Below are 219,445 nucleotides of genomic sequence, written 5' to 3' on the forward strand. Positions count from 1 at the left end.
TGCGCTGTATGTAAGCAAAATTGTCCTTTTTTCCTGTCTGAAAAGCCTCTATTCACTTCATATATTCTCTCGTGCTAGTTGTCTCTTACCTATGTACAGATGCCCATACTTATTTTCATGTTGATAACGTTTTCCACCACAAAACTGGTGTGATATTTTTAGCTATCAAACTATATCACATTCAGCAACTAAGGTTTGAAATGATATATGAACAACATAAAAAAACAGCCAGCCTTTTTTCTCCCACACAAAATCTAATTCATAAAACCTGTATTTCACATGGTTTTATAGCAGCTATTTTATTTTTCAGCTCATCAGTGACTAAACCAGATAAAGCTAGTTTTATACGTAGTAGCAATTTGTACAATGCATCGAGGAAGGCATTATTATGGTTTTAATTACAGGAGAAAGGGAAGTGGCCAATTCACAGAGGCTGTAGCGCACAGATATGGCAGTCTACCAAGGGGCAGGAACCTGGAGAACAGGGGGGTTGTGCAGCACAGGTGAAATGAGGCTTCCCGAGGAAACCTGGAAGAGAAGGTTGTGCTCTGGCTGCAGCCAAGGAGCCCCTGACTCCACATTGCTTCTGCTACCGGGAACACAACAGGGAAGAGTCAGAATTTCCTTGCTTTGAATTCAGCAGGCATTTTGTCATCAAAATACCTCAAAATTTGACCCCTCGTTAGCACACGTCTGTAACACCAAGGGAGTCTGGGAACCCTGTGCTTTGAAATAACACTCAATCCTCAAAGAAATCTGTCTTCATTGCCTATGCAGCCTGATTTTTTCAGCTCACACTTGAAATCTGAGGCCCTGCTATGCGACACCATGCTGTCAATAGCGTCTTCCACCCTCGCGCAGACAGGACATACTGCTAGGCAAGCGTCTCTCATTTCTCACAGCTACAGTCGTGTATGCATCAAGGCTGAGAGAGTCAGCTTAAAAGTACTGAAAGTACCTTTCGGGGGCGATTCCATACGTCGTCCTTGGAGCCCCTGCCCCTGCTGAATCCGGTCACCACCTGCTGGGGTGCGACGCCCTGCACCTGACCGAGCTGGAGTGGCCAGGCAAGCAGCAACTGGAATATTGCCGGGGGGAATTGGACGGGTTCCTTCTCACCCATCCCTCCCCTCTTCTGCATAATTTAGAGGCAGCATATTTTGAAACAGCCCTAACCCTAACCTTTCTGTGCAGATATAATCAATTGCCCATCAATCTTGGGAGAAAGAAAACCCAAGACCGCGTTCTGCATGTTAATTGAATGTCTGGAGCGTACCGTGAGCAAAGCCAGGAGCATCTCTGATGAAATGTAACCCCATCCTCCTTCAGTCTGTGCTTGTCTCCCTACTTTTTGAGTAGTGGTATTGGCGCGTTAGGAGATTCTCATCAGTTTAGAGTATTTTTAATGTAGGAATTTTATTTTATTTTATTTTTAAATGAAAGGTGGCTTTTTCCACATTACATAGGGAAAGCAAAAGCCATCAGAGATATGGCATGCAAATTTCTAACAAAAAGGATTCTCTTTACAGCCAGATTTTTTTTTTGCTTGTTTGTTTTTTTCAGTCTTCCTTTTCTATGTCATATAGCAAAGCCAGAAGATAAATATTATCTTTTCTGCTCTTCTGGCACTAGCCCAGGCTCCTTCCTTCTGGCCTTTGATTAGGTCTTTGGCCTAATACAGCCTGATGACACAGCTCCAAATATTCCTTTAAGTCTCAAGAGAGTTTTCAGGGAGAAAAAGAAATTTGTCGCCCCTCACCTCTCAAAGATTACCAAAACCACAGGTCATATATCACTTCAGTTCTTCCAGGTAGATCAAGCCTTGGATAGAAACAAGTGTCAGGCTGCCAAACAGATTACTATTAGACCACAACAAACAAACAAGAAAGAAAACCAGGCTTTTACCAAAGTCAGCAGTAAAGCTGAGGGGCAGAAATGCTTTGATATTTTCATGAAACATTAACCTTCAAATATAATTACTACAGTGCACTGAAATTGCACCTGAAGGCTGCTCTGTTGGGGAGCACTGTGGTAGAACTGGCCTGCAGGGCAAGAACGTGGCAGGTAAACAAAAGTAGTATCTGTGCAGAGATAATGGGATATGGGTCAAAGCATAAAAAGCGTAGCTTTAGGGGATGGAAGTGCTGTTACTGACAGGAGATTTTTGCCACTTTCTACATACCAGCAGAGGTGATGATGACTTGTTTGACATTGCATGAACAGTGATCTTTGAAGACAGACAATACCAAAACATAAGCTGAGCATAAAAACAATGCTGTCCCCATTAAAATCGTTGTAAAGTTGAAATCATTGTAGTGTCTGAAAAAGTAATTAAGCTAGATTTACTCTGGACAGTTGAACGTCTACATTTGGCCTTGGGATCTGAGGTAAAAGGAGAAGATGTCTCAGTCTTTTCAAGATATCCAGCTCTATTTTGCAGATTCATGACTTAGGAGGAGACAAAAGATGATCATCCAAGATCTTCCATGGTTACAGGCTCCCTGTATCCTGCCTGAACTATCTGGTACCTGCAGAATACAGAGGCTGAGACGGTGTGCTTTTCTTCTGAAAATACGACGGGGAGGAGAAAACAGGACAATGGCGGTGGTTTCTGGACCACTACGTCATTCAGTGTGATACTCATCACAACCAGAGCATCACCTCTGCAAATGAACCTTGGACCAGGCCACTGCTTCTATCACAGAGGGACTTCAGCTTGTAGCTGGGATGTTTGAGGACGTGGATGCAGCACAGGACAAATGAAGGAGTCATGAAACACTGACAGTGTGCAACCTCGAGCAGGTCACATTGCCTCCTGGACTCAGTTTCTCCCACTGCAAAGCAAAAGCAATGAGGCTTGCTAAAGCTCCTTCCCAGATTACCCAGTGAATACTTTGCTGTGGAAACAGGAAGGCCACACAAATACACAGAACTGCTTTCAGTGTTTTAAACAGAACAAGAACAGCTTTCTCCAATGCTCCATTGAACTAAACATAAAAAACAAACAACTGTGGCTGAAGCCCTGAGCAAGGCAGTGAGACAGTGTAGCATCCCTTTGGATTTATCCACATCATCTCAGAAATCTTCGTGCTCTGATGACTGTGATAATTTTATGCTTTAACGACACTAATGCTTTAGTGAGAACTCAGCTCAGGGGATTTTATAGCACTGTTGCTGTCTGCTTTCAGCTCTGCAGGGGCTCTTCTCACGTCAGATACGTGCATGACAAGAGAGGGGTCAGCAGAAAAGACTGGGACACAGGAAAGTGCATGTCTTACCTAATTTCTCATTTCCACAGTTTGTAGAATACAATCATGAACAAAAATTTTGCTGCTGTGTTGATTTTCATCTCCTGGCAAAGTGGGCACATCAGAAGGGAGGGAAATAATCTAGCAAATTCCTAAGTGGATGTCATTACATTGTAGTTTAGTATAAAGTAAAGGTAAGCCCCACAAATACTCTGCTGGGGACATACTATTACAATCATCAGCAGATAAACTTCATTCAGGATTGTTTTTGACCTGCTTGCCTAGCGCACATTTTGTAAGGAGCTGCAGAAGCCAACCTTCACAGGACGCCGCGCTCTGAGTAACTCACTGAAAGGAGCAGATGACTTCCCAGGGCAAGTAGCACCCTCCAGAACATTGCCTGAGGTGGCACAAAAGCAGTCTGCTTTCAAGCCTTGTTTCCAGTGAGCAAATGATCCAGTCCGTGTGACAATGTAGGTCCCATTTTCCTTAGCGTTTCTCTTGATTTTGAGCACATGGGAGAAACTGAAATAGCTGATATGGGTAACAAATTATTTCCATCCCTGCGAAGGAGATGCAAATCGCTGTGTTCCCATGGCTCCAGCATAGTTTGCATGGTTGCATGCAGAACAGCTCTGACTGCTGTTTCTACTGTTTGGCTAGCTGATAGGCCCAAGTGGGCTTCCATCATTTATTAACTCTAACATACAAATCCAACTACAGTTTTCTTTCTATATCTACTTCCAATAGTTCCCCCACCTGAAGCCCTGTTCTTTTCATTCCAGCCTGTAAGGTCATTCAGTTAATTTTACAATGTTCTAGATGTTTAGATGTTCTGGTCCTCCTGTGTTTGAAGATGGCTTCCAGAGTTCAGTCCTAAGCAGTCTCATTAGCACATTTGTGCTGTTCATGCCAAGGTCAAAATAAACATTGAACAATCTCAGCACTGCAGTTCATGTTTCAGCACAATTTACTACTCTCCTTTTCAGACCGAATCTTATCTTCCAATCTGGTAGCAAACTTCTGATCTCCATTTTAAGCAACAGCATTCCACGTTATCCCATACTTGTCAAAGCTCTGCTAGATAGATCTACTGCATATCCCTTACGTGGAAAGACCCCAAACCCCTAACGAGATGTTGTCACCCCGTTCACAGAAACTCACAGTTTTTACTCACAGTCTCGATGTTTGATCCCAGACTTGCTTGTTGGGTTATAAATGTGTCACAGAAAAGGAGGTTACATGGTAAAGAACACAGTAAACCTTCAGAAATATGGTGCATGGAGGCTACAGACAAACACTACCATTCCTTTTACCTCTCAATTCCTGAAATTTCTTTCCTGAGTTCCAGAAGAAATGCCCAGTAAAAGGAGGAAGGCTGCACCCCTGGGGACAAATGCTGTTACACTGGTTGGTCAGCTCTCCAGCCCAGCAAGCGTGCCTGGGAGTAGCTGGTTCATCCAAGAGACCTTCTAAACAGAAATTTTCAAGCCCACTCAGAATTCCTCCTCAGTGATACGAAGCAGAGATTAAAGATTGCTGATGCTTTCCTTGCTGCCTGCAGCACTGCAGTGTTTTATTTCACTTGCATTCTGAACTTCAGGACTGGGACTAAGATCTTCTGCGACCTTCACTTTCCCTCATCTCTGAAGAGCAAGAAAATTTTCCTTCTTCATAAACTACTTACTCTGGCTAGCTCTGTGTACGAGCAGGGATTGAAATGCCCAGCATGGTTTGTCCAACTTAGGGCTCATCTGTGTTGAAATGAAGAAAGCTGGTTATTGTTGCTGTGCATGCACTCCTCATCTTAAGTTATTTACAACATCAATACACTACTGCATAGCTATTAATCACTAGCTAATTTTTCCTAATAAATATCAATTCTGTGAGAGATGAGCTTCTTAGACCAGTCTGAGGGCGGGAGATTTGTTATTTAGCTACTCAGCATCTGCTTTGTCTGCCTTCTGTGTTCCCAGTACTTCAGCAAGACATAAACTAGAGGACAGGTTGTGTGGGAAGTCTATGTGGACTTTATCACAGTGACATATCTTGATGTGGTCTCAGAGAGGATGTGAGTAAATTAGCAGGGATGAGGCTTTCAAGAAAGATGAGCATTACTGACAGCAGTTCAAAGTGTACTGAATTGCAAATGTTATCCCTGAACCAGTCTGCTGATAACACTTGTAATTCTGTAGCATCTACACAAGTGTATTTCCCCAAGATACTCAACGTACCTGTTTTTCATGCTGATAAGGGAGCAGTGGTTAAAGAAACACTTGTAGCAATGAGCATGTTCCTGTCATGCAGGCATAGGGTTTACTTATCAAATTCATTCCAAACTCATTCTAATAGGGGCCCTTCAGATAGTTGTGGCTCTTATGAGCCAAAACTATCTGCACTGGAAACCTGGAGAAATCAGAGAAGAATGGCCATACAGTCTGGTACCAGTGCGGTATATATTCAGACGCTCACTTACTAAACTATTAAGAGACCAAAACTAAATGAAAACTGGAAGCTGCACGCGAAGTCTTGACAGTGATAACGCCAACCCTCAAGTGGAAGAATCACAGTTCGGCTGAAATCATAGCTCCAAGACTTCTGACTCACCAGATTTTTTCCCTCCAGCTGCTGGGGTGGCCCTTCCCATAAGAAAGGCAGCCAGCTTGCCACAAACCGGACTGGGACCAGTTTTACGTTGAGCAGATTCAACACTGTTGGACTCCTCTGTGTTCACCATCAGCTGATGCAACACCTCCAGGCTGCCATTCGGACACGTCCACCACAACTGCCCTCATGACCAAGCGCATCCAGTCTTTGACCACAGACAACTGCAACTATCTTATTGGAAGGTATAACAACTTCACCGTCGATATAGATTTTCTAATGATTTAATTGCATCCTGCTTTGTGTTTGCGGAGTCAGAACCCAAAGTACTGATTTGCTGATACCCTGAAGACTGTGGGGCAACAAGCCCTTTTACCTTTATGCCAACTAGTGTAATGAACATAATTGAAGCAAAAGCCATTTTAATTGTTTAGGACCAGGAAAAGGCGAGGCTAGCATTTCCCCTAAGCAGAAAGGTATGGGAGCACGGTGTATATACCACAGGTTTTCCCAGTGACAGAGAATAAATCTCTATCAGCAGAGCAACACAAACCTCAGTGTCTCCTATGGGCACAGCCTCATTTCTAAACTTGTCTTTGAAAACCACGTTCATTACCCACAAGCCAAGCCAAGCCATGCGGGCTGGCTGCAGATGCCGGGCGCAGGCTGGCAGCTGTGGCTGCCCAGATTGTTCTCTTGTACATCGAGTCCCACGCTAGGAGGTTTCCAGTCACTTGGCTTTAGCACTCGTCAGGCCCAAGTTGAGGTGGGGTGCAGCCAGGACACACTACAAGCGCTGCACTACAAGAGCTGCTACCTGTCAGCGTGGGAGGCTGGCTCAGAACTGCTGGTGCAGGCAGTGGGAAGGTCTCCAGATGTTCCTGTCAGCTCATTTCTCTTTTAGGAAGCTCCCTACTCCTCCTCTCAGCATCTCTTTGACTGACTGCAGCTTCTTCCTGCGCTAGGAGGTGGCTGAGGAACGTGGCTGTGGGATGGGGGCAGCTGGTTGCCACCCGGCTCTGCCACCCAGCTCGTGCCTGACCTGGAGCAGCAGCAGTGCCAGCCCCTGAAGCTGGGTGACACGACGCAAACATCTATGTAAGGCAGATCTGAGTCTGTCACGAAGCCTCTCCTCGGATGACTGTAATTTACATGCAGGGTCCCAGCAATTACTGGCTAATAAGATCATTTTAGTAGTTTCTAATGACACTTGAAAAGCCACTGTCAGCACTGTAACTGTAAATGGCTCTTTTTTACCTGGGATTTCTGATCTCTGGGATAACTGATGCTTGCTCTCCACAGACTCCTCTAGTGCTGATACATTTTAGCAGCCAACACAGGAGCTCCTCTAACATTCAGCTTCTGTCCCTAACCAGAGCAGGAAATGCTTTGCATACAGGTGGGAGCATTGATGTTTGTGATATTATGCTAACCCTCTAGGGTACAGTCATCATTGAGGGGAAAAAAAAAAAAAAAAAAGTCTAGCCCTTCAGGAAAATTTCCTACCAGCTGTCAGACCACCAACGCATTAGCAGAAGTCTCGTAAAAACATGTCAGCCGTGACTGAACAGAGCATTACTGTGCACGCAATAGGGACCTGCAAGGGGGACCACGCATACTGCCTCCTAGGTCTCTCTCTCTTTCCATTTTAGGAACACAGCTTATTCCAACAGCACAGTTGTCAAGTCAGCAGTTGGGGCAGATGGACTTTCCTTTTTCAGCTCCATATTTTGCCAAAGCCACAATCTGGAATCTGCCTGCAGGGAACTTATTCTTTCAAGAAAAAGAAAAAAATAAAATAAAATTAAAAAAAAAAATGAACACACAACGCAACACTGACATTACTGAGGGAGTAGCAATTTCTCTGCCCTTCAATCAACCTCAAAGGAGATGCTGTGTACTTTATCAGCTTTTTTAGCTTTGCTGGTTGCTGTGGCAATGCCTTTCTGAATGCAGCCCTGTAAAGCACAGATCACAGAATGGTTTGGGTTGGAAGGGACCTTAAAGATCACCCAGTTCCAACCCCCTGCCATAGGCAGGGACGCCACCCACCATATCAGGTTGCTCAGGGCCTCGTCCAACCCTGGGCTTGAATACCTACAGGGATGGGGCATCCACAACCTCTTGGGCAACCTGTGCCAATGCCTCACACCCTCTGAGTGAAATCTCTGAATGAGATCTTAGCATAGCAGGGAGCTACCGCTGAGTTTCCTAATGATGGAGAAAAATCTGAAAGGCAGTCTTCCACTTAAACCCAATTATGAGAGTTTTGATCAGGTCTAGGTTCTTCAGCGATTACTTATCCTGAAAAATATCCAACGACATAAAATGTTTGCAGCGGTTTCTGGTACTAACAAGGAAAAGGAAGTCACTCCTCTTTCACTGCCTTCCCACTGGGGAAATCCTGAAAAGAGTCCTTTGAAAGTGCTAAAGGAACTAGTGCACACTGAGATATTACTGCAGAGCAAAGCTTTGAGCAGTGAAATGCAGACTGTTTAACCACACCTGAGGTAAAGGGAAAAAGCACATGCATCCTTAGGTACAAGTCTATGGGCTCAGTCCTATGTGGCCAAAGGGGATGCCTGTCCCCGCATATTTCAGCTAAGTTAGAGGCAAAAGTTAATTCCCTGACTGATGAGAATGAAAGTACACCCAGCACCTTTTTAAGGCCTTCACAAAGCAGGTTTTTACCAGACATTCCTCGCTAGCGTCCCCTGTAAGGACAATTCCTCCTTACAGAGACAATGCTGGCTCTGCAAAATGATTTTCTGCACAGAAGTCAGCTGCTGAATGTGCACAGGGTGTCAGTCAGACTACCTGCCAGAGCAGGGGAGCGGTGCCTGTGGTCCTTACAGGGATGGCTTGGCCTCCAAGAAAGAAAGAAAGAAAGAAGAAAACAGCAGTCAGCAAATTTCACTTCCCCTCCTTCCCCAAACACTGTGTCGTAGAGTCAGGGGAGGCTCACCCAAACGCCCAGCCAGGCAGCTTCCACACAGACTTTTCCATGGAGACAACACCAGCTTCTCCTGGTAGAAGCTGCTTCTCTGAATGCTGCCCCCCAGGTTGTGAATAGTCAGTGAATAGCTCTCCCCCATCTTGCTGAGGGCTCACAGAAGTGTCTTAATGTTTTCTGAGCTCCTGCCCTTGTGTTATCCATGCCATGCTCTTGTATATGGCATCTTGTTCAACCTCTTCCTTTCTACATCTCCCAAAGAGAAGAACATTTCCTTCTACCTTGGCCGAGACACAGAGCAGGTATGACATTCGAGTGAGTAGCACTAACATGGACCCTCCAGCTAGGAGCTCTGCACAGGTCGTAGGCTATTTTGAGGCAACCATCTCCCAGGCAGGGATCTACCATAGACTTACTTTCTTCAGCCTTCTGCCCCCAACAGGTTTACTTTGCTCCTATAAACGCAAAGGCAACGCATTTGCACAGGCAGCATGCAGCCACCTCTGTGAGCCTTCCAGTGATGAACAGGTTACATGCCGGTATCAGATATACTCCCAGGAAGGACTGTCCCTACGTGACACTGTGTGCCGTGCGATACTCAGCACTTCTTTGGGCATTAGCATAATTTCCTTGTAAATATAGCGGGCCCATAATTCTGAAAACTGATTTTCTCTCATGTGACTCTAAAGACCGGGAGGATATAAAAGAGTAGTTAATTTAGGGAGGCAAGATGCAGCTCCCATCAATAAATCAGCCACTCCTACAGTAATAATTCATAAAGTGAGTTTCAGGTGGGGTCCAGGATGGTCTCTGCCTGTTGATTGACTTACGTGAGCTAATTGTAGGGAGAGAAGCAACAAAGGGTGAGGTGAATGAACGCAGCTACAACTTAGTTGTAACTCTTCCTCCTTCACTGCATGCAGGACTTCCTCCTTGCCAAGCAAAATAGGAACTGCCCTCAACATCTGTATCCTGCTGCAAATAGAAGCCTAGACAGGGAAGAAAAGGGACGAGAAGTCATTCATCTCTATGCTGATTACATTTCATTCTGCATTAGCTTTTATCATCACTCTATCGTCCTTCACTTATAGCGTCAACACTAGGTATTTGTACCTCAAAGTCCCCTTCTCCTTATTATTAATGTAATTGCCCTGAGGGTCATATTATAAAGCTGGAATAACCTAAAGGGTGTGGGGAACCTCTATCCTGAGTGCCCTGCTCCTGCCAAGCTACATTGAAGCCTGCAGTATTGATAATAATTCCTCCCGACTTCAGCCAAAGCTGCTCTGCTACTGAGCTGGGCTGACTCAGTATAATGAAAAGTGGGTTCAGCTCCACAGAACTCACATTTCCAGTTTCATCAGCAGGATTGTGTGTTCCCATAGAGCTTAGTAAGGACAAGGACAAGAAGTGAGGGGTAGCCAGGCTTCACGTCTACAAGCAAGACATTTGATCCACCTCTACCAGCAAAAAGCAGGAATTTAATACATTTTCTGAAGACATGAGGATATTTAATCTGTGAAAGGAGAAAGGTGAAGGACAGCAACGTGAGATGGATTCTAGTATGAACAACGACTCTCTCCTCATGAGACTAATATCTCACTGTAAGCAAATTGGTATTCCACCTGCTAATGGATTTAAGCAGCAGCTGCTGACTACTTAAAGCAGCAGCACACATTCTTACACACAGGAAATCAAAGGCTTTACACTTGCATCCTTTATGCAGGAGGAGTCTTGGAGGGGAGCTTCTCCAAAACAATTTCCCGGCTTTAGCAGGTGAACTACAGGAGTGCTGAGGACAGGCTTCAGAACCCTGCACATTTTATCCAAATGTCTAAAAATGGGAGAAAAATTTACACATTCACATACAACTTCGTACAGTGAAAGTAAGGAGCACATCCAAGGTAAAGCAGAATTTAACATCCTCAGTAGGATACAACACTTCATTATCAGGTGCTTTGGACAGCCACAGAGAAGCCCAAAACACTGAATGTATTTTCCTAGTGCCATCCTAGCCCTCACTTGCGCAGAGCTCCTGCTCCTCTCCCTCAGTTTCCTCCCTGCCTCACTAAGACCACCCTCACGCTGCGCCTCCTTCCTTCCAGCCCTGCCTTTCCCTGCCCATCCCTCTTCCATTTAGATTTTTTGTCCCCTCCCCTCTCCCCATTCCAAAGCCAGGAGGGTAAACTTGATACTGACACCTCTGTGCCCCACTAGGGCTCCATCATCCTACCCCTTGTCTCACCAACCTCTGCCTTGCCTGGTCACATCCTGGCAGCTGGGCCCGGCCTTCCCCACAGACACTGCCTAGAGCTACCCCAAAAGAGCAGGAAACTCTCCTGGGTGAGTGCTGGCGAAATGGACGGGACATGGGTGTGGGAATTTACAGCTGCATCCATCTTCTTCAGAGATGTTGTTTGTGCTGCCCTCGTGCCCAGAAGCATCAGGCTCCCGCTGTTTTGGGTTCTGTACAAACACGCAGGAAGACAATCCTGGCATGGAAAACTTACAGCCTAAGCAAGAACAAGGCAGAACATGCAAGGGACTTGAACAGAACAAAGTAGAGGGCCAGGGTGGAGGTGCACAGTAACAACTAGAAGTTTGCTGTGTGTATTTGCAGGCTTCAAAGCTGTGGAAAAAATAATAGCAGGTAAAATGAAAAAAAAATCTTAGCAAGACATCCCTTTTATAGATTTTACATTCAATAAGAAAGGTTTTTTTGACTCACTATATACAAGATTCATTACATATATGAAAGGACAAATAAAAATTACTTAGAATCCAGCATTTTATGTTTTATGAATAAATATTCCTCTGCATGTCCATACTTCAAACACTGCAGCTTTGGGCTGGTGCGTGAGAACCTGTAAAATAGGAATTGACCGAGCAAGAAAACTGGTCACATTCACTGGTCCAAATATGAGAGGCATAAACACATTAATTAATACCAGGTAGGTTTTTTCCACCACTTACTATTACAAAAAAAAATCCCCTGCCCCAAAGCAGCACCCAGCAATTCTCCACGTCTCCACAGCTTGTCGCTCTCTCACTCCACAACGCCAGCACCTCCCGGCACTTCAAGCTTCAGAAAGTGAGAGAGGTTGCTGGCACGGGGAGGCAGCGCTCAGGGCTGGCCACCCCATCAGAACATCCACGGAAACATGAGAAATGAATTATTCAGCCACGGACCCCCTCCGAGAACTCCAGGTGTCAAATGCAGTCTGTCCCAAAACATTAAGTTACACCGCGTTTCCCTCCTCCCTCTTAAGTTACACAAAACACAAGAACAACCTGAGAGCAGAAAGAAGAGAATTTTAAATCAGCATAGGTTTACTGAGTCCAAACTGTTTAAAGTTAAAGTTTATTCGTATTCTTTGTAGGAATATCATAAAAGACCTCAAATGTATCTATATCTGTACATATTACAAGAACCTTCAAAAATTATTCACAGAACAAAAATAAATCCTTCTTTAGAACAAACCCAGGCAATGAAATGCAGAAATGGATCTCAGAGACCAAACAGTTCCAGTGCTACTAGCATAAAATACGGCTTGAAAAACAAGTTTATTACTTTTTAAGGTTACTTTGTTGAAATAAAAATAAATTATTTAGAGCTATCATTGCAAAACAGTTCTGTGTAGTAACACTCTTATTAAGGACCTTGAGACAGAAAATCTATTTTTACAGGTAGGATTCCTGGCAGGCCTGATCTGTAATGACATGCTCTTTCTCATGGGAGTTAACTTACTGTGGGGAAGGAAATACCTAAAAGCATTGGCCCAAATTTAACCCTTTTTGCTCTGTCACACTCGGTGGATACCCGTGGCTGACCATGCTAATCACCGATTTTATTATTATTTACATTTAACGGTTCAACTCGGACAGGGATTGTTCTCCAGAATGACACAGACATTTTCGCAGAACACAAACAGGATTCACACATACATGGTGACCTCAGCAGATAAATATTGCTGGCACACTCCGCAGGTGCTGCTGTAAATTGATGAATTCAATCACTGAGTTTTCAGATGAAGTTAAAGCTGGTGGGTTAAACAAGCATTAAAACATGAAATTACTATATGATGTTAAAAAAGACAAACCAAAGCGATTGCCAAGAACATAAAATAAAATCCATTTCTTTGATGATTTATTAGATGGGTAAGAATTTATTACTGGATACAGCTCAAATTCTCTAACTAGAAAAACACATCCCTTTCTTTCCATGCTCTTCTGGATCCCCTGGCTTAGAGTTATTCCCCTGGGGAGGAATGTTGCAAAATGTGTAGCTGTATGAATCTGTGCTTTTACACGTAGCATTTCCAACATACCAGGGATGTAATAGTTGGTACTTCCTGGATGTGAAATGTGCCTATTCCCCTTAAAAAAAGATGTGCATTCCTTGAGCTGCAAGGAGAGGCATTTACAGGACACCATTCAAGGCTGGGCTTCCTCAGTTACCTATCCCGCAGCACTCTGGTCACCTCTGTTGTGCACACACTCCACAGACACCACACACGACGTGGCAAAAGGCCACAGTGCTACAAAACGACGCTGCTTCCCTGCCCTGACACACCAGCCCTGAGCTTTTATGGAGAACCTGGAAGGCCGGGTGGCTTTGAGGTCTGGGGAGAGTCATCCTGGAACAGCACTGAGTAACGTGGCCAGCAAGAGCTGAGATGCCAGGAAGGGACAACTTTTCTGTTTCGGACTTAGGAATATACGAGTATTACTCTGACAGGTTATTAATTTGTTTCCTGCACTACTTCAGCTGTTTCTAAATGATAGCAGCAGTTGCTTGCAATAGCATTTAGCGCAGCAAGATGCTTTTGCTGAATGTATGAACCAAAACCTAAGGTCTATAATGCTTATCATCCAATTTTTTTCGCTGTTTTCTTTCATTGCTGCAGAAACCCACTGGCATTAGTCTTAATACAGACGAGATCAGGCCCACTTAGGGTTATTGTTTGAAAACAGACAGACCTTTTGGCTGCCATGTGGCTTAGCACCACTTGAATTTTATCAGACTGGACAGAATAGAAGCTGGCATTTTCACATATTGTCGGCTTGAAGCAGCTTAAAATTTTCTCTAGAAGGCTGCTTGGTGACAAACTAGGAGAGACAGCTGCCTGCTGAACTCAGGAGCATAATGTTTGTACTGCAACTAATCAATTTTAGTCTTGCAGCATTTTCAGTCTGCAATCTTCACCTCCTTTTGGGTCAACAGGCAGCTTCTCTTCTGCACAAGGAGACAGAGGAGTATATTTTGTACTTGAGGGTAGAAATTGAAATAGAAGAGAAACAACTGGCCTACCAACTAGCTGTGAGGATGATATCAATGGGTCAGACTCTTTCAGAACAGCAACTTTTCCAGTCTAAATGCTTAAGAAATACATAGGAGTAGGTACATTCATTCAGAATGATACAGCCCTTGAAGAGCTCACTAAAACATATCAACCTTGGTTAAATTTCCCTCTAAAAAAATCTACAGTGAACTGTTGCCCTGTTGCATTGCTCTGCTGAAATCAAAGGGGACTCCTGTAGGCTTCAGCGTTGAGCCACACAGTGCAGCCAGTGGTCTCTGACAGACTACCAGGAAGCTGGGGAGCTCTGGTGAAATGTGTTTCCCAAATTAACGTTACACTAATGCTGCCAGCATGACATACCTGCACCTGCCTTGTTTCTAGTCAATGTGTTCCTAGGACTGCTTGCTCTCATGTCTCAGTCGCAGAACACCCATACTATTTGCCCTGTGTACTTAATGACCAATACCGTGGCCATCTGCGAAGGCTACTTCGGGGAACAAATTGCCCAAGATGCAGCTGTGTAGTTAAGAACATAGCAAAGGGGGAGATGCAAATCACACAAAAATGCTCAACTAAAAGGGGGTGTCGCAAAGGTTTCTTATAAAAGAGAGAGCTACTCACAAGTCTGATTATTACACCACCAAGAGTGCCTACGGCTGTGAAGCATGAAGGAGGAAGGAAAGGAGAAACTGAAAGGCACACTTTGAGGAAGAAAACAGAGGTCAGCAGGTTACCCAGAGCTGGAAGACGATTTGGAAGTATCGAGAAGAAATCACTACTGAGCAAATGCAGTGCACCACCCCGGGGGCGTCGAAGACAGTGCTGACTGGCTACGACACACCAAGAAGCAGAGCAGGATGCTGCTTGGCCTGTAGCACCAAGTCATGTTCGAGCAGCCAGAGAGAGGCTTTGATCTGAAAGAACCAAGCACTAAAGATAAATCCCAACTCACTGCAGACAAGTCTCTAGATGCAAATACCAGCCTTGTTAAGAGAGATTCATACACATTTTCCTCATCCATCCTACAGTGCAGGAGATGTGGTCTCTGTATTTATGCATAGTTAGTAACGTAACATACTTCTGTGACGATGTTTAACCAAAGCATCTTAACTCACAATAATCAAGGTATAACAGTTAACGTAGTGTGCTCTGTCACAAACTGAAATTTGCCCACAGAGGCAAGATTAATTCATTTGCAAACAACAAACCAACTTGACAACTGACACTGAACTTGGGTCCTCAGTATTGCCAATTGTTCATGTTCAAGGCAACATGGGTCCGTTTCAAGCAGTCATGGAATGGATTAGAAATTGCTACATTTTTAATGTAGTACAATTTTAGAGATTCATAAATGAAGGCCAGAAAGGATAACGAGATATCAGCTCTGACCTTGTCCCTACCACAGGCTGCACAATTTCAGGCAGGTACCCCCATATTCATCTCATTAACTTGTTCCTAGTTGAAGCCTGAACTGTTTTTGCTAAACATATCCCACCTCAAGGCATCCTTTGGAGGTTTTGTCCCATTTTTGACGTCAACATTTCCGATTTCCAAAACTTGTCTGAACAGTTAATCACATTCACTGTTATTAGTATATTCCTGCAAATTAAAACTTGAATTGCTGTTGCAAAATTTTTATTTCATTTCAGAGTTTGGGGGCTAGAGATGTATACCAACAAGTGAAAGCCAAGAGCGGCACACTACTACTTGCCTCTAGAATCTGGGACTTTAAAAGAACCTCGAACTAAATATTGTGGGCATTTGATAAAATCATGAGAATTGGCAATACTGCGCAATTTATTGTTAATCTTTTACTATTTGTCAATGTTGCTATCTTCCATGAAAAGGGCACTTTGTAATTGCACTGACATACAGCCTGTAAATATGCTTCCGTGAAATGCAACTGAAAGTAATCACAGGTGAAAGTTCAGTCAAAACTCCTTAAGAAAAGATGGTGTGTACAAAACTTAAAAAAAAAAATCACCCTTAAAAGTATCCAGATAAAGGCAAATTTCAGTGGAAATGGAAGATCTTTTAACAAAAATGTGCAGAAAGCATCTTTCATTGGAACTCGACAGGTTAAGCTAGTGGCTGAAATAGTGAAATTGAACAAAACAGAGTTAAAATAAAGAAATCTGCTAGGAAAATTGAAATTTTGCATACAGAAATCTACTTTGCATCGACAAAAAAAGGGGCATCGGCACCCTTTGGTTAGCTCTTTCCTCAGAGCATTAACCTGATTGTTCCTGATGGAGTGCAGAGAATGAATTCAGGATGCCGCTGCATGGTGCATAAAGTGAGGGATTGGATAGAAATTAAAAATAATAATAAAAAAGGTATTTACAGGTTTGTAAATTCTCAAAACAGAAAATATAAACTGCATTAGAACTGGGGTAAAAAAAGACAGAATCCTACCTTGAAAACTGCAGATTCCCTCTGTCTTTTTGATGGGGAGCCTGACTGTGTGCAAATGCAAGGAACAAGCTTGCTGCTCCAAGTTTTTACCTTGTTTGGAAAGACTGACTTTTTTTTTTTCTGGAATCCTACACAAGGTAGGTACAGGATCCGGCAAGAGTCAACTTCCTTGCTAAAATGTTTGCTATTGAGTTGGCATTCAGTTACAGAACAGCTAGAGAAGAGGGGAATAAAACCAGCAGATGAGTTTTCTTACAGAGTTCATTTCACTACTATTTCACTCCACTCATGTACTTGTATCGGTCAGCCTGATATATACAGCTGCTATCTAATGTAACCCACTGCTCAGCTCTCTCTCACCCACAACACGCATGCACTCACACTCCCCTCTTCCCCCTCCAAGGACTGCAGTGCTTTCAACAAGAGAAAAAAAATAATAAAAATAGCAATAATTAAAAAAATCTACAGTATTCACTTCCTTTTGGTATATTACATCGGCATTTTCTGTACATGACCCAAGAGCTCCAGCTATTTACACAGTGATATGGAAGGACTTGTTCTCGGGAGCCCGATTCTCCTGGCCTGCGTGGGGAATTAAAGCCCACCGTTCAGAGTTCTTTCTCTTTTCCTTTTTATTAGCAGCATTATGTAAACCTGTAAGGGGAAGGAGGCTATTTGGGGAGTTTCTCGAGTCTGCTCCCTCTTGCCCTTCTCCTGGGGAGATGGCCGGCAGCATCTGCCCAATTAGCAGCTGCTGTTTTTGAATTCACCATTCTCCGTGATGGAAAGCTTGGTGGGGTGGTGGGGGAGATGCCATTGCGGACTTGCATGCTGTAGCGCTCCTTCACTTGCGTCAGGGCACTCATCAGCCGCGTGTTGGCAGAGTCCAGGGACACGATCCGCTTCTCCTGCAACAAACACCCCACAAAGTCAGAGCTCCTTCACAAATAAAACACCTTTGCCCCACAAGCTTGCTTTATGGGGATTTTCCAGGCCCCGGGGCTGTGACAGTATCTTCAGATGGTTTCTAGGCAGAGGCAGCTTTGCTAACATTCTCTGGTACGATGGGATGTCTGCCTCTTTCTGTTTTCTTGGGGTAACGTGGCCCTGTGCACCGCAGGCTTTCCACGAGCCCATCCAGCCCTCCTGGCCTTTTTGCATGATGGAAGGTGAGGGTGAGTCAAAGTTACATTGGTGAACTGGTGCAGTCACAGTGGCTTTATCCAGACAGCCTCCGACTGAGGCAGATGGGAATGTGATATTTTGCCATGGAAGGGGGAAGAGGGGGGCACGGGTGTTGGCGTTAATAACAACAATAGCCAATATTTCTTTTTAATACGTTAGAAAAACAGAAACAGGCAGCAGAAAATAAAAGTGGTGGAGGTTTCATCTGGCAGAGAAAAGTGCAGGTGGTATCTAATGGCCATTGTCTCTCTATTTTGGATGGAAATGTGCTCAGAATAAACTCATGGTACGTCCGAAATTAAAAAATAATAATAAAAAAAGCAAATAATGGCAGCCTGCAGTCACCAGCAGGGGTGAGGGTGCAATAGCAACATAGAGAAGAAGCAGCCAAAAGCTAAAACTAAGGGGTTACTTGAGGTGAAGGAGAAAGAGGGCAGTGTGGGTGGAGGGGAGATGCCATCGACAGAACACAAAGAACAAACACTGAACACACTGCTCCTAGACCCATTCCAGCTCAGAGGGGCTCCCGGGCTCTGCCAAATCCTGGGTTCCCACATTTGATACTTCCAGCCTCCACTTCTAGCAAAAGTAGTCAGAAAGCTAAAGGATATACACTGAATTTATTTAAAAATAAATAAAATTGAAAACCCACCAACACAACCCAGCCTACTAACAGATAGACCATCTGCATTGGGACTCAGTGCTGGAGAGTCAAGCTGAAGAGTTGGTGGCACAATTAGAAATGGCAATTTTTGTCTTCCCTTTAAAAAAAAATGCACACACTGGCAACAGAGATGGCAGCAGGTAAATACACCCTTCGTGCTGCCAGCTGATTGGCTTTTTTTTCTTTGTGAAGGAAAAACACCTAATTACTCGACTGGAAAAAGCTGCATGCAGGAACTCTTCTTCCCAGTCCAGCCCACTGAGAAACAAAAGGGAAGAAAAACGATGTACAGAAGGCACAAACATTAAGGGACAGTTCAGGCAAACTGCTGAAGAGACAGAAGTGCTGCACCAGCCCCTTGAGGTTTTGATCCCAGCACTTCAGCTGTGTGGTACAGCTGTAATCAAGTAATGCTGGCTTTTCTCAGTGGGCTTCCCCACAGGGGTAAATGTGAGGGTGCAAAAACAAAGCAGAATTTAAGTACTGCTTGTGCTGCAGCCCTGGAGAGACCAAGCTCTGTGTAGCAGAGCAAACGGAGGAGGAGGCAGAAGTCAACAAACAGCGAGGCAGGCTACGGCCTGCCCTAGCACCTTCCCTGATCCAGTCAACATGAGCAAGGAGAATCAACAAGGAAGGAGCTGAAGGCCTTAGCCTTTCCCCTCAAATAAATGGGGGGGGGGATAAGTGAAATGTGAAATAAATCCCACAAAAAAACAAAACAAAAAAAAAAACCTGCCTTAGCAGAAATGCATTCTTCAGCAAGTTAAAGCTCCTCCTCCTCGGGCTAAATTTTACCTGGAATATGTATTTTCAAATTATTTTTTTTTTCTAAATAATCTGTCTTTACAGCAAGTTAAAAATGAAAGGCTGGTTACGTTTGGGCACCAATGAGTGCTCGCTATACCAGCCTGCACAACAGCTGGGAATCTACACCTGGAAAGTCCATCTTAAAAAGCATGAGCTCAGCAATTAGAGGCATCTTCTCACTCAGAGGAAAATACCATCTGCCCAACACGTCTACTACACGGGAACTGGGCACAGGGAGTGGCAGGAGCTGGAATGGGTAGGAGGGCAGTGCTCTGGGCCAGGACTGGGTGCTGCTCAGCTAGAGAACTGATTGGGTTTACTTGCCTGTTTGAATTATCTCATCCCCATTTATGACCTGTAATTTAACACAGCGGAGATGTCACTTGCAATAGCAGCTGGGCTAATACTCTTTGCAGCTCCAAGGAGAGAGCTCTGCCAGACCTCCCCTGCTTGGCCGGGGACGCTCAGAGGCAGCTCGGAGGCAGCCTCCGACACTGCTGCGCACACCGGGCACTGCCCAGAGCCAGTGCCAACGGCACATACCCTGAGGACAAGGCTGTGCATTGGTGTAACGTTGGATGCTGCACCTGGACACAAGGCTAAAGAGCAAATGCTGAAAAGCATCTCGTGGTGATGTAACTAAGCAGAAGCAGCCCGGGTTACTGCTGTTTCCTAGCAGCCACTCCTCTCAAACAGGTGTGATAAGCCAGGTTCCAACTCCACTCCATAAATCTCATGTGGAAAAGACCTTTTCTTATCCAGCCACTGCTATATTCCCTTGCTAAATGAATCACAGACTAAGAAAAAATCTTTCAAGTGTGACTTAGAGGGATTGCTACATAACTCAGAAAACACTAGGGCTCCTCTGGTGTCTGTTCTGAATCTCACTGGTTTCCTCTTCTGTGCAGGCACCCATGAAAGGGCAAATAACTACCTTTCAGCCCTCCCCGTGAGCTGTTTGAGAGTGAAGCAGTCAAGGTTTGCTGACGACCTCACTTGCTCAAGAAACTAACAGCACTTCAGAAGAAAAAAAGCATCAGATTATAAGAGGAATCATTAATGCTACAGTTTCGCTATAGTCTTTGCAACGATTTTCACCGCAAGTGATAAATTAAGCAAGATTTCATCGAGTGGGATAAAGGGGCACACCCCTCCAGCCCAGAGGGTTTGAAGCCTTCAGAAGTCAGCAGCTGTCCCTTCCGCCAGCTGGTGACGCTGACAGACCTGGCTGGGCCACCCTCCGGCTTGCTGGTCTGTGACCAAGGCTGAGAGCCCGCTGGCACAGAGACAGAACAAAGGGAAGGGCAAGTTTCTTATTCAAATCACAATCTCTCAAATCCTCCCCTCCAAAATAAATTTTCATGTGTTTGCTCAGCGTCCCTTTCACCTTCTTGAGGCGAATGAAGAAGACATCGCCTCCTGCAAAAAAGAGGTGGCTGTTCGGATGAGCTGCCATCCATCAGTTCTAACAACGAGGTGTCCTGGCTGTGGGTTCTCCAAAAAGTGGCCTAACATGTTCAATTTCTACTCCAGCTTCCACCTGTCATACTGCCTGATCAGACTGGAGTGTGCTGTACTGTTCCCCTGCTGTGATTAAAAAATGAAGTGACCAGCTACATTCCTGTTCACTCTCCTGCACTGCACTCTCCCCTTTACATTTTGAGTGCAAGTCCTCACAGAAAGGATTTCATGTGGAGTGCATCTTAGGAAGGGCAATTACACCAGCGTCTTTGTGTACAACATCTTGCACAATAGCTAGGAAATATACGTGGTGTAATTCCAGTAGGATTTTCTTTGTATTCTATGAGGTCAGATAACAGAAGTGCAGTGCTATTGTACACAAGTGACTTATTCAGATTAGATAGTATGGATCTAAAAATCCATCCCTCATCATTTCTGAAGAAAGGACTGTGGGAAAATGAGCAAGGGCAGCAGACAAAATGTAGAACTTTTCAGATTATCAAAAAGAAATCTGCTAAAAAATATGCTTCTAACATCTCCAGGCCTTTAAAAATACATCTTTTTTTTTTTTTTTCCACATTGTATTTCCCCTGCAGTTCCATGCAAGCTCAAATGTTTCTATTACTGCTGTCCATTCAGCAGGAAAAAAAGGCCAGGGGATGCCCTTCTGTGCTCACTTACTCCTATGTTCAAAAGACACCGGTAGCATCTTTAACAATATTCAGCTGAGGCTTTTATTTCCCCCACTGTACATAAAGGGAAAGAACTTTCTGAAACAACTGGGGTCATTCCTGAAACTGGTAATTTAAAAGATTATCTCTTACTAAAATTTACAGTTGGACCTATTGAAAAGCCCAGAAGCAGGAAAGATGTCCTCCAACTGCAAATATCCCAAATGTAATGTGGCAGGCAGACACCAAACCAGTCTCTGGTTCTGCTGTACAAGCTTTGCTCTCCGGGATCAGCACAGACACAGAAGAAAAGCTGAAATGATCCCACACAATACACCCACATGCATTGCCCACTGGGTCCCAATTCCCCAAGCTAACTTGTGTTGACTGAGACAAGCACCGCGGGTTTGTGGCAAAGGGGGCATTTCTCCAAGACTGACGTGGACAGTCAGATGGGATGAAATGCCACATACGAGGTTACACTGGGCAATGCTCCACTGCAAGCATTCTCTTTTCTTGACTGGAACGTTCAAAGCCGTGCTTTTAGCTTGCATAGCTGAGATGCATGCACATGGCAATTAAACTATGCTGGTATGAAGCACAGCTTTTCCAGAGTTCCCAGGCCCACACTTGGAACAATGTCTACACAAAGCATCACTATTGATTTGCCCCCCTGGGATCTCATGAAGTAGAAGTAGTTTTGGAGAAGCAGTCAGTCCCGTGATCTGCTGCCAGGCCTTCTCAAAGCCTGGCGTTAGACAGCACAGTCTTTATTAATTAAAAACCCAATTCTCTCCTAGAAGGCAGTAAGTCACATATGTAACACCATGGGCTAATACTGGCTTGGGAGCTAGATAACAATGCTGGGGCAGGAGGATAGGAGAACATAATGGGTTCTATGCACAGAACACTTGGTTCTTGGAGATCCTAAGGCTCCTTACCTGTGCATCAATAATTTTCTGCTTTGCATCGATGACAGCTTGCATCTCTGCGTGATCCTTCTTCAGCTCCTCTTCAACTGCCATGAGTCTGGTGCACAAAAAGAGGTACAAATTAGGACAGGTGAGTACTACTCCAGAGTGCTGAAGGTTCTCTGGCTTGCTGGATTTGGCTTCTCTGCTTGTCCTGGCTCTGCAGAAGAATTCTGCTGCACTCTGAAAGGCTTATTTCTCCATCTGACACTCCCAATTGGCTAGCCTTATTATTCTCAAAATGGACATTGCCAAAAATGCAACTGCTCTGGAGCATACTGCCTGAAGAACACATTCCAAACAAAGCAAAGAGACCAGCTGTAAGTACAGCGAAGACCAGAGTCAAAAATTCCTAATTCTTTTCCTCCATTCTGTTGGCAATCTGAGGTGAGTTTCCACACCTGTATCTCAGTTTTTTCTTTTTCCAAGGAAGGATGATGTCATTCCAGAGACGTCGAGATGCTCACACAACTACCTTCTTCAGCGTCAAAGACAGCACATGCTTCTTGTCCTAAACAGTGCCAAACTTTCAGAGGCCTTACCTACTGATAATACTTTTCATCTGGCTGTCCTTCTCCTCCTGTTGCCTGCGCAGTCTCTCCTCGCTGTCTTCCAGCCTGGACTTGTACTCCATCAGCAGCTTCTGCATTTGCTGCTCTTGCACTAGGAGTCGCCGCTCATACTCCTCCAGCCGGCGACTCGACACCTTCAGGCGCTCCTTCAGCTTCGCTATCTCTTGTTCATACTGCAGGTGGGAAGGAAGAAGGAAAGAAGAAACAGATCACGTCATTATAATTTTCTGATGTTAGAGTCAACACTTCTTTCATTAAAATACATTAACAGAAGTAAAGGAAATGACAATCAAGTAGCTGTGACAAAGGACGATGTAGAGCTCTCACTGAGCATTAGGCTGTTCCCACACTGTGAGATGTCATTCTGTAGCACAGTCTAAGCACTCTGATGGCTCTGACGTGGCTCCCCAGTCCTGGCTGGCAACATCCGCAGTTATTGCAGACTCAAGGAGCTCCCAGACAAGCTGCTAACAGTAGAAACGTCCTGGGGTGACCAAACATGGAAAAGGGGCCACTACAGCACCCAAATGACTCATTCTTCAGGACCATGCCGTGAAACCACCACCTTCAGCTGGGACATCATTCACTGCACGTTTAGTTGGCTGAGGATTTGTTCTCCCACTTACTGTCTCCACAGACAATCGTTTTTGCAATAGTGGAACGCAACACCTTCCACTTCATTTTGGGTTCATTCACCTTTCCTAAATCCTATGTTCCCGTTTCTTGTCCACCACAGGTTCTCCTCCTCTCTTTCCCTTCCCTCTCAAAATACCAAACCTCTTACTAAATCTCATCACCGTAGCAGCATATACATGTGACTGTATTTGGAAAAATTCTAAATTTTCCAAAATCCTGAAAATAAATATGTTTTTAAAAGTCATCTCTCAAATGATCAGGGACATTTCTGTGTAGTCCAGAAACGCTGCACCATCTCGATGACTGGCATATGCCTCAGGTGAAGCCCAAGATAAAATCTGAACACAACTACTGATGAAGACTGAATTGCACTTATAGAGCCATGCGCAATCACTTAGCATATCCTAAACTACACTCAGTTGGGTTTAACAACTGTGATTTTTTTTTTTAATGGAGTTTCATCATGACTAAAAAAAAACGCAAGCATTAAAAAAACAGCAGTATAATATAGCTATAATGTCATCGTAAAAATAATGACTTGAGGAGGATCTCATACACTTAGGCAGTGTGACTCATGATGCAAGTAAATGCCAAATATCAGCCTGTCGTCTCTAAGCCCTCAGCTATGTCAGTTTGCATCCACCTGACATGCTACAGCCTGTAAGTGTGTCAATCTACAGTATGGCATGCTGTGCTCCAGCTGCACGTGACGGCATGTACAGCAGAAAGCTGTGCCAATGCAACCTGTGTTTGAAAGCACGACTCTGGCACAGCAGCACCTGGAGGCCGTTCTGAACCCAGCCATGGGATGGACACGACTTGCCAGCAGCCCTCGAGTCTGCTGTATACAGAACAAAATCTACCTTCTCAGCGTGCTTGACTTCATCTGGATTCTGCTCTGCATCCTCCTCGACTTCTTCATACTGCCCGTTGTTGAGAACCCACGCAGCTGTCCTCTCCACTGGTGACATTGTGGCAGAGTCCACAGGCGACTGAACCTGGAACAGAGACATTTATAAGCATTTTTCAAAGAAATTACACACAAATTAGCTCTGAAATAATTCATTTGGAGGAGAAAAATGCCCATGGAACTGTTAGTCTCCAGAGCCCCCCCAAACCTTTCTTGCAGAGAGGCTTCATCCTCCCTTGATTTTAGGCACACAGCACTTATGTGAGTCCCTCTAAAATCACTGCACTTGAGATTTCTTTTTTTCCTCTTTGTCTAAGTGAACATCTCTCTGGAAAAAAAACGCTGTTTCCAAATCCCATTCACATCCACCTTCCCCTTTTGCCAGACTTTCAGTAAGGCTTCCTCAACCTGAGGTTTCTCCCTCAGAGAACAGAGCAACGAAGCTTTGCGTGCAGCCAGTTCAGGTGAGACAGATTGGTTGTGCTGGAGGGCTGGGGAGCTCAAGAGCAGCTTTCTCAGCCAGGCTGCAGACAGGAATTTGCCATGGAGCAGGAGGCTGCATGGCTTGGATAGGAGACAACACAGCAGTACTTAAAAAGTGCCAAGAGGTGTAATGTTATCACCATAATGCCTATCATATTTCCATGGTTTATTGTAGCATATGCACCCAGTCAAGGCTGTGAAAGGAAATCAGGGCCAGCAGTGCTTACCAGGAGAACTGTAAAACACAATGAGACGCTATCCTCTTTAAGGGAATCTGAAAAGGAAGCCAAGAAGAGAAACCCGAAACTCTCCACCCGGCTGGGGAAAACATGGCTTGGTACAAATTCCAAGCAGTTCTCATGGACAAAGACAAGTTTATAAGCACAGAAATTAGCATAACAACTCCTGAAAGAGCAATGCTGTCTAAAAGTTTTCAAGAAACGCAGAAGATCAATGTTTTCCTCATCCATGGCTTTGTTTTGCGCTCAGGCAGCTCTTCAGCAGACTGCTTCGTGTCAGCACTGTAGGCAAGTGAAAGGTGCTCTGTGGCAGTGATTTTGAAAGTCAAAGCCTCAGGGAGGGGCTCTTCATCAGGGAGTAACTGCTTCTGAAGAGGAGTCGGTGAGGGATGCTGTCATCCTCCATTTGGGGTGCTTTTGCACATCCTGCAGCAGCTGCAGCGGCTCCCCTGCCCTGAGGCCTCCAGCTCTGGGAAGAGCCTTAGCAAGGAGAGATATGAACACAAAGGAAAGGAGGAGGAATTGGGGAAAAACGCATGGTTTTAGGCAGAGGCTTTAGCCTGGGAGGGAAGGCTCCACGGCAGCAAGGCTAACAGCCCCTTTCAGCTGCAGCGTGACAGCTTGGCCAGGCTCCTTTGGTGAGACTTCTCTCGGCAGCTGTGGGAAGGGACACCCCAAACAGTGCAGGGCTCTGCCACCGACAGGCTCTCCTCCGAGGCAAGGACTTCGGTGCTGGGAATTGCCCTGCAACAGACCGCTGGGCACCAGCGAACCTCCCCAAACCACCTTTGAGCTGCAGCACCGAGTGCTTTCAGCAGCCACGCTCAGAAAGCTCACGAAGACCAAGAGGATGGCAAGTACTTAAGATGCCAAAGGTTTATGATTTACTCTAATAGAGAAGAAAAAAGAAACGCCTGCTAGGAACATGTATTAATTCCCCTCTTTGCCCCCCTTCCAGAGGAACACACTGACATTTCTGTTCCCACCTACCTACTAAATGGAAATGGAAGGCAAAAGCTGACCTCTCCCAGCGAACAAAGGGCCTCACTCTACATTCAGAAACAAATGGGACTTGTGGAGAACAGAGTCTAATAATTATAACGCCCACAAAGCATGTCTAGAAAGAACATGCCCAACTTCTCTCTCCTCGCTTTCTTTTTTTAAAATAAGAGCAGAATTCCACAACACGATTTGCAATTAAAAGGACGCAATGGAATTTGCTTCAAAAAAAAATTTTTGGCCACTCAATTTGGCACAACTCAAGACATTCTCAAGGGTGTGGGGAAGGAAAGAACAAATTGATTTCTCTACAGTGGGAGCAAGCACTCTAATGAATCCAGTGAAAACAATTAGCATGGGAAGGAGAGTGGAAAAATAAGGAGACGCACGCTGCATACAAGAGAGGGGGAGGAGAGTGCCTTTGAGCCAGTCTCCGCAGGTACCTGATTTACTTGGGCAGCTGTGTAGTCAGCAGTGGAAGGATGAACAGACCGAGAGGGAGGCGTCAAGCAGGGGACGGAGAGTTTCTTGTAAATACGGAGGGCAGAAGCCACCCATGCAAGGTGTATGCGTGAAGGCTGGGGACGACAGCTGTATGTTCTTCCTGCTCCTTCCTCATCCTGACACCCCCGAGGCAAAGCCTCTCCACGTATCTGTCCAGGCCCTTCCCTCTAACAAGCCCTGAGGAAAGGCCCCAGCTCCCCGGCGCTTTCGGCTAGGACACAGGGCCGTACCATAAACCACAGCAGATCAGCCAATCCAGATGCACGCAGGGGCCCTGAGAGCAGCAAAGGAGACTGCCTTGTTACCTGCATCCAAAACTCCTACCATCTCTGCACTAGGTTTAGCTGTAATCCAATATGCTTTACCTATCAACCCTTCCATGCCCAAATGCAAAACACATGCTCAAAAGGAGGACGCAAACACACGCACTTCAAATAACATGCAATTACATTTTTGGTATTATTAACTTGGCATAACAGCCTTTGCTTTGTGATTCAGTGCTTCTGATCTCCTTGTGCTGTAATGAACGCCAGGTATCAAAGTAGTTTTGAAGCCCTGATTGCTCCTGGGTTCCTAGGCACCTTCTCGTTTAGACTGTAACATTCAGGAGGGTTTGCCAAGAAAGCTACAAGGATACCTGGAAAGCCTTCAGCAGAGCAGGACCTTATGCTGGCAAGTAAGTTCTTCTGCCAGCTTTGCCTTATAAGCCAAATCCTTCCCCTGCGTAGCCACATCTCCGGCAGCACCTTTGCCAGCAGGGCTACTCCAGCGAGGAGGATCACAACCTCCTGCTTCTTGCAGATGGAGCTGCACGGGCAGCACGGTGCACCCTCAGGGGCTGCAACTTTTTGCTGCTGAAGCCCTCACTCATGCCTCTGTGCAGAGCAGCATCCTTCCTTGGTCTTGTGGAAAGCCGCAGCTTAAAAAACGTCCTTCTGAAGCTGTTAAGGTAAATCAAACAGTCCCGTGTTTACCCCTGCAGTGACCACAGAAGAAAACACTTAACCCCAAGGAACAGCACAGGTGTTGCCTTTGAGAGCCTCACCCTGCCCAGCTGTACACACGAACAGGAGATGTCTGAAAACAACCACCTTCCCTCTCACCTGCAGTCAAGACATTTTCTACCTTCGCTGCAGCGTCAAGCATTTAAATACTTATTTTCCTCTTTAATAGTGAACATAGCAAATGCTTTTCATACACAGCAAATCACAACGAGATTTTTTTTCAAAGGTTAAGGAATGTTGGTTTTTTTGATAGCGAAATCTTGATTTACAGTTGTCTATGAGCAGCTGATAAGGTGTATTAGGAACTGGTACATACAAACACTCCCTTCCAGAAAGTGTTTGCATTACTCATAGTTTGGGATGATTAATGAAAAAACAGTATTTATTTGGGGCCAGAATAGGTTGTTGCATCACGGTGAAATATAGGTCTCTCCATACTTAAGACAACTCTACTTATTTATTATTTTGGCAGCAGTTTAGTCCATGATATTTCATCTTTGTTTATTCTGTGTTTTTAGGTAGCTATGCTTTTAAATTAGCACCACAGGGCAATGCATTCTCCCGTGACAATCTTAACTACCCTTTGGAACAAAGCTGCTTCTACTTTTTTATTCGGGAAAATTTTCAAGTTTTGCTTCTTCTAAGGTGTGCTGCTACCTTAGTAAATATAAAAGTTTTTTATTTTTTTAACTTCAGTACGAAAGGGACCAGAAATAATAGGCACCCTAGGCTTGCCAGGCTTGTAATGGTAACAAGCGTGACTACTCATTCACCCTTATTACTGGCCACTTGTTTACGTGCCACCATCGGCTAGTACTGATTCAGCTCAATTTAGATCAAAAAACCTTGATGGTCAGCGCAGTAACCAGCTAAACATCAAAGCAGAAAATGCCTGGGAAAAGGCTTTCCTTACCTGCTGCGTTTGCTGCCTCTGAATCGCCCTCACCTTGGGGACAGGGCTCTCCCTGGAGGAGGAGGACTGCTGCCGGGACCGGCTCCCGTTCTGGATGGGCTCAGTCACCATGGCCCCCGACACCCCCGACATGCTGCCCGTGCTCCGCAAGGACGCGCTGTGCGGCAAGGACTGTGGTGCCTTGGCCCGGGCGCCCAGCCCTTGGTCCATTTTGCGGATCTGTGCTTGGCTGCTGCTGTTCTGGCGGGGCAAGGCGATGGGGACGTGTTTGTCCGTGACCGTGTGCCGCCTGGAGAAGTCCTCGCTCTGCGTGCTGCGCTTGGTGAAGTCCTCCATGCTGCTGTTACTGGGCCCGCTGAGTTTGAAGTCTTCGCTGTTGCTTCGGCTCCGGGAGCTGGCGGTGCTCAGGTTCTCCAGGCTGGAGTCCACAGAGGCCTTGGGCATCGGCGGAGGAGGGTTGTTGAGGTGGTAAACGGGGTTCTGGAAGGACAGCGGCTGGAGGCTGCCCTGTTGGTTCAAAGCTGGGTGCAGAGGCCTTCGCACCTGGGGCGCGCTCTGGGGTGTGCTCTGAGCTTCCCACAGCTGTTTGATGTTTGCCACCTGGGTGATAGAGAGCTGGCTGCCGGCCAAACGCAAAGGCACGTCGTGCATGATAGAAGCGTGGTCACTGTGAGCTGTGTGAGGATCCTGCAGGTCCATGAGGGAAATGCTACGTCCGTTGGGCAAGATGCTTTCCCTTTCATCTTTATCTGAGTAAGTCATGCTCTGGGTGGATGCCTGCTGAACCAGCAGTAAGGTCTTGCCCCTGAAATATCCATCCACATTTTCCTGGGTTGGAGACTTCAGCTTATGCAAGTCACTGTGGAGAGGAAAGGAATCCAGTTAATTTTTAAGCAGCCAAGACCCTGAGAGACCTGTCCCAGAGAAGCCTCTTTACCTCATTTAACCCTCCCTCCCCTGCTCCGAAAGCTTCAAGGAACTGGATTTCCTTTCATGAGCTCTCTGTGTTCAAGTCAGAACACAGTCTTCCTTAATTACTGCTTATCTTTGAAAATTAAGTTTGATTCAAGCAGTGCTTCATCTTTATTTTTCACAGGTGAAATGCAAACCATCCCCACCAAATCCTTCCCCTTCAGACACTTCTATTTCCATCAAGACTTCAGAGCAGTTCAGTTTCCATGTAACCCTTCACCTACGTTTCAAAATTCAGCAGGAGTTGCCTGAAGGCTCCTGTAGGTCTAGAGGACAGACACTTCCACGTGTCAAAACTGGCCCTTGTACGTATCAGCGCAGAAACTGCACAGAGACCACAATATCCAAGCTCTTTGGCAGTTCTGCCACGTGCCAGCTTTTTGCTTCAAATTAACAGCTAGACTGCTTTTTAGCAGCTGAAGTTACTGACTTTCAGCAAGGTGTTTGAGCCCTGGGTAAGTGAAGAGCTTCAGATCTCAAGTTCCACCTTGTGCACCTCGTACTGGCAGCGAGTATTCCCAGGGCACAGAGGCCCAAATTCCCTGCTCCTGCAGCTGGGCTGGGCAGACAACTCAGGCGATGAAGTTCTCAACTCTTAAAGGCTGGTCCTTAACAGGTCCCTTCTCCCTGCACCTCCCCGTGGGCTCTGGCTGTTACATACCCATCAGTGGGGTCCTCAAATATCTTCTGAAGCCCTGAGGAGAGACTGCCACTGACGTTTGGACTAGAGCTGTGCTCAGTGAAACGCCTCAGCTGCTGCTGTATTGGCGTAGGGTTGGTCATTGATTTGGTGATGTCGGCAAGAATACGAGGAAGGGGTCCCAGTTTTGCCACGGTCGCCTGTAGGAAGGAATTTTCACCCTAATTGGACAACAAGCACCGCGACATCCGCCAGTTTTTTGATAACGATGCACAGAGGCGGAGGGGTGGAGGTGGAAGGAAGGAGGGTGGGTGGTTGTGTGCGGGTGTGCCAGGACCGTATGCAGTGTTACGGAGCAGCGTAACCACGGCGACGAGATGGATGGAGGAGACGAAACGGGGTGCAGCAGACATTGAGGAAAGAAAAGGAAATAGAAAAGAAATTAGGATTGACCCCCAAAAATAAAAATCATGCTCAACAAAACAGAACTATGGCCATTCCAATGCAAAACTATCATGCAAAGCAAACTAAGTCCAGGCTAGGTAAGGTCAAAGTGAAAACTACGGTATCTACTCATGAAAGGGCATTCAAAGACTACAGATTCAGCTAGTGGGGGGAACTTTCCAGGCAAAAGGTGTCATGTGGTAAAGGAAATGCATGCCAACAGACAAGGGGATGCGGCATTCACGGGGATCATGAGAGAACTGCAGGGGTTGAGGGAGATGGGAAAAGGGGAAGATTTCATTTCATAAGCCTTTGTATTTTGGCATCCTATGCTGATGCCATCTTCTGTAGCAACTTGTTATCAAAAATTAAGGCGTTCTTTCCTACCTAAAAAAAACTTCACGAGAACATCAGTGATCCTCATCCCAACATTATCACATCAGCCTGGGATTAAACACAGCTTTTTGTTCAATTACATATTTGCTCTGTGTTGCCTAGGCCCAGGAGAAGGGCAGCTGACACTCCAGCGAGCTGCTCATACACACTCTTTATTTTTCTCCCCCTTTGGGTCACTGCTGGTTATATCATCTACAGGACACCCACAACCTCTTTGGTCTAAAGGAAGAGGGTGAAAGTGCTGGAGGTGTATCATAAGGTAAAACCTCGCTACAAAGACCACTGTCTTTTCAAAGATACCCTTATTTTTGCTGTAGGCAGATACTCAGTCAGTTCGACCCCAGAGAGAGGTCTCTTTACATTCACTTTCTTACAGCACTTCTTCTGCACCTATTGAAATCTCTGAGGTTCTCTCATCATTTCCCAGTCATTACCTGCAGTAAAGCGGTATTGCAATGTAACTTTAGCCCTTAATTCTTCTTTTAGCAAGCTACTACACTAGCCCCCAAGGGCTGGTTAGGATAGATCCAAGCATCTAACCTACAGAAAGGGCAAAGCAGATCTGCTTTGACGGCTTAGCCAGGTGTGGCTCCTCCCCTTCCTCACTGCACAAGACATTTACGACTTTTGCACTCAGAAAGCAGCTCCCTAAATGCAAGGGCTAAGTGCAAAAATCCATTTGCAGTTCTAAAGATTGGAGCTGGGTTTCTCTTGACCTGACGCTTGAGCAGCTGGAAGGAGACGGCAGTGTTCCATACACTGATGGGCTTAGCCCGATTTATAGGATTGGAGGAACTGGTCCTGAGTGCTCACTTTGCTTGTTTTCCTGAGGCTGCTGAACTGTCTCTATAGCAGACTTTACTGCCTGCGACATTTTGAATGTATGCAGCGTGCATGTGTGGGGGAAATGGACAAACAAGACCATAAATTGTTATCAAACAACAATTATCTAATATTAACATATGTTGTCTTTTTGAGTCAAGGACATTTCTATTTACTCTGACGCAGCAAGCTCAGTTTTTTGTTTTCTGCTTTAAATAATGTACAGTGAGAAAACAGAAACCAAACAAATCACTACTTTGGCAAACCTCAGTGCAATAAAAATATGAAGAATGCATTGCAAGTTGCCTCACCTCTTTAGTTTTAAAAGAAAGAGGATAATATAAATGGAATATGGACAAAATAATGCACCTCTAAAAATTATAATATGGAATAGTTCCAAGTACTTGCAAAAAAAATGATGATGCACGGCTCAGCTGTTCTGGGTCTTATCAAGTACCTTTGCTATCAAGGTTTTAATGATTTTGGACCCTGCAAAACCACACAGCTAAGGAAGAAACTAGCACCACTTCTCTTTCTATAGCTAAATGGAAATAATGCTTACTGTTGGCGATGAGCGTCTATTGTGATCAACAGAATGGAGTCCGGAAAACGTATCTGACCCCAGCGGGGCAGAAAGCATCTTGCTTTTGTTACAGGATAAAATTGAGAGTGGAACCAGGTTTTTACAAGGCACCCTCTTATATATTAAAACCTAATCCAAAGACTGCAGAAATGAGAACATCTCAGCTGGCTTTGGATCAGGTGTTTAATGAGAACAGTTCTGCCTGGCCAATACATTACTCCACCAGAGGAGTAAGGTAGGGGCTGGTGTGCAGCAAAGTACCTCCATTAGCATCAAAAAGAGCCCTGTAAGATTTCAATTTTCCATCCAAACACCCTCCCTTTTTTCCAGATCACTTATGAGAAAACCGTCTGCACAGGGAATTCCAGGCCTACTTTTAAGTGTTGCCCTTTCCACCATTTAACACCCAACCTCACTTAAGGCTCTGCAAAGTGTTTGCACTACTGCTGAAGCCCAACCACTTCACATGCTCTGCTTTAAGCCTTGAACTGGAATCACAGAAAGAGCACTTGTGAAATACCATTATCAAACATTCCTCTCAAAAGCTGTTGAATAAGTTATCCCCAAAGCAGGCTTCAGCAGCTCCCTTGATGTTTCCTAGTGTTTACAGTTGCTACGATACAACCGCCCAGGCCTCCAGCCTGCTTTACCTTATCAAGTTGGGACACAACCTCCCATAAGAGGGAATGCAAAACTGAGAGCTCTCTGCCCAGGTCGATGTAGCCCTCAAATCCAGGCATGTTTGAGATGGTATCTGGATTAGAGATCTCCAGGAGGAAACGCTTCATTCCCCCCCATTCATGTTCCAGAAAGTCATTCATGAAGGCCATGTACTCTTCCTTATTCCCAAATCTGCAAGAAAGGGGAGTTGGGGAAACCCAGTCAATAACCTCCAGACAAAATACAGAGTATAAGTGCTCGCAGACAACTATGAAATGCTCAACTTTAGACCTCCCTTTCTGAAGAGGGGAGGAAAAAGGAAGAACCATTTAAGAGATTCACTGCTTTTAGACTTGTTTAAATACTAGTAACTCGTTGATTGTATTATGAACCAGGGGCTCAACACATCTTACCTCCTCACCTTCCCCCCCAGTCATCCTTTCTCCCCTGTCTGCAAGAAACGTGCCCTTCGTATAATTCAGCTAGGAATTTTGGAGGAGGAAAGTGGGAAAGTCAAGTTCCTTGGTGGGAACAGTCTTTTTTTTTTTTTTTCTTTCTTTTGAAATAGCATAAACACTGACGTGCTAGTGCACACCACTCTTCTTGGTTTCATATGGAGTCCCTCTACTGAATTCAACATAACCCAAATCTGCATGTGAAAAGGAGAATCTCTCTCTCTCCCAACACTGAGGTGTCCCAATGGGAACAAGGTTCACATCTAAGCAAGAAGTTTCTTCCTTTCTAAAGCTGTCTTCAATTTGCTGTAGACATGACTACAAGCAGGGCTCTCCTTGCTCCGTAGTAACCTACAGTGACCTGCAGCCCTAGCGGCACAGATTTCAGTTTTGTTGTCACCACCTACTTAGCAAAATTGGCGAGATTCTGAATGACTTTAGCAATGAGCGTGAGCGTGCGAGATGTCCGGTCATCAGGATACTCCTGCATGAGGCTAAAGAGGCTGGGGGACATGATAGCGGGGCACAGGAAGCGGAGGAAGAGGGAGGCACTGATCAGCCGTTCACTGATGTCCTGCTTGCCCCTGCTCAGGCACTGCTGCTTCCAAGATGCAAACACCTCCTTCAGCTCACGAGGGAACACGCTGCAAAAAAAACAAACCAGGAAATAAAATTGCATGGGCAATGAGATGTAACAAGTTGAACTGATGATCAATCACCTGAAATAATTATCTGTGAGAAATCATAATCGGCTTTTTTTTTTTCCCTCTAGGCTAGGAAATGTCATTAGGCATCTATTCTTGGATCCCCATTTAATCTGGTGATACTTAAGTACTCTTTAAAGCATCCCTTTTTATATATGTTAAGTGAAGCCTTTCTCAGACACACAGATTTACAAGCTAAGTACTACCTATCCATTGCTACTCAGGAGCAAACAGGGTGTTAGGATATTAAAAACAAACTGAACTCATCTCTATAACTACAATTATTATCCTGCTTGTTAAGCTCCCTCAATGCTTCACATGTGCTTCACCCTGAAGCAGGAAGACCCTTCTTTCAATGATACTCAGAAGCAGAGATTAATAGAAATCTTTCAGCCAATGATTCCTCTCTTTGTTTTCCTCTTCAGTTTTACATATCTAAAGGGTCTGAAGGTTTTCTATAAATATCAAAACTTTCAGCTTTTTATTCTAAGCTCAAACTAAGCTGTTATCTTCTCACTTGATTCCCTCCTTTCTTGTCACACTTCACTATTTGTTTCCTTGGCAGAGTACTTCAGCAGAAGCTCCTGTTGGGTCTGGTGCATTGGACTGCAACACCCTGTTTTGGGCACAAGTTCCACCTGCAATATTGTCTCCCCTGTATTGCTACTCCTAAGGTAGCGAGGGAAAGAAATGAAGGCAGTCTGGGAAGATAGATGGGTCTATGCTACTTCCCTGTACAACTGCTGTTTTCTCATCTGTAGAGGAGTGGGCACCTTATAAGCAAATGACCTAATGAGGGAGAAGGGGAGGGGAGATGCCTCACCAGTAAGAATTGATAATCTTGCAGAAGGCCAGCTCACAACACATTTTCAGGTTGCTCTGATGATCTGTTAATTCACTGGATGAGCATTTGCTGGGATCCACTTCACAGTTTTCATCTGACTCATACAAAGCCTTGATAAACTCCCCTGGACAAAGGGAAGAGGATGACAAACCAGGGTAATTACATGAAAAGCCTCCTTGACACACCTTTAAATCCTGTTTATGCCTTCCCTTGGCAACTGCCTCCTCTCCTCTCTGTGTCTGCAGTACAGTCTCCAGACACCAGATGTTGGGGACATGACTCTTCCCAGCTCTTTCAGAACAGCGTTTGCCGTACCAGATCAGACGACTAGTGCTCTAATGCTTCAGCCTCCTGTGCCCTCGCTGCCCCCAGACAGAGGTACAATAACAAGATGGCTTTGCTTATAACCCCTGCGAACACTTCGTTTATAGCCTAAAGAACAGGATTTGACTTTGTACTCAAACCGCATTATCAAACGTAAAATTATCCACAGCCTTAAAAATGAAGCTGTGATATTTGTCTTCATAATTTCTGCAGGAAATACACTTGACAATGGTATTTATTTTGCTTATTTTTAAATTTACTGTTTTTTTTTTTTATTTTATTCACCTTGCTTTTGAATAAGAGGAATACCTGAGTACTAGATAAATACTACTAGTATGCTCAACCTCTTTTATCAGCATCTTACAACATTTTTGTTGCCTCTGTCACTCAGAATCCTTTGCATTTCTGTCATCCTCCTCTTACAGCATCACAACAGAAACTGGACACATACAAAACCAGATGAAGTTTCCTTTGTCTGATGAACTGGAATAAGCTACTTACTAGTTCTCCTATCTCTGCTAGCACACCAAGAGCTTTTTAAACCGCTGTTGTTCATTAGGCAAAAACCCTTTATTCGTTCATGATTCAACGTCTTTTAAGTTCATCTCCTCAGAAGATATAGCTGGCTCTGAGCTAATGCCAAAAGGCTTGTTTGTGCAAAGGGTGTTTTTTTTTAATTTTGTTTTCATAAAAACCCTTAGTGGTCCCCCCCAGCCACTGCCATCTTAAGTCAGCAGTGTTCTTGCAAGCAAAGCAAGTGGCACTTTTTCTTAAGCGTTTTTGTTGGGATCCAAAAAATTTCTGCTGAGGGCATCTAGATCACTTATTTGCTAAACTTTCGGCATCGTTTCGGTGTGAGCCAATTCTGTTTTGTCTGTTGTTTGCTGGCTGTGTTTTCTTCCTTAAACACATTTGAAACATGCTCTCTGTGGTCCACAAGGCCCTGCCTTAATCGGACACCAAAATGCTCTTACAGATGTATTAAACAGCTAACACTAAGCATAATGTTGTTAATCCTTTCAAAGGACATGGCATCTGAGCAAAATGACTAAAGACAATTTAAAACTTGACAAAGAATCAGACGAGTATATTGTCATGAACAACCTTGCCCTGGGCTACAGACAGGCTAGGTGACCTTAGGGGAATTTTTGATTTCTTACAGTCTTATCACTCAGCACCAATATTCTAAGTGATACATTATAAGTCATTAATTTTAAAATATTTTAACATAATTACTGCACTTTAAAGGGCCTGCAGTCAAATGTAATATACTGGTCTCAAAGCTGATCATTCAGTCTGCTGAAAAGCACAGCACAAAGCAATGTGCTACTTACTTATCCCCAAAGTAATATGCTGCTTACTTATCCCTACCAGCAAGAGCCTAGGTCTGTGACTTGTGCTCAGTGGTTCCACCCATGAGAATAAGACTACCAGAACAGGCTCATTATACTTAAAACATTGCCAAAATGCATATAATCACAGACCTGACTATACTGACCCTTGGAGCACTGACTAATTTAGCCAACTAACGCCTTGATGACTTGCCAGCATCTGAGATTGCTGAGAACAAGTGAGACTGCTGGGAAAGCAAGCTGGTGGTTTTTTTTTTTGTTTTTTTTTTTTGTGAAAGGATGTGGTGTGGGACTTGGCTTTGGCCTGATCTTGTTTCCCTTGTATCAGTTTCCAAGGCTTGCTTCATCCAAGAAGCAACAGGAGGATGGGTGGCTCACTGTGCAATCTTGGATAACAAAGACTATGTGGACTTGGTAAAAGCTAACCATAGAGGGGCAAACATGTTTTAATGCTCTTTATTGCAATATTAGTTTCATGTACAGTAATTCCAGGACAGGGGCTTATTGCTAGAGCAGAATCCTCTGGTGGGGAGAGGACAGTAAGTAGTACAGTCATCAGAACCCGTCACAGTAAGTGGACAGTAAGACCCCGCTGGGGGGAATGGAGTAGGACATCGCAGGATGGCCAGGCAGTTTTCAGGATGTGGTGACCGAAGAGCACTCTGGACAAAGTCAGGAGGCTCCCTAGATAGTCTGTGTCTTGGTCTCCTGCTCTGTGCTACTCAGCAGCCCTGAGGCCTCATCCCCTCCTGCCATGTTTGTCTAAGGACTTTTGTTGGGACCACGTAGCAGTTTAGAGAGTTAACACAAACATTTATCAATTAATTGCTCTGTGGCAAAGTTAAGGGCTGAGCAAGTCCAACATTTGCTCTGGAATGTGTCAGCATTACCAACAGCTGCAGCTGAAGCATCTCAAAATGAGTTTTCCTGTTATGTACCCACTGAACCCAAACGCTAGGGTGGGCACCTCAAACCTAATGAATGTTAACACCATAGCTAACATTCTGTTAGCTATAGCTAACCCCCTAGGTGGTTCACTTTGTACTGAAGTGATTGCAGGAGCTTCTTTAACATAAAAGGAGATTAGTGAAATATGTTTCATATTCTTAACTGTTCTGAAATCTCTACCTAATTTCATTGCACTTGATTCCATGTTCATTCCTGACGCCGCAATACAAAGTACTGGACTCCGTTTCCACTGTTAAATGAGGTGACAAAATTCCTTTTTTAAGCCTGTTCATAGAACAGATGGAACAATAACCGTTGCTCACTAAGCAATTGCAGTGTTATACCCCCTCATCACAGCTAGAGACACGAAGGTTACCCAGAAAAACAATGTGGTGATAAAAACGTTCAGAGGGACTCAGCTGTATCAAATCAAGTTAGCTTTTCCTTGGGTGCTACACCCTCCTCTGTAGAGAGGAAAGGCATCAAGAGCAGACTATGTATGTTTTGCTATCTGGGTAGCAGACATCTGGGCTTAGTGCTGAGGCAGTTTCTTCCCATCCCACATTCCTTAACGTACCTAGGTGCACAAGGCTTTAGTTAAGTTGTGGAACTAAAAATCCACGTTGCGACTCTGCCACTTCACCAACCCACGTGGAGAGGGTTCACCACATGCCTCTAGAAAGCACCAGACTCGTGGGGTAATACAGCATGGGTACAAGGGATAACATCTAACAGGAATGCTGGATGTGGAAGATCCATTCCAACTTCATTGCTAGAGTAACAGTTCTTGGATGGATCACCTCCCGCATCCCAGCACAAGTTCCACCCAGTGACTTGACTGATTCTCTGCAGCAGGATCAGCCCTTTCGATGTGAGCAGCTGTGAGCAGTACTTTCTTACCTAGTGCATCGTGAAGGTACTTCTGCCCTACCAGCTTCAGGTACTCCTCAATAGCTTTGGTAGCAAGTGTGTTCTCCCTGAAGATCAAGACGTCGTGTTCCCCACAACGATCTACCTCAGACATCACCAAATCTGTCAAGAAGTCCTGAAGAAATAGGTCAAATGACAAGAGGTTAGTTTAACCAGGCCCAGTATACCAGGCTAACTGCAGAAGCCAAGAAGTAAAGACAAACAGAGGAGCCAAAAGATTACTGAAATAACTGCCCAGCCTGGGACAAGGGGTGCAGATGCAACCTTAGTATGGGCTGAGGAAATAGCTAGAGCTCCTCAAAAAAATAAAATATAAATCACAAATGATAAAGGGAGAAGCAAAAGCCTCTAAGATAAAACCTTTATAGCCAAGCTTAGATCCTGAACAGAAACCCTCATTAGGTTGGTTATCGGTGGTTTTGTCTGCTGAAACAAACTGATAATGTACATTTATATTTTAATACCAAATATTACATATAAAATTGGATTTAAATATTCATGTTGGAAGTTCTACACAACTTCTCACCGCTTTGAGAAATTTAAGTATGAAGAATTGCTTACAACAGTTAAATTCACAAAAGAAAAGTGATTTGGGAAAAAAGCTAACACGCTTGCTGTGGATCTATATGGCTTAACTTGTATTGTTTTCAAAGGCTCACGTAGGAGAGATCAGCAAGTCTTGATACAGTGAAAAATCTCTTGATACAGGGTCTAATTCTACATTAATACCTCTGATTCTACATTAATACTTCTATTACTCCTGAGGTAGTAACTTGAGTCAAGGACATCCAGCATTTCACAAGAAATGCTCAGAGTTTCACTACAGCCAATGTCAGCCACTGCCAAGTTCTCCAGGAGAGGAGCCATAAGCTCACCTCACCCTCACTCTCTTCTAAAACTTAAAACAAAAACCGAAATAAAACACCATCCTGTATTAGGGCTGAGTGACAACTACACGAGTGACAACTGTGACTTTCTGGTTCTGCTGGAAACAGCAGCAGCACAGTTTGAGGAGAGCTATAGCAAGGTTTCACAACCCCATTATGTACACAAACCATAATGCAGTGCTGGCATATGAATGTAAAATACCCAGAACAAATTATACATTATAAAAATACATCAAAAATACATTCAGTACTGTTGTTTTTCAAACCCTTACTACTGCTTCTTTTCAAGACTGGAGAAAAATTATTTTCACCTGGTGCAAACCATGGACACCCAGCTGCATCAGCACTACCACAGCGTGAGGTGGAAACATACCTTCTTTGCAGATTAAGGTTACAGCAGCCTAAGCCACTTAATGCTTCCAGTAAAAACAGACTCAAACACAAAGGCACTTGGAGGGCAAAGATATAACAATAATTTATCTATCGAGCACTGCAGGAAAGCAGAGCATGCTTTCCAGGAGGTTTCAACACAGCTCTATAGGAGCTGTCCCAGCTATCAGCTTCCTGAGATCAGCTAAACAAGTTGGTAAGGAACAAACTCCTGTCATGCATTGCCACAGAGCGCCAGCCTTTTAGAAATGTCAAGCAAGGGAGGGAAAGCAGAGTGGCAAATAATGGAATTGTTTTTAGAGCAGTTAATTTTAAGCTGTTGCTTATGGTCATTCTTCAATATCTCCAACTCTCTAACTTGTGCTTGGTGGTGCTTGACTGGCTGTAGCTGACTATACTGGAAGAAGCTGGCTACCGCTTGGTACTGCTCTCATACACCCACTTGGCAGGCAGCATTTGGATCAGTCAATGCTGGTTAACGCTTCTCAAAATTTCTGGAGACCTGCGGGACATTCTCCCACAACCTATTCAAAGAACCCAGGGCTCACTACAATTGCTGCATCACAGAGAACGAGCAGCGCGCACCCGAAAGTCCTAATAACATTCTTGGGGCAGACAGGATCACCATTAACTGAGTATGGATTCTCCAAATGGCTGTTCAAATGCTGACCAAATCAATGTTTGCACTGATTAGCTGACTTAGCACTGAATCAACAATGGCATGCTGCTGTTTGCTGTATTAGATATATTTATAGAAGCCATTCTCTGGTTTATTTAACTCTTACTTATCTCTTATCCTGTATCATGACTTTAGAAATACAGAAAACGTTCCTGAGCACAAAAGTGCAGGCCCTCATTTTTCAGAGTAACATGAAATTATACAGTCCTGCCACTTACACTTTATATGCGGTATCTTTAACCTTTTTATCAACTCAGGCACTTAATCTGTGCCAGTATGGTACCTATCTACGTGCCTTCTTGGTAGATGTAATTGACCAAACCTTTAAAAACACTCCCGAGGTCCTCTTCTCAGCCTTATCCCATCAGTTGCTGTGGTTGTGCCAGCCCAGACTGCCAGTCTTGTACAGTGCAGTAGCTGAGAAGGTATCACCTATCATCAGCAAGAGGCATTTACACAGAAGCCACCCATTCTTACCTTTGCTCTCCCAGTGCTCTGAAGAATGTGCACCAAGGCACAAGCCATCTCTTCCTTATTCCTTACGCTGATCACGGGTTCCAGCACAGAGCAGAGCATAGTATAGTTGCTGGTAACAAACTCTGCAAATTCTTTGTATTGCTCCATGGGCAAGATGGTGATGGTTTGGTAACGCGACTTGATCCGAATGGAAGGACCCCCTGATTTCCCTTTGTTGGGTGTAGGGGTGCTGACTGGGTACCATTTTTCCACAAATTGACGACCAGTTACGCTGGCCATGGGAATGTTGACCAGGCCTACGTAGTTGTTCTTGTCCTTTTTCTTCTTCTTCTCCACATCCTTGTAGATGTGAACTGTGATGCTGTGAAGAGGTGGGAGACCATAGAACTCAAAGTGTTCTCCCCAGAAAATGTTATCTGCTTTTGTTTTGCTGGTGGTGCGGGCAAAGAGAGTGTCATCAAGGCACAGCTCACAGAAGTACTTCTTCTTGGGGGCCAGGTCCTTTGCCTCAATGATCCAGAGACGGAGCACATTTTCAGCTCGACGACAGTTGTCCTGTGCAGAAGAAAGAGCTCAGCTTTTATTCATAATCTCTAAAAAAAACAAACCCCTGAACATTTTGTCTTCTAGAGAAGTGGCAGAGGGCTGCCTTTGTGTCAAAGGTAGGGACAGAATCAGAATTCACATTCAGATTCTTTGATTCTCAGAATCAGAATCTCTAGAAAAGCAGATGTTTCCTAAGGTAGAGACAAAGGACTGTCGTTTGCATGTCAAAGGTAGGGAGCAGAACATTCTTCTTCTCAAAAAGCTGTATTTGAAATGGTTTGGAAAACAAACACTCTGCACAGGAGCCACTCAAAAGCCGCTGGTCTGGTGGGGCATGCTGTGTTGTTTACTCTTGTGAATAATTTCAAGAGCACTGTTAGCAAGTCCCTCCCAAGTGGCTGCTAACTATGGAGGTGACTTATCAGATGTTTACCAGCTAATCAATAACTTGACTCCCATTCTCACTCTGGCTCAAATCCCTTTTTCCCCAAACTGTGCCTCCACATTAAACCTTGAAGCTCAGTGTCCCTTCCTTCTGAGGTACATGGTATCAGAAAACAAGTCTGAAACATCATAAGTGGGCACCTGAGGATCAGGAAGCAAGGTGGCATGGTATTTATTCATTAAAGGTTTAACCTACCGCACTAAATAGAACAGTGCACAGCAACTTATGATACACTGATGAGTGGACTTCTCTCCAGACTAAATTAATTGAGCATGTATCTGTGGGAAAAACTGGACTAAAATCCAATCATATCACCTCCATTTCCCCAGTAATCTTATTTCCGCAGTTTCTATTACCTTATTCGGCTGTACTGTTCTGCGTAGGTTTTCCATCCACTTATCCCTCTCTGCTGCAGAGGAACAGCTGAAGCATTTACTGCCACTGGAGTAGGTTACCTGGAAGATATAAATGACAGGCTGAGTTCAGGCAAGCTTATAAGACATGTGAGGGGCTGCAAAAAACAAGGAAGAAGATAAGCAATGTTTGAGCAACAAAGTCAATATAATAAAAGATGGAAAACACTATGAGAGCCTAGAATGTGGAAAGGTTAAGAGACCCACAAAATGCAGAGAGAAAAAAAAAGTCAGTTCAAATTAATACGAAGCAGAAAGAAACATAAGGGGAGCACCAACAGCTCTTCTTAAAGACTTTTAAGCAAGGCTTAAATCAACCACTTATTTTTTTAAACACTTGCTAATTGATGTATAATTATTAAACACTTGCAGTTTTCCCTGGTAAATCTCAGAGACAGATGATTTGGTTACCAACAGTGCAAAGACAGAGCAATGTATTAATGTAAGGCAAAGCACAATGGAAATGGTGTCTTCAGGAAATACAAAATGTTTCTGAGGGTCCATATATACAGCAGCAGTCTAAAAGAAACCGAAGGAGTTGTGCTCTGATCCAGTTCCACCCCTTGATGCCATACACAACTCCGCTTTCACGCAGGAGTGATCCACCTTGGTTCTTTCACTTTTACTTGGCCTGACAAACTTCATTTGCTCTTCCCATTCATTTGTGCACACAATTAAAAAGCAGTTTGAGGCAACAGCCTCAGAGCTATGATGTTGCCAGTATTTTCACTGCACTCCCCAAACCTAAGCAAGCTGAAAGGTGCTTCCAAGCAAAAGAATACGAGATTGAAGCAAACAGGAACAGTTCCTGGACCTGTCTCGAGGGAGAAGAGCCTGATTTGCTGGTTTTCTGCCAGAGCAGTTTTCCAGGTTGTAAGCAGATCTTTGTCCCAGAATTTAGACACACCTGACTAACCTTGCTGAAGACAGAGCAGACTGACTGTTCACCGCCCCTGCCACAACGCATTACGATGGCCTTAGACACATCCAAACAGCACATGTGAACGTGCTGGAAGGTAAGGATTGTACTCGCACCAACAGCCTGTTTCTCAAGCAAAGCTGTGCTGCAGCTTGTGTTGAAACAGCAAGAGGATCCAGCTCTACGGTGCAGCGGACATGTCCCCAGCTACTGAAGCCTCTCCTTTAGCAACCAGCAAATTGGCTGAGCTAAATGGGTTCAGACTGGAAATCACATTTCTCAGTTATGTTGTATTTTCTCAATTTAATTTTAGGTGAATTTGGGGAGAATGAACACACAGCTTAGGAACAATAGTACGTTTCAACCTTACATTTGCATGCAGGCTCCAAATGCTCAGATACTCATCAAATTAACAAGATTTTTCCAATTAGAATACGCAATAACTGAAGAAGATTTCCCTTCACTGAGTGATTGATGCCATTAGCCTCAAGGACTTCAAGACTGCACACTGGTTAGCCAGCCCCCACCCAAACCTCAGTACTGCTCTGGCAGCCGATCTCTTCTCCAATTACAAAGACACAGAACAGCGCACTGCACGGGCTCAGACCGACCCAACAGCATATAATCGGCTCCGTGTTTGGAGAACGTTCCTTACCTCAAAGCAGAAGTCTTGTCCAAGGATACTGCTGTGAAGTGGTTTGACAAAGACTTTTTCTTCTGACCCAAGATCCAGGGCCTCCACCGCGCTGCCGGGGCTCAGCAGGGACTCATGGGAACGGGACTCTTTCAGCTTCGGCAATCCACGTGACCTGTACAACAAGGGAGAAAGGAAATATTATTTTTCTCATCATTACTAACAGGCTTGGCAAGGTCCCAGAGTAAACTGCGAAGTGTTGTTTATTCCTAACTGCTTCTACAATTAGTTTGTGAGCCTCATGAAAAGTAACATTAGTCAGTAATCCCGGCTCCTAAGGAAGTACCCAGCCAAACAAGGCCATGAAGTCCATTCCCACTGACCTACAAATTGTACCTCTTGAGCCACCAGTGAAAGAACAACAAAACGAGAAGTTCAGAACTTAACTGCTGACATTTAAAGAAAACCCAGAGATCTCCAGCTCTGGGTATATTACTGGGAATATCCGCTACCCGATTACTAGGTAAATGTTGTGTGTAACAGCAAAAAGTGCACAAATCTCTAAACCAATGCAGAGTACCAGTTTTTCTCATCAGAACACATTTCCCCTGCAATATACCTTTTTTTTTTTTTTTTTAAAGATCCAGAGCCTTTTAACTAAAGTCAAATATGCGAACTATTTACCACTTTACAATGCTCGGTTACCTACATTTAAATTTTTCATTTTCTTCTTCAGCTGCTTCTTCCACTTTTAACAGTTTCCTTTTTTTTTTTCCCTCCCCAAGATGCTTCCATTCTCTTTCCATTTCCCCTCCCACACACACTGCTGTTCTTTTTCAGTGGACTGGCCTGTAAATCCCTCAGCTTTGCAACACCAACAGCAACATCACAAGGCATGCTCTAAAATTTGTGCATCCTCCCAATTTAATTTAATGCAACGCTCACGTGTAGCAGGGAGCTCTGCAACGCTCCAAAATGTGCTCATTTATAGGTGACTGTAGCTTCACCTGTGCTTCTCCCCCCACACTGCCACCTGGAGCATCTCTTTCTGCAATAAAGTCATAGAATATTTTAGGCACAACTAGGATTTCTGCTTTTAAAGACAAACATGATGTGCATACACAGCTTTCCTCTAGCTGGGACTCAGACAAAGCAGACGATCAACAAAAAGGAGGAGCAGAGAGTCCCAGATCAGCAGAAGAGGAGCTGTTTACCTGGCAGGTCTTGGTTTTGTAAGATGTTCAAGCTTGTGCTGGTCCCTATGCCTGTTCAGTCACCTATGGAAGCATGTCCATAAGTACGGCTGCACAGCTACCAAGTGTGGCTGAGCACAAAGAACAGATGTGAATGTAGAATGGCATCAATTGTCTATAGATCATGCAGAGAAAAGCAATGCTCTGAAATGATGCTTTCTCAACTGTCTTTGTCCTCACAGTGTTTTTTTTCTCTTTTATTTGATTCTCAGTATCAAGGCACAGTAGGAAAAGGAAAATGTTCAAAAAATGTATTCACTGAGTTGGAAAGCACAGCTACCTCTAACAGCGTCCTTGTTTTTTGAAAAATAAGCAAGTACATTTTTTGTACTTTCTGAGTGCATCTTACAAGAGAAATCCTCAGTTTTTGTAACCTTAGCAGAATCAGATTCCTTATACCCTTAAGCAATCTTACAGAAAAACAGGAAGGGAAAAAAAAAACATTCGGAGAAGGTGCGTTCAGTACTTCTAAGACCATTTAACAAAAACTTGCGTATCATGGAGGATTCGTGTAAAGCAACAAGCAGAGTTCACCCGAATGCTCTTTTGTGCAAAATGAAACGCTCAAAGTATTCTAGTAGATTCACGTATGATAAGATTTATTAAACACTGTGGGAGAACTTTGTTCCCATTAAATATATTAAGTGACCTAAATGCAGGCAGCAAAAACCTTTTATCAGAGGGATATTACAAAGAGACTGATTTCAAATGCAAAACAGCAGCGCTGGTATGAACGCTTTGGCTGCTCTGTGCATGCTTTGTTATAACAGGTTACAGCAGCAGCTGTACCAACGCAAACCTAAAACCTCAGCCATGTATAATTGAACACTTGCTGCAGTTAAGGTAGGGCAAGTCTAAAATAAACACACCACAATACACCACTTTAATATCATCTCTGCAAAATCCTCTCTAATTTCTCCTCTCAAGAAAGCGCTGCTGAGGTCACTTGGCTCCTGTCCCTATCCCAAACTCTCAGCAATTCCAGCCCTAACAGAGTGCTTTGGTGCGTGATGCAGGGGAGCTGGCTGGGAGCCTGTAGCTAACTCCAGCCAGAGCTCCTTATAACAGAAGAAAAGTGTGGAGCGGTCACAAAGAGGAGAAAAAGGGGAAAAAAATAAACGACCAAATAAAGGAGAAAGAAGAGATTTTACAAATCCCAGTTCAGCATAGGCTGCGCTTGGGAGTAAGACAAATCAAGCACACCTACATGAAACAACTGTACAGCCACTTAGCAGTGCATCCCCAAATCATAGCGGTGCCACATGTCAGAGCCCTTCTTTTCAAACTTCGTGCTCTGGGCTACATCTCAGGCACTAAATCCTGCCGGGAGAGAATGGGAGGCACCAAATCCAGGAGGGTTCTTCCTCAAGCCTTGGGTTACAAATTCCGGATGGGCATCGCACCAAGCAGATACGCTGGGGCCAGCAGAGAAGTCGGAGCTGCACAGGCACAGCAATCTCTCTGCTGGTCGGCTGTGCTCCTCTGCCTGGCCCCGGGGGGACTCGAGGAGGCTCCTGGTGTGTGTTGCCATGGCATGGCCTCCTGGAAGGGGTTAGGGGGAGGCAGCAAGTGCAGGGAGCCTGCTCCGCTGATGCAGAGAAGGTCACCTTTCCAGAAAGAAACAAGTCCCTCCTCTTCCCTTCCTATAAAGAGTTTATTGAGGCCCAGAGGGTGAAAGATGGTGGGAGAGAGCGAGGCATCTTCCAAGAATGCCTCCAAACAGCCTTCGGGAACGGGGTGTGGGCAAAGACACGACATGTACTGAGTACATGACAAATTGCACTCGGTGCCTCTGAATCTCACCTTGCAAAACAAACCTTCTAGCAGCATCTATTCTGCTTTACTGCTGTGTTAGCTTGTGAGCTGTGAATATTTCATTTTGTTGCAGACCAGCTGGAGAAGGTTAGTTTTGTTGTCTCAGGATCCACGACGGAGGAATGTCTATCTTTTTGAGCAATTCCTTGAAGTTACCATATTTAAAATAGCTCATTAAACTGATTAAGTGGCTTAGAATTGCCACTTTATCTTCCACAAACATCACAGCAATGCTGGAAAGTCGCTGGTTAGATGCAACCACATGCATTTACAAACACAAGGAGATGCACTTGTAAACACCATCGTGTATATTTCATCTATCGATAGATCTGCAACACAAGTCATTGACTTGTGCCTAAATCAACAGCATCCCGATCAATAAAGGCAATAATTACATGGAAGTAATAGTTCTCTGCTTCTTTAAAGCCGCATCTGATTTTCTGAGCCTGTAAGTAACAATGAAGAAAAATTGCTTGCTGGCTTCCCTTTCGCACAGAGGCAGAGTTAATAAGCCGAAGTTGCTAACTTATTTCCCAGTGTCTAGCAAAGGGACAAGATTAACAGGGTCTTTCCTGTACTGGGTCGGAAGCTACTGGCAAGGCGAGTACTGCTTAGAGCCCCTGTTAAGAGAGAGGTAATCCCAGAGAAGCAGATTACTGTAAACAGGAAGATCACCATGCACAAGGCGGGGGAAGGGCTGTTTGCACAAATCTGTTTCTGTTAAACAGCCCCATTAACAAACCAAATCCCCATTCAAATTACAATTAACCTCAGATAACAAACTCTTTTCCTGCTGCTGTTTCTATCCACTGCTGTGTGCAACAAAGAGTTAGGGAGCTGATGTAGGAGTTGAGAGCAAACAGTTACAAGCAGCACCGAACATTTCTCACATAGCTGCTTCCCATAATTTCTTTCCAATAGGAAAAGCAGGTGGAGGAGGTGCCTGTCAGGGAACGCTTTAAACTTCTCACCTCTTTTCACATGTTTTGGAGTAGTGATCTTCAGGGCTGCGTAACTTCCTCCTAAACCAGAGCCCAGCCAATGCCCTGAGGTCTGACCGGTGGCAGCATCCAGCCGATACGTAAAAGGTCTCTTCACCACCACCACCACCCCCCTACAGGCCAGCCCCCAGCCACCCCTTCTCCTTGCACACCGTAATTCTGTAATTTGCTGCTGCAGGAAGGGCTTGGTTGCAAGGAGAGAACGCCAGACCTGGAAACCTCTGGCTTCCAGCAGCAGCCCAAGACGCACGGCAGCCTATTAGCTGACTTGTGTTAGGTTTTACTGTCTATAAGGCATGTAGGATAAAGGGTTAAAGTCCTAATTGCTATCTGGTTATGAAGCTCTCATGCTGATTTTGACCTATTTAAAAGCCAACCAAAATGCACATCGGACTTTCAATTACTGAGCTTACCAGGGAGAGCCGTGTATTGCTTCAAAAACAAGCCTGTGGACATCAACAATCCAAAAGGTAACAATTAAAAATATATATATATATTTATATAAATGAGCTACCAAGTAACATAATCCCCTAAACTATGTTTCCTTTACCAACAAATTGGTGTGAAGGCAAGGAAATCAGAAAAGAGCTATTTGTTCAGCTCAAGCACCCGGCTAAAGCCTTGTCTCCACTGCTCTTACACAGAACTGGACGCCTGCATGATTCAAACCACTCCGGCACAATACCCGTGTGTTTAGAGACACTCCCCGAGATCAGAAAGCTGAATTCAATACTTAGCCACTCGCAAAGTCCCAGCAGAGAGCTTGGCCTCTAACGCAGTGAACTTTCTGCTCAGCGTTGCTATTCGGAACCCCAGCCCCGCTGGGCCGGACCCCAACGTCGGCAGCATCGTCTGCACGCACCACCAGTGCCGCAGCACCAGCCTTCCCCATGCACGCGTTCGTTTTGTAGACACACCACACCCTGCTTCGTGTCCCAACAGCCTATTAGCAAAACATCCTATTACTTGGTCAACAATTTGGCAAGTCTAACCAGTTTTATTATTATTGGTTGTTTTATTTTTTTTGTTTTTAATCGGAAATTTAGGGTTGTTTATTTAGATGCAAGTTCCACCCAGTTGCAGCTGAACTCGGAGCTTTTTCCGAGCACATCTCTTTTGCCTTCCTTTGAGTTTCTGATCCGCCTTCACAAGGCCCTACGCAAAGCCTCGCTGCATGAACCTCCCCTGCTTCCCTCCACAGCACCGCGTGTCCAGCAGGCACCTCTGGCAACACGGCTGCACCCGCTGTGAATTTCACAGGGGTAACGTGCTCCCAACCCTCCTGTAACCACGTCTCTGCTGTTAATGTGTGAAATTCTTCTGTTTTGCTGGAGACAAGATGCTTAACCTGCTACGTTTCATGTCACTGCTAAGCGATTTATAGGTGGGTGCTACGTGGAGGAGCGTGGGCTTTGCAGAAAAGCACTGGCCATTAAGGAGCACGTTTTTAAAAGGGGGTCAAAGCAGCCTGCAGTGGGGCCAAGGCAGAGGTTTGCTACAATAGGCTTTACGTTGAGATTTTGTTCAGTTTTCATTGGAAAACAAACAGCTGCACGAGGACCAAGAAAAGTGGCTGAAAGAAATACGTTCACCTCCACCAAAACAGGAGTGAGACATCTCTCTGGAAACAAACCACTACTCCCTTTTCTCCATACTCCAATGTGCAGATAGAAACAGATATGCTGAATGAATGCAAGCTCTGACTGAGTCAAGCCTTACCAATGCATTGCATAATACAGATTTTTATCCTCAAGTCTCAAGCAGGATAAAAATCACCCACCTTTTTTTTTGAAAACTGGGATTAAATTACGATGAACAAATAAGAAAACACAGCAAGATCTAGTTCTATTATTTCTACGACGGGTGCTATTTTCACACTGCAAAGAAGCAAGGAGGGAGACGCAGGCACTTACCGAAAGTAGAAAAAGCTGTCGTTGGAGCAGCGATAGCGCTTCACCATGAAGCCCAGAGCCATGGCTACCCGCTTCCTCGCGACCTGCCTGAGCCCATCCTGAGCAAGCACAGAAGGGATCCTGCGCTCGACCACGACTATCTGATAATGCCATAAAATGACTTTTAGTAAATCAGGAGGGCTCCCACGTGGCAGTAAATCCCAACAGGGCAAAACCCTCCCAGCTGTCTGCAGAGCTTTGCTGCAGTCGCTGAGACTGTATGCAGCCAGTCTCAACAATCTTTGCTCCCTCTCCATACACAGAACCGAGGCGAGATCTCTTGGACCACTTGGAAATACTCTTAAATTCCCAGCCCCAAATGAAAATACTCATTTGGTCTCTCTTTATAATTTTTAAAAAATTATTTATTTTTATTTTTTTACATTCTATATGTTATTGAGAAAATGTTACGAGAGAAACGTGTGGGTTGGAGAGCTCAAAGAATGCAGTGGGAATCAGGCTAGGAAAGCTGTGGAAGGTGATTTGGTAACACAGTGCCAGAGAGCCTCATAGTCAGCGCCGCTGATAACCCAATGACATACCGTACTGGCCACAGATCTGAAGAGCTTCGTTCAAATCTGGCACGGGTCACAACCAAGCACAGTTTAAGCATTCCTACGCTGGTGTCTTGTGACGACAAACCACAAGTTTTCAAGTACAACTGACAGAACCTGTAGTGATAAAGGTGGTGTGAACTGCAGAGGCTGTGGATTCATGCAGGACACCTGGATACTGACCACGGTGGGCTCATTTCCACAGGGGGGCCACAGTTTTCTCTCCTCCCCATCCACTAAGTCAGTTACACTGAAGCAAAGTTTAAAACCCAGAAAAACAAAGCAGGCTGGCCGTGGTTCTTCCTGATGAAACAGAAAATCTGATTACAAAAAATTCTGCAACAATCTCCAGCACTCCCTTCTGACAACATTCCTGAATCCTTTCTATTTTAAATCAACTCCGAACAGACAGCATCCCTCCTCTGTCACCATCCGGAATGGTATGCAGTGTGACAGTATCCCAAACCAGGATAATCAACCTTCCTTATTCCAGAATTTTATAGGTTTTTATCTATGAACATCTCCTTTTTCTTAAAAGGACCCGAACACCACAAAAGCACAAGAGAAACAAACACGACAGCAGCCTCCATTCTTTCCCGTCTAACTTTTAAGGGTTTTAATTTATAAAGCTACATAATACTTTCTTTGAAGCTAGTGCTCTCTATTTGTCAGAGCAAGAAAAGGTAGATGCTATCGGTCAATCTGGCCCTGAAAACCAGTACAGCACCATGACATCACCTAGCACCACCTGCTTAAAATGGGAAAGGGCTGACTCACTGAGGCAGAGGCCAGGAAAGTTTTTCCTGCAACAAACTAAACTCATACAGAAAGCAGAGAGAGCAGAAGGTGAGAAAATGTCAATTCCCACTCAGCTGCTGTACGTTACCTTCTTTCACGCACAAACAGTTGTAACTGACTTGCTCCTTTGGAAAAATCCCAAATAACAGCGTAATTCTGAACAAGAATATTTTTTTTTTAGCCTCTCTCTTCCCTCCAGCCCATCTCCTCCCAATACACTCATCTGTTCCTCATCTCAAGTGCTTCATTCCCACGTAGGTCTTGAGCTGTTTTCCTATTAGTCTAGCCACCAAGTGCATTTTTCAGGCACCCTTAGATAACACAGTGAAACATATGGGAAGGAAGGTAGAAATTACTGGCAAGTTTAACTTTACAGTGGAAGTGAATTTCCTTTAAGGCTTTATTCATAAAATTAGAAATACCCTTAGGAAAGTAATAGCTATAACCGTATCTTCCAAGTCGCTGTGTTCAATTGGTGCACTGATTAGATCACAAATGCAAACAGAACTGTATAAAGCCTTCAATCTTTTCACCAAAAGGTAGCTACAAGGTTGAGTAGTGCTGTTACGCTTTCTTTCCTAGAATAACTTATCAGCAACTCATGCACCTGCAGCATGACGCTTCACAAAGAGAGCTAGAGGTGAGGCTCATGCTTTGCAACAGCTACAGCCATGCGTGCAAAGATGAGCTCCAAATAAACTCCATCTCAGCTTGCTTTCTACATAGCTTGGCTGCTCTCAAATGATCTCCCTTGCCTGCACGCTGTGCCCTCTGTTCACTTCAGCACATGTAGCTCTGAAAGGCGGAGGCTCGCCTGGACTTGTTATCAAAAAAGATTAGGTCCATTAGCAGCAAGCGATGCTATCAAGTCACAAAACACCCAAACCACTGTCACATCTCCGGGACTACAGCTGCAAGAGACACTGCTATAAGGCTAGCGTAGGAGGCCAGAGGAGAACTGTGGCAGGATGGAAAGCGCAGCCATCGCCTTGTCCCTGTCCAACATCCTGCATGTCGCTGGCTGTCCTGGGCTCTATCCCCCAAACCTCTGCATGGACTCTGCCACTGGAACTTGTCGGTTCTCATGGATCCTCCTTAAGTCCCTGCCTAGGAGTCCTGAGAGGGCTGACAGAACCAGCGATGCCTAACGTCACCTCCACATGTAGTGCATTTTATGCTCTCTGAACAGTCAGAGAAAATCCACATGCCATTCAGGTCTAGCTGACAATTCATGCCCACACAGGTATGGGCAGAGAGAAGGTGGCTTTGCTGCATATAACATCTTAAACCAAAGTTGTAGGGATTAATTATAGCTAAATGTATTGGCTATCCCAAAATAATAGCATTTCCCTTACACGCCAATGGAAGTGTCATCAGTTCGGGTTTAGCATGAGTACCAAGTTAGGAAAAGACAGATACATTATTTATTGCAAAGATATTTCTGCATTACAAAACTTCAAGCAAAGCTGGTTACAAACAACAGTAAAAATAACAGGTACGTTATTACACGGTGGCATTATTTCACATGCTTTTGCTCACTGAGTTGCTTTTTATAGCAAAGTTCCAACTCCCTGAAAATAGGCATTTAATTAAAAAAAATAATAATAATAACACCACCACCACAGACTTGACTCTAAACAGACCGGGTGGACATTACCATGACTAAAGAACAACAACATCCACACCATTAGTCACATTTGGTGAGCAGCAGTCTTTTCTGTAACTCATGAAGTTAACAAGACCTCTAACATCTGAAGCCTTGCTATCTCCATGATTTCATGGTGCTGACTTTCAGATGGAGAAGATAGCACCACTGATTGAAGCAGCACAGCATGACAGATGCAGCTAATGAATTCAACTCAGCTAAAGAGAAGGGAAAACGCACTAAACAATGTAAAATCAGAGAAGCCTGTCATGGCCTTAAGTACAGGGCAACTTATTTTCCACTCAATCTAGTTCTCCTGCTGGGCTGCTGTGGAATATAACACACAGCAATGTTTAATGAAGACAATCAAGACACTTTCCAAATAGAAAAAAAAAAGCATATAAGCTCTTGCTTACCTCACATTCAATCCACTCAAGCCTGAATCACTAGGCGAAAGCAAAACAAGCAAGACTATACCAAATGGAACACTAAGATGGACAGAAGTTACCGAGTTTTCCAGTTTTCTGAAAATCAGACCATCTGTTCCTTGTAGGACTCTGCACTGCAGCACTATATGATCTACAGACAAGGACTTTTAACTGCACCACAAACCTTTGGGCTTTGCCAGTGCTAGCTGAACTGATCTGCTTGCACCAGCACAATCCCTCATATCAGACACTGCACTGATCTGCGGATAAGTATTGCATTCATCAAGGCAAGTTCTTGTAAAAGCTGATCAAGCCAGTGGCTTTGTGTCATGAAATTTAATGTCTGTACCTTATTTGAAACAGATGCAAAAGAAGGCATTTGAGTCCAGATGCCTAAGCAGAACTTTTTATCAGCTGTTAAGAGCAGTAAAAATTTTCAGTGGTGTGCCAGCGACGCATCGTATAGTAAGAAAAACAACTGATAAGATACAGTCAGCCAAAAACCATCCATCTGCCAGTTTAACAACAAAACTCCTTCCTTACTTTTATTCTGTGAGCACATATGCATGCAGACTTTGTGAAGTGCCTCTAGATAAGTAGAGATTGCTTTGGGAGATGCACCGAACCTTACCTGTCATCAGCATTGCGGAGAGATGGGAGACGGAAACTTGTGTTCCTGTCCAGCTTGGACTGACTCTTTGTCCTCTTGATGGACCCTTTCAGACGTTTACTGAAGAAGCCCTAAAATGAGAAGTCACAGAAGTGAAATGGGGAAACTGATGCCAGTAATAAATCAATCAATGCACCGCCACTGAGTCCAAACTCAGCAATAATTCCTGCTGACTACAATTATGAGGAATGTGCTGTATTGGGATTCCTCTAGGCACAAAGGCAATACTATATAGTTCCAGTTCATGACAGCTTCATATTGCAGTAATTAGCACTTCTCATGTTACAGGTGCACTTCAATGAATAACAACTACTATACAAATGGTTAAAAAAAATAATCATTTAATAAGGATGGTCTTAGATATCAGTATTAGGTCCCACCTTCCCTTTACATGCCATGTTTCCAATTCACGGTCAGATTAAGCCTCGAAGATGTCTTTTTTTATGCACCCACAGTTGCACCTAGGTTCTCCTTTTGCACTTAAATACAGCAGGTCAGTCTCACAAAAATGAGTAATTTCAGTAGCCTTTCTAGCCAAAACTGAGACTCTCAAAATATTTCACACACTAGCGACTTCAGATACTAGTCCTGAAACTGATTTAAAGCAAAGATCAACTCAAAAATTTACCTGTGCTCTAAAAATACCAAATCTTCAACTAATCTCTCTTCTGAACTATGGTAGTTCACTGAACAATTGCAGACCAAAGACACGATAGCTGCAGGGAACCTCTGGGGGTCACACAGTCCTCCTGCTCAACGTGGCTGTAATGCCAACGCCAAGTCAGCTTCGCTTTGACTTTGTCCAGCTAAGCCTTGAAAACCTCTGGAGATGGAGATTTCACCACTCCTCTGGGCAACTCAATCCAGTGCCACATTACCTTCTGGTGAAAGTTGTGTGTGTGTTCACCCAAACCTCCTGAGCAGCAATTTGCAGCTGCTGCCTCTGCAGAGCATCTCAATGGAGAAAAGTTTGGCTCCATCGCCTTCGTAACTCCCCTTTACATGGCAGTAGGCTGCCTTCTATCACCCTTCAGCCTCTTCTTTCCCAGATAAACCAGACCTCAGCCTCTCCTTGCAGTCATCCCCCTGCAGACATCAGCAGGAACTACAGCTGTTTTACCACCAGTGTGATACGAGTGCAACTCACTACTGATACGCAACGGTGCGTGCGTCTGTACGGGTGGGGAAATCACAGAAGTGTTTCAACACCTGCACGTCTGATTTTCTCCTCCAGCCCTTTAAATTACTTTATGCAATATGCAAAACCAAACTGTGTCAAAATATTTCCGGAGCTTGCAGGCATGCATGCACATACATTCTTTGGTATGATCAAAGCAAATATAAAGGTTCTTAATCCATAGGATTAAGCAACGTTTTACTGGCTGAATCTCTTCTGCTCCTTCACGAAACAGCTGCATAGAGCACTGCCGTCAGGAGATTTCCCAAACGCATGCGAGTGAAACCACGTTTGTTAAGAGTATTACAGGCTGGTTGGTAGAATTTGCTCAAAATGAATGTTCTTTTGGTGTGGACTGAACAGGCAGATCTACAGCCCCGCCTTAGGACAGGTGTAGTGACAGCGATAGCCAGCTGGGGCTAGCCCTCTGTCCCACCATCTATGCTCTGCTAAGAGAGAAGTCAAGTACAGCGACTTTCAAGATGTTTGCAAAGCAAGCCCCTCAAGCTGCCTTTGCGACAGGTGACAGATGTTGCCCACAGCTGCCTCCTGTAACACACAAGTCAGCAAATTGGAGACAACAAGGTCTTCTGTTCTCTCCTACGCAGAACGCCGACAAAGCAAGAGTGTTTTATTGGCTCCAGGTGACTCAACCAGACGGAAGCATTCAACCTGTTCGTTTTACAGACTCCTAAGGATTAGGCCATCAGAGCAAAACAAGACATTATCTGTAATCTTTTAGCCTGAAAAATCTCATGTCTTTCACCTCTTGAGGAAGAAAATTAGATTTATCTACTGTAGGGCTATTACCTTCTTCTCATCAAGGGATGCCAGGTTAATTGTTGGGAGGACAAAATCCCTTCCAAACATCAAAACCAGCATTTGGCCAGGTTCATCTATAAGCATCTCCAAATCAATTTCCCAATTCTGCTTTTGTCTTTGTCTCCCCATACTTTCAGTGCTCCTTTTGAAACGATATCTACCCTTTTCCTTTTAACAGGAACATCCTTCTTCAACGCCCCTCTACCTTTCTTCATGTTATTCTTGGTCCCTTTACCTTCATTTTGTCCCTCTTCCATATAATCCACTTCTGTAGCTAATCCTTCCCAGAACTGCACACCTGGCCTCTCTGTACAGACTTACAAGTTCTGTGGGTTCTCTCTCTCCAAATACAGTAAGATGGAGCATCTCCTCTCTTCCACTGAGACTTGAAGGGTGATACATTACTAAAATCTTAATCTATTCCTGAAGCTGGCAGTAGGATCTTTCCAGCACATGCAGATCATCCTCTCCCAAATACTTGTGTAGCAAACAACCTGCTGGCTCACACCAGAGCCCACGAAGTGCCTGTCCATGGGCAGCACAGAGAGATTAGGGTGCCTTGCGGCCTCTGGGATGGTGCTGTGTGGGACAAAGGAAGAAGGACTCTGATTTTTGCATCTGAAGGTAGTGCTACATTTAAGGCTGCCCTTCAGTTTCTGAGGCTTGCCAGCAGGCTCCTCCGAGATGAAAGCTGCTATTTTCTACTGAAACAAAATAAAGGGCAAAAGAAATGACCTTATACCAAGACAGTACCTCCCAAAACCAATCTACATAGTGTGCTGGGGGAAAAGGTACTGTCAAAAAGGAAGATGTGTTTTTAGCTGTGTATGCCACTCAAACTCTACCCATGTTCCCACACTTTTCTTGGTCCTGGTATTGAAAAAGTGCCTTTGAAAAAAACCCTGTAATCAATAGATGCTCTTGGGCTTCTCTTGGGGCCACTGCTGGAATTCAAGTAGAGGATGTAAAGTGCTTTCAAAGGCACTTTTGCGTATTCTGACCTCTCAGCACAAAAGGTAACAAACCCAACTACAGGGATTCAGATCTGGTGGACCCTGGCTTCATTCCAGTACCTCTCAGGCTACTCAGATTGCAAATGCGAAATAAAATGTTTTTCTCCCCTTAAGGACAAATAAGACAAAGCTGACCCAATTCAGCAAGGGTGAAAAAGTATTTATATTGAATCAATCCAAAACCCACTCAGAGAGGGACCGTGAAGTCATTTCTGTGAGCATACACAATTTTAAATTGTCATTGCTTAAACATCAGTGAAACATACTCTTGGGTTAATTGAACATCATCTATTCCTTCACAGATTGTTCCTTATCTTTGATTGAATGAGGCTATCCAGGACTGACTATAACAAAAAAGGGTAAGAACGCACTTAATAATAAGAAATATTCAAACAAAGACTATGCTTACTGGTGATCCTCAAAACACTTGAAAACATTTGTAATATTTGCTCTCTGCGCCTTGCTGGCAGCTCATGCAGGGCCAGCGCTTCCAGATGGACAACCTGGGAGCAGAACAAGAAATTCACATGTGCCAGAACTGAGCCGAGCTTTTTGACTTCCGTTTGCCAACAGAAATCCTTTTAAATGCAGATTGCAGATATAAAAAGTATGCAGAGTTGAAAAAATAAACTTCAGTCTGCAACAAACCATCTAACGGAAAAAACAATTCCTTTTCCTTCTAAATAGAAGGAAACTCTGCCAATGCTGCTAACTGTAGCTTGCACTGTTAAAAAGACACTAAAAGGCTTTACTTCTTATCTTATTGTGTAGATATTTCTTTTGAATACTTATTTTAACACAAAATACACTGCTGTTTGGTTCTTATGCCTAAATGCAATGCTGATGTATCTGAGCTTTAAGAATCATCATGAAACATTTTTATAAACAGCTGGAATTTTACTCCTTAAAAAAGCACCCACTGACAAAAAACGTGAGCTTATTACCCAAACTGCCAGAAATTATGAGATTATTTTAGTAAAAAATACAAAATATCTGGTAGGATAAATTATCTGCGATGTAATTGGGAAAGACCAGTCCCATGTAAATGTGGTATTTTGAAGGGAGCCCAGGGAGAGAGCAACTGTAGGAGAACCATGCCTTAATCCCTCCCGGGACAGACTGGATGGTCCACATCAAACAGGACGCATCTCAGTACAAATCCCTCTCAGCACCATGGGTTTAGGGGAAAAGAGAGACAGAGGGAAAGCAGGAGCAATGCCACATGCTCAATGGGGCACGTGGAGGAGGTTCAGAGTGCACTCATCATCTCAGCCAAAAGCATCAAACCCAAGGCTAAGAAATCCCAATGATACAACATCTAAAAATAACCCAATTCCACTGAGAATTCAATTCATCTCATTTGGAAGTGAAGCAACCCATCACACTCACAGTCAGATGAAAATGGCCACAGGAGAAGTGTGGAAGCAGAATTTTTTAAATTTATTTTATATTTATCTACCATACAGAGCTGCACAGGCAAAACATGTAAACCCTGACCCCTATGTATATTAAACTCAGGACTGGTTATTGTTAAGGGCTGCTTTGGCTTTGGGAAATCTGTGCTGAAGATGAAAACTGTCTGTCTGTCCTTAATCTCAGCACAGCACCGCATGAACTCTTCCACAAATTCAAAGACAGCCCAACTACGGACTGCTCAACTCTTCGACTACTGCTCCCAAAAGACATAATGATTCTTCACTTTGGAGAGAACAGCCCATGCATAATAAATAATGGTTCTCTTTGTTGTTTCAAAAGTCAAAGGTTAATTCAGCCATGAACCAATAAAAATATATATAACTACAATATGAATTATCAATCAATAACGTGTAACGTTATTAGCGGAAGTTTCAAAGCAAACCAGAGTGAAATGGGTGACAATAAAGGGTCATTTCATACGCCGTGCTGTGGTTTGCAGCACCGTTACCTATATTGTGCGCTTCTGGAGGCAAACACGTTGTTTTTTGCAGGTTTGCAACATGTCTTGAACATTTATGATTCTCGATGAGGAGCACTAATGCATTATTAATAACAGCAGGTGGGCAACTTCATTTACAGAGCAATGAGACTTGTCCTCTTGGAGGGGAAGGACTGGATGGGTTACAAAGATAACACTCAGATGACTACGGACGATGACAGAACTGCCTCCCGACTGCTGCTCATTATAAGTACATGAAGCACCTTATTTCTTAAGTTGCTCAAAAGCAGCTAACAAGAAAAGAAAATGGAGCCAAGTGAAAATTCTCTCAGGTGCCAGTAATGTTGTAAAGCTATGGCAAGGGGGGGGGAGATAGCCAGATCATAAAATGGAACGATATGACTAGCAGGATATTCCAAGAATGAGGAGCAAACATGGTGAAGTTTACTATCCCCTGTAGAACAAAATAAAAACAAACAAAAAACCAACACTATAAGTAGCAAGGAGGTGGAACAGTTTGCTTATGAGCCCAGTAACACTCATTACTAAAATATTAGCAATGACTACCTTTGAAAAGGCTCCGAGCCACTCATGCAGTAGAAAAGCAGACAAAAACCACTATATATCCACCTCTGTGGCAATATAAAGGACAAGACAGTGACTTGAGATGGTCTAAAATTCCACCATCAACTCATCCTAAAAGCCTGGCACTATGTGACTGAAGAGGTGTTTTGTGCACAGGCAGAGGACAATAAGAAACATCCCCAACATACAAACAAAGGATAAAGCACAATCAGAGTGAAGTGGTATTATGGAAATCCGGCATTGCTTTCACATTAATGCACCATTCTTTTCTGATCTTCTCATCTCCTCGTAAGATGAGCAGCAAAACCAGAACAAAACTAAACTCCAGAAGTAAAAACTGATTACAGACGGGCAAAGAGGGGGATTTCCAAAAGATATATTCTAAAAGACTGATTATTTATTTTAGAAATAAAAGCAAGAAGGGATTAGAGATGTATAAAACAAATAGAATGGGAATTAACTAAGCCCAGCACACACCTTGTTACATAACAAAACCAAGGGGCAATTTCACATGAGAGGCAGCAAATTTAAATGATTGTCAGGAGACCTTTTCTAATGCTATCTATAAATCAGCCGGTAGAATTCTCTTCCACAAGATATTATACAGACAAATTTTTCAGCGAGATTAAAAAAGGATTACGTGTTTATATAAGGAAGAACAACATATGTAGCTGCATTAGTCAGGTTTAAAAATAACAAGAGTGAGCAATTATCATGCTTCAGGACACAAGCTGATCAACAGCAAGGATCAGGAAGATATTTTTCCCCTGGTGGGACAGCACTGCAGATTTGGCCAGATTACAATTTTGACTTTCCAATGAAAACTATCTACTGCCACAGAAGGGATGCAGCGTGGAACGAACATGTTTAAGAACAGTAGTAAGAAAACCAGAGGAATGGAAACGATACAACGGGGATACATTGATAATATATCTTTTAATAACATGTATCGGAAGATTGCCTGTACTCTGCATGATATGCAGTCAAAAGTACTAAAGGAATCAAATTTCCAAGTCACTAGGTATCATGCTGAAAAATTCATGAGGAAACAAGAGCTACCAGATAGCTGGGAAGAGCTACAACAGCCTTTCAGATCGCAATTCAGCAAGGCATTTAACACGGTCACGACTGGGAAAAGAACCTGGGAGCTGTTTGCGTAAGGCACTAGCATAAGAAAAGATCACACTTGAAAGCCCATAGCCTGGAATTGGGGAATAAAGGTCAGAAGTCTGTCCAAAATAATGGTGATAAACAATAAATATTATGAGAAAGAAGTCATCTGAGTCTATCAACGTGTTTAATCAAACATCGGCATTTGTCCACAAATGGGCTGCAGCAGGTGAAGCACGTGGAGAGCAAGCGGTGGCCTTCAGCTTGCCCCAGCAGGATTCAGGCGGCTGCATTTTTGTCCTTCCCTTACATCAGGAAGGAGGCAATAATTTCTGTGACCCGGGCTCTTCAGTGCCCTGGCACGCTGCCAGTAAGCAGCCCAACACTTCAGAAAACCTTCTGATAACACAACGTACATACTAATTAGAAAAATTAATGGAATTGAGCTTTGACAAAGCTAGTAGCACAAACCTGAGAACCGGCTGCAGGAATATCTAAAAAGAGTAATTATGACAAATGATAAGGTGTCAAGGTAGAAGAAACCGTCCAATGGGATGTGGTGGGGATAGAGGCATGACTGCTTCTGTTTAACATCTTTGTTAATGATCTGGAAGAAAAGTTAAACAGCACATTAATTACACTGAGCTATATTAAATTAGGAGGTGAAGCGAGGGCCAGCAAGGACAGAGAAATAACACAAAGGGTTGTGAACAATTAGAAACTGATAACACACGTTCCCAAACTGATAACACATGTTCCTGTGAACTTCAGCGCAAGAACTATGTGAGTCAATTGAAGGGAAAGTAAAACAAACAAACAAACAAACAAACAAAAAGGCAAGAAAAGTGATAAAAGGGTGAGAATGACTGATTTGCAGAGCAAGTATTAATGAAACTGCACATAACTTGACTAAGTCGTGATTTAGAGGTGAAGAACAGAATGAATGAGTTGGTACACACTGAAGTACCACTGAACCAAGCACAGACTGGAACATGACCAGGCGTTTACAGCTATATACGTTCATAGTTCCCCTACACTAATTGCAAGTGAATTAGATAAAGTCAAGTTTACATCAAAAATGAGAAGAATGTTCCTGCAGTTGAGGTCCACCAGCCGGTGTCACAGACTGGATTTACCCATCATTTGACTCAGCTCTGAACAGTTTGACATAATGAACAAATCTGCTTTGGCAGAAAGATGTTGTGAAGGTTACCAAGCCTATGAACAGCCTTTCTGCCAGAATAAAAATGTGGATGAGAGCTGGGTGAGCATCCTGGAGACAACCAATTTTTCCTTAAGACACAAAACCCATGGAGCAATAACCAACAAACCTAAACCACCGTAACAGCAGATGAAAAAGATTGAAGCAGATTTAAACAAATATGCTATTGTGAGAAAAGATGGAGTGGAAAGTGGAAGGAAAAACGTTAATCTTACAACAGGGAGGACAGCTCTAAGCAGTTTTTTTCATGAAGGATGCCGTGATGCCTCACATTAATGTAAATCAACAGCTCCATCTCCGCATTGGCGCTGTCGCAGAATTAAAAATACGTACTTGTAGGCCATCGAGTCACATGGCCAGAAAAGATCAGACTTGTCCTAACCTGGCAGCATGACGGTAGCAGAGCAGTGCTCTGGAGAGGCAACAATCTTGCTGACTGCATAAAAGATGAGGCTGGGCAGCCGTGAGATCTCATCAAGCTTTGACCTTCACTTAGGCTGGCTGCATTGTCTTCTGTTCCATTTAGCCGTACTCTTAAAGAGCAAAGAGGCAGACTGTATTTCTATAGATCCAATTATATTCTCGACTAGAAACAACTCAAGGAAGGCAACCCGTAAGTATCAGTCTTCCCATCACATTCACACAGAGTTCCTATAAAAATCATTTTATTTACTCCAGAGATTATGTTCTGGCTTTCTGTCTCATTTGCACTTGTTTTTTTGCCTCTTTCTTGTCCTTCTTTTCTAATAGCCAGCAGACATGGATGAATGATATATTGTTTGTGGTAACAATTCACTAAACCCCTATGCCGAAGAAGCAAAATTGGAGAGTGATGCGAGCCTGAAGAGTGGTTTACCAACACCCCTCCAAGCCTGCCACTTCAGGAGGTCTGAAAATGCCAATAGTCTCCTATTTACCCTGGTCCATCAGTTCCAATGGCAGAGAACATGGTGTGTTGCCGCAGTGCTACAGGGGCCCAACAGTGCATCAGTAGGGAACGGGATGCACTGAGACTGAGGCACTGCCAGGACATAGCGTGTGTGGGAAGGGAAAAGCTGGTTTCTCGCCCACCTATGCGTCATGATGCCTGCTTCTAGCCGATTCCGTCTGTCTTCCTATTTGCTCAGGCAAGTAATATTCATTATTAAAAATATGACTTTTCCTATATATGAATCTCTATAAACAGCACACATCTGTCTATATGTGAGAGAGCACGTTTACGCATTTCCCCTTCTCAATTTTCCTACCTTTTGTGCCATTCCACCCTCTGTCAGTATTCCTCACAGATACACTTGGAAACTGTCAAATGACAATTAACACAACTGAACCTAGATGGAGACTAATCACAGATGATGATATTTGGGGAAATGGGGAAGAAAAGAAAGGACGAGCAACAAGAGCTCTCATCTCTGCACGTATGGCTTGTACAACGTCAGCATCAGCAGAACCCGCCGTATTCCCCTTGGTGGGACAAAACCAGAACAAGCATGTTCCACATACTGGTCCACAAGTGGTTAGTCCTGAGAAAGAGTATAACTACTGAAATCACACTTTTCACACAGTAGGGAGCTTAAATCTCTTTTCCTCCAGTGCACATGCAAGAGGTAAGAAGGCAAATTTCCTGAACTTTACACGTCAGCCCCTTAAAATAAATCCTTCATTGACCGCTGCCACTGAAGAGACTACTTAAAAAATGTCTCGTCAAGGAAATGTTCGCTTAAAGGCCATTATGCTGTTATGAATCAAAATTCCAGATGCCAAACAAATGCCAATTAGCAGTATTAAAAAAACAGATGCCTTGTTCTGAGTGAGTATCACTGCCTGGTGTTTGAAGGGAAAAAAATGGCACAGAACATGCTGGAAGCCACTGCCCAACTGAGAAGACAGTTTCTAAATAGCTTTTCTAAGAGGCAAACTTAAAAAGCTGTAAAAGCAACTTATTATGGAAGTCTCAGCATAATTTTTCATCGGTATGGAAGAAGGTTAAGCTGTCCCCTGCCTTAAGCTGCTTTCTGTTCGGAAGTTGAAGCAGGGTGTAGAAGAGGTATGGCACAGAGGCAGGTCCACAGAAAGAATAACTGAAACAGCACTTACCCTGCAGCTGCTTTTAGCCCCCCAACTCACAGTGTGGGTGTCAATGTTTGGAAAAACAAAAATATAACTCCTCTGATTATTCATTTCTATTACGTGTACAATAAATCCCTGTCAAATAAAGATGACCTCATAAAAAGATTTTTAAAGCCATCATAGGCACCCCTTACGTCCTTCACTTGGAGCTCTTCTCAGACCAGTAGTCGGAGACTTCCACAAGGTGTCCAGATTATCCACCTCCTCCTGAAAGCTGGTGAATTCTTAATGTAAAAATCAAAGGAAGAAACATGATTCGTCCTCTCCCTGTCTTATCATCCACTCATTAGATCTGCACTAATCCACAAAGTTAGCAGGGTATTTTATTTCAGGAGTTTTGGTTTGAGCTCATCTGTATGCTTAAGAGATCTGACTTCAATTGCAGCTTGCTCTTTTAAACAGATCAGAAGTTGGCCTGTTTTAAAGAAGGGTGATCTCAGCCCCCACCTGCACCACAACCTGCTAAGGAGTACCGGCGTATAAATGGACTATTCAGAACAAAACCTCCAAAGCCAGAAGCCTTGTCCCTGTGAGAAAGACAGGAGGGTGCATTATGCTCCTGGGTATACAGGTGGCTGGACAGACAAAGCAGCATAATACCAGCTACACGTGGCACAAATAGCTTCTAGTTTTTTGCTGGTTTATGCCCAAGAAAGGCAGCTATGTACTGCTTCCTGAGCCTCTTTGCCAGAGTCCTAAAAAGCCCAGTAAACTGCCAGGGGAAATGAGGACCATTCTGCAAAGTTCTTGTTTTGAAGGGGGAAGGAGCTAAGAAGTACTGCAAAACTCTTAGACAAGAATTAGGGAAATGTTAAAACATTACTTAAAGATGGGATCAACAACAACAACAATGTCCAAAAAAGGGGAACAAAGAAAAAAATGAGATAAAATAAACAGTAGAGATAGTAAACAAGCACTTCTGATAAGTAGCTCGCAGTTGTTAGATGCAGGCTACCACCACAACACGTGCGTAGATCTACAGGCTAGGACAATTACTTATAGATGAAGACAAAGAAAACAGAGAATTTCTTATAAATGAAGGTGAGAGCAGCTAGGACTTCTGAAGCCTCTCCGAGTTCAGAAATCCTCCTGGTATTATATGGACCATATGGGGTCAGCATAAAAATCTCAGAACTTGACATAACAGAATATTCTTGTGGTAACTTCACATCTAACTAGACCAAAACCCTTTTTTTCTGACCAGAAAACAGATCATTGAAGTGATGGAAGACAGGAGCACAAAACAGCCGAGGTAGGAAGGCACCTCTGGAGGCCATCTAGTCAAATCCCCTTCTCAAAGCAGAGCCAAGTAGAGCACGGTACTTAGGGCCTTGTGTCCAGCTGGGGTTTGAATACATCTTCAAGGATGGAGACTCCACAACCTCTCTAGACAACCTGTTACAGTGTTTAATCACCCTCACACTAAAAGAGGTTTTTTCTTACATTTAAATGGAATTTCTTGCATTTCAATTTGCACCTATTACCTCTTCTTCAAAGAAGAGAGCCTGGCTCCGTCTTCTTTACTCCCTTCTATCGTGCATTTATACACATTACTAAGATTTCCCCCAAAGCTCTCTCTCTCTCCAAGACTAAGCAATATAGTCTATTTCAACTGCTATTTCAGTTATTTTTCTAACTAGATTAAAATAGTATCAATCGACACTATCATTATTGATAATAATCTATTGATACTAGAAGTTCAAAGTATGATCTGACAAGAAAGCCTCTACAAAAGAAATATTCTTCACAATGAGAACAGCCAAACATCAGAGCAGGTTGTCCAGCAAGGCTGCACAACTGCACCCCTGAAGGTTTTCAAAACCTGCCCGGAGAACACCCTCAGCAGCCTGATAGAAGCTGGTCCAGCTTAAAAGAGGGGGGTGGATCAGAGACTTCCAGAGGTCTTTTACAATCTATATTATTCTATGACTCTAAAAAGGAACCAAGGATGGATAGTCAGTATACTCACCCCTGAATGACGGAAGTTAGGAAGCAACCAGGTTGTGAAATAGCCCTTTGCTCTATTCCACTTCTCAATTCCATTAAATCCTGAGTTTACAGGTTGTTTTAGACATCATATATTCTATATACACTCTGGACAGCCTTAACCCTTTTATAATTTAAATAGCTCCTATCAAATCCTTAGCTGTTTCTTTTTAAATTCTTATTTTTTAGAGATGACATAGTGTACAACTTAATCAAAAAAACAACTTTTACATGCGTTTGGATCCAAAGTGAGCTAAGAAGTGTGCTTAAAACGGATGAATGTTATCTAAAACAAGGAAAGAACATTTCTGAGGTACAGAAATGGTATCCATGTCCACACAGAATTTAAGAAGAGACAACATTCTCTAGATAACTTCCCCCCCCACCCCCGGCTTTAAATGAGACAGATTTCTAGCCAAAAAAAAAAAAGAGGGGTATGAAACGATATGCAACATTCAAGTAAGATATTTTAAACCATGAATAACTATTGTTAAAAGATGATAAAACTGAGCATCTCATTTTAACTTGAAGCATTTGCCCTCGGTCTAATAATAGAAAAGCCTTTGTGTTCTTGGATAAACTGACCAAAGACTGACACGGGCAAGAAAATCCACATTTTAGCCTAAAACATCTGATGCAGACTCACAGCCAGCTGAACTCACAACAAAAGCTGAAGAGATAAAGAGCAATTAACACACCTGCAGAGGTTTCACCAGCTTCCGAGTAAACTATAAATACATTTCAATTTTCTATGTAGTTTGTTGACTTGAGGGAAAAATAGCATGCTATCACCAACATAAAGGAAGTTTTTGCCTAGTCAAAAATTGAATATGTAATGCAATCCCTGGCGACGACTTCAAAAGTATTTATATAGGTCGCTGCCCATATTTAAACTGATGTTTCATTATTTGCAACTTCAGATCAATCCAATGAAAATAAGCAAGCTATAGATCTACCAGAAATTTCATCTATAATACATGACAGTTGATACCAATACTTCTTGGTCAACTGGAAATATTAAGTAAATACTCATTTTTTTCAGAGTCCTGTTGATATTTTCATCTCCTCCTCTTATTCCATGAGAAAAAATTCCTCCTTTGCAGAAAAGGCACACTTACTGGTACTTTGAAAGGAGAAGTGTTTGCAGCATCCATGGAGTTGGTTTTCTCAGATGTGCTGGTCCCGGAGATGCTCCGTCTGCGAGGAGATCTCTCTGCTGGGACCTCTGAGGAAGAAAAGAAAAACAGGGTGAATGGGTGCAGGGGGGTGGGGAATTTTATGCTGTACAGGACAGACTCCTCAGCAAAGTTTCCAGTGCGTACTAAACTGCTGAATTACACTCACCTTTTTTTTTTTTTGGTCTTATTTACTCCCTAAATTACAGCAGCATTTCCACTGACAGATTCAAGGTTGCGAATCTGACTTGATTGGATGCAATAGGCATGAAAAGTGCTGGTAAAGATCAACACCCAAACATATATCACTGTTTGTGAGATACTATTCAGAGAACTTTAAATTATTCTTTTCTACATAAGCAACGCAGTAATTAACTGATAACTAAAATGAAGCCACAGAGAAATTCAATTCTAGTCACAGCTGAACACAATTTGACAGAGGTCAAAGTTCAGTCTTTTATGACCACACAACTTGCTCAAACCCTACAACCACCAGAAGACTTGTAACAACCCGGGTATTATGACATATATATCTCTGCAGATAAAAAAAAAAAAAATAGGTCAACTTCTCATTCTGGCAATATGACCTTACTAAGACACGACTCTGGCATCTCAAATCCATGCAGGCTGATCCGATGAGCACAAATATTCATAAAAGATATGCTTCTATCTGAGTCTATTGACTTGCAAAGTATATACAGTATTTTTTTAAAAATCTGGCATACAGACACACGTATACTACACGTACATGCTTTTTTATGCCTAGCCAGATACACACACACATACACACAGACACAGATACCTTTATCGCAACTGCTGCCCATCTCCGGCTCAATTGCCAGCCTTAAAGGAATCCAGCTTCACAAAACATCCTAACACAGGGAGGGAAAAAATCACTTCCTAGCAGAAAGTCTATTGTTATCCTCTGAATCCTAAAGAAAAGGAATAAACGGCGACTCCAGCCAGTGACATTCTGACTCCTGCCGTGTTCCTTTCAAAGACAGATGCAGCTTAAACTTCCATTCCTGGCCTCCTGGCCCTGGGGATCCGTGCTACTTCCACTTAGGAGAAAGCTGGGTCTCTGCTCCCCTCCCTTCCCACAGCTTGCGGAGAGCAAGTGAGCGAGCAAGTGAAAAAGAAACACACAGGACTGCAGCTATTCAATCAATCGCTCCGACTGCACATCCTCATTAGTTACTTTCAGGCTATTAACAGACGCCCAACTGCCGGCTTCCCTCCGTGACAGCAAATTTTACTGTATATCCTGATTCACAGCAGCAAAAAGGGTTTACAGAGATATACAGCCAGCTGGTGCCACGAGAACAGCGCTTTTCTCAAAATAACCGAAGAAAAACCGAGAAAAGCCTTCTTCAGGGATAATATTACTTGTGGTGTCTTTGCATTCTGGATTTTCATGTCACCAGAGTTATAATACGTATCTCCCATGGATGCTTGAAGAAAGACAAAATGGAGCATACTGAACGAGAGGCTAAGAAATCTAGACCCTGCAGTATTAGTGTCTCACGCTGTAGCTATTTATCTTTTGAAAAACCAGACTGCTAACACTCAGCCTCTCGATCTGCTTGTAACCATCGATGGGGAGAGGACTGCAAGCGGGGAGAAGAGCCTCCTAACCTGGGCTCCGGAGCGAAGTGTAAGGCTCACTGCAGCCACCCCTGGGAAATGGGCAGGGCAGACAGCTTGCTGCTGACCGCGAGGATGATGCATGAGCCCCGCTCGCCCCGAACAAGTAAATCATGGGCTGTCAGAGCTCCCGGTAACGGCGACAGAGCGATGCTGCTTTCAGGGAGCGATGCTGCTTTCCTCTCCTCCGGCTGACGAGCAGCATCGGGCACTTTCCCGTACAGCTCAGGAGGCATCGCCTGCCCGGTGCTGGAGGGTAAGTCCCTGTCAGGGCACCTTTGGAGAACAAAATGCTTGGAGCGGGGCCAGTGCTAGACCAGGGTTTCTGTGTAATGGTCAGCCCTGCTCCCTCAGCAGCCTCTGCAGAGGCAGCTGGTTTCATCCGAAAATGTGCTTTCCTACACCGACACTAGCATCCCCCTTCCCCTAAGAAGAAAAACTTATTTCCTGCAGCTCCTGTAAGCACAGCTCTCCCAAAGAGAGCCATATTACGTCGGATTTAAATGATGGCTTTTGCTGTTCTCATTTTAAATGTAATGAAAGCAAACGGGAATGACATATTCACTTGGAACCCGGGAGTAAAGCGAGCACCTTTTATTTTAGATTGAATAGTAATGAGTAACGTAATAGGCTTGACTTTCTCCACTTCTCACACACCGGAAATCACATCAAAGCTGCTTCAGTAATTTAACACAGTCTGTTAACTTTGCTGAGTCATAAATGAAAACAGGAGCCCGAATTCCCCGCGATTTTCAACACTAGGTGGTCGTTCTTCGAGACAGGGAGATCAGGAGAAGTTTCTGATTAAAGCAAACGGAGCTGAAGTTGCACCGAGGAACGTGCCCGGCTCTCCTCGCCTTCCCTCTTCCCACCACATCTGTCCAGGAACGATTCAGGTTCTCGGCAAATAAACCACTGGGGCTCCATCACTGAAATGAGTTTCTCCTGTTCTCAGACCACCACAGAAGCATATCGAATGGGGAAGGGAAAATGGAATATTCACGAGGCGCCTGTAACAAACTAAAAATAAAACTACCTTCTCTTCCCCTTCCAAAAAGCAAGAGCAAATAGACAACTTGCTCAGTCCCCAGGAAACTGAAGGCCCTAGATAGAGCAGAATTGTCAAGAGATGCTAACTCAAAATCAGAAACTAACGGCATTCTGCCACGACATCCTTAGAACAGAATTTTTGCTGAGTTGTGTAAAAAAAAAAAATCTATACTGTCATCACTGAGCAAAAAATTAGACAGTTCCCTCTCCGGCTCCACAAGCAATGCTAGAGGCTACTCTTGCATAATCTTCACCTGCTGTAAAAATCAATGCACCTCATATAGGCTCAGTATTAAATTACAATTGCTCTCAGCACTGCTCACTCTCAGGGACCAGGGCTACAAATAAATCACATTGTTTCTATGGAGAAACAGTCTGAAACCCTTCTCATCCCCTCTCAATCTCTGGGGGAGAAAAAAAAAAAAAGATCTTCCCCTTTTCAACCTTAAAAAAATCCATCAAAGAAATGAGTTGTAAACATCCCTATGGGGCACCTTTAATCTATCCCCTCATATATCGATGATATGCAGTAACATTTATGTAAATAAATATTTATGTAAATACATATTTACACACTACATGGTAACATACACCAATTAGCTGAGGCAATTTCTCCGCCATGGCAGATGCCTCTGAAGTGCCCAGGGATACAAGGAAGGGAACTCTCCCAACCTCTTCTTGTTGCCCCACTCCCTCTCCACTAAAGCACTCGGGCTTGTTTTGTTGGATAGAAGGTAGCTCTGAGCCAGGGGCGGTTCAGGTTGGAAATTAGGAGAAATTTCTCCTCAGAAAGAGCAGTCAGGCATTGGGACGGGTTGCCCAGGGAGGTGGTGGAGTCACCGTCCCTGGGGGTGTTCAAGGAAAGTTTGGACATGATGCTTAGGGACATGGTTTAGAGGGTGATATTGGTGGTAGGGTGATGGTTGGACCTGATGATCTTGGAGGGCTTTTCCAACCCTAAAGATTCTTTGATAAGCAGCTGCAGTGACTGCCCTGCTTTGAAGGCAACTGTCTGGGCCGCAGCCTCAATGACCTCCAGTCGGGATGTGGCTCTCGGACTCCTGGATTTCCTACAGCTTAGTGCTCCGGCCACTTGAAATCCAAAACCTCGCTGCTGCGGGAATTTGTATTCTGCTGTGAAGAGCTCTTTCTCAGAATGACAGGAGGAAAGATGAAACAAACTTCCCAGCTTTGCAGGACAGCTCTTGCTACTCTATCTCAATTTTTGTGAATTAGAAATGGATTGGAGAAGGGCAGGAGAAACAATCAGGAACAAAGAAACATCCTCAGGGGTTAGAGTGAAAAGAATGAAGCTACTGAACTTGTAAATAAGGTCACAGAAACAAAGATTGCAGGGGTCTCCCTGACTCTGCGAAGGGCAAGGCACTGGAACGAACACGGCCGCAGCAGGACGCCCTACCACGCGTCTGGACCGCGCTCGTGTCCTCCCAGCACTTGCGAGAGCACCTCCAGGTCTGAGAGCTCCTGCTAACAAAGTCCACAAGGGTGACTTCGAAGCAGTCCCAAGGACCTACCTAGGAATGCAGAAAAGGGGAAAATGCATCAGCAAGATGAGCTCCCATCTGTCGTTACTCACAGGGGCTGGTACTGGCCTCTGTCACAGCAGCCAACAGGCGAGCCCATCCATGCCACGGCAGCAGGTCCAGCATTTCTAAGATAAAGCTCTCGGCCTGGCACTACACCTATGTTCAATTGTGACTTTCAGCAGTTCACAACAGCACATGGCTTAGCGCTGACCTGCTACGACATCCTCAGTTCTGATGATCACGGAAGATTCGGATTTGTGAAAGGCTACCTTGAACAGCCAAAGACAGACAATTGACAACAAATTTGTATTTCTTTCCCAAGACATAGGTAGTGCTGAGCAAAAATCCCATCCTCGTACTCATTCTCCAAATAATCTTTCTTTGAAATCTGTGTGTTGTCTTTTCTGGGAAGGGGGCAGGCTGCTGGTGTGTATCATCTCCTTGTTAGGACAACAAAAGAAAGATTCAGTAGGATTTCAGAGACTGGGACCTCCATTTTTTTCATCTGTGCACATCCTGATACGACGGTACCTTGGTCTGTGACTAGAGGGGATAGAGAATATGATTCATAAAAAGAATCAACGTATCCTGCCTCTCAAGTCTAGCTTAATTACAAGCATCTGATAAACACAAAACCAATTCAATACTACCAATTACCTACCCAGAGTCAACCATTCCCAAAGACTGCCTCTCAGGTGCAACTGTATTCAAATGTCCCCACTTGACACCAACCAAAACAGCACCCAACCCAAATGTTCACCCCCCTTTTGATAGCTGCCTTGGCACTCCCTGGGAGAACAAGGTTATTGCTGCTGGTTGGAGCATTACCTTAACAGTCAAACAATCCTGCAATTAGCCTTTTTATGTAAGCAAGGTCCAATGAGCTACACACACTATGCCTTGTTTTCTTGTAAAGCAAAGTTTGTTGTTGTTGCTTTAAATCTTGAACCATTCTCTCAGCAGTAGTTACCCCAGTGGGCAAACCATCTAATTATTTACCTATCAGCCGTGCCATTTTCTAAATTAATCTGCATGGACAGCTTATTATACATTTCAAATACAGTAATGCCTAGAGGTCTATTACCAGGCTGCAGCCTGGCTGGACTAAGTACTGAATAGACACTGTTTCTGCCCCAAATAGCTTACAGCTTTCTTAATTTGAAACAAAGCACTATTAGAGTGTGATAAGCCTTACAAGGCAGGAGGGAAGAAGTGCATTAAGAAAATAAGGCATGCAAATTAAGTAAGTTATCCTTGATGGGCCTCTGGGTGATTATTTATTTGGAAATTAAACTTATGTTGAAGTAATTATCCTCAGATAAAATAATCAAATCCTAGAGGATGAAAACAAAAGAGTATCTTGAGAAAGGTTGTGAAAAAGCACCTTTGTCGTTTAGGATTTGTAAGAAGGGTCTAGACAAGTGCTTCTCACAATGAAGGCAGACAGAAGAAACCCTACTGCAGACGTGGCAATGGATTAGAACGCACTAAAGGATTTCAAGGCCATCTTCAGCACTATTTTCTCCTCTGTCAAAAGGCCAATTAGTCTTACAGATTAGCTACAAGAGAAATACACAAAAACCAGCAACACTTGACTTTTTGTGACTTTGTATTTCTTTTACAAACACACTTCAAGAAATAATGGGCTTAAATCTAAGCTTGGAAGAGTTGGAGCACTTACAGGTTTGCCGCTGGAGCTAGTTTTTGAAGATGTTATTCATTAATGTAACCACCAGCTGAGTGGTTTACTACAGCGACAAACAGTGACATTCAGTGTTTCACAATCAGCAACTACAGTGGTTGTTCCTTACTTTACAAAGACAGTACACTAAAACTTTTGGCTTGCAGGGCAGAAAAACTACAAAGCCAAGTACAGATACTGCCTTTCTGCTCTACTACATTTTTGTTAACTACTTCCATTGTGAGTTGCTGATCACCTACTGCAGTCTGTAAGCAGTGAGGGTACCCATTCAGTCCCGATGGTTTGGTTTCCTCATGTACCTCTGTCTATCTACATATCGATGCGCATATGCACACACACACAGCACCTACAGCATATTAACTGAGTGTAACATTATGGCATTCACGACTTCATCAGGACAGAAGAGGTTATTTTTGTCTCATTGTCCGTTTAGGGTTGTTTCAAAGTGCTCAAGTGACAGCTCTAATGAGAAAGATCTTGGGTGCAGTCAGTATTTACTTACTGTTTCTTCTACGTTGGAGAAAATACCTATGCCAGCTGACAAAATTACAGGGAGTAATAAAAAGCAGGAAGAAAGCAAGTGTTAGGAGAAATATAAGAAGGAATGAGGAAAAAAAAAAGATACATCTAAACCTCATCTGAAAGATGCTCATTACCTAATGAAATAGGAAGCCTCATATAAAAATAAATAAAACTGTTAAGTTTTTATCTTGGAGCATTTTTCTCTATCATTTTACTCACTCGGGGAAAATTCAGACTTTGGTGCAATTCACAGACTGTTATAAAAATTAATTAAATGCCTGTGTAAAAAGCCTAGACTAAAAGCAAACTCAAAAAATATGATCTGTACTAACTCCTGAAATCTAAACTTGTATTTCAAATACATTATGCAAATTCCACCAGGTGCTACTTAAAGGAGAAAATTGAAATTTGCACTGATAGCTCTTCCACATTTATCTAGATAACTAGACAGGAGGAAAAAAGCCAGAAGAAGTAAGTCTGAGAGAACACAACAGTCACAGCTACAGCACACTACACTGCACAAAAGCTCCCAAGTCTGGAAAGGGAAACACAAAGGAAACCCCACAAAGCTATAGAACTCTATCATCAAACAACTACTAGATACCAATTATGATCAAAACCTCTCTCAGTCCATTAGCAGGGATTTTAAAAGAAGATCCTGTGCTTTACGGAGGACTGAGTCAATCAGACAAGTCTTGCAAGATGATCCAGGTAAATATCAATGATTTTAATTTGCATACAGGTAATTCTGTTGGTTAGACACTTGCATTGTGTTGGCATCTAAAAAAATGTAATTGAATTAGTGCCCAATTCAGAAAGTGCATAGAGAGCAACCTACAGTTGAAGTCACTTAAAAGACATTAAAGTCATCGATTCTTGAGGCGTTCAGTCTGAAAGACAAGACCTAACAAGCAAAGCAGATGAATGCACAGATGAGGCTGGAAGAAAGGGCAAGAATATCACAGAAGATAAAAAAAAAATTGGCTTTCAAGTACTGACTATCACAGTCCCTTTACGCAGAATGTTCTGAAGAAATTGAACGTGGCATTTAGTGAGTACATCATCAGCTGTTATCAGACTGATGCATTCACTCTGAGGCGGTGGAAAGAATCCTCCAGCTCTGCAAATACAAGTCAGAAATGAAGCATATGTGCATCCCTAGCTGTTCAGTATCTCCTCTGTATGACATGTCCAGCCACATGAAATTTGGAATACTTGCCCTTTTTTACCCTCCTCGTGCATCAGCCTCGAAAATCTCCTGCGTGGGTTGACTCCAGGCACAGCAGTATAAATTGCCGGCCAACACAGAAGCAGACACGAGGAGCTACCACCACACTTGACCTGGAGATGCTGATGTCCTCGTTAGTTCCTAATGATCTTGGACTGGCCCTGCTAATTCAAATTACCTTGTGTTTGCTGCAGAGAGATTGCACACAGACAATTAACACAGATCAGCTGATGAATGGAAACTTGTTCCCACAGTGTCATTTTTGAGAGGCTTATGACTTAGACACACAATATTATGATACCAGTATTTATTATCCTCATTATTAAACAACAGCCTCAAGCCACAACTTTCAGAAATCATCTTTTACTCTCTGCAAAAAGGCTGTGAATCGGGGCATTCTCTAAAAAGCCATCCTTTGCTCTGGTTATTGGGATATCCTCACTTGTCACTGGCTCTTGGGGAATTGAAGCTCTGCAGCTCTCCGCTGTGCCTCTCAATGGGCCAGAAGCCTGCTCTAAGCTACACTACCTCTTGCTCACTCTGGCAGGATCTTGCCCTTGGGCAATAAAATCTATTGCTATGAACACACAAGAAATAAAAACTCAATGTATAGGAGATAACTGATGGATGCCATCAAACCTTTAGTATGGCTCTGGACTTAGGACAGCATTCTCTAATTCTATGATTTGGAATTGGTGCCTCCTTAAAACAAAAGAGATGATTTTAATTAACACAGGCTTGGAGGCAAAAATAGCTCAGTTTTGTTACATCCTCCAGACTCCATGCTGAATAAATACTCCCTGACATTTCTGGGGTGAGGTTTAGAAGACATCTTGAGGACCTCTTGGTGTGGAACAAAACGTGAATGCAGGCCTACATGTAAGGGGGGGAAACAGTCTTGGGAAGAATAGCATTGGAGCCCAGTCCATGCATCCCCTTGTCCCTGCTCCCATTCGATGTGATATTCCCAAAGAAGTCCACGGCACATAGTGATGAAGTAATTAGCAAATACTAACAGATCTGGGAGCACTTCCTTTCCTCCCACATTCCGTACTTCTCCGGACCTGCTAAGCAAGAGAACTGTTTCCCATAGAGGGAACATTGTAAATGCTGTCTACTGGAAAAAGTATAGCAACACCAGGAGCTGCCCTGGGGTCTGGATGGAGAACAAAAGTGGGCAAAACGCACTAGATTGGCTGCTGCCTACTTGACTGACAAAGTTCCACACTGGTGACTACTGCATCTTGGCAAAAATAAAAAAGTGTTATAGCAAACAAATGACTTTAAATAGTCCATCAACAGGAAAAGGGGATATGTATCGGGCTTCCTGTCTGAGCAACTTGGAACCTGGAAATTATCAGAAGAGAATGAAAGCATCCCGCGAACAACAAAATGTGAAAGAGTGAGAAGGAATGATTTATGGAGCTGACACTGAAAGAACAAAAACAAATAACAACAGCTTGACATAGCAACAGCTGAAAGGGAGAGACAAAACAATAATCAGCTTCTTTGTGTGAATGCTGTTTAAAACATTTTTCAGGCTTTTACTGGTATTTACGCTGGACTATAAATAAAAGTAGTTTCAATTTTCTACTTGAATACAGTTAAATTTATGTGTAAGTACGCAGAAACAGAGCACGGGATTGTTTGATTGTGCTCCCCAGATTTAATTTCTGGACTAGAGAAGTATCTGATCCCTTGGCTGAAATTTTTATTCCAAACGCATCTAGACATTTCTCTGGAGAAGCAAAACTTTCAGCGAAGTCTCCTCTTTGATTTATCTTACTAGCATCACACGGCTGCAAAATAAAGTTGTAGACATCCTGACAGCAACGAGTAGAAGTAGAGTGGGGGTTCTCCCTCTGACATAGTGATCAGCTGGTCAAATGGCACAGAGGAGAAAAACAGGCTAGTAAGAAACACTTTTTAGTCCAGAAACAATTTACTGCCATATTAAGATGGCACATGCCTATTTCTAACTTGACCTTTGCACTTGCAGCTATTTTAAGCAGATTCTAGCCAGGTTTAATTAATAACTACTTATAATTCAAACGCTTTAAAAGACGTAACATCAAGTAACTGAAGGACTGAAGAAATTAAGTGCAGTGAAAGTAGTAAAGGCTTGCCAGTAAAATGTAAACAACAACAAAAAACAACAACAACGAAACAACAATTAGCACCGTACCGTACCAAGAAATGAGAGAAGGCTTTTCTCTTCTTCTGTGCTGCTATCCAGCCATTCGGCCACATCGCCAGGAGAAAGAAGACTCATTCTCCAGCCAGAAAACTTTTCCATACAGAACTCAGTAAGTGAACGAAGCAGGGTAGGAAGGGTGGGGAGGAGCGGATGGTCTTGGGATTCCAGTACTCCAGTTGTTGGCTACACTGACAACACGAGAGCGTGATCCTGCCCTGCTCTCTCAGCCCTACATCTGACAGCCCATCCTGACACAGCAGGCATGGGTGGGAGCAGAAAGTGAGATCTGTACTTGTTGTCCCTTTGTGTCAGGTTTCAGTCCAACCAGGAACAGAAAGAAGGCAAAAAAGGGGAGCAGGGGAAACCAAGGTCTGAAAATCCAAAAGAGGTTGCAGGTTATGACGGAAACGGTTTAAATAAAAAGAAGAAACAGATCTCAGAGCTGAAGAAGCTCAAACAAGTAAGTGAAATAGCTCATCAGCTAAGTGTAATATATCCCTACCATCCCTTAGAGTGTTGGCTTTGTTTGTAGGCTCAGGCTTTATGCTTTATGCCAAAAGAAAAATCAAAGCTTAGAGGCAATTTAAATACCCTCCTCACTCCCGAAGAGCCTGCATTCCCCTGTTTGCAACCCCTTTCGTGCTCCAGCTATTATAACAGCATCCCAGCCTTTCTTACAATGAATTTGTTCATGCAATGGCAGGTTGATCAATCTGTGAATAGGAAGCTCCCACCCCTCCCTCTCCCCTCCTCCTGCATGGCGGCAGCATTGATCGGCAATAATGGAATCTGCCTCTGCCTGCCAGCAGCAGCATTACAGGGACCCGCTCCTCTTCCTCAGCAGCAGGCAGCCCCGCGGCGCTTCAGCCTCGGCTGCAACAGAGCAAATAAGAAAGAGGTAAGGGAGAGCAGCGTTCAGGGGGGCTCAAAGAAGTCATCAGTGCTAATGGTCGATTTTTTTTTTGAGCGAGAGAGAAATGGAAAATAATTCTGCTCTGTCTAGACAGCGGGCTTGCTCTGCACAGCTCTGCAACGAGGACTTGTCATTGTGACTTTCTGAGGGGTCACATTTAATTGTACAGGATTTGTAGCACTTGATTTATTCTACACAAAAGAGCATTTTACAGGTTTACACATGCAGAAGCAGAGACGGATCGTGTAAGTGAGGGACTCCCGGGCCCCACAAATCAAAATTGCCTTTGTCCTCAGGGGATGGAGCTGATGCTCCGATCAAACTGCACTCTTTAAAGAGACAGCCGCCTTTTGTTCACCATTTTCTGAACCTGTCCTGATTTTAAATAATTTATACAGTTGCCAATCCCTATTACAAACTAGGACGCTTGCTGACCACTGACTAAAAGCCAAGGCAAAACAACAACAAAAAGCCATTAGATCAGCAAAGCGAAGAATTAGATACCAACCAACAAACGAGGGGAAAAAGAGACAGCTATCAAGTCCCAGCAGGGAAGAAAATTCCAATTACTTAAGACAAACTGTAGCAAAGTACTGTTTGTGCAGGAGGGATATTTTCATAAAACACCTGCCAAGCAGGGCAGATGCTCTACAGAATTCACAATTAACGAGGGAACATGGGACAAACCAGCTGAGGAGGGAGACACCCAGCAGCACACAGGACTCAGCTGAGCAGTCCCCCTGTTCCCACTGAAAAAGTACATATCCCACCCTACGAACAGAGGAATTAAAAAAAAATAAAATAAAATATTGTCTACATAATCTAAAAGACAGGTAGAAAGACATCAGATATGCTTTTCCATCTATGCAAACACCAGCTTTTTCTTTTTTTTTTTTGATGAAATGAGCTTTTCCAACAAATTTTCACCGTGTGCAGAGGAGGATTACATTTTGTCCAACTTCTACAAGTAGAATCTTCTTTGAGTTAAGAATATGCAAACTGATGACGTAAATCTACTTGCAATAAGAATGGAATTAAATACAACTTTTCGAGAAGGGATTAGGTAGCTATTTTTCTCTATCCAGTTGGTCAATATGAAACAAAAATTTTTATCTCCTTCCTTTTAGTTTTCTGTGAAACAAATATGGTGCTCCGGAACACCTGACAACCCTTCCATTAAAACTGGTTTAATTCACAATATTATCTATCGATTTCATAAATAACAGGTTCTAGGGAAAACGAGGTTAAGAGTATTGGTATCCCATGAATGCTTCTCATCACCATGAATTTTCTGTCCTTTTTAGGAGTACAGATTGTGTACAAATTCTGCTTGCCTCCACAGCTGCCTCACCTTTTGTATCATGATTCAGCTTTATGAAACCCTTTCAATATATTATAGAGGTCATGTTAACAGGGGAAGTATACTAAATGTTGTAAGAAAACGGAGGCATAAGATTTCAGACAGTAGCATTACCTGGGAACTGAGATGGCATCTAAGTTTTTCACACGCAGAACCCCTGCTCTCCTGTGCACAGTGGCATTCACCTTCCTGGGGCAACACATGGGGATGAAGTAATGATTACAGTCATCTAACCCGACTGGCTTGAAACGCCTCTAGAACATCGCCCAGTGACTCTCCTCCACGTGCTGCATTATTTCTAGTTGAGCAAAGGCACATCTTCCAGCAGAAAGAGCATCTGATTTTAACAGACACTGCAGAGACGTAACGAGTCAGTCCGTTCCCCTTCCCTAAGCTGTTCCAATGGTTAACTGCACTTGTGGTTAGCAATTTGCTCCGTTTCCAAGAACAAATTTATCTAGCCTCATCTCCTAACCACTGGGCACTGGCTGACATTTGTATGCTTCAGTACTCTCCATTATCAAATTCTGGTATCAGAAATCTCCTCCCTGTTTACAACCTTTGTGAATGTCTGGTTTCAGACAATCACTTCAAAAATATCCTCAAACTCCTTTGTAGCATTGATTTTCATTTTGAAAACTTCTGGGGAAAAAAACAACCAACAAAAACAAACAAACAAACAACAACAACAAAAAAAAACCCCACACCACAATCAAAAAAGACCAAACTTGCTCCAGGACTGGAGGAGGGAAGTAGTACTGGTCTCCTATTAAAACCTGCCACAGGCAGAAGAAACACTGTGAATTGCTTCTTAAATTGCTCTTTCTCCACCTTAAAGCAGGTCTTGTACTCTAGAGCTTACCAAAAGCTGTCAGAAAAGTCCCGCTTGAATTTTCCAGGGCAGCCAGGTTTTTAGATAAGCTGCAAATAAGCAAGAGAGGAATATTCAAAATGTTCCTAACATTTTCATGCTGTGAGACCTACCCACTCGCTGAACCAATGCAAACACGGATAGAAACTGTCCTATCAACCAGAGCAGAAGTGTCTAAAATGTAAAACTATCCTTTGCAGATGACTGAAGCTACAGAAAGATGGGAGAGATCAGCGAAGTAAAACAAACAAAACAAAACGGGGATAAACAGCAGCTGCCTTGAGAGACTGCTGTTTTCCAAAATTAGCACTGGTAGCCGTATGGAACGGCATGTTCTACCATAAAAAAACTCCTTCAAAGTGTTGGGGCTCACCTCCCTCACCCCTGAGGGTCTTAAGGCAGATGAGCCCACAAGGCTGAAAATTAAAGCAAACACTTATGTTTTCAAATGTCTTATATAAATAATTTAAATCTTTTGCACATCCCCGACTAGTAATTCTTTACATTACCACCAGCAAACGAGCTTCCGCTCCTTTCTGCAGTTTTCAGAAATGTCAGCCTCCTACAGACATGACTTTGAAACCTATGAAACTAAGCAGCTTTGCCATCCTGTGGATTTAAAAATTAGCATTCTTGATAAGTGAAACTAAGCAGAAGCATGAGTACTCATTTTTTTTCTACATGAATTTTAGAAAATGATAATTCATAATCTACGCAAATAACAGAGTACAGTTGCCTTCTGATGCAGATGCTTTGTAAGCACAAAGTAGCAGCACTATTATAAATCATAATGTATTAATGGTCTCTGCATGAGGCACTTACAAGAAAAGGAAAAATGGATATTACTTGCACTAGGGATGGACTGACGGGCTGATTGATGGATATTGCTACAGTCAGTAGGTGATTTCTTCACAGCAATATACATTAGACATTGTACACCCAAGTCATTCCTAATAAAATGCTTTACGGTTAGTTTAGGAGCAAAGGAAGACAGGATATTTACGCACTTGAGAAATGAAGTTCTCCCTACGGAGCAGGGGCACAACTGACAGGGAGAGGGCAATTTTTTCCCACAAAAAGCAGGCAGGCAGAGATGTATAAAATAGCTTGCCTGAGGTTGCAGCACTTGTTAATCCACAAGACACGATACACACCTGCTCTTCCATTTCCTGGATCAATGTCATATGTACCAGACAACACTACTCACCTCTACCCTTGTCCGTTAGGAAATAGGAAAAGTTATGTCAGTCATTTCTCCCAGAAAAATGCCAAGCAGCAATAACTTTTCTATCCTATTCAATGCCATGGCACAGAACAAGAAAGCTAGCTTTAAAATAAGTTTCCTAGGTATCTAAAAATGTCAGCTCTAGATGCAAAAATATGCTGTTTCCTGCATTAAATCATTTTAAGTGCCCATATATAATGCATACTGTATTGTTTTGAGAAGCAGTATTACAATTTTACAGCCTTCTAACCACACGATAATCTAGTTCAAGAGCATCCGGATGGACAAGGCCAAGTCATTCATTTTGTGTTACAGAATCATGGTGAAAGGATTCACAACTATTTCATGACACAGATAACTTTTTGGCTTAAGCCACATAAACTACACCAGCCTGTAACGCCATGACACAAGCTGGAGGCAGCTGAGCAGACTCATTCTGTTGCAAAGTAAATCAATAGCAGATTTACGTCAGGCACAAGACGATGTGGACAGCCCTGCTGGAGCACAGCAAAGTACACAGGAAGCCCTTTTTATCAAAATTGATGGACAATCAGGTCTCCCTAAGCCAGTCCATTCTGCTCTGGAAAGTGAAACCACACTGATGAACTACTAGCCCACACGTACACAGTATCATCCAGTATTTTATCTTTTGAGATTGCTTAATGAAGTGATTTTAGTGCAGTCAGGGATCTGTAGCACTCGCTCTCAGCAGCTCTCATCCAGCTGAAGATGACGACCTCTTTGTGCCACAACATTGGTGCCATACCTCATTGTACCAGGGTGATAGCCCCCCTTATTTCCAGAGCAAACATCACTGTCCTTCCAAACCCAGCTGAGATCACAGACATTAACCTAGTGGCTGTTCAGGAGGGAAGCGAAGCACAACATTTCCTAAATAATAACTGCTGGAGCAGCAAGGCAGTGAGGCCAGCGAGAGCCGTGCCTGCTGACAGCCTCTAAAGATAAATAGGGACAGGAAGGCTCAAAATGAAGGTGAACAACAAAACAAACCTTGAAGTTCTCTAGTATATAATAACACAGTCAAGAGTTCTCTTGTGTAAGTGACATTTTAAGTAATGTCAGGAAGCTATTTCCACACTTAATTTTGACAAGAAGTTGGAGGCAAACAGGTCAGCAACTGAAATGAAAATTTAAACCGTGAGGGCCTAGCCTTTATAAAGCTCTTCCATGCCCATTTAGCCTTCCAGCAAAATCATCTCCTCTTGGCTCGCTGCTCGTACCTCACCTGGTAGAAACTGAGCAGCAAGCCCCCACCACAAAGATGCAGCAAACAGCTAGGTACCTAAATCTAGCCAGGGGCCCTTCCCAGCCAGCAGCCACTTCAGGCAGGTCACTTGGACACAAAGGATGGCAGCTGCCAGCATGGAAGTTGGCTTGGACTTCCCCTGCAACATAAAGATCTGTTTGGCTGCCTGTATGAACCTAACAATGCTTCAGAATCTTTTCTGTGATAGCGAACTATGTTTTAAGGGATTTCCATTTCATTGTTTCACTGGTGTACAGAAACTATTTTGAGTACACGCAACAGCTTAGCATCACAGACATGCTTTTCATGTTCAAGAAACAAAGCTGTCAGAAGTCTACGAAGCCACTTGCTAGGGAACTGAATTGTAACCTTCTTTTAAAACACCTCTTAAAGGGATGCTTGAGAACAGCAGGAAGACTGGAGTGAAGCCGTAAGTTGAAGACCAGCGCAGAGCGAGTGAGATACATACCTGCACCTGCGTCACAGAGGGCGCCCAGCACTGTGGAAGAAAGGAAACTGGGCTCTGTCTAGAGGCCAAGGAGGTAGGTGCAGAAGGAACCACCATGCTGCTCACGCATAGCGAGACAAGGATGAAGACTTAAATGATCTTAAAATAAAAATTAATTCGAGTAATTGAAGACTAAGCAAATTACTGTGATTTTGGTTGTTGGGCACGTTAACCCTAAACAAGCCAGTTCCCAAAGTCAGAGCTAGCAATAGGACAGTTTTACGACATCAGGGCAAACCATCCCCTTCTTGTTCTCTGCTTTCCATGGAAAAACACTTTGCCTGTGTTACAGAACAGTGACCAACCAGAAGCAATCAACAGCTCCGACACAAGTATCCCTGCCCGGGAGACTGCTGCATTTTCAGAACTTCACTGACGAGGCAACCACAGTTTTTTGGGGCTTTCTTCCCCCCTTCCCTTTCTACACTAACTTAATTATCTTTTTGTACTCCATCCAACTTCAGGTATCTTCAGGATTGCCAAGGATTCGGCGAAGTTACGCTGCTAGCAGTATGGTACTTTGTAAGCATCTATTAATGACTACTCTAAAAACATTAAGCTAATTTAATTCCAAATTAGGGCGAAGACATTATTTACAGAGTCATCCACTCCACAGTGCTTTTCCAAACTGTGAGCCATATGCCTTATGTAAACAGACATCTTGCATTCAAGCCTGAATACATCCAGCTACGTATTTAACAAGCTGTACGTAAAGACTACTTAATAGCTGATGCTGGTCTTCATGCGATGACCTTTTCCCCCAAGAATGTGTTTATGAAGAACACCACCTATATTCTTTCCCTCCCAACACTGGGTGTTCAAAAGGAAGAACAGACTCAAAATGTTCTGGAAACATGGAGCTGTGTCTTGCGGGGGGGGGGGGGGGCGTGTGAGGTGGGTGGAAACACCACAAAGCAAACCGAAGCAAACCCCACCGAAACACACACTTCTCCAGAACTGCTGGTAAGTGGATACTGTGAAAGTGACAGCTTGAAATGGATCAAGTCTCAAGCACTTTAAAAAGGGATTTCTGAGCTAGCATTGTTGCTAGAAATGATATTTAGCACTTTAACACTAAGGCTATAAGAAAAATTAAGAAGAAAAGAACCTGACAGATGTCAAACCTTCAAAAACGGATGAACAACAAGAAAAAGATCAGTATTCAGGGTGTGATTCCCCCCACCCACTGAGACCAGTCGCATCTCCTGCCTCACAAATCTGAAGATCCAGCCCAAGTACAAGAGATCTTCCATTTTTTAAAGCAGTATAAGAGAAAGATAGGTAGTGATTTTTGAACTTTGATACTGGGAGGACTGAAATCCCTACTGTCTCTTGTGGTATCAGCATTACAGCACTTCTGCGAACAACAACTTCCAAGAACTCCTGTCTTCAAAGACAAGCACAGCTTAAACATGATCAAGATGAAAGTTAACAAGGATGAACACGATTTTTGTAGAACTACCGGAAGAAAAATGGTGTTTTGGAGAAAGCTAAAAACAATACATGCTGACAAAACAAACAAACAGAACACTGGCAACACAGCTTCCTTCCTCTCTTATGTCCCTCAGACTTGCATCTCCCAGGTTGTCTACGAAAAATGAACCTTTCCAGGCAATGAAGAGCCAGATGCAGCTCTGCTGGCTGTAATTTCAAGTCTGCCAAGTATTACGAAGAAGGAGGAGGAAATAAAAAAATATTGTGCTTAAACAGTTCAGGTACAACACCACTGCTATTTTACAGATGATAAAGATTCTTCAGATTTTATCCAGTCTAAATCATTTTAAAGTAGCTGTATCAGAAAGACAGATAAGGAGAAGCATCTATAATATGACTGATTTATCAGAAAATATATTGAAATACCATGGAAAAAGTACCTTTCAAATAACTCCTAGTACTTGTAACGTAATTGACAGGACAGGTATGCTACACAGGGTCAGCAATCTGACAAGTTATTACTATCCTCACAGGCACCTACTTCGTCCTTTGCACTTCAGGAAGCTGACTTCCAATGAATTGTCAAAAGGAGAAAACAAAGAGGAGTTTTTTTGAGGAAAAGGACGCCTTGTATTAAGCTGTCCTCTGAGCTGCTGTTTGGACAGCAAAGTACTTCCCCATGAACGCAGCAGTCAAGCATGGAAAATGAAAACAATTTTTCCTACTCACTGTGCAGGCCAAATACTTTGCACAGCTTGCATCTTCAAAAGTGCTGAATTTTGCCCAAATTCAAAAAGAAAAGCAGATGAAAATGATTAAGACAGTTTTGTTGGACTACTACCTTAATTGATGCTGGTCTGTATATTACTTTCTGACCTACTGCTTATCCTTGGTCTTATCCTACTGTTTATACCTTCAAACACAGCAGGGAAGCAGCCGGGAGCCATTTTTCCTATTTATAATATAAATTGCTTGGACATCTACAACCACAGCAGAACAAATGAAAAAGCAACACAGTGAGAGTTGAGTCTGGGTGTATTTGTTACTGTTGGGATGTGTGTGCGTGTTACATGACGAGATACGATCAGACAGGTAGAGAACTAGAATTTTGAGAAAAATAAATGGTTTCATGTGAAAGAGAGCTAAATGTGTCTTACCAGTCTGCAAGAGACTGATGCCAGATGGTTTCAAAGTATTTTGAGAAGTAATTCAACACAATCAATATATGATACCCTACCTATCATACAACTTTTTTAACTTCTGCTCAGATCATGTAGGAATTGCCACACCATCCCACCAGCGTACAGATTGCTTCCTTTCTTCCTGCTAGCTTTAGTACAAGGTAACATCAGTTTTATGTAGCACTCCCACAACAAGTCCAACTTGCTTGTTTTCAGAACAAACTAAATACCAGCGGTTCTTGCAGAGCAGGGTTGAGGGCGCTGTGCCAATAGGGAACTTTACTCCACCCTGAGGTCACCACTTGCGCCTTTTGTATGGCGAGAAACCACAGCTTTGCCAACAGCATCAGGTGGGAGGTGAACTCTGCTTGACTGGCACAGACAAATTCATAACAACCTGCGCCTCTAACACCAGGTCATGAGACAGAAAGCCAACAGCCAAAAGCTTTAAGCATCTAGCAGCCTGAAAGCACGCAGCTTGCACTTACCAAGTATGCAGCAGAGAAGCAGGAGCATTCTGAAGAATGAGGTTATGGCCAGCAATATGATTTCCTACCCTGCCTATGAATCATGTGGTCTCCCTCCCTCTTACTACTCGGTTCCACCTGTGTTTATAGGAATACTGTGTTAATCTGTATGCAAGCATCAAAATAAGGCAACTGCCAAAGCCTAAGGTCTTTCCAAACACTAAAGGTAAGTAGAAGAAAGGCAGTAAAGAGAGTTTGTTTGTATTTTCTTAATCTGCTTCCAAATTAGGGACCAAATTTAGCGGTGAAGGAAGGGAACACAGCAAGGTAAGAAACTCTAGTCTAGGTAACTTTTATGAGGACATACCAAGTCCTCCATCTTGTGGACAAAGGCTTAATTTCCAACTGACAATACCTTAAAAGATTCTTCTTGGACACTGGCAAGAGTTCCACTGGAGAATATATCCAGCATTTTAGACTGACCTCATGACTTACCAGGACACGGCTTTAAGAGAATTAATGCTGTAAAAGCTGGCATGGGAATCATGCTGTATTTTGTAGCATTTGGCATTTTTCCTGTAGCCATTATTCCTGGAATCAAGCAAACGCAGAGACAATTACAGCCTCTATTCTAGAAAAAGGACCTGGCCTTCCTGGTTTGAGTGCGACTGAGCTTGAAAACCTGACTGAAGCCTACTCTCAGAAGCATCAAAATGAACAGGAAAATGATTACCAAAAAAAAAAACCCCACCCACAAAAAAAAAAAAAAAAAAAAAAAACCACAACCAACCCACCCTTCATTCTCCTCTTTTCTAAGTCAGACTTGCAATTTTGAATGCTTGTGGCTGGTGATACTCAAAGGTTGCCCAGAGGCCTACTGCGAGCAAACACATCAGTGGAGCTGTCTCACTTCTCTGGCAGGCGCCCATGTCCCGCCATCACCCTGCTAAAGTCCCTGCTGAGCTAGCTGCAGGTGCAAGAGAAGAAAAATGCAATGTTGTGTATCATAACAATAGATCCACTGCGTAAGGAGCAGCACTGTTCAGCTATGTAAGGAAACTCTATGTACACTTGCCATAGCTACTTGTAGATGCCATCATCTGCTCAGATAATCAGCTATTATAGAAGTCCACAACCCAGTTTTTGCAGTTAGGTTTACCATGACAATTCCAGCACCATTTCCCATTAAATCCACAGAGTATATACATATATATATATATAGGAAGACTGCTGACCATTTAACATTTAGAGCCAATACTGCTGAAACTGTATGCGGTGACTGTAGTTGCATCATTTGCTTGCTGAGTTCTTGTGCAGATCTCCCTCTCTCTCCCTGACTAATAGTAGTCACACAAATATGTAGAAAATTAAGTGGAATGGGATCATTAGGTCTCCCTTCTGCCATTGGCCCAGTTTCAAAACCCACCATTATTAGCTCTTGTAAAAAACATTTGTGCTGTCTAATGCCAATTAGCCAACAAATCTAGATAAAAGGAAGTATTCCCTTTGTGGAGAATTAAAGCTTTGAAAAGGTACGTACCTCCACAGGCTAGAGAATGAATCCGTCTCTTGATGCCAACAAGCCATTTACAAATGCCGTCCATACGCTGTATGTTGCTACATCACATAATTCTCTGACTTTCGTGTTATATAGTTGATGTGACACTTTCTCCCAGCTATCAGAAAATAGCAATGAGCCAGTCAAGCCTCAGTATACCAGAACGCCCCTTCCTGCTGCTTATATACAAATGAAGCTGGTTTGTTCCCATGAGCTTTAAATAGCCATGACAGATCTTTCTGACAGAAGTCACTTCAAGTATTCATCAGAATTATGCAGGTTTCCCCTCCCTATAGATTTCTGGAGACAGAAAGAGCAAGAGCACCCACAGAGTATCAGATAAAGTTAGGCACAAGATGAAGAATTTGCACGAAGGTAAGCTGCTGCTCACGTCTGCCTTCCAGAAATCCCCAGTACTGCATTTTTGATTCTGCGTCGCATTAGCATGTAAATTGTATGAGAAAGCCCGCCCAGAAAGGTGGGAAATTCTAAAGGGTATGTCCTGGCAACCACCCCAAAATCATCTAAATGAAACTTGGAAGGGATCAGGACTGTGCTGCCACGAGTTCAACTAATCACTTTGCCGAAAGTTTGCTTGTTTTGGGAAGAAACATGTTTGCCCAAAATAGGCTAAGGCAGAAGGTTTTCATTTTCTGATCATGTAATTCAAAAGCGGCTGCAGAACAACCTCATTGGTTCAGGCTAACAAAAACAGTTTCTCCAAGTTAGCAAATTAGCATTCTCCCTGGTCTACAGAAGAGGAGGAAAATGACTGAGAAAGACTTCATAATCAGTACCTATTAAAAGCTGTTTCTGAGGTAGAAAAAACTTAACTCAGTAGTTTCCATTCCTGGTTTCCTTAGGTAACACTCACTGCTTGTGTAGCCACTGAAAAATGTCTTAACTATCTCAAAAGGCACAAAATTTAAATGCTCTCCAGCTTGCTATTACTTAACATCTCTGAAGACAAAAGCTGCTAGAAAAGTACATTCCATTACTAACGCAACGTGCTTTATACTGAAAACAAATCCTCTTGTTTTTATGAGCAACCTGTAGTATTCCCTGAACTGCTTTGATTTACCATCGCTTGCTGGAGGACAGGAAACAAGGTTGGCAATATCACATGCTGAAAACATCACACAATGCCAGCCGCAAGTAAACACTGAAAAATATTCCCACAGTGTGCCCTTGAAGAATGATGCCTGGCCTATCCCAGAAATTCAATATCATATAAAAACGTACACGTACTGATTTACGTTAGGCAAGAGAAGGCTTTCACAGAGAGGGAGAGAAAGTAAACCTAATGATCTAAGTAGCAATAAACTACATGCTAAACTTGGAAAGCCATTACAAAAGCTTCTCTCTCGTCTTTGCATCTCAATGAGGTTTGAATACAAACAAATCTGAATTCTGTACTAGCGAGCAGAAAAGTACCAATAATTCACTTTTCCAATGAACAAACTAAATACATGTAAATAGGTCTTTAAAAAACACTGTACATAAACCTGAACTAATGAAGAAAAAGGTGTACATACATGTGCAGCAAGGAAAAGCTCAAAAAAAAAAAAAGCCTTTAAGTTTCTGGTTACTTTAAGCCTAGTCACTTTAAATTTCCAGCAAAACACCTAGGTGCCTCCTACCCAATCCCGCCTCCCCAGAGTACTGCAGCAATACCGTCCCCTATTTGCATGGACAATGTCATGAGGGATCTCACCTGTGAACTGCATTCTGCGGTAATCCCAATGCCTCTACCATGGTCCTGCCACCACGCCAACCAGAAAGTCAGCGCGGCCTCTGCATACTCCTCTCTGCGCTCTGTTTTCCCCGCCGCAGACAGTTTGGAATGCAGAAAAGCCAGAGCTGAAGCCCGTCAAGCGCAAGCCTCTCTATTCAGCTCCTTGGCTCCAGTTGAACAATAGCTGCCCTTGGGTTGCTCGCCTCCCTTTCCAGCGTATGGGATGCACGCCGCTCTCCTTGCAAACGGCGACATAATCTACCCGGGACAGGCAGACACTTCATTTTTCCTGTCCCAAGGGAGGGTGGGGGAGCTGAGCGCCAGCACTCAGGGTGGGGTGGAAGGGGGTGTGTGGGCAGGAGGAGACTCCTGTTAAGCAAAAACACGCCCGATGCTGAGAAAAGTCAGGGATGTTGAGCAGCTGACTCAAAGTCTAAAAGCAGCAGCAGGGAAACTTAAGAGGCTGATATCACTGCGTAAACTGTCCGGACTACAAGAAGCCAGTCAGGACGAAAACATGGTTTTGTCAGCTGAACAAGGAACTGTGTCTCTGAATGTGCCTGGCAAAATTCCACTTTATTTGCAGATGTAACCCCCCCCTTTATACAGCTTAGGAAATATACAGTACTAAAAAATACCCTGCAGATTCACTTAAAAGAAAACAATGATTTTTTTTCTCTTTGTATTCTGAGCTGCCTTTTTGTTGTTGATGGTGTTGTTTATTTTTGTTTGTTTTTTAAATTCATAATGTGATTTCTGGCTTTGAAAATGAAATGGTTAAGTCTGATACTGAAAGCCTTTTTCCTGAGCTCTTGTTTATTTTAGAAGTGCCAAGAGCTGAACTTCTAGGTGTAACATTGCTTTGAATGAAAAGGCAAAAGCTGCACTTCAAGACACAGAAGCAGAAACCTGCACATTTTGGCTACTGCTGCCATCATAATGTCTCATACATTATAATGCCCCTGCTGCAAATAGTGTGTCAAGTTGGATCAGTTTAAAAGTCCACGGCTTGATTCCCAACAGATCCCACCTGCCAGTCAGGGACCAGAGCAGACAAGCACACACACAAGAGGAATGCAAAGTTGTTGAGCCTGTTGCTAAACAGGCTAGCATTGCTCCTAAGAGAGCTAAGAGGCTGCACGCTTGCTCCTACCTTCTGCAGTTTTAGGTGTGCTGGAGGCAGGGGGAAGAGCGATTTGAACTGTTTTGCTCCAACTTTGCCACTTGTTTACAACATGGTATTTTCCTCCGGTTCAGTCTTTTTCTTCCTCTAATGCAACCCACCTCATTACTCGAGATGAACTTCTGTACTTCTCTTAGGAAACAACCTCCCACACTCTTACAGCCTTTCCCCTGGAAGAAACAGCAGCTTTGGTCACCCTAACCCCTGCCAAAGCTCACATGAGATATCTGTGTGAAGAGCACAGCACAGGCCTTGGGAAAGAAACTTGTTGAATGTGTGCTTAAACAATACTGACTGCAAAATAAATAATACAAAGTTGTAATTGCTCCCTCGCCCTCTAAAGCTAATCACTTAACTACACCCAGGGATCTTGCACAAAGTGCTGGAACAGAACAGCAGCTCAAAATCAGGAGAGAAGAAAAAAAAGGAAAAAAAAGAACAACGCCAAACCCCCAAAACCTGTCACTGACAGCAGTATAACAAAATAAACAGTCCCTCTAAAGACAAATTAGTTTGACCTGCTGCTTAGAAACGTCCAATTACCGGAAACGGTAGGGCAAAACGGTCTCATGATCTCAGCTGATCAAGATTCTGCAAAAAAGCAGTAACCGCTTGTGAACGATTGCCATCTCTTCTCCCTCGCCAGCCCCGATCCGCAAAACAAAGAAATACTACAGTAATTATATAGAACATTTCATTCCAGAGCAATTTACCAACTACATTCACGGCACCACAGAAAAGCATCTCTCTTGAGGGTGGAGCAACATCAGACAATTCATGTATACCACACAGCATGATAGAAGAGATGGAAAAATTAAGGACTGGTATGCTGAAGTTAGCCTGTACGTCTCTTCAAAGAGTTCTAACGCTTTTATGGGTAAACATCTCTTTTCTTTTTTTTTTTAAATAATAATAAACTCTTTTTTTTTTAAAGAAGTTTCTCTGATTACATTTCCAGTTTTTGTTTCCACGTTTTGCTTTTTCATTTCACATCATTCAGGAATTCCCTGTTTTTAAATCAGGTTCAAACACAAGGGTTGAATTTTGGATCCAGCTCCAAAATAAGGCCATAATCTGCCTGCTGGCAAATAGTTTATAAATAAGCCACTTTTAGTGACTTGGGTAGGTCCAGTCTTTGTATTTATTTCTCCTCAACCTTAACACGTCTTGTAGCAGCCTCAAAGAAAGATTTCTGAAATGCTGAAGGAGCTACCCAACTCAAGTAAATACATCTTCTGAAGACATAGGAAGAGACAGCAAATTAGGAAGATGATTAGAAAAAAAACCTAAGGTGCACAAGTACTTTGAAGTATTCCAGAAGTCTACACAGTTTCAGATATTTGAAATACAATTTGTGAAGCCTAGGAATAAAAGTTACTTCCAGAAGACTGCAACACCGGTTAAAGATTATCAAAAAAGACAGCAGTAACATTACCCATGCATCGCCATGTGACTTTTGCTCAAATCACCAAATCTTCTGACAAGAGTAGCGTTCTACTTCTCACAAAAAAAAAGCCCTGTTGAATCGGAAGAAGGGAGGTTGCCACCCAATATCTGAAGAAAAACAGCAATTCAAGCAATTAACTAGTTCCTGGCCAGCTTGCTGCTGCTATTCAAACCTTGTGGGAAGGCAGTGAGGGAACCACACACATTTAAAACTTCTGTCTCCAGAGGCTGCAGCTGAAGAAATGCATTAACAATGACTGAGCAGAAGCACTAGAGCAGAAGAGATAAAAGAAAATAACTGAAAATCAGACTTTTTTTTTTAATTAACTTTTAAATGTAAATCAATTTCTTTTAATATAAATCATTTGCAATTAAATGCAAGATGTTGCCTTACGGTCTATCTCCCTGTGATCTATCTGAACTACTTAAATTAGAAACGTATGGGAACACTCAGCAGAAGATTTTTTAAAATACTGTGTAACATGGGGAGAGATAGGTCAAGTTATCTAAAAAAAACAGTTGTCTGCACTTAGCAAAGTTTCCAATACTTAATCAGTATTTGCACAAAGAACCGAAATTAATTTAAAAATTGAGAAACATCATTAAGTTTTCTAACATGGTAGAGCCCTGGTAATCTGAATAAATGTGCATTATTGTAATAGGTGCTGATTATAGTTTCTTCATCATCAAAAAGTAGTGAATTCAGCTCACATGATCATCACTGGGCCCACCTCTCGAATGCATTACCTTCAAAAAGCCTGAGAGAGATGCAACGTAACGTGGCAATGGCACTTCAGTGCAGATCCCCTTCCTCCCACAAACATCCCAAATGGCAGCAGCAGGGGGAAAAGCCGCATTTTCCTCACATGCCTACATGTTCAGAAATAGCACACGGAGCCCTGGCTCCCTCCCATGCGCACACATTGGGCAGCAGTTGTGAGGCACAGGCAGTGGGGCCGAGGCCCTGTGAGGAGAGGCCGGGGCTGCCCTGCACTGGTCCCAGCTGGTTCCAACCAGTTCCATCCAGTCATGGCTGCTTCTGGATGGTCCTGGCCAGTCATGGCTGGTTCCAGTCTGCTCACTGCAGCTGGTTCCGATAGTCCCTCTGAAGAGAGGGGCTGGGTGGGCTGCCGGCCATGTTCAACCCACCACAGCCTGCTTTACTAATGACAGGAATAAAACACTGCTTCCAAAACTCGCAGCCTCTAAAATGCAACAAAAAACATTCCTGCAATCCTTCCCATCTGCTCACTCCTGGGCAGAACTGTTAACATCTCACCATGGTCAAAGGAGACCGAAGCACTAACCCAATGGTGACCATGACAGAGCAGCCACCTTATGCTTCCTTAGGGTTTTCCCAGCCTTTAGACCAGCAATCCTCACTGTTTAGCCCACGTAAAGTTCTCTCCAGCATCTCCTACAGCCAAGGGGTAATAAAAGTGGCTGGAAAAGCAAACCACTCATTATTTGCACGGCGCTGATACCTTGGGGTCAGCAAGGTTGGTGACTGCTGCTGGAGACTTTCCTGCTACTGTCTTAGCCAAAGCATACCACATAAGAGTGTGGAAAGTCTGTCTGTGAGGAAAAACCTAAATGACTTGAATTTTTAATGGTCTCACCGGTCAGACCTGCACCAAAACTACATGCAACTCTCTGGAAAAAAGAGGTTGCTTGTCAAGCAAACATTTGTAGTTGAAATGGAAAAAAAAAATCACTGGATAATACACAAGATAAAGCAGTCTCAACTGTGCATCAGGAATTATTAGCTTGTAGCCAAAAGCACTTTACTGGACACCGAGCTGAATCTTAATGGGCACTAATCACCACTAGAACTTACAGTCCTCTCCATCTCCAGGGCTTCTCTGGGGAATCGGGAATTTGCTTGCGACACGGAGGTGCCTGCTAGAAGAGTTTATGATGAACTCCAGTGGAGTTCAATAGCCCACTTTTCCTCTGTGGCTTTATTATTTTTCTTTTAAGTAAATTATCTCTCTGCTGTGCTGCTGAAACATCTTTGGTTTAAAGATAAAATCATAGTTATAATTCTTTCCTCCCCTTGTGCTATGAAAGGGCAATCAGTTACAACAGGGTTAGCAGGTTAGCAAAATATCCAGCATACACCTGAATAAGTCTAATTTAATACATAAGCCACCTCATATATTATGCACTTTTTTATTTGTGCAGCTATAAAAGTAGTTTGCCCACAGGAGGTATGTCACTGCCCCAGTGAAGTGTAAACATCACAAGATGGCACAGGAAACACCATAAAATTTGCTTCTTTTATTTATTTTTTAAAAACTCTACTTGCCTACTTCCCAGAGGCATTGTGCAGATTAATTAGCTCATCTTCATAGACCATTTTGCAGATGTAAAGTGCTATGTAAGTAAGTACTATTGCTGCCTGATGGAAAAGAAATCTCATGAGGTCTTGCATGGAAAAACCCAATATATAACTGACAATGGATTTCTTGCCCCATTGCAGCTTTCTTCGCAAGCTCTGCCGTCTTCACCCAGAACTAATTATACGAAAGAAAATCCCCCCAAACTTTGCATTCTGGGGCAGCAATAACAAAACTTCAGCGCTGTTTCTGCAGACATACAAACACATCTCAATACCTTCAGGGACACTTCAGCATGGGCAGCTCAGATGTGTAGATGGAGACGTGCCAAAGGCCACAACAGTAACACATAATGCCAAAATAAAAATACATGGATTCACAGTTTCCAGTGCTCTAAAGAGAAGATACAGGACAGTTCACTTATTATTACGGTACATTACCAACCAACACCGCCTGTCCATATTTGTTTGCTACGAGCAACTCCAATGTAGAGTTATGTGGAGACAGTACATTGGGAAGAGAGGGAGGTATGGGAAGAGAAAAGACAGGTTCAGGCCTCCCAGAAACAACACATGAAATAAAAGCAGGGGAAATAGAAACAGAAGTAGCAGTTCCATTTTCCAAGCTCCATTAATATAAAAATGTGATGGTTTTACTAGTATGACTAGTGCACTTACTAAAATCGATCTCTTTCTTTAAGTTCCCTGGAAGAATGACTTGAGTGGTCCTCCATAATAACTCCACATTTTCCCCATCTTTTGTACAGGCTTGTGCATCACATATTTTGCGTTCTGCTTGCTTCAAAATTTGGACTATAAAAAGATTACAGACATGTGAATGCTACAGAAATGGATGAACTTCTAACACAATGGATGCATTAGCTAGAGAAAGATAGGGAACTTAAGGCTGTGCCTAGGACAGAAAAATGTGCAACCCTAATGAAATAGTTGTCACAAGCAAGGCATGAGTGTGCTGTAACTACCAGCCTGAACTGCAATGCGTGAAGACATACCAGAAGTAGTTCAAGTAACAGCAGCTGTAAGAATGTGAGAGCACAGCACTCAGCAGTGGCAGAAGTGGGCTTCACTGTGTGAAGTCAAATTGATTCTCCTGGAGGGCAGATGATAGACAGAACCAACACCAAAGAGGGTTGTAAAGCAGGGATATAAGAGTGTACACACCCCCTGTTCTGTGGGCAGAACTTAGTATATTTAATTTCATACAAACTTAAAGCTAGATGCATATAATCCGAGTTCATAAATATTTGCATTGACAAGTATTGCCATCAGTGCATGCTAAAGCAGTAAACTGATCAGCAACTAGTACTGTAACTAGAAGTCCGAACCAGATTAAATTACGCTAACTTTTTTTTTGAAATTACTTTAACAGTTCAAATTAACTGTAGAGAAGACTTCAGATAAGGAAATTTAGGTTGTAGGAAGATAGGTTAATTTTCCATTAAGTTTTAAGTTGGTTGTTACTGAAGGAAAAAGGAATGTATACATGGTTGGGTGAAACTTAATTACTTTTTGCCACAAGATCAAACAACTATAAAAGAGAACCTACAAAATTTAACAATGCACAGTAAGTTCATGCATGATTTAAGGTAGATTTCTCTACGGAATTTCATAAATATTTTTCTTACAAAAGCTAAGGAAAATGATAGCTTCCTTTATAACGAACTGAGGTTTGATTAGAACACACTCAACAAACCTGCCAAATGGTCCAAGAGCTACCATTTCGTAGCAATTAATACATTGCACAACATGCTGTATTTATAAAGTGCTCTTTGTGCTCACACAACAAAACTTTAAAATCTTCTAAAGCAATTTCTTGTGTGTGCTGGAAGTAGCGGGCAGGAACATAAGAGATTTCCAAGAAAAAAAACCTTAATGGATTGTGTGTCAATATTAGAGAGTTAAGATTATTTGTTCATACCCCTATTAATTTCTGCTCTAAAAAGGTTTAAGAATTGAACAGATAAAACTTGCTTCATGACAAAACTTGGCTTTCAGCACAGATGATCTGTGTCTAAGGGAATAAAGTTTCAGCAGCACTCAGAACAAAACAAAATCCTCTGGCTTCGCTTGGGTTTGACAAGAAGAAAAAGACAGCAGCTTGGCAATTTTCTGTATACAAATAACTCCAATTGCCCAGGGGGAATGTCACTGAGATCTAGGCATCCTGTTTGTTATATCTAGCCTCCCTGGAGTTGGTTTTAATTTCAAGCAGAGTTGTCTAAATTCTTCATCCTTCCGAGGTAGGCAAATTGCACTGTACATAGTCCAAATTTCAGGTTACTTCAGGGCTTTTCCCAAAGTTTCCTAACCTCTTTTTGTGGATGTTGAAGACAGCAGGCCACTTTCCACATAGTGTGTGCTTCCTCGTGTAGCTCACTGGTTGTTTAACGATGCCCGAAAGCAGCTGTATTTTACAGGAGGTTTTTAAAAATGCAACTTGCAGTTTGCATGTATTTGAATTTTGGGATAGAACATGGTGGGTATACAATGTCTTCTAAAGAGAGTTAAAATTTTAGAATTTCCATTGATATCAGCATAGATCAGTTCCTGCTAAACATACCCAGTAGTGACAGCACTAACAGAGTGATCCAATACATCAGAAAGTAAACCAGGCAAAGGATTAAGGCTTTAGCAAATCCTTGCTTGTGCTATTCCGTGAAGTGAGGGCTGCAGATCTCTGCTCACAAAAGGCTCACACAGGAGTTGTAGCAACGCTGTTGGGCTAGGACTGAGGTGCCATGCAACAGCAGGGCTGTGCAGCTAAATGTGCACAGTACCCGCCTGTGGCATAGGGAAACACAGGCAGCTCTTCAGCCACCAGGGAGCCGCGTCAAACCATGCAAGTGCAGAATGGTGCTCACTGCACTGCTCTCAGCCACCTTTCAGCTGTTAGGAACCTTTCAAGGTAGATTTTTGATACAAAAGACTTAAAGTGCAAAAAAAGAAAAAGAAGCAACGCGGGGTGCTAATTTAAATGAAAAAGCAGACAGTGATAAATCTGATCCTTTAGACTCCTGGATCTGTATACAGGAAGATGTGGATCTCTCTCATATGTTTATTTGTGTGTGTATATACAAACATGCTCATGCAAGCCCAAATCAGGCAAATCTAAAGAGTTGCAAACAAGTTAGTGCAGCTGAATCTATCTTCCTGCCAGGGATAGTGCTGCGGGTGTGCATACAACATGCACATCCTTCCCCTCAACTTGAGAGCTAAACCCAAAGCCCCTATTCTGCATCCCAGCCATACAAGACAGTTGGCAGGAGATGGTTATTTTGCACATAGCAACACAGTGAAAAAGCAGACAGTGCTATTGGCGAAATTCTTTCATCAAGACAACACAAATCTGTAAGCCTGAGATACTGGAAGCTAGTAAACTGCATTTCTTCAACCTCACTTTCTAACAGATATGCTTTACAGGCAGAGTTGGGTTAGGGAAGGTGAAAGGAAAGCCCTCTTTCCAGCACACAGTTTTGCTAGAAGTCAGAGTAAATCTGTTATTTCAAAACCCCACATACTTCTTAAGTAAATCTTTACCGAACATGTGGGAATTGGTGCATTGCAGATTTTTTTCATTGACCATGTCACAAACAATCTCTGTTCTTCCAAAACAGACCGTCTCCACCCTTTCCCTCCCAAGCAGTAACACTTTTCAAGTCTTTATCCCACACCTCAGCACACTAGGACTGCACTTATGCAGTGTTCACAGAGTAAGTCTATTTATTCTTTCATCACAAAGTATTGTTCCAGCTGGAATATACAGAAAGCAAGGCTCAGCTTTGACTGCTTTAGTTGCAAAGAACCTTGTGTCTTAGAAGCAGCAGTTACTGAAATAACCCTGGAAATCTTTTCAGCTAACGTCTGTTCTCTCCTGCCAAGTTTTTACCTGAAGGAAGAGCACGGATTGTGTATTTCCTTGGTGCAATGATCCCCACGTAGGAGGACTCAGCAGTTGCTTGCAGAACTATTTATTGTAAAGAGGTGCATGCCAGGCAGCAAGGAAACTAGAAGACACTTAACTGATCTTCTGTCACTCGCTCCATTTCCAAGTCTCTGGACATAACCTTTTAAAACAGCACTGAGGCGGATTTCCGCACATCTTACAGGTCACCTGATAGCTATGCAGCATGGATCTGGCACCCAAACAGATTGGTGCTTCATTTTCATCACTTCTGCCCTTTTTTGCTTGATCAGAGCTTTCTCTAAATTCAGTGGAATTTTTACTGAAAAAATAAGCTTGAGCAAGTGGAAAGGGGGTGATTATTGAGAAAAATCTATCAACTGCGCAACTAAACCAGAGGATCAAGAAGTGTAATTTTTGAAGCTCAAAATTTCATCTTCACTAAATTTCAGAATTGTACATGTAGCAGTGACAGTACAGTAGGGAGGTTGTGACCAATATAATTTCCTTATATGTGTAAATATTTCTGTATATTTTTATATGCATAAAATATTTCTATACATATAAGACATCTCTGAGACATCAGGAAAGTCAGGATGCCTAGTTTCCTAGATACTTGCACTGACCTCCCAACTGAAGCATCCATTGAAACACATTGAAAGCAGTCCAGTCTCCTTCCCTATATTTTTAAGGAATGCTGGACCACCTCCAGGTTCTCAACATCCTTCTTCTACCGGTGGGCCTGAAACTGGACCCACTATTCCTGGCACACCAGCTGTGTCGAGTACAGGAGATCACACAACTGATCTGTTGCCATGTTATTGGTTGTAAAAGCAATTTCTCCAGAGACACTCAGAGAATAGCAACTCACGAGGGCATGGGTGGTTCATCCCAAGGATGAAGAGCAGATGATGACAGTAGGTTGCAAAGGATGGGGAGAAAAGCTGCAGAGCAGCTGAGTGACAGCTATTAACACTCTACAGGCAAGGCTGAGGCACTGAAGGCCTGTTGGTTCCCTGATGAAGAGATGATGACTCCAGCCCAAAAGTGTGGAAGATGAGCCATGGAGCTATGCAAGGACAAGCAGACCCTGGATATACAGAGCTGACTGAACAGAAGCTCCTAGAAGGTATAAGGCTTGCTAACCCAGACTGTCCTCAGTCTTGGTGACTATTCTCTTGCCTACCAGCAAAGAAACTGGAATGCATTCCCAGGGAAAAAAAAAAAAAAAGAAAGAAAAAAAAACTTTAAATGTGCAGTTCTAGAGACCTGTCAGCAACAAAGCTAGTTGAAGGAGTCCCTGCCTCCTCTCCTCTCCTCTCCCCTTTGGCTGCATGTCTCTATTGCAGAACCATTCCCCCAGTTGTGCTGGCACAGCTGTCCACAAGGCAGTGCAGTGGAGTGGCTTGAAGAATAACTGCAGAAATAAATGATTGCACAGTGCAAGGAGAAAAACGTACTCACTAGCATGGTGAAAGGGAGGTGGAAAAAGCCTAAATCAGTGTTACTGTCAAGGGAAGTTTCCGTCAGTCCAGTGCTCTATGCCAGAGCTCCTAACCTACACTCCAAATTAATATTGTTTACAGCAATTAGATCAATCAAGGCAAGAACCAGCACACTAGCATTCATTCTGCATTGAGGGTACAAACGATATTTTCCAATTTTTTAGACCAAGTGACTGGACAGAAAACAAAATTTCTCAATGCTAGTGACTCAAGGTGAGGACAGAACAAAGATTTGCCTTTGACCTGCTTTCAGCTAGCGCTTGCAATCTTTTCTCAAGAGCCCTCGTGTTCAAGCAGTCAGAGATGTGACTGAGAAAACACAGGGTTAACTTGTTGCAACAAGTGGAAGTCTTCGTTTTCTTCTCAGATGACTTCGTCTCCAAATATAAAAAGAAAATCCATTTGCATCAACATTAGTCCTCTGAATCATTAGCCCTTTGCAATCCATTTGCATAAACATTAGCATCAGAGAATCTCAAAAAACTCTCCCTGATGACACATTTTCCTAATAATTTAAAAACAATTTAAAAAAAAAAAAAATCAATTTCCCCACTTTCAATCTCTCCTAATATTTTCACATATGCAGGCAAAAAATCTCTTACTAATGCCACAAAGATGCACCCAGATGCCAGAATCAAAACTTTCCCTATGTATTCTCCTTAACAACTCTCATTTAGTGTGAGCAGGTGGTGAGAAGGAAGCAGAGTAAGAGAGAAGAGGATTATTTCAGGAAAGGAAGCAATAACTGTGTTACTAGCCTGTCAAATAGTATGAATGGTGGAAATCTGAATCACGCTTTTACTGTATGAATGGTTAATTCCAATATGCTATTATCAACAATGATCCTCTACAAAGGATGCAATCTCCCTAACAAAAACACATACACCTGTTAAAAAAGAGGAGGTTCTACACCAGAAATGTTGGCAAGCACAACGGAAGGACTCGCTTTAGTTAGGTACTGGTCTCTAAGGCCCGTATCACACCTCCACACTTCATTTAAAAATTAGCCCATTGAAAGTAATGCTTGAAAGAAGAAAGGGGCTGTCAAACTGGAGTTAGGGATAAATTACAGCTACATTTTTAGCTTCTCTGAAAGGAAGCACTTTTGACAATAAGTGCTGGCAAGACAAAACCCTAGCAAGTAAATGAGGTATTTAAGAACGCACCTACTCACTCTTGGTAAGTATTACTACAGTGATGGAGATTATGTACCAAGGAAATTTCATGGCATACATTTAACAGAGAACTGGATTACACAATGGTATGTACAATGTCCCTTCCAGACAGGAATTAAGAATTTCGGCATTAGAAGCAGCCTCTCTACTGCCCGCAAGCAGAGGGCAAGCTCCTAAGCTAGTAGATGGAGAGTGTCCTCTGGAGTATTTTAAATTTATTTTTTTTTAGATGATCTTACTAGTTTTCCCTATTTAAACAAGTTGCTTTCTATCTTGTGCTTTATCTGTTTGTCCACCCCTCCGGCTCTCATGGAGGGGTGACTACAGTGGTTTCTGCCTGCACAGAAGGGATGGTTCAGCTGCTTGTCTAGCAGCTGCTGACCCATCACAAATTACAGCTTACTGTACTGAAGTATGTGGAAATTGGTGCCTATCTTAGTACACAGGACTGTAAACCATGGTGGTTCAGCAGCTGCCACACAAACAGCTGAGCCAACCCTGCAGCAAGGGTAGAAATGAAAGAGATGGCAAGAATGACTGCAACAGCCCTTGAGTAAAGCACACTTGACTTAATGTTGACCTCTGGTGAGTTACACGTCTCTTGCTTCAACTTCTCCGCTGTAACATGGGTAGTTTCTCTCCCACACACCTCCTAGGAATGGTGCTACAAGGATATGTGCCCAGTGCTATAAAACATGCCACAATTATTTGCAGAATGGGTACTACTGTTAATTAAGCAGAGCCCCAGAAGAACATGCGCTGTTCTAATTGCTCCATTAAAAAAAAGATTGATCTGATATGATACTCTTGAGGTTTTACAAAAGATGTAGCTAGTGCTAGAGATGAAAAGGAATTCCATCACCTGATTTTTATTTTTAAAGCGCAAGAGGTATGGCAACTTTACTTGGAAAAAAGCCTCAACAAATCATCGTAAGATGCACTGTCTGCCATTGCCATGTCATGCACATGCTTCCCAAGGACAAACGAGATATTCTTATCAGCTCTGCGTGGCAATTTATCTACTAGATATTTCATCAGCCTCTGCTGTGCAGAGCTCTCTTGTTTTTCAGCTTTGGTGTCCATTCCAAAGTTATTTCAGTCTTGTTGTTATCTGTACTGCTGGTGATAGGTCCTGGCTGCTACCATCCACTTCTTTCTCTTCATAAAGATGCTCAGTAGTCACCCGCAGTGGTTTGTCCTCTGGTTCAACATTTTGACACAAAACTACTCCCACTGCTCTATCAACTCACCTTCTTCCACTAACAGGGATTCTGTAATCATAATAGGAGACATTTCTAACCAGGACGTGAAAACAAGGGAACCTTACCAAGGGTGCTGCAATCAGGTTACACACAGTCAGCCCTCCCACTTACTCTCATCCGTCCTCACGGCACAGGCATTGCTCCATTTCTCTGCAGCTCATGCCTTTCTTCCTCCCCACCCACTGCGTGCCCCCTTCCTTTAGCTACAGACTTCGTTGATGTCTGTATTTGCTCCCGTTGCAGATCTCACACGGAGGAGACTGTGTGGATATGGGTTTCCCTTGCACTTTTAGTAGATCCCTGTCAGGCATACATCAAGTAGCACACCACACCGATCTAAAATTGTAGCAAAATACACAGCAATGCACATACCCAAAGAGCACAGTCATCTATTCCCTGTGGCAATTTAAGAAAAATGAAGAAGGTTACAAGGTCACATTTTAAAATCTAACACTTGGGTTTCCAGCTATTCAGATGCTCACTGAAGTCTATAAATTCTTCCCTACGTTTTTTTGCACATGGTATAGGAAAGGAAGGCACTTGAATCCCCTGGATTGTAAAGGTCTTTCTAGCTTGCAAAGTTGCAAATAACATCCATTGCTGAGCGCAGACTGGCTGCAGTGCGATTCCCCGCTCATCTCACTAGCCTTGCGCCTGGGAGTAGGTGTTTTCCCTTTAACACAGTGTAAATGTGTTTCATGCTGGTTTTATTTCCAAAAAAAGAATAAGTATTTGTTCATATGGCAAAACAAGATGATTGTTTAGAGCCGCATTTGAAATGCCACAAACAAATACAGTAAAAGCTATGTTTACATCTTTAATCCTCAAGTATTTTGCAATTTTCCTCCCTAAATCACTGACCTGCCTCCTTTCTTCTCAGACTCCTAATCCATGAGTCAAACAAAAACAAAAAACACAACCCTATCCACCTCCCCGAATAGGGAAGAGTTAAGTAGTGATATGGGCAAGTATAAACAAGTAAGTGCTACCCCCTTGCATCTGTTAATTAACTATCTAGAAGAGTGGGATTTTCTATGTTTAGCCTCACAGGACTTTCTCTTTAAATGACTTGTGTGCAATATACTTACAGAATAACATTATTTGGCATAAAATGCAGATGAGCCTGTGAAATGAAAAATACCTTACCTGCTCTTCACCTCTGATAACAATGTTATCACAGCTGTTTTACTGTTCAGAGGTGCATAATTGTTTTTTTGTCATAGCTCCCTCTCTCCCAAGATTAATATTCTACAGCTGAACTAAAGAAGAATTGCTCCTAGACTCTATCAGTAGCTCACAGCCTATGCCTAGGCAAGTTTCCTGCATGAGGTGGGAATGGAAAGAACTCCCTTGTGCATGGCTGCTGCCTCCCCTCACTCCTCCTTGCTTCTGCCAAGAGCTGGAACGATGTGCTTTACGCAGCCACAGGTAGGGTGGAAAAAAGAGGGGAGAAAAACCCTGGAGAATGGGGTCAAAACTAGACTTGGGAAACCACTGCAAGAGAGCTTTTGTCTGTCATTTTAATACCTGCCCTTTCTTTTTTGCTTTCCTTAGATTTCAACGCGTATAATTATAGCCAGCAGCAGCAGGCAGTTGATGGTTCTTTTAGGTACTGTGCCTTGAACAGGCATGAGGTATGTTAGAGAAAAACCTGTTATCTAGTACTTGTTACTAAAATATGAAGCAAAGGAAATTCCAGAGACACTCAAAAGTGAGGTAAACCATAACAACATAAGAGTTCTAAAACAAACTGTGGAACCACCTTAAAACTACCAGTAAACGTTGCGTTCCTATTGACCTGCATTCAGCAGCTTTCAGCCATACACCTCGAGGCTGTCCAGTAGTCCCTCACTCACAGTCACAAACCTCCACGCATGCCACAGCAGCCCAGCTCCTCTGACACCCCATAACAATCTCAGTGACGTTTGGACAAATCCTCCTGCCTAAGTCCCTTTGAAGGCAGGCATTTACAAGCGCCGCCACGACCTCCGCTGACACCTGGCTGCAGCGCGACGGACCTCAGCAGGCTCCTTTGCAAGGTCGCTGCCTGGGAAGCGGCGCTGTGCAATAAAGCGTGCGGCTAGAAATTAAAATCAATCTGCTGCGGTTGAGGTTTCCACTTACCCAGTTTGGCGGCCCCATCTGGTGGGTACTCGGGGAATTGGCCCTCGGAGGGCACGCTCACTGTCCGGCGCAGGCAGCGCCCCTTGGTAGCATCCTGCGGCTCCTGCACCCCATCCACAGGCACCTGCGTGAAAAGGATGCCGACAGCTGTTAACGTGCCATCTTGTCGAGAAGTTAACTTTCTGCTGATCTGGTAATAATGTTCAGGCTCAGCTCGGCATGGCCGGCCTTACCAGGAAATCCCTGAAAAGAGGTGGGTTTATGGGCAAGCACCGGAGCTTTGAGCAGTGCTGGTGCACAGCCCGCACAGGACTGCACACAGGTGTGCAGCACACTGCAATGCACAGGTATCAAGTAACAACAAACCAACCCATATTAATAACAGGGCAGTGCTGCTTTGCAAAATCTGTTTCCCCATGCCGGACCCATTGCTACCCTGTCTTGCCCACTAAAACACAGGGAAATTCAAGCCGAGGCTGCTGGCTGCATGTGAAACTCAGGTTACAAAAGCAATTTTTCCAATCTCTGCACAGACATACTCACCGATCAGCTGCAGCATGCCAGAGGAGAACGGGCATTCAGCTGGTGATATTGGCCACATCAAGAAAGGGAGTAGCTTCTATTCAAATTAAGTCAAAGTCTTCCTAAACACGGGACCTCAGAAGGGTCTACAAAAGGCTTGGGGTCCCAGCTGCAGAGAGCTCTCTCAGCACCAAATTCTCTTCAAAAATAGTGAATGTCTAAAAATCTTGTTTCTCATCTGAAACGTTGGCAGCACTTGACCCCTCAAGGTTTGCTCCCCCCTTCCCCTCTGCCTTTAAACACCTGCCTGGATGATGACATCTTTCTAGAGAGGTGCTTATGCTGCAAAAACAGAGATAAATTGAGCTACCTATCGCTACAGCTGCAGGGCATTCAGACAACAACCAACTGCTCTAAAAGAGCCCAAGCAATACAGCCTCCTTGTTCAACAGAAAACAAGAGATGAGCCTGACCTACTCCTAACCTAAACAGGAAAATGTAAAAAGGTATTTGAGGGGTAAGGAAGAGAACCCAACTGCTTTGCAAATTTATACGCACAGCTTTGTGCATCCTGATTTTGTTTACGCGATCAAGTCGAGCAGCGGTCACTTTGCATACAGGAATGCAGACAGACAAAAACTTCAGCGAGCTGCCTGCTCGCTACAGCACGAGCCACGCATGCCACTGGAAAACGTTTATCCTTCGCTTTACCCTTCAGAAGAACATACAGATTGTTCTGAACAGGTCCAGAAGACAACAAAGATTATTCAAGTTGGCGAAAGAGAGGACAACAAAGACAGAGACTACACAGAAGTGTGTTTCCAGAAGGGAGCAGAACAAGCTCTTGGCCCATGGTGACCATTCTTGCCTCTGCTGGGTCACTGGCAAGGAACACGTGGGGCCAGCGCTCTGCAGGGCACTTCTGTGTGCCTCAGGACACCCAAGAGGGTGTCCCCAAGAGGGACCAGAGCTGGGACGTGCTGGCTGACAGCAAGTCCAGCTGGTGCTTCCACAACGTGGCACCAGGAGAGGACACTGAGTGGGGAACCGGGAACTTCCTGAGCCTGCCAGTTACCCTCAGTCAGCCATGCCCTGCTTCCTGCTGGCCTGCCTGCTCACCGTGGTTATGCCTGTGGCTATGGAGGTCTCTGCATGCTCACAAATTACTGTTAGCCCCGTGCTGGTGAATTACTGGACCTGCTGTTGTTCTGATCTGGCTAACTGTATGACCAAATGACTGCACTTCTCCTAACAACACGGCTAATCATGCTCCTGATCCGTATTTGTCACAGCGCTGTTATTTAGAGATGACCTGTCTAACCCTAAAGCTGTCTGCCTGAGGTCTTACCACCTCCCGCAATAGCCCGTACCCTGATGGGGCTGCCCCGTAAGCCCAGACATCACCTGAAGGAAGAAGCCCAGGGGGTGAGGGAGAGATGCAGCAGCCAGGGGCCGGAGGCAGGCACAACCCCTCGGTCCCAGCACGCTTTTAGTGAGGACATTGGCTCTAACGCTACAACCGTGATGCATGTCATGCTGCAATTGTTTTCAGACAGCTCTGGAAAAACACAACTTGCAGTCTGAGGAATAGAAGCCCCTGTCGTATTTCCTGTGCTGCTTATCCTTTCATATCTCCAAGCATCTCTGAAAACAGAGTATTAATAGCAAACAAAAAGATATTATTCATTTGTACAGAAGGTTGCAAAAGATGTATATGATACTGTACTATTTTAGAAACAGGCTGCACTACACTGGCTCTCACAAACTACTTCTGGCATTTCCTGACTTTCAAGCACTTAGCATTCTCATAAGGTCATTTTTAATGCTATTTGTTACTATGCCAGTCTATTTGTCTCCTTCCAACAGTGCTCATTTTTTAAAACAAGTTTCCCAAATCCCTGGTGGTTACTCTGTGAAAGCTACTTTCTTCACCGGTAGATTTTTACAGCAGGTCCTTTGCTGAATGATAGCTGGGCGAAGCCCATTAGGAAGTTAAGCAGAGACTAATTTTGTTAGTTTATGCTACGCTCATTCAATCAAGATCACATTAGATTTTCAGTTTTCATCTGGAGACGCCACTTAGTCTTATTCCCTTCTACACGCTCTTCTGCTGACTGCCTGGTCTGCCTCTCCCGATTTCCTCCAGAGCGCTTTTTGGGGGGGATGCTGCAAGCTGTTATCTCTGGAACGACTCCGAGCAGGCACTTCGGTACCTTTGGGACCTTTCTGACACAGGACAGAAACACTCTTTTAATCCAAAGACATGAAAAAGCTGCTAGTACCATGCTGCTACAGTGTGTATAGGGATGGTGACAACAGCCAGGACACTACGAAGGCAGCTTTTTGCTGCTGGGGCGAGGAGGAGGATGGTGGCTGGGGCTGCGCTGTCCTTTGTGCCCTTGGGAAAAGCAAACAGGCAGCCGGTGTCAAAAACAAACCTACTTCTGCATACCAGAGATAGGATTTATCTTCAAAGAGGACCTAGCCATTAGCAGGAAGAGTGTCTGAGGACTCCGGTCCTCGCTCTGAGTCACGCTGCCTTTTGTACTTACCATTTGCCCAGACCGGGAAAATGCGGTTGGGCTGCACCCTAAAGAAGGTTCGTTGGTGTAGCAACATTCACCTGGTGCGACACAGCAAAAGACTGCATTTGTTGGTGTGTTCACAAGGGCTTGAGAAACACCTACTACTGTTTATTTGATTGAAGAATTGTGTAAGCTGCACAAGGAGGAACAACACTTTCGTGCTGCACAGCTCAATCTATGCCTGCACATGTACAAACATCCCACGATTCCATGGATGAGATTAAAGCAGCAAAGGAGCCACAAAACTTAAGTCTGACTTAACACTGCAGTGTTATTTAAAATAACACACCTCCAAAACCATAGTCTCAGCCTGCACTGACCATGAAAACACACAATTCCAAGCCTGCCTTGCTGCTGTTCATTGCTCAGTGCAAGACCAGCCAGCTCTGAAAAATCCAGCTTCACAAATGTGCAAAGCGAGCTTGGCCAGCAGCGCTGCACCTCTATGGACTGGGTGCGTTTCTAAGCACGTAAATAAACCACTCTGGGGTAGGTCAAAGGGATTCAAAGATCAGGTGGCACTCAAAGGCAAGTGCACAACCAGACACTGTGCAAACAGTGATACATCAGCATCTGCCCGCCCTCCTCCAGCCCCTGCCTCCCCAACAAGCATCTCAGCCGTGGATCAGAGGACAACAAAGTATTGCAAAGACAGGACTGAACTGCAATTTAGGCTTCCACCTATTTTCTTTGTACAGCTTTGTTACCTTTGGTTTTTGTTGTTTCGCCTGCCAAGACTTCACCGACCTGGGAGTTGCCCAGCCCTGAGCTGACTTGTTGGCAATTCGGACAATCTTCACAATTTTGATCAGTGGCCACATTTCTTGGGTTCTTTGGATTTTCAAATTTTAATGAGGGCAGGTTCACAGCTTGGATTCTCACCTCTTGAACAGCATCACAGCTGACCTGCCACTGAACGTGCTTTTTAAGTATAAACGCTCTATTTGGGATCTCTAGCTTGATGATGAAGAGATTTCAGAAGAAACTGAGTAACAGCTCCACAAGCATTTAATGCCACTTAAAGGTAGCGTAAACTGGTCTCTTTAAAAAAAAAAAAAAAAGAAGTAGGCAGAAAAGAGTTTCTTCACTGCAGATAGATTTTTTCAGACTAGAAAGACTGATTCAAGACTTAAAAAAAAAACCAAACACTTGAGAACTTGCAGCCTCTTCTGAAATGATAATCAATAATTTGGGAATCGCATCAACAAACAGATAATGAAAAGCTCTTCACTTCAATTCTTACCTTCCTTGGGGACTTTGGAAAACAAACAATTAAACTCATTTGGGAATTGAAGCAAATCTTTTCTTATGACTGAGTTCAGCTTTGACAAACTTGCACTAACACACCAACCAGACGTGCTGTAAATGCCAATGTGACGAGTTTTGCGGATGGCATGGGGCACTTCTGAAAACCTCCCCTGGGGCACCACTCACCGCTGTCTGCTCTTGCTACAACTCTCTCTCGGGAGCATCACTGTCACTCCACGACCGGTGTGAGTTGCAGGAGATGGACGAGTGCAGAAAACCCACTGGAGATGTCCCGCTGCTGGCGTCTGCCACCAGCACCAGTAAGGAGCTGACCTTGTCATGGCGAATGGTGAATGCAGATCTTTGCTCTGCTTTGCCCTTGATTAAAAATGCCTCCCGATCCAATAGAAAAATGAGGGAAGTGTGGGAAGGAAAATAAGAGTCTAACACAGCGAAAAGTGATTTTCATCTCCGTTTGCAGCTGAACACAAAATTAAAAGATTCTGCAGGACAGCAGCCAAGTTACAGACAATGACTAACTAAAAAGCAGCCCCAAACCAGATGCAGCCATTTGTCACATCCCTCATGAAAGTGCTGTGCAATGGATTATCTATTTGAAACCACTGATCAGAGCCACTGACTCATTCCCTTTTCCTGTTTAAATGCTGCTGTTTTTTGCATCCACCTTTTCCTGTGTCCTCTTTAAAAGTATGTCCTCACAGCTCTTCCCTATGGTACAGGTTTCAGCAACGAAGAAAACATCAACACCTGCCTGACAGTGAGAAATTGTCTTCCTCATAGAAAAAAAAAAAAAGAAAGAAAGAAAAAAAGCTGATTTGTAAGTGAATCAGCCCAGACCTGTTCTCCTAGTCTTAGAAGGTGTTGCTAGATATTGCCACACCACGAGATGTTCTAGTAATTGCACTGCTTCTGTCACTCGAGACTCCTTACTTGCTAAGTCGTCCCTCATGTCCTTACAGGGGTTTGTTTTCTTTCTACTTACTATTTGGGCCTCGATCTCTTCCCTTCATTAATAGTCTTCATTCTCCAGTCTCACCTATTTTCATTGTATGAAGATGACAAGGTGTCAAGAAATTAGTATTTATCTACGCTACACAAGATGATACTCTCAGACTATTTTTGTCTAAGTAATTACAGATATTTTTGCATCAAATTGTACCTTGAAATTTCTCTGATTTCCAACCTACTGTTGGGCTTGCACAGTGCAAAATCTGTCTGCACACAGTCCACCCAAACCGCCTTGTCAATAAAGCTGTACAAAGAGGGAGAGGGAGGGTGTTAGAAGAAAAAATTTTCCTTACTACTTGGCTTCCTTCTGTTCTGTTCCCTCCGTCTTAAAATAAAACTGTGCAATTCATAATGCAGTATTTTAACTGAAAGAAACCCATGCTAGTATTTACCTGAAACAACTAAGACACCTTTCATTTACCTGTTTGCATTTTGTATGTTTTCCTACTTTTGGGCTTTGACATTCATACTTGCATAATAATTCTACAAAGATCATACACATCAAACAGTTCTGTTCCTTTTCAACTTCACATGGTCTAAGCTTCTTGGATTTTTGCTCTGTGAAGTAACAAAGCAGATGCATAGAAAATAAAACGAGGTGCTTCAGACGTGCAGTGTTCAAATTACACCAGCCTTTAGATGATGTAGGTGCTCCCTGTCAGCTGAAAGGGCACTCTGCTGTTAGCATCTCTTCCTCTTTCCCTCACACCCACCCCTTAACGATGCATATCATTCCGTGCCTCGCATTCTTCCTAAGATCCTCATCAACAGTGCAAAGAAAATCCGACCTACCAACTTCTATTGGCAGTTTTCACATTCAGAGCAGGAACCTCTCCATCGTCAGCTTCCTGTTGCCCCTCTCACCTCATTTCAGGTCAAAAAGACTTCCTCCAGCGTCACCTTTCACTCTAAACATAATTTTCTGTTTTCCTCTTTTAGTAATCTCCCTTTTCCTTACATATTTAACTCTGTCCTTTGTTCAGGATGCAGGTACCTGTGGTCCCACCAAGGCCCTTTTCCATTCTCCTCCTACATACCTGTTCTCCTCCTACATACCTTTCCATCATTATGCTCCTCGAGCATCTCCCCCAGTGCTGCCTTAGGCCTTTGTTTGCTCCTACCTGGAGATCACATTTCATGGAGCCTTTCACCTCTGAATGACTCGCACCAGGTCGCCTCCCCTTCCCTCTCCCATGAAAGCTACAAGGCATGCTTCTGTTTTGGGGGCATTAAAGGTGCAAATCCGGAGCATCAGCTCAGTGTCTCCTGCCAAGCAGTTTTACCAGTGTAGCTGTTGTGTTTCTTTAGGAGATCGTAAATACAGTGCCATGTGTACAGACGCAGAAGTAGATTAAAACAACCTTTTATTTTCCTATAAAGTATTTATGACTCTGCAAGGTATTTTCCTATAAAGTACTTATGACTCTGCAAGGAGTTCCCTTTTTCCTTTCACTTACAGTAGGCCCAATTACTTGAAAATCAGAATGGCAAATATGACTCCAGCTACTAGCTTCTGAAGCAAATCCCATTATCAGCATGTGGAGCCACACCTGCACCAGAGCATGTCTGCCTGGTTCATCTGCATGCAGCATTTTCCAAAACAAGTTATTTCTCATAGTGATAGTGCTGGCAGCACTCCTTTGAGAGCACAGTGCAAAGATTTCCTTTACTATACTTAAAGCCCATCCTGTGCACGCCCCAGTACTGAATTTCTCCACCTTCCAGCAGAAAACAGGCAAAACCAGAGTGTATTTAAATGTCATATATAAGGAGTTGACATCAGTGATGCATTAGACTCCCCATATTTACTCCTGAGGATCTAAACAAGAGGCTTATCTGACTCCTGGCAAAATGTTTTTAACTGTATGCGGTAAGAGAAATTAACAACTCATAAGAGCATGGTTACCACCTTCAGATAATTATTTCTGATATGAGCCGGTGTTTTTTTTTCCAATTACATTTCTTTAATGAGATGCATCCTTTTAGCCCAGCTGTGCTGTTATAGTACGGCTTTAGGATTAATTCTCGTGTCTTTAAGTTTCTTCAGGATATACTTTAATTCCCTAGGTGACATTCCTGCCAGACTAGAAAAAGAATGATGTAGTAAACAAACATTATGATATGGGTCTTCCATTTTCCCTGCATTTGATCGCCTCTCCTATAAATTAGCATTGATGTTGTTCCCTTCTAATAACTAAAGTCCTTCTCTAAGCCTTTTCCTCCCACTCTCCCTATGAAGGGAAATATTTCAACCTTTGTAAACACACCTGATCATAGCTCAAGACGGATAACATTCAGTGCTATGCCAGCAACAGGTATAATGAGCTCAGCCTGGGCCCACCCATATACAGAAGATTCCAAAGAATACAGGAAAAAGCAAAAATTCAGGTTATGTCCAATAGGTAGGAAGCCATGGTATTAGACTCAAACTCATGGACATTTATATAAAATAAAATCTACTTCAGTAACATGAAATCATTCCTGCTTTATAGTTTATCTTGAAATATTTAAACAGGGTAAATCTATAGCAAAGTAATTGAGCAAACAAACCCAGGAATATTATCAACTTCTAACGCCAACGTATGTGTGAGAGTCCATAAACATCAAATATAACAAGAAAAAACATATCGAGGTGTAACCTGCGAGACGGAACTTATCAGCATTTATTTGTTCAAAACGTTTCAATCAACTAAAATGTGCCTATTCTTTAACCGCATGGACATTACCTTCATGCCAAGGCACAACGCCCAGTCCTACATGCTATATATATACACACACACAGAGCACACACAGTAATTTTATAATTAAAGCAAAGATGGTTGCAATAGCTTTGCGTATTCCATGCCAAGGGCCACCCAATCCTGTTTGCTACATTTAGCCAGAGAAAGGGCAAACCTCTGCCTCAAACAATTTGCCTTCTGACTGCAGCAAGGATGACTGTACGGCGTGAAGGCTGCACGCTGCAGCTCAGTGCTCTAACGCAGCCACCACCAATGTCTCCTTTCCCCTACCTTTCCCAAGCTCATCTCCGCACTGATGTGAGGAGGTAGTTCTACAAAGCCGTGGTGGCTTTACTTACCATTAAAAGCAGCAATAATGCAGAAAGATGGAGTGGCAGAGTTAAATGCAGGGCAAAGAACTCCAGCAAGGAGTGGTGGATGCACAGTTTGCTGTCACCTCTTTCATGCAACTGACATCTGGGGCCAGCTGGATTATGACTGTGCGCGCTACTGCTATCCCTACATGCAGAATAGGTTAGCTTCCTCCTTTCAGGGTCTTCACTAAACTCATGAGCAACAACAAAAAGGAGGAGATGAAGAAATGGCCTTCCCATTTCACCAATGAAGGCCAACAGGCACAGGCTGAGCGGCCCACGTGTGTTCCTCTCACCTCTTTCTCCCTGTTGAGCAGCACCAGCTGGCTGTCGGTCAGGATGCAGTATTTCCTCTCCCATGTTGTCGTATCGGTGTAGGGGGACTGGCCGCAGGACAGCCTGTGCGTAGGTGGTCCTTTCACATCTGCGAACAGAAAACCGGGATCCCGGAGTCATTAGCTTGTCATTAACCGCCCTCCTTCGCTTTTGTGGTTCTGCAGCAAGCTGCACACCAGAACTGCAAACTGTACTTAGCAGCGCCTGGCTCAGCATATTAAAAGACAAACTGCTAATCCTGGGAGGCACCTGTGGGGAACACAACATGAGGTACACCGTGAGTACTTAGTTATCTAGAGCATGACTTAAGAAAATGGCAATGCCCGAGAAGAATATAAATGCTGTTGCTTAAGACTGAAATATAACCAAAAGCAAAGACCGAGAGCCTCATGCAAGCTCCATCTTCCCTCTGTTTCCTTTGCAAAAGCGTGGGCCCTGAGTGTACCCAAACTCTTAACAAACTGGATTATTTGAGACTTAGGGCAGAGAGACACAGGAAGAGAGAATGGGAGGAAAGCAGGCAGGCTTGAAGAAGGGAGGGAAAGTTCAAAGGGACGGGCATTTCATTGAGAAGGGCTTAGTAGCATTCCTATGGCAGGAAGCTGTTTGGTAAAGCTGTGGCAGATAGGAGTCTTCCAGCATTTCCGTTCAGTCACAGCCATCACAGTGACAAACAAACAAACAAACAAACAAACAAAAAAACTAAAAAGTCAATTTGCTTCAAGTCTTTCAGGCTGGAGCTCCATACCTCGTTGTGCAAGGCGAGAAGGCTGGGTGCAAAGAAGGCAGCCCGAGGAATTCAACTGCACAGGCAATTTACTGTAAAAACCTCTTTACAGGAGACCGAAATGCCACGAGTGTAATACAAAGGGGATGTATGCAACAGAGCCATTGGTAGCATCACGTATACAACTTCAGAAAACAGTTTGAAGTCAATCTCTAAAGTTTCATGTTCTGCATGATCTGTAACATCGAGCTTCACTTTTATCTTGCACTCAAGTTTAACACCCCTTTCCTTGCCCCGATCTAGGTGAGCACCAGTCGCTCTCAGGCCGTGCTCTGCAGCCTCCTGAAGCCCCCGAACCACAAAAAGCAAGCCCACTGCCAGCGGCTTGCACTTGCTGTGCAGGAGCCCAGGATCCCCTCCCATCTGAGGAGCCCGGCAGGCAAAAGGAAAGTTGAAAACTCGCTTGAGGTGTTCTGCAGAGTTTGTAGGTAAACCTGCACTAGCACATGGCTAAGATGCTTGTTGTGACTGCTGCGTGCATTCACCGCTAGAGGCCAGTGAATCCTCAGGCACCCAGCGCCCGCCCGGCTGCAGGGAGCCCTTGGAGCCCAACCAGGAGCCGAGAGGTGACCCTCGGTGCTCGGCCAGCTGCAGCCCTGGTGCCCCCCGATCCCACCTCATGGCTCCCAAAGCCGCAGCTTCTCCCCGCTCTCCTCCTCCACACGACAGCTTTGCCTCAGTGCCGAAAGGCACGCGTCCGCTTCTAAAGCTGGGGAATCAACTTGGAAACCCAGTTACACCCCGCGTTGTGTTAGGAGTTTTGTGGTCGTTCTGAGGAATACCTGTGACGTGCAATCTGATACGGGTAAGAAAGAAAAAGCAAAGGAATGCATCGCTCCTGCTGCTCTGCACAATACTGAAATTCACCTTTGTTTCCTTGATTTCGGATGAGATAATTCAGACAAAAACCTGAGGTTCAGAGCCAGGCCCCACACCGTGCTGCCTCGCCTAACAGGCGCTGGCATTCCGGGCAGCTCTGCACCTCTCCCAGCTGCCCCAAAGCCTGCTTGGTACGGGCACAGCTCACAGAAACCACCACGGCCGCTGTGAAGCAAAAGCACGTCTGTGCAAGCTCCTGGGGCACAAGAGACTCTCACTCAGGAGTTACCCACGGCTTTGGCCACCTCAGAGACACTCGCTCCCGAGGCCGGCTTTTGGCGCACCTGCAACTCACATTTATCGCGGCTTACAGCCCCAAACCGAACCAGATGCAAAATGTAAACGCTGCTGCTCCTGCTTAGCCCTTGGTTTCCCCAGCAGCAGCAGAGGAACCCAACCCATCCCTGAACAAGCCCAAGCGAGGTCTGCAGGCTCCAGACCTGCAAGCAGGCTGCAGGGCAAGGATGAAGCCACGGATCGCAGCTGTGAGCATGCACCAAAAGCGAAGCCCAGAGCTCGGGGGATCCAGCCCCTCATGTAGGAAAGCCAACTTTCTCCCGACACAAGGAAGCCCTTCCGAACCCCCAGCAGAACCTACAGCCACGACTTGCCCAGCCCCAAAAGACTTTTGCATTATAATTTCTACCAACTACAGGCCTTGGCAGCATACCACCCAATTGATCTACGGGGCTGCGCAAAAGGATTAAAGAACAGAACGGCTCCTTCCACTGCAATAACAACTTCGGGACGTAACTGAGTCATCAGGCGCTGCGGGCCAGCCACAGCTCTGCTGCCAAGTGGGCTGGCTACGTCAGAAGAGCTTTCCGCAGACTGCTGGCAGCGCATCGTGCCATCGCGGTGCCTGGAGCTGTCAGTCACGGCCCGGCGTTAATATCTGGTGTGTTGGCATCCTTCTGATCGCACGGCAGAACACAGCCCCGCCGCCCCCGCAGGCTGACCGAGCGCTGTCTTCCACCCGGAGGAGTGGTGCAAGGTGGGTTTCCGAGGTACCGGATACCCCCGGTCCTCTCCCCGGGGCTGATGCTACAAAAGCACGTCTCACACACCAGAGGGGAGCTCACAAGGAAGCCGCCCGCAACAGAAATCACAGCGTAAGCTCCGGTGTGTCCATGCCTAGCAACTTCTCTCCCTGTTTAAACCAATTCTCAGCTAGCCTGCCCGAGCAGACCTCTTCAGAGCCCCTTGAAACAGCTGTAACCCCAAAACTCACTCCAAAGGGTTTTACAGGTTTAGACCGAAGACTCTCTGGGACTGAACACAGTATCATGTATACACCCGGTTGCTTCACAAACCGTGTTTTGTTTTCCGGTGCTCTTCACCTTTAGTTTTCATTTTACATTCTTGGCCCCAAGTTTTCATGCGAATGCAATAAAACCTACCAATCCCTTCCACTAATGCCCTATAAACCTGATTTAGCACCGCTGATCAGATCACTGAGGAAGGGAACGCCAAGGTCCGCTAGTGAGTAGGACCACTTAGCTTCAGAGAAAGGCTGCAAGTCAGGGCTGCCATTTCTCACCTCGGGGCTATCCTCTATCAGCTCATACAGCGCTATCTATCGGTTCATACAAAGCCTTTGCTCGGGGGTAACTCACCGACGAAAGCAAATACTTCATTTTGGACAGGGGCTGGAGAAGAAATGAGGCAGGCACACCCAAAAGCTCCGAGCCTGCAGACGTTGTGTGAGGGACAGGCTCAGGCAGCCCTGCACCTGAGCCCACAGCGCTGGCGAGAAGACGTCCTTACTTCCCTGGTCTGCTGCAACCCGCTCCCTTCGGCCCTACTACAATGAGGCATTCAAGAAAGCAGATCAGTTAGCCTATACACGGCATTAAAGGTCATGCCTTATGTGCCTACAAATGCTAATGGCAGTTAAGTAACAGCTTGGAAAAAATCCCCTCCTCTGTGCATCCTCCCCTGACGCCCCGAGAGGAGCAGCGCTGCCCGCCTGGCACTGCCGAAGGTTTGAAGCTGCGCTGTTTTTCCTCGGGGCACTGAAATGCCATCAGGCACTTTATAAATATCCACAAAGCTCCCTTTCTCTCAGCCAAATGACAACTTGTACCTTATTATCAACTACAGAGCTTATAAAGGAAAAAAAAAAAAAAAACAGGAGGAAAAAAGGCAAAAAAAAAAAAAAAGGAACAGTCATGCTGCAACGGCGTTTCAGATAAAGGTGTTGGTTGGTACAGGGAGAAGGAACACGGAAAGAAGGAGCCAGTGCCAAGCCCATCCCCACGGAAAGGGCTCAGACATTTTCTGAAAGCTGATGGCAGTTGAGGGAGCAGTAAGAGCGCTATCAGATGGGAACGTTTCTGAATCTTCCATTGCAACTATGCAACAATTAAAAAAAAACAAAAAACACAAACAACAGCAACTTCCAAATGCATTCACAAGCGGAGAAAACTTTCCAGTCAGTGGGCAGAATCAGAAAATTATTTCCAAGCGATGTCAAGTGTTCCAGCAACACTTACTCCCCAACAGCTCTGCTGAAACAGAAGGGGGGCATCAACTCAAGAAAACTACAGAATTTGCAGAAATCAGGCCAACAAAACTACATTAAAGGTAAATCCATGTCTCCAGCTCCTTCTGCCAACAAGCACTCTACCCACCATCAATAACCACACAAAAGCAAACCTCCATCCCAGCGATGACAAGAGCAACCCTGGCATGTGCCAAAGCCCCTTTCCTGAACCACGCTCTTCCTGGGGCGAAACTGAGGGCTTACTGAAGCCCTTGCCAAATTTTCATTGACTTTATTAGGGTCCATATTCTGTTCCTCATGTTTCCAACGAGGAGCTGCCAAGCAGCTGAGTAACTAATGGAGTGGCCAAGTTTGTGTGCTTTCCCCTCAAGAGAAAGATTAGAAGGAGCCCTAACACCTTCTGACAACAGGTCTGTCAATGTTTCCGTGCTGGTTTATGTACTTGCCATAGAGACAAGACTTGGAGAGCTTTAGGTAAATGCTGTCGTCTGAGAGCTTGTCAGTACCCCAACCTACACAAATGTGCACGAGCAGGCAGCTCGGGTTGAATAATCATCAGCTCGAAGCTTTATCAAGCCGCCGAACAGAAGCTGAGACTTCAAGCCTGACTATTGACGTGAAGCTTCACGACAGACAAGAGGCAATTAAAAGGCCTTCGCTGAACTTGCACCACCTCTAAAAGCTGATGAAGGCAGTGATTCAAGGGAAAGATATGGCAGAAGCGGAGACACACTGTGTCTCAACATGTTCCGTTCCCTCAAACCTATCTTGCAATAGGGCAGGATTTCTGCACAAGGCACCGACGCAGATGAACATACCCGGCACAGTTCGGTGGCACGTGGCTGCGTGTAAGCGACTATTTCAGAGCACTGTGCTGTGCTCAGACTGAGGTCTGCGGGGTCAGGATTTAACACGGAGCAGAGATTTGGAGAGCCTCTGCCCTGAGCACGGGCACAGGCATCAGAGCAGCCCTGCTCAGCTGCGAGGGGACCGCTGACCTCTCGGCACATACCAGGGGTCTGCTTGGGAAAGCACGACCAAGACGACTTCTACTTTCTCTCATGCAGATATATATTTAGATTTTGTTTTCATTTTCTGTTTCTCAAAGTTCAGCTCCCAACTCGAAGCAATGGTTTCTGGCCATGCTTCTGACCCAGGCGTGATCCCACCACAAGATGCACAGGCTGACCTGGGAGAAGGAAGGGACGCTCATTCTCCAAGGACGGACAACCACCATGTCCCGACAGGGAACACACGATGCTCATGACTGATCAGGTAACTCTGAAGAGGAAATTCAGCACATGCTATGTGGGGTAACTTGTACGTGCAGACTCACATACTACCGAGCCAGAGAAAACAATGCTTTCAGGGGTGATTAATTCTTCTCTGAATCACAACACACCTAGAGATACGGCCAGTGCACATCGCAGAAATGAACCTATTAATTCTGTCATTTTATTTGAAATCACAGCCCAGGCAGTGAAGTGGCTGCGGGTTTTCTAGGAACTGCCTTGTAGCTACGGTGAGACAGAGCACGGCTCACTCTCCATCTTGATCAGTGTGGCATGGCTGCACACCATTTAGGAGGTACCTGCATCTTCACAGCTGGAAAAAGACCTCTGTGGTGAAGTAGCTGTGTTGTCTTACGCATAGAAAGCATGAGCAGACCCTTTGGGATGACAGGCACGTCATTTACATAGGATTTATGACGGAGGTAAGCATCTAGTGTGGATTCTTCCTGATATCTTTAACAGCCACACTCAACAACCTTCAGCACACATGTACCGATGAGCCCTCGGTTCAGCAGAACCCAGTTGCTCTCCTCCAGCAGCTGCGTGCAACGACAACCGAATCCTCGCATGGAAACCTAAGAGCAAGGGCAGGAGGTCAGAAAGCTTAGCCAAACCATCAAATCTCAGTGATTGCAAGAGCTCTCACACCAACCGGTTACAGCCCAAACGCTACCTGGAAAACCCATTCTATGGGTTTAAATAGGTGAAAACGGTATTTTAGAAGCTGGCAGAGCCCGTGAGCAGCACCATGACTTTCTCAGATTCCAACACATTTGGCACCGCGACACAAATTCTTTACAAGATCTTTAATTCTTCTAGTGTTGGCCAACCTTGCAGTAGTAACCTATTAACTTTCTGCTGCTGTTTTATTGAGTGGTAGTGATCAAGCACAGTCTAAAAAAATTGGTTTTCCATCAGCCCGCTGGAGAATCTCATCAGCCACGCATTCATAAAAAAGTTGTTCAATCAGGTGCAGTCTTCATGCCCCGTACCCTCTTGGAAACCACCACAATGATAATTTGTGCACTTTGTGCACGCTTCCCATCCCTACCATCAGTGTGCTGTCTATGGCAAAGGAAATCTCAACATTTAGAGATGAGAAGCCTGAAGGTATCTGCTGCTCACTGTCCAGAAACTGGGTTTTGAGCTTTCCCCCTTCTAAATGAGGACCGTGCATCTCTTCTGCAAACAGGTGAGGGCACAGCTTTACTCAACCAGCTGCCAAAAAGCTCTGCTAAGACCTGAGGAGGGGCAGTGGAAGGCTCGCCTTCCTGCTCCCAATTCCCTGGGCACAGCAGTCTCACCTCAATACAGAGAAAGCAAGAGTAACCCTTCAAGTCTGTAGAGTGAGCACCAAAATTTTCTCCAGCAGGCCAGATTCTTATCTTCCTACACATTTTCTGCATAAAAGACGTAAGGACTGATTTTTATGTGGGAAGGGGTAAGCCATCAGATCAGTGAACACCTGATAAATGCCAACAGCCAGACAAAGGGCTGTGTCCTTTGCAACAAGGAGCAAAAAACCAGAACGGTACTGTTTAATGAACCTGGCATCATCCAGAAGGATGAACTCTTGCTGCCTCTCCTCGTGGTGACGTCGCTCCCGTCCCTCCATTCCTGCACTAGGAGAAATGTGACTTGTTTGCACGGAGATGGTTGCAGCAAGCTTGTTCACCCAGCTGAGCTCCCAGATGGCTCTGCCAATTTAACTCGGTCTGCCCTAAAACATCTGCCCTGAACTTGCAATATCACCACTTTGCCTATCAAAAGCTAAGTAGTTTTCACACCAAGGCTGAGACTGTGTTAGAGACGCGCCAAGATTTCCACCCTTGTTTCCCCGTAACACACACGACTCAAAACCGAGCCTTCCCAAGACCTCCTAGCACATTTACCACCCTCGTCCCCTAACGTCTGTGTGCTCCCCAGTACCCAAGCACAAGCCAGAGGACCCAAATTCAGTCAGGCCACAAGGATGCAGCCCTGAGAGCTGAGATTTCTTTTTCAAAAGGGAAAAGTGTGGAGTCATTCCAGAAGAGAAACCGCAAGTCTTAAAATCTTATGAGGAGCTCAGCTAGCAGATGCTGAGCGAGCCAACAGTTTGGAGCTTTCCTGTAAGTCCTAAAAATGAGCTAAGGAGCGAGCAGCAGAAGCAAAATTAAGCGAAAAGCTAAAATTGGTCTGGGAGGGTAATTCTGATTAGAGAGCAGCAAGCTGCACCAGCTCACTGTCACCACGCAGCTTCTTTGAGCAAAAGGTCTGGAATCTCTTAATAGCAGTTCAAAGCTGCCAATTAGCTTGAACACTGCTGAGCTCCTCTAAGCTTCTTACACGCCGCCTAGCCGATCGCTGAACGTACGGAGGGGTAATTGAGCCTCGCCTCTCTCCCTCTGCTCCTTTTCTCATCGTCTGTTCGCAGCCAGATTTGGGAGACGCAGCGCGAAGGACGAGCGCGCCAGGAGAAATCAGCACCTCCCCGGGTGGACCCGTGCCAGGAGCACCACATCGCGCCGCCATCGGCGCGCCTCGACGAGAGGAAGCAGACAACAAAACCCAGCCACGGTGGGAACCTTACGGAGCACGCAGGTGTGCTGCAGGTTGAGCCCGGCCCGCAGACAAGCAGCTCGTTGTAGGGCTTTGTCACTCCCATGACATCACCCCGAGAGAAGCTGCTAGCCAGGGAAAAAACAGCTCGGTTCCCAGGGTACGGAGGATTTCAAGCCGCCCGCACGCAGTTGCTCAAAGCCACTGCTACGACCCTGCCGACAATACCGAGCAGGTTTTCCCTTCCTTCTTATTCAGTTCCCATTCTTCACCCAGGACCACTCGTCTTTGCTCCTGAATATTAAGCATGCGTTTCTCTCCGCTAAATTCCCACTTGCCCTACAAAACGCTTTGGAAGCTCAAAACAGAAATGGATATTACAAACCTGAAGAGAGGATTATAAAAGATTACATGCCCTTATTGCCAAGCTGCCAAGTTCAGAGAAGATTCTCAAGTGACACTTCTCCCTAAAGCAAGGAGAGGCTTTCGTGAGAGGTTTAAGGAACTGGAAAATGAAGAATAGCAAAAAAGTTAATTATTCTTGGGAGAAAAAGCTGCAGTTTTCCCTCTTAATTTATGCACGCTCCTTTTCTCACCCAGCTCTGTGCCCTTCCCCCTGCTCTGTTCTCTGTAACGCTCACTCTCACCCAGCCTCAGCTCCATCCCACAGCCCCTCCAGCAGCGAGCGCCCAGCCTGCTCTGCTCCCTCTTAAATCTTTGGTCTTCGAAGCCGGCCAGCAGCAGTGCAGGAAGGAGACTGAGGAAAAGCATCCTCAACTTAAAAAGGAGGACCTCAGCCCAAGGCAGCTGTGGAGGAAAAAAAAAAAAAAAAAAAAGTTTGGTGAAAGCTGTTTCTAAACTTTCTGCCCCCAACACGTGGCTCTGCTCACCACCCTTGCCAGCAGGGCACCTCCGGCAGATGCTCCTCTGAGGCTGATTTCTTTCAAGACCCTTTTGCCTCCTTCTGGCAGGTGAAGGGAGGGAGGCACTGGACTAGCCAAGGTAAAGGAGCATTTCTGGGAAAAGAACAAGCCGCAGCCATACCCGAGGTGGTAGGAGAGTGACCACAACACGTTCAAGGTGAGCAACCAGAAAACAAAGACAGTCTTTATGGCAGCCTGCATTACACCACGCAGGATTTTTCTTTTAGAAGCCTTTGCCTTCAGCCTTCCTTCAAGAAAACCAATGCATTCGCTGCCACTGATCTCGGCCCAAAAACTAACTTCTCGAAGCAGTGCCAGGATTGCTGAATTCCCCTCCCCTAAATCATACCTCTACAGAAGCACAGGCCCTGTGGTCTGAAAACCAAACCTCTGCATGGCTGTGGTTTTTGTGATGGGAGAGAGGAGTTCAGGGGGTGGAACAATCACAAACCTGCGTGGGGTGCTCGCCCAGACCTGGGAGCCTTCGGTGCTCGCTCCCTCTGCCAGCACTGCTGCTGCTCTTCTCCTTTAGCTATTTGCAACCTCCCAGCGTGCCACCTGAAAATTTCTCGAAGTCTGAGCACACAAGTGATCAGGGCATCTCCTTTATTTTTTGGTTGGATGGGGTTGGCTCAGAAGATTTTTGCCCACAGCTGGCATTTCATAGACATCGGAGTGTAGTTTCCCCGTAGAAGGAAGAGTTCCCGGGACGCTCAATTCCAATACAGCAATGTGCTTTTTGTGTGTGTGTATCCAGGTTGCTCAGGCACAGAGGCTAAGCTTAGCTTTCTTAGCTTAACGACTTGAAGCCAATGACTTTGTAAGGGACCATCCCAAAGGACTCAAATGTAACAGAAGCCTTCCAGTAACCCCTCATGCTATCTGAACAGACCCACTCCCCTTCTTTCTGGCATCTGCAGAGTGTTTTCAGAACCTAGAACCAGCCATTAGACATTGATTAATTGATTGGACCTACTTAAACACACACCCCCAAAAAAAGCACCAGCACACTCCTCATTCCATTTCTACCCATGTCTGAGGAGTCTTCATGCGTTTTAGCACTGTGCTGCTACTATACAAAGGACTGAACTTCTTCATCCTTTAAAGATGCTTCAAGCACAAAACACTCGGTAGAGGAAGGAGACTGGATCATACATGGATGTGATGGCAATTCTGAGCCATATCCAGATTTATACAAAGAGATGCCCTGTTGCAAATAACCTGAACCCCACACTCAACCCAGTGCTCAGAGGTAATGACCTTTTTCCAGTTCTACGTTCAAACCCCCAGCTGAAGGTTGCACGAGGCTAGCTTCCCCTTGTAAATTCACCCTGCTCTTGTATCTCTTCCTAGGGAGGGAAAGCTGACTTTGGGAGGAAAAAAAACACTTTGGTTACGCATCAGAAGGTCACAGCCAGTTTGGTTGAGGCAGGAGATGGAGCTGCTGGCTCCCACGAGGGCTTGGGAGCCTCCTGACTCAGGGAGCATCGCTCTCAGTGCTGCCGCAAGGCCTGAACATTTGCAAATCAAAGTTCAATTTTCAATTTTCTTCTGAATTTCCAGAACGCAGCAGGTGATTTCTTCCTTCTCGTCTACTCCGTGGGATGTTGAAGCAAAGTAACTGTGCAGGAAAGAGGCAACAGGAGGAGAAATAACAGTGTCAGGACAGAGAACCTGCATGCGCTGGGATAAGCCAGTGTCAGGGAAAAGACTTGTGCAGGCCAGCTCGGCGGGGCCCTCTTGGCAGTGCGGAGATCCAGGCTCCCAGGTCCCACCAGAACAGGAGGAGCAGGTTTCCTCTGCTTTTGCCAAACACAAATGAGCGTGATTAACGTCTCCTTTGATGAAGGTCTAGTTAATTAAAGGGGATCTGTAGCTAGGGTGCAGTATTTCAGGTATTCTTAGACCCGCTGGGTTCTCCCTCTATGTAATACGTTTCCTCCTCTCTCGGGCAGGCGAGGCTGCCCCAGATAAAGGCAACCCCACATCCCCTCTACCCCGGAGCCCATGCCACTCCTGCTCCATTCCAAAGCCTGCAAAATATCAAGCATGCAAGGAGAAACCTCCCACTATTCCCTCTGTAGTGCTGATTTCTCTGATGCTCACTGCTAATGCCGCCAATCCCCTAAGCACCAACGTGCACCCGTTCCCAAATGTTTCCGTGCTGTGCGTTTTGCAAATGGACATCACGAAGCCCCCCAGCAGATCCCAAATCCCCTTTTATCAGGGTAAAATCACAGGTGCTCATCTCCAAAATCCTCGAAGGAGACCAAGTGAGGGAACAAACAAGTCAAGAGAAAATTTCTTTCCTACAGCAGTAGGAAACAGAAATGTATAGGTCACAACCTTGCAGAAGCAGTCCTGATAACATCTAATTAGCAATCCTGCTGTGCTACTGCATTTTGTAACAGTAAATCCGACCAGACTAGGAGGGCAGAGGGAATCTTTACATCAACGTGATCATTTTCAGCCAGTTTGGAAAGGGTTGTTGTACTTCGCTGCTTCGTGGGACTCCCCCCATCTCCAGAGGGGATTACCAACACAAGCGGTTTCTGAGCTGCTCCTGAAACCCGCGTCACTGCTTTTGGGAAACGATTTACAGGGGCAGCGCGGATTTATTTTATGTATTAATTTTTAAGTCTCAATACTAAGAATTGTTTGCTGCCAGAAGATGGGTGGAGAAGGTAAGGAAAGTTCACGTACCCAAGAGACTTAACTCGAACCAACTTGGACAATATGTTTGAGAAGCATTTCCTTCCAGCTACTGTAGATAGCTGTCCTTAACGTGCCTTTACTGAAGCAGCCAATTTTCCACCTCTGAGCACAATGAGATTTCAAAGCACACACGAAACCAGAGTATAAACAGACACAAACATCCACTTAGCGATACAACAAAAGAAAATACGGGGCAAAAACTTGAGCTTCCCTATTTTCTGCCCATTATATAAAATATCTTGGCATTTTAAACACCCTCCACTCCACCCTGCCTTTTTTTTTTTTTTTTTAATAAATGACTGCATTATCCCAAAACACCCTGCTTAGCTGGTCTCTGCACCGTGCTCTGGACCAAAACCCGTGTCCGGGGATGGAGGGATGAGTGTGCCTGGTGCTACGGACAGGACGAGCAGCAGAAGGGAGCGTTGGCCTGGGCAGACCCGGGCTATGCCAGCAGAACGAAGCAAGAGCCTTCAAAACGCGCCTGAGGATCCTGTCACGATCAGCAGAAGCGACCGACAGATGAGAGGTAGCCCCGAAGAGCAAGGGATTAAGGCAGAGCTGCCTGTTTCGGGAGTTTGAGTCCGTCGAAGGCAGACCGTGCTGCCTCCACGCTGCTGGAGCCGGATGGTACCCTACCCCCAGCCCCTGACGGATGTCAAACTTATTTTTGTAAATCTCTGGTGATAAAAACCATGCATGGCATCTTGCTCATTTCCTCCTTACTACTTAGTTTGCCAAAAACTTGCAGCTCTGCTTTCCCTGCTACATCTACAGACCAGTACTGTTTGTTCTGCTCTTGGTGACTAATGATGATAATGCACATCCCTTTTCTTTGTAAAATCCTCCTTAACAACAGTACAAGAACCAAAAATGATATTTTGTTACCCAGTTTTGCTAGGCCTGAAGCAATTAGACAAATGATGAACAGGAAAAAAAATCTGTTTTTTTCTTTCCTGAACTCTCATGTGATTAAAGTCCATTAAAATGCAAACAGGCTTGAATTTTATTTTATCCATCAGTGGCCACACTCCACTGTCCTTGGGCTACGACTGTCTCCTTGGGAATCCTCTGCGCTTAAGAAGAGTCAAGTTCTAGGTTTAGGAGCAATCAGTCTAGTAAACCTTGCTAAGCATATATAAAATATATATGGACACAGATAAAGACCTACATTTTTTATGTTGATTCCCCCCGATCATTGAAAAGTACACTCAGCTTCATGTTTGCTCATCTTTGAATAAACAAAGCGAAGGCTGCTGGGCATCCACAGACAAATGAGACATTACAGATGTAGACAAAACCTATCATCACCCTGAAAGCATTTCTCTTTTAAATTATATATCCATGCAGGAGTTATTCAGAGCGCAGATTGCTATGTGTGTGTTTAATTCAGCCAGGGCCTGCTGGGGGCCAGCTCTATGCTGTCACGTTTTTTTCCTCCACGTACTTGACAGCTCAGAAACGCGTGACTTGGTCAGGGCAAGTCCTTTCTATGTAGGGACAATAAAACTTTTTTCTTCCTCCTACATTTTGTAGTGTTCATTTCTCTCTGAACCCACGTGTCTGTTCCCACGTAGCTCTCCTACCTGGAGTCCTGCTGTTAAAATAAATCCACCTGCGTCCAAACGAGCGCGTGATTCCCCATCGAGCATGTTCAAATCAGATACCACCAGCGCACACTGCACACGAGTATTTCCTCCTCATCTGCAGACTTTGTCCCCTACTGCTTCGGCAGAAAAAAACACCCATTTTGGAGACAGATGGGCTGGCGTTAGAAGCAAGAGCACAGAGCCCGGGAGGTCTGGGGGCAGAGGCCCAGTTCACAGCCTCACACATGTGCACAGCCAATTTGTTTCAGTCACAGCCCAAACGCCAATTTCTCAATTAGTGCATTGCAGCCATTCACTTCTTTTATTAAAGTAACTCAAAACTCCTGCTGTACACAAATAATTTCCCTCAGACAAACCCAATGGCATCTTACAACCACATGTACAGGCCTTCACTTTTGTTTGTAGGCACGCAGCATTCACAGAAAGCTCCGAAGAAACCCTACAGCGAAGAAGAAAAAATAAATATGTATTTCCTGGAAAGATTTTCTTCCCTTCTGCAGCTATTGGAGTCTATCTAAACATGAGCTAGCAACCTTTCACCATAACCAGGTTGTGCGGCAGCCTGCACAGAGCTCCCTGCTGCTGGATAAACCAGCTGAGAACCACCTTGTTAGCACAGCTCGACAGCGGCTGCAGCCATCACATCTCCCTGGGAAGAGGAGAAAAGTAAGTGACGAGCTCTGTGGTGGTTAGGGGGGACCCTGATCTGGAGGCAGCGCGGGGCAGGGACGCAGTGATGCCCGCCAGGCCCCACTCACGCTCGCCGGCACCTACTGAGCACCACGGAGTCGTAGGGAGGCACCCACCTGGTGTTGGACACGTACAGGACTCGTCTCTACAGCACCAAGAGAAAGATAATTCTGCAAAATGCTTTACTGGGGCTCTCTGGTTTACTCGTGCCTTACGAGTCATACACAGCGCCTTCCCACTTGGTTCTCTGAAGCGCCGGGGTGAATAGCCCAGCCAGTTCCTTTCAATGAAGTTTTAATAGTGCAAGATAAATGAACCTGTTAATGCCTACCACCGCAGAGCCTCCAGGGCCTCACCTCCTGCCCTAACCCGCACCAGAGGAGCACTCAGCACTTCCCCACGTGCCGCATGCCTTCTGCGAGCCCTCTGGGTTAATTAAAAGCCTTTAGTGACCCAGGTCACCTCCGACACCGAGAAACGGGAAACAGGAGTCAACCCTGCACATGACAGTGAGACATGGACGTCGTGGTCAGCAGCCATGAAAACCAGGAGACAAACATCTCGGTTCCTTCACAGCAGACTCAGGAAGGCTATTCATTTCTTTCCAAAACTTCACCCTGTTTTGATTAAATGAAGTCTCGGTGTCGTTCAAGAAGGTGCATAGGAAGCTGCATAAAGGCAAGGACCGTCATTTCAAGACTCTGGTGGCCGAAACCATACTTGTGTGTGTATCAGACAGCAGCCGGGCTGACAGGAAGCCTGTGGCCACAGCAGTGCAGCCAGAAGCCAGCTCTCGCCAGACAGCCCAAAACACTCACAGCAGTGTTGCGACAAAGCCATTCCTCATGTACCGGTGCAGCCAGGGCCAGCAGGAGCCAAGAGGTAGGTGGAGATGCGGAGCAAGTATCAGAAGCTTGGCAGATTTTTCAGCGGTAATTCATCAAAACCCCATGCCAAAGTATCTGTGTCAGTCAGCAACTGGCCGAGGAGAATCGCTCCAGAAGCGACTGCACTAAAAAGGGGCTTCGCTTTTCCTGGGGAAACGCGCTGAGCTCCTAGGTGCAGCTGGAAGAGAACTGCAACCCGCAGTCACCGAGCTGGGAGAGATGCAGCGAGCAGCCGGCCCTCAACAGCATCACCACCAACACCTGTGATGGTCTCAGACAATTACACTCAGGAGTATTTTGAGAATGGGGTGTAGGAAAGCACTTCTGTTCCTACAAGACACGCAGAAAAAGTTAGACATAAACTGAACGAGCAGGTCTGCTTACAGCCTCCCGCCAGACTTGGCAGCGTAGCTCCTTGCATTTCACCTAGAAACAGGGATTTGGCCGTGACAAGGGGAGAGGGATCTGAGAGCTCTGCAAATAAACGATCTCAGGAGTGAAAACTCAGATCTCACTGAAGGGAGGAGCCATAAAACCACAACACAGCTGATCCCCGAGGTCTCAAACCTACAGACAGCACTGACAGCGAAGTATGGCGATAGCTGACAACACTGCTCTGGAGCTGGAAAAACGCCCTTGCTCGCTCCCTGCCCTCACATGCCACTGGCAGGGACTTCGCCCCTTTCTGCACCACTTTCCCCGCGAGCAGTTTTGGGAGGGATGCTCCTACACCAGACGCACACACTACAATGACCAGCATGCCCCCATAAGGAACAGAGGCAGAGAACACCTGCTCTCTGAAACCTAAGCCTCTTCAAAAACTCTCTTTCAGTCATTTTCTTCACCTCCTCTGTACACAATGTTTTCTGACTCCATTCAAACGAGCAGCCCTGTAACTAGTACAGCATTCTCCTGCCCACAGAGGACCAGATGTCTGGCTTCAGCTTCCCTCGTAGTAAGAACAAAACCACGCAGGGGACAGTTGGTTTCAATGCTAACATGTCAAGAGGTTCATGCATTAGCTTGTTATTTATGTAAACAGCTTCCTTTAAAACAAGTGATGTTTTACAGGATTATGAAGTATTTATTTCAGAAGAGCCTAGAGAGTCTTTTGAATAACTACCCCAAAGTATCAGCACAGAAAGCATAAGGCTAAATAAAACAAGTTAATTAGTTGAAGCAAGCGATCAAGTAACGCTATAAATAAGAGCACGGAGATAATCTTGTGCACGTTTGTTTACTTCTAACATGCCATTGCTTTGAGTCCTAAATCAAGTACTGTTAGCATTACAGATGTACACCATTCGTTATTTGGAAAAATGAAACAAAGACCTAAAACGAATACTTTCCTCTGGGTTTGTTATTTCAAGAAAAAAGGGTCAATGTGCCTAGGAAGTGCTGGTTGTGTAAGCACGCCGGCAATTCTCAGCTTGCACCAAGCTCCATTACGGGCAGCGCTGGGGAAACGCAAAGCAAGGAGCTCTGCCTGAAGACAGCTTCACCGTGGCAGAACTTGCCCTCTGGCCACAGGCTCTAAATGCCTCCAAGAGTTAAGGTTCCCATCTCCGGAGTGGCAGAACCTCAGAGTTTTCCAGGAGAGCCGAGCTGCTGTGCGAAGCTCCCCTTTCTGCACGCTTCGACAGCTGTGTTTTACGTCTACCTTTAAGACAAATACAGCGTTTTGAGAGAAGTCTAACACCATTTCTTTCCGCTGTCTTCTGCACGCCTCCCACGCCTGCGCTCACTGCTCCATGGGGCAAAGGGCGAGGACAGGCTGCTGGGGCTGCCCCCAGACCGCGAGCTGCTCCTGCCCCGTGGGCTCTCGCGCCGGAGCTCCTCTTTCCAGGGACGCAGCAGGCAAGACGTGAAACTTGGCCAAAGACTCCCAGTCCAACTGCTCGCCAGACATAGCTCCTCCTCTGCAAAGCAAAGGCTGTTCTTCCTCCTCCGGCTGCTTCCTCTCGGCCCTGTCTGGCCTGTTGTCAAAGGAAAAGCTTCTCCCACCACAACCCGAAATCTCTAGTTTGCTGAGAGCCCTTTCTCCTAATCCCCATACTTCCACTCCTTAGCTGCTTCTGTGAAAGCTGCATCTCTTCAAACCCTGCCGCCCTGCAAAGAACATCCAGGGGACATCTCTAGGACACACTTACCCTCCCGGTAATTCCCATGCACTAATTTCTCAAGACCAATGTAACCACAGGTAACAGTATTGCAAGCACAGGTTATCAGCATGCTCCACACAAGGAGCAAAAACACAGACACAGACCACAAGAGCAGCAAAACGCAACCTGGAATGCAAGACTCTGCCGTTCCCTCGTCATGATTTCATGAGTCAGGAAAGTCCTCACAAATAAAAATGTCCTCATTCATCCCGGTGGATGTTAATTTTTGGCTTCAGACAAAATGGTCTGGGATTAAGGAGGAGGAAAATCAACAGTCACAGCTGAAATGAGCACAACTACCTGCTCAGAGACACCCTTTGTTAAGCATAATTAGCACCGGATGACTAATTTTATTAGCCTCAGATATTGTCGCTAATTGTTTTCTGTTGTGATCATAAACATTCATCTGCATGGCATTAGCCTATTACCCACAGTAAACGACACGGCGCTCGTGACGAACATGACACATGGGTCAAGATCCGAAGGAAATACTCAGGGGGGAGAAGTAGGATCCGTATCCGAAGCTGTGAAATGCCAGGAATGCTCCCCGGTGCGTCCCACCCCTCTGCAACTTTCAGTACACCACGTACCACAACATTTAGCTCCACGAAGACACACTACAGCTTGAAAAACAGACCGACACTTGACTGCAGACTGCTGCTCCCACAGCTGTAACTCTCCGAAAAACTTGGGTCATTTTGACGTAGCCTAGGTATAAACAGCTCTCCTGAAGCTGTTCTGGCAATTAAAGGTTAATGACTGCAAACACCGAGCCTGCACCTTGCAATGAAACGTAGGAACACAGCAGAGTGCAGATAAAGTGGCATTTACACAGCACGTCAATGGGCGTGTGAGTTACAGGGTGAGCTCAATTGTGTAGAGGTTCCCTAACAAAAACCCCACCAAAAATAAACTGCTCAACAGAAAAAGCGATCTGGGGGTGCGGGGGAACATGAGTCAGTAGGAGCACTTCTAAAATGAGAAAGCACTTTTGAAAACATGAAAAATTGAAAAGCTGCCTCAATGAGTAATAAATGCTGAATTCCCATTTCAGACAGAAGAAATAGTTTTGTGTTTGGGGAATCGCTGAAGAAACCAAAATGCCTTGGCTTTGAGTTCTAAGTGTGAAAATGCAGATTCTCTCTATACAAGTTTATATGGAAAGATACAAAACTTAGAATTTAATCAATCTAGACTGTATTAAAAAGAGCACCACATTTGAGTAACTTCAGTGAACTGTAAAAAAAAAAAAAAAAAAAAAAGAACAATTCCAGAAAAGCAAGGATAGAAACTACACTCTCTCAGCCTAGGTACAAAAAACCTCTAAAATGATTTAGAGCATAAAATTAAAATACTGAAGAAACAGATCTTCACCCAGGTGAAGAAAGTGAAGGAAACAATCCTGTGGGAAGCGTCACTATAAAAATCTCAAGTATAGAGTGAGTGTAGAAGACAAATGCATGCCAAATGCAAGAAATCAGTGTTTACCTTTTCCCTCCCACAAGAGATACCCACTGAAGATACAGATAATTGATTCTACTGAAGAGTTATTTTGTCATCAATCTCCAATTAAACTTGCATTGCCCTGAGATCTAGATAAGAAGGAGCAGTGAAATACATGTTATCTGGGTAGTCTCTCACAAATCTACTCTTAACAGAGTTGAAGGGTCACTGGCAATACTCAGAAATAAAAGCAGAATAAAACAGAGTGCAGCAGCTCACCCACGACCCTTGGATCCAAGGCTCTGAGTTGTCTGCACAGCTCCTTCCTTATCTCGTTCCTAAAGAGATCTCAGTGTGTTCGCAACCATTAAGCTTATCAGAGCGCTACTTCTCTTTCCTCGAGCTGGTACATCTGCTAGAAATTAAAGTGCTCTTTAATTAATGATGGTATAAATAATACCTTAATACTGAGCCCAAGTCCTTCTCACTCGGGGCTTTGCACATGTCAATTTAACCGCTTGTATGAAACGCCTGGGTGTGAGAGTGGTCAGAAGCCACGGCATGTGCACCAAAAGTTGCTCCCAAGCAGCACAGAGGGGAGAAGCTGCAGCGTCCCGGGGCAGCGAGCACGCACGGCAGGAGACAGCTCTCCGCAGGTTCGGCATCCCTCCTCGCCCAAGAGGATGCCTGCATCGATCCAGGAGGGATTTCTGCAGCCAAGGAGCGATGAAGCAGCGTCTGAACATGCTTCCTAGACTGTGAGACCAACTGGAAAATATTTATCCAGATTTTTTTATTATTATTTTTTTTTTTAAATCCCACTTCCCTCTGCAAGCTGCCAAAAGAAACAACCAACCCTCTTTTGGGAGGTAACCGTTTCTTGAAGAAGGGAACTGCTGTGCCCCTGCTTTCCAAAGGTCAGCAGCAAACTCCACCGGCCGCTCCTCAAACCCATGCCGAGGTCCCACCGCCGCGACCCCAGCCCAGAGGTAAGGCCGAGCACACCAGGGCAGGCACGCTCCAGGAGGAAGACTTTCTTTTTTTCTTTTTCAGCTGATAATCTGCAACTATTTCAGAGGAAGTGGAAACGGTTTTAATGAAGAGAGTGAGTAAGGAAAGGGCTTGGTTGCTTGGACAGAAGGCAGGCAGCATGCCTCCAGGTTCTCTTGGTTAAACTCCAAAGCATGCCTCTCCTCTCAGACTGTATATTTAACGCCCCAGGCAAGGTCCTCCTTGGTTCTGGGTCACAGCGACAAGAAATTCTGTCCAACCAGATGTTTCCCGGGAGACTTTCACTGCAGCCCTTCCAAGTTAAAGCATCTGCATGCTTTGGAGAAACCCCATGGCTCACACTACCTCTGGGCACGTCGGAAGTCTGGGCAGACCACGGGGTTTGACAGCCCAAGGATTCCCAAATCCTGCCTCTCGGACAGGAAAACAACCCATTTCCTTGGATTTCTTCCTGAACAGGAGACACAACAGACGAGTTACATTTCTCTCCCTTTCTGTCGTCCAGCTCCCGGCAGTGCCGCCAGCTCTCGGGCCCGCTGGGGCAGGGGTGACCCAGCAGGGCCAACTGCTCCGGCAAGAGCTGCTCCTCCTTAGGGAACGATACATCCCGAGGCCAGCAACTAGCTGTCCTGTGCCTATAAATCCCACAAGGCAGCACATCTTTGGGGGCAAACGACTTCTCTTAGAGCCCGGCTGTTGTCTGCTCGAGGAGCAGAGGGCAAGCCTTCAAGAAGCAGGGCCCGGCTGGTTCAGGAGATGTTGTAGGTGACCGCACTCCCTCGCTTCCCCAGGCACCTTCCCAGCTATGACTTCCTCCCTCAAGAGAGTTTGGCTTTTACACCTTGAGTCCCATTGTTTATTCTCAGTTCCTGAACTGCAAGGCTCTTTGTGAAACCAGCTTTGGCTGGCTCGGGCAGAGGTTTCGGGGTCCAAGAGCCAGAAGGCTCCGTACTTCTCCCAAAACCGACATACAGCATTTACAGCGCAGTGGCTTCTCACAAATAATCCTTTTCCACTGTTCACTTTTCATGCTACTAAAAGCAGAGACCCCAGCAACCTAGCTGACTGACAACTCGTATGAATTATTAGAGAACCGTTCGGTATCAAAGTGCGCCAGGACCAAGAAAAAAGCAACCACGGCATGCTCTGCCCTTCAAAGATTGCACGATTTTAATGCAAAATGCTCGTGTCCTACAGAATACCTTCCCAATATAGCTTGCTGACGTATACTGGTGGGCGGAAAGGACCAAACAAACCATCCCAGGCAGCTCGCAATAATAACTCTGCCTCCCAGGAGCTCTCAACAGTGGAAGCCTGCAGTGGAAATCCTTGTTTCTAATATCAAACCAACCCCTTAACAAAGCTGTCTTCAAGAACAGCAATAAAGCAATCCTCTGTCTTCATTTTTTCCATGTATGCCACGACATTCAACAAGCATCGTCAAGCCAAATTCCAACCGAGCAAGGTTGTGGAGGAATACAAATCACAGACTGTATGTAGGTGGTTTGAACAAACCCTGGGATGCTGGGGGAGATGGTCCTTCTTAGTTATTCCTCCCCTTTGTCCACTTGTTCTTGTTTTAGAGCAGTGTGACTGCTCCCAGCACCGAACATAAGCCTGTAAGAGACAATCCACTGTGGCTGAGACCCAGTACCCACGTGGACAGCGTTTCCTAGTAATAACAGCAAGATGAATTTATTTATTTTTTAACATGGATGACCTGTCCAGCAGTTCTAACTAGTTCCAGATGTTATCAGGTTTTAATATGATAATCTGGAGGACTCTGGAAAGCACTGAGGTTTTGGGGAGAAGGGAGGTTTATTTTTGTTTTTATTCTAAATTTAACCTTTGCGTTTTTTTTCCCCAATGCCTCTTCAGTCACTCAGTTCAGACTGGGTAGCCCATGAAAAAGTTGCACAAAAGACCCGAGAGAACAGAAGGCAAATTCCACCCCCCCCCCGCCCCACTTTATGAGCATTGTTAACAGCAGGGCAGATTTAAACGGAATCTCGGCCTGGCATCCTGCTGACCTCAATCCCGGCTGGCTAAACCTTCCTAACACTGCCGTCCTTGGCATCTAACATAGAGCAGACATCAATTTAGCTGATTGATTACAAAACTATGAATCTGGTATGAGGAAGTAGATCCGTTCCACTGCCTTGAGCACTGGTTAAAAGACAGCTTTATTTCTCTTTCTGTCTCCCCCTAGTACTCCATTTACAGTAGCAGGCTTGATATATCCATCAGTGCACGACAGCTCCTCCGAGGCTGCTGCGCTCACAGGACTGCACACACCACACACACAGTTCATTTTGGAGAGCAATGCTTCTGCTTCCTCCAAGACATCTGTTTTAAAGGGACCTTCAGGTTTTTAAGCACATGCCAAAACACCACACCACTTCCCTAATCAGGAAAGGCCTTTTTTTTTCCCTAGTCATTTTTTTTAAAATTAAGGTAGAACAGCAGAAAGTTGCACATCTCATGTTAATAAACACCAAGTTCAAAACCAGTTTAAACAAACGCGGTGTATCCCAAAGAATAACTATAGACACCTGTAACACAAGGAGAACAAAACAAAACAGAGCCCATTACCTGTGATCGGATCAATTTGATTATCACCTGCCTTCCACTCGCCTAGTGACTCACTGACAGGCTCCCCTCTTCGATTTATTATCCTTGAAAAGCCACTTGAGAGAGTAGAGAAGATGCCACGGACGAAATAGCCCTGCTGCTCGCAGTCCACCGAGCGCACGGCTTGCAGAAAGGGCTTCGTGCTCCTGGCCGCAGAGTGCGGCATGGGTTCGGACAGAGAGCGGTTGAAGGGAACCCGCAGCGACCTGGTCCTTGCCTGGAAAAGCATCTCCGCTGGATCTTTGTGGAGATCCTCAGTGCTGGTAGCATCCACGCTTGCAGAACTTTTGACAAGGCTCGGATCGTTACCTCCCCTCTAAGGCTGCAGGAGCGCGCTCTTTTGCTTATCCTCCAGGGAAGCCGCGGATGTGTCTGCCACCTGTACGCTCCGAGTGCCTTCTCAGGATCCGAAGCCGTTTGTTTATTCATCTTCTTGCTTTTCATTTGGTGGTACCAGTGATACTCCTTCAGGGTAGCTGTGCCAGCATCTTGTTCCGACAAGGATCTTCTAAAGGTCCTGGGAGAGAGACTATAGTACTTTTTAAAAGCACTCATTTTCCTACTCTTGAATTTCAGCTTTTAATGCCCAAATCATCCTCTTCACCGCTGTGAAGGACAGCAGAGGCTCTCACTGAGGAGCATCAACCCCAGCGCCAGGTACTTCTACATGTCAGCAAGAGGGACAAGCCCTCACCTACAGCAAGCCGCCCTCCAACGCCACGCGCAGCCTCGCCGAGCCTGCTGCCGCTTCCTGCATTGTCGCCCTTCTGCACCAAGCTCTCAGGAAATGACTAAAAGAGCCCAGCCATGAAAAGCCACAGTGGCGTTCTGCACCAATCACACTTCACTTTTCTTCAGTCAACATCAAAGATTTGGTTAAAAAAAAAAAAAAAAAGAAGACCGTGAAAGTCCTTCACTCAAAGTCACACCAAAGTCTCAGAAAAGCGGTAAAATTGCAATAGTCAAACTGAGAGTAATGCACACGTCCTTCAGTTAAGTAGTAATGTACACCAAATAGAGCAACACACAACATAAAGACAATTCCTAGAGTTGATATTTACCACGGGTACGTTGGATCACTTAGGAACACCCCAGAGTTTCCTTTTAGAGAGAAGTAAAATACCCAGATTGCTCAGAACTGGATGCTGGAAGCTTCACGGAGCAAGGCAAAGGGGGGAGAAGAAATGCTGCAACTTAATATAGTGAGAGTGTAAATACACCAAAGGGAGAGAAGTAAAGGGGAGGAGAAAAAGGGCAGAGAGGGTGGGTGGGACTTCATCAACCACACACCGAAGCAGAGATTGGGAAAGCTTTGAGGCATGATCCGCTGGCAAACAGAACTTGACAGTGGACATATTTGTCTTTTTTCTTTTCTTTCTTTCTTTAAACAAGAGAATAGGGTTTTGTTTTGATAAATCTAGTTGGAATAAGCAGGGTGGAAAAAATAATCCTATCTGTTTAACCAAGAGGAAAAAAAAAACCCTTGCCTTCTCTACAATTTAAGAAACAGCTGACTATTTTAAAATCTCATAAAGAAAATATCTGCTGGTGAACTCAGACCATGCTTGCCAAGTTTCAGAGCAGAACACTTAAATCTCAAGTCTACTCAAATCCCTGAAAATAGGGGGTTTATAATGGAAATGCTGACAGACCCTTGGCAATCAAGTGACAATGAAAACTACCTCTCTGGTTAAATAAAATGATAATCTGGTCTGGCAGACCAATAAAGCTTAATCGGCCCGCTATGGGATCTCGCCTTTAAGCTTCGATGGCATTCATCAGCCAAAGCACATTCCTGACAGTTGCAGATGCAAAACTTCCTTACTTCTGTATGCACAGGGAAAAGGGTGTCACTGCTCCCTAAAACAAGGACGCAGTTACCCAAGACCTCCATCACGTAGAGAAATAAGTTCTCTATTCAGCAGCAAGCTGCGTTCTTCACTTTGAAGCAAGAGAAGTGGCTGTGTAAAGCTGCCATGCTCAAGAAGTTACACCCACCTCAGACACTTGAACAGCTCGGACACTGCAATACAAACTCAGCATCGAAAACACCGAAGCTGACTCTCCTGCTCTGTAGGGAGTCGTGCTGCTCAGCGCACATGTCCTCAATGGCAAAATGTACCTGAACAAAACGCTGATGGAGAATTCACCGGGAAAGAAGCGAGCTGGCTCTTCTCCAGGCAGACCAGGAAAGACTTCTCTGTTTCTCGACCCCAGGGGCTGCTGATCCCCCCTTGAGGCAGCCCACCTGGTCCCATGGACTTGTATGGCTTGAGGTCTTGTAAATAATTCCCGATGTGATGCTTACCCGCTGCCGGCAGTATTTCTCCTTCCTTCCTCGATCCCTTTCACCGAGCACGGAGGCCTGTGGGGCCTTGCCTCTGAGGCAAGCACGGCGCTGAGGAGCTTGACCTCAGCCGTGGCCGCTGGTGCTCGGTCACCCACCCCTTTCAGCAACAGGTCCTGGTTTTCCTTGGTGAGCCTTTGACCCCTCAAGAGGCAGCAGTGCCTTGAACAAATGCTTTGAATTAGTCAGTCTGGTAAAACAGGCCTTATGGAACTTCAGAAATAAGTACAAATAAACCCGACAGACGACAGTGTGGTTTGCTCTAATGGCACAGGCCATAATAAGCCGAGAAAACTGAGAACGTGAGGTAGGTTTCTGGTCAGCTCTGCAAGCCTCGCTTGTGTGAGTTTCCACTAGCACATCCATATGGACTTCTGGGAGCGCTGAAGGGCAGGAGAGGACAGAAAACAGAGACAGGCACTGCAGTAGCTCAACTCCTCCCGGGATTTGCTTGCTGGAGATTTTCAGCGTGCTTTCTAGCTGCTGCTGAAACACAGCTACCAAGCTGAGAGCTGATACAAAGCACCTTTTTGGCAACAGGGTTCGGAAGCACTTAGGTGCTCCACCAGGGGACTGGGTATGACCAAGAGGAGCGGCTCGACTCAGGTAACTTGCCCCCAGCTTTGGCAACATTACTCTGGCACGTGGATTTAGCCCAGAATGAAAGCTCGGGTGGGATGTTGGCCTCTGCATGAAGACAGAGAGGATCAGAGGGTCACCAGGACTGCTCTCATCCTCTGCCCCCTCTCCATCACTACCCTGCGGACTCCCAAGGAGCGCTTGTTTCACTCAACAAAAAGCCCAAGAACATCAAAGGCACGGTTTAAGTTCAAGTAATGTCAGAAGGGTCTTCACTTTTGATTTCACTTTTGCTTTCTTGTTGCCACCGCTCAGACGAACGCACTTCTTGCTCCAAGAAAACAGTCATCCAGCTGCCTCACTTAGCAGGGATTTCACTGCGTACTGCACGGGGCAAAATGGTCCTTCTCAAAGCGATTCTAAAAAGGGCACACAAGGCTTACATGTTTATTGACATAAAATCACCGATACACAAGTTTGCTTAGTCTACAAAGAAGACAATTCTTTTAAACTGCTAGCTCAAAAATTATAGCCCGGGCTTCGAGTCAAACTGGACCCTCTCCTCCTCCTACACATCATCCATAGCAAAGGCGATGCCCAAACAAATCTGTTCTCCTCCAACGTCATCGAGTTAGAATCAGCTTCAGTTGGCTTCAGCATTTCTTGTGTGAGATGCAAGAAGGCAATTCACGTAGCTGAACGCTCTCCTTGATCCGCAGTCCACGTGTGGGAGCTCAAGTCGTTTCAGAGCAGCAGTTTTTCTTGGGAAGCGTTTGCACGGTCGTCTGTCACAAAGAAATCAACTCGAACAGTGACTGCTAGCGCATTGCTAAATCACTAACCAGAGAGAGCCACCCACTCAGCTGTCAACAGGTAAAATAATTGCAGTGGAAGAAAGGAGCTTGTCAATTCACTTGAAAAAATCAGGAATATTTTCACTCATGCCTCCCATCTTTATTACCTACTGCATAAAAACGTGATCCTCGTCTGGCAAATTTTCTCAGAAGGTTTTTTTTTTTTTTTTTCTGGTGTGTTTGTAGTTCATTGTGCCAGATCATTCATTAAGCTTTTTCAGAAAATTACTATTTTCTTCCTAACAATCCAGTCATTTAATCATCTGATTTGACATGTTTAACAGCATATATTTCACTGCACCTAAATATTTAAGTAATTTATGCAAAAAATGCAGATTTGCTACCCTGAAATATAACTGTACTCCAGCTTTAGCATTATATTGGGAAAACAATCTTTCTTAAATGTATAACAACATTTCACAGAAAATTTACACAAGCAGCATTACATTTTCACCGAACATATGAAGATAATTCTTTGGCAGCGGCCTCCTGCGTGGGAAGTCCTCCCTCCACCATTCAGCCTTCCAAAAAACCTACCCAGCTCTGCTGCAAGAAGCTTCAGAAATTCCTCGCAATATCAGTTGTTTAATAAACACCATCAGCCAATTACAAAAATAACAATAACAATGTGAAAAACAAAAGCATCGCTGCCAAGCAGCTGGAGGGAGAACGTGTCTCTGACGATAAAAATTAATTTTTAATGCTGTCTCGCTCTCGTCTTGTGCTCGAGTAAAGGCACACGCGAAGTATAACATTTAAGTTCATCTTTATTACAGCTTATACTGAGAAAAACTTGAATTGAAACCTCCCGTGACTGAACCACTCCATTTTAAATTTAGTTTTGGACCAAGCACAAACTTGCCAGCAATTTTTTAAAAGATTTTCCAAGGTGGGGATGGGGTGGGGGGGACAGAGGAGTGCACTAACAAAAGGAGAGAGGGCACCAGAGCCCCCAGCCAGCCCTGCAGCTTTATTCACCACACGTGGGCCTTCAGCTACGTCCCCTCCTCGAAATCATAAACACAGCAGGTTCAGAAATCAACGTTTCTGAGAAGACACCAGGCTAAGTCCCCAGCTACCAGCCATGAAATGAGTTCTCTACCAGGCAGGAAAGTGAATCCAATCGCACCCAGCATCGTCCCTGGATAAACCAGAAGTGATTCAGCCGGTCAGGGATCCCCGACTTTGCAGACTAGATCCCCCTACCTCCTTTCCCCCTTCAAAACTAGTCCAAGGCTCACTGCGCTGGCAATGTTCAAGAAAAAGTAATCAATATATAAAGCAGAAATCATCACAAAACTCTTCCAATTGACCCAACTTGACATTTAGCTAAATAGCACAGCAGCAGATGAAAGATTTTTCCTCCCCTTTAAATTACAGACTTTTCAAACTATTAAGTTTTGTTTATGCAAGGCTAACTAATTAATGACCTAACATCCCCTTCCCATCCCCTATCGCCGAGATGCATCTGTTTCCCCCGCAACACTTCCTGCAGGTGAACATCACTTCTTGGAGCAGCACGCACCCGTGTACCTGACCGCTTCGTGTTTAGTGCGCCAAGCTATGCAGAGGACAAATCAAACAGTACCTTAAAAATTGTTGCATTTGGGGTTACAGGGACTCGAAGAGCAAGGCTTGCTGGAGATTGGAATCCCCATGGTTGGAACACAGATAATTTACTGAGCCCAAATTAAGAGTCCCTGGGACCAAAGCTTTGAGTTGGAAAAACATAGCTGTGACCACACAGCAAGCTCACCTGTCCCAGGTAAATAAAAAAGGCAGGTTGTTCTCACTATCACTATGCTAAGAATAGAGTGCATCTATGAATAAGCTAAACAGTGACACCGCCATACCTACATGCCCAAGAGCACCTAGTTTTCATGATCTACCATTTCTGTGGCAAGGCACACTGCAACTGCTGGACCACCATTGTGTTGAATTTCCACGTCCCTTACCCTTCAGTTTAGCAAAAGATGGAGTGATATCCACTGACACAAGTCTGCATTTTGGGAAGTCTAGTTTCTGAAGGAAGGCAGTGAAGACCTCTTGAAGATTTCTGCCCCCTAATTCCATGGCAAATTTCTTCTGCCATTGCTCTGCTGATACAAACTCCTCATTTGAAAGTTTCCTGGCTTCAGTTTTCCATGTTGTTCCCGTGATCTACATGAGAAGCTGATGCAGCCCTGACAACTGAGCAGAGTGATAATACAGATTTATGAGATGCTGCGTTCTGGATCGACGCCAAGAAAAGTTTGCAAGAAAATCTCATTTCAATACACTGAGAGCAAACCTGTAGGAACAGCGATGCCAGATTTTAATTTCACCAGCAATCTTCTTTGTTGTTGTTGTCGACAAAACACAACTCATGCCAAGTTTCAAGGGCCATAAAAACGTACATCTAGAAGCCAGCCAAGCGCACACAGCGGCTAAGCGAGCCCACACACAGCTGTGAGCAACACCAGCCCAAGCCAGCCAAGTATTTTGGAAACATGCGCTGGTGCAAATAAACAAACCTATAACCTGAAGGTAAACACTCTGGCAACTGCTCTGCAGCACAGAAAGTCAGAAGAGCAAAAAGACCCGTTCCTACTGACTGGCAGCACTTGCCTCGAGCTGCAGAGCTGCAGGTACAGGTTTCTGCAAGGCGGAGAAGCCTGCAGCTCTGCCCAGTGGGTGACACAGCTGCTCCTGCAACGCTGGCTCCTCCGCAGGCTTACCCATGTGCTGTACTGTGAAGCCACCGATGCAGACAGGGGCTGTGTCTGCACAGGAGGAAGAAGGGAGCGTGTCTGCACAGGAGGAAGGGGAGAGGAAACCCTTCGGAGCTGCAGATCACAAATTTCAGCCCCTGAAGGGAGACAGGAGCATTAACCTCCTTCACTGACAATTTCTGCAAGGCCACAGAATCATAGAATGGCTTGGGTTGGAAGGGACCTCAAAGATTATCTACTTCCAACCCATTCCAACCATCTTTCAAACTGTACAAATAGTTCCTATCCCCACTCTGACATCCGCTTCTTCATGCCTACAGGTGGGGCTTGGTACCACCTTAAATATCACAAGCAGCTTACTGATTCACCTTTTTAATGATATTGCTTTCCAGCAGGCAAAATTACCTTCCCATCTCCCCACTCCTTTTCAGACTTAAGTGTTTGGGATTTTTGTGGAGAGAGAAAAAAACTCTATTCCTGCAACCTTAAAGCAGAACACAGCGCTGCTCGAGGCCATCACAGCTTGCATCAAACCAAAGGCAGCCTTAACATTGCTAAGAGAAAAACAGTCATAACATTTAGGCACGCTAATGGATAAACATCTCAAGAATGGTCTTGGTAACAGTGCTCAAATAGCAGGTGTATATATTCAAACTTTCCACCCTTTATTTTTATGTAGCTGTCAAGGACCACATCCTCAGTGCAGGCTGTTGCAAAAATACGACTTATTAACTCTACGACCTATATTAACTCTAGCGTCCACCACGTTAAATGCAAGTTGGCAGGGGACCAGAAGAGGAAAAGAGATGCAGAAAAGCTGGTGAGAATATCACTTCTCAGATGCGAGAGAGCTCAGCCTGTTGCTCGCAGGATAGGCAGCCTGCAGCCCCAGCCACCCAAGCATCTGTGCAATCCTCTTCAACTGGGTGCCCAGGAAGGGGAGACTGCATGCAAATTTTCATACATATCTGTAATTACACTTAGAAAGAAATAATTCAAAAGGCTTTTTTTTTTTAATGATGATTAATAAGGTATTTGGTGCAGGATTTCATTCTATACATTTTTTCCTTAATTGCCCTAACTCTGTTGGCTTTATTTTGTCCTCTTTCCCACAACAGACAGCCTCAGAGCAAATAAACAACCTGTATTTCACCAATTCCTTCATGCAAAGCTAGCTTTGTAAACTTTAAAATGTGGCTTCTCAAACACTGGAAATCCTGCAGTAAAGCCAACTATCGGCACAAAGATAGCCACCACCTAATTCACAGTACTCCCCAGTATCATTACCATTGCATATCAGTGCACTGTTACGGTACAAGTAAGGAACAAACTGGAGCAACATCCATAATCACAATGTTTGCATTCACAATATAAATGCCCCAAGTTTTTAATACAAATGCTGTCTCCTTTCACGACTGCTGCCCTGCACTGGAGCTAAGCAGCACAACTGGCAGTTCAGGTGGGAGGAAGGGCAGCGGCAGGACATCAGCTCATCTGCAGAGTGGTTTTTCCAATTCCCTGTGCCAAGCACTTACACATGCTGAAGTCTGGTTTGCTGCTGGAAAAAGCCAACAGGCTTGGGGGTTTCCATGGCCAAACTAGCAAGACTTTTTAAAAGCCCGGTTAGTAACAAGAAGGCAAACAAACAATTAGCTCACACAACCTGAAACATGCTTCTGCAGTATTTAACACCCAAGACGTTTGACATTTATAGAATCGGTGCATGAAGAAACACAACCACACAAACCTAATTTTTAAAATCACCAAAGACACACGTGAGTTGCCGGTCAGCTTTGTATCCTGTTTGCACGGGGGTTCATGACAGCCTTTATATTCAGTGGTGCTTCTATCTGTTAGAGGAGACTGCCACAGACGACAGCTCTGAAGTGTTTGCCGAGACAAGGCGGTGGGAGCCGGGAATACAACCAACCAGCAGCAGGAGGAATGCACAAATTACTTCAGGCTCCAAATTTAGGCAGTGAAATTCCCTGAGCTGTAGGAGAATTAGCGTAACACCTACCTCATGACCCCTGCAGAATGATGTATTAACATTAGCAAATTGCGTGCGACAATTGACAATAAATCGGTGATGTGTAGGAGTTTAACTTGAAGCCTTCATCTAAAGGGAGGAATGGATCACGGAGAGGAAAGATGAAAACATGCCAGTTTTTCAAAATGCCAGAAGCTTAGAATGAAAAAAACATTTAGTATCAGCTGGGGAAGTGAGCCTGCTTAAAATTCCAGCTGCTGTAGTGCTAGGTACCACACACTGCATGAAGGAAGTAGTAGAAGAAACAAACAGAAGGGAAGAGAACGGAGAAAAAAGATAAAAAGAGCAGTTATGAAATGCAAATGACCTTCTAACCAGAAGAGCCCTTTCTCCACAGGTTGTCTGTAGGGAGCAGAGGTGAATCGGTGCAAAAGCCAGGGGCTGGGCAGTGATAAAGCGCTGACACAAAGATGTGCCCGGCGCCAGTGCTGGGGATCTCGCAACCGGCAGCGGTGCGCTGAGCCAAAAGGTGGAGAAAGATGGCCTACGGGCATGGACCTGCACAAGCTGGGGGGAAAGAAAGGAGCACACCCTATTAAAAATCTGTTTTATGGCAGCACGTGCAAAAGAGGCTATCCCCCAAAAAGAGAAATACACAGAATAACATCAAGCTGTGAGGAGAGAGGAAGGAAGGAAGGAAGGGAATTTCTCGCTCAGACTATTTATGGAACAGATTTGCAACAGATGCACACGCCTTCTCGCTGAAGGACAAAAGAAAAGAACTGGATGTTGTGAGAATGGAGCTGCACAAGGCACGTGTCATCACATCCCGGGCAAAGTCTCCAAGCATTCAAACCGCTTTTTGAGGTGGCCTTCTACGTGCCGACTGGGCAGGGCCCTCAGCCCGGCCCTCACGCTGTGCAGGACACAAACTCTCCCTTCTCCTGCGTGTGTCCTCACCCATTATTACTGTATCACAGGTTACTGTTCCTTCAGGTTCCAAAATGACTTTGGCTTGGTTTCACCAGGTGCAAACATTGGGTTACTGGATGACAAACCTGCCCATTTCTGTGGCCAGTCCTTTCCAGACCGAGCCCGGTGTGCAGGGGACAGGCAGAGCTCAGCAATCTCTCTAGAAATATTCTCAGTTATTCCTATGGCAAAAATTTTAACTAAAAGCTCTAACAAGAAAAGGAAAATCTGTACCTTATGCTCTTGCTCAGAACAAAATCCACTCCAGCTATTTCTTAAACGCTTTTATTTAAACCCTCAGATAGTTTTGTACTGGCCTCTTTGGGGTGCTACTCTCACAGCCATCGCACCAACAAAGAAACCAGCTTTCAGAAAGAAGCCACTAGTTGTCCACAAAGCAAATTACTGCCAGGCTGGTAAAATTACCTACCATTACCCAGCGGTGACCAAGTTCGTATGAGAGAACAGTCTTAATAAATACACTTTCATCCCACCCACTCCTGATGTCCAAAACAAAAAGCTGATTAAAACATCCCTGCACAAACTACTCCGTGAGCATATTTCAGGGCCTTGTATTTACTCACTTCATCAGTAAAAAAGAACAATGAGCTATTATTTACTATGTTTACTGTGACCACACACGTACTATTAGTAAACTATGCTCCATCCTTACCAAGTGGTTCAGAACCTCTGCCAACAACAAAGTCCAATGCTGAAATTGTATCCCAAAGTTTCAAACATTCATTGCACAAACCAACCTGCAAACAGGCCAGAAGTATTTGCTGTAAATACAAAACACAAAGCTTCGCTGGTTTTTATAAATACATAAGTAACCACCGAAGCTAGACCAAGTTAATGAACATGTGTATCCCAATTCACATAGACTGGACGGCATTTGTATGGCTCCACTTAGTAACATATTATAATCCATACTTTAAAAAAGATTTTACACATATGAAACACTCCTATAGCAGTCAGATATAAAATCCGGATGTAATCAAACCTCTATTGTTTTTATGTACAAATCCCTCAGGACTTTAATCTGCAAAATTGAATAATTGCATATATTTTCTAATAAAGACCATGTGCTGCAGGAGTCGAGCGCGCAAGTTTCCAATAGCTCTGCATAATGTTTTTGGAGGTATTTCTATTTCAAATAAGCAATCCAGTTAAACAGAGATAAACACACACACACACCAGTGACCTTGTTTACACAGTGCTCCGATTATTGTGATAAATCTCGCTGCCAAATCTATAAATAGAGACTTTTAGAAGACAAAAAAATGACATTTTAGAATGAGACAGACCTCTCTCTCATCTTTACTGTTTACCTAATTATCTGAATGCATGTGCAATTTGGATTCTCTCCCCCCCTGCAGGGTGCATGACCACTTTGGCCCCGCGAGCTCTGGCTGCTGCTGGATGCACGGGGTGATCCTGCGCGTTTGATGCTCTGAGTGCACTTGGGGCAATTTCAAAACTTGCATCACAGTTTGGGTATGTGTGTATTCTGCTTCCCACAGACAGCTTGAGTCCTGACACAAGGCAGATAGGCATCATAGGACTGAGTCACATTTACAGAAACAGGGATTTTATTTTTTTTAAATCAAGGCATGGGAAAAAAAAAATCCCATTCAAAAACCCTTCTGAGTTTCAGACTTTGGGTGTCCAAGCAGGAAATGAGGTGAGGAGGTGGAATAAGGAGAAAAGGAGAAAGTTCTTTGAGTCACAGTTATATTTTTGGAGTATTACTAGTTTTGTTTTGTCATTGTGCTACAAAAATTAAACCTGCATGAATTAATGCAGCATTATCTTTTCTAATATATATTTTTAAGCCTATGCTGCAGCATTAAGCTAATCTCATGTCTGGAGCACACTCCCCATCCCCACTGTGGCAGATATTTTTCCACCACAGATATTCCTGGCTGTAGCACAAATCCAGCCGTATATTCCTCTTTTACTCTCTTTCCCCAAACACATGGGAACAGAGGTGTAAACAAGCAGAACTGACCTCTTTTTTGCTGGGAAAGAAAATCTACAAATTGAAGACATGGAACTTGAAATCTTGATTTTTTTGAAGCCTACTGATGCAATGCAGTTTATAATAATAATGTATGGGAAGAAACACCACTGAAGTGCTTTTTCTTCCTTACTAAAAATACTCATGACTTAAAGTGCCTTTGCCCTTCTTGATCTATTGACATTTATAAAAATAAAGCTCGATTTTGCAGGGCAGAATGAGGCTTAAGGAGAGAAATCTGCTCGCTGTTCCCCAGTCTATTTTAGTTCATAAAAGTTATGTAGCACATTCATCCTTATTGTTTCAGAACAAGTTAAAATGAACTTGCATTATTATTTACTTATTTATTTTTACAAGTTTCTCTCCCCAGTTGTCATTGTTCGGGTTACTGTCAAGCTATTCTTTCATTTCCTTTCTCCATACTTGCACAGTGCAGGCCAAAAACTTTTGCGACTTCCCTCCCTGGATGCAAGTCGCCATGCATGGATCAATTATGCAGCACTACAATGACTTACAGTAAAGAAGTCATTTGGGGAAGCAACAACAACAACAACAGCATATGGAGCTCAACTTATTTATAAATATCTTCAAAAAGAAGCCTGGAAACATCCCGCCTGGGCTGGCGATGCGCGCGGCAGACATGGTGAGGAGCACCAAGGGAAGAGGCCAAGAGAACAAGGGTTTTTTGTCGTCAGGTTTTGTTTTCTTCTTTCCAAAAAAAGAAGAACAGCCAGGAAATCCTCCCAATTTGGTATTCCCACCACTGCCACATTAGATTAAATACAAGGCCTTCGCTTCCTGTCGCCTCCTCATTTCACAGCGAGCGGGGCTGGAGCAGGACAATGCCAACATCAGATCTCACAGGAATGCCACAAATAGAGATAAAGCTCTGGGTCAGCTCGGCACAAGCTTGGTTGTACTGCTTGGATAGCATGCAACTTCCTATCCCAGTTTAATGCATCCTTTTTTGTTCTTTAAAAATCCCAGCTCAGGCCTCAGGGTCAGTGAGGGGCCTCCTCACAGGGCTCCTGCACCCACCACCATGTCCTCAGGCATGAGGCGAGCGGTGCCCCGGCTCTGGGAGCTTCATAAAATGCAACTTAGCAAATCACAAGTGACTCGTGGAGGACACAGAGTGGAGGAGGAAAGAAAACACACACAGACCTTAATCTTTGCTCTGTAAATGAGCAATCTTCACCTCACTGAAAGTGCAGCTGGCCCTGATGCCACCGTCCTCATCTCACCACAGGAGTGCAGGGCAGCGCTGGTCTCTTACAGACCTCCATCCGAGCACTAGCTAGACCAAAGGAAAGCATCCCCAGATTGCCTACACTTCTTGTCTCTCAAACACAGACTGTGTCAGGAATAGCATGGCCAGCAGGGCAGGGAAGCTATTGCCCCTCTGTGCTCAGCGCCAGTGAACCGGCACCTCGAGTGCCACGTGCAATTTTGGTCCCCTTGCTACCAGAAGGACACGGAGCTGCTCCCGCATATGTGGAGAAGAAACGAAGCTGGTGGAGGGATGAGAAAACAAGGGTTTTTTAGAAGGACTGAGGGAACTGGTGCTTCTTAGCAAGGAAGGCTGAGGGAAGACCCCATTGCACTCTGCAGCTCCCTGACAGGGGGCTGCAGTGAGGAGCGTGGATGTCTAAAAAAGCAAAAAAGTCTGACAGAAGAAAAATGAGTATTACTCTAGAGTAAACTGTGGAACAGAGGAGGAAAAAAGATCAGGGATAAATCAGAGCTTATCTTCTTAAAATATAAACCCCTCAAGGAACATAATTTCCTGCAATTAAAAATAAAAAGACAATCCTCAAGATAATCCTTAACAAATCACCTTAAGAGTTTAATAAGGCTTGAGGGTTTTTTGTTTGTTTGTTTGTTTTTAAACGTATGTATTAGTGTTTTAAGCTGACGTGTCCCACCTCCTTCTCAACTTCTCCCTTACAACAGATGCACACAGGAGCCGGAATAGGAAGTGTTCGAGACCAGTTTGCTTCTAGCACTACTGAGATAGCTTTTCTGAAGAGAGCTTTAGCACATTTACTTCTTTCACTCGCAAGAAGTTGCAGGTCTCCGCTTGTTCCTTTCATAATTTCACTGAATTTCTGCAAAGAGCAATGTATTCACCCACCAGACACAACAACAGCACCAAGTGAAGCCAAAGGTCTCGCCATCCAAGTTTGGGTCTCAGGCTCTACCAGACTTCCTTCACCCCGCTAGCCCAAAGGTGCAGCTGACATTATCACAAAGCAGCAAGAAACTCTTGATACCAAAGTGCCCGAAAATAGCTGATTATGCTATAGATATTCACAGTCCTGCAGTAAACACACCATCAATTCTGTGCTTAAGACATTTATTTTTGAAATTTGAATTAACCTTTGCACACTCTTTAGATATAAGAAGTTACATTAACAAGGTCTCTCTTGAGCTTCTTTACCTGTCCATTCTGGCATAATATTTCCCATGCACAGAAGGTCAGAGCTCTGTTTCTGTATTTTCTTGTTTGCTTTGTTCCATGCACAGGAGGATGCTCACCACCCAGCCAAGAAGTGCAGTGTTCCCACAGGCATATACCAGGGTTCACTGTGTACTCACAAAATATCCCACACTTTCACCCCAAATCCAAACAGCTTTGCAAGCTTTCATCATGCCTGAATGAAGCGTGATTTTGTCAAGTGAACAAAAATTCACATTTCCTACCAAACTACCAAGACATGTTCGGATCTTAGCATGTACATCCCATTTAGCGTGCCTTGGTGGTTTGAGTGGAAATTCAGGTACACGTTTGAAAAGCTGCAATGGGCAGCTTGACAGAAGAAGGATCACTAAGGCTGCCCACTCCAGGGAAAGTCAACTTTATATTTATTTTGCATCCTGATTTGCAACACAAGCAAATCCAGAATTCATTATTCACACCGGACCATTGTACCCTTCAGAAGCTCTGGCTGTAAGGCCATCTTGTGGGAGGATTTTGGTGCTCTGAGTTTTTTAAACCTTTCAGTTCAGTGACTGTGGGCTTACAACTCCACCATTTATGAAGGCTCTTCTGCGGAACCTGTACCAAAGGCAGGAGAACAAAGACAAATACCTCTTAAACTGACTTTGTTACTGAAATCAGTCTACAATGGAATTTCAAGTCTACAAAAGGCTTTCCAGAAATAGAACAAGTTTTATACGGAGATGATTGCACATAAATTCCTTATTCAGAATCTCATTATCACATTCACTGGAAAAAAGTTAGTTTTACGTCTGTTCTCCATTCCCCTACCTACTGATTTTTTTTCTTTTACTTTTTCTGTTCCCTCTCTCCTCTGCTCAGCCATCAAACACAATCAATAGATGGATTAAATCATACAGCCTTTCCTGTTGTATTCACTGTGTTTTTCACAGCTGAACAGCTCATATCTGTTCCATTCCAATCCACAGGGAATTTAAGAGATCATATATCACTGAAATTCACAGGAGAGTTCACCCCTGTGCATCTTTGATTTCAGTCCATTTTTTAAAGTGCATTTTAAAATTACAGCTGCAGACTACAAAATGAACTACAATTCAACAGTTTTCACAAAGCAAAAAATGCAACGAATCTAGTCTAACGCTAATTTACATTTTCTCTTTTTAACACCTTCTAAAGCTAGCAATGAAAGTACCATTACAGTGAGAGCTTCAGCTCCTTTACCATTAAGACCTCTAATTTTTGCACTACATAGTTAAGGGCATTTTCAAATGAACCAAAAGGTGGCAACTTCTGCGTAATTCCAACAAGGAAAAAAAAAATCCCTTTTCTACATCCTTTCTCTATTATTAAAGGTAATACAAAAGGATTCCCACTAAAACAACTGAAGCCAATTGCCACAAACTATACTACTGGGAAAATTAAGCAGAATTGCCTACCAATTAGGCAATACAAAAGAGATTAGTGGCACATAACACAATTTCTCACAAAAGAAAATTGAAGAATAAACTTGTATTTAAAGCTCGGAAATTTAGAGTCATGAAACATGACACGTAGTAGCGAGAAAGCAGAAGATAAGAGACAAGAAGGAAGACACAGATGTATTTATTATCTTTGCATCCTAATTGCAGCGATTCCAGGAGCAATAAAGCATCAAGGAAATTCAACTGCAGCTTCTTCTGACATAGACATGTCTAACGCCACCATTACCTGGCCATGCGAATTGGACAATTTCTGCAGAGCTCTTGAAATCTGACAGCTAGAAAGCTGTAATTTAGCACGGGCAGTTATTTTTGAGCCCTTACTGAGGAAAAAGCTGAATTTAGCTCAGGGAAGAGTTAGCCACTGCCTGTGATTGTCCCAGAAAGTAACTGGCAATATCCAAAGATTCATACCAGCACTTGTAAGCTTTAAAAAACTTGAGACACAAGCAGGAAATTAATCACTTACGTATGTTTGTGCTTTTTTGACTAGCCTAATTATAACTTTCCGCCCCAAAGCAACTTTCAGTATTAACTGAACTCACAGTTCAGATTTCCTCTTCCCTCAACCTCAACTATCATCTCATTTGCTATCTCCTCTCAGGCCCTACTAAACTGGAAATCTCATTTTCAAAACTAATTCCCTCCGTTACTGTTATCTGATAACAACCCTCAGGACTGCAAATTTAATCACGATAATAGCTGAAAATACTGACGGGGGGGGGGGAACCTGAATGCTCTAAGTGTTTACACCGTCAGCAATAGGTGGTGTTTATTTACACAGTGGTAGGAGCGGAGAGCTGGTTAGGAGAAGGGACAATAACTGCACGACACACTTGACGTAATAAACACCCTCTGAACTTCCAGTGGATAACACTGGCATATTTGGAAAACTGAGCACCTTCAGCAGTTATTTAACATGGATAACGAAACTTTTAAGAAACCTTACTGAGATGCAGCCATTAAAGTGGCTTTCCCCTGGTACAGCTTAAATCACTTCGGAATTAAATCAGGAAAAATTGTGTTGATTGCCAAAAAAGCTTGTCCTCAAACAGTCAGGGCACCCACAGCATGGGATGGAAGGGAACGAACTGATCTCTGAAGTGGAGAGAGCCCCTTCAGAGTGCTCTATTGAACTCTGCAAGCAATATCACAGCAAGGATACTAAGAATTATTTTTAGTCCTGTTTTTGAGGATAGAAAGGATATGACGTGGAACTCTTTATTCACTTATGGAGGATCTAAGCACAAACGTATTGCAGAGATAGAAAGGCAAGTCTGGTCTGCAGAGCTGTCAGAGAATACTACTTGCACTCCAAGAATAAAGAAATACCTATTTTGTCAGGTCAGAACACAACTGCAAGTTTACTTTCACAAAGAAAAGCAACTATGGAACAAAAGAAGTAGTCTTGGTAGCGTCCTTTTGTGTTTTTAGTAAAGAGCAGAAATGGAGATACAAAGAACAGAAGAGGTTTACTTTTAATAGAAGGTACCTTCAGAAACCAAGGATCTTAAAAATGAAAAAGGAGGTTTCCTAATGACAACTTTCCTTTTTAGAAGCTAAAAAAATTTCAGTATTTCAAACAATTTAAAACAATCTATTGTTTCCAATAAACATAAATATGATTTTATACACACCACTTAAAATTCTGTACTTAACACTGCTCCATTTCCTCTCCCTGCAATTATCTGTCTGCAGAGGAAATAATACTCAAAATTTCTGTGCTAAGCTAGAAGGTATGCAAGAAAAATGAATATGCAACATCATGCCACAATATTATTATTTTATTTTTTTTAAAGAATATTAAAAGAGTTGCTGAAGCTGGGTTTTGGAAGGCTGCATGGTGGAATAATACAGCGTTACTAAATTTAGACCAGGCTTGGAATAGTTCTGACACCTGAATTGCAGGATTTCAATGACACAAGATGCTTTTGTTGGTAAATATGCTCCAAAGCACACTCAATTGAACTGGCAGCATAAATGTCACTGCACTCAGGTGATGAAATTAATGCTGAATTTCACTTGGTTATGGAGGTCTGATATGACAACTTTGTTCATATTACCTTTAAAAGCTGTACTGTTTCACGTATGGCTGTTTACTGTAAAGGTCCCCAGTGTATTATCTTTGGCATTCTCTGTTATAAGATATTCCTTGCGACTTAGAAATCCTCTGAGGTACTGGAGATTCCTGTTAGACTATCATTATTCACCTGCCAAAGAAAGTACCATTAAGATGGTGCAGCCATTAAGGCTATTGCTTTTTGTTATTTGAGAGCTTTGATGTGACAACTACAGCCTCTTGCACCCAACATCATCTTGCACAATCTTCAGATGATAGGGCAGCATCTTTTGTGGTGATGCAGCTGAAATAATGGGTGTCATTTCACACATTAACTAAAAGGAAATACAGCATGTAGTTAGAAAACAAAGGATACTGCTTAGCTAAGTGCTTCTCTATAAGTCTTTGTTATTTTGCTGTTCTTAAATGTTTTAGGTTTTCAATACCGTTTATCTTTGTTATTTCACAGGACAAACAATGATTTTAACGAAGAGCCAATTTTAGTTGACTTAAATGCCTCTTCAGCTAAGGCATGGCTCAAGCTGTTCACAGTTTACCTCAAATCCCCCCAAAATGATTTGCGTTTTCTCCTACAGGTGTAGATGACTAGCAGTCAGCCAAATTAAACAGCATTTTAAAAGTAACAGGGATCTCAGCAGATGAGAGAGAAACACAATAGCAGTTGCTAAACTGGCAATATGCCATTTGTCTCCTTTGACCTTCACTTTTTATAACCTTTTTGTTTTAAATAAAGATCTAAATCGTAAGATGTTCAGCTCCAGCACCACTTGGTGAAGTGTTCACGAGTTCTCTTATACAACCAACCTTAAACGTATTTATACAGATGGGTCATTTAAAAAAGAACTCTCAAAGTAAGTAGAATATAACTGCAGCTGAAATAACCTGTGCCCAACATGTATTCTTATAAAGAAGTCACCACTTAAAAGTCCCTCCTAAAGATTGATGCTCTTCATTTGGTTCATTAATCCTGAGATCTCTGAAAGAGCGCTGCTGCCAGTTGTCAGTGCTAAAACCATGCATAAATTTGGAACATGCAAACCCAGGAAAACATCCAGATATCCTGTATAAGTAAATCTATCACTAGGAATTAAGAATTAAGTAAAAGATATTTTTAACCGCATGAGAAGAGTTAAATAAAGACAAGTGGTAATGAGAAACAGACTCTACATAGGCACAGCAAAATGTTTATGAGCCTATCTTGCTGCAGACGTTTCTTCAGCCAGAGTTACACATGGTAACACAGCGTAAGGAGTAGATAAATGTTCTTACTGCTCCCCATGCCTTAAACACAGCAAAGTAGGTACTGGAAGTGTCCTTTACGCTTCCTTATAATGTTTCATTACTGTGTCACTCCTTTGTCCACCTGAAGCCATCGCAACAATCCCTGCACACAGGCAGCAGCTTCAGACAGGAAGCTGGGATTACAGAACCAAGGTCTTTAGCACCCACTGTCCCCCCAGACAAAGAAACCCAAGCGGCTTCACGCACGCACACACCTTCGTGCAGGGCAGAATGAGTGCTTGGAGGCATGTGCCCTACCCGAAGGTTTTTTCATCGGGTGTGCCGCCTCTGGAATCGTGCTCCAAACAGCTGTATTTTGTGTCATTCCCCCAGCATCCTGAAATGCCTAACGTCCTGCACGTACTTAAAAAATAAAAATAAAAAAATGCATTTAACACACATCCCCACAGTGTAAATAGCGAGATAAGACCAAAGAGCCTCTCCAGGGATTCCAAAATTATGCAGAAAGTTATCAAGCTGATGTTTATTGCATGTTTCCCTATTGGCTATGTTTCTTTCATCAAAGAATTGTTCTTTTAAACATTGATGGGCTAAAACTTCTCTGAAGAAATCTATGCAAGGTAAATGTTTGTTCTAGTCATTTATTACCTGCTAGACTTTTGTATAGAAAAAAAACACAACAAAACTCTAGTTCTCAGACTGCCTTTTTTTCAAGTGAAATTTCAACTACAATCATGCCAGTCTCCTTATTCCTAAAACAGGGAAATATAGCTGTATTCACTTATTTTCATTCTGCTTCTCTTCGCAAAGATTGGTTAATTTACTCCAAGTCCCAGGTTATGCACTGTGAGATTAGAGAGTTATCCTCTTTAATTCTCTGTATTTGTGATGCCATGTCTGTCACAATGTAATCAAGGAGATTATTCAACTTCAAATGATGTCTCTGCTTTTCCTAGAGGCAGAAAATTCATCGTTTCTAAAAAGCCTTGAGTAAATGAAGAGGGACAAGTAAATTTGGGCTAGAAGGGAATACCAGCTTCCAATAAGACATTCTTGCTAGCAAGGGCCAAAGCAATGCGTTGAGCATCCAGCCCATAACTTCTATGCAAGAGACGCTGCTTACACCTGTGTCTGAATTTTCTCCCCCGCAAATACAGACCAAATTGCTGCTTTGGGAGAGAATAATAGCATCAAGTAATTCACATAAAAAGTCCTATTTTCCAGATATAACCTTTCATTGAGGCTCGTACATTGAGAAAACAGGCACTCGCGCAAACCTTATGGCACTCTGCTCAGACCGTGACCTCCTGTCCTCAGCAGAGGGGTCTCCTGCTTGGGGAGGGTTCTTCCAGTCTCCGATAACTCACCCCAACAGACCTAATTCACCCGAGATACTGAACAGATTTCTGTCCTATTAAAGATTGATTTATTCGGATATGAGGGTGCAAAAATCGTTCCCTGCTGTGGCAGTTTATGATGTTTGCTTTGCAGAGCAGCAGCATGAAGCAAGGACACCTACACCAGAGAAGAGACACAGCTAACGATAAATTCCTAAAGAAATAAATAAAATAAATTTGACCGAGCTTTTTAAAAACATTCACCAGCTCCACATATAATCACACTCCACAATTATTCTAATTTGCACAATTAAGAGTTGAATAAACACCACAAATTTAAATGAAAAACCCCAGGCACAGGCTGCTGCTACTATTGGAATATTTTAAAACCCAAAATACACAACGCTGCCGACGATGATTTCTGTAACCAACGCAACAGCAGAGAACCTTACTGAAACCCAGTTAGCACCAAATCAAAGGAATAAAAATAAAGCGACTAAATTATTTCTCCTACAGCTTATTAGCATCACTTTCTTCTCAGTGCCATCTATTTGTCAAAACTGCCACAACAGTTCGTGTGCTCCCAAGGTGGATGTCTTTTGCAAGCTCCCCGCTCCCCCCAGCACCTCCCAAACAAAAAGCCATGTCCATGGGCAGCTGCTGTCGTTGAGCCAAGCGAAGGCAGAAATGCTGGGGCAGGCTGAGGAGGGGACTTCAGAAGTGACTGCCCAGCGACTGGCACGTCCCTCTGGATACCCTTATCCTCCACGGATAAAGTTCTTGATATTTCCAGGTAGCCTTCTCACACTGGAAATGGAAGACAAAAATAACAACAAAGCCCCAAAGCTCTCTGCCCGCTACTTTCTTCTACCACAATGCTTTCTGATCAGTTATCTTTTCCATCAGGCAAGACGTTTCTCCTACTCACCGCTCCACGGCTTTGTCTGCACTAGCATCTTCCTCACCAGGCTCGCCATACCGGAATTTTTAACTGTGTTGTCTAAACCTGCTCTGAACCAAACTGGGTGGAAGAGCTCAAAATAAAAAAACCTGCCAGCATCTAGCCTCTGTGTCCGTCTGCGCTGCTCCCGCTGCTTTTCCTACTGAGGCTGCACAGGTCTGGATGAACAAGGCTGAAAGCTCCCTGCACACACACACACACACGTGTGTGCACACGCACAGGAAGCTTGGAACTGAATCACTAGGAACCGTACCGACTTCCTTCTTCATGCTCCAGTATCTCTGCTGTAAACAAGCAGCGCACATTAGCTAAGCGAAGCTGAAAAGTCCGGCAGAGAAGGACAAAAGCAGGGAGTGGCCCCGGCGAGGAACGACTATTTTAAATACACAAACATCTTCCCATCAGATTAAACCCAACTTTTACATTAGGTCAATTCTGAAGCCATTGTTGTGACAGAATAACTCAAGACAAACAGGAGACACCGCTTCCTCCTCTGGAGAGCCTCCTGGATTTCCAGCACCAAGTGTCTTGCAAGCCGAGTGCCTGTACGAAAGACTTCAGAGAGCTCCCGTCCCTCTGGGGAGGGAAGGCAAAGAGGGAGGGGCGATGCCCAGCGAGCCCCAGAAGGGGCACCAGGGGCCCAGCCGCTGCAGGTGCCAGCAGCGAGCAGGGCAGCAACACCCGGCTCCAGAATGACAGGAGGCACCTTCTGAAAAAGCTGCCACCTTTTCAGACAGCTGCGTGCTGGTTTTGTTTTTCTATCAGAGACCACCGTAATAAAAAGCTTTCTTCCCTCCATGCTGGAACTCCAAAAGGTCTGGGACTATTCAGCAAGCGTCCTTCTTGTTGTCGCCCTGCAGAGCTGGCTACTAGAAGACCCCACAGCCCACCTCTTCCCCTCCTGTTTTTCATGACAAACCAAATTCCCGAATCATGCCATAGGAGTAAAGTAAAATTAAATTGCTGCTATCCCTGAAGGCGTGGAAATGCGAGATTGAGGGAACAGGGCCCGAAGAGGCTGGCTCTCCCCTGCCAGCCAGTTAAGCGGGCCCTGTGGCCAACCCCCACCTATACCGGGACAACTCAGAAACAGTTAGCCACCTCCAACAAACCACGAGTCCACATCCACTTGGACTTGGGGCTCCTAGCCACGTAGATGGAAATATATACCATGCACGAGGGCTGTGCGCCTGGTCACACACGTGCACGTGGGTGTGCACATCCTGGGGACCATCCGCAGTCTCCTGGCGAGCCCTTGAGAGGGTCGGGACGCTCACCTTGTGTCCAGCACTGACATCAGGCGAGGAAAGCAGCACTTGGGTATTAAGAAATTCAGTCAACAGCCTGTCCCGCTTGGGAAACTGATCCGTACAGAAGATAACGCGAGGTTCATGCAGTCCAATACGTCAACGAACTGCCTGAATACCAGTGTTTGTGTGTGCATCCACACCGGGACATCCAGAATCTCGTTCTTCAGATGTAATGAAATCGCTGCTACAGTACAAAACACAAATCATTTCTTTAACATGCGCCAGCCGAAGAAGGCTTCACATTAACACCCTCATCCCTGCCAAGTGCTGAAACAATTACCACATGAATATTACCAGGGATTCCTCGGCAGAACGATGCTGTTATCACAGGGAATCTCAGGAGGCGCAAGGCTCTACACAGCGCCTCAAATTTGTGTTCGTCTAAAGAGCAATTAGTTGGGGTGCCCAGGCAGCAGGGACTCCTCAGCCTGGTTGTGAAGGGTGTCCCAGGTAATAAAATTAACAAGCCCCAGGACGAAACAGCTTGGCAGCAAGGGAAAGAAAACGCTTGCTTCCAGCAGCTGCACTCTGAGAAGTCAAATTCCTTCATGTCTGTATACAGGAAGAAGTGCAATAGCTGCTCTGCTGCTTCTCACACTCAGTAAGGAACAGAAAAATGGTCTTGAATGTGGTATTTATCTAAGGTCACCTACAAAGAACAGTCTGGTCAGTTGACCCCTTGAAGAGGTCTTTGGGGTAAACTAACACCATCACATCCAGAGACAGGAATGAGGAGAACGAAGAGCAGCACACGGCCTTCAGCTCTGCTCTCAGCTTCTTGCACTCACTTCGATTTTCAACCCTGCTTCCCCAGTATTAGGGACTTCCACCTGACACACATCACATTTATTTGTATGGTTTATGCTTTGGTGATGAGAGCTGATTACAGCTCCTCGCCCCGTCCCAGAAACACAAGGAGTCATGCAGTTTCTTGTCCCGAGCATGCCCGGGTTTACAGCTCTTTTGCCATCTAGGACTGCCCAAAGATCTTTGAAGGTTTAATGCTTCAGGCTGAAGCTTCGCAAGCAGCCCCTTGAATCTGGGCATCCCTCCCTTGCTTGAAAATAATTATGGAATGAAGTAGTAAAAACTTGCTCCTAACAAAAGCCATTAGATCACGGAGGTGTTCCCGCTCCGGCAGGGGGACTGGACTAGACGATCTTTCAAGGTCCCTTCCAATCCCTAACATTCTGTGATTTTGTTAAAAACCTTAAGGTCAATCATATTTTTTGATTCAATTACAAATTCCCTTGAAACCTCAGAACTATCCATTTTCGTGGCTAGGATCCCAGCACATACTTTGAGGACAGGATCCCGTATTTATGATACCCAGTTCTGATTCAAGAAACAAAGAGGGTGTTGTGACTGCAGGTCACATCTGAACTGAAGATCCATGAGCACCTCCAATTTTACAGGCTTCACCAAAACGGAAGGACATCCTCTCCCCACCCTCAAATACTCCTCCTCCTACATGCTCTTTAAAACAAACAAAAAAAAAAAGCTGACATCCAGCACACTGACCTGATGTTTTCCATGCATTTGCCCTCTGATAAGCACACAAATGCCTTCTGCTGGGCGTTTTCCCTCTTAACCTTCCTGAACAGAAACATTAATGCTCAGAAGAAAAAGGAACCTAATACAGTAGGTAATGATACTAAATATAAGCCATGAGTCAAATCACTTTGTTTCTCAGGCCTTCCACTTAACAAGTTGCTTCACAAGTTCAAAAACACCTTCCCTATGCAGCTCCCAGAACAGCTGATCATTTCTCATTTTTATCTAATATTTTTCTGAAAGTGACACATAACCTTAAAACCAGAACTATTACAAACCGTGTGGAAGAGACCCAATTCAGGCAATGCTTTTAATAGCCACTACTGTTAAAAATCTTACCAGCGGCGAGCAAGCCACAGAAGCGTATTGCCACTGACGTAGTGAGGAGAAAGGAGGTGCAGAAGGAAGCTTGCAGGACGGAGACTAGCAGGGGACGGCCGCGATTCCTCTCGGGAAGCTCCACGACGGGCTGGGCGATGAAGCTATCTGATCACAGCACGCACCGTCCCGGCGAGGCAGATTTAATTGGCTCAGGTGGCCGCTGACCGAAGCTGTGGTTACAGCAGGGGAGTCTGCTCCCCGACCCCAACACAGCGACGGGAAAGAGTCCAAAGTGTTCAGCCATCCTTGAAAGAGCAGCGTCAAGGCTGGCAAAGTGACAAAAAGCCAGCGGGAGACGCTTCCCGCTAGGCGACGGACGGCGGGAGGCTGCTTTTGAAATAGAAAAATGCACACTTTTTAAAAAGAGGAGATTAAATATCTAACAGACGGGTCAATGGAGGAAATCAATGATGCATTAATAGTTTTGATCATTCTCAGAGTATTTACACAGTCTGTATTCATAGGCTTTCTTTTAAAAAAAAGATGAAAGACCTGCTGGATTATTAAAAATATATATATTCACATTAACATGTTCATTTCTAAAGCTCATCTCTACAGATATGCACCAATTCCCCACCTCCCATCCCTGCAAAACGGGTCCAGTCTGGAAAAAGTCATCTAACTGAAAAATGCATCTTCTGTACCTCTCTTCAGTACCCAGCCTCTCTGTGCAATAATGTGGCATCAATATAGCCAAGGAAAAGAGCACTGAGGTTGTCCTTGAGGTTGCTGTAAGTTTGTTTCCAGAGATGGGCTTCATTTTGGAGCAGAAGCATATTTTCTTTCAATGCCTAAACGACAGTTACAGCTCCGGGTCTCCGCTTTGCTTCATCAGATCTGAAACACAGGCATGTTATCAGTATCTGTAGGCATTATTAACGTTGCTGTGTTTGATAGAATGATTATGCTTTACAAGACAGCTGTAGCAAGGGAGGGGGAAACCACATACAGCTCCAGAAACATGCTGGTAAAGTGACACATTGTCTTTTTGAATCCAAGATATCAAAACCAAATGTCTCTAATAACTCAGGAAAGGACAAGAAACACACTGCAAAAAAGTTGCCAAAAATAAACCAAAACAAAACACCACCAACAACAATAAAAAAACAAACAACGGAGGCCAGGAAGCAGAGGCCAGGTCCTCTGTCAGAGGGAAGAGGTCAAGAACAGTGAGGCTAGAGGAGGGGGCATCACATCTGTCCTTGGAGAAGCAGCTGCTGGGATCTGCAGCACCTCGGCAGCTACAGGTTGTCACATAAGGCTAAGGCAAAATGCTGCCCCCAGAATACAGCTGCACTGTGCCAAGTGTTTCTCGCCTCAAGCACGACATACCCAACGAACAAATCACCTTTGCTGGAGTTTAGCCGGTATTCTAAGACTACATAAAATGTCTATAAAGAAGGATAAGGCTTTCTATTCTGCCAACAAAAGGTTTGGATAAGGAAGAATTTGCAGATTGCTCTCTCCTTTTCCCACTGCCCTCCCGGCCCCAGGAGGCAGACAATTTTCTGTGTAAACGTGCAAGGAAAGGCACGCTAAAGATTGCTTCGGAGTTGCAATTTGAGCCAGACACACACACACACACACACAAAAGACAAGAAGCTAAATTCAGAAGATAGGAAGTCTGAAATGCGAGTAAATGCCTTTGAAACCTGCACAAATTACGCCGCTGCCAGTAAAGGGGAAAGGCTTTGTGGTTGACCCAGGGCCAGGAGTGCCAGCCTGGCAGCCCTCAGCTGCAAGGAGTTTTCAGCAGCCTAATTGCCTCCGTTAACTGTTGAGTGAATAACCCAGAATCCAGGCAAACAGGAAATTTATTGCAAAGCTGACTGAGAAACAGCCTGTGGTTCATTAGGCTGGTTAAGGTGCTTTTAAGTGAAATGAACAATAAAGAGATTACAGCTTCTTAATCAAACTGCACTTTTTTAAAAAGCAAGGGAGGGAAGAAGGGAAGGGGGAAATCAGGGAGAGGGAGGATGGGAAGCTAAAACAGGGTCAAGTTTCTACAACAGATTAAAAAACGGGGAGAAAATGGAAGAAATGTGTACTTGGATTTTGTCTTTACACTTTCCTGGTCCTCATGCAGGATTTTGCAGTCGCTAGCCCAGTGTAAACAGATGCACATAAGCTGGAAATGGGACTTGGCATCTCTCTAGAAAAACAATTTTAGGGTCCATATAGGAGAGAGAAATGTATTTTCACAACCCTGTACTGTCTGCACCTGCATCACACGCATCTCCCTTCTGATCACTGCTACCACAGGGCTGTTCCCAGTCGCTGCCACTGGCTCTGCTCAGGCGAGATGAACAATTTTATTGTCAGCACCCGAGCAGAGAAAAACGCATCAGGCCTTGCCTCACCCTACACCCTTGTTTTGAAGGAGGACCTCCAGCTGAAGGATGCTAAAGAGACAAAAGAACAAGTAAGCGCTTCCTCACGTACTTTACAGTGCTCTGCATAAAGAGAACATAACCCCCAGAATGCTATTACCTGTTTATTATAGGATACTGCCAGGGTAAAATAACAACGTAGAGCTATTACTCTGTTAATAAACAGGGTGACCCGGAGCCCACCTCCCCGGGTGGAAGGGAGCCCAGCACCCTGTTCCTGGAGCACCCCTCTCAGCTGGGATTTGGCAGATTAAGAAGAGCCAAGCTGCTTGGTTCCCCTCCCAGGACAGCAGGGGAAACGGGCCTGGCTCTCCTACCTGCTCCCAGCACCTCTCTCCCCATCGCGCTTCCTCCGGCAAACGCTTTCCATCGCTGTAACTCCAGACCAGACCGCGCGCTCTTACAGCTGGCAGACAGCTGCCGCAAAACCCACACGTAATCCCTAAACTTGAGCACGTTTGCTACAAAAACAGAAGAGTTCAGAACCGCACGAGAATCTTGTAATTTGCTCTCCGAAATAACCCCTGAAACCCGTGGCAATCCAAGCGCACCACGATTTATTTTTCCTCAGAAAACCTCAAACGAGCATTTCAGTCCCATGTCATCATGCAAATCACAACTACCGTTTTTGAGAAATCAGGGAATTTTAAATTGGCTCTGCGAAAGTCCGAATGCACAGTTTTATGAAGCAATTGCTTTTCCCTTAGCGAAACAGAAAAGCAGTTGTTTCCAATCGTTTTGTACCACTCCTCCTAATCCACTTTCCTTTAAGTCAGCATATGCACACACTGCCACAGTGCAGACACTTGTGCTTTGGAAAAGATGGGATGAGAAAAACTTCAAGATATCATAGCCCAAAGAAGTAAATCCCACCTTGCCACCAGATTCCAGCTCTGTTAATTAAAGTTGGCGAATTTTCCCCTCTTCTGTGCTTGACGTCCTGGGCTTTTTTTTTTAAAGCTACAACTAGCAAGAAGAAATCAACCCCACCTACCTTCCTCTCTTCCCTCCTCTTCAAAAGTCTGTCTGGAGAGGGCGAAAGAAAGAAGCAGGGGCAGCATTTATGAAAGAGATGCTTCCTTTACAGGAGGAATCAGGAGTATCCTTACGCACGAGCAACAATTCCCCTGCCTACCGAAGCAGAGTGTGCGACAGCGATCCAGCAGCCGGCTGGAAAACCTGGTGGTGCAGCTGAGCATCATGCCCACATAGCCTTATTTGACAATAAGCAGCCAAAAACTTACTTAATGAGAGCGAAGCCTTCCTCGCAAGGGTAAAACTGAGATACCGGTTTTAAATGGGGTACCATTTTCGTGAAAGGCACTCTGGAGCCCCAGAGCAGGATTTCAAACGCTAATTCACCACCACCACGTCAACAACCTGAGAAGTGTCATTTGTGCAAAATGGTTTTGCGTAAAATGATCATAGTAAGGGAGTAGGGGCAGGGTGAGTGAAAAACCACAAATCCCCTCACATTTATTTCCCCGAATAAAGCACAAATTTGGAGGCTGAGTAGGGGACAGCAAAGATTGTCCTGGTGGCACAGAGACGAGAGAAAGATTTGCCTTCTGTTGGCAGCTGCTGAAAACATCTCTAATTCTCCAATGGACTGAGAAAGAGCACAGGTAGAAGCAAACCTAGGGAACATCCTCATCCAAAGGATATTTATTTTGATGGGAAAGCAGCAAGATGGCACGCTGCCCCACGTGGGGCAGCTGCAAGGAAAGGAAGCCCATAGACAAAAGAGACAGGATGAGATATACCATGAGCTATGTAAGAAGGAAATGAGAGAGGAGGAAGAGGAGAGAGAATAAAGCCAGCGTGGTTGCTCTGGGGGTGGAGGGAAGAGATGAAACACAGGAATTGCAATAAATGAAGTGTATGCAACTGTTTCTTTCCTATAGAAACGGTAGAGGACAAGATCATACAGGTATTTTTCACCTCAGCTAACAAGCATGTATCCTCAGGCTAGTGAGGTGTCAGGCATATTTTTCCAAAGACTTGAAGAAATATTTATATTAGAATTAAAAATAAAAGGGAATGCTAACTTCATCTGATACGCAACCTGAATCCAATCCCTGCTTATAAATGGCAGTGGCTGGAGACAATGCAACACGGCAGGATTACAGAGGCCTCTGCAATGCAGTCAGCAACAGCTGAGGGGTAAAGTTGGAAAAACACCAACGGACTTAAGAATGCCAAAGTAAGTTTGCTTGCACAGTTGCTGCTAGCAAAAATACAAAGCCTTCCTCTCTGTCTCTGCACCACCTCCTTCAGAGCAAAGCCAGGGATGCTGAAAAAAAAAAAAAGCTAGGAAAATTTTTCTACACTAAAATAATAGAAAAATGCCATCTCCTGCACTGTCCCACCTCCCTGCCCTCTCTGCAGCCAGGTGAGTGACCAGGACGACTGCACAACCGGGTACAGCCCCGCAGACAACCCTGCACCGAGGTTTTTGGTGGAGCCCACTCAGAAGAAGCCGCATTATTCCCACTCCGTCTCGTGGCAAAACGTGCCATTTTGAGTCAACGAGGTCACGATGGAATCGGGAAGCGTTTTCCCACCGTCTCACGGATAAATGGACCTTGCCAGAGCTTACTGCCATGCCGGCTGGGCGCCGCAAAACGCCTCCTGCACCTCCTGGTGCTGCCAGCTCCTCGCCAAGCACCAAGGGCTAGGCTGCAACCGGAGCGAGGGTGAAGCGGCAACAGGCAGCGAGCTGCAGGGGCGGCTCTCAGGGCCCTGTAATTACAGGAGTGAGCTGATCCATTAATAGAAGGCCTAAATGCGGCCCCCCCAGGGGCTGCAGCTCCGCCAGTGGCATTTGGAAAGGAAATGTCGCTACTGCCAGGGAGCTGCGGCGACAGAAGGGACGAGCGGCCGGGCGGTTATCAGCAGAGAGGAATCACCTACTTAGGGAATAACGAATGGCTCTGTTTAGAAAAAAATTACGCTGCAAAGAACTTCATTTCACACAGGCCACATTTAGACGCAGAACAGCTAAGTCTCATTTGCCTTTCTGCGGCAGATCAGCAATAGAAATCCTCAGCCTGCATCAAAATCAAAGGATTTCCTCGCCGCTAGCAAAGTAAAAGTCACAGTGCTGCAATTCTTAATGATCTTATTACTGTGGAAATGCGCTCCTGCTTCCAGAACACAGCTGCTGGCACAGTAAGGAGGGTGCCAGGGAATCGTTTGGCCCCTCAACAGGAGCAGAGTAGGTGACTCTCCTCTGCAAGGCTCTGCTTACCACCAGAGCGCGATCGATGCGTTTGATCAGTCCTGAGGGCCCCCAGTAAATTCTGCCATCGCCTACACGTCATCCTTCAAAGGAACATGGTCCTGGACGTTTTCTTGGGTAAACAGCATTGTAAAACAAATGTAGCTTCTCTGGTCAAGCTTATGAAAATGAGTCACAAAGTATTTGCAAATTTTCTACAACTTCAGATTAATTTAACTTTATCTTGGTCCCATACCAAAAGACCATGATTCTGGAGAACTGAAAATGCGTGGGAAGATATTTAACTTTTCCAAGGAACATGACAAATTCTGCCTCTTATGAGTAGATGGTATGTAGATATTGTCAAATTTGTGCATGGTTATCACCCCTGCTTAAATCCCCTATGACACAACATACCGATCTTTTACAGACAGCAGCGCTATTTGCATCCTGGACACGTTATAGATTGCTGTTTTCCTGACTGGTTAGAAAAAAGGAAAACACCATTACTCACCTCTACCCATTACAACAGGAAAAAGGAATCACCTATTGGGAGCTGCTATATCTATATTACATGCGATTCAGCAGGCAGGAAGAGCCCTTGGAAAAGGAGCCTGATTATTCACATGTACAAGAAAGCAAAAAGTCAAAGAACAAGCATGAGGAAAGCTGCCCCGTCAGCGGCGTGACGCCACATTCCTTGAAAATGCTGCCACTTCATTACCCCTCTTCTCTATGAATTTGGCAAAGCTGCAGCACTCGTGAAGATGAACGAAAGGAAAACGGGGTAAGGAAGTGAAGGTGAGGCAAGCAATCCTCAGAAACAGGATTACTCACAAAGTAACCCTGATAAACACTCTGCATTGCCTGCCCTTTGCTTTCTATCTTGCACAGCTCTTTCACATACCCCTTTGCTTATGTTTGTGCTTATTTTATTTTTTTATATAACAGAAAAGGAAGTTGCACACAGCTTGGAGCATGTCTGCAGAAACATAATACTGTATCAGCAGCAAACAGCCGTAGGCGAACAGTCAGCAACTCTGAACACAGGCAGTATGAGGGATTGCACTCACTATGGTCCTTTTGTTACCAGGGCTGAAGGACATCAAATATTTATCTCATTTGACTAGCACATGTTGCTCCAGCGCACTTACAGCTTACACAGTCTAAGCTTTTGGTCTGAAAAAGAGAAGTTTTTAAAATTTGAATTTTACATTTCCAAAGGAGGCTGAAAGACCAAGCATTGGTCCACAGCGGCAGAAATGCAAATGGCCTGACACAGTTGTTCTGACGAGCCATTAATTCTCAAGTTTTTATCAGGTTTGTAGTGAAACAGGATATTTGACTCATAAATGTCCCCCCCCAAGTCATTCTAACAGATTTGCTCCAAAAGAAAGGAGAGAGAAGAGGCACACAAGAATACATTTAAAAGAACAGGTATGGGAGGAGTAACAACAGGTCTTAAAGGGAAACCTTTTCATTTCCCACGTGGACAAATGCTGATGGTAAATAAAAGCAAAGGCTTTAAAAAGGAAAAGTGTTGCTGTACAATGGCCTGCATTACGTTACGTGGGCTGACCTCAGTGAGAGACCTGCTGAAAGCTGGACTTTGGGCTGTGCTCACATACCTTGATGCAACATGGAAGTAGTAGCTTGCAAGGGAAGAAGCTAGCATTCCAATTCCTTGTATTTTAAGGGAAAAAAAAAAAAAAAAACAAAAAAAACCTCAACACCCTAAAATCACTTCCTCTCAAGCACTTTCAGTCTCAGCGAGTGTTCTGAGCAAACAGAATGACAGACCGAAAGACACTCCCTGCATTACTGAGAATGCCCCTCTCCACACGTGGTTGTCTCCACGAGGAAGCCACCATCCTGACTTCTGCTTTCATTGCGTGGGATTTTCCTTTCATCTTGGGTTACGCTGCGCCACCATCCTGGGCTCCTTGGGAGACAAGCAGCTTGAGATCAGAGGGACTACATGACCTCCAGTTTGCCTTCCTCGTGCCAAGCCCAGTTATTTTATTCATGCCCAGCACCTCTCCAAGACCAAGGTGCCCGTCACGCTTACACCAGGCACTCTTTGGACCCCACGCAGGGGCACAGGTCCCAAAGCAGGACACAGACACGCACGAGCATCCTGGCTACAAACCTTCCAGGACTCCTATCAGTAAAGAAACAATATAATAAGTTTTATTCAGCAAGGAAAACGGAATCAGGTACCCAGGAGGCCTTCTCATCCTCCAGTCGTTCCTGTTTGCTATTTAGGCACTGAATCTATTCTGGCTTCAACGTACAAGACAGAGCCCTGTATGGCATCGCATTCATAACGTCAAAACCCTAGCTGAAAAACTGGCATCAAATGCAAGATAGATGTAAGCATGAGCGTGTAACAATGGAGAAGAGGCAGAGAAAGGAACAGGAACATCGCTCTGAGGCGAGGTATCAAGGCAACTGTCTAGGGAGTTTCTGCTTCAATGAAATCCCTCTTTAACAAGATCTCCTCGGTGCAAAGGAACACTTCAAAGCTAAGCTACCGCTCGCTGAAATTCTTCAATTAAATTGGAGCAGATAGCTCGAAACGAGCTTCAAATTACAGAAATTGGCCCTGAAGGCTCCTTGCAGGATTACTTTATTTAGATAATCAACAAAATAATAAGACTGGAGGAAAAGTGACAAGAGCAGCACAAATATCCTACTTAAAAAAAATAAAAAAAATAAAAATAAAACCACACTTTAGCTTTCAGAAGTCATCTTTCTGCCTGCCCCGAAACAATGGGACTCTGTTCTCTTTGTACTCCTGACATGTTTTATTTCAGCCACCACACCCAGTTCTGGGAAGGGCACTTCGATAGCCACTGATTTGTTTGCAAGATGGTGCAAGGTGAAGTCAAAGTTAATGATCCCATATCCTGCTTGATTTGTTTAAAAAATAAAAAACTTCACACTACTAAACACGGAGACAAAATTCAGCCGCACATGCGCAAGAAGGAATTGAGTGAAAGGGCTGAAAAGTTTGCAAGATCTACAGTTGACGGGGGAGTTTGGTTCAGCAGGGAACAGGTCATGATCAGATTTGCTTTACGTAGCTCGGGCAGCTCTTGGATGGCTGGTGGTCGTAATACCCTGAGCTTATTTCCACCGGTGACCTAGATATGATAGACAAATTGCACTGATGCTAATCCAGATGAAATCAAAGTGAACCAGCGCGTGCACTGGAGAGGGAGGGTTGATTTTTCTTTCCACTTGTACATCACAAGGTACATAAGGTCCCTTACCTAGGCTGAGGAACTGAAGAGGGCAAACAGATAATTTTTTGAAAGTCAGTTTTGTGTATGATCACCAAGCTGGCCACTCAGCTGGAACAATAAAAGGATTTCAGCCAAATGAGCATTACTTCCTCCAGACTGTCTTTTAAAAATTAAACTCTATAAAGATAACAACAGACATATTCAGAGCTAATTATAACAGAAACGTTGTAGTGGCTAAAAATGCTAAAAAGAGGTGGTGGGAAAGGAAGGAAGGTAGCTTAGGAAAAAAAAAAAAAAAACAGGGCATGGCAAACCTGTCACGCTCAGCCCTCACACAGCTCCCACAGCGAGATGGAAGGCGAGATGTGCATCAGCTCGATGGGCATCAGACGTCCCAGGCCTCAAGAAACAGCCAAGGGCATGCTGAAGCCCCACAAATATCTCAACGTGCAAGAAACCGAAGAAGTCTGAGTAATGTGCAAAGCGGAAAAAATCAGCAAAGCTTCTCACCCTGCTTTCTATCCCACAGAGAGCAACAAGGGGAGAGCAGCCCTGCTGCCACACCTGCACCCAGCTTCCCAAAGCCCAAGCTCACTCCGTGAAGCCAGCGTGAACCGAGGACACATCCTAGGCTGTTTCATTTTTGGCTGAAGGAGAAAGTTGCTCTCAGCAGTGACTGCAGCAGTAGAAACAAGTAAATTACAACTGGGAGAAACCCCTAGGCCAGCGAGCCCTGCGGGGCGCAGAGAGCCGTGCTGCCAGCAGCCGACGTGGGAAGCTGCTGGGGAGGAATCGCGTGTTCAGCTGTAACCTGGGCTCTTGTTTTCCCATCTTAGGACTTTGTTTCTAACCCTGTAATCAAACTTTCAGCTGCTGCCTTGACAGCACATACACTAACAGCTTTTTCCGTTGTTGATCCATCCAGGACAGAGTGCTCACCTCTCTCGGAGTGGCAAATCGATGAGTGGAGTAAAATTTACAACCTCCTTCACCCAGCACAGGCTCTGTGGCTTGGTACAACCAAGATAAGCACCTTTCCTTCCAGCAGGACCGGTGTACTTCGGGCCGTAGCTTCGGGGAACCATCCCCTCCCTCCACAAGCGATGGGGAAACAGCCCACGACTCCCAGAGCACCCTTCGAGGCAGCTGCCTGCACCACGTACATACCTACATGCAGCTGCATCTCCTTGTCCAGAGAAAAACAGAGGTCTCTAACTGAGCTTTCCAGGGCGGCAGGGCACACGTGTAAGCTCTGACTTACAACAGGGACCTACAATCTTCTCAAACCGATCGGAGGAGCCGATACGGGCTGTGATGCTCAGGATTAGAGTGCCAACCTGGAGGATGCAGAGGAATCCAGAGTGGGAAATGACCATGGAAGTGACCGATGGCCAAAAAAAAACACAAATTATTTTTTCCCTTCACAAGCAAGTGGATATGAATTAATAACTTTTCAACGCCCCAGCCCCCCAACAACTCTTCTTATCTAAAAGATTCCGCACAGCTTCTACAAGCCAGTTATAAAGTAGACAAAGTAGACTGCACAAGTCACTATAACAAGAAAAAAATGTCAGCAGAAAAGATACTGGAAAGCTACACAAAAAGTCACATAATTATTCATGCTAGTTACATAGCAGGATGATTTTTCCCCTACCATTTGCAAAATCATCTTGTAAAACCGGAAAATAAAGTTTCACCACCTGTGAAACCAGCACAAGTGTCAATGACATAGTGGCCAGGTTACAAAAGCAGCAGGTTTGGTCCATCAAGGATGCCCAATTGAATGGTACAGCACTCAGATAAATGTGTATCCCCCAGCTGAATCATGTTATCATTTCTTATGTCCTTGCCCAAGGAAAAAAAAAAAAAAAAAAGCTCAAGAAAGGCAGATAAAGGGAGTCGGGATAAGCATTTGATCTCAAAAATAAAACCCCAAATTGAAACAGACGCTTCATGTTAAAAAAAATCATTTTTAAACATGCCCTTTTGAGAGCTAGAGCAGCGCTGTCTCTCCTCGGAGCCTGCAAGGCAACATGTTCATTTGTTCCCCACGCGCTGCCTCCAACAGCAGGTGCAGCCAGGGGGACTGCTGGTAAAAGCCAAGATAAAATGCAGTTTATCTTTGCAAACACTAATATTAATCAATTCCTTCTGCAGATAAAACAATAAATGTTTGTTCCCACAGATGGAGGGAGCATTATTCAAACCGCGATACTATTCTAGTAAATCCAAGACAGATGGGCCAGGATTCAGGGACAAGTGAAGTTGCTGTGTTTATGATAAGGGAATTAGAATGACAGAAAGCCTCTTGCTGGGAAATGTGGGATCTGGTAGATTTGCATTTGCTTCATAAAGAGGGAGAACGCTCTACAAACACACTATTCAGGGTCACTGAGCCAGAACAGAGTGGAGGCAGTGCCTAGGAAGAGAGCACACAGATTTCCAGGTAATTGTCCTCAAGAGCCATCCACAGAGCCCCGCGGGTCACCACAATCAAACCAGAAATAGGTTTCTGACTTACTTCACCATGCTTCTCTCTGTGTCCAAAAACAACGCGAGCTCTCTGGGGAGAGGGAAGAACGAAAGAAGGTGGGGGAGAAAATGCCCCAACCTCTCGGATCACAATTATAAGAGAGAGAGGAAAGAAGTATCCAAAGTCAGCTGGAAGAATATAGCACATTAAGAGTGCTAGAGAGGATTTGTGGCCCACCCATTCCAAGCATATGGAGCCAGTGAAGCTTCTTCATCTCAGATGTTTGAAATGGTGTTCAAATGAAGACAGGATTCAAACACATTTTATCTCCGTTTGTAGCTTAGCCACATGTTACTGAAGATGGACTTCCTTTTTTCTTTAGCCCGCAAAGAAAGAGTCAAAGGTATTAACAGAAGGTATTAACAAAGGTATTAACAGACCTGAAGCCCTGCGACCGACAACGCAAAATCATAGAATCATCTAGGTTGGAAGAGACCTCCAAGATCACCTAGTCCAACCTCTGACCTAACACTAACAAGTCCTCCACTAAACCATATCACTAAGCTCTAAATCTAAACGTCTTTTAAAGACCTCCAGGGATGGTGACTCAACCACTTCCCTGGGCAGCCCATTCCAATGCCTAACAACCCTTTCAGTAAAGAAGTTCTTCCTAATATCCAACCTAAACGTATTCCCTTCAGCGAGTGCTGACTGAGCCTTACTCAGGCCAGACTTCAGAGATGTCACTGCAAAAGTCTTGAGCCCCAACAGTGAACTGCTGGGGTCCCTGCCGCTGCTGCCTTCGCCTACCACTGCAAGTAATACACTGGGGAAAAAGAAAAAAAAAAAAAAAGACAAGTGTGCATATACTGTTACGACAGAAAGTAGATGCACACAGGCTATATTAACAAGACTTCTCAAAACTAGCATTTTTCTAATGATCCTGTGCATTTTAAGAATGCTGTCTGAAAGAAGGATCAGATTAACAAGGCTGTAGAGAGAAAAAAAAAGACAAAGTAACCAATCATATGTATATTAACTCAGGCAGCTGCCAAACTTATTTAAAATGTTTAACCGGACAAGTAAAGTATGGTAACATTTAACCAAAGTAACTAAGTTTATTGAACAGAATCTGTAGGATTTCAGGCGTGCCGGCAGGTACCATCCATCTTCTTTATATCCCACTGTCAAGCTGCTGTTAGTTTGCTCTCTGATTACACAGTTTTAAAAGCGGGCACCGGCGATAGCATGCTTAATGAACTTCTAACAAGGCTTTTTATTTTCCCACCCGAGACAAAGCTTTAAGCACACTAACAAAGTAATTCCTTTACACCTAACACAGCCATTCCTTTGCACTCTGCCTATTTCTTGCTCCTCGATTAAGCTCCAGCCTGGTGACAAGAGCAGCACCAGGGTTACCAAAGGCTTATGGTTTGCAAGAGGAGAGACTCGCAGCAAACTATTTTCTCCTAACTGGATGCGTGTGGAGCAAATGGGAAAGAAGATGAAATATTACAACTTGGTACCGTAAGAAGAGAAAAAAAAATGGAATAATGTGTGCTACATGACTTAATATAAGCAAAAACATTGCTGCCCGAAGGTCATTTTCAAAGCCAAGCAGCTTTTGCCTTCATTGGCCACTGTTATTTCTCCACATTAGAACGTTTCCAACAGGAAACAAGGGTCAAAACCACTGAAAGTATCAACAGCTTCATGTTTGAGATAGGAAAAAAAAACACAACAAAACCCAACTAATTGGTATTCCAGAAAGTGACTTTTTAAAGCACATTCCTCAGCTACAGGCGGGAGCCACCCAGGCACGTAGCACGGACTGGAGGGACGGGGTCGATGGGCAGCGGCCACCTCCTGCGCCCACCATCAGGGAGCAGGACAACCCCACAAGGGCCATGCCATTTCCCCATGAGGACGAGTGCACCCTGTACGCTGCAGCCAGCACAACTGCCTGGAGAGATTACCTGATTTTTCTGGGGTTGTATTCTCAGGTGCTCGTAGCATTCTCTTTTTCACTGCTCCTTCGTTCCAGGACATACCTTGACACAGAACCTGTTTCAGACTGGTACAAAAATGCCCTTAGAAGTACTCTCTTTTTGAAAAGCAGTATATATTTATGCCTTGGTTGGTTACATAAGACAAAATTACAACTAAACTAAAATGGAAAAAAAAGGATGACAACCAGAGTTTAGCAAAACAGCCTTCTAAACCTGATTTCATCACATCTCCTGACTGTTGTTGGCATGACGTGCTGGCAGTAAAGGAGCTGCTTTGTGTAATCTTTGTGTGATTGTCTTCCTCTGAAACAATTTTAAAAAAACATAAGGCTGATTAAAATGCAAGTGCAAGAAGCATCTCATCTCTACAGCAAAACCTGTTTCTTCTGGTCTTATCAGTATTTTCACTAGAAGTGCTTTTAACTCCTATCTTCCATCTTTATTGCTTGTATCCATGTTGATGTTGAAACACTTTTAAAGTGTGTATCAGGTCACAGGCTTAAGGGTTGCTATTTTTGTTGGTTTTTTTTTTTTTCAAAAGTTTCTTAGAACTTAGAAACAATTTCTTCCTGCAACAATGAACCTGTTCCTCTTTGCAGCAGACTAAAATTCCAAAGGCTCTTTGTTTACTTCCTCATTTGCCACAACCCTCCAACCCCCCCGTTTTTAAAACAGTACGGTTCTGGGAATACAAGATTTCTTAACAAGCTGCCGCCGAAAAGCCTGAAGATAGCAGAATTATTGTCACTTACCAGCAGCCATCTATGAGCTTTAAAAAAAATGGAAAAAAAGAAAAATAGAAGAAAAGAAAAATAGAAAAACAAAAACATATCTAGATTTCACTGTCTAACTTCAGTACTAATGGATGTAATCACTGAGAAAATGTCATACATCTTATCTATGCCTTAATTCTACCACGGAGGTTCTGAGAGAAGACTTTTACAATTACTAAATCCTTTTTTGCGGTTATCTTGGATGTCTACATTTAACTACTGCACTTGCTGCATCTTATTTAGAAAAGGTCCCCTGGTCCCCCAAATAAGCCCAACCAGCAAGTGACAGAAGGGCCAAAGAAGGAAGGGAGGAACCGAGGGTAGAGAAGAGACAAGTACCACCAGCTTTACATGCCACAACTCACAATTAATCTAGTATTTTGCTGGGAGATTTTAATTTGATTTCAAATGCTCATCTAGCCTTCACACAGACAGCTTTCAGATCTCTTCTACTTGCTGACCATTAGCGTGGTACAGCACAAGACATTAAAGACACCCAAGGGTAGGTGGCAAATATTCAAAGCTACTGATGGCAAAGAAACTCAAGAAGCACAAGTGTTGAAAGGGATGGGGTAATCGTGGACAACATACTGAACATGAGATTGTTGTGGAAAACCGAGCCAGTAACTAAGAGGGTTTCTAGATGCAAATGACTGATCCCAGAGGATGTGTTATGACCATCCGGGATTGCTGTGGCATTTTTTGGACACTTTATTTCTAGGAAGTTGCTGACGAACGATGAGAGTGAAGAACAGCAGCAACAGCAGAGCGAGCTGCAGGACCAAATGGGTGACAAACTGGAAGTTAGGGAGCTTCTAGGGAGCTGCAAGTAGTTTTGGGTTCTGCACAGCTCCCTGGCCCCTACCAGTTTCTGTCATCTAACAGTGTCCTACTTCTGCTTTCTAAATTTCCCCAACCCTTCATCCACAGCAGCAGCAAACACTCAGCTCCACTTCTCTTTACAGGCAAACGATGAGCACGCCAAACAAAACCCTGCAAGTGCAAGCCTTGTTTTCTAAGGTGTTGGATGCTACCTACAAGAAGTTACTTCCCAGCCACTTGAGAGATTTAAACGAAGATGTGATTTCTTTAAACTTACTACCAAATAAAATCAGGGTTAAAAAGGAAGGCTTAATATTCCCCAAGTATTTTCTGGAAACATCCTGAACGCTAGCTGAAACGCACCAAGAGAAGCAGCTGAAGCAGCATAACCCGGGACGTTGAATTAAGCTGGAAATACCTATAAGCATTCTTGTGAGCAGATCCGCATGGGCTGCTATGAAGGACTCTGTAACTCTGCTGCTGAGGATATGAGGGAAGGAAAGGATATTATTAAAATGTTTATTATGGTAATACATAGAAATTAATTTGAAAAAATCAGCTCCCACTACACAAGGCTTATAATGAGCTTACAGCCTAAACACTGATGCTTTGTCAGATTAAGCGTACTTTGCTTCCTTCGCGTTTTACAGCGCAATGTAGCTACACGCTTTTTTCTCCTTCTTTAGAAGGCAACTCCTTCAACATTCTATTAGGAGGGAAATAGGGCTCAGGGACAGAAATGTCATCCTTTGAAAGACAACAGGATTAAAAAATGAACTGAGGGGGGAAAATATCCAGTTATCTGTTAACACTGGACTGTTTTTTTCGAGAAAGTTAATGTCATTTTACAGTTCAGAGCTTGCTAACGTTGGGTTACAGAGATAACAGGATTTACATGATCATGACAATTTTTAAAATACCCCATCACTATTACTAAATTTTACTTGTCCTGCAGACAAGTCAAAGCAATTTTCTACTTGTCAGAGATGATAAATCAGTCGTCTGGTGACACTGACAGGTGGATTTGTCAAATCTCCCTCGAAATACTTCAGTCTCTGCTTTCAGGCTGCTGTGAGCTCCAAGCGCGGAGTAACACAAGGGAGTAAGGCAGGGATTACGAAGAGATTTTTAGATTTTTAGGGCTGCTGTCCATTTGCCTGGCTTTCTGGGTATTTTCCTCTCTGAAGTGCAAGAACAGCATCCGGCTGCTGGGTTTGATTCTGGCACCTCACCCACAGAAATCCAGTTAAAAGCAGAACAGTTAAAAAACACAGTGCACTTTACAAAAATACATCTTGTTCATAAATACCAACTTCTCTTTTCTTCAAAGCACAGCTAAGGCAAGATAAAATTAAACCCTTTTTCTTCTAGCCGCTGTGTTTGCCCCTACAAGCTCCCCAAAGGAAAAAAGCAGTCTTTGAAGGAAAAAACCTGCCACGAAGATGCGTGGACAGAGGTGGGTACCTCATGCCCAGCAGCCAGGAAAGCGCCTGCTTCATCACAGTGAAGGTGCAAACGTCCCAGAGGTGGGATTTCAGAGCAGAGCCTCCTCACCAGCCCGCCAGGCCTCTCCAGGGAGGAGGAAGGGGACATTTGCAGCGTTCCTCTAGGTTTCCGCGTTAAATCCTCCAGCTAGAAGCGTGGCATGAGGGCATTTTTGCATCATTTTGACAGCGGGGTGGTTCAGACTGATTCCGGAGCTGCTGGGGAGCACATCCTTCCTTCTGCACACCTCGCTCAACACACAAGCAGTGGGAGAAAGGCACGAGCACTTCTGGTCCCTGACAGAGGCCATGCAAATCCCCACAGCCTTCCCTCCTGGCCAGAGGCTGAGCCAAGGCTGCCCTGCCGCTCCCCACGGCAAGCAAGCAGGGTGGAAACAGCGGCAGCCTGGTTTAGAAGCTACCCGATGAACGCAGCCATTTGGTCTGGGTGTAACACAGACACAGCTCTAATTCTAATAAAGCCATTTATTGGAGCGGCGAAGCACAGCTGTTCTCCCCGTCGCACCCACACCGTGCTGCGAGCACCGAGACTGAGACCCGGGGGTGAGGCAAGGAAGCCAAGTGGGAAAATGAAATAAATCACTTGGAAAACAGCTGGATGGTAAAAATGGTCGGCCCTTACTTAGGCTGGGAAACTACTCTAGATCCTGCTGTTTTACATTACCATTAACTTGAATCTAATTGCCATCTGGATAAGCAAGCTACTTTTTAAAAGAGACACACGTAAATTAATCTGCACTTATTTCCAAAGATAAGCTGCCACTGTTGCCAGAGAACCGGGAGCAGAATTGCTCCAAGTTTTAGGAAGCAAAAAGACTTTTTCCTAGGATGTATTGCGATTTCTTAAGGAAAGTTTCTTGCCAATTAAGGAATTCTTCCTATCAGGAAGAAGTTATGTGTCGTAATACTCTTAAGAGAGAAACACAATTACAAACAGAACCGGAGAAAACTCTTCAATTTTCCAAGTCACTTCTAATTCAGGCTGCATTGGCACTATCAATAGGAGGGAAAAAGAGGAATCATACTATCCTCTCTCCCCTTCTGTTGTCAAAGGAAAACTGAGCAAAGCATAGAGGCAGCCAATATCTCTTTCAACCCTAAAAACCAACGGCATTCAGATTAGAACACGGGTTTGAAGAGGACAAAGGGGGAAAAATGCAGAGGAACAATACCCGTGATGGCTCGTCAGAATTTTAAGGAGATGGCAGACTGTCAGAGCTCTGGAATAGGGTGCTGGTAACTCATCACAGCTCCTGTTCAGCTTCCAAGCAACAAAATGTGTCCGCATGTGTTGGAGAACAGATTTGCATTCGTTGCTTCCTATCCTCTGATGAAGGGTAATACTGAATAAAAAACGGGATAAAAATTAATAGCTTTCCCTCATGAGTGCCAACATTTCGCCCACCTTACTGGATATTTCAACCAGAGAAAAAGAACATCCTAAAAATTCTACAAACCACTAGAAGCTTTCACATGCCTTGCCTCTGTACAAGCACGGCCTCTGTACTGAGCTCGCCTCCAACAAAAACAGCTTCCCCCCCTTCACCCCATACCCTGCTGGCAATAAATGTGGAGAAAGAGCTGTTCTGTCCAGCAATCCACTGGGTAACACAGCTTGACACCACACTGCAGCTGGCATCCACATCTTTTGCTGAATTCTTCATTTTCTGCCCAATCACATCCAGTTCATTCAACCTCAAAGTCCTACTGAGGCTCAGCCCAAAGCCCTAAGCTCAGCTTTTGAGGCAAGTGACTCAAAACCAGTTACTTTTAGCCTTGTTACTGGCAATTTGAACTCTTCCAGCTCTCCACATACAATCATACCCACACCTCATGTTGATACCAGCATGCACGCTGTGTCCAGTCAAATATGCCCCAGGGCAACAAGACAGGGAGTGCAGAATATTATTTGTAACAGTGGGTGACAAGAAGAACTTTCTCCTCAAATGCCTTGCTACTTGCACCACTGCTGAGCGGCTCTTGCTGGTTTAAGTTCTTCATTCATCCTCTGCTAAAGGTTTTCCTAACGCAGTTAGCATGCCCCACACCAAGGGAGCGAAGACAAGCTTGTGTCCAAACTGTAACGAAAGCTAGACATCAACTCTGTTGAAGTTCCTTTGACACATACAAAAAAAACCTACTTTCCTCATGGCTGTCTTTGCTGTTCCAAGCCAAAACTGCACAGTTACAATTAGTATCACGTCCATTTTGTAACAAACAAACAAAAGATCTGGCTACTCTCTGGATCCAAAGCCATTTAAGCAAGAAGCCATTAAGGTTCCAGGCAAAGGACTGGTGTGGATTTTTTCTCTAGGGTAACCTGTGTTTATACCAACATGACACCCAAGTGAAATGGGGTGGGGAGAAGCCTCAAATCTTATGAGATGATGAGTACAAATACTAAGCTATGTCCACTTTGCGAAATTACAGAAGTGAATTACTCTTTTCCAATGATATGTAATACCTTGAGGTATTAATTCCTCCATAAGACTTAGCTAAATGCTATGCAGCTGCTGAGAACTGCACATCTGCATCACATTAACTGGTTTTTAAGTGTCCCCACAAATAAGCAAGCACATACCTCATGCCCCAGATAAAAAGCAAAAGCACCACTAATTGACGGGAGATACAGCTAAGCCTTGAACTGAATCACCACTAGTGGAAATTACAGAAAGAAACCGCAAGGAGGAATGCAAAAGGAGAATACCCCAGAATGAGTAAAAGGAGCAAGAATTGGGATGATCCTTCCTCAAGCCGTGCAAGTAATAAGCACATGACATACTGCTGCCCCCCTGCAAGGACAAGAGGCAAATGCAATGTCCTTACAGTCACAGTTCGCAGCAATGAGTAACGAGAGCTCCACGGAAACACAGGCATTTCCTTCCCTAATTCTCCAAACACCCCCTCTCCAGGATCTCATAATGATTAGCAACAGAGCTTAGGAAGGAAAGCACCTAAGAGTCTCATCATCCATCCTAGGTGTAGTCGAAGGCCACCCAGTCTGTCGGGTCCAAGTTTCCATCCACCAGTATAAAACTGGCTAGCGAGCTTCCAACATCTCTCATGGAAGGCACTTCCTTTTGGAACGGAATGAAAAAAAAAAGCAACCTTTAAGTGGTGAACACAAAGTAGGTCACTAAGAAGCCACATCAATAAAGTCTGGAAACAAAACTGGGAGGGATACTGTGTCAGCTATAGAATTGAGTGGTTATTATAAATGGGCTTCAGAAGTACAGCTAGAACATCTCAGCCGGTAAGCCGTTCCACGGATGAAATACAAGTACCCAGTAAGTGATGTACTACGGCTCTTCCTTTAAGTCTCTTCTAAAGCTACCGTATTTTTAAACATAATTGCATGGTTTTTAGACTGAAACAATAACCCTTCTAAACTCCATCAATAACACAAACAATCTTGACAATGATGATTTATCATATTGGATCTCAACCCCTCCACACCCCTCTCTCATCATAGTTTTAACTCAAGATGCATCTCAAAATCACCTGACAGCCGGTTAGGTACAAGACAGACGTGTAAATGGATTTGGTGCTGATATTCTCCAACAGGATGGACGTGCCAACCAAGGGACCTCACGGCCTGGACAGCATCTGTTAATGAAGCCTTGGCTACTGCCTGCTGGCTTGCAACCCAAAGCTGTCGTCCTGAGCACACAGAAAGCTAGGCTCTATCAGTCCACTCTCACTTTTTTCTAAGCTGTTAGTGAAATGTCCAAGTTAGTGTAACCCACAGGGTAAGCAGTTTCTCAGCAAGGAAAAAGTAGGTCAATTTAATCCTTGGCACATGTTTATAGGAACACCTAACTACTCACATGGGAAACTACCTTACCTCTCATCAGAGTGCCTTCTATGTCCTGAGCTGATCTTGTTTCAAAACCATTCTGAGAACAGAGTCAGAAGACTGCAAGGAAAACAGTTACTATCTCTTTACTATCTCTTGATATTAACAGCTATTGCACTTCAGATTCTTCATACAGACAGGGCTTATAGAATCACAGAATTATTAATTATATGTTTATAAAAAATTTTAAAGTCAGAACACAGGACTAAGGAGATCAGGATAACTCACAGTTGCTTAGTGGCTCATCTATATAAAAATTATCTATGACTGGCTGCCTTCTCCTTCCAAGGACCAGGTCAAAGGTGCCGAGAGCCACTAAACCCAAACCACCTAAAACATATGATATGGGATAATTGGTCTAACGCTCTGATGAAGGCAGGATCCAGATAACTTTAGGACACACAGCTCCAGGTGAACAGTGCTCTTACACTAAACAGAGGTTTACCGATGACAGCCACACTACATTTTCAGAGAACTTTCCAGCTGCACCCTATTCTATTTTCTGACAAAGAAAAAACAAATGCATTCTGACAAAGAAATAGCAGAAAGTAAGTTTTGCCAGTATAGGGAAGAATAATGCCTCTTCAAAGCACCTAGCTGTTTAACTATTAGTACTGCATTCCTCTCTATTTTTTTTTCTTTCCACCACTATTTCAGACATATTTTCATTTTTACAGCATACAAACTCCCTTTCCAGCACTGGGCATGAACCAGGAGTATTTGTTTTACTTTCTATCATCCTTCCTTTCTCCTACACATCCATCATTTGGTGAACAGAGGCTGTTTACATCACATTCTTGACTTTCCTACTAACTAAGAAAAAAAGAAATTAGAGCAGAAAATGCATAACTTCTTTCTGTAAAGTTTGCCTATGATGACCAAAAATAAAAAGGAGAGAGAGAAAGGATTTCTTCCTTAATTTGATGTAATGGTTATAAAAGTGGGAAGTTAGTAACCCCTAGGATCAAGGCCAGGAAAGCTGCCTTTCACACAGCTGTGGCTTGCTGTGCTCTGCCACTACTTACAAATCTTGATGTGAACGACCACTTTCTGCAACGCTGGGCTTCTTTGAGCAGAGGAGTCACCAGCTGAGGGCACGTGAAAGAAAACTGACATTAATATTTATGGCAAGCCCATAAAGCTTTTTTGCTACCTTCCTACATGGGATATAAAACTCATTACCTCCACAGAGCTTAGGCTGTTTGAAAACTTCACCGAGCAAGACCTTAGCTTATGGAAGGAAGAGTTAAGGAAGAACCCCATGAAATCCATTCAGCGAGGTAATCAGTCACACCATACCTCACTGACATCCCACGTAAGTGCTGCCAGAGAGCAAGAAAGAGACCCCACGAGCCTATGTCATCTCAAAGATAAATCTCCTCAAAGCAGGATTACAAGCGTGTTGAATTTTTACACCATATCCTTTTGCCATAGCTCTCAATTTCTGCTTTGGTGATACTACTCCGTTTTTCCAGATTTCACGTTTTCCAAGAGAACTATCAACTACTCACCATCCTGAGCAAAAAGATGGAAAATAATTATGGAAACATACCTCAAAATAGCAAGTTCTCAGTATTATTTGATGAAGAAGTCTAATGGTTTCCTAGCAAGTGTTAGCACATGGTGCTTTTGTTGCAGCAGCTTGGCTGCCTGAGGTATAACCCCATAACATAAATAAAACATCTTTTTCGGGAACCTTTTTGTCTCCTCTTCTTTCATAATGCCCGTACTGTACTGTACTCCTGCATATCAAGATAAAATAGCTAACTAATTTGGAAAATCTGGATCGGTTAGCTCTCCTCACACAGCCAACAAAACAAAGACGTATTACACAGGGGCACAGGATTTCACATGCCATGGAAAGTATGTTGGAGCTTCAGGTGGTATAATCTTTGCTCTGTAGTTTTCCAGTCTCCATCTGTGATGCATTTTCCTCTACAGTGAAGAGTTACCTTCTTGGAAGCAACGATTTAGTCAAACACCTGGCCCAGTCCACAAACGAAGAGAAGTTAATCAGTGCCAGCTCTCCAAACTCATTCGTGCCAGCAGGTCAGGCTGCTATCACTGTAAGGAGATAAGTTTATTACATTCTGAAGGTCAGCAAAACTTCACCTTTGTCGTTTCCAAAAAAGGGAGCAAGCAGACATAAACATTTGAATGAGAGAGTTTCCCCCGAGAGCATCTTGCCCCGCTGACCTGCAGCTCTGACAGCTAATAGGGTATTTGAGAGGATTATTAATAGTCACAAGAGGATCCAAGTAAAGCAGCAGGCTTAAAGGTAGCCCAAATGCAAGGCAATGCAACTCAGACTATGCAAGCAAAGCACCGCAGAGGTCTCAGGAGATCTGACTTCTGATGCCAAGTTTCTTGCATGTCCTTGGGCGAGCTATCTGACCTAGCGGTGCCCTGTTTCTTCATCTTCCTACGTCTGAGCAGCACTCAAATAAAACCATTCATGCACTCACTCACACCACTCATTGCCTTGCTATGTAAGTAAAAACATTTCTTTTTTTAAAAGCCCCAACGGGCAGCACGGGAATTGCTAATAAAGCTGTCACCGTTTGCCATGACAAACCCATGCACAAAACTGAAGCTACATGATTATTTCAGTCCTCAAAGAGACTGAGGTGCTCGCTTCAGCCCTCCCAGCCACTGCTGCTTTCCATACATTTCCTAGAATTGGAAATCCCTGCTACTACACGTTGCGCTGACGAGAGCAGCATCTGTACCCTATCTTGTTGAGATGGCATTCATGCACTAAAGAGTCAGCTAAATTAAGGTGTGAATTACCTCCGCTTATCTCAAGCCAATCCACTGACTCAAGGGATGAGAAACCAAAGAAAGCAAGTTTTTAACTCCCTCTGCCATACAGCTACCAACCCTGGAAAAAAGATCCCTCCAGAGGCATCAGCTCCATCTGCACTTCCTCCAAACCTTCGCTGGCAAAAGGGGATGGGCAAGTCACGCTTCCTAGCAGGAAAAATGCACTTACACTGTTGGGCAGTCACTCCGAGCTCTTCTGTGAAGTGCATTCCCCTAAAAAAGGGTAAGAAGTGAGCTTCTAGGCTTTCAAACTTGGAAGCTGGTAAGGCTGCAAGCCGGGAGCTGCCATCCAGTGCCAGCTCACAGCCTCCCCGCATCCCAGGGAGAACATCTCCCTCCTTTCCTTCTCACCCCCCTGCCACCAAAACGATGCCCCAAGAGACGTGCGGCACACTCCCTCCAGCGCTCGCCAGCCCCAAAGTGCTCTGCTGGCTCCCAGGCCGACACAAAACCATCGCTAGCAGGAGAGATGGGGCAGTGCAGTTCCAGAGTCGCATTCCTTGAGCATTAAGCTTCGTCTAGAACACTGCTAAACCGTCTTTTGTTCCTTCATGCCAGAAATCCCCTGAAAGCAGTCCTGACACAAAACCTCTTCCCCCAAAGCCCTGGATCACGGCAGAGGGCACCCAGCATTTGTTGTACAAGGGTAAAGCCTACGCAAAACGTTGCTTTCGTGTTAGTTTCTCTCTCTTTGCCAGAAACTTCATACCAAAATCCGAGTTGCCATCCTCTTTTCCAATATCCAGTCTCCAGTACCTTGTTCAAAGTCACTGCTACCCAGAACGTGGTGAGCTCTCTCAGAATTGATGCTACGGTGTCTGTGGTCTACCCAAAATAACTCTCTCTGCTTTTTTCATGCCATCCAGCTTGGGAAAAGGCGTGAGGTGAAGAGGTTCTGCTGAATCCTTCGGGCAGTGACACGAAAGCCTATTGCTGGGAGGGATCTGGCGGTTGGACTTGGCAATCTTGAAGGCCTTTTCCAGACCCGATGCTTCTGTGGAGCCTGACTGAGGGGTGATCATTTTCAGTCACACACTTCTTCCCTCGTCATCGCAATGCTGATTCCCAGTCCCACCCCTCCTTGGAAGCAAGGACTCAATGCACTCAGCCCCCTCCCCTCTCACGATACGCTACCGTGTAATTCTCCATCCACTTCCACACTCATTTGCCATTTTTCATTGTAGCTATTTCCTTTCTTCTCCGGTCCAGACGACAAGTTCCAAAAGGCAGGCAAAGCAGCCTCCGTCTGTAAAACACCACCTGCATCTACAGCATAGCACCGTGTAAATAAAATAAATTATCTTCACAAAGAAGAAAACAGTGCGTTCACAATTAAACCACTAACGTCCAAGAATGTAGACACGGCCCTACAGGAAGGGAAAAGGTGCCTGCAAGTTTTAATCAAGCCAGAACCGACGGGAGAAGCATACGCATTCTTATGCAAATCCACCCCAGACACTGCACATCTGCTGAACTGGGTGTCGTTTTCCCACAGTTCGCAGAATTAATGTGTTGAACTAAGTGCCTGCCAGTGCTTGCAGTGTAAGAGCTAATTTTTAATGGGGCATTCCCAGCTGTAACAAAAAATAATAATAATTCTTTAGATAATAAAGGATCTAAAGCCAGGACGTGGTTTTACATTTACTTAAGTGCAAAGACCCCCCCCTCACCTCCAAGAGCTCATTACCCGCACTACTCGACTTGTTTTGTAATTAAAAATAATCCAGATTCTTAGAGAAGAGCCCTTCTACAGTATTGTGACCTTTTGAAATCCCATTAAAGAGAATTAACAAATGTTATCATCTCCTGATGATTTCTGTAATGGCTTTCAGAGAGGGGGGTGGTGGTGGCATCAAAACACACAAAGGACGGTTAGAAGTTTACAAACCAAAATGCAGTGATTTTTCTCTTCCCTTGGTTCCTTTTCTTGCAGACAAATTATATTTCCATGATTGCTATGACTCTTTACAGAGGATTTCAAAGGAATCCAGATGAGAACTCGACTCAGTGACCTTGGGGCTAAGAAAGCATATACACCAGAAAATGCTGAAATCCCAACTATTTTTTTTTAAATCTATAAATATCAGTTGAAAGGAACTCATGATCTCATAATAAGTCAACGGGTCACAGTTATGCTCTTCTTATCTTCCCTTTTTTTCCCTATTGTTTAAAAATAGGAAACAGCACCACATGAAAATGTTCAGCCAGAGATAAATCGTGTGACTGAAATACAGGAGTCAGGAAGCTGGTGTTTTAAAATAATGTCATCCTCATTTTCCCCAACACACACTAGCATTGTTGATGCCTCCAAATATTTAAGTGACTTTTAATAAATTAGTAACCTAGGCAACATTTGGCGCAACACAGGCAGCTGGAAGAGCACAACTAAAAACTCTTAACAAAAGTGAAAAAAAACAACACAACCATTTATGTACAAATTAATGTCAGCATTCCTTAAAAAAAGATGATGGGCAAATGGTTTTAATGTCAACAGGCTAATACTGCAATAAAGTTTGGGAATAAAGCAAAGGAGAAAACAGCCTACATCCAGCCCCCAGCTGTGCTCCCGGTCACAGCCACAAACACAGGAGGCAGCGAGCAGAGACCGAATAGCGGCGGCAGCATGGAGGATCTGTAATTACCCCCTGCACCACAACTCCTTGGAGCCCAGAGGAGTTACCAGCGAAGCTGGCACACAGCAGGTATGAGCAGCTCACCTGCGTGAGAGCTTCAGTTGCATCCTTCGATGTCCCCTTGCTGGCTGGCAAGGGAAGGCAGTACCCCTGCCCAAAGCACGCTCGTCTGTTTTCAGTCTGTAGCAAACGCAGTTACTTAAAAGCTTGGTTCTGATTAAATTCCGTCCTTTACAGCGGACAACCGACTGCAAGTGATTGCTTTTTACCACTCTAACGAGACGCAAAAGCGCTTTGTGCCGTCGTTACCTGATGTTTGTAAGCAACATGCCTCTTTGGTACCTGAAGGCCACGGTAAGGTCAGACGCCCTGACAGCAGGCATTGCCCAAACGCACAGGAAACGGCATTGCCCGGCCCAGCGAGGTTTGCCTCCTGAGCCTGCTGTTGCACCGGGTTGCTACGTGAGTTAAAAATAAGCCTACTGATCCGAAGGAAAAGCAATACTCGGGAACACCGACCTTCTTCGCTTTCCAACACGAGACCACCTCTGCGGACACGCCATACACCTCGTAAGCTCCCCTTCAGCAAGTTCCCACCCGTCCCTTCAGCTTGTCCCACGCAGTAACTCCTCTGTAACAGCAGACGATCTCCTGCAACTAATCACAGCCCCGGGCGCGCACACAGTGCAGCTTTATGCAGAACGGAGCCCAGCCACGCTACCTGCACGCATCTCTAGGAGAAAACCCTCTGCAGCTAGAACAGCCGTCCCTCAACCACCAGATCGCCTTGCCACTTCAATGTGTTACGAATTTTTGTTTGGTTTTACGATAAGCACACCCTCCCTACCTACTCCTTGTTAGGCAGCCTTCAGGTGACTTTTTAATTGAGCTTCTGGAGACAGGCGATAAGCTTTGGAAGCGGAGAGGACACCACTCCCCGGAGTGTTTCGGGCTGCCTCGGGCAACCTCAGCAGCTCCGGCACCACCGTAAAGAAAATGCCGCCACCTGGTGGGATCTCCTCCGGGCCACGGGACGCGGTCCCTGGGTTTGGGGAGCTCGTGACCCCCCGGGGAGGGTCGCTGACCTCGCACGGGCATCTCGTAGCAATCTCGCCATGAGCATGGAAGGAGAGGATCTGCTGACACCAACAAGATGCTATTTGTTACTGGTGCTCACCCAAAGAGAGATGGTTTGGAAAAGGATAACCTTTGCAGTAGAAATTAGGAAAAAAAAAAAAAGAAAAAAAAAAAGGTATCAAGCTACCTACAAAGCCACAGCGAGGCAGGCTGTAAAGAAACAGAAAACCCCGGCACAGAGTCAGAGTCATTTATAAAATACAGTTGAGCAAGGTAGATGATGGATTGCTGGAACGGGTAACTCACAGAAATTGGGTTTTTGGACTGAGTTTCACATGATTAGAGATGCTTCTGGACAGCGCTTGAGTCTCAGCTATTTTTTAATCTCCACATGACACTATGTGGATTAGCAGAGCTTCAGTCCCGAGCCCAAGCCTAATATTTTCAGGCAGCCAATACTTAAAAGCCTCAAAGTCGAGTTTCAGGCAGCTGAGAGACATTTATGTCTGGTTACATGGGGTCTAGTGCTTTTATTTGGAGTCAGAGCCAGCGAAGCTCTGCCTGGAGATCAATATCCACGAGAAAGCGTGGAGCCCTTCAAGCCTCGGTCTGCAGAGCAGGCTCTTGCTGCTGGGAGAGGGGAGTGAGAGGTTTATTCTGGCTGTAAGGAATGTCTCCAGGCTGCTGGCCGGATTAGAGGACAAGGTGATGAAAACATCCACGTCCGATCCGCACTAGAGGCTGTTCAACCACTATCGTCTTTTAGCACCAGTGCTAAAAGGGAAAGACATTTCCTAGCCCTGATAAGGCCCCAGAGCAGCACTGCCCACTCCCAAGATGAACACTCAGGAAGGAACAGACTCTTCCACGTGCTGTTTTCTATGTATTTCAGCAACTCCTACCTCACAGTTCATCATTCTGGTGCACGGGTGCTTACGGTGAGCTTGGAACAGGCGCTCCAGAAACGGATTTGACAACCGCCGTTGCAGAAGTTTACAGTCTGTATCTAAACAGGTTGTAAGTCTGACAAAATCTGATTCTGCCCCCATCACATGCAACATTTAACACCAATGCTGCAACGCTAGCTTTATAATTCATTGTTACAAAATCCATGGATGTGCAGTCAGCCATACCAAGCGATATAATTGTTCTGTTTTCACTGTTAGCACCGAGAAAGCTGTAAATTCAGTCCTTCTCCTGTCTTCCACCAAATCAGTTCCAAAGAACAGAGAAAGAGACCTTGAAACTTTGACTTAGAACACTGGTGGATGCTTTCAAAAGTCAGTTATCCCTATTACAGAGAAAAAACCCATAGTATTAACCCAAGCAAGACAATCTCTTCCCTCTTACCCATTCCACACGTGCCGTGAGGCCGAAGTAAGCCATCAACCACAACACACACTGATACATATTTTACAGAAACATCAGTTGTGTGTCAAAACTAGTGCTTGGAAACATCATCTGACGGCATTCACATGATTTGTGTTTCACAAGCAATTAAAGCTATCACTCTGACAAGCAAATGGGATGTTCCCATTCACTGTTCAAACATGAGGTTAGAGGACGCTGCTCGCGGTACAAGCTCTGTCCTTCAGCAAGGAAACGGTTTTCATGGTTTGATAAGGTCCTTGTTAATTCACCTAACCAGAAGGTGCCGAAACTCCAGAAAACAGAATGAAAAAGTTACTCTGTGACTACTGCAGGAACGCAGGAAATGCAAAAATAGCCAGACTGTGATTTGGATCTGGTAGTGAGGTCAGACGAGACCTCAGTGTCACACTGAAATCACATCGCAGGCATTGCAAAGTCCTACTGTACTCACATCGCTGTCATGCTGCTGGCAAGCCACAGAGACCAGTAATGAGGGTACTTTACGACTAAACTCTTTTCTCTCTGCTTACAGATGAAGTTTTACAGGCTCTGCAACTGGACCAGCTCCCCTCATGCTAGTAATTGTCTCCTTGGACAGAGGCGAGCTGGGTGGCACACCGCTGCAGAACAGAGATGCACAGAAATAAGCACTTGTCTCCGAGCAGGTACCCAACTCCTGTACTCTAAAAGAAGCGCTTCCACAGCTTTTCAGACTATTATCTTCCGTTTGGAACAACTCCACAGCACAGTTGTCCACGTCTCATGCAGAAAAGAAACGCTGTGACATCAAAAGCTGCATTTCTTGATACGCTAGAAAGAAAATGGTTCTCATCTTTTCATGTTAGATATTCCTTCCCTCCCCCAGCCATTCATGGTGAAATAATCAGTGTTAGTGTTCGCATTGTTTATCAGACAATTCAGACAATAAGACTAAGCTTTCTGCTCCTGTTTTCTTTAGCTGTGCTGCTGTGGTTCCTCGAACAACTGTGCAAGGCTTTACTTTTAATCCTATAAATAACACTTGTCACTCATAGATTTGTAACCCATATTTAGTTGTGCACAAACATGGCACAGCTTCAGTTTGATTCATCGTCCGCAAACTTATCCAGATGTGTTCACACAAGAAAAAAGGCTAGGAAGCAGGAGGAAATAAACAAATTCTAGCTAACCCAACTGCAATTTCATAGGGAAGACACCACCACATCAGATTCTTCACGAGGGAGAGAGATAATGAGTTGTTTTTAAACTAAGAATAATTAGTTATTGTCCTTGGGCTACACGATGTATTTTTACACGCTTGAAGTCTGCCCTGATTTTTATAGCCTATCGGTTAGCTGCTCCGTCGCATGGAGTTTTTTTCCATTTATCTACATGTTAGTGTCAGACTACAAACACATCACAACACATGACGCGACTTTATCAACAAGCAGGGTTTCTCACTGTGGCTAATTTTGAAACCACATTCCTGCTTCCACTCATACGAGATATAACCTTGGGTAACAATCAGATAGGCTGGTGCCAGACATCCTCTTCATAAGTACGTTCTCATTTTACCTTCGGAAAGTATTCTAAACAAACAAACAAACAATCTGAAGGCACTCTGCTTTCTTCTGAGCTCCCCCCGCCAGCAGCAGAGGTGTTTGTTTTTTTCAAAAAAGGTGTTTTTTTTTTTTCAAAAAAGGCTGCATTTTACAGTCTCAGCATCAGGCTGAGAGTAACAAAAGAAAGCCACGCAAGAAGCTGCAAGTTAGACAAGTGGAAACTACTGAAAATCCCAAACTCCTACGACAATTAATTGCACTAAGTATAACTCTGCTCCTTGAAGCACCAGACAGAAAGCAGACAGACAACCTCGTCCCACCGCACCAGCTTTTCAAGCTCCCAGAATAAACACAAAGCTCTTTGAACAGACCGTGTTCCCCTGAAAACCTGCAGCCTGATCCTCCTTGCTGGAGGTGGCAAAGGCTAACTGACCGTGGTGGTGCTCACCATAACCAACTGTGCCCAGCCAGCAGAGCTCCTGGAGGTGACTTACTTGTGCCACCCGTACCTTTTGGGCATAACGCAACCGGTAGCGTGTCAATAACGACACTGATAGCGGGGCGTGTTGGCTTCCAGTCTTACAGACCAGGAAGAGCCTGGAGAACCTCGCCGGGATGCCGGGCAGGGCAGGACGGAGAGCGGGGCAGCAGGGCAGGACCTGCTGTGAGAAGACACCGGCGACACGAGGCGTTTTGGGGGGTTCTGCGAAGCGCCCCGCGTGCGGGGCCTGCCCGAGGAGGGACCCCCAGCTTGGTGCCGGAGGGGCGGTGAGGCGATGCCGGCGCCGTCGGGGCTTCGTTCGCTCTGCGAGCGGCGTGAGGGCGGCGGGGTGGGCGAGGGAAGGACACAGCAGCTCAGGTGTCTGACTGGGGGTGTGTAACGACGGGCTTGGATCACCCCCCCGGAAAAAATATTAATTAATTAATTAAAAAAAAAAAAACAAACTGAAGGAAAAGTTGGGCCCGCCGGGAAGTTCCCTCCGCTCCCGACCCGCCGTGCGCCCAGGCAGCCGCCCAGGCCGGCCGCCGGCACGTCCCGTCCCCCCCCCCCGGCTCCCCCTTACCGTAGACGCGCAGCCAGCCCTGCTGCTGGCACACCGACTCCAGCAGGACGCGGTCCAGCGCGCCGCCCGCCGCCGCCTCCAGCTCGTCCGAGCCCAGCTCCGGCTCCGCCAGCGCCTCGGCCGCCCAGGCCGCCGGCTCGCCCGCCGCGGGGGGCGCCTCCATGCGGGGGAGCGGGGGGGGGGACGAGGCGCCGCCGCCCTCCCGCCCGCGCTGCGCCCCGGCCGCGCCTCGCCTCAGCGCGGCTCCATCCCCGCCTCCCCCGGCCCCGCCGCCCCCCGCCCCCTGCGTCACGGCGGCGGGCGGAGGCCGAGCCCGCGGCCGCCCCGCTCTGGGCGCCCGCCGGCGGCGGCCACGCACCGGTTCCTGAGGGGGGCCCCGCCCCGCCCCGCTCCCCGCTCCCCGCTCCCCGAGCCTCCGGCCTAGGCCTGGAGCTGGGCGCCGGGGGGCGTGAGGGCGGCCGGGGGGCGCAGCCCTCAAGGAGGTTCTGCTCCCACACCCCCCTTCAGAGCAGGGGGTGAGCCCGCTGTGCCGCAAGGGTCTCACGACAGCACTGCCTCCGTCCCTCGCAGGGACCTCAAAGGGGCGGTTTCAGGGTCAAAAATGGGTGTGAGACGGCGCTCCCGGGGTTTCCGTGCTCCCCAACTACACCAGGCTTTAACTTTCCATTTGGTTTTTGGTCAAGTTCCCATTGATCAAGGTGCATGTTCTTAAAAATCCTGAATAAAATACCTGCGAGGGTAGCGTGCGTGTGTCCCATCGTGTTTTAAATGAACACTGAAGCGTGGGTTCGCAGGGAGGGCGGGCAGGGGGGTCGGCTCGTTTTGGGCACCTTCCCTTGTTCTGGGTTTGAGCCTGTCCCTGATCAATATGAACTGGGCAAATTCATCCAAGCACAAAGATTCAGTGATTATCTCCATAGTGCATAGGTGATTTAGCAAATCAGCCATTTCTTCCACGTTTCTCCGAAACAACGTACTGAAACCTAAAGCTTAGCGCAGGCTGTCTCTAAAGGCACATCTCAGTACACAACTTCTGCAGTAGTAGAAAGAGCCTAACAACTTTTTCTTTATTCAAACAGCTAAACAACGCTGTCCTTGGCATGGCCGCAGAGCCGTTACACAGCCATAAAGCTGCTTTAAGCCAGATACAGCTCCCCCACTTCTAACCGTGCTGCGTGCCATCCTGTTTTATTTGGCACTACAACAGAGTAAGAGCATTCGCGTGGTGAGTTACAGCACCTCGGCCGAAGAGCCGTAACTTCCCTCTGAAGGGGCCATTACTCTCTAAGCTCTGCAGTGTAACAAAATCAGCTGCCTGAACCCCAAAGTTTGTCTCCGGTGCTGTCTCACAGCTGTAGGACTTGCACAGCAGCACTGAACCGACTGGATTCGAGTACACTCACGCTGGTGTAGTTGTGTTCGCAATGGAAGATGCACAAACTATTTCAATAGAGAAAAAGGTCCTGCCAGCCCTATGATTAATTGATGAAACCTTGTTTCCTGGGGGTTTCGGTCTCATGCTTGACTAAGAGCTTGACCTGAATCTTGCCCTACAACTGGGTCATTCTCTATCCAGTCAGGAGCTCTGTTTTCTGAAATGGGATGAGTTTGCATCACAGTTTTTCCATTGTAGGGTGGGAATACGCACCCTGCTGCAATTTCCAGGCTGACTTTGAAAACAAAGAAACCTCCTTCCTCAAAATGTTGGCTTGTTTCATGATCGGCAGAACCGGTGCAGCCTGGTTTCCCACTGATTCACATCCCAAGGCAGACTCCCTGGGATCTAGCAAGGAGTGGACACCTGCAGTCAAGAGTCTTGTAGGATCTCTCTGCTTTACCTTGCTGCCGGTGTTCATTATTCCTGCTGGCATTTAATTAGCTCTTGGACCTTTATGACTCTTTCTTTTGTTTGAAACAGATCAGCAGGTTCAATGCTTACTGAGGTTTTATGAGGTGAGACACAGGACCACGAGAAAAGAGATATCCTGAGTTTGGTGGTGTCAGCCTCAATTCTCTGGGAAGTAAAGATGAAAAACTTACCCCCCCAAACAAGAAGAGTTAGACCAGGCAGAAACCTGGTGAGGATTCATCCTTTCACCCTTGTGACAGGCGCAAGGCAATTCCTCCGGCCTCTTGCATAAAGATGCAGCCCCTCGCCATCTGAGCAGGCCATGTGGGCTGCGCATCCCTGGGGAGCCAGGACACCCAGTAACATATCCTGGCTCCTTTCCACCCCAGAACATGCTCTGCGTCATGGTTTCCAAAGGACTGGGAGCTGAGGGTGTGCAGGGCTACTCCTTCCAGAGAGGACATCTGCATAAATTGCCATAATGATACCATAAAGCAGCACGGCAGCCAATTCCTCCCTCCTACGTACTCTACCCTTGCTCATTCCCACTGCTGCTGATAATATAACATATTCTCCAAGCTTATCACTTAGTGGCCATAATCCAATAAACTTGTCAAGGTTTTCCCTCCTAGGCTCTCTGCAGCCCTCTCCTCTCTTTCAGCCTGTCCTAAGCCTGTCCCTCAGCCGTGTCCCTGTGTCTACCTGCCACAGCTGCGGCAAGCTTGCACGGGCAGCTGCAGGGGAAGGGGGGATGGAGCTGCTTGGAGAACGCGAACAGGAGCTGGCGTATTGCGAGGGAAGGATGTGGCTGTTGAGCTGCTGCCAAAAGAGGAATTGTGGAGTTTGAAAAAGCTGCCACATAGTGCCGGGACGACAATTACACAGGACCGGCGCGGGACACTGACAACTGGTTCCCATCAAGTGGGGACTGGTTGTGTCTGCCAGTATCGTCAGCCCGTTCCCAACACGAGGTCTGGAGCAACCGGAAAGTGAAGTTTCTGAAATTTGCACTGCAGCAGAAAACAAAATCCATTCTTCTGCCTTCACTTGTGGGTTTGGGTGCAATATAAACAATAATAAATAGCAGAGATGACTAAAATAGGAAGGCTGATTTTGCAGGCATGGCAGTAGCAAAAATAGACATATTTTGTAAATAAAGATGTCCTGGAAATAAGAGATGCCTGAGTTTCATGCACATCAGTTCAGCTGTTCTGGCTTGGGGACTTCTCGGCCAGTAGTGCAGAGGGGATTTGTGCAGGCGTAAATGATCAGTAACCAAGTGCATGCACGGAATTCCCTTTGTGAGAAGCAGGGCCGGGAGCTAATCTGCTTGTGGCCGTCACGTTAACCCACAGGCTCTGGTTAAATTGGGACTGGAGCTTTACTCAAACAGAACAGGTTAAAGCAAAGAGTGTGAGGGGAGCTGCAGCTGTATTTCCATTCATCCAAAGCCTGCGCGTGTTGTAGAAGAAATTGAGCTACATCAGCACGACTTGGGAGAACAAAGCTTTCGCGCTGACCTTCTTCCAGAACACATCCACGTCTTCAGGAGCAAACAGGTCTCAGTTCGGTGATCTTATCTCAAAAAGGGAAAAATAAAATGAGAAGATACACAGAGGAGGGGATCAGGACAGTGGAAGCGATGGAGTAGATACGGCATGAGGAAAGGCTACAGAAAGGAAGGGGCTGCAGCATGGAAGAGCAGCACCTCGGGGCAAGCAAAGGCGGAAAAATCTGAAGGATGCCACGAACCTGGAGTTTTATGCCTTGCAATGCAAGAGCTAAGGAGCGTGGAGAGAAACTATCAGGTCCAAAGCAGACAAAAGGAAGCACTTTTTCACACAACACATAATTACGCTGTGGAACTTACTGCCACAGGATGTCACGGAGGCCAAAAGTATAAATGAATTCAAAAAAAAGGATTAGACGGATTCGTGCAGCCTCCAGCTCAGGAAGTCTCCCCGCTGCTGATTGCCGGAAGCCGGCAGGGTACGCCGGAGGAAGGATTGCTTTATTCGTTCCCTCTTCCGAAATCCCTTCCTAAGCATCTGCAGCTGGCCATGGCCAGGCACTGGTCATACTCGTGCCTGTATCCTCCTGCTAATTCCCTGTAGATGGAGCCTGATGGACCACAGCCATCACCCAGATGGGGCTGACCCCAGTTTTGCTCCCTTGGACCTGCTGCAGTCGGCAGTGACCGGTCTTTGCTGCTGCACTGGGTGATGGAGCCCTGAGGGCTCCAGAGCCAGCCTTCCACTCCTCCTGCCCCTGGGATTAAGCACCAAAATCTCCGCTGCAAAGCCCCCTTTGAACATGGCCAGCAGATAATGCGCACGCTGATTAAAAAAAGAGAAAAACCAGCACAGGGGAAAGTTAAATATTAAAGAACTGCAGCCCAGCTTTAACGGCTGCCGCCATCCCTCCTTCATCTTGTGCCAGCTGCCCCCAGGATACGTGTGCTGATGCTGGGTTTCTACCTTGCAAAAGTGGCTGCTATTTTAATGAAACTCTAATTTTTCGCTAAGGGACAAGAGGAACATCTGGTCTCGCTTCAGCAGGACAACATCCCCTCTCTATTTACACATGTGGTGAGATTGGTGCGGCTCTCAGCTGTTCACTCCCCGTCCCGTACACGCGATGCAGGGCAGCACAGGGGCGAGGCTGGTGTGAAACACCAAAGATGTGGGCTGGCAAGATCCCATCCTGCCAACAACCAGTGATTGCTGCCCGCTGCGCTGCTGCCAGCGTGGCCGTGGAAGGTGCTGTCCCTATCCATCCATCCCCGCGGAGAGAAAATGCAGCTGGAAAGCTACCAGCTATGCTGCCTGCCCCTGACATTTGGGCAGCATCCCTTATTTCAGGAGAGCTGTGCTGCTGTTAAGCAGTCTCATAAGCAGATCTGTAAAACCCTCCTGCTGGTTCTAATGAGCATGGGACTGGCATTTAAAAATGTAGTCTTTTAATGGGTCTTTTTAGGAAATGGAGCTGATCCCCTGGCCACTGGGAGCTGATGGCAGCAGATACTGTGATGATGGCTACATGGGTTGAGTTTTATCTTTGGGCAACAAGGAAGGAATGATGGATTTATCCCTATTTTTCTTGCTAAAGCCCAGGTTAGGTGACTTGGATTGAACTTTGTGTAGCACATAACCCCTGGATTTATCTGCATCTATAGGAACACGAGCTTCTTTCTCTGGGCCACCTATCTTACTACTTTATCCAGCCTATCTCTGCTTTGTTTTTGCGCTGTGTTGCCTAAACAGATGGGTTCCCTGTCCTTGCTATTGTAAGCAGAGACAGATGCAAATACATAGGAACTCATGATCTGTTGTGTGGTAACCTAGAGAGGCCGTTGTCTGCAAACAAAGGGTGTGCAAAGACACAGACAGCCTCGCTTGGGGTAGCCTGGAGATGCATGGCCCCAAAATACTGCTGCCCTTACATGTCTGTCATTGGAGCTGAGCGCAGCGGTGGCACCTTCCAAACAGAACCGGTGGAGAGCTGCGAGATGATGACATGTCGGAAGAAAGGAGGAGCAAAATGTATATGCCTCCCCTCCCCATCCTCCAACCTATTGTTCCTTTAAGCGTCCGAATAAACAAAGGAAAGCGCACTGGTCTGGAGCACAAGGCAGCTGTGTCAGCAGCTCACCTATGTGCCAACACAGACCCCGTCCTTCCCTACCCCCAGAGGGTTCTGGCTCAAGCTGTATTTAAAATGAAATGCCAGAACCCCAGAGTTGGGTGTGACAGAAGAAAGCAGGGTCTCCGATCAAGAATTGCGCTGTGACGAGCCATGGCTGTGTGCGCTGGTCACACAAGGCCATCAGCCTGAAGCACACAACCTGGATTTAGGGTTGGCAAAGAGGAGATTTAGGACGTCGGAGAAATACAGAAACACCCTAGGCATTTCAGGAGCACCAGCACACAGGGGTGTAACCGTGCAAGGGTACTATCAGCAGCCACAGCAAGAGCAGTGGTGCAGCGTTGCATATCCAAGCCCCGTTCCCTCCTTGGGAGGAGGTCTGGGTTCCCTTAGCCACCGTGTCAGCCTCAGCTCTTGGTCTCTCAGCCTTCGTGGTGCCTGACATGGTCTCTGCAAGGCTTCTGGTGCTTTTTTTTGTCTGGGAGTCAGTGGTGGGGCATTTAAGGGATGGGCAGCGGCATCCCTGCTGGAGCGCAGCAGTCAGGCCTTCCTCAGGCGAGGCAGAGGAGCGCAGCCCGGGCTGCAACACGGCCGCCTCCCTCCTGCTTCGCCGGAGCCGGGCACCAGCACAGGAGCAGGCGAGGAGCTGGTGCCATCCCTGCAGCCCCCATCCTGCCCTTAATTACGACTTTAAGTGCTGGCTAACAAAGACGATATAAGGCAAATAAATTGAGCTGCCGCTCTAATTAAGCGGCTCTCGCTGAACGCAACGAGGCAGGCCCATCTGTGTCACGGCCCAGCCAACAGTGCTCCGCGCGGGGTTACTCCGGGCTGGAGCGCAATGGCTGCGGGCAGCAAGACGGAGCGGCGGCCACCTCAGAGCCGCCGCCGCCACGCCGGGCCCCTCGCCGCCATCGCTCGCCCTCGACGCCCGCAGACCCGGCCCAGGCCCGCCCAAGGCCCGGCCCCGGCCCCGGCCCCGGCCCGCCCCGGCCCGGCGGCAGCGCGGGGGGGGGCCCGGAAGGTGGCGCGGGGCGCGGAATGGCGGCGGCGGCGGCGCGGCGGTGCGGGGCGGCTGCCTCCTGCCCTCACGGGCCCCCTTCCCGCTCCCCTCCTGCTGAACCTGCCCCTTCCCATTTCCCGTAACCCGCCTTCCGCCCCCCGGGCCCCCATTCCCTACCTCATTCCCCCCACGCTTCCACTCCCGACCCCATTCCCCCGTGCCCCCCTTCCCTCCCTTCTAAACTCCCCCTCCCTCCCCATCCCCTTTTCCCTGTACCCTCCTCCATTCCCCATCCCATCCTCATTTCCCCATTCCCCATCCCACTAACCAGCCCCAGCTTTCCATCCCCCCTCTCTCTGCCCCCAATATCCCTCCCCGTCCCCCTTTCCCCATCCCTTTCTCCCCCTTCTGCCCTTACTGCCCCCCCCCCCAGCTCAGCCCCAGGACCCCCCCTTCCATCACCCTTCCTGAGGTGTCCCCATGCTCCTGTGTTTCAGGATCAGCACCCTGGGCCTGGCCTCGCTGCGTGGTGCCCGGGGCTACCGAGCGGCCCTGTGCACCGAGCTGGCCAAGCCCCTGCTCCTGCAGGACCTCCCGGCCCCCCCGCTGCAGCCCCACCAGGTAGGGCCACGGGGGCTCGCAGGAGCATGGCAGCAGCCCTTCAACATGTGCTGTCCGCTGCCACCAGGACAACCTCTCGGGGACAGCCCGCGCGGCCACAGCAAAACCAAGCTGCTGACCCCGGGACTCGTGCTCCAGGGTTTAATGTTTGTCCCCTTCTCCTGCAGGTCCGCGTGGGTGTCCATTACTGCGGGTTAAATTTTGCCGATATCTTGGCCTGCCAGGGTCTGTACCAGGACAAACACACTCCTCCGTTCACCCCCGGTGAGTAGGTGACCGAGCTGTGCAGAAGGGGCAGTGCCAAATGTGCTCAAGTGTCACATCCGAGGGGGATGAGCAGCCCTGCAAGGTGAAGGCCGCTGCCGAGAAAGCATCAGCTAACTTGAGGAGTCTTTTAGGGTCTGTAGGATCACATTTTAACATCCTCTGATAATACTCGACGTAAAATATTTTTGCATTTTGAAGGTGGCATGCAAAGAGCTCTTGCTAGTTTGGGGAGAGCAACAGAAAGTACTGTTTGCCTGGAAGCTAAGAACCCCAAAGCACAGAGTGGTTTTGGGCAGGGCTGGGTCCTTCTGTCCAGAGCTGCAATAACCACCATAAGCGCATGTGGCTGAAGGCACCTCCTCTCCCTCTGCAAAATCCTTCTGACCCAGCGCCTTCCAGCAGCACTGTGCACAGGCAGCATGTGTATGGTGCTCCTTTGGGCTGTGACAGCTCCTTTGGCTCCGCCAGCCCAGGAACTGCTGTCTCGCGGCAAAAAAAATGTGCAAAAAAAGCACATTTCTGAAGTCTCACGGTGTGGAAGTGCCTTCCTTCCTCTGCAAAAATATATTGGTATTCCAAGCTAAGAGAGTCTTGCCTTGACTAGCAAGCACTTGCTGTCTCCTGGGCTGATGCTGCCATCTTCTGCCCAACTGGTGCTCTGCTGCTGAAAACTTCATGGCTTGGCCTGGGGTCCTGCTCCATGCGCAGCGTGGGGGTGCAACCTGGCACGGATGCTCGGCAGCCTTGGAAGCAGAGCCCGGTGGTTATTTCTTTGCATTGCAGTGTTATAAGTAATGGTGAGAGGGCTGAGGAGTACAGAAGTGCCTGTTGCTGGGTGATCTCTGCAGCTTCACGGTACTGGAAACGAGACCTCATCTGCAGGTCCATCAGCTGAGGATGCTGCTAATTGCATACACAAAAATGGGTTGTGTCAACACGTGCATGTCCTTGTCCTCCTGCAGGGATGGAGTTTTCGGGGACTGTAATGGAGACGGGAGAAAATGTTAGTGCCGTGAAGGAGGTAAGAACAACACAGGGATGTAAGGACGCAGGGAACTCAGAAGAGGAAAGGGGTAAATACCTGCAGTTAATGCAGCCGCTACATGGGCTGTTGTTAGACACAGCTTGAGCTGTTCACGGTTGTTCCTGAAAATGCAGGGAAATGAAATGCTTAATTCGGAGGGAACAGCAGGACTGAGCTATTTCTCTCCCAACGCCCATCCAATCACTATTTTTGGCAGGGATACAGAGTAATCGGCGTGACTGGCACTAAAGCTATGGCAGCGGAGTGTGTCGTTGATGAGAAGGTAAGGACGGAACATTTCTCCCCCCAGACTGCAGGAGACCTTTGCCTCTGTTCAGCTCTTTAGCCTTGCTGGAGCTGCTGCTTCACCACCCTTTAGGATTGCCTTCTGCCCTTTCCTTTCCTCTGTGGGACCGCGTGCCTGGGGGAGCTTTTTCAAACAGCAGTAAATAAATGTTTAATAGAAAAACACCTTAAAACAAGCCTTTTCGCACAGCAAGCCCCCCCGACGCTGTGCAGTGGGTCTGCTTCAGCAGGGCTCAGATGCAGAAGCCTCATCCCATCCCTTCCCACATCACATCTCTATCTGCAGATGCTGTGGCAGATCCCTGACAGTGTCTCCCACGAGGATGCAGCGGTGCTGCCCATCGCCTACGGCACAGCCTGGCTGGCCCTGTGCCGCCAGGCACGGCTGCAGCCAGGGTAAGCAGCAGCTCAGGGTGGCACGGGAACTGCAGCCTGGCCCCAGGCATCTCTGCGGGCAAAACCATTGGGGCACTGAGCTCCCAGGGTGTGCAGCTTAATGCTGCTTGGAGCAGAGGCCTGCACTGTGCGGGAGCAGCATTTTCTCCCCAGCCTGCAGTTAATGTACCTCTGCCTGATGCTCTGGTAGAAAAAGCAGCGTGGATCTGGCCAAGCTCGGGGATGCCACAGACACCCCAGTGGCTGTGGTACCCAGTGCATCCCGATGGCAGGGTGATCCTTGTGCCACTGAAATATTGCTTCATTCAGGAATTAGGGATGTTTTTCTGTTGTGCCATAGACCTTTGCTTTTTCATTCTTCTTCTCTCTCCCAGGGAAACAGTGCTGGTGACGGCAGCAGCTGGGGCCACTGGGCTTGCCATCATTGATCTGGCTGTCAACGTGTTCCAGGCAAAGGTATCCAGGTATTTTCCTTTTCACCAGAGCCTGTCCTTCTGTGTGTGTACTCTAGTGCCACATCTTGACAAGCAGGTGGCCTAGCATTGTGGTGACAGAGGCAGAGAATCGAGGCCAGGCCTTTGCTGGGTCCGACACCAGCCTCTTTTCCCCTAGCTATCACAGCCCACCCTCTCCCCTCCACCTCCCTCGGGCTCTGCTATAAGACTCCATCGCTCCCCTGGGCAGCGTGAGGACCTCCTGCACCTCCCCTATGGGTCATCATTTTTGGAAGGGGGTTAGACACTCCTTTTCCCAGCCCCAGGCTCCTAAAGTCATTCAGGCACTTGAGCACATTTTAACCTAGTGATTCTTTTGATGCACATCTGAGAAAACATTTGAATATAGAAGGAGAAAGAGTGGGGTTTCCAACTCCATGTTCCCATTTCCCATAAATGAAATAAGAAATGCACCTGGAGGCTAAGGTGCTTGGTGCTTCCCGAGCAGAGCAGCTTTTGCACCGGGTGTTGGTTTTCCGTTTGGTCTCAGGTGATAGCAGCAGCTGGCAGCGACCCCAAATGCAAGCTGGCCCTGACGAGAGGCGCGAGCCACGGGGTGAACTACAGCCGGGGCAGCCTGAGAGAGGAGGTAAAGGCGCTCACAGGCGGCAGAGGGGTCGACGTGGCCATTGAGGCTGTCGGTGGCGACGTCTTCAAGGCAGCTCTGCAAAGGTGAGCCAAAATCAGAGCATGACAAAGCTGTGCCAGCAGAGGTGATGCTGCTGGCACACCAGAAGGCTTTGCTGCCCACTGGGGGAAGGTGAAGCAACCCCTCTGGGCTGTTTGCCCTGGACTGGTTGAGGAGATGGTGGCTTTGTAAGACGCATTCTCGTGGCTTGATTAACGCATGTCAGGGCTGATTAACACAGCCCTAGGGGCTGCTGTAGGGTCCAGGCGCCCACCAGCCCCCAGGGACAAAACCTCTGTGCACATCAAGTATGTTTTCTAACACGTGGCACAGCCCAGAGCGCCGATGCAGTTGTGCCTGCAAGCTCATCATCCACAGCTGTCTGTTCTCCTTGGCGTGTGAGCGTTGCCTTGGGATGAGCTTCGAGGTACCCATCGCATGTCTTCTTCCTCCCTTTGCGCAGTTTGGCTTGGGAGGGCAGGATTGTGGTGATGGGCTTTGCCGGAGGAAAAATCCCCTCGATTCCTGCCAACCTGCTGCTTCTGAAGAATGTGTCTGCCATGGGAGTGTACTGCAGTCGGTACCAGCAGGAGGATTTTCCTCTTTTTTCCTCTGCCATCTCCTCTGTTCTTCAGTATTGCCAGGAGGGAAAGATCCATCCCCACATTGGAGCGGTCTTCAAGCTGGAAGAGGTATTTGCTGAGCTGATGCCTGAGGATTGTTAGCAAAGTCTTTTTTATGTGGGTAGAAACAGGTTTGTGTGTGCAGTTAGACCCCTGGCATAGAAGCCTCTAGAGTCCTAAGAAAAATATTAAATCAAGAAATCCCATTTTCCCTCACCTTTTTTAATCTTCTTCCACTGGGTTTCAGCCAGGGAGTCGTTAACTCCTGGTTTGGTACTGCAGGGCTAGAATTGCAACATGCTCAATGGGGAAGTCATAAAAACGCACACTCCCATACCAAAGAGTTTGGTCTTGGAGAATAATGTGCTGGGATATTTTAGAAATGGATTAGCGGATTGTGATGTGCCTTCATTTGCATTTTCCCCTGAGCACCTCTGAAGGTGTTCAAAACAGGTTTCCCCCCTGTTTTGATGGCGTTGTAAGCCTTAGGTAACGGCTCAGCTACTCAGAAGTATTGATGTAGGCACCATCCAGCAAATTCAGGGATGTAAGGTGGAGGAATACCCAGGAGCTTATTGGCTCCTGAGTTATTTCGATCCCAGCAGTTGATTCCAGGGACTCAGATGCAAAGTGAGAGCTATTTGTTTATGCCAGTCTGTATTACAGCCTGTTGTACAATCCACATAAATACAACCAGATCTTTGTTTTATCTTGACATTTTTTTTGGCATGTAACAGCACAGACATCACAACACAGCAATTGCCTTCTCCGACATGTTCTCGTTCTACCCCTTACTGCCCTGATGACCATCGCCATAAACACTTTGGGCTTTGTGTTTGCAGGTAAATGAAGCCTTCAACCATGTGCTCCAGCGCAAGTCCACAGGCAAGGTCATCATCTCCATGAAGTAAGAGGGCTGTTTCCCCAGACTCAGCCTCCTGCTCTGCCCCTGCCCTGAAGAGGAGACTCTTCAAGCTCCGAGCCCAGCAGTGGACAAGCCACATGAGGCAGGGACACGAGTTATGGTGGCTTTTCAAGTTGCTGCATGCCAGCAGAACAGGGGTGGCTGCTGATGCGTGCGAGCTTTTAGTTGACCCCTTTCTTTGCTTCACCATCATCTGGAAAGACTCCTGCCAAGGCTCAGATCTCCACAGCCCAAGCAAATTGGACAACTTCTGCAGCCACTGCTCAGTTACATGGCCAAGTGCTTTGCTCTACACCTTTCACACAGCCCAGGGACCCCATGGCACTGTCAGGGATTTCTTATGTGATGGGACATGTGTGCAATATGGTAAATCTCAGCATCAAGCTTGCCTTGCAGATGTCCTGTTACTGCAGGAGCAGTAACTTTGACAAGGCTGTCTGGCCTCCCAAAATCTTCAATAAATTTACACAACACTCAAAATCTGACCCAATAACATTTCTTGGGGCAAAGAGTCACGTATATAGCGTAGGCATAAACTGAGTTCTTGCACAGCTCGCCCATCAGTAGGCTATGGGGCACTTTTCCCTTATTGACAACAGCCTTGTGTCCTATGTTGGCTGTGGTTGTTGGTTATGGGAGAAGGAAAGTAGCTCAGTTCCAGCTTTTTTTTTTCTTTAAACATAGTTTGAGCTGGACAAAAAGGAAATGTGACTAACAGGGTTCCTGCTGATGCTCATTTGGGAGCCACGGGGTTAAGGCATCAGAGCAGTGCCCAGCCAGGCATCTGATGAGCATCCTGATGAAATGGCTGGGTCTGAAGGGAAGCACAAAGTGAAGATGATGTGGTTGGAGGGATGAAGGTAGGCACATGTGTTCTGAACCGGGAATGAAGCCAGTGACCTGTCCTGTAGTGACCAGCCAGGAAGGGTGACTGCTCCCCTGCCCGCCCTCCCCATTGCCTCCCATGCTCCCAGGCAGTTGTGCCTGGGGAAGGAGTGTGTTTCTTGACCTGGCGTTGCTTCAGCTCAGCCCCAGGAGAGTGATCACAGGTGGGGTTACCTTCATACACATCACCGCAAACAAAAGGAGCCCAAAGCTCCAGTAACGAGCAGGTTACACTCTTTGAGGCTTAACGAGAGAGACCTAAGCTGTAATGGACTGTAGAGACACAATAACTGAGCCATTTGATCTGACGACACTTAACTTTGTCTGTGCTGTGCCCTGCTGTTCCAGCTCCTAGCATTGTATAGACTCTGGCTCTGCAAGCTGCTTCAGCGTTGCCTCCAATTACGAAGTGCTGCCTTTGCTGCAATAGCCCTCCCGGCTTTCTTAGCACACCTCTACTGCGGCAGCAGCTCCAGCCCTGCTTCGCTCCCATCTTCGCTGCTGTGCCTCAGACTCTGGAGGAAGTTATTTAACTCCCATCCATCCTTTAAAAGCCTTGCAAATCCATCATGGTATGCATAGCTTCTCCTTTCAGGAGAAAAGTAGTGTTTTTTTTTAGCTTATTCCACCGGTAATAGCAGAAAATGGTCTATTGCAGGGAAGAATTCATCCGAATAAGCTGTGAGCAGTAGATTTGCTGTAGATAATGCCTGGTTCATTTCAGTACCCTGGAAGCACTTGATGAGCACCCACTCTTAGGGTATCATTGTGTTTTAGGTAAATGGGCCACCTAAAATAAAATCTCTGGCTTCAAAGCCTGCTGAACAGTAGCTTCATTTTGTATGTTCAAGCTGTCTCCTCAAAGTTACTGATAATATTTACAAGTAGCAGTGGCCAGTGATGAAGGAGCAGGACCCTTGCCCTGTTGCACCCAGCCACATGCAAGGACTTCAAGTCCTACGCTGCACCCAGGTCAGTGTGGTCATTAGCCTTCAATGCTCATTAGGCTTTAACTACCATCATTCCATCAATTTGCTTAGCTAAAATAATATCTTTGGTTTCTTCAAGTCACATCACAGCAGTTCCACAGCTTAGTTATATGGAAAAATCTAAAAAAACTGATTTCAAAAACAGTTAATATTTTTGAAATTACTTTTATTACAAGAAGTCCTGAAAAAGGTCACAGTAGTCCTTTGCAGCTGAGTAGTGCTTACCTCTGCTATGCCTCATCTTGAGATCCATCCACCCAAGGAGAAAGGTCTGCAGGCACTCAGAGACCCCATACCTTACCTCTTCAGTAACAGAGAAGCTTTTAAAGACCTATTGCTATCTGCTTACAAAAAAATATTTTAGCCATAGTAAGAAGTTTGTTTATTTCATGGCTTTGAAGCATTCTTCAGGCTTTAACAACCACTTCTGAGCCTGATGCACAGCATCTGCAACTATTTCTTGCTAGCACTGACTTCAGCAGCCAGCGCTAGAGCACCAACCCATCCTTTCCTTCTCTGTGCATGAGCCCCTAGAGGCCCTCCGTGCACCTTAATAAGGTTAATGGCCATGATGGGCCTCCCTGACTGTCCCCACCTGTGGGGCTGGGGTCCCATGTAAGCTCTGCTTAGGGGCTCCTTCCCTTTCCTTCCCTGAGCTGTGCTGTAGGACCACGTGTCTCCAGCTCAGCCCTTGCCTGGTGGCACCATGAAGGGAAACTGCAGCTCCTAGGTGCTGTGAGAAGGTTGGACATCACAGCAGCCTTCACCCAGCTGCTCTGAGATGGGTCTACAGGTCTCAGCAAGCCAGTCAGGGCATTGGTGGGTGTCTGATGGCTCTGGCTGGATGCCTGCTATCGCCTTCCCCTGAATAAACACTTATTGGCATCATGGGGGGGGCAGCAGAACAGCTTGGGAGAGGAGCGTGCTGCAGTGTATTGCATCCCTGCTAGCTGGAGTTAAGTGAGGGGGAAACAACTGTGACTACCCACGGGGTGTTGCCTTTCTCAGGAGCCAGGAAGGATTTCTTCAGCTCTTCCAAGTGGCTGGAGTTGTACCACTTGAAATCAGCAAAAATTGGAGTGGAATATCACTGGAGCACAGCTTTCAAAACCTCATTTTCATTTTCCTTTCAAGCTGACAATAAGATTTTAAGAAAAACTTTGAATAATGGATACACTTTTGAATAATGGATGCTTTGCAGCCAAAGTCCCTTGCCTTCCCTCTCTGTGCTTGAATGAGAAGCCTTTTAATTGCCAAACACGTGGAGAGGAGGTACAAAGCGCTCCGTCCCCGCGCCGCTGATTAACCGATGTGTACACGCACATTAAAGATTCAGAGGTGGGGAAGCAGATCCCAGCCCCAAGCTGTATGCTGTGTGCGGAGGTTTTTATCAGCCAAGGATCTGGAACGAGATGTTTTGCATCTTTTTGTGTCTCTCCGTTATGGCTGCTTGTAATCCTCTGTTCTCTAGGGTTGGATTTTTCCTGTGTCCGTGGAGGAGCTCCTTTGGGGGTCAGCATGTGGTTTGTGTGCTGGATCCTCAGCTTCTCCCTACCTGGTGCAGTGCCCAGGTGGCTTCAGCTGCATGAAACCCTGCCACGTTAGTGCTCAGCCAGCTTCTCCGTCTGCCCAGAAACCCGGCTGGCTGGGAACACTTAACCTTAGACCACAGAAATACCTCCAGAGGTGCCTTGGGGTGAAGTGGAGGGTCTCCTGGGCTCCCTTGTGTCAGGCGTTTCTCTTCCGTGTCGAGGTTTTCAGTGACCCTTGCCCCCACGGACCGCAGGAAGCCGCCGGCGAGGTTTTTGCCTTCAAACACCTCATTCCCTGTCAATTCTGCAGCTTCTTGCCTCAGAGGACAGCTGCAATTTAGTTTTATTTCACGAAATTTGACATGACTTGAGCCTGTGATTTACTGGCCTTGAAGGATATGGTGTATGTAACCGTGGAGGGCATAAGTGGCTTTTCATGGTAGAGGAGTCATAAATTGAGATGAAAAAAAATGAGGGAAACATTACTGTCCAACTTTACAAGGTAGCACTGAGAACAGGACACACCGAAGCCATCTGTAACTGTCAGGGGTCTTTATTGTCCCTGATTGTGTGTAATAAAGCTCCGGAACGAGCCCCGTGGTCTCCGATACAAAGGCAACCAACACTCAAGCGCCGGAGGAGACACAAGATGGCAATCTTTCCAAAAGGACGCTCTGGAATGTGGTAAGGCTGAGTATCTCTGAGCTATCAGCTTTCCTCGGGAGTTGCTGCTGCTGCTGCTTCTTCAATATTTGTTTGCCCTGCGAATATTTCCAGGCCTATTTCCAGGTGATCTCTGTAAGGCAGTTAGCAGGGAGATAAACACCAATTTTACGGCTTAGAAAACATGAGGGAGCTGTGCAGAAAGACAAGGGGACCTGAGTACCGACCGCCCTCCTCGGTATGGGGGGGGTTTGGCTGCTGTGTCCCCATTACCTCGTGGGCACCCCGATCCCCAGGGGGCAGAGCACACCCCGCTGGGATGCCTGGCGGCACGGCCTTGGTTTGGGGCTGGGAGATGGACGTGGCATTCACAGCCAGGAGCTGCAGGTCCTGCTGGGGCAGGGATGGAGGAAGGGGAAGGCTTCAAAGTTTTTTTGGGTTTCTTTGTAATGGCAGGCTGGCATTGTCCGCGTGGTGTGGCACTTTGCACAGGCACACTTTGATTTCTGCAAATAATAGCTTTTTGTAGCTCTGCTTCTTCTCTGGGTACAACTCCGGGTGTAAAGTGCTGTTTCTTAATTTGCTTTATGCTGAATGCTTCCGGAATGCGATTAATATTCGTACCCTAAAGTCACAAAAAAAATTTATAGGCATGTTTTGGTGCTGCTAAGTGTGTGTTTGTAGGAATGGTGAAGTCCCTCGAGGCTGGGGACAACCCAACGTGAGGAGGAAAGGTGTAAAACCACCAGTGAGAGCTGAAGCACACAGACAGGAGGGTTTTGGGAAATGCTGTGCCACGGATCAGATCCACACGATGGTGCTAACACAGCAGCTCTTATCTCTGCTGCTTCAGGAGCCACCACCTTCCCCACCCTGGGAAGGCCAAAATGCCCCCACGAGACCCAGCTGGAGCAGGGCTCCCACCTGGCAGGAGTGCTCAGGCTAATTAATGAGCTGCCACTGAGGCTGATTGAGGCTGAGGGCTCTGCCAATACATGGGAAGATCCTGGGGGGGTTTGGTGGTCTCGGTCTTCATGTGACGCGAGATGCTGTTGGATGTCCCGAGTGCTGGTGTCTTCCCTCTGAAGAACCTGCGGATCAGTCCTCCTGTTTCTGCAGCCCGTTTGCTACCCACATTTCTGCCCCGCAGATGGGATGAGACTTTTTGGTGTTCCCTCCAGATGCTACCAGCCCTCGCAAACCCGCTGTGCTGGGGCGTGATGCTCCCACAGCCCTGCCGGCAGACAGCCTGCGTCACCTCTGGGGGGCTGCAGCTCAGAGGTGGGCAAAGCTTCCTACTGATGCCATTTAAAATAATGATCTCATCTCAGAGCTTATTAGAAACAACATAAAACGCCTAAAAATAGCTTCAGGTGCTGCGGCCACCTCGGTTTCTCCTTTGGTTGCAAGGACGTCTGCTGAGGCTTCGCTGATTTTTTCCCCAGCTGGGCTTGGTGGCCCAGCCCGGGCTGGCTGCAGGCGATGCGACGCACACCCCAGGGCATGGAGAAAAATGTTTTCCACCTAATCTCGTTACTGTGACAACAGCAGGGAAACCTTTTAAAGTGAAAAATACAATTTTTTTAAGAGATAGCTGTGCCCCAACAAATGCCATTTATAGTGCGTGCTGCCTGCCTTGCAGTGGACTTGTGCGCTTGGTGGCAGTCCTGTGGCACAGGTCTGGGGTTTCCAGGACATCTCTGGATCCTTCTCAAATAGAAATGTATTGGCTAGGAGAGATGCAGTTCAAGGGCTACCTTTTTTTTTTTTTTCCTTCCCCTCTTTCTTTCCAGCCCACCTGCTCCTTTTGTCTGTTTCTCTTCCTTTCACTTCTCATTTCCCAGCTCCTTCCCCTGGCTCTCCTCTTCTAACACGCTTTTCTGCTTGTTTTTCCTTAGAAATTGGTGTTCCCCAGCTGTCCATTTTAAGCTGCTTTTGCTCACAGCTTAATGTTGCTGGCAGTGGTTCTTCCACCTCCTTCCCCAGCGCACACCCAGGCAGCATTTCCCACATCCCAGATCCCAGCAGCACAGGCTGCTGCTGCTTTCTTGCAGGTCGAGCATCTTCCCTGCAGCCCAGACCCCGAGGTCTTGCTGGCAGCAGCAGCCTGAGAAGCCACGGATGCTCCGAGCGGCACTGCTTGCCCCTCACAAGTCCCACATATAAATCCTCGTGGTTGCTAGAAAATGGGCTGGAAACAGCCAGTAGTCACCTCTTGGCCAGAAATCTGGAATTATTAGTCAGTGGAGATAGGAGGAGGAGAAATCTATGTGTATATACACTAAAATATATGTTAAATGTATTAAAGTGGCATCCTTGTGGTCTCTAGGGCTCCTTTCTTGCTGTCCCAGGAGACCTGCCCTTTCCATATCAGACATTTCACTTTGCTCCCAGCCACCCAAAATGATGAAGAGCAGCTGTGGAACTGAAAGGAGAGCCTTCATTCTGCCCTGCCCAAGCAGCTTGTTGGCGTGGGCACGACGCTTCCCTGGTTTGCGTTTCCTCCAGGCTGGTGGCACGGCTGAGCGATGCAGATGTTGGTTTTTATTTGAAACCTTCAATTCTGCAGAGGCTGAGCGCTTATTTCTTTCACCAGGGAAAAGTTCTATTGTCCCGGTGGGGTGGAAATTTCAAGCTCTGAAGTTGTAACACTGTAATCTTCCAGCATCCTTAAAATGGGATTTCTCCTGGTGGTGCAGGTGGGATCAGGACACATTTGGGAGTGAGAGGCCCTGGTCTTTTTCTAGGGCCACCCTGCAATTTTGGGAGAAGATGGCGTGTCACTGTGCTGTTGGTCTGTGATGCAGCTTGATTTAATTCCCTCAATTTTTCAGTGTTTTAGGGTGCCCGAGGGGTTGCAGGAGGCTCTGTAGGAAGGAATCCCCAGTCCCTTACAGAGTAAGGACTTAGAGACATTGCTGGGGTGCTTCCTGGGTCTGTTCTGCCCAAATTGTGTCCCGGCCAGCACCCAGCGGGATGGATGTTGTTTGTTTGAGCCGTATGCATCTGTGGTCGGGTCCGGATCAGCTGAGCTTAATCAGCAGGTTTTATTTCTAATTTCTTAGGGAGTACAGCAGTGGGAGCAACATGAAGCTGGGCAAGGGAGGATGCGTGAACCATGGCTTAAAAATAATAATAAAAAAGAACGCAGGAAAAAATACGCTTTTTGGGGGGCTCAGAGTCTCGTGTGCTTCCTCTCAGGTGGGAGGGGATCCCCGGGGGCCCGGCGTCAGCAGCAGCAGCAGCACCGACCTGGCTGGACCCGGGCGGAGGAGCTGCTGCCCTTTGTCCCCTGTGGTGGCAGTGGACTTTGGCAGCGGCGCCTGGGGAGCGGAAGAAGGGCCCCAGCGGCCTCCCAGCAGGTGTGTGCGGCTGTGGGGGGTCCGAAAATGGGGGAGAACCCGAGTGTTGGGCACCTGCATGTTTGCACCAGGGCAGGGGGAGGTTAGTTAGGTTGAACCCTTGTTTCACCTCTGTTCAGACGTGAAATGACCCCAAAAAGCCTTAAATTTTGAGCGTGAGGGGCACTGCTCATAGCATGGCATGTACAACACGGGGCTTTACCCTCATGTTGTGGAGGGGAGCGGGTTTTCCGCCTGCGTGGGGAAGTGGTGACCCGGGGCATTTTCCAGGCTGGCCAGGAGGATGCTGCCTGGCTGCAGACCACTCGCAGCGATGGCCACTTTCATCCCAATGTTTTACGGGAAGCTTCATGGGGAGACAAAAGGGGAAATCAATGTTTTATCTTGCCTCTGCTGTGGGTGTTTTGGAAACAGAGGATGGCAGGCTTGCAGGAGGGTGGGCAGAAGGTGGCAACAGGCTTCAGAGGAGGCTTTGGTGTGGGTGGAAAGCCCTTGTTGAAGCCCTTTGTCATCTATCTCGTTGCTCCCAGGCCTCCGAAGCCCCTCGGATCTTCTGGATGGAGCCCTGGGCCCCCCTGAGGCCGCCCCTGCCTCGGCAGGGCCATGCAGCCCGGGGTGAGAGGTGGGCTGTGTGGGCAGAGGGCCACCACGGGCCACCTCCCTGGTGGCCTGTCCTCCACGTGGGTCCCCCGCCTCGTCCCGGCTCCTGGGAGCAGGGCCACCCCCCCGGCAGAGACACGCGCCGCCCGGCATCCCGGGCAGAGAGCTACGAGAGCAGCCACCCCCTCAGGCCCTACTCCAGGTAGGAGGCATGTGGCTTTTAGTATGGCTCATGCTGAGCCCCTCCTCATCCCTCCACCTCATTAATGATTTTTCTGGAAGGTTCGATGAAATCTTCTTGGCAGAGAAGCTGCTTTTTGTCTCCATCATCCCTGCTGCCCCTAAAGGTCCCATCCCTGGATGGGGCCTGGGGGCTGGCGTGGTGTCCTTTCACAGCTCCACGCATTGTGTTGTTCCAGGCAAGGACATGAAGACCCCCACTGGCAGTACCCAGCGGCCGCCTATGGGGACAACCACGCTTACCAAAGCCACCAGCGGCAGCCTGTGGCCTGGCAGGGTGACAGAGGTACCCTCTCCTCCTCTGGATATGGGGACAGACCTCTGGCTCGCAGAAGAGGCGAGGTCTTCTCTGGAATGGGATGTCCTGGGGCTTGCACACCTCCAGGGCTTTCTCCTGGCCATGCTTACAGGCCACCAGTGCTGTCCTCCCCGGGCTGTGCTGCCCTAAATTTGCATTTGGGAGCTGGGCACATTTAATGTGTCCCAAGGGAGCATTTAATATTGACCTGCATGGCTCAAAATCTGCATTGTGCCCGGGTGCAGGCTGAGCATGAGGATGCTGATGTGGTCGGGGTGGCTGGGACCTCGTTTTTGCTGTATTTCTGGGCTGAAGAAAAGGGGAGGCAGGAAAGAAGGAAGGGTGGTGTTGGCAGACGTGTGCAAGGCTTCCTCGGACCTCTGACTTGCCGGGCTAATTGGAAGCAAATGGAGTGTGCGCGGCAAATTGTCTGGCTCGTTGCTTTGTTTTTGTAACTCCACAATGGCTCGCTGCTCCAGAGGGGCAACGCGAAATCTTGGTTCCCTCTCTAGACGTGAGACAGACCGAGCCCTATGGCAAGAGCAGTGCCTACCGGGACCAGCACTACCACAGGGGCTACCATCCCAACCTGACCACCAGCCCACCTGGGCAGGACAGGTGAGGGGGTGCTCGGGCTGCGGCTCATCCCTTCCCACAAACCAGTGGGTTTGTGGCCAGTCCCCAAATCTCCAGCACCAAGAGTGTCTCCTTTTGCTCCCTCCTGCAGGTCCCAGAGCTACGACGTGTACAAGGAGGGCTCCAGGCGGTCATGGGCAGGGGGGGAGGCCAGTGGCCAGCCCCGAGAGGTAACCCCAGGATGGGCAGGGATGGGGGGAAAGGCTCGGGGCTCCCCCAGGGATTTAGGGAGCCATCCTATGCCCCTCCTCCAGCTGGGAGATGATGAGGAGAAAAGGGCTGCTTTGCTACGTTAGGCTTGTTGCTAAATGTTTTATTCAGGGGTTATTAGGATTTATGAAATCTGTCTGCTGGACGAATGAATCTAGGATGCTGAAGGGCTTGAGCTGTTAGGACAGCAATCAGCAATCAGTGGGTCCTGCCGCCCCGGGTGAGCGGTGGATCCCCTAGTTTCTCAGCCAGGTTCATGTCTTCTCCCCTCCTCACCATGCCGCGGGCCAGCCCAGCCTGCTCCTGCAGTACCGCGAGTCGGGGCTCAGCTCCAGTGGCTACGAGCTCAGCCAGTACATCCGCGACGGAGCCGACCACTGCGACACCGCGTTTTCGGAGAGCTGGAGCCCAGCGCAGGGAGGTGAGGACAAGTAAATAAACGGCTGCTGTTAGGAGGTTTGCTGTCCTGTGGCGTGGATGTTTGCTGGAGGTGACCCTGCTGGGTGCGAGGAGCTGCCTCCCATTTGTCTTCTGCTATAGGGGACGGTCCCTGTGTGTGGGGCCACCGGAGCGTTGCTCGAGTTGAGGGGCCAGGATGGGAGCTGGTCATCTCACCATGGAGGTGGTGGTGTGGGGTCAGGGTGGGGGACTCACGCTGGCCTGTGTCGTTGCAGGGGGGCCCTCGGTGTCCGGCCTTCTGGCACCCCCCAAGTTCTCGCTGCCGCACAGGGCGGTGTGCTTTGGGGCTGGAGGGCAGCTGGTGCTGGTGTGTCCCCACAGCCCTGCTGAGGGGCAGAGGCCCCTGGTCGAGCTGCACAGCCTGGAGGTACGCCCCAGCTCCCGAATCCACCCGTGGTTCCGTCACTGGAGCTGCCCCTTCCACCCCAACGTCAGACACCGTTCCTCACCCAAGTGGCCTCCTCAGCAGCCTTCCCGACCCCCTGCTACCATCTTGTCTCCAGCCCTCATGGCCTCCTAGGCCTCATTGTGCCAGCCCCTACCTGGGCATCGCTCTCAGCCTTTGGACCCCATCTCCTGCTCCTTTGGCTCCACAACCCTCATGTTGTCCATGGCCTGCTCACAGCGATCCCCTTCTGTTGGGGTGGACATGGTCCATACCCCTCTGAGGGGCAAATCTGCTTACCTTCCCGAGGTGCTCCTATACGGAGGCCATACCCATCCCTTGAGTCCACCACAACACTTCTCCCTCCTTTCTTGCCTCCCAGAGGAGGCAGGTGCCATCTCAAGGACCATCCTGGCCATGGGGCCTCACATGATGGTTTAATTTTGATGCTGTGGGGTTACCTTAACAAGGCAGAGAATGGGTTCGCCAGCACTGTTAAACCCTGGGCCAAGGTGCTGACTTTCAGCTAGTCCAGTGGGAGCTGGCCTCCTTACTGGAGTCCAGCTGCTGAATTTGTTGCTGTTTTTTAGGTAATCCTTCAAGGCACGAAAGAGCAGGAGGAGCTGCAGGCATTCCCAGGGCCACTGGCCAGGTATGGACCTGGTGGGTCTCAGAGCCACGTCCTGTGCTGGCACAAGCCCAAGGCAGGCTCCAAAGGCCCCCCTGGTTTTGGGAGGTGAATGTGTGCAAGGGCCGAGTCTGGGTTCGGACGGGGAGCCTGTCCCCTCCACGCGGTGTTGGTTGGTTTGTGTCGTGGCAAGTGGCTTTTCTGAATGTCCATGGGGTGGGGGTTTGGTGCGCTTTGTACGTCTGATCTTATTTTGTGTTCATACCCCAACAAACTGAGTTTTGGGACATTCTTTGGACTTCTGTGGTTTACCCTTCCCTAAGCTTTTTCCCTCTGAGGCTATTGATATTCAACCTAATACTCAACTTCTTGCAGTGTGAGCCTGGGGATGAATCATAGCGTGTTGCACCAGGCAATTCTCCTGGTCACACCAGAATGCAAAAGGAGAAAAAACTTTTACTGAGCAAAAGCTGCAGGTGCTCAGAAACTGGGTAGAAGATCTGGAGGTCCCTCTCCTCTGGCTGACATTCCCCGTGTCTCTCAGCCACCCCTTCTGTATAATTGTCAGATTTTTCTCATTATAAGACAGAGTAGTACTGCCTGGTTTGCACACAGCTTAAAGGTTCTGCCTCTGTGTCAGACCCTAAGGGTTTATATGGTCATAACTGTGTCTTTTGCCCTGCATGGTGGCAGTTAATCAAATAAAAGATACTGCCTCTATGTGTGCCTGCTCCTACAGCCCTGGACATCCACGTCTGTGACAGCACTGCACCTAGGCAAAGTGGGGGATCTTTGCAGGTAGATTGGGGAACAGGTTAGTAGGGCAGAGGGTGTGAGAGGCCTTCAGCACCCCCGAAATACAGAAATCTGCAAAGAGTCATCAAAATGACCAAATTTCTTAAGCATTTTTGAGCTTAGTGGGGTCAATGCAGTATGTGTCTTTGACTGCTTAGGATCTTCTCTTTTCTGTCTCTTGCTTCTTTGAATCTTTGGCATCCCTGTCAGTGAACCTGGGGGCGCTTTGATTCTTAATGATGTCCTAGATTGCTTTCCCTTGGGTTTCTTTTGATCCCTTTGTTTGCTGCCGTAGGGAAGATCTGCACAAGGTGGATGTGATGACATTTTGCCAGCAGAAGATAGCCACAAGCTGTGATCTCTCAACACAAAGAGGCAGAGATTCAGCTCTTCTCTGGAAACTCCTGGTCCTCCTCTGCCGGCAGAACGGGGTAGGTTCTGACCCTTTTGATCTTTGTGGTGAGACAAGTGAGGCCCCTTATGTGCCTCTTGATCCAGTGGCTGCTTTAGGGGAAGGTTAAAACCATCCCATTCCCACGTTGCTGTCAATCACTTTGGTACTGCCTGGGTATTTGTAGCAAAACCCTTCTTCTGCATTGCTTCTCGTCCTTGTGAACCACCAGCAGCCCAATGCAATGGCAGCTCTGTTGCAAGGAGATGAATCCCTTAATCCAATGAAATCTACCACATCTAGTCTGTGGCTGCTTGTTGGAAGTGGGTGAACAATATCTTCAGAGCTGTGACAGTCTTGGGAGTGGTGCTGGCTCCTTTACCCCCCCAGCTGCATGCTGGTGGCCAAGGCTGGTCTTGCTGGGAAGAGTGTATGGGCGTTGGGCTGGAAGTGCCGTTGGGCAGCCTCCACAGGCCTTGTTCCTCCCTTCCCCACCTCCCCTTCCACAGTCCATGGTGGGCTCAGACGTGGCCGAGCTGCTGATGCAAGACCGCAGGCACCAGGAGAAGTACAAGAGGCAAAACCCCATGGAGAACCCAACCAGCCTGGCGGAGGATGAGTGGCGCCAGCCGGGGACGCTGGACCTCATTACAGGAGAAGTCCCTCCCGTCGTGGAGACGCAGGTGCAGATAGTGGAGAAGTTCACCAAGCTCCTCTACTACGGCAGAAAGAAAGTAAGTTGTGAGCAGGACCCGGGATGTAGGGCTGACTTATTTTGTTGGTCCCGTTGGCCTCTCCAGGCAGGTTTTAAAGGCGGTCAAGAAGTATCTTGCGGTTGCAGGATCAACTCTTCAAGTTGTGTTTGTACAATAGTTGTCATCGTTGTGGAAGTCAGAAAGCTAAATAGGCCTTTGTGAATGTTTTTTGGAGGGTATTAGTTAAACCCAACGTAGTCCCTGAGGTTCTTCTCCGAGCTGGGTGAGCAGAGGAGAGCAGTGAGCGCGGACCCCTTACCCCTCTGCCTTGGCTGCAGGACGCCCTGCTCTGGGCCATGAGAAACCAGCTGTGGGGCCATGCTCTCTTCCTCTCCAGCAAGATGGACCCGCGGACCTACAGCTGGGTGCTCACTGGGTAAGTGGGGGAGTTCAAGCAAGGTGAGCTGCTGGTGATCGGCTTTGCCGAGCAGGTACTCCCCTGGGTATCCCCCTGGGTGCCCTCAGCCCCGAGGCACTGAAACAGAGCCCCGATTTCAGCTGGACCTTTCAGAGGAGCCAAAGGGGAGAGGGGAGCACCTGTCCAGGTGGGCCGGAGTCCTTCAGGCTTCCTGAGGGACAGCAGAAACCAAATGGGGGGCCGGGAAGCAGAAGAAAAGCTGTTCCCCAGTGATGTGGGGTGGATTTATTCCAAGTGCTTGGCTTTGCTCTAGCTGCAGGTGGGCAAAGGCTGGGGTAGGGGTAGCTGAGCCATCTTTGCCGGGATCTAGCTCAGGCTGAGCTGTTCATCCTACTCGTGTGAGCATTTTCTAGTGGAATTAATATACTTAGTCTGGATTGGGTTGATCCCTTCAGGGAGGGTTAAGCAAAAATTTTCTCTCACGCATCCCGAATCCTTTTAAGAAGGTTTTATCCAGCATTGTCCTTGAGACTCGCCTGCTCCGGAGGCAGCACAGCTCACCAGCCTGGTGGGGCTTGCTCTCCTTTCTGCCTTACCTTCAGCAGCAAAACAAAGCCCCCCAGGACACTGCTTTGCTGGGGCTTCTGGGACGTGCCCTAGGAGGCGTGTGAGAATTTTGGGGTCCCAACACAGCATCCCCATCTCTGCTGTCTCCTCGCAGGTTCACCAGCACACTGGCCACCAACGACCCGCTGCAGACCCTCTTCCAGCTCATGTCAGGAAGGATCCCACAGGTGGCACAGGTCTGTGAGCCTGTCCTGGCCTGTGCTGTCACCCACTGGTGACACCTGCCTGGTGGTGACCACCTCATCTCACGTTGGCTTTCCTCTCCCTCCAGAGCTGCGGGGATGCCAAGTGGGGAGACTGGAGGCCCCACCTGGCCGTGCTGCTGTCCAACAAGGTGGGAGACATGGAGCTGAACCACCGGGCCATCATCACCATGGGGGACAGCTTGGGTGAGCTGAGGCCACGATGCTACCCCTTTTGGGGAGCTGCTCAGTTAGCTGCTCTTCTGGAGATGCCTGGGATTTTCATGAGAGCTTGAAGGCCTTCAAAGCAGCGCCGAGCTGGTGTTGCTTGCTTGTCAGGGCTGAGTATCTGTGTCTGCCTTCCCCCAGCTGGCCGGGGAGCCGTGGAAGCAGCTCACTTCTGCTACCTGATGGCAGATATTCCTTTCGGTTACTTCGGGGCGAAAGCAGACCGCATGGCGCTGCTGGGCAGCAGCCACCGGTGAGTCAGCCCAGTCCCACCATAGCTTCATCTCCCCCTCTTCCTCATCCCCGGGATCTCTCCCACAAAACCAAAGCCTGTTTGGGGGGATTTTATTGCTCTTAATGCCAGCTGAGCTCCGGGCCCCTCCAGCTGCAGGATGGCACCGCTGCGGAGCTGCGGCCCGTTGGGATGGAGAACCTTGCTCCTATGCCCTGAGCACCCCTCTCCCCTCTGCCCCGCAGGCAGGCATTTGCCCAGTTCGCCAGCACGGAGGCCATCCAGCGCATGGAAATCTTCGAGTATTGCCAGCAGCTGCGGCAGCCCAAATCCTTCCTGCTCCCCTTCCAGGTAGTGAGGGCAAGCAAACGCGGATGCTGCTCAGACTGGCCGTAAGGCATCCCATAAGCATTCCCCGGCCCTGCTGGAGCTGAGGGCAGGGGCTGCTCTCCAAAACTTGGTCTCTTGCTGCTTTTTGGGGTTGATGGTGGGGCTGCGGTGGCCAAGGGGCTGCTCCAAGGCAGGGCTTTGGGTTTTGGGGACCGGCGGGTGTGAGCATCCCCTTGCTCCCGTCCTACGACCACTGCTCTCCCAAGGTGTACAAGCTCCTCTATGCCTCTCGCCTGGCCGACCACGGGCTCCCAGCCCAGGCCCTGAACTACTGCGAGCACATCGCCACCGTGCTCCTGGGACAGGATCCGGCCAGCCACCCCGCCCTGGCCCAGCAGCTGGTGAAGGTGAGTCTTGTGCCCCTGCTGCACACATCCCGGTTGGGGACATCACTGGGGTCCTGTCGAATCTGGGACTTCACTTGGGTGCCTGCACACATCGATGGTATCACCTGCCAAACAGGGATGGAGTTGTTTAGAGGCCAAGGATGCTTTCTATTGTGGAGGAGTTTTTGAACTTTTAAATAGCACAGACTGTTAGATTCACTTTTGAGAAGCCAAAATCCACAGGGCGCTTGATGTTTCCTCCCCAGCACATCATCTCATGGTTGAGTTTTCTGGCTGGGGACTCTTCTGGGCTGGCAGTGAATGGGAGCATGTCCCTGCTTGCAGCTCGGAGCTTCTTCCTTGCAAAACTCATGCTCATGGTGAGCTGGGAGGTACCTATGGCAGGTGTGAGGTGCTGGTGCTTGCACATCACCCCTTTTTGGTGACAGTGTTGCAGCTTGAACTGGAAATCCCACATCCCACGCTGGGGCACGGTGGGCATCAGTGTCCCATGTCCCCAGGGGCAGGTCGCACATCTTCCCATGGCAGTACCTTCCCCCGCGGGGTGCAGGGTGAGATGGGGGGAGCAGGGGTGCGGGATGCTGCAGGAATGACATTCAGCCCCAAAACTCGGCATCGTGCATCGCACCCCCATCCACACACCGTTGCCGAAACCTATTTACCGTCTAACAGCCTCTCAGATCTGCGGTTCTGCTGGGGATAATGCTTCTCCTGGGAGAAAACACTTTCATCTGAAAAACCATTGCATTCGTAGACACTCTTGTCTTTGATGTTTTAGACTGTGTTACAAATTATGATACACATTAGTGTTTGATTAAGACTTCCCCTCTTTTGAAGCTGGGGACGATATACAACCAGGTGCTGGTTCATTAATATTGGATCAAAGTGCACATTAGCTTTTGGATTAAACATTCCCCCCGTTTAGGAGTAATCATGCTTATAATTTCCTCTTTCCTGCAATTGATTTAGGATGAGCACACGTGTGTTTGCACAAAGCTGGGACGGTGGGGTCTGGCCGGCCGCGCTGGGCGGCTCCACAGCTGGTCCCTGTCCCCAGGACAGGTCCCATCTCGCTGTCACCTGCTGGTGGTGGGAGCTGGGTTTATGCTGGTTTAGGTTCCATTTGTAACATCTTTGGGATAAGGAAGAAGCAGACGATGTGGACTTGGTGCAGAGGGGGAATGCTGAGGTCTGCAGGGTGGCCCTTGGGGTGGCAGCCTTCAAAGGAGCGTAAATCAGTGCCAGGCGGGGAAATGGAGCTGGGAGGGAGCTTGACAAGTCCCCAGAGAGAGGATCGATAACAGAAAGAACAGACTGGACGAAGATCTGTGCTTTGGGTGTTGTTTCCCCTCTACCTTCTGTCTTGAAAGTGGACCCAGGTCTAAGCAGGAGTCCCAGGTCATTCAGATGGCTTTGGCTGGAGTGGCATGGACCCTTCTCGTGCTGGAGAAATGAAACGTGCAGCAGCAATGCTGCAGAGAGGGACCTGGGGGAGACAGTGGAGCACGGAAAAAATATTGAGCAGTAAAATGATAACAGGATGCTGCTGGAAAAAAAAAAAAAAGCCAATGTTATCATGTTATTCTGGGCTGTGAGAGCAAGAATGGCATGTGTGAGACAAGGAGGTGATAATCCCCCGTGCTCAGGGGTCTCAGCTGGGGCACTGTGCCCCATTTTGGATGCTGTGCTCAGGGACAGTGCCAGATTGGAGCCAGCGATGAAGAGAAGAGCTCAGGTGATAAGAGGTGGAGGGGAAAATGACCTCGGGGTTATTTTCTGCAGGCAAGATAAGCTGGGGGAGGAAGGGGGCACGGGGGGATGTGATAAGGGTTCTCCAGTGTGCAGGAGGTTGATTTTAGGGGCTGGCGCCTGGCCATCCCT

General features: G+C 45.6%; 3 protein-coding genes and 2 long non-coding RNA genes across 5 annotated transcripts in view; 2 read left to right on the plus strand and 3 right to left on the minus strand.

Moving 5' to 3' along the window:
* Positions 1 to 17,117: 17,117 nt before the first annotated feature.
* On the minus strand, positions 17,118 to 136,290 carry RASAL2 (RAS protein activator like 2). Its single transcript, XM_040566409.1, is given in 20 exon segments — positions 17,118 to 17,323; positions 17,326 to 17,431; positions 22,253 to 22,340; positions 22,825 to 23,027; positions 24,354 to 24,488; positions 28,543 to 29,401; positions 30,176 to 30,375; positions 33,050 to 33,251; positions 33,922 to 34,158; positions 35,042 to 35,186; positions 38,587 to 38,731; positions 41,050 to 41,604; positions 42,397 to 42,495; positions 44,028 to 44,181; positions 54,084 to 54,193; positions 67,198 to 67,304; positions 104,619 to 104,742; positions 113,393 to 113,520; positions 135,471 to 135,821; positions 135,824 to 136,290. Coding segments are annotated over 20 exon segments (4,245 nt in total). The 5' UTR covers positions 136,065 to 136,290; the 3' UTR covers positions 17,118 to 17,267.
* On the minus strand, positions 126,236 to 135,463 carry LOC121074381. Its single transcript, XR_005822299.1, has 2 exons — positions 127,492 to 135,463; positions 126,236 to 127,124 (listed from the first exon to the last, which is right to left on the minus strand). It is a non-coding gene; the product is annotated as an uncharacterized LOC121074381 (long non-coding RNA).
* A 2,562-nt stretch (positions 136,291 to 138,852) lies between the features above and the next one.
* Positions 138,853 to 190,725, minus strand: LOC121074380. Its single transcript, XR_005822298.1, has 2 exons — positions 190,592 to 190,725; positions 138,853 to 139,220 (listed from the first exon to the last, which is right to left on the minus strand). It is a non-coding gene; the product is annotated as an uncharacterized LOC121074380 (long non-coding RNA).
* A 6,375-nt stretch (positions 190,726 to 197,100) lies between these two features.
* On the plus strand, positions 197,101 to 202,852 carry LOC121074015 (quinone oxidoreductase-like protein 2). The gene is made up of 10 exons (XM_040565682.1): positions 197,101 to 197,149; positions 197,586 to 197,709; positions 197,877 to 197,973; positions 198,939 to 198,997; positions 199,218 to 199,283; positions 199,593 to 199,702; positions 200,077 to 200,158; positions 200,687 to 200,868; positions 201,288 to 201,516; positions 202,290 to 202,852. Exons 1-10 carry the CDS (start codon positions 197,127 to 197,129, stop codon positions 202,356 to 202,358), a joined length of 1,041 nt encoding a protein of 346 aa, XP_040421616.1. The 5' UTR covers positions 197,101 to 197,126; the 3' UTR covers positions 202,359 to 202,852.
* Positions 202,853 to 209,236: 6,384 nt separating this feature from the next.
* LOC121074016 (protein transport protein Sec16B-like) overlaps positions 209,237 to 219,445 on the plus strand; it is a 15,167-nt gene continuing 4,958 nt past the window's right edge. The window contains exons 1-15 of the mRNA XM_040565683.1: positions 209,237 to 210,605; positions 210,823 to 210,929; positions 211,454 to 211,559; positions 211,669 to 211,747; positions 212,079 to 212,208; positions 212,462 to 212,613; positions 213,222 to 213,283; positions 214,350 to 214,485; positions 214,955 to 215,179; positions 215,479 to 215,576; positions 216,280 to 216,361; positions 216,457 to 216,574; positions 216,737 to 216,848; positions 217,073 to 217,178; positions 217,424 to 217,564. Coding sequence (XP_040421617.1) covers positions 209,980 to 210,605; positions 210,823 to 210,929; positions 211,454 to 211,559; positions 211,669 to 211,747; positions 212,079 to 212,208; positions 212,462 to 212,613; positions 213,222 to 213,283; positions 214,350 to 214,485; positions 214,955 to 215,179; positions 215,479 to 215,576; positions 216,280 to 216,361; positions 216,457 to 216,574; positions 216,737 to 216,848; positions 217,073 to 217,178; positions 217,424 to 217,564 — 2,280 coding nt within the window. The 5' untranslated portion in view covers positions 209,237 to 209,979. The remainder of the gene's footprint in view (positions 210,606 to 210,822; positions 210,930 to 211,453; positions 211,560 to 211,668; positions 211,748 to 212,078; positions 212,209 to 212,461; positions 212,614 to 213,221; positions 213,284 to 214,349; positions 214,486 to 214,954; positions 215,180 to 215,478; positions 215,577 to 216,279; positions 216,362 to 216,456; positions 216,575 to 216,736; positions 216,849 to 217,072; positions 217,179 to 217,423; positions 217,565 to 219,445) is intronic.

This window comes from Cygnus olor, chromosome 8 (genome assembly GCF_009769625.2).
Source record: "Cygnus olor isolate bCygOlo1 chromosome 8, bCygOlo1.pri.v2, whole genome shotgun sequence".
NCBI lineage: Eukaryota > Metazoa > Chordata > Aves > Anseriformes > Anatidae > Cygnus > Cygnus olor.

Coding starts and splice junctions, on each gene's coding strand:
- LOC121074015 (XM_040565682.1), top strand. CDS start 197,127: ATGGCGGCGGCGGCGGCGCGGCG. Junction 197,710..197,876: donor CCCCGCTGCAGCCCCACCAG/GTAGGGCCACGG, acceptor CTTCTCCTGCAG/GTCCGCGTGGGTGTCCATTA. Junction 200,159..200,686: donor TCAACGTGTTCCAGGCAAAG/GTATCCAGGTAT, acceptor GTTTGGTCTCAG/GTGATAGCAGCAGCTGGCAG.